Genomic DNA, 249,745 nt, shown 5'->3' with positions numbered 1-249,745 from the left:
GAGTTTGTATCTAGAGGATCCTAATTTTGGTGAAGCCTTGGAAGCTTGTACAAAACATATTACACTAAATGGTTGGATTTAATCATCCAAGATGGAATGTTATTCAAAGGGAGTCAATTGTGTATTCCCAAGAGTTCACTAAGGGAGAATCTCATTAAGAAGAAACATAAAGGAGGATTGGTTGGATATTTTGGTATAGATAAAACCATTGATTTGGTTAATGAGAATTACTACTTGCCATAGTTGCAGCAAGATGTCAACAAGTTTGTACAAAGTTGTAGAGTATGTCTGATGGCGAAAGGAGTGAAGCATAATACATGGTTGTGTCAGCGATTACCTATGCTAGAGATGGGAGGATGACAACATGGATTTCGTTCTTGGTTTACCAAGGACTTAGTAAGAGCTTGATTTGATCTTTCTAGTACTTGATAAGTTTCATTCCCTGCAAGAAGAGTAGTGATGTTCATATGCAAGAATTATTTTTCAGAAAAGTGGTGAGGCTATATGGTCTCCCAAAGAGTATAGTTTCAGATCGAGATACCAAGATTGTTGAGTATTTCTGGCATACACTATGGAAGAAGTTAAAAATGGATTTGAAGTTCATCTCATCACATCATCCACAGACTGATGGATATGCTTAATTGGTGAATAGGAATTTTTGGAACTTACTAAGATGTTTGGTTAGAGATAAGCAAAAAATGATAGGATTTGATTTTACCATAGGCAAAATTTGCATACAATAATTCTATCAACAGAAGCATTAATAAATCACCCTTCTAGACTATATATGGGAGTAATCCTAGAAATGGTTCTAAACAAAGGAAGTTGGATAAAGGAGAGATAAGTAGTGCTAAAGTTGATGATTTTGTTGAACATTTGAAGAACGTCCATGAGGAGGTAAGGAAGCACATCACAAAGATGAATAGACAATACAAGGCTATGGTAGATTAGAAAATGAGGTATAAGGAATTTCAAGTTGAGGATGACATCATGGTTCAATTGAGGAAGAAGAGATTTCCAGTAGGTACATATAACAAGATGAAAATGAAGAAGTTTGGACCATGCAAGATATTGAAAAGATGTGATTCAAGAAATGCCTATGAAGTAGAGTTGTCTGTTGAATTGAATGTCATCAGTATATAAAATTTCAGATTTGACAAAGTATCATGATGGAGGTGTTGAAGATGAGGTCACATAATCACAATTGAGAAATCCAAAAACTACTTCAACTACAAAGGAGCTTGAGGAGATACTGGACAGTCACATTGGCAAAAGTTCAAGGGACATAACATATGAAGAATATCTGGTCAAATAGAAGGGAGACCAGTTGAAGATTCATTATGGCTAACAAGGGAGAAGGTCAATCATCTTGGTTTTCCTCTTAACACTTAAGACGTGAGAAGGTCACTTCTCAAATTACCCTAGGTGTCTTAGCATAAGCATACTGGGTGTAAGGGCAATCTTGCATCACCCAAAAATATTTATATTTAGCTTTGTCTTTTCAGTAAGGGTTATTTCATAGAAGACGTATTGTTTGGGGAAGCTTTCTAGTGCTGGTATGTTATTCATGTAAGCTCAAAATGATCTAATTTCATAGGTGGAGGTTCATCTTAGATGTATCATCTTGCCAGACAAATTTCATTTCCATATCATATGTATTAGCAAAGTTGTTGCAGGTTTTTTGTATGATGTTTTAGTATGAAAACTTCATGCTCAACAATCAGACATAAATGACTCTGAAACAAGGTCAAATCTCAACTGATGGATGCTTGCATGATCAATCATTATAGAACAAAAGCTATAGTTTTTGAAAAGAGGTTAACAAACTAGATCAACGGTTGTAAGTTGTCTCCAAAAGTTGGGTCATCCAAAAATGTAATTTATAAATTGTCTTGAATCTATTATATGTAATAAACTGTAATAAAATAATATAATTTGAGGTTGGTCGGCCTCAAGAGTTAGGGCTAAGTGTCTAGAACCTTCACAGGTAATGAAAATTCTTATATAAGGAAGGCTCGTAGGTTGTCTAGGGCAGTTCTAAGTGGTAGATCGCAACTCTATCTTGTAGATTGTTGTAAGGAAGGTGCCCATATGGGTTTTCATATTGTATTTTCAAATTCTGCAATTCCACACTTGTGGAGATAATAAGAATCCCATATCAAGTTCTCGCAAATTGTTGTTGTTTCTTTACTTTTTGTGGTATTAAAGGGATTTAATGTCTGAACTTGTTTTTTTGTATCTAAGGGCCAATTGGGAAATTTTTTAGTTGAGGTATATATGATTTGATTCTCTATTTACCCATATTGGGCTTCCTCGGTGAGATATGGTTTGAATTTCATTGTGAATTTTTAGTTTTATTGAGATTACTTTTCAATTTATTTTTCCTTATTGGATGGGTCGCTTCAGTAAGAATGTGTCATCCTACACAAGGGATGACCATTGAGTTCAATAAATTATACTAAATGGAATTAGTATATTTGAATGGAGAAATCACAATTCAAAGCATAAGCATATTTTTCAAAGATTGCTCTCTCTGAATTTTCTTCTCATATTTATTTTCAATATCTTGGTTTGCTCATAATTTTACAAAGTGGTACTCCTAAGCTTTTATGGCTCAATGGCTTGCACAGAATACAAAAGGCAACATGTCAACCACAGGCTTTTGCTTGGTAACGTGCTATGAATATAGTAGATGGATACGACTATCCTCCCACGAAAATGTACAGTTGACCAATTTTCAAAAGATAGAAAACATCATGGATTTTTTTGAAAATTTTAGCATTTAATCTTTTATGATCTGCATAGTTTGTAGTCGAAAACAACAAAAAAAATGGAGAAAAATCACTATGTTTTCATGAATCTGGAAAAAAAGTTTGACTTTCTTTTGTCTTTGGTACTTTTTTGTAGGAGATTAGCCTGTACCATAGTAGATTCTAGTATTATCAATCTTGCATTAAACTGTGCAAATCGGTCTGTTAAATGAATAAAGTAAGCAGTGCAATATAATTTCACCAAAAATTCAATGCATGCGTTCATGCTTTGCGTGCAAGGTTCATGCAAAAGATTTCATAATTGATGGGTGAAAAGAGACTTCGGGGCAAAGCAAATAAGCAATAAATATGGAGAGAAACAAAAGATTATTCAGAAAATGTAGAGAAGAAAATGTCATAAGACATTGCAACATATTTTTCCCTAACAATGTGGTTTATTTTGCAAAAAATGTTAAAGCTCACCAGTGTCAGAATAAAGATTTGATTGCCAAATTGAATCATATACAAAATTGAATTGGGGAAAATGTAAAATAGAAACTTGAAAGTTTGATTTAGGGTTCCATTGATAGTTTATAGAAAATCATGTATTCAAATTTTCACAATTTTAAGGGTGAAAATAGTAATTGACTTAAGTATTGATCAAATGGGAAAAGATTAAATTTAGAAATATGTTACAAAATGGACCAATCAGATAAAAGTCACAAACTTTTAATATTGCAAATATTAAAAAATGGGTGCATATGTAAAAAAAAATTAGTTTGAGCAAGAGGCCAACACTTGTAAATTTACAAAGGCGAGGCTATAAACCAGTAAGATGGGGATTTTGGGTTTGGGACACAAGTTTGTCCACAAGTTTGGGGCATAGCTTTCTATAGGGAAAGGTGACTTTGTTTTGGGTTAAACATGGATAATTCTTGCATGTAACTGAATGGACTTCTATGTAACATGTTTTCTATTTAGGTTGAGGAAAAAAAAAAAAAAACCAACATTGTTGTTTATGTTTGCTGCAATTGTCCTTTTGACTCTTGTGTATTCTTTTTTTATGAGGAGTTCAAGGATCTATTTTGTTTATCAGAGCAGTCTTCATGAAACACATGTTTCATTTATTGCATGCATTCAAAGGATGAATCAAACCACTCTAAGTGAAATATGGAGGATTATTGATTTTCAAAGGGATCTATAAGAAGTCGCAAGAAATACCTTTTCTTGGCTACAATAATACAAGTTAATCCTATTGGTATGATGTTTTGATATCAAAAGAAATCATTTACGTTTTTTGGTTTGACTCAGTTGCCTTAATAAACATTGATATGGAGAATTACATGCCAAATGTTCCCGTAAACCATTGAACTTCAATATTTATTGATAAAACATTTGAATCATTATGCTTTATATGTTTCTTTAATTTAGTTTTTGAATGTTCTCAAGGTCATACAGTGAGACACCACAATAACGATGCCAATTTTGGTTAATCTGACAAGTCTTGGTGTAAATGTATGAGAATATTTCTGCCTAATGTAGTTTAGGAGAAATTAGTTGTTGGTGAGATAAGGGCTACCCCCTATGTTTGATAGAGCTGAAGTATAGGGGAGATACATGCAATTAATCTCCCATTCATTGGGTCAAGTCTTCCATTGAGTTTGATCATAGGAAATGGCAAAATCTTTAGGGTTCAATGGTGTGCAAATTTGAGAAACAACACAAGAGAGGCTTTGACCTCATATATTCATCATTAGAACTTGCAACCCATTAGTGTAGCTCTCTTTGTGGCAGCAAGAGTCGGTGGCCATGTCTGGTTTTTTGGAACTCTTTCTAGGTTGATAGTATAAGAAGGACGATATAGTTGAAATTTGAAATTATTAGAATGCAATACCATTTATGTGTAGAATGCATTATGCAATGCAATGTAATAAGTGATTCAAAGTTAATTGCATAAAATATTACGGTTTGCATTTCTATTTTAGACCAAAATTTTCCTATTAAAATATTTTTAAAATTTTCTTAAGATTTTTGTTAGTTTTTGGTTTGCTAATTCATTTATAAGAGAGATCTTTACTGCTATGGCTCTATCAAACAAGAGAGTTGCATGTGGATTTTAGGAATCTCTATGTTATTAGAAGTTGTCAATGTAGTGGCAGTAAGGGAAGTGATTAAGGGAGCCATTGAAGCTCAATGGAAATTCTCTCTTTTGTTTGGAGGTGCCGCCATTAAATCCCAAGGGTTGTATTTCCATTGTAATGTCATTTTGAAGCATTATGGTGAAAATGTCCTAGTATAGTGTTTGTCCTTAGTCATTGTTATATTTCCTTACCCAATCCTTATTACTTTCAATTCTCCTTCCTCTATGACGAGGACGTCCATGAGACATGGGGATTTGGAGGGCATGACCCCTCAATGTTGCTCAAAATAAAGAATTTGTGATGGTAATTTTGTGGGTTCTTAATTGTGTAGGCCCACAGTTGCATTCATTTGAATTTTATGTGAATATATATTTAATCAAAATTGGTAAGTTGGTGTTATAATTCATTCCCTTCAATACTTAGGTATGTGTTTTTTCAATGCTAAATATTTTGACTCTTAGAATGTGTAGTTTAGGGGCAGATTTGAGAGGGTCCCTATTTTTATACTATAGCAATTTCTCTTTTCACTCAATGGAAAACATCAACTACATAAGGACAGTGTGGTTCAATGATAGACAACTTTGCTTCATCACTTTGTAAGAATATATAGTCATATGTTGCTAATAGTATTACCATGGGCTTTTTTCCCAACCTGAATGTCATTCATTATTTTCCATCTTTATTGTTTGGACTACAACTATTTGAATTGCTAACTGACCTTGAATAACACTTTGACGTACTTACTGCACCTTACGATTATTAAATTGAATATTATGTTTTAGTACTCAGGATTAATAATGGTTAAATTTTGACTCTTTTAGGCATTCCTTTCCTATTCAGTAAAATGGTGTATATATGCTAGTTATGTACTTATCACACATTATGTTAAACTTTCTTAGGTGATTTGTTTACTTAGGTACATTATCACATGGATCATCTTAGTATTACCAATTTTGAGATCTCGTGCAATAATGACAATAAAATAGCTCTTTAAGACTCGCAATATTAGTGTGCCCTTTCAAACATTTACAAGATCATTGAATAAAACTTTTTTAGCAACCCTGTTCTCCATTTACATAAAATAAACTACCATTTGTCAATGTTGACTACTTAATGCATGGGCATTATATCCTTGATGAGTGATTTAGTTAGAGAGGAACAAAAACATTCCAAGAATTTAACTACATTGGAAAATACAAAAAAGGTTCAAGTATGTTTTATTGTTCTCAGTTTCAATCAATATATTAAGCTACAAATGTACAAGGACCTCTAGAGCTTCCATTCAAAACAACCCAAGTGTCAATGTTGGACCAAGCTTACACAAGAGAGGAAGAATGAAAAAATAAAATGAAATTATATTAGTAAGCCAAACATAATACATTCAAATTTGATAAACATGTTACCTAGGAATTATTTTGAACCCATGTTTACAAGAATTTTTAAGAATACCTTATGAAAAGAAATTCAAATTTAGACATTCACAACTACAAATTGAAGCATCATGTTTATGTTTGTAGAATAAATGAAATAATTTAGTGAATTCCTATATCGCTATTGTTATTTTAGAAACACCATCAATTCAAAATCTGTCAATTCCTCAATTTTAATGCAAAACAAATTCAAAAATTACTCCTTCAAGGCTTCCAGTAGCCACCATTGCTCGAGTCCCTTGAATTTCATGCATCTTGAGACCATGTTTTTCGGCTTCAGCTGCAACCATAGTGTCAATGCTGAAAAGAGAAAATTGTGCAGCAGTTAATGATCTCAAAGATAAATGTTACATGGGCAAATGACACTCGCTCATGTGGGCCACATGTACAAATTAGGAGAGAAGTATGAAACAAAAATATATATATTAAAAAAAGCATCAGCAATAATAAAATTTATTAGCTATATGAGGTCATCACCATGCCTCATGTTTACATGCACAAGGTCACCGAGAGTAATAATTTCCAAAAAACTATCATGACACAGACCTTGACAATGAGAGCAATGGTAATGTTTAACATAAACTTTAAAACTTAAAACACAAAATCAAATTATCGAATGCCATTGTGTCAAAAGACGTTAAAACCCCCACAAGATATTTCATATTAGATTATCATTATATATTGGAATTCAAAATATTGGTAATTTAATGTTCATACACAAACAAAAAACAGAAATCTATTATCTACACTACAACATTTTGATCACCCATATCAAGGTCCTCATCATCTCTAGATAATCATCGCCCTCGAACTTAGGTTCTTCTAGTGGTAGTAGAACTACATGCAATTTACTAAGTCCATCTAGTTCAATCACTTCATCTACCCTGGTTGTTGAATGACGAAAACCAAGTGGAAGATGTGGAAGTGAAGTCCCTGAGACAAAATAAAGACTCTAAGATGCATCTTAGAGGGGGAGAGGATTTGTCTTTCAGTTATAGAGATCCACGCCGTGTGCATTTTAAAACCATTTACAACAACCTATATTCTCTCAAAGCTAAAAACTATTACCATCTATTAAATTTTTTTTTTAAAAGATCATTGAAATTTACTTATAGGAATAAACAGAGTTACGACCCTTTATATCATGCAAGAAATGAAGTTATAGTAGATATGCATTGTGAAATATATAAATAGGCCTGCTATGGTATTAAGCTTAATGAAACACGACATTTATCAATAATCTTCCACTTATGCTTGATTTCAAAGAGATCATGGTGAAGCATACAATGTCAATAGGCAGCCTTGAAAAACTTTTTGAGAATATCAATTTCTACCAATAAATATCAATTGTTCAAGAAATAAGCTCTGACATTGCATGATCAAATTACACATACAATCAGTTTGGAAATTGCAAAGTTTTCAAAGAAACAAATCAAAAGCAAAACTAATTGGTAGGCACGTTGAATTACTTAGGCAGTAATTCACTAAACAACTGTTAGGAACCTGTGTGTTCCTTCTGTTTATTTTGTTAGAGTAGTGTTGTTGGACGCATATGCTTTGTAAGTCGTCCCGTGAGTATATTTTATTATCCCACATGCATAGGTAGTATTACTTTTCTAGATCGTACTCAGTATATAAGAATAGGTTGAGGCCCTTGATGGACACGGACGAATTTATTGTATTGAGCTTGCTCAAAGGAGGTTACCCCCTCGAAGTGGCCTGCGATCAGTAGATTCATTCTGAGTTCTGCTATCACTTTGTATTCTGTTATTTCGAGCATTCTCACGATATTGCTATAAGGAGGTTCATCACATCTGGTATCAGAGCACTCTCTTGGGCTCGCTGGGTGGAAATTACATCAAATTTTTTTTTTTTTTCTGTCGTGGCCTTCAGGTTCCTCTCACTTCTAATCTCTCTTGTTATTGCAATAACTCTTTTCAGTTGTTCTGTCTGTGAGTGAATTTTTCTAAGTCGACTGTTCAAATAATTTAAAAAAACAATAAATAATTTTTAAAAAAAAAAAAAAAAAAAAAAAAAAAAAAAAAAAAAAAAAAAAAAGAGTAAAAATTTTTCTGTTTTTTAGTCGTAGCTTCCTTGTTTGCTTTCTGTTTCTGCTCATACTTCCGCAGAACGTCTGCAATATCATTTCACATACTTCCTTCCTTGGCGACCCAACCCCAAATTTTACATATCAAAGCCCTAAATCCCTCATTTATCTAATTTTAGGGTTTGCCCTATCTTTTTCACCTCTCATCCAATCGCCACCAAACTGAGCCACAAGATTCAATTCCTCATTTTGCTCCCTTATCCCTCTTGGACTGTTCGCCTCATTTCGCCTCCCTACCCTTGAAACCCTCATTTTTCTGTTTCCCTTGTCCCCAGATAGTCTCCCACCACCCGTCGAACACCCATTTCCTATCTGCGTTTTACCCAAATCCAAGTTTGCCGTAACTAAAAAAGTTTTTGTTTCTCATCTTCTACCCATTCCAAACAAAAAAAAAAAAAAAAAAAAAAAAAAAAACCTTGCTTTATGGTTGTTACGCGTACAGGAGCAAAAATCATGGAAGAAGAAATGGCATCCCTCAAAACCAAACTTCAAGATCTGGATGACAAAATTCTGGGTCTTAACTTTCAGCAGTCAGCCATGAGCCGAAACCCTTCAGGAGATACTGGGTCCTCTTCTGGCAATTTTCGTGGACCAAAGCTTGATTTTCCACGCTTCGATGGTTCTGATCCGACTGGATGGATCTATAGGGCAGACCAGTATTTCAGCTTGCATAATACTTTGGATACCCACAAAGTCCCCCTTGCATCTTTTCATTTGGAACATGAAGCTCTTCAATGGTTCCGTTGGTACATCAAGGCTAATGTAGGCCCAACATGGAGAGAATTGTGCACCCTCATTTTGGAGCGCTTTGGCCCTAGTTCCTTTGATGATTTCACAGGAGCACTCACTAAACTGCGTCAAACAGGCACTGTAAGAGAATACCAGACAGAGTTTGAAAAATTAGCTAATCACACAGAGGGCTTGTCTGATGAATTCTTCCGTAGTTGTTTTGTCAGTGGTCTGAAGGATGCACTTCGCTCAGAAGTCAAAATGTTTCGACCTACTACAATGATGGAAGCCCTTGGGTTGGCTAAGTTAGCGGAAGACAAGATTAGTGCTCTACAACGCTCCAGATCTAATTTTGTTCCATTCAGAAATACAGGTTCTCACACCCCTCCAGTCATACCAGCTCCCAGAACTACTCCGATCAAGCACTTGTCTGAAACAGAGATGCGAGTCAGGCGAGACAAAGGGCTTTGTTATAATTGTGATGAGAAATGGTCTCGGGGCCATAGATGTGTTCAGCAAAAGCTCTATCTCTTGGATGTGGATTCTCCACCGGAACTGGAAGAATATGTAGATGCTCAGGAAACAGTGGATGATGAGGTTGAGCCTCACCAGCCTGCACCTCCTTCACCAGAAGCTCCACCAGAGATATCTGTCCATGCTTTGGCAGGAGTCACTACTCCACAAACCATGCGGGTCCAGGGTTTCTTCAAGAAGATCCCTCTTACTATACTCATTGATTCTGGTAGCACTCATAACTTCATTGATCCACGCATAGCCAAACAGGCTGATTGCTTTATCCATCCCTGCTCTAGCTTTGAAGTCATGATTGCCAATGGGGGCACTTTACCTTGTAAAGAGAAATGTCGCAATGTGCGTCTCTCTATTGGAGATTATAACATGCGCTCTGACATGTTTGCCTTACCCTTAGGTGGCTGTGATGTGGTTTTGGGTGCCCAATGGTTACGCACTCTTGGCCCCATTCTCTGGGATTTTGCTGAACTTTGGATGCAGTTTTCAGCCGAGGGGCACCAACACACTTTGAAAGGCTTACAACCAGGGTCTCTCAGCATCATCAGTTCACACCGTATGGAAAAACTTCTTAAGAAGAATTCACATGGTGTCATCGCTCAGCTCCATTCCATTCAGATGCAGCCATCAGCAGTCTCTAGCACTCCTGCCGATCTCCAACACATTTTGGACAAGTATTCTGGTGTATTTGCTGAACCTGTGGGATTACCTCCTTCTCGTCCAGAGGACCACCGTATTCAGCTCCTTCCTGGCAGTGTTCCGCCCAACCTCAGGCCCTACCGCTACCCATTTCATCAGAAGACCGAAATCGAGATACTTGTCCGTGACTTACTAAAGCAAGGTATTATTCGCCCTAGTACCAGTTCCTTTTCTTCTCCAGTTCTGCTTGTTCGCAAAAAAGATGGGTCATGGCGACTCTGCATTGATTTCCGAGCACTTAATCATCTCACTATAAAGGACAAGTTTCCCATTCCAGTTGTTGATGAACTTCTTGATGAACTTCATGGGGCTCATTTTTTCTCCAAGTTAGATCTTCGTTCTGGGTATCATCAAATTCGGGTTAATGAGGAGGATATACCTAAAACTGCCTTCTGCACACATGATGGTCACTATGAATTTTTAGTCATGCCCTTTGGCCTCACGAATGCTCCTTCAACATTTCAGGCAGTGATGAATAACATATTTCGACCATACCTCCGAAAATTCATTCTGGTCTTCTTTGATGATATCCTCATATATAGCAAAACTTGGGCTGAGCATCTCCATCATCTGGAGCTTGTCTTGCAACTTCTCTCTGATCATCAACTCTGTGCAAAACTATCTAAATGTGTGTTTGGCCAGGAGGAAGTGGAGTATCTCGGGCATATTGTTGCACACCATGGAGTGCGGGTGGATTCTACAAAAATAGATGCCATGAAAACTTGGCCGCATCCTAAAACTCTCAAGAGCCTTCGGGGTTTTTTGGGGTTGACTGGCTACTACCGCAAGTTTGTCAAAGATTACGGGAAAATTGCAGCACCATTGACAGCTCTGTTAAAAAAGGATGCCTTCTCCTGGACCCCTGTTGCTGAGACTGCATTTGAACAACTGAAACAGGCTATGTGCAGTACACCTGTTCTCGCGATGCCAGATTTTTCCAAACCCTTCACTATTGAGAGTGATGCTTGCGGCAATGGATTGGGTGCTGTTCTCCTACAAGATGACCATCCTATTGCGTTCACTAGCAAAGCCCTCTCTGGTAAGAATCTAGCCCTCTCTACTTATGAAAAAGAAATGATGGCTATTTTGCATGTTGTACAGAAGTGGCGGCCATACCTCTTAGGGAGTCATTTTTGCATCAGAACCGATCACCAAAGTCTGAAATACTTCCTGGAACAACGGGTATCCTCTCCTACACAACAGAAATGGGTCAGCAAACTCATGGGGTATGATTATGCGATCACCTACAAGAAGGGTAAGGAGAATATTGTGGCAGATGCTCTTTCTCGCACATTTGATAATCAAGCTTCCCTTTCCGCTATTTCTATGCCCATTCCCAATTGGTTAGCGTCTGTTCAGCAGGGCTATGACAGTGACTCTTCTTTATCTCAAATCATTCACCAGCTAGCCAATAATCCTTCTGCTATACCACATTACTCTTGGGATGGTGCTTCTCTTCGATACAAGGGTCGGCTAGTGCTTCCTCAGAACCCAGCTCTACATCAGGCTATTTTTTATGAACTCCATGCTTCTCCTTCAGCAGGGCACTCAGGCTTCCTCAAAACTTATGAGCGAGCAAGGAGAAACTTCTTTTGGAAAGGGATGAAGCAGACGATTCAACAGATGGTGGCTGAATGTGATACTTGCCAACGCCACAAGGGTGAAACGACCCTCCTTCCTGGCTTGCTCGAACCATTGCCCATCCCTACACGGATTTGGACTGATATTTCTATGGATTTCATTGAAGGGCTTCCTAAATCCGGTGGCAAGACAGTGATCTTGGTTGTGGTTGATCGTCTCTCGAAATATAGTCATTTTTGTGCCCTCAGCCACCCCTATACTGCCTCCTCTGTTGCACAAATCTTCATGGACCAGATATTTCGTCTTCATGGACTCCCTTCTTCCATTGTCTCTGATCGTGATGCAACTTTTACCAGTCATTTTTGGACTGAACTGTTTCAGAAAACTGGCACCAAACTGAAGATGAGTTCGGGCTATCACCCACAAACTGATGGTCAAACTGAAATTGTCAATAAATGCTTGGAAACTTATCTTCGTTGCTTCACTTCCGAACAGCAACATCAGTGGGCCAAGTGGCTCCCTTTAGCTGAATGGTGGTACAATACCTCTTACCACACTGCCTCTAAAATGACTCCATATGAAGCAGTCTATGGTCAGGCCCCTCCAGTGCTCCTTCCCTACACTCCCAACAGCTCACCAGTCCAGGCAGTTGACATAGTTCTCCGCAGCAGGGATCAGATTCTTCGTACCTTACAGGATAATCTTCACATGGCCCGTAATCGGATGAAACAGCAAGCAGATCAACACCGTTTTGAGCGCTCATTTCAAGTTGGGGATATGGTTTTTCTTCGTCTACAACCATACAAACAATCCTCCCTAAAGCTGAAAGGGCGTCATAAGCTGGCCCCAAAATTTTATGGGCCTTATAAGGTTCTGCAGAAGATTGGTTCAGTTGCTTATAAACTGGAACTTCCTCCTTCTTCCCGCATTCATCCAGTCTTTCATGTTTCTTGTCTAAAGAAAGTTCTGGGTACCACTGTCAGAGCACAAACTACTCTCCCTGAAATGGATACGGAAGGATCCATTATCCTGGAGCCGGTGGCAATCATTGACCAGCGCACTCGCCAGCTTCGCTCTCGCTCCATCTCTGAGGTCTTGATTCAGTGGCATGGCATGCAACCAGAGGATGCTACCTGGGAACCCCTTCTTCAGATTCAACAACAATTTCCACACCTTAAGCTTTGAGGACAAAGCTTTTTTCTAAGGGAGAGGGGATGTTAGGAACCTGTGTGTTCCTTCTGTTTATTTTGTTAGAGTAGTGTTGTTGGACGCATATGCTTTGTAAGTCGTCCCGTGAGTATATTTTATTATCCCACATGCATAGGTAGTATTACTTTTCTAGATCGTACTCAGTATATAAGAATAGGTTGAGGCCCTTGATGGACACGGACGAATTTATTGTATTGAGCTTGCTCAAAGGAGGTTACCCCCTCGAAGTGGCCTGCGATCAGTAGATTCATTCTGAGTTCTGCTATCACTTTGTATTCTGTTATTTCGAGCATTCTCACGATATTGCTATAAGGAGGTTCATCACAACAACATATTAGAGTGTGATATTGCTATTAGGATTCAACTATGTATTTTTTGAGTCAAAGCTCATTTACCCATGTTAGATGAGTAGTGGTCCACAAAAACTCATCTCTAATTAGAATGAATTGAACACTTAACACTCATTATATTCAGGTGATACCAATAGAGGTGAAACCTTGAGAGGTCACCCATCCTAGTACTACTCACGCTCAAGTGCACTTAAGCACAAAATTTACCCCAAGGTTAAGCCCACTTTGCTTGCAATCCCATTTGTAAAACATTCAACAAGTGTTGTGCCTTATGAGCAATTCATTATAAAGCCCCTTAAGCTCATCAATTGACGAGATATTTTCCACAAGTAAAGTGGGCTCAACCTTGAAGGAAACTTTGCGGTTAAGCACACTTGAGCTAAAGTAGCATTAGGATGGGTGACCTCCCACGAAGTCTTAGTGCTTCACCTCTAAGCATCACAATGAGTGCCAAGTGTTTCATTCAATCTCATAAGAGATGGGTTCTAGTAAAGCACTGCTCATGTAACACGGGTCAATTAGTTTCACTCAAAAACTACATAGTTGAATTCTGATAGCAATAGCACAATTTGACTTGTGGAAAATATCTCTTACTTACCAATCGATGGGCTTAAGGGGCTTCATTGTGAATGGTTTATGTTAGGTGGATATTTTGCAACCCGACAACTTGTTCAAATCCAATCGCAAAATAGGTAGATCAACCACAACGTATGAGACAAAGTCTCTCCTACCTTAAAGGGAAGGCTCCCCCTTTTCATCGTTCCTTAGATCAACTCAAGGTAAGTAAGAAGTTAAGAGATTTTGTAAGGAGTGTTACCAATATTCTTTCCTCTTATCTTTCTAGAAATAATCCACTATCTCGCGAAGCAAGTAATGGGCAAGATGAAATCTCTAACTACACTTCTATCTAATAGCTTTAAATAGGGATGTCGATAAACCAATACCAACTCAAAGGTTGATTGAAAGCATATCAGTTTGACTTTGAATCTTGTTTGTCTAATTTATAAGAAAAATCACTACCATTGGGGTGCAAAGACTTACAAAAGTAGATGATTTCTATTCTATAACTAATATTTAGTTTTAGTCTATTCTATAAGAAAAACCTCTACCATTGGGACGCAAAGACTTCCAAAAGTAGGGAAATTCTAACTATATTTCACGAATTTGAGGTGACAATATAAGCTACAGTCAAAGCTTCTAATTCATGTATCATCAAAATCGCTCCCAACCAAAGCTTTGGCTCTGATTGTTTCTTAACTCACTATGCTCTATTATTTAAACATACAATAAAACATGAATCAAAGACAATAGACACAAATTACAGTCAAAGCTTACAATTTGTGCTATCACAATTGCTTCCAGTCAAAGCTTTGAATCCAATTGCTTCTTTTTATTCACTTTTTTATGAAATTGGTACTATGCAATCAAAGTTATGCTTGCAAAAGTTTGGCATAGCTTTTTTTGGCATACAATAAAAGATGATCTTTACAATGAGGGGGGCACTTCTTATATAAGAAAAGAAGTGAGAGAAAGGAGGAAAAAATGGGAACAACTCAACTGCTTTGACCCAGTAAAACTAGGTGAGAAGAATTCTTGGATTACATGTCATGAGGACAAGCAATCAAATTACATTGAATTGCACCACATCCAATTCACATTCTCCAATTACAACAATATGAAGAAGAATTGGAATTGTTGAATCAATCCTGTAGAAAGCCTTTGTACTTGGTGAGAGAAACATGGTTGATCATCGGTTTGGAAGTCCATGTACTCCATGCTATTGCACTCTCTTTGATGTATCGTTATTTATTATTTAAAAACTCAATGTAATCAAGCTTTTCCTTATTCCACAGTTGTGAATTCTTCTTTGTTAGTTTCGTTTATTTTAAAGTTTTTGACACTTTGAAAAACCTTCTCAATGATGTCTAGATGTAAACCTGAAACAACTTTCCCATTAACATCTTCAAATGATTATTATCTTCACGCACGCACACGCACACGCACGCGCGCGCACACACGCACACACACACACAAATCAAAGTGTTTTGGCGCATTCCCACTCGAACTCAGGTTCCAAGGCTGTCATTGGGAAAGTGGAAACCACATGAACAATTGCTTTTTGAGAATCAAAGCATGTCTTCTCAATAGGGTGTCTTTGTTCTTCGAAGAAGTTTTGACATATCTTGAAGAGTTCACTGCAACATGAAGAGGAAAATATCTTTCAATGAGATTGGATCCATGAAAACATTGAGATTTGAGTTACAATGATGGATCCATTAAGGATGAGTGTACGAAGTATGGATTAGACACTTAGTTAACACTTTGGAAGGTTGGAAATGTTCAGAACAGCTTATGTTTTGGGCAAAAATTACAAAAATCGAGTTTAGGATGATGGAATGCATGTGGGCAAAATGAGGCTTTTGCTTTGGGTGACCAAGAATGCAAGTTGGAAGCATTTGGGTATGTGCAAGATGAGAGTTTGAGTGATTTAAAATGTGATTTTTCACCCAAATCAAGTCTCTAGATGTCATTGGATGTGGTAAAATCTCCTCATTTTACATGATGTAAAATATGAAATAGGGTTCGGAGGATGTAATTGCATATTTTGGAAAATGCAATTAGGAAAATGAATGAAGTATGGATTGGCATAGAAGGTGAAAGCATGTATATGCACTTGCATTCTTGGGTGGAAATCATAAACTTTCTTCTAAAAAGAAATCAGAACAAGAAAGAAAAGCTAAGAACAAAACAAAAACATACCTCTTGCTATTGACTCAAAGATGACAAACTTCAAGATATCCCTTTACATGCAATTTTGTTTATGGAGTGTGGGAGAGTTTTACCATTTGCATCTGAGAAGATTTCACACTTATTTAAAGAAAATTTGCAAACAACATGGACTGCCTTCGAAAAAATGGACAAAGATGAAGCAAATAATGCAATAATGTAGCAAATTAAGTAAGAAAAATAAGCAAAGTTGAAATCTTCTACTCGGAGTTTAATGGGCCAAAAATGGAGGAAAGAGAAGTTGAAAAGAACAAGTCTCCTCCAAAATCAGACTCTCCAAGTACAAACGCATGCAACAACTTATAAGCTTTTGAAAAATTCAAAGTTGCAAATTTAATTCTCCAAGGTCAAAAGCACTGACATTTTTACATGTAGATGTCAAAATTGGTCTTTGTCCTCTTCAATTGTAAACTGTTTTTGGTGAAATGCATATCCCTGGGCGTTTTTGAAGAAAAATGTGCCCTTGAGATGCAAATACATGGGACATTTTTGCTTGAAATGGTCAAAAAACGTGAACTACAAATGCATATACATGCATCTAAATGCAAGAACAAGCCCTCCAAATGCAAACGCATGGGCAAAAGAAATTGTCTTTAGGCATTCTTGGAGAAAAATGTGCCCTTGAAATGCAAATACATGGGACGTTTTCGCTATCCTTGGTCAAAAACATGGTCTTCACATGCATTTACATGCATTCTTTTGCAAAAAGATGCCCTCCAAGATCAATCACACAGGCTAGAAACACACTTTCTGGGCTTTTTTGAGCAAAAATGTCCCCTCTTGCTGCATATGCATGAGGCGTTTTGGCAACAAATGGCCAAAAATGTGGTCTTGAATGGCAGTTGCATGTGTTTAAATGCAAAGTCGAGCTCTCTAGATGCAAAACATATGTTATTTTCGCTTGCATTCGCAAGTTTAAGTCAAACATATCACCCTAAAAGCAACATTGCACTCTGAAGGTGCAACATGTGACATTGGAAAGAGGATGCATGTGCTAGGTGCAAAGTGCACTCGTCCAGCCATATTACATATTGTAAAACTGCAAGAAATGATATGTACTTGGATGTTTTTGGCTTTGGAGTGCAAAATTGGGATTTTGGAGGGGATTTCGTGCAAAATCAAACTCTCTTAGGCCTATTACATGTAACATCTTTAGCTGGAAATGCATTTTACATGGAAATCAGACTCTTACGCACCCTTTACATGTTATAAAAGCTTGCTTTTTATTTTGCCTATATCCACAACTTGGCTTCCTAGTGCAAAATCACACTCTTGGGAAGGGATTGCGTTTTTGCTTTTACATGCAAATCGCACTCTTGGGGTGTGATTGCATGTTTCAAATACTGCTTTGACTTTTCAAACTTTTAGCTATGCAAGGCTAAATTGTACTCTTGGAGTGCATTTGCATGTAACATGTTAGAAAAATAACATGTTGAGTTGCATTAGTGACTAATTCAGCACATCTAATTGACTATTGAGTAAATATCACTTAAAGGGGTCAAATATAATACTTACACTATATAGTTGATATATCATGTGTAAATATTATTCAAAAAAATAATATTTCACTTAAATGTTTTAAAATAAAACATAAAGTAAAACTCAACATTATATTAGAACTATATAGTGATAAAGTTACTTAAGTGAAAATTTAAAAAGCAACTCAACATCAAAATATAAAATAAAGTGCACTATAGTCACTTAAGTGATAAATTTAAGTGATAAAGTAACTTAAAAACATAACCTAAAATGATTTTATGTTATATTTTTAAAAAAGTGAAACTCAACTATGAAATATAATATTCATATTTTAAATATGCAGTTGAGCTTGGAAAGTCCACCTTTTGGGCACTTAAATAGACATATCAGCCCTAAGATATACAAAATTGAAGGGAAAACCGAAAGTAAGAGATTCAACTGAACAAAAAGCTTAACACCAACTAAACAAGCATTCCAAAAATGCAAAAACGGGGCATTGAAGCGCTCAAAATTCAAGCATATTCTAACAAAATGAAAAAAATTAAAAGGACTTGACAAAAGCCTTCAGTAAAACACTTCATTAAATGAATTGATTGTAATTGTTTGATTAATTCTTACCAATAAAATAATGAACTTTTTCAAAGAAATGTGAAACTTAATTTGAAAAGTTGTGTACTGTTAAAGCTTTGCAAATTGTATTACACATAGTTTAAAAATTCAATATTGGCAATATCTCGGCTGACCCAAGAATTTTGAAAATATCAAAATCGGCAAAAACTCGACGAAGAATTCGGCAATAAATCGGTACTTTTATCGAACATTTGAAAATATACAATTTCTTAAAATATTCTTAAAAATGCATACATACACACTAAATTTGTAGAAACATATAATGATTTGAGATATCTACCATATATGAAGCAAAGTTATGAGTTAAACAATAATTCATAATTTTATAGCTTATAAAACATAGTAGATTAACATAGTAATAGAATCATAAATCGAAAAACAAGTATAACATCAAAATATAAATAAGTTCAATACATATAGCAATCAAACTCCATGAAAGTTTGAAACTACAACTTCTGAATACATACTAAGTTCAAGTTTCAGTATCAATGAAAACTAAAAGTAGCAATCATAAATTGCGTCTACGAGTAAAACTCAAAAAAGATCGTTGTTGTTGGGTGAGTGGTGTTGAAGTAGTTGCCGTAGCAACATCCTCAACAGGGGCCCTAGTAGGTGCCTCACACTCTATAGAAGCCTCTGATGGATGACCAAGCTTAGGTTCCTCCTCATGTGCTGCCACATCCGCATCCCAATCATTTGCCTCTATCTCAAACTCAGCTAGCTGCTCATTTGTCAATAAAGTTTCACCCACATCCGCATCTGCACCCTCACCATCAGGAGGAGCAATCCAATCTGCTAAATATGGATCAATGTCATCCAAGTCTAGTGTCGCATATGAAGCGTGCCCACCTTCTTCTCGTGCAAGAGAAGGTTGTACTTCACATAGACCAAGTCATTTAGGCGTTTTTGAGTCAAACTATTACATTTCGTGTGTATGTTTTGAAATGTACTCCAATTTCTCTCGTGGCCAGAAGCACTACAAGGTTGGGATAAAATTTGGACAGCAAGCTGTTGAAGATTAGACATTGTGGCACCATAATCTTCCCACCACAAATCTACAAGGCTTAAAAAAATCATTTATGATGTGGTAAAACTTCCAATAAACTTCACAAGCGAAATAAATGGTATGATAAAACTAAACACATGTTCTTTTTTACCTGGCTGCAAGGTGTATCTCCTACGCTTGCAATCAGGAGAAGAAAACAATGGCCCCTCTTCCCTCTTGTAGCTCTGCAACTCATCAAGTATGACGTCTTGGAGGTTCGTATCAACAACCAATCTTCAAATACATGTGTCCAAGCCAATTTGAACCTCTGCATCTGCTTTAAAAGTGTTAGAGAAATAGTACTTGGGGTTCAAGAAGTAAGCAACTGCATGAATGTGTTGGTGGAGTTGTCGGTTCCACCTAGGATCAATGATGTTCCATATGGATCTATATTTGGTCTCATTTGACCTATACAAGTGCTAAATGGCCTCTTTTGCGCTATCCATAGCCTCATATAGAAACCCCATGGGGTTTTTATCCCCATCCACAATTTGTAGAACCTTCAGCAACAGTTCTGACACCTGGACATAATAAAACATACAAAATCAGCCAATGAAAATATTTCAAAATTAAATACTAAATCATTAATTAAGATTTGAAAACTTACTTTGAGGGTCTCCTCCATTAGCTTTTCAAAGCTACCATCAAACACAATCCTCACAATCTTCTCTGCTTCAGGCTTCTTGGCATAAGGACTCTCTAACCATTTCTTATCAAGAAACATGTGCCTGAGATCTAACAATGTCTCTGATATGCTTTGCAAGTTTAGAAAATTAGTAGCAAAGCGTGTGACCCCTGCTCGTACAAGATCCTTACCACTAGTGTGCTCTCTCACAAGACTCGAGACCCATGTATGATTGTAGATGTACTTCGCAATATTCCTTCCATCTTCAACCACCTTCTCTACCCAGCTGAGTTTCCCTAGATCCTCAAGAAGCAAGTCGAGACAATGGGCAACACAAGAGTTCCAAAACAATGTGGGATGTCTCTCTATCAGAAGTCTACTCGTTGTCACATATGCAGCTGCATTATCAGTCACAATCTAGATGACATTAGCCACTCCCACTTCTATTACCACCTCATCTAACATGTTGCACAAATTTTCTGCATTTTTTACTTGATCAGAGGCATCAACTAATTTTAGAAATACCAACTGCCCCCCAGAAGCAACTATGAAGTTGATGAGCATCCTATTCCTGCCATTGGTCCACCCATCGTATATAATAGTGCAACCTTTCTGTTCCCAAACTTTTCTTTGCTCTTCCACAAGCTGGTGAATGTTTCTTAACTCACCGTCCAATAATGGCCCGCTAACCTCATATGGAGTTGGGGGCTTGAATCCCTTACCAGATAAACAAATCGAAGTTACCACTTGATCCCACTACATACTACATAAAGCATTGAAGGGAATATCATTACGGATCCAAAATCTTGTGATTACCACCTTTGTCTTCTCATGCATCTCTTTGTTCCATGCAGTGCCTAGCAAGTCGGGTTGAGCACCAAGAGTGTTGCGTGGAACTCAAAAGTCTGATGAAGACCCACCCCCACTTCCCGATCCTCGTATCTAAGGCCCAATAGAAGAAGAAGCCTCTCCTCCTGTTTGTGATCCTATAGAACTAAAAGTCCCCATTGGGCCTACCATGGCCTCAAATGTCCTCTTTTTTGCTGCCTTATTTTGTGCATATTTTTGAAGGCTTGTCAAAGCCTCTCTTGTAGCCTCTTCCAAACATTTATCACATGGTGTAATATCATTGCATGGAATCTTTGCAAGATGGTATTTTAATTGGCTAATGCCTGAAGTCATATGCTTATGAGAAAAGATACATTCGACATGTCCTATGCCTTCTCCTAGGATCCCATATTTCCATAATACGTCCTTCTCTCTACCACCGGCCATCTTGTGAAGTTTGAGTACCTAGCAAAAAAAACACTTTATAATTAGATGTTAGATGCATATAATGAAATCATAATTATCAATATTAAATTATCTAATGAATATCAGATATATACTATTTTTAAATTGCTCAACCAAAATATAATATAAATTATAATATTATATACATATATGCATACAATATTATATAATTTTTAACATGCAATCATATATTATTTAATAATATATTTCATTAAATTTATTTTATTTTTTAATGATATTACTATTTAATAATAGTGTTACTTGTATATAATTGTATATTCTGTAAGTGTATTTAAAAGCTTAGATTTTAATTAATTAGAATTTAATACAATTCATATTATCATATATTATTTAACAATATAAAAAAAATAACATACAATATTATTAAAAAATGAATCTAATATTAATAATGCAATGTTCAAATTTCATTACAATAATGCCAATAAAATTCTCATGCAAAAACAAGAATGACAGTAAAAATAGTAACTTACCTCCTATCGATTCTCCCTATTGATTCTGCAACGACAACCAATGGATTCACTTGTTGATTTTGCTAGTCGGTTCTGAAACAACAACGATGCAACCAGTCGATTCCTTTCTACCAGTTGATTCTTTATTGCTAGTCAATTCCAACTTTTCTGCCACTCGAGAAACCGATGCCTTCGGTCATCATTGCTTGTTGTCACGAGTAATAGTGGTCAATAATGAACATACATATCCGCTTGGGCATACAAGACAAAACATTAAAAACCTAAAATGTTAAACCAAGTAGATATATCATATTATATTATAAATTAAATAGTCAACGAAATTTCTGTTTTCCACTATGGTTATGCACAAAATTTGGCGATATTTACAAAAAAAATGCAACGATTATTTACAAATCATAGTGCCAAGAATTGGTGTGTTTATTTCGTTCAACTCTCTGACCCGCAAAATACCGTGTGTTTGGCAATATCTCGCCCTTTTTTTGAACTATGGTATTACAAGCCTAGTAGGTTTACCCTTGGTGGAAACTTCGTGGTTAAGCACACATGAGCTAGAGTAGTACTAGGATGGGTGACTGCTTGGGAAATTCTAATGCTTCACCCCTGTCGGCATCACCTAGATGCAATGAGTGCTAAGTCTTTCATTCACCCTCATGAGAGATGGGTTCTAATGAACCACTACTCTTGTAACATGGGTCAATGAGTTTGACTCATTGTTTGCTAGAATTTGATTGGAATAGGAATGGAGAATTGGAATTTATTTTCAATTCTCTGTTTGGTGTGTTAAAGTAGAATTGAGAATAAGAATTTATTTTTAATTCTTTGTTTGGTGTATCAAATTGGAATTGAGAATTAGAATTCGTATTCCCAATTTGGCCCCAAAATGAGCATGTGTCCATTCTAAAAATTACTTTCTATTGGAATAGTTATTCCTATTCTTATTTTAACTTTTTCTTATTTGGTAAATTATAAAATCCGTTGCACTCTATTGCCCTAAATAACTATACAGAGAGGATTAATAACTTGGTCGGTAATGGTGGAATGGACCCTGGCAAGTATGTTCAAAGGGCGTAACTCATACAAGAGTGCCCTTTACTTTCTAATATCGAGCCGAAGCAAATCAAAGGTTGGTTTCAAAATCGCAGGTGAGATTTCCATGATTTGTGTTCCCAACTCAAGACGTCTGCTACATTCTTCCCCCTTGTTACAAAGATTATGATTTTTCTCGTCTAGGTTCGAATTTGTCATGTTTGTGTCTGTTCATTTGTTTTTGGTGGTGTCCAAGGATCTTTATTGTATGAATTTGTGGGCATGCATTTCTGTTCAGAATTCAAGCTCAGGAAGTCTGTATGCATGGATTTATTTTGCTAATCTTTTTCACAGCCATTTTCTGTCACAATCTCCTTAGATTGCTTCGTAGAGGACTCTAGTTTCCAGTCTCCGAGTGGAATTCTGTCGAGGTCGTCAAAACCTTCTTTTGAGCGTCTAGATTGTATCTACAAATCTGTGACGAAAAACTCTTAAAAACAATTTGTGAGCCACCAAAAAATCTATATCTGCAAAATGTGTAAGCCATCAATGGTAGTGTTTCGACGGTCTGAAGATCGATTTGGTGTGCTTCAACGTTGATTTGTCATTCTTCCTGTTTTGGTTTCATCACCATTTGCTCCTTCCAAATCAGATGATTACACAGGTTTTGTAGAACCAAACAAAGTGTAGAATAACAAATCCTATTCCTATTCCTATCTCTATTCCTATTCCTATTCTCGATTCTTTTTTTTCAGTTCCTTTTCTTCATTTCTATTCCTAATCCTATTCCCCATTCCTATTCTCAGTTTCCTATTCCCGCAACCAAACGAGCACTTAGGGGAGTATCCTAAGCATTGAACAGATGGATTGACATATTGCATTCATGATTGTGTTTGTCATTGATGTCAACATAGCATTGTTTCTGTGAAAACTAGCAAAATAGAAAACAAAGAACAAGGTCATACAGACTGTGTATTGATTATCAGGTCAAGCACAATTAATGATGTATTCTACATCGTATCCTGATCAAGCAAATAAGTGCATGTATAGAGAATCGAAGACATGTGAAAGATATTCTTGAATTACAAAAGATAGTTAGCAGACAGAGTACCTGATAAGTGGTTTCTGATGATTGACTTGTATCTTTTAACTAGGATAGAGTTGTGTTGAGTGCAGTTAGACTGTGATAGTAGATAGCCTGATGATGACATTAGCGAGTGCGCAAGGTCAAAGGTCGCATGTACGAAAAGTTGTAAAGATTGTGAGCCAACAGTGACCTTTAATTATGAAAAGATGTAATGTTTTGTAATATCTTAATGAGGTCTTATTATAATTAATTGGTAAAGTCTGAAGGCCACCTTAGGGAATTATTTTGAGGACATGGTATAAAGGAAGGTTATTTTCCTTGTTATGTATGTATTCAAGTGTGATATGAGAAGAATTTGGTTAATGTAAGTAAGCGATCCAAGGGATTATTTGGATGTGAATTTGGTGATCTGACATTGAGATCAGAAGAGGTTTGGTCTGGTCAAAAGGATAAAGAAGAAACTGAAGTTATTTTATTTCTATTATTCTGCAAGGAATAATACACAGATCAGTTGGACAGTGAGTTCGGTGATCTTACCCCTGAAGTTGTTTGGACAATGGATCCTTCTGCCTTCTACAACTTGTAACAGAGTTGGCACAACACCTAACATGGATTCAAAGTCTCCTAGTAGGGATTGATATGTACTGAATGTATTTCATTGACTCCTAACACAGTCCATCCTCTTACAAAGAAATTTTCTATTAGTATATCATTTTTTGGGTAACATCCCCATCGGGGTTTTCACAATGATCATGGGTTCCCCTAGCTAACATATCTGGTGTTATTGTGTATGTATATATTCTTATGGTTGCTGATTATATTGTTCACATGCTTAAGGATTAATATTGAATAGCTTGAGGGGTTTTATGATGAATATTTCATAAGGCACAATGCTTACTAAAGGTTTTGCAAATGGGGTTGCAAGCACAATAGGCTTAACCTTGGAGGCAACTCCCTTATTACGCACGTTCGAGTTGTAGTAGGAGTAGGATGGCTGGCCTCATGAGAATCCTTATGCTTCACCTTTATGAGTGTCAGCTCAACAAAATGAGTGTTTTAAGTGTTCCATTCAATCTCATAAAAGATGGGTTTTTGTGAACCACTACTCATGTAACATGGGTCAAATGAGTTTGACTCAAAAATTACACAATTGAATCCTGATAACAATATCACAATTTGAGTTGCTGTGCAAAATCTCTTACTTATCGACATATTAGATATTTGACATACTTCAATAATAAGTTCATAGACAGTTTAATCTCTTCAAAGCTAAACATCTTTCCGTGGAACATAATTTCCCAAAATGCTTTTTAATAAGTTTTCTAGAGACAAGTGACCAAACATCATAGTCAAGTAAATGAAAATTAATTGCAATGGGGACCATTGGAGAAGTAAATAAAAGAATGAAAAATAAATAAAAATTTAAATGTAAGAAGGATCAATACATTTCTTCTGCATAATAAAGAGGAAAGAACCACTGCTTACTAAAGCTAAATGTGTCAAATATTGGTAACTTATTTTACTAACCTCTTAGCCCGAGAAACATAGCCAAGAATAAACTTGCTGCAGCGTTTGTGACCATATTGTAGAAGTTGCTCCACTGTGTCAAATAGCAGAGGAATGCTACATTGTTGAAAGCTTATGTTTGGCTAAGGATACTTTCAAGATGATAAATCAAAATAACTAAACCAAGAACAGTCAACTGAAAATTATCTTGGACAAATAAATTCTCTCTTGATAGAATTTTTCACTTTATGAATTAAACATCCTACTAAACAAAATTGATATGGATATAAATGTCAGCTCCAAGAACAAGATCAAAGCCCTCCGGAAATTTCTCCAAAATCTCTAAAAGCTGATTATAGTTTCCCCATTCAAGCTTTTCAGACGTTATCTCTGCAGCATACATAAGTTTAATGAGATATGATAGTCTACCACTCCACAGCATGTTAACAAGAACATGAACACACACTGGAATTCATATTTGTCCACAGAAAATATGTACACAATAGTTTCATCCATTGAGGATTACTGTCACATACAATTTGAAATTCAATCACAAGATTTATTTTCAAAATATAATCATAACAAACTCAGAACCTTCTAATAACTGATCCGCTATCTGAAATTCAGAAACACCATACAAACCAACAGATTTAACTGCACACAAGTCATTGCCATTCCCTCTATCAGTTAGCATGTCTCTAACCTGCATAAGTTGATGTTTCTGCAGGTGTTTGGAGTGCAATATTTTGTTTCAATACCTGCACATACATAATAGTTGTGAATAAACAAGTCCACATCATGGCTGAAAGTAATGAAGAGAGTATATCTTGATGACTGTGATTCATGAATGGTTGAATGTTTAATTAACCGAAAGTCCACATTCTAAGCGAGTTGACTGACAGACATTTTGTTTATGAAATTGGCAATTGTATATTTTCTATGTGCTTATCAATGATAATATAAGGGGGTTAATCTATCTCTCAATTAAATATCATTTTCACTCTCATCCCAGTCAAGTTAAACCAGATATATAACAGTTCTATCCCTACATTCAAATAAAGGATGGCTGTCAAGGATCCTGAAGTTGGACGGAAACAGAATGATCTGCACTTGCTGATCTGTTCTGCAATTAATCCATTTCAGGATGACACTGTAAAGTACATGTTAAATTTTTTTGTAGATATACTTAAACGTCGACATTCTTTAGATTTCATCTTCTTTTGTTTGTCCGAGTCATGTTTAAGAATTATTTAATGTTAATTTAATTTTAATTATTCAAATATTATATTTTATATTTTTCCAGTAGACACCTTTCCCTCGCAGCTCCTAAAATACAGAAGAAGAAAAATTCCACCCTTAAAACCTGTTGCCACCTTTGAAAAACTCAAAGAAACACTAGTATTAATTGGAATTCTTTTTTTTTAAATATCAAAGGCAAGCATGAAAAAATACAGCCATTGCTTGTATAAGATGAGTTTTAACTTTTAAGCATTGAAATCATAGCATAATTGATCCCAAGCATACAAATCAAATTAGAAAATAATGCTTCTAATATCTATGATGACAGAGAACTTGGAAACTTTCAACAAACTGTACTTATGAAATAAAGCGGTGAGGTTTACAATGAAGTAAGGTGCTTCTAGCAGACCTTGCCTTTAGAACAATGTCATTGTGGTCCGTCATAACAACTTGACGGCAAAATCTGCTACAAAGAAGTCCCGTCACTCCTACAAAATGGGAAAGAACACCAATTAATGAGAATTTGGTAACTCCTAAATTTTCATCTGTTTAAACTTTATGCAAATATTTGAACAAAAATGTTCACAAAAATTTAAATGTATTAATTAGAATTGCACTGTGTATTGTTCAATTTATTTTAGTACCATGTTAGAGAACATATTTACATTGCACAAATATGTAATGAAACATTTAAACAAATGATAAGACAAAATCAAAACCTCGAAATAAAAATGATAACCAACTAGAAAAAAGCTCAGAATCTTAGCAAGCCTTGCATGGGTCCCTTCTAGGCATAGTATCATTTCATAGTCCACTATTAGACAAAATGCATATAAAAGACAACAAATTCCCTTATCCCTCCACCTAATACTACAGTGGATAAAATGGATTAGATAAGGCTAATCCATGTATCCACTCATCACTCTCCACTTTAAGCATGCATACACTCACCATTAGCAAACTTGGGAGCTTGCCACTCAAATTTGTTAATGGGGAGATCTTAATCATCATTTCTCTATCATGTCCCCTTCCTCTACAACTCATGTAGTGGATCAAGAAAACCATTTCCAGACTAGCATTTCCGCTGATCCCATTTTGTGTTCAAGATATTTTCCTCCATCTCTGAAGTGTCTACCAAAATCCCCTAAGTTTCCGAAGTATGAACACATAAGAAAGATCCAAAGTTTGTGTAAGAAATGTACCCTCCTTGGAATGCCTTTCTTCTAAAATCTGCTTCTCTGCATATAGCTGTTGGAATGTTAGACTCCCTCATCACCACACTTACCAATCATGCCCCTCTTGCACTCCTCACCTTACTGAAATTTCAGAGTCTCATATGGAATATTCCTCATTCCCAAATCCCAATCCTCCTCATAGCCCAGTCCAAATATCAAACTCCTTCTCTCCTACATACCTCACTTCCCTTCACACTCTAGCTTCCAACAAAAGGCACAAACCAGGAGCCAACACCGACCTTCAAACTTCAACATTCCCATTGCTTTCTATTATCCCATTCCACCTACCACCCTCCACTTCAAGAGTGACATTAATGTGCAAGGTGATGATATGGCTTCGCACCAGGGTCCACCAAACATTAAGGTTCATCCCAATCCATTTGAAGTTGAACCACATGGACTTTTAACAAGGCAAACAAGGTAATCAAAAACTATCATCAATGCAATAATTAGTCCTTCACACCAAAGGGGCTCCCTGCCGTACTTGCTAAGGATAAAAAAAAGGTCACAAGGGACTCTTATTCACAACATCCAAGCTCATTTCCACAGAAGAGGACACCATTTTTGGCTCCATCTGAATGGAAACAACTCTCAAATCTACAGAAATCCATTCCCACATACGATGCCCAGGATAAAGACCACTGTACAATTTTCAACAGTCTTCCTAAGTGTCCAATGCTTGTAGAGACAAGATCAAAGGGCGTCTTTGAAAAAATCAACACAACCCTACACAAAAATCATTGTGAGCACTCATTTTCAAGCGACCAAATCTAAAGATGAAAACCACCATCTATGAAGGTCAAGGTATGAAAACCCGGTAGATCTCATGTCCAAGGATGAAACCCCTTAGTTTGGTGGAGCAATCTCACACAAAGGTCATGTTCAATTATTTATGGCAAAAAATATTGGTGGCATCACACTTGCATAATACTTGTTGTCACAGATGTAAGCAATAGTATTTCAGTTTGCCTTAGCTGCTACAGTGAAATATTGTAACACTTTGCACTTATATTCCCTTCAATAAATGATTTGTGGTTTGATTTTCGGGTTGTGTGGCAATGTAATTGTGAGTTGTCATTCTTGCAATAGCCATATTGTAATTGCTATAGTTGTAGTTGAAACATTTTATAAATCTTTCAAAATATTTAAATACAAATACAGTTGTCCTTTATCTTCCATTGTGGGTGTTTGTTATTTATGTGAATGAAATGAGTAACTTCAGTTTTTGCTCAACTAAGGCAGAATGGGTCAAGGTTTGTTATTGTAAGGTTAATTACTAAATCCAAAGCTTAATAAAGAGTCTTGAGATCTGCATATGTAAATATTAATATACTCTATGGTAGAGGGTTTGATAAGGGTTCTGTAAGAACCTCGTTGCTCCTACCCCTATTCAACTTTCACTGCTAGGTGATTGTTTTTGCAATTTTCATGTTTTTTTTGTTTTTTCTCAGCGTTTTATGCTCTCTCTTTTTTAGCATTTTGAAAATATGAAGATATACTATACATAAAATTCAAAATATCTTAACAAGCAATGCACAAATATATCCTCTTATTTCAACTATGGAAATAAATTACATTTAATGAGCAATTAATGTAATGAGGAGTAAATTAATTGCAACTAGAAAAACCTTGCAATGAATCACAGCTTAAGTTTATTGTCTCAAATTGATTGCTGCTCTGTCTGAAAATTAATATCCTTAGACGCCGAGGAAGAAATGATTCAATGGAATTCAAAAAACCCCAAACATACCCTGTAAAACAATAACGTCAACTTCTAGTGCCTCACGTGGCTTCTTTATACCCTAAAGCTGTTTTTATTACTCCACACGCAGGATTAAATGGCTGTGACTATTATTTGATGAGTTACATCCCAAATTTTGACCTAATTTTAAATTTATTTATAGCCGTTGGATTGAATAGATTTTCTTTCATAATCATGTGAAGAGGGTAGTTAAATATATCCATTGTATTCATTATGTTAATTATTTAATGAAGATGGTCGTTATCCATTATTTGTCATGTGATGATTAGCAATTGTTTGAATTTGGAATTATGGTTAATAATTAAATTCTTTATCTATATCAAATGTTATTATGGAATTATTATGGAACTTGTTATTATCGTGGAAATATTGCACAGGTGATTGCAAAGAAGATGAAGGGGAGAAGCATTGTTAAACAAGATCAACAGAATGGGATACTAGCTTAGTCCAATTATTAGGTTGACAGGTATGACCTTTAATTGCCTTGGTAAGGACCTAGCGACTTGAACATCAGGGTACAATCGATAAACCCGCATGAGCTATTAAATAAACATTTAAAATATTAATTATTTTATTTTTAAAAAATGCGTACCTCAAATGGTTTTTAATTGATTTTTCGCACCATATCATTATAATGTATACCTATGTACATGCACATAGAAATAGGAATAAAAGTGACACCATAATATTATTTTTATAAATAATATGATGCCACCTCATAAGTACATCCACGTGCAACTAGATAGGTATATATTATAATTATCCTTGATTTATAACCTTCAAATCTTTTTTCATATTTATTCAATTTCTTGCTAAACCAAAATGCACATTTGGCATATTTTATTGGCGATCAAGAGTCAACTCTCTTCTTTATGAGTTACAGCTTCTTGGAAGCCAAAGAGATTTCGAATACCTTCTTATATTATGAAGCCAAGAGAGATCGTGCGCATAAAAACATACCACCCGACTTCTTTTCATAGCACTCGACTTCTTTCATATCACCTGATACCTCTGCATATATCACACGATATCCCTGCAAAATACCACCTAATAACCATTGCATTTTCCTTGCAACATTTTGCCCTTTTTCATTGATATTTTGCTGAAGATGTGATTGATAATCACACTGAGATTTGTGCCTGAGGATTTATTCCGTGAAGGAGCTGATTATTCGCGTCCAGCAAGACTCCATTTTATTTCCACAATTTTACCAAGTTACGTGGTTGTCTATATCCCAAGCATTGCAATATGTTTTATTATCAGATATTACTGCATTGTGAATATTGTAGCAGTAAGATACAATTCCAGATTATGATGCAAATCATCTTTGTCTAAGATATCATCGGTTAGTCCCTCCGTAGGACAGAACTGTTTATGATGAATAAATGCCAAGTATTCATGACATGATATCATATTTTATTTATACCGTTGAAAGTCAAAATCAAATGATATTTATTCTGCAAGTCTTAAAGTTACATTTCTTAAATCACAAAATGTGATAAGCTGGAAATATATAATATTCTTTGAGGATCAACAGACAAAGCCAATTGCAATAAGATTCGAACAATTGGGACTCATCGGCTGTATAGCCATGGAAAAAGTGAAGAGGTGAGATGGACTTTGCAATAACATAGAAGTAAAAGTCAGACATGACATAACAATACTAAATTAATTTCATTTAATAGCTCATGCTTGTTCATACTATTGTTAAAGGCATGTTTGCCATCTATGATCACTTGATGTCAGTAGTGCCAGTTATTTAAACATGTTCATCCATAACTATGCGAACATTCTAAACACCGAAATGCTCAAGTGGTTGGACTAAAAGTATCCCAAGCCTAATCCCGAGGTAGGGAGGGCCTTTCTATTCAATAGATTGTGTGGGGATGAATATGGTTCGAGGTTGGGAGGTTAAGCCTAAGTCAAGGCTTCTCCTCTTACTGAAAGTTGAGGCTTGTACAACCAATTAAAGACTCACCAAATACTTGTATGTTTTCCTTTCTTTTTCATATTATGCATTTACTTCACTTGTATGTAAGGAAAGATTTAAGATAGTAAATTGTTATCATAGTTATTTTAGTTAATTGTTATTACAGTTATTATAGCTGATCATTGTTACAGTTATTTCAGTTGATCGTTATCATAGTTATTTCAATTAATTGTTATTATAGTTGATCGTTGTTACAATTATTTCAGTTGATCATTATCATAGTTATTTCAGTTAATCATTATTACAATTATTACATTTAATCATTGTTACAATTATTTCAGTTGAGTTTTGGTAGTTAAAAGTAGTTAATGTCTCATGAAAAGGAATTCAATATATTTTGTTCAATAAATAGTTGAGGAAAACTCTTTCTAGATCACCTTTATTTTGTTATGAAAATCCATTTGTTACAATGAAGTCTTCAACCTCTACAAATAATCTGACTTATACACTGATTTCAAACCCTTGTATGGCTGTAATCCAATTAAATTCTCATAAACTAAACACAATTGATAAACCTGAAATGAGTCACCCACTTAGCAAATATCAGTGTGTCCTCAACACCTCAAATGCTTGTAAAACTCTGAGGAATCCATCTTCTCCAAAGTGCAGAAAACCCTGATGTAGAACACACCAATTTCGAGACAAAAGCAAATGTATCATAAGGTGGTTGGTTCATTTCATGAGACCTTTATTGACTTAACACGAAAAGCAACATGTTTTTGAGTTTTTTTTACAATCATTAAATATGTTAATGTTGTAGCTTCAATTGGATTAGTTTTACCATGAGATAAATTGGTATGACTAATTATTATGATTAATAATCATTTGACAATTAATTTGTGTGTATGTAATTTTATAATAACTATTGTCTAATTACTAATCTTAAATATTAAGTTAATGAATAGACATGTCCCTTAAAGGGACACGTCTCTTCTTGTCTTAAACCATGTATAAATGCAAGAGGTCATTGCACTTGAAAAACACATACCAAGAACAATGGCAGTGCTATTACATTTGCATGCGATCCTCAAAATTAACATGGTATCAGAGCCTTACTTGCAGATGCAAATCAGAATGAAGGATTACAGAGAACTGAATGCGAGGCTTGTGGAAAGGAGGGGAGACTACAAATGATTTGGTGGGCACAAAGAGGTTTACTGACTTCCAGTAGAACATTGAACTAAATAAAAAGGATGCTTGGCTCAGCAATACAGATAAGGAAGGGCTGAAACTTCTTTCCAAATTCAATTTTTCATTCAATTGATCCTGCTCTGAAAGCTTCCTCTGAGCACACCACAAGCGCCTTTGATGGTAACGATGATCTGTGCGGCCCGCCCACTTCCAAATCATGCTTGCAAATTAGGAATAGTAACAGCAATACCAATAGTCTGGGAACAAGAATCATTGCCGGTATTCTCATCAGTGGATTGGCTACGCTTGTGCTTGCCATAATAGGTCTTTTGCATTACTGGAGCAAGGAAAGTGCACAAGATGAAGAATTGAACGAAGAGGAGGATATGCTTAGTGGATCATTCTGCAAAGTCGAGGTGGATATGGCCAAAGGTTACAAACACAATATTGCATATCAAGAAATTCTGGATGCCAGAAAGGAATTTAGCGAGAGATATCTAATCAACTCTAGTAGCTTTGGTAGAGTGTACAAGGTTCTTCTGAGGGACACTAAGAATAGCCTAGCAACCGCTGCAAAAGTGTCGAGGTTCTAGGAGGATGGGAAAGATAGTTTGATGCGAGAAATAGAAGCTCTCAAGTTTGTCCGCCATTAAATCATTGTGCATTTTCAAGGGTTCGTATGCGGTGAGAGTATCAACATGGAAATCCTGCTCTTTGAATACATGACAAAGGGTTCTTTGCAAGGCACAATGAAACTAGGACCTAAAATCTACCAATATTTTGCTAGATGATGGATACAAAGCACATGTAGCTGACTTTGGCCTCGCAAAGTTAAGGAAGAAATCAATGAATGGATGTGAGGAAAAAGGAACCCCAAATAAATGGTAAAGAGCATCTAGCCCCACACAGCAAGAGAGGTAAGTGTAAGTTGAATATTAATTGCTCATAATATATGCAATAAAAGGGATTACTAAAATAAATAAAATTACTAAGATAAGAAGAAGATTGAGGTAATGGGCAATGGGCTTCAATAAGGTATGAAGAATTATTAATTTTACTTTCACTTTATGAAAACAATATATGTTTATATGTAAGAGCATATTTATAATTGCATATATATATATATATATATATATATTAAGAATGGCATTATGGTCTTTTGACATATATAGTAAATTACTATAATTTTTAATGAATAATTATTTTCAACTACAATATTAATACCTAAAAGAATGAAAGATTAAATAGAAGGATATTGATGTGCAGATAAGTATTTTATTAATCTAATCAGTGTAGTTGCTCTCTTATTTATATTTCTATATGAGCTATTTGCCTTGATCTTTTCCTCTCGGAATGTTCTTGCAAGAAAAGGGAGATTGATATCAAATTCAAAGGGAGTTTGACACTTCTTCAAAGATAAAGAAGCTCTAAAGATTGATTTTTAGAGGGAATTTGACACATCCGTCTGAAGGAGCGGATAGTGGATATATTTCAGTTTGATCTTTGAAGTTCATGAACATATTAGAATCAGAGGGAGTTTTGACTTCATGTGAACTTTTGGTATTATGCATGTGACAACGTGATTTAATGGGCCTACAACCTATGTAGATCATCAGGAAGTGATGACTTCCAAATGATTATCACTTGTATTTGCAGAAGTTATTGAAAGGCAACAATCTTACAACAACTTAATTTTCTATTATGATGGGTATCTTACAATGTCTATGTAGATCATGATAGATTATACTTTGCATGATGGATGTTTATATGGTATGCATTTTGAGAATGCATATGCACATACTTTATAAATGTTTTTGAGTAATTAGTGAATATCATGTATTCTAAAAGATCAATACTCGTGATATCAAATGTGATATGAAACATTTTTGAGTAATTGGTAAATATCATGTATTCTAGAAGGTCAATACTCATGATATTAGATGTGATATCAAACATTTTTTAGTACTTGGTGACTATCATATGTCGATATTATGGAAGACCAATACTCGTGATATCAGATGTGTTATCAAACCTTATTGAGTAATTGGTAAATATCATATATTGGTATTTTGTAGGCCAATACTCGTGATATCAAAATGTTGAATATCTTCTGATCAAAGATACTCATATATTCAAAGTTACATCGCCCTGGGGGGCAGGGGGACAAGTTTCTGGGATGGGGGGATAGAGGGGCCTTAATTTGGGGATGGTGGGGGATGGTGGCAGGCAACAAGAGGGGGTGTATATACATACATATGGTACTTAAAATACTAGTTATGAAAAGATGTATGCAACGTAAACTATAAAGGTGTAAAAGAGTAAATACTTGAACGTTGCATTGAATTGGAACATTGAACATCAAACATAAATAGTCGAATCAGCAAATAGTCAACACTGGGACGTCCCCCATCCTCTGCAAAGGTGGCAAAATCTAGTGGTGCCACTAGGGACAGGAGGAAAAAGTCCCCAAGTCTCTAGGAAGTGAGGCAAAAAGGGTTGGGGGGGGGGGGGGGGGGTGGAGGCGTCTCTGTTCTACTATGCTTATATTACATTGAGGTAATATATGGTCATGTGTTTATCCTGCCTAGCTAAGAGGGAGTGTTAATGTTGTAACTTTAGTCGGATTGATTTAACCATGAGATACATTCGTATGATTGATTATTATGATTCATAATCATTAGACAATTAATGTGTGTGTGTGTGTCTATAAATGTATGTAATTTTATAATAACTATTGTCTAATTTTTACTCTTAAATATTAAATTGATGAATAGTCATGTCCCTTAAAGGGACATGTCTATTCTTGTCATAAACCATGTATAAATGCAAGAAGTTGCAGCACCTCAAAAACACATACCAAGGACAATGGTGTGTTATTACATCTAAAAGTGATCCTCAAAATTAACAAAATATATGTACTTTTCAAATCTTGTGATGACTTAGGATAGTCATTTAATGTACCCCTTAATAACTTATTCATTTAATGCACTTTTATGTGTCAATTGGCCCCATTTAAATAAAAACTTTATAATAGTCTCAATAGCCTCTATTAATTATTAATAAAGATCTTATTAATAATTAGTATCTTGAACTTGAGCCAATAAACGTATTCCACTTGAACAACTGATGAAATCTACTAATGTCAAATCCAAGCCCACTACCAAAAATAGCAGTGTGGGCATAACTTACTAACTATAAATAGTAAGTCTCAAATTGAAAGCTTTGTCAACCATATCAAAACTCAACTCTATCAGCAACCTATTTAGGAACCTTGCTAAAATAGGAATCCCAACTTTTCCTGAAATAAACACTGACTATTAATAGTAAGCTGCCAACCTATTCTATCCAAGAGGTTTTGTTCTTGAAGACTTCCACAGCTGTGAATTATGCAATACAGTGATCACTGATGTTGCCTAAGTCCTTCAGGCTAACTACCAGTTCCTCCCAAACAAATAGGGATTTGCCCTAAAAAGTAAGAACCTGCCTCCAACCAATTGAAAATGCTCAAAAAGGGATCTTTCTTTACTCCACAATTCTCTGGGTGGCCAAAGAGACAACTGAAAGTCCTCCATAAAAAACAAAACCTGTCTCTAAAATTTATGAGATGGTCTCGAAGAATCCAAAACAATCCATAGACACCTATCATTCCCTAAAAAACTAGAAGCACTCCTAAAATGTAGGAACTATTGACTAAGAGTTTGAAATGGCTCACATAGCCCCTGCAATGTTCCATAAACCTCATTAACTATTATTTCTATTTTCCTCATAAACCCACATGGGCACCTTCCCTACAGTAATTTTCAACACAAAGTTGTGAACTATCACCCAAAGTTGGCCTAGAAAATCTACGGATCTTGCTTATATAGGCAATTTTATGCCGCCTAGGAAGTTTTTAGACATCAAACCCTAATCTTGCGGCGGACCAACCCTAAAAATACATATAGAGTCAACCTGATACACCTTTGACATTTATTTTGGAAATTTCGGTTGACCCAACTTCAAAAGAGAGTAACTTTTGAAACATTGCTCCGATTGGGTATTATAATCCCATTTTGAGATCCTCGACCTTCTAATCAATTGGGCCCGACTCACTCAAACTCCAACCGACCCCACTTCGGAGTCCATAGGGGCCTCTAAGGCCTTCAAAACTGAGCCCAAAGTTTTTGTACCAAAATTGTACACCAAAAATCCATAATTAGTTCACAAATACTCATGATGTGGCACTTAGAAGTTAGCCTTAACTGGCAGGCTGATATATCCAAGATGAACATCCACCTTTGAAATTAGGACATTCTGAGCTCGTATGACTAACTTACTAAGTAACAAGCCTCCAAAAACAACTCCTCTGCACTGAGATAACCCTTATTCAAGAAACAAAACGGTAATATTTTTGGGTGATGGAAGATTCCTCTTACACCCAAGATGCTCATGCATCAGATACCTAGGGTAATTTGAGAAGTGACCCCGTCACGTCTCAGGTGTTCAGAGGAAAACCAAGACAGTCAACCTCCTCCCTTGCTAGCCATGATGAATCTTCTACTAGTCTATCTTTCCACTTGACCAGAGACTCTTTATACATTATGTTCCTCGTGCTCCTTCCAACACGACTGTCTAATATCTCCTCAATCTCCTTCGTAGTTAAAGTAGCTGTTGGAATACTCCACTGCATTTCTGCAATTTCATCTCCATCACCTCCATCATACTCTATCAAATCTGAAATATTAAATACTAGTGAAATAATAAATATTCAATTTGGGCAGGCAACTCTACTTCATAGGCATTTCCAAAATCATGTTTTTTTACTATCTAGTGCGGTCTAAACTTCTTTTTCAACTTCTTATATGTACCCATTGGAAAATACTCCTTTCTCAAATGAACCATGCCTTCATCTCTAATATGCAATTCTTTATACCTCTTTTTCGCATCTACCTTAGCCTTGTACTATGTATTCATCTTTATAATGTGCTTCCTCACCTCCTCATGGATGTTCTTCAAAGGTTCAACAAGATCTTCTGCTTCAACACTACTTATTTCTCTTTTCTCCAACCGCCTCAATTCAGAAGCATTCCTGGGACTATTCCCATAGACAATCTAGAATGGTGACTTACCAGTACTCCAGTCAACATAATTATTATATGCAAATTCTGCCTCATAAAATCAAATCCCAATCTTTTGGCTTACCTCCAACCCAATTATCTCAGTAAATTCCTCAGACTCCTATCCACCAAATATGTTTGTCCATCAGTTTGTGGATGATGTGACAAACTGAAGTTCAACCTTATCTTCAACTTCTTCCATAATGTACGCCAAAAATACCCAACAAACTTGATATATCCCGATCTGAAACTATGCTCTTTGGCAAACCATGTAGTATCACCACCTTTGAAAAACAACTTCATCACATGAACAACATCACTAGTCTACTTGCACAAAATAAAATGTGTCATCTTTGAAAATCTATCAACCACCATAATATTGAATCATGCCCTTGTTCAATCCTTGGTAAAACCAACAACAAAACCCATGTTAACATCCTCCCACGGCTTTTCTATACAAGTAATGCCCGATACAACCTCACATTCTACTTCACTCCTTTCACTACCTAACATACTCTACAACTCTGTACAAACTTCTTGAAATCTTGCTGCAACTATGGCCAGTAATGATTGTTAGCAACCAAAGCAAAAGTGTTTATCTCTACCAAAATGTCCAGCCAATCCTCTATGCTTCTCCTTGATGAGATTCTGATGAAGGGCCACACCACCCTACCAACTCATAACCAAGAATGCAACAATGTGAAGACAAAGAGAGATAAAATGCTTCCCAAGCAATTTTATTATACTTGAAAATCCTTACAATATTCTCCAAATGAGAGAACTCCAAATTCTTACAATATGAGAGAGCTTCCAAACCAAGAGCTTCCAACTAGCTTGTACACCAAAAGCTTCTACAAGAAATTACACTTGAAGACTTCTACTTCCCGAACTTCTACTTGAAGAGCTATACCTTGAGAGCTTGCTTATAAATGTTAATATGGCTTGCTTAAATAGGCACTTCCAACCCAAGACATTACAAACACAACCAATGTGGGATAAAGGTAAATGCAACTAGCTTACAACAAATATTAAATTCCCACCCAAATACAACTAAGCACCACTATGTGGCCCAATTAGAAAATTACATTTCCTTTATGGATCACAACAAATATTAAATGCATGATTTAAGGAACTTTCCACAAGCTTCTAAGATGCCACCTACACACTTCGATAAATGGAAAGACAACCATTTTCTTATTTTTTCTATTTACGCCACCTATGCACCTTGAAAATAGAAATTCCTCTTTTTCTCTTTTTTCTATTTTCTCTTTTTTTTAAATTATTTTCTTTCTATTTTCGTCACTTTCTCGCTCCTCCACAATTTTTTTTTTTTTTATAACTTTACTTTCAACATGCCCCCTTTATTTCGGATGCAAGATGCTCCTGCATCAGATTCTCTCTCACAGACCTTCTACGAATGCACAATTGACTTCCTTTGAAAAGCATTCCATCTTACATTATGAAATCCAACCACTTTGTCCTGTCAAGTGTAACAGGTTATGTACAAACTTTCCAAGCTTAACCAAAATCAGGATCCTTCAGATACAAATTCTCGAGTTCCTTGAACCCAACCACCTCTGTTTGCATCTCTGACAGCAAAAGTTGTCTCCTACTAAGAGCATTTGCAACTCTGTTATACTTCCCACTACTATGTTTCAAAACAAACATAAACTCTGCAAAAACTCTAGCCATTTCAAATGCCTTTGGTTCAATTTTCCTTGACCATTCAAATATTGCAAAGCTTGATGATCTGTATACAAAACGAACTCCTTCGGAAGAAGATAGTGTCTCCACTTCTTCAATACCTGAACTATAGCATAAAATTCCTGATCATAAACAAAACATAATCTTTGGCATCATTCAACTTCTCACTGAAATAAGCAACATGTCTATCTTCTTGACTCAAAACAACTCTTATGCAGTACCACTAGCATCACAGTTCACTTGAAACACCTTATTAATATCCAGAAGTGCTAAAACAGGTTTTGTAAATTTCTATTTCAATAGATTAAAACTCTTGGTTGCTCCTATAAACCACTTAAATTCTTTCTTATCCCTTCTCCTTGTTTCAATCAAGGGTCCACAAATACTGCTAAAACCTCTAACAAACCTTATGTAAAAACTAGTTGTCCATGAGAAGATCTTACCTTAGTCACACTCCTTAAGAGTAGGCCAGTCAAGGATAACCTTCACTTTCTCAAGGTCTAGTTTTAGACCTTCTGTTAAAACTACAAATCCCAGGTACACCAACTCCTTCACAAAACTACACTTTTTTAGATTTATCATTAGCTTTTCTTCCCTCAACTTATCAAACACCTTCTCAATATGCATAAAAAAAGCTCCTCCAATGCCTTACTAAGATCAAAATATCATCTAGGTAAACAATGACAAACTTATCCAAAACTCCTTTAGTACCTCATTCATGAGCCGCATGAATGTGCTTGGTACATTGGTTAACCCAAAAGGCATGACTAACCATTCATAAAATCCTTCCCTTGTCTTGAAGTTAGTCTTCCACTCATCTCCTTTCATGCGAATCGAATGGTACCCACTCTTTAGATCTATCTTTGAGAAATACACAACTCCGCTCAAACAATTCATAATATCATCCATCTACAGCAACGAAAACCTGTAATTGATTGCAATCTTTTTCAAAGCCCGCGAATCTATGCACATCCTCCATTCTTCATTCTTCTTTGGTGCTAATACTTTTGGTGCAACATATGGACTTAGGCTCTCTCGAATCAACCCCTTCTGCAACAACTCATGCACTTCTTTGTTCAACTCCTCACTTTGGCTGGTGTCATTTTGTGCGCTACCTTATTTGGCAAACTAGCTCCTGGAATCAAGTCCATATGGTAATTGATCATCCGAACTAGTGGTAATCCATCAGGGACATTATCTGAGACAATATCTAGAAACTCTTCCAACAAATCTACAACTTCTATAGGTACCTCTTCTAATTCTTTACTATCTTTTAGAATTATAGCAAAACACATGCTTACGCCTCATACCCTCTAGGAACTTATTTCCATCAACAAAACATACTCTGACAACACTACATACCTTTTCATTTGTATCCTTCAATCTTTTGTTAGAGTGTAGGTATTTGCATGCCCATCATGTACAACATGCCTATCAAACTACCACAGCCTACCTAGCAACATATGACATATGTCCATAGGTATGATATCACAAAGCACCTCATCTTGGTAGCTTCCAATCTTGAACTTCACTAAGCAATGCTCATTGACCATGACCTTGTCGTCATCCTACACCTAGGCAATACAGTATGGAACGGGTGTTTATGCCTCTTCAGCTTTAACTTTGTGACCAGCTTTTCTGACACTAGATTTTCAATACTTCCACCATCAATAATTGCATCACAACACTTATCTTCAAATTTGCACCTTGTGCAAAACAAGCTCTTCCTTTGATTAGGTTCATTCTCAACACTCGACATGACTCTTCTATTAACTAGGACTTCTCTTTCAACATCTTCAAAATGTGATGATCTGGCATGTTTATCAATATGCACAACTTTTGGCCTAACCTTTCATTCTTCTATCAGTCCTTCCTTAGTGTTCATAACATTTAAATGCTCTATGTCCTCCACAATGAAAACATTTTCCATAGAAACCTCCTCTTCCAGATCATTTGCCTTTGCGTCTACCTCTCTGATCTCTATTGTTTTGATCAAGGAAATGATTGGGATTGTTTCCCCTCCGGTTTTGACTGCTACTATTGGCCTCATCCTTGTTCTTCTGATCATCATTTCAGCCTCCATAAGAACGTTCGCTATACCTTTCACCGCGACCTCTTCCACTATTCTTGTTATCAAATGGCTCATTCAACTTTTCCTCGACATTTAGGGCAAACTAGTATGACTCTTCAATATTGTTCATTCAGACCGGACTCAATTCCTCTTGAATGCTTCGCCTCAACCCATTAAGATAACAAGCAACTTTCTTGCACGGTTGGTTCTAATGAGAACTCAGTAGTACTCTTCTACATACTCCTAAATAGATCTTCCCACTTGCTTCAACCCTTGCATCTTCAAAAGATCAAGCTCATAATCAATGGGAATGAATTGTTGCTTTAACATGTCTATCATCCGATCCCATCTTGTGATCTCATCCTTCCCTCTTCTATTTCACTCCAACTGAATCTCATGCCACCAGATTTTCGCATGATCATTTGGCCTTCGCAAACTTGACCCTATCAGGATCCCCAATATCTTCATACTCAAAGTATTCCTCCAATTAATTGATCCAATTAATCAACTTTTCTAGGTTAAGATTTCCTGAAAATGTGGGAACCTCAAACTTAGGTCTTTTTCCAATCTTGGAGATGGCCCTAAAAAGCCTCTCTTCTTATGGGTTTGGAATTGTTGCTTTAACATGGCTATCATCCGATCCCATCTTGTGATCTCATCCTTCCCTCTTCTATTTCACTCCAACTGAATCTCATGCCACCTAATTTTCGCATGATCATTTGGCCTTCGCAAACTTGACCCTATCAGGATCCTCAATATCTTCATACTCAAAGTATTCCTCCAATTAATTGATCCAATTAATCAATTTTTCTAGGTTAAGATTTCCTGAAAATGTGGGAACCTCAAACTTAGGTCTTTTCCCAATCTTGAAGATGGCCCTAAAAAGCCTCTCTTCTTATGGGTTTGGAACTGCCTCTTCTTCAACATTTTCTTCTTCGTCTTCTTCTCTTTCATCCTCACTTTCATCTCTTAGGGCAAGATTTATTCCTCTACGCATTTGTTCTTCCAATGCTTGCATCTGTCTTTGGAGGGCTCTAGAGCCCTCAAGTGTGACACCTATGGCTCTTCCACCACGCTCTCTTCGTGGAGGCATTTTCATGCTTCCACTGAAAACCTAGTGCAAATTGTGTCACAATCGGCAATCTGTCTACATGCTCGGCCCAAACCACAGTCCTGTTGCAAACTGCCTCACAGTAGGCGATCTGTTTACACACTTAGGAACTCCTCTGATACTACTTGATGAAGGGTGCTCCCCTTAATACCACAATTACATAACAAAGACAAAGAAATAACAACAATTTGTGAGAACAAAATATGGGCTTATTATCGCCGCAAATGCAAAATTACAGAATTTTGAAATATAATAAGCAAACCCACATGGGCGCCTTCCATAGAATAATTTGCAACATAGATCTGTGAACTATCACCAAGAGTTGTCCTAAACGATCTAAAAGCCTTGCTTATATATTTCATGCCACCCGAGAAGTTTATAAACATCAAACCCTAACCTTTGAGGCCGACCAACCCTAAAAATATATATAGAGTCAGGCCGATACACCTTTCATGTTTATTTTGGAAATTTTGGTTGGCCCACCTTTGGAAGACCATAACTTTGCTCTAATTGGCTATTATAACCCCGCTCCGAAATCCTCAACTTCTGATCTACAAAGCCCAACTTGCGCAAGCTACAGGCAGACCCCATTTTGGAGCCCATCTGGGGCCTCTAAGGCCTTCAAAACTGAGTCTAAAGCTTTGTACCAAAAATGCACACCAAAAAACATCAATAAGTTCATGAATACTTATGGCACTAAGTCTCAACTTGCAGGCTAATATATCCAAGATGAACATCCACCTCTGAAATTAGGACATTTTGAGCTCGTATGACAGACTTACTAAGTAGTAAGCCTCCAGAAACAACTATGCATTGAGACAACCCTTTTTCGAGAAACAAAAATGAAATATTTTTGGGTGATGCAAGATTGCTCTTACACCCACAATGCTCCTGCATCAAAAATATACCCCTACAATCAAACATTGGCTAATATCTAGGCCATATTTTGGGAGGAATTAGTTTTTACACCTTTATACAATATGGACATTCATGAGAATAAATATGTATATTAATAATTCAAAGACAAGATAATAAATAACTGATGTTGGGGGTAAACCAAACATCAGTAAGACTTCATGTGGCATTAAAAGCCTCAAGGTGTTGTCTGGGACCATTTGCATGATAATATAGAGATAAGGAGATAATGCTTCAAGTTCCTAGTAGCAGTAGCAAAACAGCCAGTGAATTATTGACCAAAATTCTAAAATCTAGAGATAGAACAGCTTCTAACAATTTCCTTCGAGCTTGTGAAAAGACAATTAAATGAACATTAGGTTTTCACAATTAATGAGATAAGAACTAAGAGCTTCTAGTAAAGACTCTGTACATTTATCCATATTTCAAATCACTCTCTCTGGTCCATCTATTAAAGTATTATTGTAACTTTAGTATATAATGGTGAATTTATTCTTTAGGAATTTTTTTTTTAAAGTTAACTTCTTATCCTTCAGGTTTTCAGTTGTCACCCTTATCCGTTATGAAAAATGTTTGTAATGCTTATCTAATGAGACTTTCACTCCTTGGTCTGATATCGAATATATTGTAAGCATTCTGTGTTATATTTTCGTAATATGGTATCAAAATCTAGGTTACACCCAAAGTTCAGTAAACACATGAAACTCTTTAGAGCTTTGCAGAGACAATTCATGCATGTGATACAAATGAACCAAAAGGACACAGTACGATACAATTTGACATTGTACAGTATTAGTTAGAGTTTCAAGAAAAAAACTTCAGATTTTTTTGGTTATTAAGATCATGGCCCTGCTAGATGTAAATATTGCTCACAGTTTATCCTCAAGAAAATCGCATTTTTTTCATGGAAATCAAGGGTTTTTTCCTCAAATTATGGTTGGTCTCTAACAGATATTTTAGATGCCACTAAAATATAACCGTGGCTGCAAAAAACAAATTGTGCCTGTTGAAATCAAACAGCCTGGTTCAACAGAAATATAAGTCGGTTTTAGAAATTGTTTTGTTCTCTGCACATCACAGGAGTATGGCAGGTTTTTAAAAATTGTTTTGTTTTCTGTGGATCACATGGGTGCTTAATTTTTATTTTTATTTTTTAACCACGAGTATTTTTGGCAACAAAAACATTTTTAGCTGATTTTTTTTCAAGTTTACTACAGATTTTTAATCCATGGCTGGGCATGCAGTTTGCAATTTTCTATGATTATTTAAATATTGTGGCTGCCATGGTTTGGAGTTTGATGACTAGAGTTTTCAAGTTTTTTCCTGATAAATTTAGTGGTCCTAGTTCAAGGTGGCTAAGATTTTTTGGACAGGCAATTTTCTTAGTCTTACTCTATAAATACATCATATGAAAGAGATGGTTTAATTATACAACATCGTGTTGGAAGACAGTCAACTATTTCCTAGCAAGAACTTCATCTATTGAAGCAATGCATGCTCACAATCTTCAATAACAAATGCCTTGATAAGATTTTAGTATTTTAGATATAACTTGATATTGGAGCCTCCTCCATGTTAATTTCAGCATCTCTGATAGAAATAAACTATAATTTCAGACTGATAAATCAGATTTACTTACTTGATCTCACATTGTGTATTGCAGATCTTTAACTTTGAACGGTATTCTATGCTTGGAGAATCTTCAACTTGAATACTAAAGGATCGATGATCTGGTCTTCAATAACCTGCAAGAGATAGAGATTGCTGGGACTGCATATATGACTTGTGAATGATATATCTTTTGTCCCCACCGATGCAATGATAATATATATCCAAGGAAGAGTCATGTCCCCGTAGGGGCATGACTTTACATGGCCAAAGGCCATGTAGGGTCATGTCCCTACGTGGGCATAACTGCTTGGTTATATCTTTAACAATTTGTGCTTAGCATAATACAAATGCATGTTAATGATCGGCGGCAGCAATATGCCTGATAGCAAATTATAACTAATGAATGAAGCCCGATAAGAATCGGTGGCAGTAATATACTCAATAACAAATGGGGCCCGATATGAATCGGTGGCAGTAAGTATTGATCTCACACACACACACACACATATTATTCTTACCTGCAATATAATGCACAAAACCAGATTCAAATGCTCAGTATTACTTTGATTGATGCTATACTTCAAAACTCCCTCTTAGCAAGGGAGAAGTAGTAATGAAATCAGAAATTAGAATATCTATACACAACACATTATCTGACTTTAACACTCTAAAACAGTGAGTTGTCAAATAATTAAAAATCACCATGCTATGAACACTATCATAACATATATTATGATCTCTAGTTGTCCAAAACAATATCTAGAGTAATCATAATACAATTGTTATTCATGACTTCCGATGTATCCGGAACAAACTGTCATAACAACAGGCCTATCATTTGCAAGATCGTCACCTTTCATTACATATTTGATGCAACTAAACAACCATAGAAGCATTAACACATATAAATTGAAATTTAAATTCAATATTCAACATTACAATTTAATCATACCAAGTTTTCCTCTAAAGTATTCCAACTTCACTTTAGCAAGAGGCTTGGTAAAAACATCTGATGTTTGTTCATTAGTACTGATGTACTCCAGTTTGATAACACCTCGATCCACCATATCTCTAATGTAATGATAAGAAATTTCAATATGCTTAGACCGATTGTGAAAAACTAGATTAGCTAAAGGCTTGATACAACTTTGATTGTCGCAATGAATCACAGTGGGCTTCAAAGGCCTTTTAAACAAATCAACTAGTAACCTTCGTAATCATACAGCTTTTCTGGCTCCCAAGCAATAGGCTATATATTCTGCTTTAGTAGAGGTTAATGCAACTAATCATTGTTTTTTGCTGAATGAAGAAATCATCCCAATCCAAGACTGAAGCAACATCCAGGAGTACTTTTACGTTCAGTAGAGCTGCCTGCCCAATCAAAATCTAAATATCAATGAAGATTGATTTCTACTTGATCATATCTGATTCCCATGCCAATAATGCCTTTTAGATATCTTAAGATATATTTAGCTACCATTAGATGTATCTTCTTTGGTGCACACATGACCTAGCTTAAGGTGTTAGTAGCATAACATATATCAGAACGAGTATTCACCAAATACATTAAGGATCCAATAATCTACCTATTGTGAGTAGGATCCGTAGATTCAGATTTAATCATATCATCCTTCAGCTTATGTAGTTTGACTTCCATAGGAGTAGTTGTTGGTTTATAATCCATCATTCCAAATTTTGTCAAAATATCAAGTAGTATATTTTCCCTAATTTAGAAAAATGTAATTCCCCTTTTTGCTAGACTTCTAGTCCCAGGAAGTAGTGGAGAAGACCTAGATCTTTCATCACAAACTCTGCTGTTAGTTCTTGTTTGCACTTCTTTATAAGATGTTCTTCAGCTTTTATCAACAAATCATCAACATATAATACAAGAATAATCATGTCATCACCATCTATCTTGAAGTATAAGTTAGGATCAGCTTCATTCTTAGAACACCCTAACTTTGTTAGATAGTTATCTATTCTTTCATACCATGCTCTGGGGGCCTATTTAAGACCATATAGTGCTTTTTTTAACTTACACGTGAGATTTTCTGTCATGATTGAAGACCCATTCTGGTTGCTCAATATAAACTTCTTCAATTTCACCGTTTAAGAATGTTGTTTTAACATCCATTTGATGAACTTTTCATCCTTTGGATGCTGCGATTGCGAAGATAGTCCTAACAAATGTGTATCTAGCAACTAGGGCAAATGTTTCTTCATAATCGATACCTTCTTTCTGTGAGAAACCGCGTGCTACAAATCTGGCTTTGTATTTTTCAATGCTGCCGTCAGGTGCATGCTTGATTTTGAAAAGCCACTTAGAAGAAACAACTGATTCATTTTTAGGTCTGGGTAAAACATCCCATACATCATTTTTTAGTATAGAATTATATTCTTCAATCATTGCTTCTTTCCATGGTTTTCTTGATAAGGCTTCTTCAACATTTGAAAGTTATGTTTCAATAAGTTCAGTTAATAATGCCACATAACATGACTAATTTCTTGTTCTCTTACTTTATTTGATTACTTCATCAAGTTCAACATGATTCTCTTCTATCATTTTCCTAGCCCAAAGTGGCCTCTTTTTATTGTTAACATTTTCAATATCCTCAGGATTTGAAATAGTAGGTGAAGGAGGTTCGGTATCATTCTCTCTCTCATTTTTTGTTGGGTGATCTTCATCTATTTCAGTGATAGGTTCTGTATATGATTCATCACTATTTTTAGAAGGATTGATGGCAATATCTTCTTCACATTTAACATCTCTATTGATCTCAATTGTCCTTTGACCCGGAACATAGATCTTGTAGCCTATGGTTGTTTCACTGTATCTAATGAGTATTCCCTTCTTTCCAGATGGTTCTAGTTTTTTTCTTTTCTCTTTAGGAATATGAATATAAACAAGACACCAAAATATTCTTAGGTGACTTAAATATGGTTTGATACCCATAAATACTTCTTCAGAAGTGATGTTTTCTAATACTGAGTGGGGACATCTATTTTGAATGTAAACTGTAATGTTAGATGCTTCAGCCCAGAAAGAAGTATGAAGATTTTGGTCGTGCATCATCACTTTGGCTGATTCAACAATTGATCTATTTTTACGCTCTGCAACTCCATTCTGTTGAGAATTACATGATACAGAAAACTCCCTCTTAATCCCAATAGTAATGCAAAACTCTTTGAAAATTTCAGAGATATATTCTCCTCCATTGTCTAATCTTAGTATTTTTATTTCCTGTCCTGAGTGATTTTCAACTGGAGCTTTGAATTCCTTGAATTTTGATAATACTTCAATTGATTCCTTTTGTTTGAGGAAGTTGATCCAAGTTCTTTTAGAATAGTCATCAATAAAAATTACATAATAGAGGCACCCATTTAGGGAAGGTATAGACACAAGATCACATAGGTCAATGTGAATAAGTACAAATTTTGATTTGTGAACACTTTTAGGAAAGGACTGCTTAGTGTTTTTGCCTAGGGCACATCATTTGCAAATGCCTAAGTGATCAGTTTTGAGACTAGGCAATCCTTTTACAATTTTCCCTATTGATGAGAATGCACCAAAATGAAGGTGGCCTAGTCTCCTATGCCAAATTTTAGTAGAATTTGAAGTTTCATGACTTTGGGCTAAATTGTGTTGATTACGAAGTTTATATAGACTTTTGTCTCTAAATTCAATAAATATAGCTTTCTTGATATTAGAGTTCTTTGGCCAAAATAGAACTCTGTACTCTTGAAAGGTGACTCTGAATCCTTGATCGACAAGACCAGAGATAGAGACCAAATTCCTTTCTATACTAGATACGCATAAAACATTTTAGAGTTGGAGAGTAATACCTGAATTTAGGTGAATTGAGCAGGACCCAATACCTTTGATCAGATGAGTAGAATTATCTCCAATGGTTACTTCTTATAAGGAGTATTCTGAGAAGCTTTCAAATTTATCTTTAAAAACTGTTATATGCCAAGATGCTCCACTATCTATAATCCAAGTGTTTTTGTTTGAGTTTAATTCACTTGAAAGAGCTAGATAAAATGCAAAGTTTTCTTTTTCTTCTTTCTCTTCTTTGAGTTCTGCTAGGGCTGCTTGAATTCTTTTCTGTTTAGGGCAGAAGTTGTGTGAGTGACCAATTTTGTCACATTTAAAGCATTTTACTTTAGACCAATCTCATTTCTTATATGGTTTGTTAAATTCTTTCTTATTACGTTTGAATTTTCCTTTCTTGTTTGAATTTGCATGAAGAGCTTGAATGTCTCCCTCTTGATTTATGCTTAATCCTCTTGACACTAATCTTGATTCTTCTTGTGTGCACTCATTTTTGAGTAATTCAAATTTAGGAAGTTCAGGTCAGGAGCTTAGACCTCAAATAAAGGCTTCCCAAGATAGAGGAAGTCCTCTTAAAGCTATCATGCTAAGTTCTTTGTCATCAACTCAATTTTTAATTGCTGCAATTGATCTTTTAATTCAAAGATTCTTAGAAAGTAGAACGTAATTGACTCTCCATTATTCATCTTTATGTATAGAAGATCTTGCTTTAAAGTTAGCAATCTACTAATATTATTGATTTCAAAAGTGTCCTTAATAGTAGAGAACATCTCAAATGCAGTTTTGAGACTGGGTATAGAAGGGAAAATATGATCCTTTACGGAGTCTATAATAGTTTTTATAGCCTTGTTGTTGTGCCTCTTCCATGTCGTTTTATCTGGATCATTTTCAGAACTAGATTTGTTTGCTTCTATGTACTCTTCTAATTCCATTTCTCTTAATATTATCGTGACTCGAATTTTCCATGAGGAAAAGTTTAATGCTCCCTCAAGTCTATCCTCTAATCTTACGTGTTTAACCATTTTGAATTTGAGGATAAAATTAAATTTTATAAATCTGAGATTTTAGATTTAATTCTGAATAATGGAGTTTCTTATCGGGATGGCTATAATACCATGTTAATTTCAGGATTTCTGATAGAAATAAACTATAATTTTAGACTGTGATAAATCAGATTTACTTACTTGATCTCAGATTGTGTATTGCAGATCTTTAACTTTGAACAGTTTTCTATGCTTGGAGAATCTTCAACTTGAATGCTACAAGATCAATGATTTGGTCTTCAATAACCTGCAAGAGATAGAGATCATTGGGACTGCATATATGACTTGTGATTGATATATGTTTTGTCCCCACCAATGCAATGATAATATATATACACGGAAGAGTCATGTCCCCATAGGGGCATGACTATACATGGCCAAAGGCCACGTAGGGGCATGTCCCTATGTGGGCATAGTTGCTCGGTTATCTCCTTAACATATTGTGCTTAGCATAATACAAATGCATGTTAATGATCGGTGGCAGTAATATGCCCGATAGCAAATTATAACTGATGAATGAAGCCCAATATGAATCGGTGGCAGTAAGTATTGATCACACACACACACATATTATTCTTACCTACAATATAATGCACAAAACCAGATTCAAATGCTCAATATTACTTTGACTGATGCTATACTTCAACACTCCAATCACCCAAACTCTTAATATTTAGGAATAAGAGGTTACCAAACAAATAATTATGGCTATTAAAAGAGTTGAGAGTGTTTATGATGAATTCTCGAGAATCACTCAAAACGAAACCTCCATCCATTTTGAGGTTACACAAATACTTGTTAAACTCTTAGGTGCATGCCCAGCAAGAGCAAATTCAATGAAGAGTGCTTGTGGTAGTTACTGTATAGGAAGATTTGATGCACAAACTGCCTATATGGTTTTTATAAAAGAACTCTCAAACATTTTAATTGATTGAGGAAATATCATGTTGATTAAGAGCAGATTTGTTGATTTGATCGTGCTTGGTGTCTGCACCATGCCCTTTGATCCTATTGTGTGGATAACACAACCCATATCACTAATATTTGTTGATAACACTTTAATAGTTTGGGTGTGTTTTTTTCTACATTTCTCCTTTAAATTGAGCCATCTTGAAAATATCTTGGCATCCTAATCTCATCTCCTCATGATGATTCATGAAGTATGATCCAGACATTTAAAATGTGGAAAAATTAAATGTAAATAGCTTTTACCAATATCTCTTTAATCCAAGGAGACATATTCAAAACTTTATCTAACAAAATGGAAGCAAATTGTATTAGATACCTTGTCTATACTTATCTTACTACTTATTAGCATACCCATCCTTTACTTAGATAAGATAAATTTATTAATGTCCAACAAAATACCAACAAGCAGGTCCTGAAGGGACTGTCAAAACAAAGCAAGAGACCAGGCCACAAAAGGAACACCAAACGGTGCCAAAGGAGAGACAATGAAACAACAAGAGTAAGAAACAACAACCACACAAACAACAAACGACCTAGCTGCCCCTAGCAGCTGAGAAAAAGTTCAAAACCAAAGGATGGGCCCTAGGGTGCGAAGCAGCCTTGAGCCATCTCTAAAGACCTCTGGAAGAAGAAGCGAAGGAAGAAGGTTGTTGTTGGATGAAAATTTTGTGGGGTCTCGCAAGCCTGGGGAGGACATAAGGGGAGTCAAGCGGCTTCTTGGGCCCACGGGCAAGATAGACAACCATTGATGTGATGAGATGCTCAAAGGGTTGTCTCATGGGTGATTGATGTTGAAGAGAGTGGTCTTGAAGCCTCTAAAGCATCATGGCCTCCTAAAGTTAAGTGTGAAGCATCACCAATCAATATATCTGAAGGAAGAGGAAGCGGTTGGGTCTCTCTAAACAAGCATTAGAATATCCCTCTAATCTTATAGTAGATAGGGAAGTGAAAAATGAAGTGACTTTGTTTCAAAATCCCCCATATCACAAAGTTGGCAAACCTTGTCCTCTCTAGTCAACTATTGGTTAGTTTGTATGTGGAGCCGATTAGAACCCACTCTAAAGGAGCCAAGGATTATGTGGAGTGCATGCAACCAGCTATGAGACAAGTACAAGGGTCAAATAATGATCTCATCTTGTATATCAAGAAAGTGCTTCACATAGAAAGCCATTTTTGGGCGAAGTCCCCCAATGGGGCTCACCCAAGTAGTGAGGATATACTATCTATAGATGTAAATCTTGACATGTGTGTTGAACTCTTGTCGAGATGGCAGGAGATGAGTTGGGGCATCTAAACAATACTGGAAAGGAGGAAGGCAATCAATATCAATCCCGATCGAGCCTAGAATAGTTTAGGCCTGAGCAAACCAACATCGGGCCCGATCAGAGATATCAAAGCCCACAATGGCCTCCAAAGAATGGTTGCCAAGGTAGGAGTACTTGTGTAGATCCTCCACAGAGTCAGCGAGGCACTTGAGGCATTGTAAGAACCGAACAAGGTCAAAAATAGTACCAAGTTTGAAAGTGTGGACCCCAAACTTTGAAAGTACAATATTGTGAGGTGTAGACTGCTTGCATCTGATGATGCACTAGAGAAGAGTCCAAACCCGCTCTACAGAGGCCCAGTTAGACTCCAACAGAGAATGCCCCCACACCACAAACCTGTAGAGCACCATTGGTCTAATCTAAGTATTCATAATGATCAACTTAAATGTGGTATCCTAGAAGTGATGCTGGAAACATTGTCTCTCAACAAGGGCCAAGGAGTCATACCCTTCATTGATACGAAGTTGCATAGAAGATCTCATAATTAGTGTACGATGTAGAAATCTCCACCTTCACCGCCTAAAAGAAGTGGGGGTGAGAGGTCCTGAGACAATTGAAGACCATCACCTTTTCTTCCTTGGGTTAACTATCAGTTGTCGAGAGTCGTATAAGGAAGCAAGGTCATCCAAAAGTCTTTGTAAACTCTCTAGAGAGGATGCCAAAAGGATCACATCGTCCAGATAGAAATCAAGACCTCGTGTTAGTAACACCCATCCCTCGAAAGTGAATGTGCCTCAAGAAAAGCCTCTAGATTATCAATGTCGAGCCCAAATAAGATGGGAGATAAAGGGAAACCTTGCATCAACCCAATGATGCTCCAAATGAGGGGTCAAAATGCATCTAGTAACCATCTGATAGAATCTCATAATGGCAATCAAGAGAGTCCCAAAAATACCAATATTCTAAAGTCTCTCGAAAAGTGCTCTCCTGCAAACAAAATCAAAAGCCTTGCAAAAATCCAGAAAGCAATAGTAAAATTTCGAGGAGCGAAGGCAAGCCTACTCAATCACAACCCTAAGACTCAAGATGTGGTCCATGGTCTAATAATCATGTTGGAAGCCAGCATGTCCTCTAGCCTGAAAATGTCGCTGATCCAACTCACAGGAAAGGATGTTATGCAAGACTGAAGCATATAGCTTTGAAAAAGTATGCCCAATCAAAATAATCTTGTAGGGGTTGGGATATGAAGTTAGCCCAACCGTATGAATCAAATGGATGATATGTTGTGACCAAGAGGAGGGGAATTCTATGCAAAAAACTCAGTTGAATAGATCAACAACGGACCCAAAATTGTCATGTCAAGCTTGAAGAATTTCACTTGGAACCCTTCCTCATCTATGGCCCTACTATTGTTCATAAATCTAATTACCTTGCTAATGTTGGTACAAGTGAAAATACAGGAGTGGGGGGAGGGGTGACAATGAAGGAAGATTGCCCAGGGGTATTGTAGAGAGTGGAGGTGTGTGAGACGAGGAAGTCGTGATCAAGGTAGGGGAGAGGGAGGAGTGGTGCGGGAAAAGGGAATGTCAGAAGGGTTTCAGAACTAAATGAGTGTATAACCTCCATCTTTCAAAATGAGGACTGCATTTCTTCCATGCTTTTTAATACCTAGATTCCTTACCTGCCACTACTAGAACGCGTTAAATGATAGTCCAATATTTGTACACAGAACCAACCAATATCTATCCCACCAAGCACTCTATCCTTCTTTTTCTGAGAATAAGCCATACTTTATTTCATCATCCAAGACTGAACGCATTAAAATCTTTTATGAATGATTACAAAAAATTCGTTTGAGTCAAAAGAATGATCCACTAATTCTCTAAAAGGTAAGGCTTTGAAAAATTGATGCCTCCATGTATTCTTATCAAGAGTTCCCCATGCACTGATACAATTAAAATTTCTGCAAGTCACCCATTGTCAGAAAAATATTGTGTCTCGACCACTTTTTAAGCAAAAGAACCATAGAGTTCAACTTCAGAAGATCTCATACATCAAAGCATCACAGTCAGTTGGGAGATTCAAAATAACATTTACACTAAGAATCCTCGACACTTGTCAAAGTTGAATGCAAAGACAATGCTTAACATAGGATACAAAGGATAGATTCACAGCTGCTTTTGCTATGAAGTTGCACATCAATTTACAAAGAGGAGGCCAATTTCTCCAACAAATAGTCTAATCCAAAGTGAGACTTTAAAAACAAGATTCACCAAGAAAACACAAGAATCTATCTATGCTCTTAAGTTGAAAAGAATAGCTAAGAAGACAGCTTGCCTAACATATATGATTTTAACTTTTCTTGTGGTATTTCAGTCCCAAATTCCCAATTGACCTAGCCCTAAAAATTCTGCACTGATGACAAATCATCAAAGAAGCAGCAAAAAGGGCACAAGCAGATATCCCTTAACACCATCCTTAATCCAATTGCAATCAACTCGAACCCACCAGTCAGCACATGCTGCCGAAGAGCTTCATCTGCATATGTATACAAACAAATAGGGGGTTCCAGGAAAGATCACAGATGTGTCTCTGCCATAATCATCAAAGAAGTACAACAAAATTTAAGACACTCTTAAGACAATTGCTGAAACTTCTACAAAAAGATCATTAATATGACTCAGATATAACACCTGATAGATAATATAATTTAAATGCATAATCTTATTATGATATTACATATTTATTAATATTAGAAAAATAGAAATAATCGTTATTTCTCATTTATGTTTCATAATTTATAAGACTGTTATCTCAAGGAAAAAAATCTGCATGCTTAAAAAAAATTGATGCATAAATGTTTCCTGATTTTTTTTTTTTCCCCTAAACATGATTTTCTAAACTTTCCAACGCAAAATCAATCTGTGTCAAGATCATCAATGGTTTTGGTGCAAACATTGCTTTGGAATTCTGGGTCAATTCCAGCACAGGAGCATTTGAGTAGATATGTGATCAAGTAATGGTGATAAAGAAATACAACAGTACCATTCAAATGGCTTATTTTCCAAAAAAAACATTCCTGTAAGAGGCAATGCCAAGGAACCAGTTTACCCATATCAAAACAACTACAGTATGAGATAAGTATATAAGCGATCAGTGTTTTTCTTCTAGTCAATTGCTGATATCAGAAAAGGGCGTGCAAACATTAATAGTATAAGTAGTTGAATATTTTTGACGATCTTTTCAGCACTAAAATATACAGTTTAGTGCAGTGGAAATTGAGTTAACTACCATAGATGTTATCTAACCATTTTTGCCTTCTCTCCATTGACTGAAATAACCAGAAAATCTTCAGTGTTTACTGAAACATAGGTATCTGATGGCAATAAATGATCTTTGACTGTTCAAATAAAGTTGACTGTACTTGAAATAAGCTTAATAGTATCTAGTGCTGTTGTAAACTCAGCATCCCTTCAGGTTTCAGGGACGAGGGGATGCAAGAATGTGGCTTTGTGATGGCAAAAAATTTCATAGATTTTGTAATAATCCAACTCCGATAATGCAGCAATATGATTAAGGAAATCCAATATAATGTGAAAGCTTGGAAAGAAAACAATTCTGAAATCATATCATTCTCCAAAATGCATCAGACTAGTACTCAATTTGTCTAGTATTGAATTTGCAGGAATACTACTGGACGAGATCATACACTCATACTCAGGATCTGAATGCTAAATATATTGATTATACGGACACAATACAAAATGAAATAACAATGGAACCTGGGTGTAGTCACGGGTGAGCTGGCTGTCTATACGTCTCCCGTTGGGCCTGCTCTTCAATGGATATGACTTCTGAAAGTCCCTGCACCAATGCCACTACTGTACTCATGTCTGCTGCAGGAGCCTACCATTTAAGTTGGTGTGTCTGGGTCTGCGGCCTCCTTGATCCCCTAAGGCATGCTATTTGCAGGACTTGCGGCCAGCAGTTATGCCACATCACAGCGTTCGAACCTCCACTTGGTGTGATGGATGGCAAGGTCTGTGATTACCTTCCGGTTGGTATTGAAGTCACCCGTGCTCCACACTGCTGCTACACTCCCCACGGATATCTGCTGCAACAATACTACTGCTGTCGTCCTTCAAACCGTGATCCAACTACCTCTACTCTGAATTGTGTATGTGTATACAGGGATTAACGTTGGCCACTTTGCTATCACACACTTCTCCCCTCTGCATATATCATGGATCCCTGGTCTTGCGACTTTTCCTTGCTAGTGTAAAACTGAATTCCCAAATACTCTTCACTGATAACCGATGTAAGTTTGACTGAAACAATGTACAATACTGCAATTTCCATACCTGAACCTGTGTGCAAACTTCCAAGAGAGGAAGCTGCATAACAGATCCATCAAGGAGTATTTAGTTTGCTGGAAAGATTTGCCACATGAAGATGCCACTTGGGAGGGCGAATCAATCCTGTAGTTACGTTCAGTCTCCCAAATCTACTTAAGGGGTTTTTGTTGATGTCAGTTTTGTAACACTAAATAACATATAGCGATTGAATACTTGATATGGAATATCAAACCCTCAAATCCCTCTCTTGAAAAGTAAATACTCATGAAGATGTGAGAAAAACTCCAATGTTTCTTACACCTGTGGATATTAACTCAGTTATATTAATGTGATTTGCTGGTTAATCATGTAGGCGGGCTTATGTTGTTCATTCGAGGATAACTTGGACTTTTGGTGTGATGGTGATGAATCTTGCTTTATAAAGTATATGAGCACCAAATGATGTTGATGGTGATGGTGATGGTGATGGTGATGGTGATGGAGGGGTGTGTCTGCCAATGATGCTTCTGCTAACTTCCTTCTCGATTGAACTCCAACTACTATACTACTTGTTGCCTTACTCCTACTCCTATGAATGGAAAGATTAGCAAATGTATGGGGATCAAATCTGATGAAAGCTTACCAGTGGCTCTACCTCCATAGATGCAATGATTCAAGGAAAAAATACTAGATTACCACACAAAGCTTCCTAACCAGTTGGTAGGATGCTAGTGGCCTAGTTTATAGATCCCTATCAAACATCCACTAATATCACCATACAACTATCCATCTACTCTTACTCTTAACAACTTTCTTGAAATAAAATCTACTTTAACAACTTCAAAGGAATCTAACTTTAACTATTGGAAGTAGAAACCATGCAATAACACCAAGTGTTCTTACTCACCATGCAAGTCACAACAATGATAAAGAGAAGCAATTTTGGTATTATCTTAAGCAACAATTTTCTTCAACCTTTTACAAATGAGAGCAAATGGCCTTATCTAGGGGCCAAAATTACAACCAACGGTAGAGATTAAAGGCAAAATCAACGATCCACATTAGATCCCAAAAACCCTAATTAGGGTTGCCACCCCATCGGCCAAAGAGAAGACACCACCTCATCAATGGACCAATTAAAAAATGTAAAAAAGTAGCAACCAATGAGAAGGCACCAAAATGGTAGCCAATCAGAATCAGACACCCATCCTACCCAAGAAGAAAGAAAAATTGCTACTTGGGCTTACATAAAATGATCTTCTAATATAATTCTACCCTTTTCTTTCATCTTTTTAGCCAAGGCAATGAACTTGACTATCCTGTGGTTGACTTCCTCCATGGGAGGGCAAAGCGTGTGCTTCATCTTGAGCTCAGCTGAATTCATCATGTTGCTCGCTGCTTGCAATGTCTTCTCATGATCCTTCTCATACTCTTTTGCATACCCGATAAAGGCATTGAGGGAGGCAAGGGTGCACAAATGCTTTTTCTTGATGGCAACCTTCCCCAACTCATCCAATCTTGATCCAAATTTTGCCTCATTGACGTTCTTCTATTTGATATCTTCAAAATCAAGTGCAGCCTCAACATTGCTCATCATGGTTGAAATGGAAGTATCAATGTCTGGGTTGTGTTGTGCAATCTTGTTTCGTATCTCTTCAAGTATCCTCAATCTGATGGTCAAGGCAACAAACCAAGACTCCACCCCACTCATTCCTCCTTCATCCACCAACTTGGCTCTCTCCAAATATCTCTTCTGTAGCTCGATAATGCCTGGGGAATGGCTAAGTCCTTGATTGGAAGAAAATCCTTCCACTCCCCTTCAAATGTTCTGAATTTGTCTCTAATAGCCATGAATGATCTGAATGTCAAGATAACATAAGGCAAGAAATTTTGCCCATCTTGAATTATATCATGGATCTAATCTTTGACTTCATGCAGCTGAGCCAATATCTCTTCTATGTTGCTCTTGTTGTCTTGAGGAAGGCCTGCCTGGTGCAACTATTGGATAGGCTAGCAATCTCTCCAATACTTGTTTTCGGCCTCCAACTTCACAATCCTATCGTTTGCTTTCCTCAACCTTTCCTTGATTAAAACCATGCTTTCCTGGATCTCCTCGCATTCCATGTCATCTGTGATTCTTCCCAAGTTATGCTCTACTATCTCATATTCCTGAGCTACAATCTCATCCATTGCCTTGCTAAACTTTGGTATAGCAATCTAAACTTTTCGGTGACCCTCATCATCGCTCTTGATTACCTTTTCCACCGTTTCTGCAATTTGTTTTTGTTTCTCGCTATCTTCCTTTTCCACTAACCCTTGAATATCTTCAACTGTACGGATAGTCACCACCTCGCCTATTGGCATAAGCATTTTCCCTAACCATAGTGGTGCAATGCATCTCCCCAAATCTGGATTCAGTTTGACTAGCAAAGCATCACCAACGGCCTCAGGCACCTGGCTTATTTCCTCAATATCAATTAGCCTATCCTCTTCTTCACTAGTGATTGTCATATCATCTCCATGTTGGTTCTTCGCGAGAGGAGAGTACTCTATACCGTTACTGTAACTGCTTGATTCTAAATCCGAGCTCATCTCTACCACGGTCCCTTGTCCACTTGTAGTATCCTCTTAGCCTCTAACCTCAATTATGCTCTCCCTTGACGGTGTTGCATTCCATCTCTTTGTTGGAGGTTCTTGATGTTTTTTACTTTTCTCAACCTCAAAACTTCTCTTCTTGCTCTTAACTACTCTTTGTTGTTAGCTATTGCCTGCACCTTTTTGTCCGACTAACTCTACTGGACCTTCCTCTAGTTTCATCTTCTCATAAGTAAGGCATAGCTTCCGACTTTGTAATTGCCTTAACTTCGCATTGTACCATGACTTAGTGTGTAGATCAACTGTCCTGGTAACTGCCTCTAAGGAAGGATCCTCATGATCATCCCAATCCATTGGACTCAACTCCATTCCATCCACTATATCATAATCTTCCCTTAGAACATTTTCATCATCTTCTAGTTGATCAAGAATATCAAGGCCTCTCCATCTGATTGCGCTTATCATGTTCACTAACAACCTTGAGAGAGCTAGATTCCTCACATGAAAGTCATCTTGTGCATTGGCCCAAAAATCTCCTATAGTAGGAATATGTTTGAATGCATTTTCGTGAGATGCCTTGATAAGACCATTAGGATTGAATCCTTGTCTTGATCTATACCATCCTAGATGATACCATTCTGACTCTTTCTTCGTAGCTGCAAAGGTGAAAGGATTGGGGCAAGTATCATTGCCTATTCGAAATGAGAAGGTAATCCCTATCTCACCTTTAAGTTTCATCATCTTGTTATAATGCTCAAGTTGCCTAGCCAACTCCATCAAAACTACCTTGTTAGGTGGGTACCTTGGAAATCTCTTGGGACAAACTGTACTTCCTACTACTCTAATATATGTGAATTGCAAAAATTGGATGAACGAACTCCCATACTTCTTAATTTTTGCTTCTGCTTCCGATGAGAGCCTTCTAGCAGGTGTCCCTTGCAATATCCTTATCATCTTCATGGAAAAGGTGTCATAAAACATCATATAATCTTTGGTGTTGTGCAAATGAAGCTGTGGATAGCACTCATGCACCAAACATTGCACCGGCCCATTGCCAATTACTCCTAAGACCTTAAGTCCACGATTTTCATATAGTCTCACAATCAAATAGAAAAGATAGGATCCCATATAGAATTGCTTTTCATTTTGCACTGTCCTAAGTTGCAACTCTAATTTTCACTTATGATTCTAACCCAATCAAATTTTCTCTTTCCATTTTCAATTTCATCAATAAAGGAGTACATCTAGTTCTCGAATTGCATACCTTGAGCCACACCCATGATTTGGTTGAGAAGCACAATAAGATCGTCGTATTCTGATTTGAAATCAGATTTGGTGAGCTTTGACGACCTAGTAACTCCCTTCTTGCCTTCATGTAACCAATTTTGCTTTAGATGAATGAAGTAAGCCTCCTAATTATCCTGAAATAACTTGGCCACCTGATCCATCATTACCACTGTCATGCTTTTATACTGTGGAATATTAAATACTTCTTCGACCACTTGTCTGCCGATGTTGGCTAACACTCTCTTCCCTTCATCAAAAATGGACTTGGTAACAATATCAAACCGGGATGCACACTCCATTACCAATTTTGGACAACGCAAGGTAGGAGGGAAAGCCGCCACATGTACAATTTCGCTCTTGTAGATCTTCTTCGCCATGGGAGATTGTCCTTCCTTCAATCTGTCTTTCAACTGTATCATGTTCACTGTGCCAATATTGGTATCACTTATTCACCTCACTTTTGAGAAGAAAGTGGTCTTAGGCATCATGTCTTTTTTGTCTTTTTTGGTATTCGTTCCCTTTGAGTTCTTGCTTGCACTAACATCTACCATTCTAAACACTTATTTCTGCCCCTTCATTCTAAATGATATGGACTACACTTATCAATCTCCAACCTTCTTTCTATTGATGGAATCTAGCTTATTTCTGCCTCTCCAAGTCCTCTCTTCTACACTTATCAATCTCCAACCTTCTTTCCTAGGGATGGGACTACCACTTATTTCTGCTTCTTTGTTACCTTAGGATGGACTAACACTTATATCTCCCAACTTTAATCCTAGGGTGGTATAGCTAATTTCTACCTCTCCAAGTGTCCTATCATGAAATCTACACTTATATCTCCCAACTTCAACCTATCAATGGAATGATGAAGTGGTGGATGATGAGTGCAAAAAGAAAATAAGGGAAACAAACCAAGCAAAAACAAGGAATAGTATCCGCCTTTAAAACCAATCTTCACCTCTAAAAATGAAAAGAATATTACCTTAAATCTGCTTTTACCAATAATCAAGCCCTCTTCAAGTTCAGATCAGATCTCGAAAATTTCAAGCCTCCTTGCAAATAATGATGCCCTAGCAAAAATCAGAATTTGGACTTCTTTGAAATCGTCCACATTTTCAAAAAATCAGACCTTAAATCACAAGGTCCTCTTCACCAAATAAAATTGCCAAATTTTGGAAGGAGAAAATTGCAACCAAAGATGGAGAAATCATACTTCAAAAAATTGCCCAAGCTGAAAAAAAACAGATCTGCACCAAAAATCGCCCTAAGGCAGAAATTCGCCCAAGCAAGAAGGAGAAAAATGCCACCATAAAGGAAAAGTCTGCCCCAAAAATCGCCCAAGCTGAAATTCGCCTTCCTTTGAAGAAAATCGGATACCCAAGGAGGAGGAAAAAACCAGTTTCCCTTCCACATCAAGTGGGGGAAATCTAATTTAAGGCACTACATGTTGACCAATCACCTTCTTGAGGCAAGACATGTGAAAAACATTATGGATTCTACTGTCATCTGGCAAGTCCAGCTCATAAGCAACCTCTCCAACCCTCTTGGTAACCCGATAGGGACCATAAAATCTAGACTGAAGCTTTTCGGATCCACTCTTCTTCAAAGAGCTTTGTCTGCAAGGTTGGAGATGAAGGTAAACCATGTTACCTAACTCAAAACTTCGCTCTGTTCAGCGGTGATCAGCGCACATCTTTTGCTGATTCTGAGCCTGTAGGATGTTCTCTAGAAGAAATCTGAGAATGTCCTATTGATCCTATATCCAATCTCCAACTAGCAATGCTCTGTAGTCCTGTAAGGCCATGTCTACAAACGATAGTGGTTCGTTGCCATAGAGAGCTCGAAACAATGTCATCCAGATGAACATGTAGTGGGAGTTATAGCAGTACTCCACTAAATATAACCATTTAACCCAAGCTCTTTGTTGCCCTGCTACATAGTTCCGGAGATAACCCTCCACCCATTTATTTACTATCTTAGTTTGCCCGTCCGTTTGTGGGTGGTAACTCGTGCTGGGTGTCAATTCCATACTTGCCAATCTAAATAATTTCTGCCAAAAAGTGCTAAGAAATTTGCTATCCCTGCTGCTCACAATGGTCTGAGGTCGACCATGTCGACGAAAAACCTCTCAAAAAAATAACTCAGCTACTTAAGAGGTTGACCAATCTGCCGCTATAGCATAGAAATGAGAAAATTTAGCCAATTTGTCCACAACCACAAAAATGGAATCTCTATCCTGGACTCTCGGCAATCCTATAATGAAGTCCACGGAGATACTCTCCCATTTGTGCTGGAATAGGGAGAGGCTGTAATAATCCGGCTGAGAACTCGTGCTCTAACTTGTTCTGCTGACAAGTGGCATTCTCTAACATGCTGAAGGACATCATCCTTGAGGCCCTTCCATGAAAACCTTTCTCTGACTTACCTATAGGTTTTGAAGAAACCTGGGTGTCCGTTGATGGTGCATCATGAAGAGTATCCATAATTTTTACCTTGAGCTTAGACTCTGGCACAAGGTAGATCCTATCCTTATAAAAAATTATATCATCAATTACCTTGTACCTGTTGTCCTGGAGCTGCCCATCCATGATCTAACAAGCTTGAGCATTCTTAAAATACTCAACCAGTAATTGGGACTTCCAGATTGGACGATATCTTTGAAATGGCACAACACTCTACTACTGAAGGTCTTCTGGAAAGCGCATCAACAACTATATTGTTCTTACCCTTGGCATACTTGATATCAAAATCATAGGCCTAAATCTTGTTGACCCACTTTTGTTGTCTTTAATTGAGATCGTTTTGTTCTAAAAAAATATCGCAAACTGTTGTGATCTATCTTAACCGTGAATTTGTCACCCACCAAGTACTGTCTAAACTTTGTTAAGGCGTGCATAATAGCTAGCATCTCCTTGTCATAGGTGGAATACAATCTCTCATTGTCCTTGAGCTTTCATCTCTCATATGCTATCGGGTGCCTGTCTTGCATCAGAACTGTGCCAATTCCATTCCTCGAAGCATCACAATCTAAGACAAAAGGGAGAGAGAAGTCAGGAAGTGCCAGGGCAAGGCATGTGCTCATCACTTTCTTGAGCCTATCAAAGAATACTCGTCCACCTGAATGCCCCTTTCCATGTGAGATCGGTGAGGGGAGCTGCTGTTTGAGAGAAGCCTCTAGCAAACCTCCTGTAATAAGAGCAAAGATCAAGGAAACCACTCAAAATTGATACATTCCTCGAAGGTGGCCAATCTAGGATTGCTTGTATCTTTTCCTGGTGTACCTTAACCCCATCTACACCAATCACGTGTCCAAGGTAAAGAATCTCAATCAATCCGTACTCACACTTTGATTCCTTTGCAAACAATGAATGTTGCTACATAATGCTAAGTATCTTGTCTAGGTGGTGTAAATGCTCCTCCCAAGTCTTGCTAAAAACCAAGATATCATCAAAGAACACCAACATGCTCTTGTGCAACTGCTTTTTTAAAATATGGTTCATATAAGACTAAAATGTGGACGGCATATTGGTGAGCCCAAATGGCATAACCAAAAACTCATAGTGTTCATAGTGGCATTTGAAAGTTGTCTTATGCATGTCCTCATGAACACGTATTTGATGGTATCCAAATTGAACATCTATCTTCAAGAAATAGACTATCCCATGTAGTTCATCTAATAACTCATCAATGCGAGGAACAGGGTACCTATTCTTAATGGTCCTCTTGTTGAGAGCACGGTAATCAATACACATGTGAAGAGTACCATCCTTCTTCACCAAAACTACCGAAGAAGCAAAAGGGTTGAAGTTGGGTTTGATATGTCCCATGTCTAAAAGTTCCTTGATCGTCCTTTCTATTTGCTCTTTATAGTGGCTAGGGTGACGATAAGGAACGGTAATGATAGGTTTGGCGCCCTCCTATAACTCAATGATATACTCAAACCCTCTATCTGGGGGAATACCCGGGGGTATGTCTTCAAAAACCCTCTTGTGCTTATCAAGCACTGGCTGAATGTCATAGTGAAACTGTTATCCTGAACCTAATGTATGCTTAGAGGAGATGAAACAGTGTGCTGCCCACTCAGTGTCATCATGCCTCATAATAGCCTCCATCCTCGTGCTGAAATCACTCTGGGTTCACCCTCTGGCATGGCCTTGTGAATCACCTGTCAGCCATCCTATGAGAATTCTAACTACATCTTACCATGATCAACTGTGCACATGCCGACAGTTTGTAACCATTGCCTACCCAACATGGCGTCTAACCCATCCAAGTCAACAACATAAAAATCTGCCTCTGGAAGATAGTTATCAAAGTGAATCAAAAGCCTGGCACTTTTCCTGTGCACCTTAATCTATCACCTCCTACTACCCTAACTTTGAACTCAGGTATATCATCAATTTGTAATTTTGTAACCTTCTCTTTGATACCCAGTGTGTGCTTATGAAATTATATGATGCACTTGTATCTAAAAGGCACACAATACGCTGCCCTCTAACTATGCCCTCCAAACGAAAGGGGTGACCAGTGGGATCACTAGAAAGGGACGCTATGATAGGGAACTATCCAAGAGTGGATTTCTTCTTCCTCTCTTTAGGAGGTTGCTCCTCACTTCCTTCCTCATTGCTGTCATCAACATCGCTGCCTCCCTACTGCTCATCCTCCTCTTCTGAAAGAACCTTGACATAATGTATTTTACCCTTGCCAAGGCATCTGTGATCTGGTGTCCACAGCTCTCTACAGGTGAAGCATAGCTTCTTCCTCCTCAATTCATTTTTTGTGTCTCAAAGTCCAGCTTGGAGGGGGGGAGTCTTATGTTGATTCTTGTTCTTCTGAATCCAAGTAGACTCCTTATAAGGTTTCTTAAGAGGCTATAGTATCGAAGAAGGTGAATCTAGATCATGCGAGATCTTAATAGCATCATCCAAGGTGTCTGGTTTAAGGACCTTGACCAAACCTCTAAATATGTCTTGTAAGCCCTCTGTGAATAGCATTACCTTATGTTGTTCTGTCATATTTGGAACCATAACCGAGATCCACTGAAGCTCATCAATGAAGTCATTGAAAGATCCACACTATCACAATTGCACCAAATCCCTGTAGTAGACCTCAATGTCCTTGTCAAAACGAGTGATCAGCTTAGAGTTGAAAGTCTCGTAAGATGTAATGAGACCATGATCTTGGGCGACTAGTCCATGAGCCACCAATCATATGTTGCTCCCTCTAAATGCATCATAGCAAATCTAATAGCTTCAATTCCTGACATGGGTTTGAGTGTCAGGAACGTGTCTAACTTGTGAATCCAAGCCCTAGCAGACGTCTTACTGCTGCCATCAAAATTGGGGAAAGATAACTTGTTCATGGCGTGCTTCAAGTCTTTATTCTGTGCCCTAGGCCTCCTGTCCTATTGTGTCCTCTTCGACTCCCTTTTTTGATTCATGTATTGAATAAAGGTCAAATTTTACTTAATCGGATCAGCGAACAAATCCCATTCATCGTACATAGCCATAACATCATCTGGAAGTAAGCCTGCTATCACAGGTTGGGCTACCTCTTCCTTGGCATTGTTCTTAACAAAAATTGGGCATCAATGGCCTGTCATTATTTTGTGTGGGGGTCCTAGTAGTTCGAGGTGACCTTGCCACACTACCACCTCCACTGCGATGACTTGGTGCTCTCCTGTGTATCGGAGGTAGCTGCTGCATAGTACTTGTAAGTTGCTGAAGTGTAGTACCCATACTATTTTGTCCATCTCTAATAGCGCACAAGGTTTCCCTCACTTCCTGTTCCTGTTCATTAGCATTGTGAGCCATTTGAGTGACCTGCACCTGTTCAACCTCTATGCTTGTCTCAAAGATTAGGTCCTCATCAACTATGCAATTGTCCTCAATATCAATCTGGTCTAAAGATTCCACATGTTCAGGTCAGTTGTGACTAAAATTATATGGCTCCCTATTCATGCCTATCTGACATTTTTCTTGTTTTAACCAGCCTGTAATTCCAATAGTTTACCCAAAAGTTGTCAAGTCTTGTGGCTCTAATACCACTATAATAATCTGACTCCGATAATGCAGCAATATGATTAAGGAAATCCAATATAATGTGAAATCTTGGAAAGAAAACAATTCTGAAATCATATCATTCTCCAAAATGCATCAGACCTAGCACTCGATCTGTCTACTATTGAATTTGCAGGAATACTACTAGATGAGATCATACACTCATACTCAGGGTCTGAATGTTAAATTTATTGATTATATGAACACAATACAAAATGAAATAGCAATGGAACCTGGGTGTAGCTGCGGGTGGGTTGTCTATATATCTCCTGTTGGGCCTCCTCTTCAATGGATATGACTTCTGAAAGTATTAGCACCAATGTCACTCCTATACTCACGTCTACTGCTGGAGCCTACCATTTAAGTTGGCGTGTTTGGGTCTGCGACCTCCTTGATCCCCTATGGCAGGCTCAAACTTACACCGATATTTGCAGGACTTGCGGCCAACAATTATGCCACAAGAATGCCCCACTAGCTATCTATTATCACAGCATTTGAACCTCCCAGCTTGGTGTGACGAATGGAAAGGTCTGTGATTACCTTCCAATTGGTATTGAAGTCACCCATGCTCCACACTACCGCTACACTCCCCACAGATATCTACCACAACAATACTACTATTGTCTTCCTTCAAACTGTGATCCGACTACCTCTATTCTACATTGTGTATGTGTATACAAGGATTAACATTGGCCAATCTGCTATCACACACTTCTCCCCTCTTCATATATCGTGGATTCCTAGTCTTGCGACTTTTCCTTGCTAGTGTAAAACTGAATTCCCAAATACTCTTCACTACTAACCGATGTGAGTTTGACTAAAACAATGTACTATATTGCAATTTCCATACCTGAACTTGTGTGCAAACTTCGAAGAGATACTAGGACTACGTCCAATCTCCCAAATCTTCTTAAGGGGTTTCATCCTTTAGAAAGCCAATCACATTTAAGCAACCAATTTCATCTTCAATATGTTGATATATTTTCATGGTGTCAATCCCAAGGAAGCTCATTACTTTTATAACCTTGATATGAGGGGAAGTACAAACAACTAGGGAATGTGGGATAAAAACCATTTTCATCTTTTATTCACTTAAGGTACTTTTGTTATAAAATGACTTTAAGTCATAAAGTAACCTTATAATCCACTTTATAAAATAAAGTGACTTAACTACAGAAAAGCTCTTCAACTTAAATAATTCCCCAACAAACCACAAACTCCTGTGACTGGCTAGCATCCTCAAGATTAATGTCGTTAGCCTAAGATGGACCAACAATGCGCCAGTAAGGCCTAGCACGGAGAAGGAGACATTACAGATTTTGTGGAGAACTATTAAAAATTAGCATTTGAACAAAAAGCAACTCACTTTTTATTTAGCAATATTGTAATACCAATGAACCGTTTCAAATTCTGCGGCCTCTATTTAATCTCTGTCTCTTTCCCAATTTATTGAACAACTCAACAATAGGACCGCTGCTCCTTTCCCTTGCCATTAGAATCAAGAACATTAACTTTTCTTTGACCTGCCTGCTCCAACAATCCTAATGCTAATCTATTCAACCTTTTGCACATGGGTTTGCAAGGAACCCATAAGCTCATCCATGGAATTTCTATGGCTGCAACTAGTGGGTCAAAGTTCGATCAAAAACTCCTTGAAAATTATAGCATTATACATTATTGAAACACCGAATTTCCATCCAAAATCTAGATATCAAACATTTTACATTTGAAGTTTCTGCTTTCTTGCTATACTCTTCCTTATTTTGCATTATTATAAAACAAAACAAACCTTCCACGTTGCATTTTAAAAGAATTTAAAATATTTACTATGTATGTGAGAAGTTCTACTTTAATTGGAATGCACTGGAAAAAAGATGTAAAGCGCAAGAGGCAATTCAAAATTCTAATTGAGCATATTTAGTGTAAAAGAATATGAATCTTGGAGGGAATTTAACTTCACATAAAATCAAATCCATGTTTATCCATAAGGAAACTGTCAGCTTACCAACGCCAGATCCCAATTCAATTATAGAACACCCACTAAGAAAATCTGAGTTCTGTGCAAGATGATAATTCAGCAGCTCTGCTCCTGGCCATACTAACTGTCCAGTAAGATCATAATCCGCTGCCCATACAAAGATACTGTAATTAATAAATGTGAAAAAAACAGACAATTGACAATTAAGCAACAAATCATCGCACAGAAAGTTTTCTTGGAATATAAATGCAAGAATGAAGAGTCCATTTAATTTTAATTACAGCAAATTAAGCGAATTTTATTGATGATTGAATCTAAAAACATTATGTGATGTCCCCGATTCAGGCCCTAAAGTTATACAATTTGAATTAGTTTTGATTAAAAAATTTAAACTTATTTCCTAAGTTACCGATTTGGGTGCAGATATGAGTTTGGGTACGAGAATCCAATACACAGATGCGTGAACTTCTTTGGGGGGTGGGGGGGGTGTTGGGTGTGTCTATATATATATATATATATATATATATATATATATATATATATATATATATATATATATATATATATATATATATATATATATATATATATATATATATCTGTGTGTGTGTATGTGTGCAGGATATATTCAGAGTTAAATCATTTAATAGTATGATACAACATTACTATCTGATGAAGATAAATATTAAATGCCAAATCTATGTTAGACGGCATAAGAATGATTTGCTAAGGAAAATCTACGTTAGACAGCATAAGAGAATTTGCTAAAAAGGAAGGATTCAAATTAAGGAGATACATATTGATTTATAACTAAACCGATTTCTTTTATGAACAGTTATAAGAAGTAATGGTTCCAGTAATCAAACAATTAGAGACATACATTGATGTTAAATTCGAAAAGCAATGAATGTGAAGGATTTCAATTATATATAACACTCTGAAAATTAATGCAGAGATAATATAAAAGTACCACAGGTAGATAACAAGCGCAGGCATAATTCCAATATTTGGTGACTAGGCATAATACAACCAATTAATATGATGTGATCATCTTCAAGCATAAATAGCATTGCCTATGGACAAAATTAAAAAAGGTGATTTGTGTATCCCCAATAATATTGAAGTCAAATATTAAAAACAGGTCAGCAACAATACTGTATGTGATAGTCGATAGGAACATCAGCAGTATTACGAAGACCAAGTTTGTGTGATTTGGGCTAGAAAATCTAAGGGTATCTCACAGGGAGCATTACAGCTCCTTGTGGATGTGCTTGGATGCACACCCACAAGGAGCTTTTATGCTCCCTGTGAGCTTCCCAATGCATCTGCCTCTGAATGCATATGCCTCCGCATCCAAGCACTGGGCAAGAGAATCCAGTAGCTAAGCTTATTCCTAAAGGAAACAATTCAATACAACTAGTAATGTATAACCAATTCATATAATATACAAACAACAATATCAGCATTAATACCTATTGAGATTAATAAGAGAAAAGGTGCATAGCTCTGATTTCCAATGGCTCAATTAAAGATGGACATATGGGACCCCACCAATCATATTGAAACTCTATGGTAAGAACTCTCACAATGCCAATGACAAGTCATGCAAGTACTCATCGATAGTATTCAATTATTTTTTGTGATTAGCATAATGAAGATGACCAATAAAGATGAATCAACCAATTATGGATTGGTTAATAGGGATTACAGAGGAAGTCAAACAATCAAAACACGACTACTATCTGTGGATATGTATGAAGAATAAAAAGGTGGAGAAAGGGGTGTTATGTATGAAGCCTGGAAATAATGGTAAACTGCAATTAAAAAAGTATGCATAATGAACATCATCTGAGACAAACGAAATCCAGTAACTTAAATATAGAAACGTATACAATGGTTGTTGAAAATCAACCAATCTTAATTCTGCATCATGGAGTAATAGCCTATCATAGAGATATGGGAGGATATATGATACTGACTATTGAAGAATGACATCAATGCAGAAGAATGATACGACAAAGTAAGTAATCAACAACTTCATATGCATCACCAAGAAAAGAACTTAGAAAAATGATAATTATATTTCATAAGAATGTCAGTCATATACTGATGATGTTGTAATGTCCCCATTTTTGCAAGCATCAGAGTTTGTTTGGATTAGGCAACATTGGCCCTTGAAGGCTTAAGTCAAATGGTTAGAGGGTTCCCGATTGGCAGAACAGAAGACTCTTTCCCTTCTGGAGTACAGAAGTGTTCAGGATCACTCTTTGTTTGGTTCAGTTTGGTACACTTACTATTTATAGTAAGTCATTTATCCATCATTTCTATATTTGCCAAGGCAGCTGGACAGGCCTTAGTTGCAGTGATGACCTTTGGCCCCTTTGCTTTGATCAAGTGTTCAGGGATTTACTAATTATAGTAAATCAAAGGTTAATAGAGATTGGCCCTTACAATTTTCAGTAAGGTACCCTTGGTTAGCAGTGAATGCAGTGAGCTACCTCCTAGTGAAGTCAAAATTGATTTGCGACAATTATTGATGGAGTTACAACATAATAATTATTTTACATTAAAATAGTTTAAAACTGGTACCATATTTTAACCGCTTCAAAGAGTTCAGTCTATTATAAATCTTATGACTCTATTCTTTACATCATTTACATGCTTGAAAAAACTTGTAACAGACTTATAGACACTTTAATCGGGGCATCAATTACATTGTATGCACTATTATCATTGAATACAAAAAATAAGTTTTAGTACCAAAAAGATCCTGGACAAAATTAAATTATCAGCACCACTGAGAATCATTGAAATTGTTTTGTTCATAGTCATACTGTTCACCAACAGCCCTATTAACAGTGGAATCAGTTGTATCAATCCTATGACCAAAGGCTGCATAGGATCCATTAGGAAGAGCCTTAGTCCTTGTGTTGTCCTACTGTTCTAGTACCAAAGAAAGGAGGTAAATGGAGGTTTTGCACAGACTCAAGGGCCATCAACAAGATAACAATCAGGTACATATTCCTTATGCCTAGAATAGAGGACTTGATGGATTATTTGAGGTGGACGGGGGAGGGGAGGCTTGTTATTTTTCAAAAAATGATCTAAAAAGTGGATACTGTCAAATAAGGATTAGGGAGGGGGATGAGGGAAAAATGGCCTTCAAAACAAATGAAGGGTTATATGAGTGGATGGTTATGCCATTTGGCTTGAGAAATGCCCCTAGCACTTTCAAGAGACTAGTGAATGAAGTGCTAAAGCCATTCATAGGGAAATTTGTGGATATGATATCCTCGTCTTTAGTAAAACCAGGAAGGAACACCTAAAGCATTTGGAATTGGTGTTAAGGGAACTACATGAGGATAAGTTGCTCACTAACTTGGAAAAGTGTGAATTCTTGAAGCAGAAACTGGTCTACTTGGCTTTTGTAATTTAAAAAGGAAGTCCTAAGATGGATCCAGCCAAGGTGGAAGCTATATTGAGTTGGCCCGCTCCTAAAAGCATGGGGGAAGTTAGGAGTTTTCATTGTCTGTCCATATTTTAAAGGAAATTCATTAGGAATTTCAGTCAGGTATGTGCTCCAATGTTAAACACCATAAAGGGGGGACAATGGTGCAGATTTGCATGGACAGAGGCTGCAGACAAGGCTTTTGAAACATTTAAGGTAATGGTTGCTCAACAACCTGTTCTTGTTAGCCAGATTTCAATAAACTCTTTACTATTGAGTGTGATGCAAATAATGTGGGTATAGAGGTTAGGCTAAGTCAGGAATGGAGAGCAGTAGCATTCTTTAGTGAAAGATTAAATAAGGCTAAGAGGAAGTACTCATCCTATGTCTTGGAGTTAATTGCTTTGGTCCAATCCCTTAAGAAATGGAGACGTTATCTCCTTCCAAAAGAATTCATTGTGTATACGGATAATCAGGCTTTAAGTTTCTTAAACAGTCAGGAGAAGTTAAGCCATAGACAAATGAAGTGGGTGGAGTCCATACAAGCTTATACCTTTACATTCAAGCACAAAATGGGAGTGAGCAAAAAAGTGGCAAATGCCTTGAGTAGGAGGGTGATGACAGTCCAAGAAATCCAATTGCAGAGTGTCAGGGTAGAATCCTTTAAGTCCATGTATGAAGCGGGTGAGGACTTCCGTGACATCTACAAGGTATGTACTAAGTTGACAAATTCATGTAATGTGGAGTATTCAAGGTTTTTGGTCCATGAGCGTTTGTTACTTAAAGGGAGTCAGTTATTTGTTCGATGATGTTCAATGAAAGATAACATCATTAAGGAGTAAAATTGTGGAAGCCTAGGTGGTCACATTGGGTTGGATAAGACTCTTCAGCAAGTAAGGAGATACTACTTTTGGCCTAAGATGCAGACAAATGTCAGAAAGTATGTGGAGCCTTGTGTGGTTTGTCAAAGAGGGAAGGGGACAACCACTAATGCAGGATTATACCAACCACTGCCTATTCCCACCAGACCATGGGATAATATAAGCATAGATTTTGTGATGGGACTTCCCAAGGACAGAAAAGGGCTTTAATAGTGTCTTTGTTGTGGTGGATAGGTTCAGTAAGATGGCTCATTTCTTGCCCTGTAAAGCAGTAATGATGCATCCCATATAGAAACATTTTCTTTAAGGAGGTGGTAAGGAATCATGGACTTCCCTCCAACATTGTATCAGATAGGGATGTGAAGCTTGTAAGCCATTTTTTAAGGACCTTATGGAGGAAGTTGGGAACCAAATCATCCTTCAGTTCTGCTTATCACCCTCAAACTGGTGGGCAGACTGGAGTGGTTAAAAGATCACTTGGGAATCTACTGAGATGTTTAACTAAAACAACACAATCAAACTTGGGATGCTATACATCCTCAGGCACAGTTCGCCTGCAATGACTCAGTCAATAGGAGTACAGGCAAGAGTCTTTTTCAAATTGTATATGGGATGGATCCCGGGGGGGGGGGATTGTGTGGGGGGGGGGTGGTGGGTTATGTAACTCAAAGATTTACCCCATGAGCAGAAGGTCAGTGCTTAAGGGGAAAACTTTGCAGCAGCTATTAAGGAGATACATGATTAGGTCAAGGAGACACTACAACAAAATGCCATCAGATATAAGGAGCAAGCAGATAAGAGGAGAGATGTGCAATACCGAGTGGTGGATCTGGGCACACTTGAAGAGGGAGAGGTTACCAAAGGGGAAACATACCAAGCTTATGATGAAGAAGATAGGGCCTTCAAAATCCTTACGAAATTTGCACCTAATGCCTATGAGATTGAGTTACCTCCTGACATGGGTATTTCTCCAATATTTAATGTGTTTGGTCTTATACCATTTAAAGGTGACATCACTGCAGGTATTCAATGTGATGAAGGAGCATTTGGAAATGAGGAATAGGTATAGGGCCTACCGCCTAGCCAACCTATGGAATTGGAATGCATGCTGGACACTCAATTTGTTAAGAAGACCCGAAAGAATGAGTACAAACAGTGCCTGTTAAATGAAAGGGATTACCTACCTCTGAAATTGTATGGATGGATGAACAAAACATGAAGAACCATGGCACTACAATACATGAACTCCTCTCAAGAGGAGCTTGAGATCTTTTTGGTCAGGAAGTATGGTGCAGGAGCACCCATGCTATGTAAGGAACCTCTTGAAGGTTCATTGCATGATCAATAAATGTAATAAGGTCCTAAGAACCACTTTGAACAAAAGTTGCAAGGGAATGTCAAAAGTTGTCAATGTTGTCATGGCAACATTGACAACAATTGTGCAACTTTTTGCAATTCCAATCCCAATGGCCATAACAGTTCAAATGATAGTTGGGAACCATTGGGAATGAAGCCAAAACACTTCTTATGACTTCAGTGACTGAAGGCATGGGTTCTTGAAGGATTTGCAATTTTTAGAGCAATAAAAACAATTCAGTTTCCTGTTTTTTCCATTTTTCTCATAGTTGTACGGCCTTGTATGGATTGGTAGTGACAATTTCTATACATGATTAAATAGGGTGATGTCTTGACTTTTATTTGCAGGTGTTTTGAGGTTGAAATCTCATTTCTGTCAAAAGTTATAAGCAAATCTCTGAGACAAAATGTGAAAGTTTCCTAGGGTGTGAGATTCTGATGTAAGTAAATCCACTTTCTACCATTGGAAAGTTACGGCCCTTGGTGGAAAGTGAGGTCCCTGGATGTACAATAAGATTCTATTAGACCTAGACCAGGATACAAAGGGCTTTGGGAGAAAGAGGAAGCCTTAACCAAGCATCTCTATGTGACTGGTTTGCAGAATAGTGCAAATGTGTGTTGCAGAGGGATATGAGAGGGAATTGGTTGAGGTTCAAGGGTGGATTTGGTGATTTGGCATAGGGGTAGATTTGTTTCAATGATTGACAAGGTTGGGTCAATACATTGGAGAGGTGTTGCTTTGTAAATCAAGCCAAATTAGGCCTACTAGGTCTGTCTGGTAGTCTCAGTTAAGGGATCAATTAGTGGAGGTACAAACCCATTATAGTATATGTTGTCAAGGGCCCAAAAGCACATGAACCAAATTGTGATTTGTTCCTAGGGTTGTTTGGGAAAATTTGAAGTTGTTGGATCAAAACCTAGAAAGGAGATCTAATTGGCAACTAGGCCTAATTGGGATAGGGCATCCTAATAAGTTGGTAGAACCAATTGGATGGTGGAAGTTTATCAGTATAGTGTTCCTATGCCAAAACAAGTTGAAAGGGAGAACCTGATCACTCTCTTGAGGACAGAGAGCAAGGGATAGAATTGTCAAGGAATTCACTAGGAAGGGACATGAAGGAAGGAATGTACATGGAACCAAGGAGTGATACTTTTGGAATAGTGAGTTATTAGAGGTGAGATATAGGAGCCTTAGAGCCTACAAAATGGATTTTGGAGACAGGGAAGAAGTTTATACTAGGAGAGTGAATAGTGAGTCTATTGCTTGGAAGTTATATAGGTAATAAGAAGGATTTAAGTAAGTCGGTTTCCTTGGGCTAGTCTACATCACATTGCCAAATTGTTTGCCAAGTTTTTGGCAAGTCCCAAGTTTCTAAAAGTTTTGGGCCAACTCACTCATTGTTGAGTCCAGATTTTTCAACTATGGTTATTAGGACTATTATAACAACTTTTACAATCTATACCACAATCATTACATATTTTGTAAAGGTATTTGTCAATCACCACTTCAATGCTAAGATATAAGTCATAAAAAATAATAATGATAGAACCAGATGTTTTTTTATTAAGTTCAGAGCATAACAAGGGTGATGAGTCTCTAAGTCCTGAGGCAAGGTTGCCTTCCCAAGGCTGGGGGACTCTTGCCTCTGACTCAATCAATTTCTCCTTTCTTTTTTTGGTGTGTACTGCATGTCTAAGACCTAAGAAGGTCATTCTATCACTTGCAAACACAAACAATAGAGAAAAAAGGCTTGAGAGAAGAGTATTGGGGTTTAAGGAGATAGATTGGAAAATCAGTTTTCTCTCATATATCAATTGTTGTTTGTTTGTGTCACTTTGTAGTTTACATCTAAGCATTCAGACGAGCTAAAAGAAGCATTTGGAGGAGGCTTCTACAAATATGAGTTGCATTTCTATTTTTAGAGGATTATGAGGATGAGTATAACAATGAGGAGGGTCATGATGAGCATGTCATTGAGGTTCAACGTCAGAGACACAGAGAGAGGATAGCTCTAGAGTCTTCCATAACCTATCTAAGGCGTACATGTAGGAGGACATAAGCTACCATGAGTCTTTATTTTGATATATGTTTTTGAACTTTGATTCCATGGATTGCATATTCCATCGATATTGTAGACATTTGACACTCACACTATATTTATATTATGTTATTTAGTTTAACTTTTAAGTAATTTCCTTCAAAAATTCACATTTATACTTATGTGATCTATGCAAAGTTGTGTATGTGTGCAAAGTAGCTTCTATTTATCTCAACTATTGTGTATTTTGTTAAGGTTGTAGCTTCAGTCGAATTGATTCAATCTAAGATACATTATTGTTATTGGTAAATCATCATTTCCTATATGTACTTATTCGTCTTGAAAATATATATATATATTATACATATTATTATTTTTGTTAATATATTATTATTAATTAAATGATGATTAAACCATAGAGACATGTCTCTTCATGACACATGTCTCCTCTCATATTTATATGAGATTCAAATCTGCATTTGGAACACACCAATACCATGGTAGTGTTATTACATTTGCATAAACAATCCTTAAAACTTTAACATGGTATCAGAGCAGGGCTGCAAATGTTATATTCAATAACCAAGAAACAAACACATGAAGTAGCAACAATCCAAAGTTAGAAAGCAACACTAAAGGGACGGGCCAAATAGAGTGCACAGGTTGGATATAGGGAAAGCAACCAAAGAAGTATCGGGCCAATATAGGAGTGAATCCATTGCTCCATAGAATTCATCGAAAGCCACATCTTTTGTATTCAAGATATGTCTTTGACCAAAGCCAATTCAAAATATCAAGGAATATGTCAGCCCATATTAATATGAAAGAAAAGGGGAAGAGCATTAATTTATAAGAATATAAATCTAAATATTATAGACATGGTGAAGTTAAAGAATGCTGGATTTCCAGTCTGCATATGGAGTTATACAACAATCTTGGGAACAATCATTCAATGTGATCAAAACCTACAAAGCGCCAATAAATTTGTTAGAGTTAATAGCATTTGAGCAGTCTCTGAAATTTATCTGCGATAGATATATAACAAACCATGATTCAGCAACATTAGATTTTAATAATATCGTGACTCTTAATCTGACTCAACAACACCATCACTATAAATAAACCAAGCAATAGAGGAATGTCATCACATGGTGTAGACGGAGCAACTATCCAGGGAAAGAAGATACTCCAGCATCGATAGTCCAATGATTCGGTAAAAGTGACATGTAAGAGAAATGAGCAGTGACAACGAAAGATATAAAAATTGAGGAGCACTTATGAAACAACGATTTAGATCAGGAAAGATTTGCTATACAATTTCCCATTCATATCCAATCATATCTTGAATAAGTTCTCATGTGTCAAAACATGTATTTGCTGATTCTGAACGAAAGACATACCTAAAAAAAAAATATGAGTCCAATTGGTGTCCAAGCAGAAAGTGGTAATTATCATTACCGCACCATACACAGCGATTAGAAATAATCACTAAGCATGGAATAGTGTATTCATCTATTTAATATACAACACAACAAAGAACATAGAATGGCAACGTCGCAAAGAGATGAAGAGATTTAACAGTTCAGTACTGAGCCAACATATGAATCCTTACAACTATACGCATATAAGTTATTAAGATTATTACACACAACATCATAATTTTGAAAGACTCATTTCATTCTTGGGGGAGATTTAAGGTTTACTACCAGTAGATTTAATGAACATTTTTTTAATGAAATGTTGAGTTATCATGGTGAACATAAAACAGAGCATTAGAAGTTATCAATTCCCCTGCAAGTATTGACAATCAATCCGATATACCTTGCAATCAGAAGGAAGAAATCATGTAATGAACAGAACCAGTAATTAAGGAATATAGTCACTGAATACAATCAGGTATAGTAAAATGTGTGGAGCCATTCTAGTGGCTTATTCTCTAATGTAGCTTACATAACATAAATGAAGGAAGACACATAAATGTCCATGATGAAATATGCAGCAGTGAAATAAATGACGAAGAAGAAGATAATCTACATGTGTATGGGAAGATTGTAAAGAGAGAGTTATATTTGTATTGTAGATCTATCATCGTTATTAAACAAATTAAAGTGAGATCAGGAATTGGGAATTGTACGAATTTGGTTAATTGCTCCTAAATATCAAGGAAGTCTAATAGGAGAGACCACAATATTAATTTTCTTCCTAGCATCCTCACAGCACATGGTTAAGTGATATTCTCTATGATAATTCAATATTATGATTGGGGTCTGTTATGATGAGTCCTTGAAAGTGAAAGAAAATAGTGATATTATTGTGTGGAGTAAGTATTATCTTGAGCAGTACCATGACCTCATTATATTTTGAGATAGTGAAGGACTGGTGTTGTGTTTTGATGTTCATTAGGAACACCTGCGTTGTCATCTCAAACTCACAAGAGCACCCACATCCATGTTCATGGGCATGAACACTCCTTGTAATGTTACTTGCATTGTGATTTTAATTCTAAGGACAAAAATGCGAAGAATTTGGGAGGAAGAGATTGGGTTGTTATCTATGTACTTCATATTTGCTCACAAGGCATCTCCTTGCCAGCTCATCACAATCTTCAAGACCACCAATGATAAGGAATGAACTTCTATAAAGGGATGAGATCCTTTCAGAAGAGATGGGAAGAACTAATAGGCATGCTCATCGGAAACATTTCATATCAAATACAAAAATATAATTTGCATTCTTCATCTTTGCATTTTGGCATCATTGTGGATAATTTATTTTGTTTTTATTCATCCTTAAGGAATCTGCTGTCATTTGGTGCAAATGCATATTAGCAAATCGGAGACGACATCTTAGGATTGTCGAGACCAAGGATGAAATCATGACAGACACAATTCCTTTTGGAACATTGGAGGATGTATTCTTTCTGAGATAAATTCAGTTTTGTGGGAGTGGCAGCTTCTATTTGTGGCATTCATTAAGGGATTCACAGTGCATCTCTTGATGCTCATTAGACGCTTTCTCATTATGCTCTTGTTTGTTTCCTTGATCCCCAAGGATAATTCTTTGCTAAGAAGCAAAGAAAATTGTCTGCCATACTTGAATATGATGCAAAATTATTCGACAATATAGGAATGGGAACTTCACATTGTGGGGGGGAAGGATAAACAATGTTCCATACCCATTCAAACCATCTTTAGAAGGGCAATGTAAGAGAAGGGTCATCATCAGAGTTTCAAATCTGAATTATCTCTTGGGCAACTTGTATTAATGATGGTGATGTACAGATAAGTATTTATTATTCTTAAGTATTACATTTATTTACTCATTATAGTCTCTCTATCATTTGCAGTTTTGTATGTACCATATGAGTTATTTTTCCCTGATCTTTTGCTTTGTATCTAAAGTTGATCTTGCAGGAAAAGAAGAATGGCACATTAGGCAACTTATGATAGTAGCTTCAAAGTTGTGATCAGGCTAGATAAAGTGAGGCTCTTGAAGCAAATATTTTTGATGATTGAGATTATGAGTATCCTTCTACATTAAGAGGGAGTATGACAGTTCTTCGAAGGCAACATAGAAGCTTAGAAGATTGATACTTAGAGGGAGTCCTAAAAATATATGTGTGTGACTGCATGATTTTAATGGGCCTACTTGTGTGCATCATGAGAAAGTATTGACTTATCACTAGAAAGTCGGAAGATCAATATCAGGTTCAAAGTGAGTCTAACAGGCATCCTTGGGGGAAGGGAGTCTGTAGGGGAGTAACTATTGGACCTGACTTCCTAGGATCATTGTCCAGAGGGAGAATTTTGAGGTGCAATCCTTTGTGAATGATATCTTCTCTATGAGAGAGAAGTTCTAAGTGAAATTCCTTGTAATGTATTCTTTTCTATGAAAGAGAAAATGAGGTGAAAGTCCTTGTTCCACCCTCTAACTTGGTTCATGGTGGTTACTATTTTGCATATGTTGATTATGTCGTGAAAGGTAACAATCTTTCATTGATGTATCTTCAGAGGATTGCTATTGTAAGGTGACGATCTTATCAATAGCTTGACCTGTTATCATGACAGACTACATTAAGTTGTCTCGAAGTGCTAGTAGTCATGATAACGAAGGATTGCTATTGTAAGGTGACGATCTTATCAATAGCTTGACCTGTTATCATGACAGACTACATTAAGTTGTCTCGAAGTGCTAGTAGTCATGATAACGAACGTATCATGATTATGTTGACCCTATGGCAAGACATATTGTCAATTAGTGGCAAACCACTTAAGCTATCCAAGAAGGTCAGTTAATACTACAACCAAGCTTTCAATCAGTAAACAGATTTCAGTGTAGCCCAAGCAGATGAAGGAAACTGTGTTAACTGAGCTCACAGTATAAACCGAGTTATCTAAGTTCCCAGTGTGAACCAAGTTCATAGTTCTCGCCGAGTTCTCAATTTGAGCCAAGCTATCAGTATGCTCTAGTATCACCCAAGTGCCCCAGTGTTATCCAAGCATCCAATGCTAACCAAGTAATAGTGTCACCCAAGCTCACTGTATTTCCCGAGCATCAATAAAACATCAAATGCACAGTATTGCTTGAGCATCAGTATTTGGGCCGACTTGAAGGTATAACTTGATTATTATGAAGATATCTCTTATGTGAGCCGACTTGGTATGAAATTATTGATTAAAGAGTATATAAGGAAGACAAATTAGTTTGTCTAAGAAGAAAGTTGTGAAATATAAGATATATATGAAGAAAAGGAGCAAATATGGAGTAGATTAAGCAAGCAAGCTACAAAGCAGTATAAAGGGCAGAGCAAAGACCTCATCCATCACAATCAGGTTATCATATTATTCAAAGGATCTATTTCAGCAAATAAAGTTGCAAAACAAAGATTATCTTGCTGATTCATCCTAATAGGTGCATCAGTCACATCCTCTAAAAAGGTGGACCTAATAGTCCTTTGTTGAATCTCTTAACAAAGTACATACTTCACTATATTGTTAAATCCTTTCACAAGGTGGACCTAATAGTCCTTCATACTCCTAACAGAGTAGATCACCAGAAGTGATCAATTGTAAGCCCTAACAGGCCAACAATATTACTGCAGTGGTGAAGCATTGTAGGTGTCATCCTCACCCCAGTTTTACCTTCTACTTGGAGGGTTCCTAGGTTACCAAATCTTGTGTCAAAGTGTAATGGTGTTAACTTCTTTGTTGCTTTATGTTCATGCATAAAAGTAGATTAGATAATCTAAAGAAGTAAAAGCAGAAGTAATCTAAGTGAAAAAGTTTAATTGTCTCCTGATTCACCTCCTCTCCCAGTCACCTGCTTGTCATTACATTTCCAACAGATTAGACTTCATTTGTTGCCCCGAAGTGTCAAAGATCACTATATTTGTCATGATAGAGACCATGACATTGTGATTTCTTGTTATCTGATAGACTACATTAAGTTGTTGCCTCGAAGTGTCGGAAATCAAACAAATCATATCCTACTAGGATATAACATATTCTTTTGGTAGGCATCAATGATTTTTTTTTTTTGCCAATGCACATACCAAAAGAATATAAGTATGATGAATATCATATAATTGATATTTCTTATTGAATCATACTTCGAATGATATTGAAAGATAACATCTAAGTTGATGGATATATGTTGATATCCTTAAATGATTGAGAGTGTAATGTGTTCTACCATTCCCCCCTAACTAAGAGGGAGTGTTAAGGTTGTAGCTTTAATTGGATTGATCTAATCTAAGATACATTATTGTTATTGGTAAATCATCATTTCCTATTTTATATATATACATACATACATATATATATAAATGATGATTAAACCATATAGACATGTCTCTTCCTCTCATATTTATATGAGATTCAAATCTGCATTCGGAACACACCAATACCATGGTAGTGTTGTTACATTTGCAGAAAGAATCCTATAACTTTAACATATTTGATGTTAATTGGCTAAATGATGCATGAAAAGACATTGAATCCTTAAAAATCTTTGAATTTCATGGGTTTTTAATTGTCAAGTCCTTGTTAAGTTAGAGCCCAAGCCCAATTTGGGCTTGTCGAGTCTCAGCAGAGTCTAAGGCTTGTAACACTGGTGAAAATCCTAAAGAGCACACTAATATACTAAGAGGGGGGGGGGGGGGGAATCAGTATATTATCAACATTTTCCTTTTTTAACTTTTATTCAAACAATAACTTCAAATAGTGAAATAAGCAATTGTGCACATAAAAACGAAAACATAGATTTTACGTGGAAACCCAATGCGGGAGAAAACCACAAGAAATAAATGCTTCTTATATAAACTTTTCTTTTACAGTGTTTTGTAGGCTACAACCTACTAGAGGCTCCAACACCTTTGTTTATGAGTGTCGATTCACTAGAAGTTCCAACTCCCACACTTCGCAAGTACCGACCTATTGGAAGCTCCTTTTCCCACACCGATGAAATTTATCTTCCACCTTGTGTTGTTGCTCTTACAACTGATGATGGAAACTTTTGAGAAATCCACTAACTTTGAAGTTAGCCAAAACTTATTCTTCCACTTGTCTATTTAATGTGTATATATAAATATATAACAGATTATAAAGCTGATTATATGATATATTCTTTTATTACACTTTTGCTTTACTTGTGTTTATATATCAGATTAAATCTGAATATATATATATATATATATATATGTTGTGAGGTTTTCACACATCGCCCCAAAATCTTGGGGACCCCCTTTTTAATCGCCTTTAGGGCCAGTGGAGAAGGTTAGATGTATTTTTCACCCGGTTTCAACTTGATTTTCCAGAGCTATCAGTTCTATCCTTAGGCCAAATAAGTTCAGAATTGATTTCAACTTGGCAGGATAAGATTGTGAATTTTGTACTTAGACGATTTCTTTTGAAAATTTGGATTTAATTGTAAATTTGAATGATTTTCAAATAAGGAAATTTTTTGTTAGACTTAGGTTCTTGGAAAATCTTATTTTTTTTGGTGAAATAGAATTTAATTTTGTAAGATAAAGTTAAATTGCAAAATCGATTTTTTACTCTAGAGGCAATTTTTTTTTTTTTTGTCATAAAATTTTAATTATTTAGCAAAATCGATTTAGAGGAAAATTGAAAAAATTGGCTTTAATAGATTAAATTTGCCTTGAAAGCTTTTGGTATTTAATGAAATTGGTAAATTAATATTAAGAAATGGCTTTTGGTTAGCCAAAATTCAACTTCAAGGATGTATTAATTAGCAAACCATCATTAAATAGAAATTTTTAGCATCCCCAAGGCACCATTCAATTTCATTTTGCAATTTGTGGTTAATTAGTAAATTAAAAGTGCAGTTTTCATTTTAGAAAATTAAAATTTTGGCAAAGTATTTAAAGTGGGCCACTAACTTAGCTTTAATTTTGATTTTTTTTTTTTTTTTTTCCCTCTATAGGACCAAGTCGGCCAGCCTGGGAGGAAGGTGAAAGCTGCTATAAAGGGAGTCCCCTCCCATTTCATTTTCATCAATTCATTTGCTCCTCATGCTTGGGCGAATTTGAAGCAAGGGCAGATTTCCAGACTTGGCCGAAATTGGTGGAAGGCAGTTTTTTGGCGATTTTTGGGCAATTTCTCCATTGCCATTGTTGGGCGATTTGTTTAAGGGCCAGATTTTTTGCGTTTTTGGGGATTTTTGCTCCACTTTGTGGGCTGCGATTTGTGCCCTAGGTGGCAGATTTTACAGATTTTGCTCCTTCTTTGCTTAGCCGAATTTTGTGGAAGGGCAGATTTTTTTTTTTTTTTGCTTAGCCGAATTTTGTGGGGGCCGAAATTTGTGGAAGACAAAATTCTGATTTTCTAGAGGGGCTGCAATTTTTATATCAGATTTGGGCAATTTTGTTGGGAGAAGAGATACATATGAAAGTTTGATTTTTGCATAGAAGGCAAGTGTTGGATAAGCTTAGAGGCTTTGTTTTCTAATTTGCAAAGGGATTTGTAATTCTTTGATGTCATATCCCGGGTTCCGAAAAGTTGCTGTAAGATTATTAGTTAAGGTGAAAGTCATCATCTAGAGTTGCAAGGAGTGCTTAAGCTGACATCCATTCTTTCGCTCTTTTCTAAGAATTGCACTACTTGGTTCTTCTTGCCTTTTGGTCCACCACTCTACCATCCCGTAATAGGGCGACGAGCATGGAGGATGATAGTGCAAGTAAGAATCCCAAGCGGGCAAACGCTAAGAAAGACAAAGAGGATATGACGCCCAAAACTTCCTTCTTCTCGAAAATGAAGAAAATAACCGATACTAATATCGCTACAGTGGACATGATACGGATGAGGGACAGACTAAAGGAAGGACAATCCCCCTTGGCAAAGAGGATATACAAGAGCGGAATTGTACATGCAGCAGCTTTTCCTCCTACTTTGCCTTGTCCGGAATTGATTATGGAGTGTGCATCCAGATTTGATCTAGACAGTAAATCCATCATTTTTGGCGAAGGGAAGAGAGCGTTGGCCAACATTGGCGAACAAGCAATTGAAGAGACATTTAATATTCCCCAGAGCAAGGGCATGACAGTTGTAATGGTGGATCAGGCGGCCAAATCATTTCAAGGTAACCAAGAGGCCTACTTCTCACATCTAAAGCGGAATTGGATACACGAAGGAAGGAAAGGAGTTAACAAATCAACAAGGCTTACAGTGGCAGATTTCAAGCCGGAATATGGCGATCTCATTGTTCTTCTCAGCCGGATCATGGGCCTAGCTCAAGCTATGCAATTCGAAAACTGGATGTACTTCTTCATTGATGAAATTGAAAAGGGAAAAGGAAAATTTGATTGGGCTAGGATCATAAGTGAAAATTTAGAGTTGCAACTTAGAACAGTTCAAAACCAAAGGCAATTCTACATGGGATCCTATCTGTTTTACTTAATTGCTAGATTGTATGAGAGTCCGGGACTTAGGGCCTTAGGAGAGATTGGTAATGGGCCGGGGCAATATTTGGTGCATGAATGCTATCCGCAGCTTCATTTGCACAATAACAAGGATTACAAGATGTTTTGCGATGCATTCGCCATGAAGACAGTAAGGGTATTACAAGGGGCGCCTGCTAAGAGACTTTCATCGGAAGCAGAAGCAAGGATTAAGAAGTTTGGGAGTTGGTTCATCCAATTCCCGCAATTCACATACATTAGAGTGGCAGGAAGTACAGTTTGTCCCAAGGGGCTTCCAAGATACCCGCCCGACAAGGTAGTTTTGATGGAATTGGCTAGGCAGCTTGAGCACTATGATAGAGTAATGAGGAATGAAGGGAAAACAGGCGTTTCCTTCTCAATTATAATTGGCAATGATAGTTGCCCAAATCGGGCCGCCTTTGAGGCTGCGGAAAAGGAATTGGAGTGGTATCATCTAGGATGGTACAGAGCAAGGCAAGGATTCGACCCTGTTGGTCTTATCAAGGCATCTCATGAAAGCGAATTTAAGCATGTTCCCACTATAGAGGACTTTTGGGCCAATGCAAAGGATGATTTTCACGTGAGAAAGCTAGCTTTCTCGAGATTGTCGGTGAACATGATGAGAGATATCAGATGGAGAGGCCTTGATATTCCCGATCAATTGGAGGATGATCGTAGTGTGTTGAGAGAAGACTATGAGACAGTAGTTGGAACAGAGTTGAATCCAGTGGATTGGGACGATCATCAGGATCCTTCCTTGGAGGCAGTCACAAGGACAGTAGATTTGCATACCGAGTCGTGGTATAATGCCAAGTTGAGAAAGCTACAAAGACAAAAGGTTCTCCTTACTTATGAGATGATGAAACCGAAGGAAGGTCTAGTAGAATCAATCGGACAGAAGGGTGAAGGAAGTGGCCGGCAATCGGAGACAGTTAGAAATAGCAAGAAGAGGGCTTTGGAGGTAGAGAAAAGTCAAGAACGTTCGGAACCTCCAGCCAAGAGACAACGGGCAGCGCCGTCAAGGGAGAGTATAACTAAGGCTAAAAGCCAAGAGGTCAATTCGAGTGATAAAGGGGCCGCAGTGGAGGTGAGCTCTGATTCGGAATCAAGTGGCTATAGTGAAAGTACGGAGTACTCCCCTCTCTCGGAGAACCAACAAGGAAATATGGCAGAAACTAGTAGAGAAGAAGATGGGCCGATTGATATTGAAGAGATAAGTCAAGCGTCTAAGGCCGTTGGTGATGCTTTGTTGGTCGAACCGAATCCGGATTTGGGGAGATGCACTGCACCACTATGGTTAAGGCAAATGCTTATGCCGAGAGGCGAGGTGGTAATGGCTCACGCAGTTGATGATATCCAAGGACTAATAGAAAAGGATGATAGCGATAACCAAAAACAGATGGCAAATACGGTGGCAAGGGTAATCAGAAGCGACAGTGATCGTCACCGAAGGGTTCAGATTGCTATACCAACAGTCAATAAGGCAGCGGATGAGATTGCAGCGCAGGAGTACGAAATAGTAGAACATAATTTGGGAAGAAATACAGATGATATGGAATGTGAGGAGGTTCAAGAAGGCATAGCATCAATTAGAGAAAGATTGAGGAAGGCAAACGAAAAGATAGTAAAGTTGGAGGCCGAAAACAAATATTGGAGAGATTGCCAGCCAATCCAACAGCTGCATCAGGCAGGCCTTCCTCAAGACAGCGGGAGCAATTCAGAAGAGGTATCAGCTCAGTTACATGAAGTAAGGGGTTGGATCTATGATACAATCCAAGATGGGCGAAATTTCCTGCCCTCCTTCATCTCAACATTCCAGTCATTGGTGAAGAGGAATGGAAGAATTTTCTTCCCATCAAGGATTTGGTTATTCCTAGGCTGTAGGCATTCATTAGGCTACCGGAGGCATATTTGGAAAGAGCCCGGTTGGTTGATGAGAGAGGATTGAGTATAGTTGAATCTTGGTATGTCGCATTGACTACCAGATTCAGAACACTTGAAGAAATTCATGATGAGATTGCACAACACGGCCCAAGCGTCGACACTTCCATTTCGACCATGATGAGCGACGTTGGGGTGGCGCTTGATTTTGAGGGTATTAGAGAGGAGGATGTCAGTGAGACAGGATTTGGATCGAGATTGGATGAGTTAGGAAAGGCTGCCGTCAAAAGGAAACATCTGAACACCCTTTCCTCACTCAATGCTTTTATTGGGTTTGCAAAGGAATATGAGAAGGATCACGAAAGGATACTACAAGCAGCAAACAGCGTGGCAAAGTCAGCAGAACTCCGAGCGAAGCACACACCTTGTCCTCCTATGGAAGAAGTTAACGAAAGGCTAGCTAAGTTCATTGCCTTAGCTAAAAGAACAAAAGAAAAAGGAAGAATTATATTAGAAGATCATCTTATGTAAGCCCAAGTGGCAACTTTCTCTTTCTTCTAGAATAGGACAAGTGTTTGTTTCTGATTGGCCACCATTTTGGTGCCTTCTCATTGGTTGCCACTTTTGCACTTTTTTCATTGGTCCATTGATGAGGTGGCATCTTCTCATTGGCCGATGGGGTGGCAACCCTAATTAGGGTTTTGGATCCAATCTGGATCGTCGATCTTGTTTTGATCTCTACCGTCCATTGTATTTTGGACCTCTATATAAGGCCATTGGCTCTCATTTGTAAAGAGGAGGGATTGGAGAAATTGTTGCGAAAATAATACCAAAGTGCTCTCTTTTTCATTGCATGTTGACTAAGAACATTGGGTGTTATTGCATGTTTTCTACTTCCACATAGTTAAATTTTCTTTTCAAGTTGAAGCAATTTCATTTCAAGTTGTTAGAGTGAGAGTAAAATAAAATGGATTGTTGCATGGTAGCTTTGGTAGATGTTTGATAGGGGTCAACACTAGGCCACTAGCATCCTAGCGGCTGGTTGGGAGGCTTTGTGTGGTGATCTAGTTTACTTTCCTTTGAAGCGTTGCATCTATGGAGGTAGGGCCGCTGGTTAGCCTTCATTAGATTCGATCCCCGTCCATCTGCTAACCTTCCATTCTTAGGAGTAGGAGTAGTTGAGTAGCCAAATTTCATGCTTAGAAGAGGTTAGTTAGAGAAGTAAACCAAAACATCGGCATTCTCACCTTCCATCGCCATTCACCCTACATTGCCATCATCGCGCCATCAACATCATCTAGCATTCACACCGAACCACCATCTCCATTTTCTCACCAAGATCCAAATTTTTCTCAAACAAGAAAACGTAAGGCCGCCTACGTGATTACCAGCAAATCACATTGATAAAACTGAGCGAGTATCCAACGGTGTAAGGAACATTGGAGTTATACTCATGTCCCATGAGAGATAACTTTTCAAGAGAGGAATTGTGTATTTGATATTCTGTATCAAGCATCCAATTACTAATATGTTATGTAGTGACACAAAACTCGCATCAACATTATCTGGCGCTAGAAGGAGGGCAAGAAATTTTCCCTTTTGAGAAACTTTCAAGATAAGTATGAAGAAGAATGGTGCTTCCTAGATCAAATCAACCTAGAGCAACTTGGAGAACACTTCAGGATCACCTTGTAGCCAGTTTGGGCTCAATTGCTCGGGAGGAAAGTGAAAACACCAGAGAGTATTTGGACACCATTGAAGTATTGAATCAAGAAGAAAGGAAAGCAAGAGCTATTGAAAGGAGAATTCAAAGGAAGTTGGAACGCCAAAGAGAATTGGAAAGGAAGCTTGAGAGAGAAAGAAAGGCGCAAAGACAAGCTCAAGCTATTATCAAAGAAAACTCGAATTAGAGAATCACTTGAGTCGGGTCTGAACTATATTCAAGTTGGATAGAAAGATTGGATCTTTTTCCCCTGAAAGATTTGAGAGATTGATATCGGATAAGAGACAGAGGATATTGAGAAATACACCACACCAAGAAGAAGACTTACTTGTGTTAGAATCTCCCAAAAGGTCAAGGAATCGTCGGGTAGCTGATATCTCAAACTTAGCTAGCTCCTCAAGTGGTCAAACAATCCAAGCTTTGGTTAATTCGCCAGTTCAAGTTCAAGTTCAAGTTCAAGCCAATCAACCAACAATGGCTCAACCACCATGGATTCAAAACAATGCTTCACCCATTTCATTCCAACAGTACCATGATCTACCTAAGAATCCTGAGGTTTTTTGCTCCAAGTTTTTTGTCAATAACCCTAACCGCACAGCAGAAGAGCATATCAAAGTGTTTCAAGAGGCATTATGCAACAGAAAAATTCAAGAAGAAGATGTTGCATGTAGGCTTTTCCCCTATTCATTGAGTGAGGAACCGTATTACTGGTTTGTCAATTTGCCAGCATCATCAATAACGGGATGGGTTCAACTCAGGGAAGCCTTTATTGCAAAGTTTGGTATACCCACCACACCACTGGAGTTACATAGAATGTTTGTGGACATCAGGAGACGTGATAAAGAGTCAATAAGTTCCTTCAATGATCGTTTCCATAAGGCTTACACGAGATTGCAAGCTCCTTACACAATAACAAAGGCGGGTGCATTGGAAGCATACTACAGTGCCTTAGACAGCCAGACGGCTATGTTCACAAGGATGGCGAATCCTGCTCCTACAACGCTAACTGAGGCTTACACTAAAGCAATTAAGATTGGGAGGCAATTAGGCCAACAAGGAATAGAACCTCAAGGTGTAAGGTATCCGAACAATCCAGTTCCACAACTTGCTTACCAAGCTCCTACAAATCAATTGGTGGTACACCCAGGACCTCCATTATCTCAAGCACCACCCTCAGTACCAGTTTATCTACAAGGTGCAGGTTCCTCCACGAGGACACAAGAAGAGAAGGATGAGATGAAAGAGTTGATTGACCAAGTCAAGAAGCTATCCACGGAAGTCACCTATTTGAGAAATCAGAACAATCAACTCCAAAGTTCCCATAGAAACAACCAAGGAAGCAATTATCAGAACCAAGGGAATAATTACCAGAATCAAGGTGGAAATTATCAAGGAGGGTATCAAAGAAACCATCAAGAAGGGGGATACCAAAGAAATTATCAGGATAGAGACTACCAGAGAAACAATCAAGGTGGTGGTTATCAAAGGAACTATCAAAACAACAACTATCAAGGTAACAATCAGTCACAAGACCAAGGATATAGCAATCAGTCTAACCAAAGGAAGACTTGGAACACAGGCCCAAACAATGGAAATGTGGTGTCGCCACTTGATAATCAGGCCTCAGCGGACAGTAGACCGGTAGATAGAATATTTCTAGCTGAGTCCGCTATGTCCAAATATTGCAGATTTCATGAGACTGATTTACATTCGGAGTTAGCATGTGCTGAGTTCAAGAGGGCATCTAACCTGTTTCAAAACATAATAGATGAGTCAAATACTCAGGAAGATGTGAAGGTCACGGGGTATGAGATTGTTCCATCCCCGGGATATGATCAGTGTTTGACTTTTGAGGAGTTTTCATTCCCGCCAGAATTTGAAGCATATAAAGAGCACCAAGGAAGATTTCCACCCGAATCAGCCAATGGGCCAGTTAGCGAGGTGATAAATCAAAATGAATATAACAATGAGTCGGATTTTTCTTTCCCACCTTTGGAGGATACTGTTCTAGTTCAAGGAACAGGTGGGAATCAAACATTTCAACAACCGGCTAGCAACGCAAGATTTTATCAGAGAAACAACAGGAGGAATGACGAACCCTTCACATCCTCCATTCCCCCGAATAATTTCAATACACCTCCACACCCCAATGCGAGCAATGTACCACATGCTTCAAGGGATGCCCCTGAATACAGACAGAGTAACCATAGCAGTGGGAATGGACAACAGAATTTTCAACAGGGTACACAAAAGAACAATCAAGATGTTCAAAGATCACAGAATGTCCAGTCGACACAAGAAACAAATAGAGGAAGAACGGGAAACAACACTGTCAATAACGAAGAATTGAAGAAGTTGGGACAAAGTGTGACAGAGGAGATGAGGAAGATCAAGATCAGTCTCCCTTTGTTCGAATTACTGAAGATAGCAGAGGTTAGGGATACGTTCCTTAACAATTTGAAGGATAACAAACCACAAGGATCTCAAACTCAAAGTACAGTAACACATACTCAAGGGAGGTCTCCTCCTAATTCGGTGCATGTAATCCAAGACGCTCTAGGAGCGAATATGACAAATTCATCTCAAGAAATTTCGTATGGTGAGGGGGAGAACCCTACACAAGAGGTTGCATATGGCGACATTAGCAGTTTCAATGGCCAGTTAGGGCCTCAACCAATTTATGTGGCACAAGGATCGACGCCTATAGAACAACAAACTCAAAAGAGTCAAAATCCGGTGAACAATAAAGAAAAGGTGAAGAAGGAAGAGATTACTCAAACAATAGATTTCGGAGTGAAGCCAAAGCAAGCACATAAGACACCTGTGGTATATTATCAAGGGAAAGAGGAACCAGCCCCATTCTTGTTGTCAGTAAGGATGTTCGGGAAGTTGCTTCACAATTGTTTGATAGATTCAGGAGCATCAAGCAACGTCATGCCTTTGAACATTTGCAGAAGGTTAGGAATCACGCCTTTGGACTCCAACAGAAGAGTTACTCAATTGGATAAAACGTAAGTGCCAGTGGTAGGAGAATTACACAATATACATATGCAGTTGGCATCTGATCCGAGGATGGAACACATGGTAGACATTTCAGTAGTGGATGTAGCCGATACCTACGGATTGATCCTAGGGAGAGATTGGGCTAGAAAATTGAATGGATGTATGGCTACTGACTTCTCCCACATGTGGCTCCCATGGAAAGGTTTGGCGAATCAAATTAGAATTGATAGCACCCCAAGGTTGAGATTGACAGTGACCGAAAATGGGGAGTCAAACGAAATATTGTTTGTGGAGACAAATATGAGCACATACAGACCAAAGAAAGTAGAAGTATTGACAATGAATATCATAAGCAAAGGAAGGGATTCCACTGAGATCCTGATTGAGTCAGATCCAGATGCTTCATCCGATGAGGGTGAAGGCATGTTTGAAAATTTCAAGAATTTCGTGACTAGGACCGTGCAACAAGGAATGGAGTTGGGTAACCGAACACCAGTAAGAGACTTATTATTACCCAATTGGTGCAGAATTCACAATGCATTCCACTCGGAGTTATCTTGCTCTCTGTGTACAGTAGCCTTAGAACAAGTGGAAAAGAGAATACCAGGGGCTCTAAAACGAGAAGATCAACATGGTAAACAAAAGGTTGAGATTCAACAAGTTGAGAAGGTTGAGATTCAACAAGTTGATGAAGCAGAAAGCAACATGATGGGTGAAACAAAGAACCAAATTACACCACCCAGTGTGGAAATAAAAGAAGATGATGAAATAGACGAGTCGGAGAGTCTCCAAAAGGAGAAGCATCTAGAAAGAAATGGAGTATGGACTCTAATATTCGATGGTTCCAGAACCAAACAAGGAGCTGGAGCCGGATTTGAGTTAGTCAGCCCAACAGGGACAACATATTTAGAGGCACATAGATTGCAATTCTCATGCACTAACAATGTGGCAGAATATGAAGCTTTGATTTTAGGATTGTTATGCGCTATCAAGAAAGGTGCCAAAATACTACATGTTCTTGGGGACTCATATTTGATAATTGAGCAGATAAAACAGAAGTTCGCCTGCTATGACAAGAGATTGAAGAGATATAGAAACAGGGTTTGGGATTTGATAGAGGACTTCGATGCCTTCAATATCAAGTTTAGCTATAGAGCGAACAATCAGGTGGCAAATGCCCTCGCACAGACTGCAAGCTCGCTGGCACCAATTAAGTTGGATGGTTTGAAGAAATTCAGAGTTGAGTTGGCATCGGTTCCATCAGTACCAGACAATGTCAAGAATTTCCAAGTGTTTGAAGATGATAGACATATCCTCAAATTCTTGACCAATTCAGATGTTTTCACAGCGCAAATCATAGATGGTGAAGTGGATGAAGAAGCAGAGATTGATGCAGAAGGAATTATGAGCTTAAAAGAAAATACTATTCCAAAGGGGATTATTGAGTTAGAAAGGATATTTGACATGGACCAGTTCCACAAAATGCAGTATCAACCCACAGGGGGCGATGAGTGTGAAAAGGTTAATTTGGGGACAGAAGATTGTCCCAAAATAGTTCACATTGGGAAAGTTTGCACACCTAAGGAGAAGGCAGATATATTGAGTTTGATGAAGGAATTCCCAGATGTAATTGCTTGGGGATATGGAGATTTGAAAACATATGATCCTTCTATCATCACACATACAATTCCACTGAAGGAAGGGAGTAAGCCATTCAGGCAGCGGCAGAGGCCAGTCAATCCTTTGTTAGAACCATTGATATATCAAGAAGTAAAGAAGTTGCTAGATGCGCGGATCATTTTCCCAGTGAGACATTCAACGTGGGTCGCCAATCTTGTCCCAGTAAGGAAGAAGAACGGAGAGATAAGACTATGTGTAGATTTCAGAAATTTGAACAGAGCCTCAGAAAAAGACAATTATCCATTGCCATCACTAGACGAGGTTTTGCAAATTGTAAATGGAGCCCAAATGATGTCATTTATGGATGGATACTCGGGATACAATCAAGTGATAGTCGAAGAAGAAGATAGGTTAAAAACGGCTTTCACCACGAAGTGGGGAACATTTGCATACAGAAGGATGCCTTTTGGCTTGATCAATGCAGGCGCAACATTTCAAAGAGCCATGGATTATGCTTTCAAGGACTTAAAAGACAAGTGCATTATAATCTACATGGATGACATAACCGTATTTTCAAAGAACAGAGAAGATCACATTCTGGATTTGAGGAAAGTTTTCAGGAAATGTAGTAGGTATGGAATTTCTCTGAACCCGAAGAAATGTATGTTTGGAGTCACCGAGGGTAAATTGCTAGGACATATAATTTCAGAAAGAGGTATCATGATAGATCCAGAGAGGGTGGAAGCAATTTCCAAACTTGGCATGCCAGGAAGTAAGAAGGAGCTCAAATCGTTCTTTGGAAAGATCAACTTTGTGAGAAAGTTCATATCTGCATTTGCTGAGATCGTGAAGCCAATGAATGACATGTTGAAAAAGGATGCAAAAGTGGATTGGACTCCAGTAGCTAAGAAGGCATTTGAAGAAATAAAACATGCTATCATCAATGCACCAGTTCTAGTGAGTCCAGATTATGAGAGGCCATTCAATATATATTCTTTCGCCTCTGATCATGCATGCGCGGCTATTTTAACACAGAAGAATGAAGAAGATGAAGAGCACCCGATAGCCTTCATGAGTGCACCTTTCAGAGAAGCTGAATTGAATTATCCAAATGTGGAGAAGCAAGCTTATGCCTTGGTGAAGGCAATGAAGAAATTCAGGCACTACATCTTGAGAAGTAAAGTACGTGCAATTGTACCTGATATAGCAGTGAAGACGCTACTGATGCAGAGTGAGCTTGGAGAAAGAAGAGGCAAGTGGGTCGCCACTATCCAAGAATATGACATAGAAATCCTACCAATGAAATTGGTTAGAGGACAACAATTGGCACAGACCATGGCATCAGAGGGGCCTGGACTTGTGCAACAAGTTTATGAATTGGAGGATGTACATCCCGATGAATGGTACCAGGACATAACCAACTATTTGTTAAATCATCGGTGCCCTTCACATTTGAATCCAGTACAGAAGCGAGCATTGAGATTCAAGAGCAGAAGATATATGTTACAAGGAGCAGTATTATACAAGCAAAATCATGAAGGGATATATTTGAGATGTGTCGGAAAGGAAGAAGCCAGAAATATTTTGGAACATTTTCATGATAAATGGGGAACAGGACACGGATCAGACTTGGCCACAGCACATTGGATACTAAGAGCAGGATATTATTGGCCAACTTTGTTCAAGGATACTCACGAGCACGTAAAGATTTGTCATGTTTGCCAAACTTCGGCAAAACGACAAAGGAATCTGGCAATGCCTCTGCGGCCAATCATCGAGGTGAGACCTTTCGCGATGTGGGGACTTGACTTCATCGGTCCTATCAATCCACCTTCCTCAGCACAACACAGGTATATTCTAACCGCAACTGACTACTGTACTCGGTGGTCAGAAGCCCAAGCTTTCAAGAATTGCACTGCTGAGATTGTTATCAAATTTTTAGAGGAAAGAATCACTACCAGGTTTGGGTGTCCTTCTGCTTTTGTTTGTGATAATGGTTCTGCTTTCACTTCTTTGAAATTTCATACATGGGCATTTGATCACGGGATTATTTTAAAATTTTCATCAGGTTACTATCCCCAGGGAAATGGCCTAGCAGAATCCACAAACAAGAACCTTTTGACCGTGATTGGAAAACTTTTAGACAGGAACCCAAAAGATTGGCACACACAACTGAGATACGCTTTGTGGGCAGATAGAACAAGAGTTAAAGAGTCCATAGGGATCACTCCTTTTCATATGGTTTATGGACAAGACCCCGTATTCCCAATTCAATTGAAAATTCCAACTTTAAGGTTCATACAGGAATACTATGATGAGAACGAAGACAGAGTCCAAGTCAGGTTGACTCAACTGATGCAGTTAGATGAGAAAAGAGACGAAGCCCTGGAAAAATTTGCAAAACATCAAGGGGTAGTAAAACGTTGGTTTGACAGAAAAGCACAAAACAAGGCCTTCAGGATTTCTGACTTGGTCTTATATTGGGACAAAGCCCATGAAAAGAAAGGACAACATAATAAATTCGACAAACTTTGGAAAGGTCCTTTCCAGATTGCTGAGATCATCGGAGATAATGCATTTAGACTCAAGACACTCACTGGAGGAGATGTCCCATTGCCCGTCAATGGGCAATTCCTCAAGCATTATTTCCAAGCCTAGGACTCTGTCTGGAGCCCTTTGTACATAGTTAGTTTAGGTTTGCTTTCAGTTGTTAGTTTAGGTTTGCTTTCAGTTCTTTAGAATAGAGTTTGTCTTGGAACATTTGGCCCAAGGGTTAGAGTAGTTTCCCTTTCAATTGTTTAGAGTAGTTTTCTTTTAGTTGCTTAGTTTAGGTGTTTTGAGGGAGCTTGAATTTGATTTGCATCAAGTCATTTGACTTGAGATCTTTTTGCTTCCCTCAGTCGGAGAATAGTTTTGGTTTTGGACCTTTGCAAGTGCAAAGGAGGGTTCCATGTTATCACTCATGGGCGAGGTGTGTAGATTTTATATTATTGGGACAAAACGGAGTCTGTCTTGTTCATTTCTCGAATGCATTTAACAAGGTTCAGAGATTAAAGGATGTGTTTAGTCGTTGGTCTATGGTAGGACTTGTACTAAATTTGGGTTAGACTCTATAGAGGTTCTTAAGTTATCTTTTGACATGGTTACAACATTCTACTCACACTTAATTGCTCTGTGTTCTTGGTGTTTTAAAGTGAAGTTGGACTTAGTAAAAATCATACACCTGCTTCAGCGCCACTGTGGTCTTCCAAACCCTCCGCAAGCTTCATTGCCTGCAAACCAAACAAAAGATTGAAAAGAGAGAAGAAAAAGAGAAAATATCAGGAGAAAAGAGAAAAGGCAATATTAAAGTTAAAATAAAGATAAAATTTGGTTAAAGGGTGTGCAATCATCTCTGCCGGTGCTATAAAGATAATCACTAAAGGCAGAACCGTGATTGTGGTGCCACAGCGATAACTCCGTCGGGGCTATAGACGCCTGACTGGCAGCGGAGCTCTATCCGGGTTGCTTTTGAAGTAAGGATATTTATAATAGCTAAGTTTAATGGATCTGAGAGACTATCAACTTCTTGTCGAGCGGGGAATAAATCATTTGCACACACGTGAGTAACTTATGGTAAGAGTGCTTAGGTTCAACTTGAGAGTCCTTTCCCTTGTTGAGTGCTCATCCTTAAGTGATTTGTGGATAGGCCATCCTGAGATTTTGTTCTAAGTTACTTGTTTCTCGAAATGTTCAGGAACATTTCACCCGTGGAATCGCCAGATGTTGTGAGGTTTTCACACATCGCCCCAAAATCTTGGGGACCCCCTTTTTAATCGCCTTTAGGGCCAGTGGAGAAGGTTAGATGTATTTTTCACCCGGTTTCAACTTGATTTTCCAGAGCTATCAATTCTATCCTTAGGCCAAATAAGTTCAGAATTGATTTCAACTTGGCAGGATAAGATTGTGAATTTTGTACTTAGACGATTTCTTTTGAAAATTTGGATTTAATTGTAAATTTGAATGATTTTCAAATAAGGAAATTTTTCGTTAGACTTAGGTTCTTGGAAAATCTTATTTTTTTTGGTGAAATAGAATTTAATTTTGTAAGATGAAGTTAAATTGCAAAATCGATTTTTTACTCTAGAGGCAATTTTTTTTTTTTTGTCATAAAATTTTAATTATTTAGCAAAATCGATTTAGAGGAAAATTGCAAAAAATGGCTTTAATAGATTAAATTTGCCTTGAAAGCTTTTGGTATTTAATGAAATTGGTAAATTAATATTAAGAAATGGCTTTTGGTTAGCCAAAATTCAACTTCAAGGATGTATTAATTAGCAAACCATCATTAAATAGAAATTTTTAGCATCCCCAAGGCACCATTCAATTTCGTTTTGCAATTTGTGGTTAATTAGTAAATTAAAAGTGCAGTTTTCATTTTAGAAAATTAAAATTTTGGCAAAGTATTTAAAGTGGGCCACTAACTTAGCTTTAATTTTGACTTTTTTTTTTTTTTTTTTTCCCTCTATAGGACCAAGTCGGCCAGCCTGGGAGGAAGGTGAAAGCTGCTATAAAGGGAGTCCCCTCCCATTTCATTTTCATCAACTCATTTGCTCCTCATGCTTGGGCGAATTTGAAGCAAGGGCAGATTTCCAGACTTGGCCGAAATTGGTGGAAGGCAGTTTTTTGGCGATTTTTGGGCAATTTCTCCATTGCCATTGTTGGGCGATTTGTCTAAGGGCCAGATTTTTTGCGTTTTTGGGGATTTTTGCTCCACTTTGTGGGCTGCGATTTGTGCCCTAGGTGGCAGATTTTACAGATTTTGCTCCTTCTTTGCTTAGCCGAATTTTGTGGAAGGGCAGATTTTTTTTTTTTTTTGCTTAGCCGAATTTTGTGGGAGCCGAATTTTGTGGGGGCCAAAATTTGTGGAAGACAAAATTCTGATTTTCTAGAGGGGCTGCAATTTTTATATCAGATTTGGGCAATTTTGTTGGGAGAAGAGATACATATGAAAGTTTGATTTTTGCATAGAAGGCAAGTGTTGGATAAGCTTAGAGGCTTTGTTTTCTAATTTGCAAAGGGATTTGTAATTCTTTGATGTCATATCCCGGGTTCCGAAAAGTTGCTGTAAGATTATTAGTTAAGGTGAAAGTCATATCTAGAGTTGCAAGGAGTGCTTAAGCTGACATCCATTCTTTCGCTCTTTTCTAAGAATTGCACTACTTGGTTCTTCTTGCCTTTTGGTCCACCACTCTACCATCCCGTAATAGGGCGACAAGCATGGAGGATGATAGTGCAAGTAAGAATCCCAAGCGGGCAAACGCTAAGAAAGACAAAGAGGATATGACGCCCAAAACTTCCTTCTTCTCGAAAATGAAGAAAATAACCGATACTAATATCGCTACAGTGTACATGATACGGATGAGGGACAGACTAAAGGAAGGACAATCCCCCTTGGCAAAGAGGATATACAAGAGCGGAATTGTACATGCAGCAGCTTTTCCTCCTGCTTTGCCTTGTCCGGAATTGATTATGGAGTGTGCATCCAGATTTGATCTAGACAGTAAATCCATCATTTTTGGCGAAGGGAAGAGAGTGTTGGCCAACATTGGCGAACAAGCAATTGAAGAGACATTTAATATTCCCCAGAGCAAGGGCATGACAGTTGTAATGGTGGATCAGGCGGCCAAATCATTTCAAGGTAACCAAGAGGCCTACTTCTCACATCTAAAGCGGAATTGGATACACGAAGGAAGGAAAGGAGTTAACAAATCAACAAGGCTTACAGTGGCAAATTTCAAGCCAGAATATGGCGATCTCATTGTTCTTCTCAGTCGGATCATGGGCCTAGCTCAAGCTATGCAATTCGAAAACTGGATGTACTTCTTCATTGATGAAATTGAAAAGGGAAAAGGAAAATTTGATTGGGCTAGGATCATAAGTGAAAATTTAGAGTTGCAACTTAGAACAGTTCAAAACCAAAGGCAATTCTACATGGGATCCTATCTGTTTTACTTAATTGCTAGATTGTATGAGAGTCCGGGACTTAGGGCCTTAGGAGAGATTGGTAATGGGCCGGGGCAATATTTGGTGCATGAATGCTATCCGCAGCTTCATTTGCACAATAACAAGGATTACAAGATGTTTTGCGATGCATTCGCCATGAAGACAATAAGGGTATTACAAGGGGCGCCTGCTAAGAGACTTTCATCGGAAGCAGAAGCAAGGATTAAGAAGTTTGGGAGTTGGTTCATCCAATTCCCGCAATTCACATACATTAGAGTGGCAGGAAGTACAGTTTGTCCCAAGAGGCTTCCAAGATACCCGCCCGACAAGGTAGTTTTGATGGAATTGGCTAGGCAGCTTGAGCACTATGATAGAGTAATGAGGAATGAGGGGAAAACAGGCGTTTCCTTCTCAATTATAATTGGCAATGATAGTTGCCCAAATCGGGCCGCCTTTGAGGCTGCCGAAAAGGAATTGGAGTGGTATCATCTAGGATGGTACAGAGCAAGGCAAGGATTCGACCCTGTTGGTCTTATCAAGGCATCTCATGAAAGCGAATTTAAGCATGTTCCCACTATAGAGGACTTTTGGGCCAATGCAAAGGATGATTTTCACGTGAGAAAGCTAGCTTTCTCGAGATTGTCGGTGAACATGATGAGAGATATCAGATGGAGAGGCCTTGATATTCCCGATCAATTGGAGGATGATCGTAGTGTGTTGAGAGAAGACTATGAGACAGTAGTTGGAACAGAGTTGAATCCAGTGGATTGGGACGATCATCAGGATCCTTCCTTGGAGGCAGTCACAAGGACAGTAGATTTGCATACCGAGTCGTGGTATAATGCCAAGTTGAGAAAGCTACAAAGACAAAAGGTTCTCCTTACTTATGAGATGATGAAACCGAAGGAAGGTCTAGTAGAATCAATCGGACAGAAGGGTGAAGGAAGTGGCCGGCAATCGGAGACAGTTAGAAATAGCAAGAAGAGGGCTTTGGAGGTAGAGAAAAGCCAAGAACGTTCGGAACCTCCAGCCAAGAGACAGCGGGCAGCGCCGTCAAGGGAGAGTATAACTAAGGCTAGAAGCCAAGAGGTCAATTCGAGTGATAAAGGGGCCGCAGTGGAGGTGAGCTCTGATTCAGAATCAAGTGGCTACAGTGAAAGTACGGAGTACTCCCCTCTCTCGGAGAACCAGCAAGGAAATATGGCAGAAACTAGTAGAGAAGAAGATGGGCCGATTGATATTGAAGAGATAAGTCAAGCGTCTAAGGCCGTTGGTGATGCTTTGTTGGTCGAACCGAATCCGGATTTGGGGAGATGCACTGCACCACTATGGTTAAGGCAAATGCTTATGCCGAGAGGCGAGGTGGTAATGGCTCACGCAGTTGATGATATCCAAGGACTAATAGAAAAGGATGATAGCGAGAACCAAAAACAGATGGCAAATACGGTGGCAAGGGTAATCAGAAGCGACAGTGATCGTCACCGAAGGGTTCAGATTGCTATACCAACAGTCAATAAGGCAGCGGATGAGATTGCAGCGCAGGAGTACGAAATAGTAGAACATAATTTGGGAAGAAATACAGATGATATGGAATGTGAGGAGGTTCAAGAAGGCATAGCATCAATCAGAGAAAGATTGAGGAAGGCAAACGAAAAGATAGTAAAGTTGGAGGCCGAAAACAAATATTGGAGAGATTGCCAGCCAATCCAACAGTTGCATCAGGCAGCCCTTCCTCAAGACAGCGGGAGCAATTCAGAAGAGGTATCAGCTCAGTTACATGAAGTAAGGGGTTGGATCTATGATACAATCCAAGATGGGCGAAATTTCCTGCCCTCCTTCATCTCAACATTCCAGTCATTGGTGACTGTTAGAAACAAATTCAGATTATTTCAAGAGGAATGGAAGAATTTTCTTCCCATCAAGGATTTGGTTATTCCTAGGCTGCAGGCGTTCATTAGGCTACCGGAGGCATATTTGGAAAGAGCCCGGTTGGTTGATGAGAGAGGATTGAGCATAGTTGAATCTTGGTATGTCGCATTGACTACCAGATTCAGAACACTTGAAGAAATTCATGATGAGATTGCACAACACGGCCCAAGCGTCGACACTTCCATTTCGACCATGATGAGCGACGTTGGGGTGGCGCTTGATTTTGAGGGTATTAGAGAGGAGGATGTCAGTGAGACAGGATTTGGATCGAGATTGGATGAGTTAGGAAAGGCTGTCGTCAAAAGGAAACATCTGAACACCCTTTCCTCACTCAATGCTTTTATTGGGTTTGCAAAGGAATATGAGAAGGATCACGAAAGGATACTACAAGCAGTAAACAGCGTGGCAAAGTCAGCAGAACTCCGAGCGAAGCACACGCCTTGTCCTCCTATGGAAGAAGTTAACGAAAGGCTAGCTAAGTTCATTGCCTTAGCTAAAAGAACAAAAGAAAAAGGAAGAATTATATTAGAAGATCATCTTATGTAAGCCCAAGTGGCAACTTTCTCTTTCTTCTAGAATAGGACAAGTGTTTGTTTCTGATTGGCCACCATTTTGGTGCCTTCTCATTGGTTGCCACTTTTGCACTTTTTTCATTGGTCCATTGATGAGGTGGCATCTTCTCATTGGCCGATGGGGTGGCAACCCTAATTAGGGTTTTGGATCCAATCTGGATCGTCGATCTTGTTTTGATCTCTACCGTCCATTGTATTTTGGACCTCTATATAAGGCCATTGGCTCTCATTTGTAAAGAGGAGGGGTTGGAGAAATCGTTGCGAAAATAATACCAAAGTGCTCTCTTTTTCATTGCATGTTGACTAAGAACATTGGGTGTTATTGCATGTTTTCTACTTCCACATAGTTAAATTTTCTTTTCAAGTTGAAGCAATTTCATTTCAAGTTGTTAGAGTAAGAGTAAAATAAAATGGATTGTTGCATGGTAGCTTTGGTAGATGTTTGATAGGGGTCAACACTAGGCCACTAGCATCCTAGCGGCTGGTTGGGAGGCTTTGTGTGGTGATCTAGTTTACTTTCCTTTGAAGCGTTGCATCTATGGAGGTAGGGCCGCTGGTTAGCCTTCATTAGATTCGATCCCCGTCCATCTGCTAACCTTCCATTCTTAGGAGTAGGAGTAGTTGAGTAGCCAAATTTCATGCTTAGAAGAGGTTAGTTAGAGAAGTAAACCAAAACATCGGCATTCTCACCTTCCATCGCCATTCACCCTACATTGCCATCATCGCGCCATCAACATCATCTAGCATTCACACCGAACCACCATCTCCATTTTCTCACCAAGATCCAAATTTTTCTCAAACAAGAAAACGTAAGGCCGCCTACGTGATTACCAGCAAATCACATTGATAAAACTGAGCGAGTATCCAACGGTGTAAGGAACATTGGAGTTATACTCATGTCCCATGAGAGATAACTTTTCAAGAGAGGAATTGTGTATTTGATATTCTGTATCAAGCATCCAATTACTAATATGTTATGTAGTGACACAAAACTCGCATCAACAATATACACCCTCATAATTTCTTTAAGTGATTGACTTCATACTCTTCTCTACACTTTCTTAAACAACTGCTGACTTCCGATATTCCATTTCACTATATCAACTTACTTATTTTTGAAATGACATATTTCTTTTTATATCTTATCCATAAGAGGGTGTGACCTTGCAAACACGAAAAGTCATTTCCTTTCATAAATCACTTATTCTTAAATATTCTAATTTTGGTTTAATATTCAGAACTTACTAAAACATCACAATCGCAGTTTTTAAACGAAAGAATTTAATCACGTCTTCCTAATACATTTTCCTTTAAACTCATTCGCTGCCATCTTGTTGGTCTTTGACATCAATCACTGCGTATCTCATAGTCTGAGGAATAATTAATATTTTTTCGATACCTCAGTGAAATCTATGTGTATCCTTATGCTACGATTGACGACACATACTTGATATCTTTGATTTAGATCTGCGTGCGATGGTTCTACACATCTAAACCTAGGCACACAATAGTTTTATTTTCATTGAATCAAAAAGCTTGATGTAAGGCATACGTGAAATATCCCAAATGGATATATGCTCTGCTGCTGCTATAATGTTTGCTTATAAAAAATTATATTTTCCTATAGATTTCTTTGATCTTATAGAGCTAGACAGAAGTTGCAGAAAAATGTTGTTTCTTTTTGTATTTTTCAGAATATACGTATTACAATGAATAAATAACAGTAACTGATAAAATAGAAGTGATAGAAATCATATGCAGCAATACATACTAATCTGGAAATGATTCTAAAACCGTACCAACAGAGTCTGATTTATTTCAGAATAGTACCAATACAGATGTACTTCAAACAAGGTGTAACATCCAGTTTTCCCGGGTCTAAATTAACATCTAACATAAGCATAAAATACAGTTATAACTTTGATTTCATAAGAAGGCAAAGAATACCAAAAACGTCAATAATCAGAATGTCTGCAGCAGCGGCGTCAGGGGAACCAGTGACATAAGCCGTCAAGTCATGAAAGGCTTCAAGCTTTCCAATGCCAATAGAAGGATGATCTCGTGGTGGAGGCGTCTCACAACACCGCAATCTTGCCATTATCTTTCTTTCAAACCAGTTGTGAACTGTATCTCACAATCTAGGGCAAGGAGGAATGCCGAGAGCAAGAATGGATGGCTTTTGATCTGATTCGATGCAATAATAAATAAGAAAAAACACAGGGTTCAGATAGCACCAAAAATACTAATAAAGGAATTCGAAAGATATCCAGTCAAAGTGCTTGAAGATTGTCGGTTAGCAAGCATGGATGATTGTTGATACGTAAATGGTTCAAAATATAGACTAGAGTCCGACCTTACGGCTTCTATCCATTACAAGAAACTATCTAAATTCCACTCATGAATTCGATGTAAAGCAAGAACATACAGTTAAAAGGTTATAGTGGATTCTAATTCCCAAATATATAATCGATTAAAAACAAGGAAAGCATAAAAGAATGGGAAAAGAATTGAAAGATTATAACTCGAAAATAATAATAATTCAAATGTTGTTAAAATTCTAACATTATTTATATGTACAAATAACATCACTTTATTAATTATTAAAATTATAATGGTGCCAAATCAATTACACATATATGAACGTTTATAAATATTAATTAAAATAATATGATAAAATATATATTAAAATACTTTAAGATACATTTTATATTTTAACTCAATTTTTTTTATTTAAATAACTCATGTAACTCCACAGATGTATCCTGTTTCAAATGGCTAAGTCCTTTGCCCGTCTGCCAGTGATGGTGATGCCCTACATAATTCTTTTCTGACAATGCTTTCACCCCTTCGACATACTTTTTACAAGGAATTTCTCCGTAATTATATTATAAATTATATAGTCATAAATAATCATAACAGTTAACCTTTCATCCTAATTCCATGAATTCGCGATTAACGATCAACTAACATGTCATCTGCACTTGAAATCATAATGACCAACTAACTTACCTTTTTGCCAGACTATGTCAAATTAAACTGCCAACTAACTTCATGTGAACCTCAACGTCTATATTTCAAGCTAGGTCAAAAATTGGGATGTAACACAAGGTTGACACCAACTAAAGATGGGAACCAGCTACAGTCAAGCAAGTTCAAATGATAAAGCCCAAGCTGCTGCAATAAAACAACTCCAGTCTGCTGTAAATAAACACCCCAAAATTCCTCACATGAGCTGCTATAAAGAAATGCCAAGTTGAACCAAAGTGGTTGCCTTCCCTAACATTCCACTGCCTGCAAAGTGTGATTGCAATACTAGAAATCAATCCTCTACCTTGATCAAATTGTATGCATAAGAACTTCGAATCTAATCTTGTTGAGGGCTACGTCCCAACAAATCTGCTCTCAGCACTAGGGTTTACGTTATAGGTGAGGAATGCTCTTCCAAAGCAACGACGTCCAAAATGCATTGACAAAATGATATAAGATACTCACCTTTAGGTTGCCTTCTCCTTATATCCCCTCTCCACGACAATTCGGACTATATCCCCTCTCCACGACAATTCGGACCATAAAAGAACCCTAATGTGGAATTCATTTGAACTTTATAGTATAACATTATTTTCCTCAATAAAGCCATCCAAATAGAAAGAAATCATTACTTTATTAATGACAAATAGCTCCAAGCATCAAATAGGTCTGGAAGAGTGATAATCAACTAGTAGAGACTGAGCTCTTTCCAACGCGCTATCACACATAGGCAAATCAATCCAGATGGAGCCAGAAAACTCCTTATTACTACAAAATACTTAGCCTTATTTAAATTATTAAAATGCTAACTTAGGAGAATATTTAAATATATTAAAATATTTCCCAAATAGCCAAAGAACAACCCAAACACCTCAAAAACATGAAACTGAGTTTGTCACCTACCTATGACTAATGTCAGACAACCTAGGCCAATTGGCAGTCTCACCCTCAAATCTAGCAATACTCCTAAAAAATAGGGAACACACCCAAATCTCCTGAAATTGAGATTAGGGGGTGATCTCATAGAACCTCAACTCTAGAAAATGTCAACCTCTAAAAGGTAGGAATCTCCTCCTACAATCAAGGAACTGCTTCTTAAAAAGTAGGAGATTGAGTCTGTCACTCTGAAACGGAGTACTAATGAATCTCCTCTGATGTGTGCATCTTTAGAGTGTGTCAATGAAGTGGGAGTTCTCCTAAAAATTAGGAGATGCGTCCAATGTCTCCAAAATGTCCCAAGTGGTCTCTGGAAGCCTCCTAGACAACTCCCAATCAGTCCCCCAAAATTAGGGATCCCTCCTAAATTTTAGAAACCTTTTGTTGACTGCCCAAACCAGCCTGAAAAGCTCATGTCTAGGTCTATATGCTCTATATGAGTCCCCTACAAACTCTATTGGCCTATGGGAACTCCAGTAGTAGGCCAATCCATGAACAAATGTCTGTCATCCTAGAAAGGGGACATTACAATACGACATTTCTTTCATTGTCTTGGTGTATTCTGCTCCTCTCCAGATGCTTTTGGTTCGAATGATGACATTGATTTTACTCCTGTGAATGATATTTAGATGCCGTTAATAATCATCACTGACTTTATATAATTCATGTCATTCCATATTTTATCGCTGTTTCAGAAATAATTATCACTTCTTGCATATTACTATTTTGTTGTTCTATTCTATGTATGTTCTTGCTGAAATGTCTTAACTTTGTATTCCTTCAATAATGGTGTGACAAATCCATTTTTCCGTCTCTATATTTGGTCTCTATCTCTACTAGTCGGTGGCTTCTCTTAAACAAATCTTTATGTTATCGGGCCCTCTCTTTCAATGAATTACTTACCATCTCCTCTGTATGTTGTCATTGCTTTGAATCTTATGCGGTTCCCAGTATATCATCACTGCACGTTTGAACTGAAGTTGTTCGTTTATTTTAAATGCTGAAGCTGACTTCCCAGAATTTACGGCACCTCTGTATCTTCCTTATATGATTTTCATTTTCAATGCTGCATAACATGTTTATTTTATTTCTTTATTTTGTTGGGTCTTTTCAAAACAATCTGCATATCGTTCAAATATGGTATTTACTTTGACATTGCTGCTTCAAGCTTGAGAACAATTCGCTACACACCCAAACTAGATTTTGTTTCTGTATTACAATTTACATCCGCTCTATTCTTGATATTGTGACTCCCCTCAAATTTACTGGATACTTTGATAATTTTATCATTAATGGCATCGCCCCTGTTATGGCTCCCTTGTATTCTCTTTTCAGTTCGAACATGCTTGATTATTATGAAAATTTATCACAGATTTTAATAGTTATGCACCTGCATAATTATGTATTGGATATTCTTCCTTTATTCTCTTGGCAGGTCTCCTTAATATTATCGGCAACTTCATCATTAACTTTTCTATCAACTTTACAACATTCAACCTGATATTGTATTCTTGATGCCAATCTTTGTCAGACGCTGGCCATAGTCTTGTGATAAAAAATTTCTGGAAATCCTGGTCACATTCAACTTAGAGTACCATCAGCAAATATAATTCTTTTTATCCATTTATGCATAGTGTTCACTCTTCTTCATTCATTGTTGCATCTGTAACTGATTCGTATCATGTAAAGGAGGAGCTTGGACACCTCGTAATACTATTACATACATCTAATAGAATTGCCTTCAAATGAGTACATATTTTCTTGATAACAGAACGATACTGTTTCCAGCACTAATACCACCATAAGCATTAATCCTTTTGTTATATATTTATAACCAATCTTACACATATTCTTGATGATCTTGTGTACCACATGAATATTTTCTTTGACATCAATGACAACATCTCAACAATCTCCCTGAAACTCTTTGACATCAATGACAATAATTTCATCAGACCCTTACACAACCACAGCTAAAGAGTTGTCAAGATCAATAGCACATTAACATCGGTGTTAATTGTTACAAGTCAAGGCCACAAAGGACACACTATCAGCAAAATTACTATCATTCCTAAAAAAGGTCACTTAGAAAACAAAGAGCCACGACTGACAACTTACAGTATAGAAGCCAAAGAAAGGACATTAACAGCGTACAACCAATAAGTTATAACCCATCAAGTGGGGCAGACAAATAGAGGGATTTGAAAGGATCCCCAAGGCTTCACATTAGGCAACAAAATGGAATCCAAAACCATCCTATCATTAAAATAGCATCACCCTGACAAAAGATACAACCCTCATCTGCAAAACTCCTTTCCACCTCAACAAAAAGGAGCCCACCTTAATACTAGCAAAAAAGGAAGAAACCATCAAAATGGAGAGTCTGCCATGAATCCATCCTACATCCAAGCAGCCATAGAAAGAAGAAAACCACACAAATTTTTAAACATCCTCCTTCACAAAGCAAATCCCCCCCTCTATAAGAAACACTTCCACCTCCATAAGAACTGTGAAAGGGGAAAAAGCATAAAATCTACTTCAATCCTCAACCAAAAACCAAAATGAGCCCTTAAAAACTATTAATCAATGGTTGGCTGGTAGAAAGACCACTATCCTTGCAACTAAAATGGACAGTCCAAACAAAAAGACAAAGAGTAACCCGGCAGTGACGACAAATTCCATCATACCCCAACCTCAAGGAGCAAAAAAATTCCACACCTGAAACTCGGATAAGCATCATCTTGAAGCTTGTAACAAGAAGCGTTGAAGATCAACAAACATTTCCCCACAGTCCACTACACTCTAGTCAACACAAAAGAATGATTTCCATCAGCGCAAAAACTTTGGAAAAAAGGCCAAACAAGACCTCAACACAAGCACCAATAATTATAACTACTCTCCACCAATAGGCCAAACAAGAAGGAACACAATGCTTCAAGATAAAGCAATGAACCAAGGCCCATCTCTTGAGCTGGACAGAAATAAGGGCCCAAGCCATCATAGCCAAACAAACCCGTCAAAAAAAAGTCGATCACCAAGTCCGAAGCAAAAGGCCTTCCTACAACAACGAAATCAGCCTCAACAAATGACATCTCAAAGATGTCATAGGCCAACACCACCTAAGGTTCATGAAAAACCTCTATCAAACAACAAGAACAAAGAAGCCGCAACCACACTGTGTAGAATAGAGCAGCAGCCACCTACCACAACCAACTCCCAGAATGTGGAAAGAAAGGTCGACTTAGGCTCCATTGAAGACACCCATCATCGCAAGGACCCATGTTATCCTACGATGCAAAAAAGAATAGGAACACCCAAAACAAGCCTCCAATAAAGCACCAACTTCGACACGGGGGAAACCGATCCCTACTATAAAAGACACTACAACTAAATGCATGGCTCTAACAAAGCTCCCCTCAACATTGTGTGGCCTAGTAAACCACATATTAATGGGTTGAACAATTGCAAGCAACAAAGAGCCCTTGTTGGGAAGACAAAATGCACTTAACAACATAGCCTCTAAACATTACTAGTGAAGCAAGAACTCCGCTCTTCCCCAACAAGTCTCTCATCATCTTTGCTTGCAAGCAACATCCATCAAAACTGCCAATAGACGAGAACAACAAACCAGAGACATAGAAAGTATAGGGGCAATACAAGCCTCAGAAACTTCAAGAGATCCATCATCCACCGAAAACAAACTAGGCACGAGAAGGGCAGCCTTTGAACTAGGGCGAGCATCAAGCCAAGCTTGAGACATGACGAGACAATGTCCCATTCTCTGCAAAAAGCCACACACCAAACATTGTCATCAAACCATAGCATCCCACCACACCGACTGCAAAATCATAGCAAGACCACATTAAAGCATAGAAAGATCTACATCGGGCTTCATCAAGAAAGGCCTTAACTGCCTTACCAAGTCAACTGTGCTGACCAAAAGGTCATAATAGAGAGTAAGTCATACACAAATTTACTCAAACGATTAGAGAGTAATCCACCAATAACGACAATCAAAGAGCCAAGTAACGAACTGGGGCTGAAACAAAATAGACAAACAAACTCACATAGGCAAACCGACTTTGCCCATGCATAGGAAAGAAAGTGCCAATGGAGATGCAACCACATAGGATAGAGGCTTGGAGCCAAACTAGCAATTGAGGCCAAATAGAAAGCTCCAAACTAGGAAAACCACACCCAAAACAGGAGCAAATTCAACAAAAAATGCAAACAAACAAGGTGAAGGATTTCATAAGCAAAAGAAAAGGCAGTTGTAAATACTTTGTCATTGTCTACGACCCCCTGCTCATCCCCTTCTACAACTCCATTTAATTTATGCCCCCGCTCACACAACCCGTACCTGTCTAGTCAATTTGATATTTTTGTTATTATTATTGAGACCCATATGTTCCCTCCACCTATAAGAAGTTATTTTCATCCTCATTAATTGCTATATAGGATCCAAAACTCAGGATCATATAATTACAACAAACACTCGATGGCACTTTGGTCTCCCCAAGGGAAAACAACTTATTTTGTAGGAAGATGACAAACTCCCTAGAATCATCCTTTGGCATATGCTTGACACCCTCCTCTATTCCACATGAAAAGTTAAAGAAGCAAAAACATAAATGACACATTCTAGCATGATGAAAAATACTCTCACCTTTATGGAAAATAAGAAAATGTCAATGACTAATCATTCTAAAAAAAAATCATCTAGCACCATCCTTTGTATTGCTGATTTATGTGGGCCATTTCTCCCACAGTACCTAAACAAAAAGAGTTCACTTTCAAAGTTATCTATCTCCATGACAAGTCTTACTAATCAAAAAGAGTATTATTTCAAAGTGATCAATCTTTGTCACAAATATTCTATGACCCATAGGATATATGAATTATTCCAAAGCATAATTAATCTTAAAAAAATCATCATACCTTGTGAATCCATTTTTCAAAACTTGGGACTCGATGAAATCAAAATTATTAGGTTCTCATTTTTGCATTGGACTCCAAACCGTCTCATTTCCTAAAGCACCAAACTCTAAAGATGATGCACATGAGAAATTTGGAATGTTATGTATATAAGTTATAAAATGAGATGATTATTGTAAAAATTTCTTCAGTGCTTCTTGTGGTGCAAGCTCCTATATGCCTTTGACACTTATGACTTGGCCCAATATAATGGAGCCAATCTTTCTTGATGTCAAAAAGCTATGCAGCTCATGTTGTTGATATACACTTACTTTTTCCAAATGTTTCAACATATAAATCTGAGTCTTGAAACACAAAATACTTTCAACCAAGATCATTTCAAAATGAAATACCAGTTTTACCTTCAATTGAAAAGTCAAAGGCATAAACTTGAACTTAGTGTGCTCCTTGTACATTAATATCAACATGTGGCTTGATACCAGCTGAAAATATGAAGCAATATTCATGTATTCTCTATCAATAACATACTGAAATCTCCAACCCGCACATAATTCTAGTAGCACATATCTGAAGACTCTCTTATGTTGATTTGATGGCAGAGAAATGATAGATTGATTTCCACTTGAGAAAACCAAAGCTTGCACACTCTTCAATAACAAACAACTTGCTCCCAATTAGCATCCTATGAAACACTGTGCTCTTCTAAAAAAGGATATGATAAATAGGAAATATAAAACCGAAAGCATGAGTTCATATTTCTATCAAAGTCATTAAAGGTTCCATACCCAAGCATGTCAAGAATATGAACGATATAAGGTATTGTCACACCTAAGTTATAGATGTCTTTACAAACCCTTTGTTCAATCCAAAATGATAAACCATATCATTTCCTCCACAAGTCTTCCATCTTGTGGTAAATTGAAATCCAAATTACCAAAGATATTTATTATTTAGTCACAAAATATTGAATACAAAAAAAAATCCCATCTTTACTTAACAAAATATAGCTTCAACATTCTCAAGTTGGTCACCTTCTTCTATCTATCAATAAAAAATAAATGTTCATTAGTGATACTTGAATCCCATGAATGTTCTATAGTCTATGCACATTAGTTTTTCACAAAGTGGCTAGTATGCATTAATGGTTCCATGTCATACATAATACAATGGATAACGATTTCAATACTATCCACGCTACCTCTTTCTAACCTGACCCTCTGAAAATCTAAATCTAAATATACCTAAAGCTATACGCCCAAAGGCTAGAGGGCTGCCATAAAGTAATAAGTACCAATGTATCATAATCATGTCCACGTTCAACATAATAAACATAACATAGAAAAATGAAGCAGACTACCGCATTTGGAGGGGTGGGGCCCACCTTAGTGACCTAGTAAGGAGCCATAAAATTATTTTTTAATATTCTCTTTTTAATTGTTTTGCATAAAAAAAAATTAAATTAAAAAAAAAAAAAATTGGGGACGGCTGGCCATACCCGGTACGGTTGGGGGACGTCTAGGCGTCCCCTTTCCGTACCAGGGATGGCCAGCTGTCCCCCCTTTTTTTCCCAGCTGTCCCCAAGTTTCAGGGACGTCCCCTGCAATTTTTCACTTTTTGGGGATGGCTGGGGGATGTCCCATACCCGTACCCCCGTCCCCGGGACGTCCCCATTTCTGAAACGCCTAGTTTTAGGCTGGATACGCGTCCCCAAGGAACATAGCAATTTATATATTCTTCAAGAGTTCATATAAAAACGTATTGACATCTTGTGCTTCTGAATATTACTGCAGTTTAAGCCTTGTATTTGGGCATATTGTATTTCAGACTTCTGATTGTAGTGATTTTATTTTGTGGTCGGGTTTTTCCCCTCAAGTTGGAGGGTTTTCCCAAGATAAATTGTTGTGTCTTAGTGTTCATTATTGCTTATGTTCTGATGTTATTGTTATTTATCTTTATTTCTGAGGAAAACATTAACATGGTATCAAAGCGGGTTTAAGAAACATTAGAATCAGAGTAATAGTAATAGGTAATACTCAAGAGAGTGGTTCTTATTTTCGCCGTTTAGTTTGAGATGCATCTAATGTTACGTGGATACTTGGGTGTTTCCTTGTATAAGGTCTTTCTTTCTGCATACCTGCCATGGCTTCACCAGCATACATATTGTGATCTTCCAGCGTGCTTGTTTTAGGATTTGGTTCCCTAGGTGTTTTGATGGGGAATTTTTGTAAAAGAATAGGTTGCTACCAGAATGACTAGAGTTTATGTTTGCAAATTCTATCAGCAGAGTAACTGGCAAGCATAATTGCTACAGTTTGTTGTGACCATTCTATGATATAATCATTCTTTTGTTGATGATAAATTTTTTCTCAGTATCGTAGGTAATTCTAGAGAGTAATACGATTCTGTTGGATATGCATGTGATCTATCATTGAATAACATCACAGCTGTAAAGGATCATGATGAAGTGTTCTTTTTCAGTTACAAGCATCTGCAATTGTATGACTTGTTGAATGTCTGTGGTTATGTGATTCTCTAAGACATTCTTGGATAAGATATGGATGCATGTTTCTGTAGCAGTCAGGTCCGCTGAACTGTAAGGGATATGACAATCATAGTCTGAAAGGGTTTTGCTAAATTGATCAACAATAAAGAGATAAGTATTTTTTTATTATACCTTTGGATATTCATTATAAATTTTATGTAGTTAATTCATGCAATAACACAGGAAAGAGTGAAACGTGTATGCTTCTAGCATTACTCTATATATTTCTCTTCAGGACATAGGTTCGGTCTATTACTAATCTCTCTAAAACGCTTTCAGGACAGATCGTGAAGCAACAGAATGATGAGAGATTGCATAAGGAATTCAATGAAAAGCTTGATGAGCTGAAGAGGGAGGACTTATTCTAAGGCTCAAAAAGATTTGGAAGAAGCTTGTGGGGCAGAAGGAGAGCATCAAGTTCTTTGCAAAGGAACAACAAGCTCGTGTAGCAGTGGGACTGCAAAAGCTCCTTGTTTGGTCAAACATTGGAGTCAATTAATTTATTGCAATAATCAAAGTTGTGAGTATGGTACCCCTGTTGAGAGGGAATCACAACATTCAGATCATCTTTTATGTGCTTTAATGAGTTCTTTGTGAGGGAGAAGTTTGAGGTGCAATCCCTTGTTAATAACTTATTCTCAAGGATGGAGAAGTTCGAGGTGCAATCCCTTATTATTGAGTTCTTCTCTGTGAGGAAGAAGTTCGAGGTGCAATCCCTTGTTAATGAGTTCTTCACTGTGAGGGAGAAGTTCAAGGTGCAATCCCTTGTTAATGAGTTTTTCTCTGTTAGGGAGAAATTTGAGGTGTTATCCCTTGTTAATGAGTTTTTCTCTGTGAGGGAGAAGTTCGAGGTGCAATTCCTTGTTAATGAGTTCTTCTCCGTGACGGAGAAGTTCAAGGTGCAATCCCTTATTAATGTATTCTTCTTTGCAAGAGAAGACTGGGGTGAAAGCTCTTGTTCCACCCTCTAGGAGTAGCCATGGTGGATCCACCCTCTAGGAGTGGCCATGGTGGAAGTCAAGTGTGAGACTCCATGACTTAGCTCTTGTGTAATTCAGCCTCTGGGAGTACCCATGGTGAGTGTCATGTTGAAATTATTACGAAGTAATTCATTAATATTTGCTTGATATTAATAGAGACCGAGAGGTCAATATATACAAAAAAATAAAACGATGTTTCCTTAGGAAACGATCGTAAAGAATAGAAATATTATATTCTAGCTAAAAGAAAGCTAACAAATAAGTACAGCTAACTAAAGATTAGAAACATTCTAATATTTACAATAGATAACCATTAACTAATAATAGAAGCTTATCTATTATCATATACCCTCCCTTAATGGTTAATCTATCCAGAGCACAACGCTATCAAAAAGCGTAAAAGATAGATTTTGTCTTGGGTTGTGAATTAGATTGCTTAGATAGGGCAGCTAAGCACTTTTGACATTCAACCTTCAGGTAACCATACTTGTGGCAATAGTTGCATTAAATGTTCTTTTTCCTAGAGCCTTCTGAAGTTGGAGCAGAGAACCTCTGTTGAGAAGACTATTGAGAACCAGAACCACCTTATTGTTGTCACAATATTCGAAGATGGTTAGCATCCATTGTTTCCATGTGCCATAATGACAATCATTGAACTTTGAATTCCCTCGAGCAAAATATTAGTCAAAGATTATTAGAATGGCGTTATTGTTGCACCAGAAGATCGATTTGTCAATGCCTGATACAACCACTCAACTTATAGTACACAGGAGGTGGTTAAGCCCTTGTCACGAATCATGAGGAGAGCACTAAATAAATTTCTAACAATCTCCCCCTCAGCGTTACCCGAGGGTCTGAGGATTCAAACTTGTGACCAAGCTCTAATACCACTTGTTAGAATGGCATTACCATTGCACCAAAAGACCGATCAACCAATGTCTGATACAACCACTCAACTTATTGTACACAGGAGGCAGTTAAGCCCTTGTCACGAATCCCGAAGGGAGCACTGAATAAATTTCTAACAAAGATGCCATAACACGTTTTTCAGTGAAAAATGTGAAAACTTGTGAAGGCACATACTTCAAGGCAAAAAAAATAGAAGACCCAAAAAAAATGAAGAGGTACCTAGGAGTATGTTGATGATTTTTCGATCCACTAGCTTGAAAATTGAGGCACAAAAAATCGAGGCACCCAAAGAAAAAAGACAACCCAATTGAGCTCTCGAAAAACCTACCAAGAATCTATAAAAAAAAGATCCAGTACAAAAATTTAGGGTTTCGAACAAAAACGGCCTCGGCTGCAAAAAAAGCTTCAAAAAACTAAGAAAAATGGTGGATTTGTAGAGAAAATTGCAAAATCTAGGCACGAATAACCAGCAAAGGTTTTTAAAAAACCTAGACACCTCCAAATAGGCAAAAAATAACCACTTTTTTTTAAATGGAAAAAATGGACCACAAAACAGGCGCAATTTTCAGTGAAATTTGGATGCGAGTAGTAGAAAAATCTGAGCATGAGTTGCGGAGAAATGGCACCCAACAAACCTCCACGTGAACAGCAGAGAATAACCTCAATTTTCAAAGGATTCAATCACACTGATTGTAGATAGAAGGGCATGAGTTTGCAGACCAGAAAAAATCAAGGGACTTACAGACAAGATGGCACAATTTTATTTAGCAAAAAACCCTAGTCGAACCAGAGGCTTTGGTAGCAAATATGCATGAAAATAATTTCAAAAATAAAAGGCAAATAATTTCAACCAAGTAATTATAATTATTTTTGAAAGAATTTAGAGTATTGGCTCTAATACCATATTACGAAGTAATTGGTAAATATTTGCTTCATATTAACAGAAACCGAGAGGTCAATATATACAAAAGAATAAAACGATGTTTCCTTAGGAAACAATCGTAAAGAACATAAATATTTTATTCTAGCTAAAGGAAAGCTAAAGAAAGCTAACAGATAACTACAACTACCTAAATATTAGAAACATTCTAATATTTACAATAGATTACATACAGATAACCATTAACTAATAATAGAAGCTTATCTATTATCGTAATAGAGATGACCATATCATGTGATAAAGTTTTGTGGTTGACACACATGCTTGTAGCTATTGTGTTTGTCATGATGACATGAAATCTGCAAATGATATTTCCTTTGCTAAGAGGGAGTCTTAAAGTTTGGTAGTAGCACGAGACATTTGTGTACCTGTGATTGCAGCAGCATTATATTTGAGATACTTGTTGCTGCATTATTTAATCCTTTAATACAATGAGGCTGTGAAGAGCCTTTATTTATGAACGATCTTCATATGAAGAGCCGTGTCTTTTTAAGATCATGAAGAGTCTTCAACATTGGCTAATGAAGAGACCATGCATAGATATTGAACAGTCAAGACAATGAAAGGTCAAGACAACGAAAGGGTCTTCACTTTGTAACAGCAAGATAATTAAGGGTCAAGACAATTTTATATATTCTTCAAAAGGAGTTCGTATAAAAGCATATTGACATCTTGTGCTTCTTGTGCTTATGAAGAGCCACGTCTTTTGAAGATCATGTAGAGTCTTCAATGTTGTCCAATGAAGAGTCCATGCGTAGATATTGAAGAGTCAAGACAATGAAAGGTCAAGACAACAAAGAAGTCTTCGCTTTGTTATGGCAAGATAATTAAGGGTCAAGGCAATTTTATATATTCTTCAAAAGGAGTTCATATAAAAACATATTGACATCTTGTGCTTCTGAATATTACTGCAGTTTGTGCCTTGTGTTTGGGAATATAGTATTTCAAACCATAGTTGGAAAGCTCTCACTCGGCAATAACTCACCAAGCTCCTAAAAGTTTATTCAGGAAAAAATCAGCCAATTTTTATAAAAAACTCCGGAAAACTCATGAACCTAAAAAACCCACTAAAATTTAATTTAAAATACTTTTTTTTGCAAATTTCAATGAGAAAATGCATTTAATGAGTTAATTAAAGAGAACCTGTCAATAGCTTGGAACCCTTTTTCTCCCCTAGGCTTGACCCTCTGAACAGTGAAAATGAACTAGCAAACCAAAAAAATAACGTTTTTGGCTTTAACAAGCTGCGGCCAAGTTGTTTTGTAAAACTCGCCGATTTTTTTTCTGCGAGCAGAACTGCAAACTCATCACCTAGAAAAACTCGGCGATAAGTGGCAAATCGCCAAGTATCCAGTGATTATGCCAACTATGTTTCAGACTACTGATTATTCAATAAAAAGTGATTTTATTGTGTGGCAGGGCTTTTCCCCTCATGTTGGAGGGTCTTCCCAGGATAAATTGTCTTGACTTAGTGTTTGTTATTGCTTCTGTTCTGTTGTTATTGCTGTTTATCTTTGTTTCTGTGCATAACATTAACAATAACAACTCATTATAAATATATTATCCTGACAAAAGATCAGATAACAAAAGTGAGCAGCTGCTGCAAAATACAAGTACAAACGCCCACTCAACTACAGCTTCCACCGAACTTCTCCAACTTCTCACACTTTCTCAAAAGAGAAAATACATGAAATAGCAGTCTACCAGTAGCAAAGAGCAGCAAAATGTGCTGTTATGAACAGCAATACAAATCTGGAAACACCTCTAAAGTTCTAAACTATGCACTCAAATCCTCCACAAAACAATTACAAACTCTTAGAGAAAACACTGCTAACTAAAAGCATTTGGCACCAATACAACTTCTAGAAGAGATTGCCCTTAGAGAATATCTAGACCACTGCCTTTGAGCCTCAATCTTATTGATTTATCAGACTCGGAGATCTCTCTTCATTGGTTTATAAAACTTTGAAGAAATACAGCACCAGCTGGTTCAAATGAGCAAGAAAGAATGCTCCTAAAAGAGGCCAAAAGCATGCATATGCATGAAACCAATTCAATTTCCAAGTTGGAATACCAAATATCATGCCCAAGGAGATCACTCCATTAAATACATGTAACCTTCATAGCCATGTGTCACGTGTCTTCTTCCACTCCCAATGCAAACTGGGACTTGTCTGAGTTTGTCACAAGTCACTAAATGTCAAAAACAGACCAAAAACAAATTAAGGAGCCAAATGTCACAACCAAGAGAAGATATTTTCTTGCATGAAGTTTATGTAAGGGTTCATTAATTTATTTCACTCCAAACATGTTGTGTGACTTGTTTTGGTTTGGCATGGCCATTAAATGCCAAAATAAGCTTAAAAGAGAATCTCATGCTGATGTTGAAAAAATAATCACAATTTAAAAATTATGTTTAAATAATATTATAATATCAACCAAATCACCAAATTTATTAATATTTCCAAAATAATCAACTGGCCCTTTGCTATTGGGATGCATACCTTGTCCCCAAATCCCCCATCCCCATCCCCTTTGCGTTTCCAGGTCAGTAGGACACAAAGAGGACATCCCCTTCCCATCCCCAATAAGCAGAAGTTGGCTGACATGATAGGGGAGGTTTCCTACCTTAAAATAAACCAAAAACTATATTTATTTATTTTTTATAACTCGGTATGAGAATAAAAACTATGTATTTAGATGACAAATGTATGAGAATCAAATATTATCATCAAAATACACATTAGAAGTTATAGTTTAATTTTCTAAGGCATTCCAAGTCCAAGTCTCGATACAATGATCGAAAAGTTTCAATCTTGAGTTTTGAAATAAAGAATGCATTATTTTAAGCCTTTGAATGATTGTACTTTATTTGTTTTGAAAATGTTTACCATTTGGCACTGATCATAGTGGCTACCATTGGATGATCCAATTCTGCGAGAGGGTGATGGTTATTCAGATGCCTCCAAGTCTTTCAATATTGATAGCCTGAATGAGGATTAGTTTCATGGACTATTGAATTTGATGTTTGAGACTGCTGTTATAATGCTTTATTAAAATTTATTATGCTGTTATACTATTGCTATGATGATTTATTTATATATTGATATTGTTGTTATCAGTTATTGAAATATTTGTCACTCTCCCACTATATATAATGTCACCATTCCCTGCCGTCCAATGTCGTCCCCATCCCTGAACTGCTGTGGAACATGGGCAAATGGATATTTTTAGAAAATTTTGATAAAAAGGACATGACGAAAAATAGATTAAATCTTCCACAGTAATCTTTGATTAAACAACCATGCGGGTTCACTCTTGAAATACCGGAACATGCAATTTAAGCATATAGAAAAACTTTTATTGGGTTTGCAACAGTCTAGAAATGGGCGAATTTTCAACGTCCAAATGCTTCATATATAAGCAGCAGTCCAGACATCTGTTAAAATAAAATGGGTTTTTTGCCTGATGGAGCCTCATGCACCCCAAACACACTAGGTTCATTTGCCCTAGTTTGGGGTAGACCTCAGTAAAAAAATCATTAAGAAAACTAGAAATGTCAGACAAAAAGTAAACGCGTGTTTCATGTAAATAATATATTAGTCACATTATGTTACAGCCAACTATTACGGTAGAGCCATATTTCAACTGGTATCGACAGAATTAAAGAGAATTTTGAGGTTCTCCTCAAAGAGTTTTGAGCTATGCGATTGTGGGCAGAACGATCCCAGGCAATATGTGAAGGCATTAATTTACAAAATATGATACGATATGTCTGCTTTACTAAGCTTCATAACTATCTTGTATTTCAAATTTCAAGGTTCGTGTTTAATTTTTTAAATAATAGCATACCCAAGTTTTGTTAGCATAACCCGATATATAAGCCATTCACATATTTCTAATTACGTTGTTTGTAGAAAATAGAAAAGATTTGGAGCTGGCCCAAATTGTAGATATCAAAATCATGATACAGAGGTTCTCACTCCAAGTATATATACCGTGATTTGGTGGTGAGTTTGTGAGATAAGGTGTAATCACTAGTTTTCACGTAGTGTATTCAAACAAACATTAGCGGCCCTGAGCCTCAGCAACTCAAAAGTAGATGCCCTAAGTCGATACATCGGAGCACATATCTTGTAACCCCCGAGATCTCCAATTATGGTGCTCCCCGCAACCGTACCAGTTTTCCAACAGCCCACAGAATATAATGTGTCCTCCACCGGTTGGATTTGTTGGCTATAATCGAGTTTCAACCCACAACTAAAACAGACTTATGTAATCTACAATTGCAATAGCAATGTGCACTTAGGTAAAGCTGGAAACAAATAAATAAAACGTACTGGAAGCAGACTGCAAACAAAGGAGCCGAAGAACGTGGGAGCCATAGGCAAAAGTTCGCGTCTCATAGCTGCAAATACAAAAATTAAAAAATATCAGATTGGAATGAAGCATGTTATTGCATTAAAATTATATCAATTGAACGTCGAGGTAACCTCTCATTTACGAAGAAGGCTTCGTCCAGACATACGCAATCGTTGTCGTCGTCTTCTGCTAGGCCTTGTATGCTTGGTCTCTCGGTTTCCATTTCTTCTAAAGGATAGGCTTAAACGTAACACCGCCTTCTGCAGCTTGCAGTTACGAATTTTCCCAATGGCCAGAGAATCTTTATATAATTTTTAAAAGTATTTATGGTCAATGTTTAATAGTTTAGTTGAGGCTCCGTTTAGTTGGGGAAGATGAATTTGTCGCATCACCAGGGTATCTTATAATCTGGTTTTGTGGTTTGGAAAGACAATGGTCTATTTGGTTGACACGGAAGATGAATATACCGTGGACCCTACAATATTATTAAAAAAATTGTTATAAAATTCAAAAGCTGGTTTTAATTTCGAATTCCACCTTTTTATTGGAAGAAACATCTTCCAATTTTTGAGCAAAATTGGAAGATGAAATTGAAAACCAGGTTATAATTTTAACCAACCAAACCCCCATGTTTTTTCCGCAAAACCTAGTTTTAACGCTGATAACCTAGTTTTGGCCCTCATCTTCCAGCAACCAAACGAGCCCTGAGTGTTTCGAAATGGCATTTATAAAATCCAATGTTGTACTGAGCATTTAATTTTAAAAATAAATTACATATTTCATATTATTTATTAAATATTTAATTATTTTAAATATTGTATTATTTATTGAAAATTAAGATTTTGTCAAATGTCTATTGTTATCAAATGGTAGTTTACTAAAAATACATATTGGTTTAACATCTTTTAATTCATATTCAAATATAAATATGAGATATTTAAGTTTTTACACAAAAGGAAAAGTGATGATGTTAACTTTGACAAAGAGAAAGAAAGACTTAAACTTTGAAAGGTATTAGGACAATTTTATGAGGCAAAAGCCAACCACAACAATATATTTGTGATGGTGTTATAATCCAAATTAGTATCATACTCAAAGAAACAAGAAAAGTACCAAGTTAGTGCATGCAAGAAGACTACATGCTCATGTGTGTTCTTAAAAAGTCACAATTTTTAGTCATTTTTCCTCATTTTCTTCCCTCTCTTTGGTGATACCCTCTCTTCTTGTCCAGTAAGGAGAGCTAGTATTTTGCATCCACCCCATTTAACCAACAATATAGTTTAATCCAATAACTATGACAACCACAACATGCTATAATATTTTTTAAAAATCACAAAGATAAGAAAGCACATCTATTTATTTTAATTGTCATCATGCATGATATTCTCTTTCTACATATGATAAATTAAACAAAAAAATAATAGCACCATTATCTTCTTGTCATACTTTTTACAACAAAATTTAAAATTTATTGTGAAGTATTAGCAGAAATAAGCTTGTCAAAAAATGAGATGTGACATCTTCAAGGATCATCACCCTCGATGATTTAGTTTAATCGTGTATTACCAAAGAATGTCATTTTTTATTGATGCATAAATTAATCAAATAGATGAGGAAATGTGCATAATATTCTTAAGTGGTGTTGTCCTTTAAATATTGGTCTCATTGGACCTTGCACTAATTGACTTCTACATTACACAACTGAAACTTACAAATCTCAAGCACTTTGAGACCTGCTCAATCATGACCATTCTAGGTTTAGAAATTAAAGAGCACTTCCAAAAGTATATGATTGAAACCAATATGTACTTCATCAAGTAGGATACTTGAAAGACATTATGCTTGCGAGAAAGAGTAGGTGGTAAGCCTAGTTTATAAGAAACTAAGTTAGTCACTTCTAAGATCTTAGATGGATGCACATAATTAAGTGCTAGTTTGGCTAGCTTGCCAAAGCGAACTGAACTCTTATAAGGCTTTAATCTTAATAGAACCTTATCCCTAATAAAATTTAGCATGGTACATAAGCATGGCATTCGCATGACTCTTCCTTTTGTTAGAGTGATTACAACATGTTATCTAATTATTTATTAAGTATTTCATTTAGTTTCTTTTCTCACACAAACTAAACTTAGATTCATTATTTCAACTAGAGTTGTCTTTTCTATCTTTAATTGAGTTTAGTTGAGCTTAATTTAGCTCCTATCTTGTTTTGTTTTAGTTAGATTCCAAATTTAAGATTAGGGGATCTCTTATTTTCATTAAAGAAAAATATTCACTCATTGTAATTGTATCCCACTTTGTTATTATGTAATCAATATAAAATTCAAAATTCAAGTTATAGAGCCTATTATCTTTTCTTAATGTCTTTTATAGGATAGGTATTTCGCTTGCAATTATTATTGACTCGTGTTGTTGTTTCATCAACTCCTATACCTTCTATCATTTGATTCTACTAATATTTTTTTAATTAGCTTAATTTCGCCCTCTACTTCCATAAATATTTTCATCCCAAGGTTATTCCCATCGTCTAATCTATCCCAACTTATAACAAATCAATTTTTTTTGCCATATTATGATTCAAGGGAGCCATTTTAATGATAAATGATAAGCTTTATAAGGAAACACAACTAATGAAAGGTACACAACTCATGTAATGTTAATTCATACAATTCATCATGAATAGACATTCTAATTATTTGTTAAATATTTTAGTTTGATTGACTATTTCCAAATGACAGACTAAAACTCTATTCAACTATTCAACTAACTTAGCATTGAAACAAAAAAATTCAAAATATTGAATTCATTCGCACATCTCTATCTCATATCATTTTCATAGGACTCCATGAAATATATAATTTTTTGGTAACCAAACCTTCTTCTCTGGTGAGTGCTCCATTAGTGAGGTTTCCTACAATAGAATGTGCTACTTTCATAAGTTTAGCCACAACCAAACAACTCCCATAAAAAAAATTCTCGACATGGACCTAAACCCTGGACAAATTTCATATGGATAAAACTGCCATTTCCATTAAGGAATGTCATGGGGGCATAATAATCATGCCAGCTATTGATTTGTAACCTTCTTTTGATAATATCTTGAGGACCCAATCACAAAAAAATACAATATCTTACTTTATAGGTCCTTCCAAATATAGAGCAAAATGAAAGTTGTTAACATTTTGTTATTTTTGAACCCCTATAAGTAACATGTGTGCTTTTTCGAAATGCCTTAATTAACCGTGATCTTGGATATAAAATCTATTACTAGACCTCATTAATCCATCTAATTCAAATGGATACCCTTCATGTAGCATCACCAGGATTCTTATTGTTTTACTTATGAATTTATCATAAAATTCATCTCTTTAAGATTGTCTCAACTGTTCATCTCAAAAATGTGTTTGAATTGAAGTCATTATAATAATGCGCCTTTAATTACTTAGTGCATCTATATTTTGATTCTCCTTTTATTTTATAATAATTATACCAAAACCATAATCTAGGAAAATTTCTAGTCAATGTCTTTAACATTCCTTGAGGTTTTTCTAAGTGAAAATGTATTCAAGGTCTAGTCACATGATTTGAGTTCAAAATAAATTCTTATTAGTTAATATTCATATTTGCAAGGCATGAACAAGCTCAATTAAGTGTAAATCATACAAACCATAAAAATCATAATTTAACTCATATGGCCTGAATATAAAGAAAAAATGTTAAAGTCATAAAAAGATGAAATGAATGAAACCCACCAGCTACCTTATTTTATACCTTATTTGTCCATTGATCAAGTCAAAGTGAGTGCACCCTTCATTACTTGATTTTTTTCATTTGATGTTCATATTGGGTAATATTTGATTGATTCTTGTATTAAAATAATGTTGACGTTAGGGTTGATAGATGGATATAATTGTAGTATAAGGATTTTAAAAAGTTTGATGATTAAAATGAGAGAAAAGGCCTTCATTTACATTTTTTCTTGAGGAAAATGATCAACCAAGATAAAACGGTTCAACAATATAATTAAATGAGATTAAAGGCTTAGATTTAGGGCTTAGTCTTGTAGTAAGTATCACAATAAGTGAAGTGTTAGATCTAAGTGTGCTCACACATGTGAGCACACATAGGCAATATTTTGAAAGGAAGAAGTGGGAGAATGTAGGGTTCATAGTTTATGGTGTGTATAAGAGACAGGGATAATATAGTGTGACCTTTGAATGCTCACATGTGTGTGGTCATATAGGGATTGGGACACTTATCAATTGACAACAAGTTCATATCTTGACCCTAGTAGATGTGCATAGTGATTATAATTAATTGGACTATGATGGAGGGTGACATGAAAATAAATATCAAGGAAAAAAGTAATGAAGGTTAATTTTCCTAATGAACTAATTTATAAATTATAGTGTGCTAGATAAGCTTATTAGTACATGATAGGAAACATTGGCATAACACCCCTCTAGTACCATCTGGATTGAAAAGATACTCGACCTCGTGGCTTCATTCTTATCAAAGGAATCCCTTGTCAATTTAGTCAAGCTCCTCATTTGACTAAATCCATCAATCAAGAAAGCATTAACTAATTGATGCACTTGATGGATTTGGGGAACAAAGCTAGACTTGATTAAATAGATATGAATTTATTTAATTAAAGGTGAGGGATATATATGTAAAGGGTTAAGATTAATAAAATAAATATAAATTTGTAGAACTAAATGTAGGAGGTTATATTTATATATATATGTGTGTGTGTGTGTGTGTGTGTGTGTGTGTGTATGTGTGTGTGTGTGTGTGTATATATATATATATGTATATATATATATATACATACATATGTATATATGTATATATACATATGTATATATACATATATACATATGTATATATGTATATATACATATGTATATATGTATATATCTATATATACATATATGTATATATCTATATATACATATGTATGTATATATCTATATGTATATATGTATATATACATATATATATATGTATATATCTATATGTATATATACATATATATATACATATATATATATATGTATATATACATATATACATATAGATATATACATATATATATATATATATATGTATATACATATACACACACACACATACATACATATATGTATATATGTATATATGCATACATATATGTATATACATATACATATACATATACATATGTATATATATGTATATATGTATATATATGTATACATATATACATATATATACATATGTATATGTATATATATATATACATATACATATGTATATATATGTATATATGTATACATATATATATACATATATACATATATATACATATGTATATGTATATACATATATCTATATATGTATATACGTATAGACATATATGTATACATATATATATACATATATACATATATATACATATGTATATGTATATACATATATCTATATATGTATATACGTATAGACATATATGTATATATGTATAGACATATATGTATATACACATATATATACATACATATATACATATACATACATATGTATATACATATACATATATGTATATGTATATACACATATATGTGTGTGTGTGTGTACATATGTATATGTGTATGTATATATGTATATATATACATATATACATACACATATACATATATATATATACACATATACATATATACATATACATATACATATGTGTGTGTGTGTATACACATACACACATATACATATGTATATATATACATATATATACATATGTATGTGTGTGTGTGTGTGTGTGTGTATTCAATTTGGTGGATGGAATAAAGTTTAATATAAATGAATATGAAAAAATATAGGTATCTACAACCACAATTTCTTAGATTTATTGAAATGATGTTAAGGTAACACAACTCCCCACACTAACCCTGATAAGAGGGTTATATAAAACTTTGAAAATATTTACAAAAGTTATATAATCTTAACAAAAACAAACATAGCATCCATACCACAACACAATTATTTCATTGGGTAAATCCTTCCAAGATAAAAACTCCCTTTGCAAAAGTTACTCTATATATTATTAAAATGTAGAACGAAAAAATATAATATACTTGTAAATAAAGTTTCTTACAATAATAAAACCAACTAGAGATCTAGAGGTAACTCATTAGCTATAAGACTCGTATACTCAATCTCTATCTCATACACCTAATTTATAGGAGATACAATACATAAAATTGTCAAATGGTATTACAAGACCATGGGCTAAAAACACACAAAAAATGGCACCAAGTTATCTCCAATATAAGGTGCCCTATGATATGTCACGCCAACATAAGCATGTAACATTGTTTTACATTTCATATTTAGTAGATCCAACTTTTATAGGTTGTGAATCTTGATCCAAGAGTTTAGTTGACAAAGCATTTGAAATGCTAAAAAGCTCATGAAGTGTTCATTCAAAATTGACTTCAAAATATCTATTCACAAATTTTAAAAGTGAAAAATCTGATATTTTTAAACCTATGCATGATCTTCTAATGAAAATAAATCAACATGCTTATTAAGCTAATTTATATGTTTGGGGAAAATTTTGGACCAATCTTCTCTCAAATGTAAAGTTACTATAAATAATAACCACATGTAAGTGTAAGGTTGATACTAGCTCTTCTTAAAATTATTGAACTTCTTGAAACCCTTTGAAGAATAGAGGGAACATGTATATTATAGTTTAATTGCTAGGGGTTATGGCACCATAGACTCCAAACACCATCTAAAATTCTATGTGCTCATAGACATACTTAAATAATCTAGAACATTCATTAGAATGTCAACCTTAGCCAATTTCACCTTTCAATCCTTGACCATATCCATGATAAAATGATATTTAACATCAATGTGTTTAGTGATGACATTAAAGTTTGGGTTCTTAGTTAGGTGGATCACACTAATGTTGTCACATTAAATTGCCATTACACACTATTTTATTTTATGTTTGAACACGACATCTTAAGACAAATGGATTCTTTATAGTTTTGAGTAGTTATCATTAACTCAACTTCAGTAGTGGAATAAAAAACCACATGTCACTTTTCATATAACTAACTACATCACTTATAGAGTAAACACATAAGAACTTTTTGTATCTTTTTCTATCAACATCACTAGAATAATTTGAATTCATATAATTGTGAATATCAAGGGAAATTGTGTTTCATATCAAATTTCCATGATAAAAAAATTATATTCAAGTTACTCTTCAAATGTTCAAAGTCTCTTTTGACTACATCCAACTCTAACATGATTATACATATAATTGGAAACAACTCCTACTTCTTGGGCAATGTCTAGTCTAGTGCAAATGTTAACATACATCAAAATTCCAATTGTACTCTAGCAAGGTACTTTTCTCATTCTTCCATATATTATGAGGATATTAGATAGTAAAAAGAGATAGTTTCAAATAATTGTAAAAGAAACACATAGTGGTCTACAAACTTTCATATTAAGCCTCTGCAAAATTGAGCTTATATACTTACTTTAGCCTATCCATTGATTTCTATTGACTCTAGATATCATCTATTTTTATTTGCAATAACATTTATAGCCATACTAAAATATTTCTTTTTTATTATTTGTAGCGTAATAGTAACAAGAGTAAATTATTATAGTAAGATTAAGATTTTTGTTTTGAAATCATTCATTTCCCTCTACAAATTAACATCATTTACATTTATTTCAATGCACATGAAAATATAACCATTACATATGTAATAAACATAGTGATTTGATTGAAAACACTCAACTCGTTTAACTCATTATTTTAACTACCAAGGTGAGAGTAATAAATTTACAAGTTCCACCAAATCCAAGGAACCCTATGATTAGCACTTCCCCACAGTGAGAATTATCAACTCAGTTTTGCTAATGAGAGGAACCAATGCTCAAACTGCTAAAATAGTTTCAATGATACTCTAGATTAAGGTCTATTTTTGAGAAAACTCCAACTCTCCTCATTTGATAAAAACAAATTATCAATCCTTGGCAAGAGGTATCAGTTATGCATCATCACCTTATTCAACTGATGATCAATAGCACATGAGTAAAAATATCCATCCTTCTTTTTAATGAATATGACTAGTTCTCTTTTAGGGAAACATTGGTATGAATATGGCCCTTAACCGATGATTTATCCAATTACAAGTGAATCTCACTTAACTCAAATTTGGTCATGTGGTACAATATCTTAGGAATGGGATCTTCTCTAGGAATGATTTTTAATGCAGAAATATTTTATAAACCTAGGTGGCATTTCTAGAATCTCGCTCAAGAACACATCTAAAAGCTTCTATGGACTGGGTTATCATCAAGAGACACCTCTTTAATCTCACTCTAATGATATTTCTCATCAAGACCATGAACAACTAGTATTTATGTCACTTGTTCTACTTATATTGAATGGATGAGATACATGAAGCAAAATAGATCTCTACACCTATATCGGCTCCACTTTCCCACCTATATCATCCATCCATTGTCTCAAATTGAATTTACCATCTATATAAGCATATTGGTAAGCTAAACAATCCATACCCAAAATAACTTGGTAGAATCACAAGGATACAATAATTTATGGCAGTAATGAAGGTGTCTAAATGTAACACAAAACTAGAAATCACTAACCTACCTTTTCACCACTAGCACAAATTAGTCCACAAGAAAAGAGGAAATAAAGAAGTCAGAAGTATCAAAATCAAATAAATAAAGGTTGAAATTCCACATAACACACTTGTAGTACCAATAATGTACAATGATTCTCAACCATAAATTTATCTACTTTTACAAAAAAAAAATTATGAAATTTTCTCACATCCCCTTATACAGGCTTAAAAGTGGTCTACCCCTAACTAATCCTAGAATTAATCTTTGAGGGTAGCAAGATGATATATGATCAAACTTTATTTATTATTATGGCTAAAACTTTTAGTAGATCTGTTCTTAGACAAAAGGCATTAGCAAATCGGCAAGGTATTAATATACTGAATTTTGAGATTTCTGTCACTCATAATTTATTTGTTGATGATACTCTTCTATTTGGTAGATATTCAATCAGAGAAGCCAAGTGTATCAAGAAGATCCTAGACATTTATACTAATGGGTTTGGTCAAGTCATCAATTTGAATAAATCAAAAAAAAATTGCTTTACACGCCTAAGTCAGTAAAAAATAGATTAGTTAACATTCTTGGTTTCTCAGTGGAAGAATTGTCATCTCTCTAGCTGGGGATTTTGTTCTTTTTGGGCCCAATGAAGCCATCATTTTGGGATAATGTGATTAATAGATTAAAAGATAGGATTTCAGCCTAGAAGGCGAGGTGGCTTTCCCTCTCTAGGAGAATTTTATTGATCAAAATTGTTCTTCTCACCATCCCTAATTATTACTTCTCTGTTCTTCAAGCTTCGTCCTCTTGTTATTGTTCAAATTGAGAAAATCATTTGTAATTTTCTGTGGTCTTATAATATGAATAATGCTATGAAAATACCTTTGATTTCCTTACAAAAGATGTCTCTGTGTAAGTCCTATGGTGGGGTTGGGGTCCATAATATCTTGCTTAGGAATAAAGCTTTTGGTGGGAAATTAGTCTAGAATATGTACTTTAAATCTCAATCTTTATGGTGTCAAATCATTCAAGCTAATTATCTTGATTCCACTTGTCTTCATAGAATCTTTACTATTTCTAACCCTCCATTAGGGTCACCTTCCTGGAATTTTATGATGTCATCTAGGGCAGATGTCACTAAATTCTTGTCTTGGTAGGTTCATTCTAGTCTTGATGTTCTCTTGGAATGGATATCCTTCATTATGTTGTAATCCATCATTGCACAAGGTTATGTAAATTACATGTAGTAAATAGGTAGTTCGACTAGTGGACTATGTGGATAATGTTGACATTGTGTCTCACAAGCTTTGTTGGAAAGATCCCTTCTCACTGTCCATTGATAGAGAATTGGCTAGGAATTTTGATGTCATCTTGGCTAGCAAAGTGGTTTTTTTGTCTAGAGGGTCTGATAGGCTCATGTGGTGCCCTACTAAGACTGGGATGTATTTAGTTAAATGTGGTTGTGAGGTCCTTATGGGAATGTCTGAGCAGCATGATGCAAAGCAAGCTTTCACATTTGATTGGGATAAGAGTGTCTTGCCAAAAGCAAGAATTTTTTCTTGGTTGATCATTCAAGGTAGAATTTTGACTAGTGATAGGCTATGTAGATTGCATATTACAGATTCCTTTAAGTGTGTCTTGTGTGGTCTTTATAATGAATATGTTGATCACCTTTTTGTGCATTGTCACTTTTCCATGCAGTGTTGGTATTTTGTTTTGGGTAAATTGCCTCTTTACCTTCCTTTTCATAAGTCTTTATAGGACCTATTCCAATCTTGGCCAATTTTGTTTACCAATTCTATTTTTGCATGTTTATGGCCTATTGTTCCCTCATCAATCATTTGGTCTATCTAGTGGGAACAAAATAAGAGGATCTTTTGAAAAGAAGTGTATGATATAAGTAGTGTGATTGACACAATTGAACGACTTATCTCTAAATTAGTCAATAACTTTGTTAATGGTCATTTTAAGCCCAATGGTATGTTTTCCTCTTGGGATAGTCTAATTCTTCATAATTGGAAGCTTATTTCTCTGCCTTCATCTCTTGTGTTCCCTTGATCTATAGGAACTCTATCAAATGGATGCCTCCTGACTCTTTGTTTGTTAAGCTAAATTTTGATGGGGCATCTAGAGGGAATCCTGGTAAATCAAGTGTTGGGATATCCTTGTGAAATCATTCCGAGGTACTGCTAGCTTTTTATGCAAAATCAATCCCAGTTGGAACTAATAATATGGCGGAGTCCACAACTTTGTTGGAGGGGCTGGTCTTAGCTAAGTATATGTCGTTTTCTTGTGTTGCATGTAGAAGGTGATTCTTCTGTAGTTATTAATGCATGCATACATAGGAAGATCAATAATTGGCATATGGATTGTACTTTCCAGCGTATTTGGGATCTCATTGATTCTTTGGATTGCTATTTGTTATCACATGTGTATAGGGAAGGTAATGCTCTAGCCAACAGATTAACCAATATTGGCTGTGATGGTACTATCTTAGACTCTTGTTCTTCTAAGCATATGCTAGATATGTTTCCTTGTATTGTTTCTATCAATAGAAGTGAATCCTAACTTTCCTATTTGGTGGGAATTACTAGGTTTGTGTTAAGATGGTTAATATCATTAGGTATGTTTTTCCTATGCATATCTGATTTATTTGATATGGTTTTGAGTAAGCACACATTATGGTGGCATTAATCATTTTAGCATTGGGTTAGTAATTGGCATCAGGTGGGATTGATGTATATAGGGTACATAATTGTTAGCTTTAGATTAGAATGAATAATATTGTATATTCTTGGTTTCTCGCCCTTTGAAGCAGATGCATGATTTGGCCTTTTGTCCTATAAGTTAATTGTTATTTTTCCTATTTGGTGTGATTTACTAAGTTAGTACAATGATGATTAATACCTGTAGATATGTTTTTCTTATGCATATCTTACTGGTTAGATATGGTTTAAGTGAGCAGTCACATTTGTTGTATTAATTATTTTTGCATTGGATTAGAAAGTGGCATCAAGTGGGGAAAGTTTAATTAATTCAAGGATGGGATATATGTTCTCAAGTGGCATTAGGAGGATCTATCACTTGTACTTTTTAGGATTTTAGGATTATTTTGCAAGGGTATTTTGTGTATGATGTTGGTTAGTTTTTTGTCGTACTCCCTCGTGGCTATAAGATCCACCAGATGGTTGTGTTTTTCGCTCTTCTTTGGATTTGACCTCTTTGAGTTTGTACTTTATCCTTTTTTATTCTTCTGTTGGAGTCCTCTTCATTCAGTAGAGTTGTGCGGATAATTATTTTTTCTTCATTTTGTCCTACTAATTAGTACTCATCTCTTGTGAGTTGTCTTGCATTTTCAATGTGTAGGTTCTGATTCACACTATCCAGCTCGTGTGGCCTAAATTGTGTTTTAATGAGATTGATTACATATATCTTTTCCCATAATGGTTTTGAGTAGGAGTTTTTTTTTATCATGCTAGCTCTTGCATTTTTCTTGGTTTCCTTGGTTTCCAGGTGGTCGCTTTTGGCTTCTGCATTTACTACGAGCCGTTCTTCATTGTGGGAGTATTTATAGTACTTAATGTTGAATTCTTCTTAGTTGTCTGGGCTTTTGGGTGGTCACGTTTGGCATCTACTTTTTCTTTGAGTCATTCTTCACATGTGTTTGTAGCATCATCATGTCGAGTCACCACAATTCACTGGTTGGAGTAAGCTATCCAGTCAAAGTTTGTTCAACTTGTTCCTCGCTTCATATGGAATACTATACAAGGAATTTCAGGGTGTTTCTGGAGTTGGACGATTGGGAGAAGCCTTTTCTCAGCTGAATCAAAGATGATATGCTAGCTACCTTGTTCATTTGTGATCATCCTCATATCTGTAGAGGAATCAAGAGGATTATTGGGCATGAGATTCTCTTTCCCTCTGGCAAAAGATTAATATATCCATCTCACATTTTGTTGATTTTTCTGTCTAATGCTATGGATTTATTGCAATCCCCATTCCTCTTGGAGCTGATAATTACCAAATTTATTAGACCTGCTTATTTACAAGGGGGAAAGCTTACTAAAGCCTATTAGAAATATGATTTTTGGAGTGGTGTTGCCTTCATTGGCAGTTTGTTTCATCATCATGCACTCCTTAGCAATCATAGTGTTTATATGGTTTATGAGAGTATCAAAAAAGCCCTAGAGAGGTAGTTGTTTCGTCTTGTTAAGGCTGCATTGCAGCAATATGGTGGTTGCTTACCCAAAAATTATGTCAATAATGTGCATCAAATTGTCTTTGCTTTATTATATCTTTTAGATCATGAACCTTCTCAGGCCCCTGTTCCACCTGTGGTTAATCCTTCCTCGACCACCCCCTATCTTACTCTTAAGATTGGTAATTTTGCTTTTATGGTAGGGGATACGGAGGAATATATTTACTTGGTTCTTGTGGTTTTTTTGGTTTTGTGTTTTGCACTCTTTTTGTGAGCAAATATCTACACAAAGTTTTTCAGCACTCTGGACAGTAGCTGGATTAGTCGATTGGCTTGGCTTTGTAGCAATTTTATGTTGATATTTGGTGACATTTTGTACAAATTATATTTGTAAATACTTGTACATTCTAGCTAAACTTTTCTTCTCTAGCTAAACTTTTCTTCTCCTCCTATTCTTTTGATGTATTTTGTAATTTGGAAGTCTCACTCTCGGATCATGATAACCAGGTCTGTGTAATTTCCATCTTCTTTTTTCCTTTCTTATCTCTTTTCTTCTTCTTGATGGGGTAATGAATGAATTTTTTCTTCTTGATTCTTTTCTTCGGGAGCTCTGTATCTTAGAATCAATTTAAAATGTAAAAAAATATTAAATTTATATATAAATGTATTAAGTGGCTTTGTCACTATTTAAAAAAAAGAAGATATATAATGATGTTGGCCATAATAAGAACATTTCCCTCTTAAAATCACAACATATAGAAGTAGGATCAAAGTAAAATACATTGACTCTACTAGAATCTTGTAGCAAACTCTAGGAAGGCTAACTATAACTAACCTCTTTGGAATAAATATTCCATGGAGGATGAAATTCCCCATAATGTTAGATACCAGAAGGACCCTATGATAATATATATTTATATTATTGTCAATAATATCTTAGGAGGTATATAACATACTTGAGAATATCTTAAGGGTTATGACCAAGCACCTTAAGCAATTAATCCTAGAGATTACTAACTTATGCTCTTGCTTGATCTTCAAAACCCTTTTTTGGAATTTTCTCTAATAGTATTGCCTTCTCTATGGTGACCTCCAAATCATGGAGATCAATGACCCATACATAACCACTAATATATTTATTGAGGCCCCAAATAACGTGTTGTACTAACATAGGTTCTTCATTAGATATACTAATCATCTCAAAGAACCTATGCTCGTACTAATCTTTAACATGGTCATTTGTCATAGATTTATCAATGTGCCTCTAATAAACATTGTTAGGAAAGAAATATGATCAAATAAATTCTAATGTCTCCCAATATCTATCAAAGTGATATATCTAAAGATTCTACTCCATGCATGACCAAGATCACATGCAACCTCTAAGATGCATGATGGTGAATCAAGCTTTAGCATTGCTTCCATATGGATGTATGTAAATTAACATATTGGATCTATCAAACAAATCTTTACCTCTATACCACCATAAAATTCATCAAAAGTAGGTTAGCGTTCTTAATAAGGTCTCTCATGTGCCCTACCATTAGTAGTGTCCTTATCCATCACTATATAATCTCTTCTATAAGGGGACTCTTTGTCCCTCCTATTATTGGTATCGGAGCCACTTAGACTACAAGACTACTTATGATATTGCTTTTTCATACTAATCACCATGATTTAATGGATCAAACTCCTCATATTGAAATGTTTCTTATGGAGGTCCCAACTGTGCAATAACTTCCTCTAATAAATTGAGGACCTAAGGACCCCCAAAATTAATCATCTTGATTGCCTTCTTAATCATTGATACAATAATAATCTTCATGATCACCTTGGTTCTCCTCCTCATAATGATCCTCATAGTGTTCCTCCTAATGGGGATAATATTATGTACCCTTACAAGTAGCTTGAACTCACCCATGATCTTTGTTCATAGGAGGCATCCTTCATAATATAATAAGATATAAATCAATGTCATCATAAACATATGTATGATCCATGCCCAAGAAATACAATGATAAGTATCAAGGAAAATAAAAAGAAGCCACACACCACTCACAACAATAATAATGAGCACATAAATACTAGAGTTCCCAATATATGAACATGGGCCTTGATAGATGTAATGGCCTACCAAGAAACCCTCATAATATAGCATAAAATATGCACACATTTTTTTAAAAAAATAATTAACCTAAAATATGCATCAATAACAAGTTTATTGCACTCAAAAGAAAAATAATTGGTTTCTTAGCAATGATACACTAGTGCAAATCTTGACACACTTCTAAGGGTTCCAATACATCCAACTATGCAACCAATATGGAACTTGATGTTTCTTGAGTTAGCACTAGATCTTAGAGTAGATCTAACAAGGTACTTTCTACTAAAAAATGATTGGGGACATTACAGTCAAGTTTGTTTATTAGTGTCACACATACTTATTCAAATAGTAAGTATCTACCAAGCTTATTATACTGTTAACAGTGTTAACAAAGTTATTCAGACTCTGTCAAGTTCTACAGTTGCTATCGAGTTCAAGGAATAGTATTCAGTTTGCACCTAGCAGTTTCTACTAGGTTGGTGATTATCAATGTAAACTGAGCTTCTTAGTGTTTACCAAGTTCCTCGGTGCAAACTGAGTTATGCATTGCTTACTGAGTTCGTATCTTTAGTGATGTGAATCCTGTGTTGATCGAGCCACACAATATCAACCAAGTGATTCAATGTATATCAAGTTTGTAGTGATAGCATTGACCAAGCTATACAATGTGAATTAAGTGATTTAGTTTATATGTTGAGTTTCATAGTATTCACTGAGTCACCTATGTAGACTGAGTTCAGACTACTTGGAAGTGATCAGTATGGGCCAAGCTTCTACATCTATCAGGTGCATGATGATGCCAAGCATTGATAATGGATGTCAAGTATCAAAACCTTAATGAGTTTGTCTTTAGAACTCGAGTTCCTGTAGTTGGGCCGACTTTGTGTATTTTGTGTAAACTTGTATTGTAGCTAACTTTGTTGATTTGTAAATTGGATTGTTATATATGTAATGTATTGTATCACATCCAAAGTAGATATATGATATGAGTATGATGCAAAATTTCAAGAGCAGAAGTGTGAAGTAAAAGGCTACAAAAGTATAAGAAGCAACAAAGATTTATATATCACAACAAGGTGATTATTACATTCAAAATAATCTCATTCAACAAACCAAATTGCAAATCAGAGATCAACCATTGTTTCATCCTAACAAGTGGATTAGTCAAATCCTTTCACAAGGTAGATTTAATAGTCTTTTGTAAATCTCTTTATCGAGTGCATACTTCATTGTATGTTTGTAAATCCTTTTGCAAGGTGGACCTAGTAGTCCTTATTGCTCCTAACAAGGTAGATCATCATAAGTGATCATTGTAAGCCTTAACGTGCCAACTTCATATTGCAATACTAAAGCTTGTGGGTATCATCCCCACCATAGTTTTACTTTCTATTTGGAAGGTTTCTCGATCACCATATTGTGTGTCAAAGTGTTATGAATATTTCAATGCTTTCAATTTTTCATGCATACAATTAGATCAGAATACTCATTAAGGATTGATTGGTAAATAAAGATTAAGTTTTATTGGTTACTGATTCACCCCTCCCCTCTTAGTAACTTAGCCTATCATATATATTTCCAGCACTTCGAAGCCCTTTTTTGGATTTTTCTCTAATAGTATTACCTTCTCTATGGCGACCTCCAAATCATTGAGATCAATGACCCATACATAACCACTAATATAGTTATTGAGGCCCCAAATAACGTGTTGTACTAACAAAGGTTATTCATTAGATATACTAATCAATTAAAGAACTTATGTGCATACTAATCTTTAACATGGCCATTTGTCATAGATTTATCAACGTGCCTCTAATAAACATTGTTAGCAAAGAAATATGATCAAATAAATTCTAACGTCTCCCAATATCTATCAAAATGATATATCTAAAGCTTTTACTCCATGCACGACTAAGATGGTATGCAACCTCTAAGATGCATGATGGTGAATCAAGCTTTAGCATTGCTTCCATATGGATGAAGGTAAATTAACATCTTGGATCTATCAACCAAGTCTTAACCTCTATACCACCATAAAATTCATCAAAAGTAGGTTAGTGTTCTTAATAAGGTCTCTCATGTGCCCTACCATTAGTAGTGTCTTTATCCATCACTATATAGTCTCTTCTATGAGTGGACTCTTTATCCCTCCTATTATTGGTATTGGAGCCACTTAGACTACAATACTACTTATAATATTACTTTTTCATACTAATCACCATGATTTAATGGATCAAACTCCTCATATTAAAATGTTTCTTATGGAGGTCTCAACTGTGCAATAAATTCCTCTAATAAATTGAGGACCTAAGGACCCCCTAAATTAATCATCTTGATCGCCTTCTTAATCATTGATACAATAATAATCTTCATGATCACTCTGGTTCTCCTCCTCATGATGATCCTCATAGTGTTCCTCCTAATGAGGATTATATTGTTTAACCATACAAGTAGCTTGAACTCACCCATGATCTTTGTTCATAAGAGGCATCCTTCATAATATAATAAGATATAAATCAGCGTCATCATAAACATATGTATGATCCATGCTAAGGAAATACAATGATAAGTATCAAGGAAAGTAAAAAGAAACCACACACCACTCACAACAATAATAATGAGCACATAATTAGTAGAGTTCCCAATATATGAGCATGTGCCTTGATACTATATGTAATGGCTTGCCAAGAAACCCTCATAATATAGCATAAAATATGCACAATTTTTTTTTGTTGTTGAAACAATGAACCTAAAATATGCATCAATAACAAGATTATTGCACTCTAAAGAAAAATAATTGGTTTCTTAACAATGATACACTAGTGCAAATCTTGACATGCTTCTAAGGGTTCCAATACATCCGACTATGCAACCAATATGGAACTTGATGTTTCTTGAGTTAGCACTAGATCTCAGAGTAGATCCAACAAGCTACTTTCTACTAAATAATGATTAGGGACACATAACTACTCACAGAATTGACTAGATTGGCCTCCAAAACAACATAATTAAACAATGTTTCATGTGCACTTCATAAAAAATGTTCTTATGATAACCAACACATAATCATTCATTCAACCTTAATCCAACTTGATAGTTAAAGTAATAAACATCATGGATACATGTTAAAATTAATTTTCAACTATAAACAAGTTAGAAAGAAAGTATCAAAACTAAATTGGGCATAGATGTTGAATATAGATAGAGAATTTTAGAACCACAAATGGTAGTCTCTAGGTGCAAAAGTCATTTTGTGTAAATAATATACTTATTGCTAGCATGTCTAAGTATAGTGAAGCATAGATGTTTAAGTATAGATGGAGGTGTCCATTTATAGGAATGACTTTCCTGTAGATTAAGGAAAACATTTCACTTCATAAATTAATATTCTAATCAACCCAAATATTGATGAAAAACATTAGACATAAAATCAAAGTCTCTAGCCCAAAACTTGGGGAAAATTTTATGCATAAGTACATCAACTGAAAGTTATATCTAAAATAAAATCATACCCATGGAAATGAGTTCAATTACACAATGTCAAGGTCTCATTAACTTGATTTTAGAATACATCAAATTAGAAGTACAATATCCAATTAATTATGATAAGTACAAGTAATTAAACTAGGAAAGAGATATAGAAGATTTTAAGAATAGAAATGCTAACCTTGCATCTAAATGTAATTTTGAACTTGTATACCAATTCCCAATGCCTTATCATGTCACTCAACCATGTGGTGCTTGTATGTCTATCTCACTATACTCACTAAGATAACCATACAAACCAAGTAGTAAAGTAAAGCATAAACAAAGAGAAGTAGGCCAACACAAATGTCATATAAGTGCATTATCAACTAAACAAGAAATGCCACAATACAAGGCAATATCATTATAAAAACCATGCAAGGACCAACATCACATGTAAAAAAAACCCCTTTGGATAAGAACCTATGTCAAAATGTGTAGGCATGCAACCTTAATCTCACATAGGGTCTTTGCTCCTACTAAACTCTATATAAGACAACAGGCGCTAGAATGCAAAGGAGGGGATGTTGTAGCATGTTCTCTTATTTGAACACCATATAGAACTAAACATTATATTGAATTGAAAATAATTATGACTATACATAAACTAATGTCAATATGCATGAGGAATCCACTTTGGAAAAGAACTTGCACCTACATTTTTAGGAATGTCTTCCTAAGTGGCTCAGTTCCTCATGATATTGCTTGTTATCTGATTAAGGGATATCATTATCATATTCCATTTGTTCTCTAAAAAATCAGTATTAAGTATTGTTACTTTATTGAAAATTTCCAACATCATTAATTAGATGTTATTTGTTCATGTTGGAAGCCACTTGTTAAGTTTCAAGGATCACTGCAAATGTACTAGGCACTGTAATAATATTTGGCATGTGTTTTCCAAATACAACTTCCTCTCACATTTATATTAAGCATAGAACATGAATAGACTTTAATTTTAAAATTATTATATTAATTTCTCCCAAATAATAATAAACTTACATATATAAATTATATCTAATAAATGACGAACACGTATATATCAATGATAAATTCATCCAAATTGACTAAAAATTTAACATTCCCTCTTAGTCAAGAAGGATAAATACATTTTGATAATCAAAGTTAAATGACAATCAATATTTTGAATAACCCAAAGATGATCAATAATGTGGCATCTGAGCTCTTAGTTATTAAAATACTTAGTATGCATTTATACAAACAACCCAAAGATAATCAATATGATGATATCTAAGGTCTTAGTTGTAAGTGTTAAAGTTTTAGTCAATTCAGATGTATTTATTATATGAGATAATTTAATATAATAATAATGTATATAACTATGGTTGTATATATTATTATTTTAATTTATTATAAATATGTTATAATATTAATTATATAAATTAACAAGTAGACATGTCCCTTATAGAGACATGTTTATTCATGACTTATGGTTATTAATACAAGGAGAGATGCATTTAAAAAATACATACCACATATTATGCTAGTGTTAGTACATTTGCATTGATCCAGATTTTTAACATGGTATCAGAGCCAGGTTTGCAAATGTGAGCAATTGAATTAGATAGAGGAAGTAAGAGAAAATAAAAAAGATGCCAAGAAGGTGGAAAAGTAATCGCTAGTTCAAAGATTGTTGCGAAATACATGGATCATAACCAGCATGTTAGATCCCAAAACCTGCTTCATAAGATTGGCCATTGTCTATTATGCTTGGTTTCTAGGCCAATGTGTAAAATATATGTAGAAAATGTTTTTCATCTATATCTAGACTTGGGATTTGGGCGAAGTAAAAATCAGAGATGTCCTTTGGTCATGGAGAACACATTGGAGCAATAATATCAAAAGCACATTGTTTTGAATGTTAGCACTGGTAATACTATAGTTCCAGTGTCTCATTAGGGGATGTTGCAACCATAGCAAAGAAAGAAGCACCATTGACAAGCACATAGGCCCATCTTCATCACTAAGGAATACCTCCTTTTCTAGAGTTGGTGGTTTGCAAAATTAAGGTTGTGGGAAAAGATAATGAGGATTGTGTAACTAGTGGGTTCGATTATAACAATCAATATAGTGGTTGATTTTTTTTTAAAGAGCAATTTTATGATTGAATCTCCATACAATATTTCATAATGGATTATTATAGTAAAGTTAGATATCCACATTGTAAAATTATCACAATTCATTTTATCTCACTATCATATATGAGTAAATCTCATTTCATATAGTAATTGAAACTAGAAATATTATGTAAAATAAATTGAAGTAGTTTTATCTTCACACCAAATTGCTTAATTGCAAAAGATCAATATGATCACTGAGTTAATTGATCCAATGAAAATAGACCAAATTAGGGGTGACTACGATGTCTCCCTATGTAAATGAAACAAAGATAGGTATTATGATTGTTGTATGTTGGTAAGTAGAAGTCGAGGGAGATGTCTGAGTTGGCAATGATAAATGAAGGTTTAATACACAGTCCCCAAATCTCACAATTATTGTGTTGGATCATGTATTGATAAAGGATGTGGATGATAAGTATTGTATGTGCTTGGATCAAGAGGAAGGCATGTAAAGTAGTTCAAACAACCTACAATCATTGTTTTGACTAGTTAACACACATTATATGTCTAAATTTGCTTCTTCCACAAACTGGTGTTTAACAGTGTCATAAAAGGGCAAAGATTTATCATTTTTGAAAAATGTTGACCCATATTTGAAGAGTAGCTCATCATTATTATAGGATACTGATGTGATTACCATGAAAGTCAACAAACTCTAGTGTGCATTGGTTTTGCAGAAGATAAGGTCAATAGTACCTCATGAAGCTATGTAGGTTAGCCTATTGTCTGAAATAAATGGGTTCTTCATGGGCCATAACTCTTCATTATGGGAATGGAGAACACTTTAGCATCCAACATAGTGTTTAGTGGAAGAATATAAATGTAAAACAATATCAATTGAATTGATCCACAAAGTATTTAAAGGAAAATCATATACACAAATAATATTGAATATATTCAAGGGTGAAATGCAATATGATTGACCATTTATTATGTGAAGAGCTCATACTATCATTATTACCATCTAATGGAAATATAAATTATATATATGTGGGAATCCCATCACATAGAAGTTCACATGCCACATGGGTAAAGGTGGACCCACCACAAGATCGACTAATAATAAACACTAGTAAATTTGGACTTAATTTTTGACAAATTTTGGTCAAAATTTTGACCTAGGTTGGTTAAAATTTAAACCAAGCAGTTTGTTGCTATTTTTCTTGTCAAAATTTTGAACAAATTGGAGGTTGGTTGAAATTTTGATGAATACTTTTGTTGAAATGTTTTTGTCTCTATTGACATTGATTTGTCATTTTTGGTCGAAATTTTGACCAAATATTGGTTGAAATTTTTTAAGAATTGGTCAAAATTTTGACCAATTCTTGGTGGAAAACTTTCAAAAATTGGTTGAAATTTCCACCAATGTTTAGTGGAAAACTTTCAAGAATTGGTTGAAATTTCAACCAATTCTTGGTGGAAAACTATCAAGAATCGATCGAAATTTCCACCAATTTTTGGTCGAAAACTTTCAACACTTGGTCAAAATTTTGACCAATTCTTGGTGGAAAACTTTCAAGAATTGGTCAAAATTTTCACCAATTCTTGGTCAAATTTTTTTAAGAATTGGTCAATATTTCAACCAATTCATGGTGGAAAACTTTCAAGAATTGGTCAAAATTTTCACCAATTTTGGCCCATCCCATGACCAAGATGCCATGGTCATGACCAAAGGATTGGTCAAAATTTTGACCAAACTAAGTTGTTTAAAAAAAAAGAAAGAGTGGGTGAATCCCCCAACGAATGCCTACCTGTGGACTCTCTTAGATCATCTTCTTGGACCAACGCAATTTCGGAAGAGGCTTGGTAGCAGTTGTTATTGTGGTTACCTGGAAAGTGATTTGAAGGGCGAGCCATCATCTAGCAATTGTGTTGCTTATTACAAGCGACAAACAAGCCATTTCCAAGGATGAGCAAAGGATGAATGCAGTACCAAATTCCAAATGAAATCAATGACATCAGATCTATAAGAGTGGAATGAAGCAACAACCCATTTACTATGCGCGACTCCCTAAAGATGCTTTTCTCTCTCACTCCATTGGCACAAATTTGGGAGTGTGATTCAACAATAGTTGTTGTTCTAGTGTGTCATTGTGGTGATCTGGAAAGTGATGCTAAGGGTGGAGCTTGCATCTAGCACTTGGGATGTTTGAGCAAGCAAGTAGGGAAGCTTCTATTGTGCAAGCCTAATCAGATGAAGAAAAGCTATTGGCACCATCATCAACCACAGATGAATCATTAAGAGCAGAGTTTGAATCCAAAAACCATTAGGGGCGCCAAGTTTGATATTCTTAGGGAGGCCCTTCAAAGAATTAACCACCATGAGGATGCACATGAAGATCTTCCATGACAACAAGGTTTCAACATAAATGGAATCATTGTTGTGACAATTGCCAAAATTCAAACTCCCATTGAATCACTACATCCATAGGTCAGGTGTCTTCATTGGGCAGACGTATTTGCAATACATGTTTCTTCATGGGACTATTGTGCTCATAGGTTTTAGGCTTTCACTTGATTGCAATAAGAGCTCACCTTGTTAACAAAGGTGTAATAATTTTACATACATAAAAACAAAAAAAAACTAGTAGTAGGCCTCTTTGGCTTGTTTGGGTCCTTGGCTTTCTTTTTCTTATCCCACTTTTTACTAGATCTATCCTCTTTGGCAACGAGCTTCTGTTCTCCAATTTTCCTATTAAAAGTAAGAAGAATCAAGGACATTTATTGAATAATTGAGGACATTAAATAATCTAAAATTCTTCACAGAATTAATTGATAATTATTGCTAGAGATTTAGATGAACCTTGTTTTAGCAAATTTTGAACCACCTAATGTATTTTAGCAACTTTATTTTGTTCGATCATGAGTGCATTCTTGCATATTTTAAAAATACTCAACCTATAAAAGAGTAGAACTTCACAAGTTAATGAGAACTATCAAGACCATAAAACCACACATATTTTCCAGACAATGAAGAATTAACATGACTTCAATCGTTATTGAAGTTGTCAGTCTCAACATGAAAACATCAGCTATTGGTGGCCAACTAGTAGATTTGAAGTACTTCATAGCTTGTTCGCACTCTAATTGGTCTAGTGCACAATAATCAAACACAATCCCCAACTCTTTTCTTTATCTTGGGATTTTTAGCTATCCTGTCTTTTTCACAAGTTTTTGTAGGCAGTCCAAGATATTGAGATGTCACCAACATACTAAAAACATAAAAGAACTGGTTCAAAAAGAGCTCCCGGAGAAAAGAACTAGTAAAGAAAAACTTCGTTCATTATACCCATCATAATACAAAGTGCAAAAGAAAGTACTATCTACATCAAAACCTATCTACTACCCACAAAAAAGCACAAGTACATATTTGTACTAGGCATCTAAAAACCCATGATTGAGTCTTATACAAAAATCCCCAAACCCAAATGCATAAAGGGCTCATGCATAAAGGAGCTTATCATACATAAGAAGAACCAAAACTTATACATATAAGCCCCAAAACCCATATACATTATATGCACCAAGGGTGCTCTCCAAGAGTTAATTACATAGTGAAATGAGGAGCCTTATCTTATGAACCAACAAAAAGAAGCAGTGACCCGTAAGAAGAAACCATAGAAGCCATGCAAGAGTCCAAAAATAAGCCCACAAGAATGTTGAAATGACATAGATCCACCAAGAGAATTGAGCTAGACTTGAAGAAGTTTTGTGCCAAAAACAAGACCATAGAAGCAATAAGAGAGTTGTACCCTTTTGTAATCTCAATCATGCTTTAGTATTTTCATTCTCTTCCCTTCATTTTTGCCAAACTAGGGAGTTTCAAAAGTCATCATTGTCTCTTGATGAGATTGAATATAGAACTTTTTTGAACTTATGAAGGCAGTCTTGAGCCACCCTTGAGCAAGATTTTGCTAGATTTGAATCTCTATCATTATGCCTTTTATTTCACTAATGTCAATGGAGTTTTGGTTTCTAGAGAGCACCTATCACAATGCAATTGCCCATGTTCAAAAACTTGATGGTTTAAGCCTTTTTCATTTTAGCAACTCTATGATAGCTTCTATATCACCATAAGAGTTTCATGTTGTAGTTGAAAGCTACACTAAAAAATAGTGATCCTTCTACGTCAAACAAGAATATCAATAATTATTAATAATTGATAAATATTAATGATAATATATGTCAAATAGTATCTAAATGATATCCCAAATAAAATACATTTAGAACATAGAAAGATCGATTAATATGATAGACGGTACCAAAATCGGGATGCAAATGGCCAAAAGTGATCGAAGGACAAGTAAAAATATGAAGCCCAATCAATTCCTAAGCCATCTCTATATGGGAATGAATCTCCATTATCATTGCTAATTCTTAGGTAATAATTTAATGATAAAGGTTAAGACATCTGCAAATATTAGTTTGACACATGTTTTCTGTGTTGTGAATATATTGTGGGGGAGGTTACATCATATCTAATAATGGAGTATGAGAGCACTTACATCTTTTACTGGAACATATGGAATATAATGGTTATGGAGATATGTTAAAGACAAAGCACTTTGGATGGTAGTTGTTGTTTACTAAGAATTGCAATTAGTCATTTAGATAACTGCTATTAAACTTGTTCTCAGTGGGAAATTACTTGAAAACTCAAATATTTGAAGAGATACCTCTCTTTAGGAAAGTCTCAGTCACAGAAAGGACATCTCTTTACCCCTCTTAGAGGATTTATGTTGATAGACTGTCAATTGTCATAAGGCATCAAAGACAAGAAGAGTAATTGGCAAAAAAGGAACCATAAGTAGCAGACACATATTTGGGATTAGGCTTTCACTAATCTAATTCAGGCTTGTTACAATCAACATTTAATCATCTGAATAACAACTCTTGTGAACAAAGAGGGTGTAAGGGCTAGAGGAATCTTTTCTTCATATCTTATGATGGGAGCCTACTTTATATATCAGAAGAAAGTAACAGTTAGCAAAACATGTCAATTACCTTTTACGTTGAAGGAGAATTATCACCCAAGGACTAGTTATGGTTAGCTAATCCATTGATAAGTTATTCAAGGAAGAGCCATGATTAAATTAAAGAAAGAAACCATTGCATATAAGGCAGTGATTAGCATACATTAGCAATCTTAAATAATAGTTAATGAAGGAAAGGTTTGATTAAATGTGAAATATAAGATATATACATATTAGGTGTTTTTCTTTAATTATCCCAATCTTGAAGAGGCCACCATCTTCATGGGCTATGGTGTCATTGTCTACTACCAAGATACCAAGATGTCACCAACATACTAAAAACACAATTTTTATTGAATATATTAAAAACATCAAATAAGTTACACATCTTTTATTAAAACTTGTATGAAGCAAAACTGTAACTAGCTCGACCTTCATTTGTTTCCTTTAGCTCCAACTTCTAGAATGGACTGAAATTTTACCAATCAACATGCTAGCTCAATATTTCTCAAAAGATAGATTATTAAATGTGACTAAATGATAGCTAAGCAATGATTTAATCAAAGACTGCTTGGATTATGACAGTTTTGTCAATGTTTATCAGGCAACATTGTCTTGTCTAGACTCTAAACAAAACCAACACAGTCATTTCTTTAAGTACAAACAAAAGGCAACAAATTGAAATTACCAAAATGAAAAAGAAAAATGCACATGACCATAAAAAAAAATAACATTGTCAATGTAGACTCAATTTCTAATCTTGTTATTCAAACATGTTCAAGTTGCTTCTTATAATGCTGGAAGCAACTACAACATTTTTCTGTATGCATTAAATAGGACTGTCAATAATATAAGCATTAAATTGTAGATTCTTAGAGAAATTGTGATAAAAAATAGATTGTAAACACCAATGAGTTTATTGGAGAACCAAAGAAACCTCATAATGATCATGATAGAGAATACAATTAGAGAAAAGACCAAACCCACAACTATCATCTTTCAAGAAAGATAAGAATGTTGTTGGTTGTACCCACCCAAACAACTATATCCATCTAGGCTCCTAAAGTTGGCCAAGGGATAGTTGTCAAGTTGACAACACTAAAATAATAGGCAAGAGTGACCAAATGTGGTTGTAGGGTAGTTAGAGAGGTTGGTTATTGGTAACATGGGATGATACAAGTCTATAGATGTTGTAAAAGCCTGACCATGGAGAGAGGAGAGGAGTCAGTGTACAAAGTGTTAACATCAATAACATAAAGGTTTCCAACAATTTCTATCTTTTTAACAGTTTTTACAATCATTTGGAGCATTATTTCAGGTCTAGATGCTTTCTTTTTGAAGAACACTTATATAATGTGTTATGAGTGTTGAATCAACAGTATCCTGGCTTTCGTGGCACCTAGATTCATTAAGGGAGATATTCAGGTCTAAATAAAAACTGTTGTAATTTTCTTATAGGGTAACCTGGGAGGGAAAAAATGAGATATCTTGCATGTAATTGATCACGGAACCCCCAAAACTTAGAGGAAGAGAGAAGAGGGGTTGTATTTTATTCCTCCACAAGTGCAAGTTGGCATCTCTGTGTTACCAGAACAGTGACAAGGTATTGGATTAAGGGCTTTATCCATTCAAAGAGTTTAAGAGTGCTATGAGAGTTAGAAAAAAAAATATTGGGGAGTCTAATTTATCTTTGAGTGGTTGTGTACCCAAGAAATGATCTGTTCAATGACAATTTAGTGGAATGGGTGATTGTCTTGTAATGACAATAAAAGATGTAAACACTGTTATTGATTGGGATTTGAGGTTGATTGTGTTAGTAGGCATTAAGGACAGAGTGGGAAAAGTCCAATGTGTTGTAAGGGCTAGAGTCCCAAGGGATTAAGGGATTTGGTTCATGGTAAGTCTTATTTGTAGTGGCTGATGGAATAGGACAATGACAATGCTATATTAGAAGAGTTTGGGTATGAAAAGAGTCTTTAAAAGAGTGGGATACGATTGAGGGATTAGTGGGAATGCAATATGATCCTAGGTTGTGTTGAAGAGAATGGGATGTGGTCATAGGGTACAAGGGAAGTGCTATGTGATTAGCGGTCATGAAGACAATGAATGGAGTCATTAAGTGTTGTGAGGGAAATCAACAAGTGTTGAGGATACAATTAGTGAATGAGATGTAATCAAAAAATTAGTGTGATTAGTATGTGAAGTATAGTGGAAGGGAGAGATAGCCAATGATTAGGCTTTGGCCATTAATAGTTCTTGAGAGTGTGTGATCAGTTGAGAGAATCCTTGTATTTATCCAAGAATTGGGATAGTGTCTTTGCTAAAGACTAATGATGTGAGAAGTTGTATCACACTAAGACTCCAAAGAATTTTTCCTAAATTAATAGGACTTTTGATTGGGCCCATTATCTTATGCATCATAGTTGTATCATACTGCTACACTTCTTGAGTAATGGGAAGAAGAAAAGAGAGGAAGAAGAGAGAATGAAACAAGAGGAGAAAATAGATGAAAAAATGAGGCGAGAGGAATTGAGAAGCATAAGACAAGCGCTTGAGGTAAACATGAGGAAGTTGGATGAACTTATGGAGCAGGATAGGAGGAACACTGAGAGATAGGAAGAACAATGTAGACCAACTTTAGGAGCCCATATGGATATAGAATCCAATTAGAGAAAAGATCAAAACTCACACCTACCATCTTTCAAGAAAAATAAGAATGTTGTTGGTTGTACCCACCCAACCAACTATATCCATCTGGGCTCCTAAATACATGTTTTGGCTGCTACAACAAAGCTTTACTAGTCTAAAGGATGAAAAACAATTGAAGACCAATTGAAGGGAAGCAATTTCAAAAGGCATATTTAGGAAAATAAATGTTTTTGTTGCTACAAAAGAGCTTGGATGCAAGTATAAAGGATGATAATCAAATATAAAAGAAGGGTTTAACAAGCCAAAGAGTGTGCAAAAGTGGTAGTGACTCTGATATTTGAAATTGGTAACTTGTGTAGAGAAGGAATTCACAAGCTTAGGTAATTACTAATGAGAATGACAACATTTTGTCAATAGGTTAGTTGAATGACAGTTAACATGCTTGACAACATGTGATAGTGAAGTAAGGAAAGTGACCAACAATCTAAGAATATGAAAAGTTTAATATAAACTTCTAGGACTGTGATGATAGTTTATAAGATTATCTTAACAAATAGGTCAAACCCATATAAGATGACCGTAAGGACTCGAGAATTATGAGTTGCTACATTGAAAACCATGATGATCGCGAGGAAGCTAAGTCGGTTGAAAAGGTCCACTATCAAGATGAAAAAGAATTTGCTACACTTAGAAAGATGTTAGATAAAGATAGAATTTAAGATTTAATGCCTTGTGATGAGCTCTTGTCAAACTTGAGTGTTTAATCTAAGCCTAAAACCATGGAATGAATTAGTTTGATATTAGATAAAGATAGAAATGAAGATTTAATGCCTCACGATGAGCTCTTTTCAGATTTGAGTATTAAATCTAAGTTTAGCACCTTGGAATAAATTAGTTGTTTGAGGCAAGTGCAACATTAACCTCGCTCAAGACAGATGCATCTTTGTTAGGTCCCTATGGTTAGTATATACAAACACAATTGAAGGTTGATCCATGTTTTGAAACTAGCATTGGTGGATGATTCTCATCATGGTCAGGAAGAGCTAACACTCTATTCTAGGAAACTAGAAAAACCTATCTTTAACAACACCTAGACAACAGATGCCACATGTCCTAATATGCACCAAAAACAAATATATAACTGAATGCATTTATATTACTACCAACAAAAGAACATTATATAACTACCAAAATGTATTCTCTATCATGATCATTATTTTAATAACTACCAAAAAAAGAACATTATATAACTACCAAAATGTATTCTCTATCTATACAGAGAATATATAACTGATCATGACTATATTACTACTGATGAAAGAACATCCAACAATGCATAACTTGAATATCTTTGAAGTGAGTGGATAGTGATATGACAGAGGCTTCATATGTTACACTTAGTCATATTTTGTGCAATTATTGTGTAGTTATTAACAAGACAACCAATTATAAATGACATAATATCATTTTGATGAAACCCTTACCAAATACATGCTTTGAAAAAAAATTACTTATCGATTTGATGAAACCCTTATGGTGCAAGGTCCCTAGGTCCTGATGAAGGTAGTTAAACATTGAGGAGAAGGGTGTGAAGATCAATAAGTGTTCAAGATGACACAAGTTAGTTTAGATTTTCCTTTTGTGCATTTGTGACTTCTAGATTGCATAATTTCTAAGGTTTCTTCCAAAGTCAAAGGGTGGTCAATGAGTGGTCAAACATGGGAGTTGACCAAAAATCATCAATTTTATGTTGCATAAACTTCATTCATATTATGGTATAGTATTATGGTCTTATTAAAGTTCTTATGTCATGTTTTTGAAAAAAATGTAAAAATTTGCAAAATTGCAAAAAAAAGTTGTCATGCAACTTTTTGCAACTTTTACAAAATTAGGGAAGCTCAAAAGTTAGAAGTTTTATTTGATAAGATTGAAGGTAGTCAAAATTGAAAAGGCATGGGGATCATTTAAATATATGTTCATCTCCCATTGAAAAGATTAACAACTCCATGTACGGATCTGAAAATGAATAATAGAAAGTTTTTTTGGACAACAACTTGTATACTATTAGCATTTTTATTTCTAATTTTGGTAGATAAAACTATAAGTATTTTCTACTATTTTAGAAAGTGTCTATTACATTGTATGAATGGGAAACATGGTGTGGGTCGAATAAGAGAGGATATTTTAAAGTTTTTAAAGTTTTACCATGCTTGTTGTTTACCCTAGACTGTGATAGGGTTTTGAAGGTAAAAATTGTGTTTCTCCCTTCTCTAACAAGGAGAACTCTTGGTGATTGGTAAAGTGAAGAATATTTATGCATGGAATTCTCCTATGGGATTGGTTTTATGATTCTTTGATGGTATAGAGACCAAACAACAACTGTTGTCACTGTATTCCCTGCTGGTCACGGGTTGACAGTCTAAAGAATAGACTTAGAGACCTTTGTGAGAATGCTGGAAGGTGCAGCTTCAATGGAAAGGAAGAATTAATAGTTCCAATGAATTATCAAAAGGAAAATCCTCATGGGGTTGGTGGTTATAGATCTAGAAGGCCAAACAACAATTGCTAGCCTAAAAGCCTAGAAATTAGGGCTTGTTAGGAGAAGGCTTGAAAGTTGAGATCTTAAACCCATATTTGAGATTTAGAAATTTTTTTTTATGCATTACAAGATTCTACAATTGGTTTGGGTGGTTGTATAGAAGTTTATGGAGTTTAGTAGTATTTTGGGTAAAACAGGGCTACAACGATTGAGCCCCTTTTAGGTCTCTTATTGCAACTTTTGGATTTGGAATATTGAGAAGACTTGAACCAGTTAGTTGGAAAAGAAACCTTGTAGAAGGCTAGAGAATGAGTTTAAAGGGTGTATGGTGACTCAATATCTTGGAGGATGTAGGTGAAGAGAGGTGTAAGAGTGATCGTTGTTGAGTGGATGCTCTAGACTACTTGGAAGATAGGATGAGTTGAGGGTGTGAAGTTGGTGAGTGGGATTAGTGGACCATTTCACATTTACCTTAAGTTTGAGTAAGTCTTAGGAAGGCTATTTGGTTATTCTTGGGTTTGTGTACTACTCTTACTAGCATCACCTTGCCAAATACATTATGTGATAAGAAAAGTTGTAGATTTCTACCACTTAGAAATGGTAACTCGAAACCTTTCAATCATCTACAATGGCAACTTGAAACTTGTCAAATGTTTGCAATGGAAACTAAAACTTGTCAAACATCTACAATGATAACATAAGCAATAGGATTTAAAAAGAAAAAAATTAATAAAGTTTCAATTTTTGAAGGGTCATTGTATAATATCCTTTCCTTTATTAAACTTCTCATAAATTTATTTAAAATCATAATCACTTGCAATATAAGACAACTCTTTAGTCCATTTTCATTTGCTCTTCCTATTCTCATGAATGTTTACGAAAGCACACACACTTTAACACTTACATTAAGGCACACTAACAACATTTGTTGATAATGTTGGTATTTTCAATATTATTAATCTCTTGGCTACACATATTTCAGGATAGATGCTCAAAGATTTAATTCCTTTTATAATCAAAGCTAATATTGATCTTCAGGGATATATTCTTTGTTTTACCTTAAGGACAGCTTGCGAACTTGATTTCTTCATGATTTCCCTCAATTTTTATTAAATCTACATAGACTAATACAGAGCTCTTGAGCCTTTTTTTGAAAAACAAAAGCAAATAATTTAAGTTATAAGGAGTAAAGGTACGTTGCTTGCTAGCAGTTTTTGCATTCAACAAAATGGCTAAGTTTCCAAGGCACTGAGTTTTATAAAGGCTTTAGAATATTTTAAGTTATTAATGTCATATAAATACATGTGTATTTAGGAAAAAATATCTCCATACAATTGTGTCTAGCTAGGTAATCTGCATCTTGTATTATGAATACAACTCTTCTAACTGGACACAACACAGTTCCATCCATTGCTTGTACATATAAAAAAATGTGGAATTATTGATATACATGGTTTGACTCTAGATTGATATAGATTAGGGTGTAATTATTATCTTGATGTCGAACTAATGACATATTATCTGACCACTAAGGATCTAGATAGTAACTTCTCTGGTAGAGGAACAACAGAGGTTAGTTTTATGTTAAATTACTAGGTTTTGTCTAGTGCATTTTTATATTGGTTTAGTTTACAGTGGGATTTGAGGTACTTTAGATCTATCCTTACAAAGCCCAAGAGTTGGGTAACCTCTGGCATTCGTTGCTAAGGAAATTGTTCAGCAATTATCAATCCTATCATAATGATTATTGGCCATTTTTGAAACATAAATAATACCCACAGGGTGATATGTGCTACAAGTAGATATTTTTAACTTTAGTTGCCAGTGATTCTAGCACTTAGGCAACTTTTAGCTTTTGTTTAAGAATCTAATCCCATTCTTAGATTCATGGGACTTTAATTCCCTAGTTTATTATGTTAGGGCTAAGACAACTAAAAAAAATTATTAGCTATAAAAATGGTACCATATTTTAAGTTTATTATCAAGTTTAGAAGTATTTTCTACTTGTCCAATAGGGAGAGTCTAGTGATTCACTCAATGAATATGATGCGATCTAATGTTTCATTTCAAGCTTTCTCACAACTATATAAATTTCAAACTGATTATGATCAACATTGCTAGTAGGAAACCATTTTATGTTTGTTTTGTCCATCAAGCTGAGAGTAAGATTTATCATCTTTCCAATCATGCATATCATGAAATCATTGTATTTAATTTAACAATTATAATGCCGACATATCATGAATCATTGCATTTCATTTTGGCATCACTAGGCATTATGTCAAACACTTTGCGATAACCCAAGTTCTCTTTCCATGCTTCAAAATTTCTAGGCCACTATACTAGTGCTTAAACTTTGTATCTTTGATGAATGTCTATTCTATGTGTATCTTTCTTATTTGCATCATTAGTCATTGTATTAAACAATTTTTGTATGTCATCCTCTTCTATGCATTAACATTTGCAGGCCACTAAATTAGTGCTTAAACTCCTTATGTTTGATGAATGTCCATTTTACGTGTATCTTTCTTATTTGCATCATTAGGCGTTCTATCAAATAGTTTTTGTAAGCCATCCTCTTCAATGCATTAACATTTTTCATTAAAGTTCTTTAATATTTGCATTATCAGGCATTCAGCCAAATAGTTTGCATACCATCTATCTTTGGTTTGCTTCCTTATGTGAATGTCTTTTCTTCACATGGGGGATATTTTGAAATCATCCAAGGCATTATATGATTTTCAGTATTTCTAGAAGTTATATAGATTGTTCCACATCAATAATAAACTATTCTACTTGGGAATCTCTGCAACAACTTGTACAGATCTCTGAGGAGGTTGGGCAGAGTTCTGGTTTGAAGGGACATGAGACACATCATCGACCAAAACATGGTCTTGTCGGATTTCATCTCCGCAACAAGAATGACCAGACTCAGATTTATGAACTGAGTATAAAGCTACTGAAAGATGGGACCATGAGTTTATGGAGTGGCTCAACCAAGTGAGTGTATATATAAATATATGTGTCTTCGAGAAAGATTGCTATTGAAAGTTTTAAGAGTTGTAGATAGCTCTATTGCATTAGGCTTGCTTCATGTATGGTAATAACAATATATAACCACTTAAAGAAATACAAGATGCTGAAAATATACCATTAAATGCATACCTTGTTTTAAGAATGTTCAAATTTTCTTTGAAGTGTACGCACTAGCCGGTGTGGCCTTTGATTCATCATAAGGGCCCCTATGGGTGGATGGAGGAAAACAGGGATGAACAAGAGGTAAAGGGGTCACCTATAGAGAGTAGGGTAGAATTATGGGCAGGTACGCTTGGATGGCATCACTACAACATTCACTATATCAATGCGTAGCATGCACCTCATTGGGTCCCTACCTTGAACTATAGAAGGGAGGGTGGGGAGAGGGGCGGTTGCACTCCTTGATCTATCCTACTTTCATATTACGTATAGATTCAAGGCCCCTTTGATCATGATGAAGGAAACCAGACGGGGAGAGAATTTGCACTAGTTGGGATGAGAGATGGTGGTTCCAGAGATCAGCTCAGCGAACAAACATGCATGAACATGGTGCCAAAATTTCTAAAAACCAATTTGCTTTGTTTTACCCATCCTATATTATTAAACCTAATTTGGTAGAAATTTTGATCAAATTGAGAAACCCTAATTTGGTCAAAATTTTGACCAAATCAGGCCAAAAAAAAAGTATTCATAGGTCAATATTTACATTGGTCGAAAATTCAAGTAGAAAAATAAGTGCTAATGTACTAGTGAAAGGTGTACATAACGGGACATTGTATACGTCATGAAGGATATGGGGAATTGACCATAAGGTACATAGGAACATGTATGGTTGTAAGGTGTAGTGTATTATGTCAGATAAGAACTAGATATTAAATCGATTAAAGGAGTTCAAAGAGAAGATTAAGAAATTCATATGCCCTGTGGTAAGGGTGCACCCTCCCAAGCATGAGTAGACTATGGAAGGGTAGAAGAAATGGAAAGTAACATGATAAAGGAGAATGAATGTGAATAGGATGATGAAAAATTTCCATAATGTATTAAAAGTAAATATGTTTTATTTGTTGAGGCAAGTATGATATTTAATGTTTAAATGTTCAATATGTTATTTAAATATAATGTGCAATTGAATGCTTACATTAACATATGAGAAATTATGTTTATACGAATATGGCGAAATAACATAGTTTGCAGTAATGAGTAATTTGAGATGGAATTAAACTTAAGAAAGTTAAATTATCCATTTTTCGCCGATGTAAGATCCAAGGTGATCCTAAGGTGATAAATACACCAATTCTATTTATCTCATCAAAAGACAAGTATTTAGGTAAGTAAATTGTGTTGAATAATTTGTATTAATTTTTCTTTGTGTAGAGTGGTAATAATTATTTATTTATTTGTGTATTAGTTCATATAAATATTGTGATTAGTTTGAATATTATTTAGACTTGTACGTCTCAAATTGGATTAAGCAATTGTTTATGACAAGTCAGAAAGACAAATGCCATGTCATTGGTTTATAGGGCAGCAATGGTAAAATTAGAATAATAAGAGTAATAATATTATATATGGAAGCTATCATAAAGTCTTAAAATATACAATGAATGTTATGCAAGGAGAAAATCAACATTTCTATGTCTATACTCTAGGCACATCAAAAGATGCAATATCATATTAATTCATTTATTGGGAGTGGTTATCGATTAAAGATGATGTTTATCACAAAAGAGCTTGTTATCATTATTGATTTGGGAGAGAGCTTGATTATTTTGATCACCTTCAGCATATGTGCAATTGTTGACTCTACTAGTAACAATTATATTCTTTATTCAATGGTGATAAAGCTAAGGTTAAATGTCAAAGTGATCATAGAGAATACAAATCCTTTGAATGGAAGATCATTCTCTTCAGGGTGCTAATCTATATATGAAGTAGCAATGAATAAGTAAACAAAATACTCACTCCTATCAGGTACATAAACAACATATTAAACTCTTACATGACCAAAGGTTGAATGGATGATACACGAAGGCCGTCAAACAGGTAGAGTATGTACAATGTGACACATATGAGTGTGTCCCACCCCAAAAAAGAGAAGGTACACTTTAATACTATAAAATAGCTTTATTATTATTATTATTATTTATATGGTGAACTAGTATAAGTCTATATACTTTGTCAATGAGTGGTTTGATATATGAATTATTATTTAATTAATTTGCTTAACAAATGATGGATTATATATATCTTGATTTTCATGACTATATGAATAATAAAACTATTATGCCAATGCAAGAGATGAGTAACTCTCATATAAGTGGCTAGTAGTGCTAGAGTGATTGGTCAATAAAGTCTACATATAAATGGCTACACAAAATATGAAAGTTTCCAACTTCTTACTTCACAAAGCATTATTTTAGGGCATGAGTTAAATTACTAACATTCTTATTTGTATATCTATATGTACTACAAGATATATGCCTTGATCTTCTCTTCTAGTATTTTCTTGCAGGACAATGATGACTAATATGAGATTTAGAGGAAGACTGATATTTCATTAAAGATAACCATGAAAGAGAGGGAGATAGAGAATATGGTTAAGTCAACACTAGATGCTCTTGATCATATTGATTTAGGAGGAGTAGACTATGCTAAGATGATATCTTTATTAATCAAAAAATTATCACAATGAAAGGGACTATGATTCATGGAATGAAGTTCCATGTGAACCAAGGATATCTAGACCATACAAATCCTAGATAGATGGATACTTGTTGAACCAAGGAGCATACTAGTTTATTAGAGGCAACCCTGGACAAAGAGAGGGACCAGATAGAGGATATGATTTAGTCAACCTTTGGTGATCTTGATCATATTGATTCAAAGGGAGTAAACCATGATGAGATGGATTCTCCTAGTGACCAGTAAATTAAAGTAGTCAAGAGGACTGTAACTCATGAATATATCTTGTGATTATGTGATTTAATGGGCCTACCCCTTATGTACATCATAAGGAAGTGATGACTTCCAAATGATGTCACTTGTATTTGTAGAAGTTACTGTAAGGTGATGATCTTACAATAACTTGTATTATGTGATATCACACCTTAGTTAAGTACTTGGTGAATATCATATGTTGATATTCTGGGAGACCAATACTCTTGATATCAGATGTAATATCAAAACCCTATTTGAGTAATTGGTGAATATCATATATGTTGATATTTTAAAAGACCAATACTCATGATATCAAAATGACAGATATGTTTTGATCAAAGAGATCCTTAAAACTCGTCATTCCTAATATTACCAATGGCATAATATATGTCTTGTGTTTAGCCTTCCTAGCTAAGAGGGAGTGTTGATGTGTGGTAGCTTCAGATGACTAAATTCTATGTTATACATTTTGAGTAAGTGTTGTACTTAGATCATGAGAATATGCATCTTGTGAGACTTACAACTGAGTGCCTAGATGTCATTAAATTGACTATCTTTGAGTTGTTTGTATATAAATGTATATTGGGTATAATGAGGTAAGTATGCATTTTTGTGAGTGTAATAACTAAGAGCTTAGATGTTATCATGTTGATTATCTTTGAGCTATTTGTATAAATGCATACTAGGTATTTTAATAGCTAAGATCTTAGATGACAATTGCTGATCATCTTTGGGTTATTTAAAATACTTGATTGTCCTTTACCTTTGATTATCAAAATTTATTTATCCTTCTTGACTAAGAGGGAGTGTTAAAGTTTTAGTCAATTCAAATGTATTTATCCTTTATATATTTGTGTTTATTATATGAGATAATTTAATATAATAATAATATATATAACTAATGGTTATATATATATTATATTTATAATTTATTATAATTATATAATAATAGTAATATAAATATGTTATAATATTAATTATATAAATTAACAAATAGACATGTCCCTTATAGAGACATGTTTATTCGTGACTAATGGTTATTAATACAAGGAGAGATGCATTTGGAAAATACATATCACATATTATGGTAGTGTTAGTACATTTGCATTGATCCAGAATTTTAATAGTTAGTCTCACAGAAATGCATACATACCTCATACCCAATATGCATCCATAAAAACAACTCAAAGACAATCAATTTAACGACATCTGAGCACTCAATTATAAGTCTCACAAGATGCATATTCTCATGATTTAAGTACAACATTTACTCAAAATGTATAATACAGAGTTTAGCCAACTAAAATTACCACACATCAACATGACCTCTTAGCTAGGGAGGATAAACACAAGACACATATTACGCCATAGGTAATATTAGGAAACACAAAGTTTAAGGATCTCTTTGATCAAAAGATATCCATCATAATGATATCACAAGTCTTGGTCTCCCAAAATATTGACATTCGATATCCACCAAGTACTTATAAGGTTTTGATATCACATATGACATCTAGAGTATTGGCCTCCCAAAATATCAATGATATTCACCAAGTACTCAAATGGTTTAATCTCATGATATAAGCTATTGTAAGATTGTCACCTTACAATAACTTCTACAAATACAAGTGACCTCATTTGGAAGTTGTCACCTCCTCATGATGTACACAAGGGGTTGACCCATACAGACATAACATCAAAAGTTCACATGAAGTCACTAGATACTATTGTGAGGTTTTCTCATGACATCCACCATGGAACAAATCAAAGAATAAGGTTTTCACCTCAAACTTATCTCTCACAGACAATAATGTAATACAAAGGATTGCATTTGGAAATTATTCTTCACGAAGAAATGCTAACCTTTTGACCTCCTTGTCAAGGTTATTAATAAAGTGTCAAAACTTCCTCCGAGTCTGATATCAACATTTCTAACCTCAAGTTTCATCTTCGATGAAATGTCTCCCTCTGAGTCTAATATCATCTTTTTAATCTCCTAGCAACAAGTCATGTCATTCTTCCCTAGTTCAATAGGTATCCTGATAGCATAAGGCCTTCCAGCTTACATACATGAAACTTTATCCCATGAATCATTATCCTTTAACTATTATGGCATTTGATTATCAGAGAATCCATCTTGACACATAAAAAGATTTGATTTAAGCATATCTTCCATCTACTCTCTCTATTTGTCCAAGGTTGCCTCTAATTGAAATGTTAGGCTCCCTCTTAATCTCCCTCTTTTTCATATAATAACATTCTCGGGGGAAAAGATGAAGGAATGTAGCTCTTATAGTACGTATTGAAATAAATAAGAAAGAGACTAATCTAATACTCTATATAAGCTCTTTTCTAATAAGATAAGGATAATTATAAAAAATGTCGTACTTTGTAAATAATCCCCATTTATAATTTTTTTCTTTTTCTTTTATAATTACAAATCCCTATTATAATCTCATTATTTATGATCTTATTCTAATCAAAATATTTATAAGAAATTAAATATTATTATACTATATCCACACATATTTATCTTAATGATGAGCTCACCTCTCATAAAATTATACTAACAATCTAAAATAAAAGAATGTGTATTCAATCAATTTATTTACCCCAATATGATGCATACCATTAATAGGGTCAATGTGTTATCATTCATCCTTGCCCTTAATGTTTCATCCTTTACCTTGTCTTCAATCGAATTGCATTTGGTGACTTGTGGACTCCAAGTTGGCAAATGAAATGATACTTTATTTCTCCTCCATCCATGCTAGCTACTTCAACCTTCTCCTCGCAGCATCTAAAATGTCCTCCCCTTTTATTAAGGATGATGCGATTGATAATCTGGTTGTTGCTTAAAGGTATCCATGTGGATATACTCTATAGGGCCAATATATTCTTTTAGGTTTAGGCAAGCACGAAAATATTGCCTATTATCAGATCGTGGATGAAATAATATTGGTGTGCACATATATTCAATTTCATCTTTTAGACTTTTATCTTCTTGTGCACATTAATCATAATCTCAATTTCAACTTAAATTTTCATTTGAGAGTTAGGTTATTGCAAATCTATATAGACTTGCACTTCTATATATTTTTATCCTCATCGTACTTGTCCACCATGTACGATACCATGTTAGTTTTCTTTGATATTGTTAGCTACACTATCCAAACAAGGGGCACAAGCACCAAAGTTCCTACCTTTAGTGTGATGGGTTTTGAGGTAAGAGTCAAATCAAATTGTACATATAGAATTTTTAACATTTAGTGACGATGACATATTCATAAACTACAAGCTTACTAAAAAGTGTATAGATATTAAATGCATACAAAATTTGATTTGGTGAAGGAAAGATTAATGAAGAAAATATTGCATATTGTTTCTCCTTTGTGTGGTTTTCAATTAAATTAAGTATTGACTGATTTTAAATTTATAACCGATAATATCATAAAGGTTAAGTCACTTTTGCAGAAATTAGAACTCAGTTGAATGTTTCAATTTGGGATGCAAAATAATTTTTGTATTCTTACATCTTTAGAATGTAAATTAACTATTGAATTAATCTTTAAACTTAAATTTACAACTAATAAATAATAAACGATTTAAATATAAAACAATAGATAATGATATGAGTAGAAAAATACATTTTGCTGTGGAGTTGTATAATATATTAAAATTTAATTTATAATATAATATTTAAAAATAATTTGCTTATTAGAAATGTTAGAATAAAAATTTAGATCATCGATAGTTAACACTGTTCACATATTTATATATTTAAAAATAAAAATACTAAAAAATTAAGAAATAAATAAAGTTAATTTTTTTTATAGTATTTTAATCTATTTTTATAATATTGTTAAGCATTTTATATTTTCTAAAGTGATTTTATTTATTTTTCTTGGTGAATTGTATGTGGCAAAATTGTAGATGAGATAGGATTGATTAAGATGAGAATAAGCAAAACAAAAAGAAGTAATTAAGCTCTTTTAATGGTTTTGTATCATAGATAATAAATTGCATCAATTGACGATATGCTATTTTTTTTCTAATTAAAGTTTAAAATGCTAATGTTTTCATTGCTTTTTTTGAGAGTAGCCCATAGAAATTTAAATAAAAAGCATTATTTATATATTTTAATTCACTGAAAATTGCCAAACTTTACCAAATCCAAGAGTCTTTAAAAAATCTTGGAAGTGATTGGTTGAAACTAATTGTTATTGGTATCAAACGAATCCAATAGTTCTCTGTTGTTAAACTCTAGCCTTTTAACACTTGTTTCTTATTTCCATTAGGGTCCGTTTGGTTGCTGGAATATGATTTCAGAATTGGCATTCACAATCCTTGATTTGGGATTCTGGAACTTAAAATCTAGGCTTCAGTTTTGGGAATTTGATTTGGGCCCATTTGGTTCACCAAGAATTCAATATGAGAATACACATTTCCTCCGTTTGGTTGCACATTTATGGAATTGGAATGCCGACATGAATAAATTTTTTTTTAATTTTAATTTTTAAAGATGAATGAAATGTATTTTTAATACATCATTTTAGCGTGATTAAAATATACCTTACACATTATATGATTTTAAAGCCATTATATTTATTGTCATCAAAATTGTGCTAGACATGGAAAATACTTACTCCACCAAAAGAAAACTACATTAATTTATAAATTATTGTGATATTACTAAAAAATTGTCAAATATTTGTATACAAAATAAACATATCAAGATAACTCATAAAACATATAATAAAGTTCTATCTTTATTTAAGCTCATTGTCGCTTAAGGTTCCAACATACAAGGCCGAGTAAGAGGCCAAAAGGCAACGCAAAACATGTAATAAAGTTCTATTTGTATTAAGCTCATTGTTGAATAAGGCTCCAATATACAAGGCTGAATAAGAGGCCAATAATTACACATAGAAGGAAACACAAAAAGATTATTTCAGCCTCTTGTGCCTTAAACATTTTGCACATTTCATCATATATTTCATCTTTTGTCATTGAACCAATGTTCTCCTTGGCCACCTCTCGTGTTTTACACATTTTCCACTGATCTTTTTCATTATGAGTAGTTGTAGACTCAAACCACCTAAAATGTTCACAACCTTCGTTCCCCTACAATACAAAATATACATTAGTTCATACTAAAAAGATTACACCTCATTAGTTTGAAACATACAATATATAACATGTCATAATTAATAACCTTAATAACAAATTATATTTTATTCTTTTTTAACACAAACTCCAAACCTCCAAAGCACATTTTATGCTTGTGTTGATCCAACCACTGATTATACATTTTTTGAGCTTGAAGAGTGAGATTGAAATTTTAGGAAACAAAGAACATAGATGCACAATAGCCTGAAAGTTACAATAGCTTCAACTATGGAAAACTTCATGAAGTCTAATACATGAAAATTCAAACAAAACACCACCCTTCCACATGATTTTAAGATGAATTTGATCTATGGTTATGCTAAACCAACTACTGATTATATTTTGCCTAACTAATGGTTATATTTTGCCTACAGATTTCATAATTTGAAGGAAGAAATTGAAATTTTAGAAAACAAAACATAGATGCACAATGGCTTGCGATCAAATTGATCTAGCTCCAACTGTGGCATATTTCATGGAAGCTCAATACACAAAAAATTTAAATAGGGCACCCTTCTTCCAAATGATTCCTAGATAAATTTGATTAGATTAGATTCAAGACTGTGAGTACCACTCTTCCACATGACTTGAAGATGAATTTGATTTGATCATATTCAAAACTGTGAATTATTGTTTAGATTAAAAGATCAAATGAATCTCATATATTATCACAAGATTAAGTCTTTTCCATAAACTTGTGAAATAAATTTGATGAGCTGAAAACTTAATGCCAGATGCACATGTGGGGACACAGATCACAATACAAGAAAGGCCCTGAATCACTTGCATAGCCTTGAAGCTCTTGGTGGTGTTGAGAATGGTGGGTTTTGTTAATAGTCATAAATAGTGATAAACAACTTTAGACCAGTCATCATATAATTCACGATATATTTATGACTAATCTACATCAGACTAATTGCATTCACATAAAGATAACAAATCAGAAACAAAAATCATCGTATTACTTTCATATTGATGTTAATTTCTATTATTTACTAATAAAATATAGCTACAGTATTGTAATATCAAGTGAATAAGACTATATTCAGATTATTATAACTTAATAATGTCAACATATATTTATGTTTAATATGATCTATCCAAAGTTTTCAATAAACATATGCCAAATTTTTGAAAATCCTTGGTCATATCCATCAAATGGGATGTGAATCGACAAAATTTAATAACACGTAACAATTATAAAACCAACCTCAATAGTATATGAAAAACAATAAAGGTACTAAAGCCGTAAAAACTTTATTCTAACATATTCAGCTCTCTCCTCTTCGTTCATTATCAAGAACCCTTTGGCTTTATCAGGATCAACCAAAAAAGGTGTCAAATGCTACAATCAAATCACTAATACTAAGTTCATCAATGGCTTTTAGTGCAACATAGACATCTTGTAAATCTTTTAGCTTACGCTCTTCACTCGAGTCAATAAATTGAGGCTTAAGTAGGGTCTCATTTAGCTTATCAATCGAATGAGACATCCCATTGATGGAACTAGCCATAATCGCCTTCTTCCTCTTTGGTCTCTTGGTTGATGATACTGAATGGACATGTTTTCCACTTGCCGTACTACACTGATTGGAAACATGACTATTCATATCTTCATCATCCAAATTAGCAGCAACCTAGATAGTTGAATGAATATCCTCATAATCATCATCAAGACAAATAATCTCATCCATATCGTTCCCTTCTTCTATGTCTTGTGTTGTTGTAGCTGTGGTACCCTCAACCATGTCATTTCCCACAATCAAGGCTAAGTCATTATAGTATTGAAATGATTGCCTCTTAAAAACTTTTGCACTTTTAAATTCTTTCCTCAGCATGTTTTTATAAAAAATGGATTACTCATGACTATCATTGATATCTTAATAAGTTTTTAAATGAAAACAATACATTTAAATGGCCATGTTACCTTAAGCAACTCTTCCCACACATTATCATTAGCATCCATTGATTGTGTTGACTCATTCCATGCAAATCCATTTGTACTTTTTAGCTCTTTCATTATCCTATATCTTGTTTTCTAGGTTTTCAACTTGTTCTTGAAATTATCCCTAGACAAGTTCATGTTCATCTCTCCATTAAACTTTCGTTCAATGGCTATCCACGCTTCTTTTCTAAAGCCTCCCTCACCTTTCCTACAAAGAGTGACTTGTTCATGTAGCAAGTCTAAAAATTTCCTCTCCATGCATGGCTTCCAAAACACCTTCTTTTAAGAAGGTGTATCAATGTCTTGAACATCATTGTCCATGCTCATTACGAGCATTGTGTATGACATCAAGACTTTGTTTTAAAAAAAAATCTATCAACCAAACAACTTATATACACTATATCTAAGATAGAAGTGAGAGCATTTTAATATACTAATCAATCAACAACTGACATTTTTATCAAGAGGGTAGTGTTAAAAACAACTGCATATTAAACAAAATAAAAATTAGAAATGGCCCAGTCAGCTCCACAAATATATTTTCTTTTCTAATTTGTTGGAAACGGTTGTCACTTTCAAACACTTTGATTATATTGAAACATCTTCAGATTAATATGGTTTACTCATTATTAGGCTTGTCTTATAAAAATATCACAGTTGGTACATCCTATTACTGCTTGTAGACACTCATTCCATAAATCTAACTACACATGGATTTTGATTCATATGCATCTATGTAATTATCAATTCCTCTGCTCTATATTTCACTTACTATAGTAAATTAAAAATAGCCTAGTCAACAAAATAACACCCTGAATAAATTGAAAGGTGATGACAAAGTTATTATGACAAAAAATCAAGTTTCAAGCGTTGTTTCAGTGAAAAGAAACATATTTTAATGAAAACTAGTGGTGATCATGATGAGAGAATAGTATGCAATTGCAGTAAGACAAATAAAAAGATCATTAGACTAATCAAAAGCAACAATTTCGTCAAGAACAATAGCCTCACAATAAGGAACAACATCTTTACATTCAAACAACAGAGTTTTATTAAAGAGTAAAAAGCAGTCTTCAAAGAGCATATTCAATATAAGGGAGGAATTCAACTTTTATTAAAGAAGATGAGCGGTTTCATAGTTTAGAAGAGAAAAATGAATGAGAAAAGATAACTATTTTTAGGACCTCTTGACTTTCATGAAAGTTTACTTTCATTTCTTTGAAGAGGGATTCAATGTTTTCAAGCATACATTCATTGTTATAGAGGATTACTTTTCAAGAGGATTGTGACAAAAAAAAGTATCAGAGGTCAAGAAATGGTCTTTTCATATGAACCTTCAACATTAGGCAATGACAAAAATGATGAAACATATAAATCCAACAGCTCAAGGACCACAGTCCAGTCCAAAGTTTTAAGTACATTCAAGGAGATAGAAAGGTGTATGACATTTTGAAGATAGACCTTGAAAAGATAGTCCATATGTTGTTATTGTATGAGGTCATATGTGAATACTTAGGTTGAAACAAAGATGGATAGGATCTACTACACAAGCCAATATATGTGTATGAGATAATAGTCCTTCAAAACGCAAGGACCCCTAACAATACAAAGCAACACAGACAATCTTAGAATCTACACATAAACATACAAGGTGAAAACAATTGTCAAATGAAGGATAGATTAGTAGTCTTGGACGACATCATGAAAATGATGTAAGAAAAGTCTCATATTTAGCAAATAGTGGGGTAGAAGAGGAAAGCTTACAGTAAAGAAATTATATATAGTATCATACAAAAAATAGTTTGCATATTAGGACTAGGAAAGTTCTCAGCAAGGGATGCACTCTAGGAAATAGTATTAAGAGTACTTTCCATAATAGTGAATCTAGAGCTAAAGATATTCTAGAGTAAATTCATTCAGCAGTATACAAGATTTATATTCCTAGATGTAAAATAAATTAAAGTCAAAAGGGATGTTACATTTGAAAATAATATAGCGTGCAAAATATCCAAAGAATTTGAGGTCAATTTTTCATATTTCAGAATGATTTACTCCCAAACCAAAGGGGCATTCAAACATCTAATACTTTATCATGCTGAATCTTATCACTTTTTTGTCAACATTCTTGAGTTGATTATTCCTATTTATAAAAGTAGAAGAGTAGTCAAACATTTAATACTCTCTCCTTCACCTTCTTATGTGCTTGTAGTATTTAATGTATCTAAGTTTTTCATGTATCATATTTGTCACTGTGAATGAGAGGTCAGTTACTCATATTTCAAAATGATTAACTCCCAAATCAAAGGGGCATTTACTTTATAAACTGTATAAATTCATAGCATCATCAATATAACTTCATAGCAACATCAATAAGCAATAAGTAATCATTTCATAATAAGAGAGATTCAAATTCAGTTTGTGTAAGAGCATCTTGTTTCTATCACCTCCAAGATGTATTCAGGCAGGGATATGTTCATGAAGAGTTTAGACTACTATTGTAGACCAAAATAGCATTAAGTAGCATTCAACAAAAGTAGAGCTTTCCATACGGCATTAAATACAATATATTTAAGCTTTCTATGTGGTATTAAGTACAAACATGGCATATTAAGATCGAGTTATGTAATCATCCCACATCCTTTTGGTTATATCATCTCTAAACTTCCCCCAATCATCTCTATCACACTGAGTCATCCCATATGTCTCAAGTATTGGTGCATTTATCCCCTCACGATCATCTTCCTCTTCAACGTCAACTTTAGAAGGAACATCATCCTCTATGGTAATGAAGTTGTGTAGTATGCAACATGCCAAAACAATCTTAATTTGGGTCATGATTTGATATGACGTCACATGTCTTAGGATAGGAAAGCGTTGCTTCAAAATGCCAAATGTACATTCAATTGCATTCCTAAGTAATGAGTGGCAATGGTTAAACAACTCTTATGGGGTGTTTATTGGGTTTGCCCTTGAGAACTCTTTTAGGTGGTAATGTGTGCAACGATAAGGTGTGAGAAATCTAGGTACATTGGGATATCCAACATCAACCAAATAATATTTTCCTTCATAAAATAAAAATCAATTAATATAACTTTTTAACAATTGTCATATGTAGCGATGTATAAAAATACTTGACATACTAAGGGAAACTACTAACTGATCAGATCTTGATAGGCTGAAGCTAGGACATGACTATCTACAGCTGACCCTTCCCATCCAGCAAGGACATATTGAAACTTATAATCAAATGAAGACACACCCATAACATTTTGAGACAAGTTTCCTTTTCTATTGCGATATGGAGCTTGAGTGTCGACATCGACTATACCAAGAAATTTGAGTTCCCTCAATTGCTCCCACACAATTCTACAGTAAGAAAACTTATAATCAAAGGGACACACTTATAGAATTTATAGTCAAGGAAACAAAAGTGTACCAATGGGATATGTACCTTGAAGTATGGATCAAAACGGTCCTTCCCACTAATTTCTGGAGGAGTGTTTGGATTAGGTGGTAAGAGGTAATTGCTATGGAGTGCCAAGATTGCCATCAAAACCCTATGGAAATATCAACTTATTGCCTCTCTTGAGTGACCAAAGTTATGAGCAATCTTATGATTCCTTAGATTATGGCCAAGAGTATGGAGAAGCATCACCAACTGTTCTTCTAGTGCTAAGTGTAGTGTAGTGTTCCTCTATCTTTGAAGTTAGAATCTCCTTTCCTCTTGTTCTTTTCTTCTACCTTCAAAGCTAGTTGATGACATCTTTGGACAGTGGTAGGGGCCCATAAGCTAAGCTCCTCTTGAATGTTCCACTTCAAGCCACCGAGATACCTTGCCACCTTGAGTGACTCCTCTTCTTGCTTCTTGGATCTCAAACACAACCTCTAAAATTCTTCAGTATAGGAGGTCACATCAAGATCTTTTTGCTTCAGTCCTTGCCTTTTTTTATGGAGTTGGATCTCAAAGTCTTTAGGTGGGAAGTTCTCCTTGATTTTGCTTGCCATAGCACTCCAATTTGCAATTGGATTCTTGTCCATGCTAACTCTTTCATCTTGTAAATACTTCCACCATGTTAAGGCTGAGCCTCTAAGCCTTGACTTAGCCACCTTAACCTTCTGTGCCTCTAAGATACCCTCACACTCAAAGTGGTTCTCCATACCCTCTAACCAATCCATAACTGCATCAATATCCATCTTACCATTAAAAAGTGGAACTCCTTCCAAGGCTTGACCTCCCAAGGCTTTGATTGCCTTCAAGAAAGGTTCTTCTTGCAAGATAGGATTAGGTTCAGGTATGATGTCTTCCTCTGCTACCTTCTTACCCTTCCCATCTTCTTCTTCTTCCCTTTTCCTGGCTTCCTCTGCAATTGCATCCAGTTTTTGCTTCACCTCTTCCAGTGCTTCTTCAAGAAGGTGATTTCTTTTCCTTTGCTCATCAACCTCTTTAGCTAACTCCATGTTAGTCGCCATCATGGATTCTCCTACTGATTCTTCAGTAGCTTTAGACATCCACTACTTTTTCCCAAATCTTTGACTCGCTCTTATAACACTCTGATGTAACACCCCAACCTTGCTTCCAAACCCCAAGCTTTTGCAGGGCTTCCTTAGGTCATTCACTGACCCACTAGGGCTTCTACACACCTTATGCTTCTTAGGATCTTGCTCAAGAGATCCTATTCCTTCGGTTGGAGGCACACCAACAAAGTAACATCATTGCTCACTAGCCTTCCCTAGTCCACCATCAACCCTCAAGTCCACCTAGACCTCCAAGGGTGCTAACTAGTCATCTATGGTTTCTTTGGATTCCTTCTAACATCCAAGATCCCAAACAATTTTGATTTAATGGGCACATTCAACCCACAAGGCTTCAAACACCAAAATGCTCCAAAAAGGCTACTAGGAATTAGCCCTCCTAAATAGCCAGCAACAAGATTTATTGGAAAACTTCTTAACAACCCTGCAAACAAATTATATTTATGGATACCCTTTTTGGAGTACCTCAAGATTCTGTAATTTTCCAACCCTCAAATTGTCTGTACAACCAAAGTACAAAATTTGGCTAAAATGAGGGTTTCAAAGGCTTTATCGTTGTTGTGATAGAAAACCACCTTAGACACCTTTCCAAGACCTCTCTTTTGGATTGGAGCAAGGTTAGACCTTCTCCTCAATCACTATGTGGCCAGATTGAGGCATTTAAATCTCAATCCCCTCCATAGCTTGTTTTTCTAATTGTGATCCCTAGCCAAGTTGCATTTGGCTTGCCTAGGGCATCACTTATAAAGTTCTTGCTGCTGTTTTCAAGGGCCCTCCTTCCTAGTACATAATGTACATGGACCTTAGTTCCAAATCCCAAAATATCAAAGGTTTCCAATGGTGGGAAGTGGCCCTAAGATCCCATTTTTCAATGCAGCCCTGTTCAGGACAGCAAACTGTCTAAAACAAAAATATATTTTTTAAACCACAACAAAATGATTGAAATGATCAAAACAACTTTACACAAAGATTTAAAACAACATTTTAGAACTTTTCCCACACAAATATCAGGCCATACAATCCACTTCGATTGAAAAATGCTTCAAATGCATAAAACCAACAACAAAACCATGTGCAAAGTCCGTATCAATGCAAAATTCATCAAACCAACTTGTCCAACCTGTACAAATCTGTCCATTTGACCTCTTATAGGCTCCCTCACGTGCACTCAACCAATTTTGATGGTTATGGCCTTCAAACCAACCAATATGACAAAGTTGTCAAAATTGCAAGAAAAAGTTGCAATGTTGTCATGACAACATTGACAACTTTTGCTCTAGAGGGAATTGGACCCTCTAACTTGCTCCAAGGACCACATAGACATATTAAATGAAATATATGAACTCCAAAAACCTATTCAACCCTTTAAAAGCCTATTTTGGTCACTTTCTCACATTTTGGACCTAAATCACCTAGTGAGCAACTTTAGGCCTATAGACCCATTTTGGATCCTTCTAGCTTAACCAACCTTACCTAAGGACTAGTCTAGTCCTATTATTGCACTAGTGATCAATCTATAATCAACATGTAATCAACAATCAACATGTAACCAACTCATAATAAGACCGTGGTGGCTTTTGAGTCAATATGTAATCAGCATGTAATGGATTGATCTTTCTTAGTGCCTTGATCTTTGTGTAACCTCATCATTTCTTAGGTCTGTGTAATCTTACCATTTGTATTTTCTCATCTAGTTTATACTCATCTGCTGTTTTCACTTTCCTTATTTCATTATCTTCACATAGCTTGTTTTAAATATAGTATTCTATTGAGTCCATGGAATCTTGCCATCAGGATTGAAGTGATTGTTCCCTCCCAAAAACAAGCATTAGTTTTTAAGAACTTTGCATTTCTCTTAAACAAGCTTATGCATCTGTACATGTAATTTGATACAAGAACTTGAGTTTTTCTTGGAATTACTTTATTCTTAATTTTCAATCATCTCAACATTCTTAATCAGAATGAATCACAATAAAACATATACTTATAATATATTATGAAATGATTAAAAAGGAAAAATAAATCATATTTAAAAAGATTACAAAATAATATATGTATATCAATTACATGGAGTATTTTTATCAAATTGTTGGAATTCTTTTTTCATAGAATTGGTTGATGTAGGCATTGTTGCTCATGACAGTGGTATTTGTAGTTATATATCAAATAAAGGGAAGTGGAGTTGACCTTACATTGCTTTACATATTTTTGATACTAATGGTTGTGGGCTTAAGTGGAGTGAAGTCATCTTCCATATCCTTTGGGGCAGAGCAATTTCTCTTAGTCAAGTGGTTTATTACGAAAAACCCCTTCCAAACCAAAGGCAGGTATACAGTCTTTAGAATGTACTGATGCATAAGTGATGGTGTATAAAGGTAACTTATGCATGCATCATATCTTATTGATTGGAGCATTAGTATACATCATAACTTATACATTTTCCTCTAAGCCATTCTACAAAACACTTAATATTTAAGTCTCACTATTTGACTTTTGACTTAGACTTAAGATCTTCCTTTTATAACCAGAGTGGCGCTCTACCTTTGAACTACTACCCTATTAAGAACCACCCTATCTTTTAAGCTTAGTTTATTACCAGAAACTTAAAAAAATCTTTACACAATTTATATTAGAAAACAATTCTGAAATGACCCCTCTACAACTAGTCCATCATTCTATTATCAATCTAAATGTGACTTATTTCAAACATTTTTTAATTTTCTTTTTTCTATCATCAAATCATTCATCCTTCTAAGACTGACTCATATTTCATGGAATTGTTGTTTATAATCCAACAGTCTTCTTTAACCCACTATATCATTAATAATTTGACTTGATTCTGATATTTAACCTAGTCTATAAAATGTTTTAGATTACTAATTTGACTTGATTCTGACATTATGTTGTTCTTTTCATGGATCCATTAAGATTCAACCCTATTACCTTTCATTTATTGATAGAACATTTTAGTGCGACTTTAAGATCAACCTGTCTTTAGTCCAGGCACAACTTATTACCAAACAATTTTGATGCAGGCTTGAAGTTTTAACAAATGTTTCAATCTACCAAAAATAGACTGATCCTCATATATGTTCAATTGACTCTACATATACTAAGACACAATAGATTAATATGTTCAACTGATTCTATATACACTAAGATGATTGACTTTCTCAATTCATTGATAACTACATAAAGATAAAAATGGGACATCATGTGATACAATTAAAAAGTTATTGATTCTCATCCTGCAGGTTTTTGAACAAGGCAACCATAATCAACAGAGCATGAGAAGTACTGTTGTGGCTTTGTACTGGTGTGGCATGGGGATTGGATTTTACTCAGCAGTGTTGTTATTATAGCTATTCACAATGTCACTCGAGGGAATAAAACTTCAGACTGCTTGAGGCCAAGAATACGTGCCTCTCTATATATGCCCACAATAACTTTTTAGTATATTCTTTCAAGCAACAGTCTAATTACTGAAGGGGAGTCGAACCAATAGTAATTACAGAGAGAAAACAAAGAGGGTTTTGTTTGTTATGAATGAGAGACGAGTATCTGTAATGATAGGGTTATGATTTGGGGGAATGTGGAGGAAAACCCGAGTGGGTTTTCTCAATGAGGAGCTTTTCTGAGAGATGAATTTTTATATTACCAAAACATATGCAGATATTATTTTGAATTTTCTATATGCGATTTGGTTTCCCTAAACTTATCCGTCGTCTAAAGGCAGCCTCAACTATGGACTTTGTGGATGCCCTGATGCCCCTATTCTATGGTTTCAACGGTGCCCCTATTTTATGGTTTCAACAGATATAGTCTAACATGGTGCGATAACAGTTAGCCAGTTGGTTCTGTTGGGTGATAATCATGAGCTACATTGTGAAAAGCATGATTGGTTGAGTAGCTTTTAATTTAGCAAATCTTGCTAAGTTCCTTGCAAGAGGCGTAATGCTTTTTTTTCTCCCCTTCAACTGGTAGACATGACTTCTGCAGAAAAATACTTAAACCCTCTTAAATCTAAAGACAAGGGAAACAAATGAGTTGGAGAGGACGACACTAAATGTTAAACAATCATGGTTGAATGGAAAGCATTATTAAACAAGAAACAAATAAAACTATTCTCAGACAACGATTCTTAGAATGGAAAGCTGCGGGTTGGAAGATGGCAAAAAGCCCTACTTACAAGAAAAAGGAACCCGCCAATGAAGATTGCAACCAAACTCGCGTCCTCACCTCTGTAAACCTCTGCAACCTAAAGAAAATGATGAATGGTAAGGAGAAACAGACAAGTAGAAGGAACCCTCGTGAGCTACAAAGCACACAAAACACAAACACATACTTCTGTCGAGCAAACAAAGCAAATGGTAGCAACATATACTTCCGAGCAGGAAACCAAATAGGCTTCTGGCAGATACCAAAAATTATTGGTTTAATAAAATATTGAATGGCCATTTTCTTCAAAATTGAAATTAAAACGCGTTTATCACCAATTTCAAGTATTTGGATGGAAGATGAAATTCATGAAATGGAGTATAAAAGAAGATATGAAATCTCATTTTTACCAAATTCTGATTCGTGTTTTGCACACCCAAACAGTGGATTGGAAAGTTTTTAGAATACAAAATTCTAATTCCCCTCAAATCCACGATCCAAATGGGCCCTTAGGATGTTTGTGTTATAATGTATATTACTCTTATGATGTTCCTTATTTCGTTTAGATGCGAGTATGAAACACTCTTCCTAACTCTTCATGTTACCTGCAAAGTGATAACCGCGTATTCTCATTCAATGCTTTTAATTTAAATCCCCTTTTGCTGGAGCTGATGATGGAGTCGATGACTGTTATTAGTTCTTGCCGTGTAGGAAACTATTGTCTAGAGGTCGCCGTTAACTCATTATTAAAACATTTTTAAACATCCAATCTCTGTCGCCGCATGTCCTATTTCTTACGCTATCTTATTCTTCTACCACGGCTGAAGCTGCTTGTGTTTATCACTAGCAGGGGATATTTGGATATGCACAACAATTGAGGCAAGAGAAGAGGGGATAACAGACAATCGAGGCTAGAGAAGAGGGGAGAGTCAAGGTGGATGACATGACCTCATAAAGGTTTTTCAGGCTTTTCCACTGAACGAGGTTTAGGGCTGCTCGTTGCTGCGGGATTCCCAAAACCACCAGTTGCCTGCTATGGCCTTCCCTTCTTCATGCAGGTGTGATGCGTGCCTTTATCTTTCGACTATAGCAGACCCTTGTGGCAATTACAAAACAGAGACCAAACGAGCTTGTTCTATGCAGGATGAGTTTGTTGTACCACTGAGAGGAATAGAGTGATGTGTTTGCGGAGGCTACTCAGAGGTATTCTAACCCTTGTTTTTGTTCTGGTGCTTCTAAACAATGCGCATCATTAGAGTTTGGGGTTTTCTGGTGCATGTTTTTTAGTGATCTCTTTATTTTCTCACTATTTCTACGTCTACCAAAATATCATAGGACTGTATTTAGCTAGGGCAAGATGATCAATTATGGTAATATTTTAAAGAACAATGATGTTGCTATCAGAATCTACAATTTCAACAGGTAATCAATACATAGCTCTTCCGAGCAGGGAAATCTTTGTAAATGCTTGACATTACTGAAAGTTGCAGTGATTTATCGTGATGATTTTACTGTTACAAAATGCTGAAGAGACTGATAATTGACAATTCCCGTAGATAGAAAAGATTTGACACCCTCGACGAAGAAGAGCTAGAAACTTGAGACCAGAGGAAACTATTCTTAATTTTGAGGGCAATGAACATCCAAATCCTGTCGAAACTTTGCACAAAATGTCATCATTTTAAAATAGCCTCGAATGCGTTTTTGCTTAGCTGAACATGTTCAAGATGACATGTCACAAGTTGAGGGAAACCCTAGAATGACTCAGAAACGTTTGTCAGCCTAATATTTGTGAGAGATAGAGACCTAAGTGTCACAAATGAAAAGAAAGACTCTCAAACATCTATCTTAAATCCACGTTGTCTTCATGGTCATAGAAAGCTAAATCAGAACATCATTCCAGGCTCCAGCCTCTCTATTTCAAAGAATTGCTATAACAATACATCAATGCTTAGAATTTTAGCCCTACCCTGCAAATCCCATTAGTAATGAAAGTAAAATAATCTTCCATTTTTTTTCAAAAACTCAAAACAAATTATTTCTCTTTGGGTAAATAGGTTTCATCTTACAAGCCCAAAAGTAAACAACCTGCATTCAAAATTATCAGTGATTAATCTTATGTTTCAGGACCAATCAGATTGCTTTCTTGTCCTTCACCAACAACTATTTTCAATCTTCTTTCCTTTTTAAATAAAAAAAGATGCTTGAATGTTAAGGGCAGACTGTCCAATGTACATGCTGGCTCATTTCTTATCGCGAGATTAATGCATTTACGATAATCAAGGCGAAAGAAGAGGCGAAGATCGAGGAAACTATGTTGGATTTAGCGTTGTATTTGGGGAAACATTGTATTTTTAGTTTTGTATGGATAGCTGACATCTTTTGGCACGATGGGGGCAAATACACCAAGTGGCCATTAAGCTTCTTCCCTTCCATGCACGTGAGACGCATGGCCAATGTATTATGCACTTGAGACATGTTTCCCATGTATTAAGCTCTGTGTCCTCTCTGCTTGATTCGTTAGTACCAATCTACCCAAGCAGGCTGAAACTGCTTCCTAGAGCAATGTCCCTGAAAGAGCATCACTATCTACAACAAGCTATCTAATCTCAGCAAGACCTCCTATGCTATGCTACCATCAATCTCACTACACAAACAGTTGCCTCTCAAGTCTAAGACTCTAAGCTTATCAAGCCCCTAGATTTTCCTCCGAATGCTACCAACTAGAACATTATTATTAAGATTCAAAAATTCCTAAGGCCTTAAGATTCCCAAGCTCTGAAGAAATGTGACCTTGTAGATTCATATGTGATAGAACGAGAGAGATGACAATGCCACCCTTGCAGCTCACACCAGTCAAGTCACAAGCAGATAAACTCTCCATTTTCCAGTCTGCAAGTCCATCGGCGTTTTGAAGAGTTCCCCTGAATACCACAAGGGCATCCATATCAGAGTTCCCCAATACCATCACATTCAACAGATATTTTTTCATGGCAAACAATAACAACTTGGAATTTTCCATGGCTCTAAACCTTGTGCAAAAGTGTTGCTAAGTAAAACTGATTTCGAAAGCGTGAACACAATTTTCTACATAAGTTCTTTTTATAACCACCATGGACTCCAAAAACACCATGTTGTGGACTTCAAAATCAAAACAAAATTCAAATTTCAATGCACCCACGGAAGAAGCAGTATATGGACTGAAGAATGGCCGAAGAATTAGTATAGACACACTAGTTATATAGATAGAAAAACATCGAGCGGCTTAGGCAAGGATAGAAGATGATTAAGCTAGTTTAAATGATTTCAGGCATGGCAACGTTGATAATCATTCCATCAATATCCAGCCCAGCCCGTGCAAAAATTGGTCGACCAGAGAGATTAGTACCAAAGAAGCGAGGTATATCTCGACCACCAAGATTATTTTAATGAAGAGATGTATTTACACAAACCTATCTTTGATGATACCGAGAGCATACAGATTACAGACATACAAAACGCATCAGATTTGTGATGCCGGGAGGTATGATCTTTACTTTTATGTTGTCGCCTGAGTCTCTTTTCCTAGTTTTGTAACTTTGATTAGGCTTTGCTCTTCGGGCACTATACAACTCTTGCCTCCTGCTACCCTCAAAAAAATCTGTTGTTGTCATCTATGTCCTAGAAATAACTTCATCTTTTGGTGACAACGATTTTTTTTTATCAAATGTTGTTTGTGGATGCACTGTAATTTACACAAAATAAGGTTCTTCTTTTGGTGCGGATATTCCTTCCTCGAAACTTATGGCAAGAGGCAAGGTGAGGAGGAGATTTTGTATACTGAAACATGAACGTGGCATTGCATGGAATGCTACCATTGCTTTTAGAGTTATAGCACACTTTCAACCATTGCGAGATGAGGTAATGTTAATATTGTCAACATCTTCATTTTGGTAGTTAGTTGCAAAAGTTGCAGATCCTCATATGTATTTGGGGCTTTGTGGGTTTACTCTCTTTCCATGATCTAACCTTTTAAATGCTCTCCAAGCTCAAATGCTCATAATTCTTCTGTGTCCTTATGATTCTGAAAATTTTGTGTTCTGGTTAAAAAATCTAAAATGCAAAATACATTCTTAGATTATACCACAAACTGCCTAAATGACAATCATGAGCCACAACTCTTTAACAAGTACATATGTAGAAATAATAAACTATTCATGTCCATAATCCAACAGCCATTTCATCATGTGTCTGTAATTATTGGCTTTTCCATGCAATTGTGGCTTCCGTAAGAGCGCAAAATCTGTGGCTTATTCTTTCACCTAATATCACGTTCCTTTCAGATGCCATGATTCTAGTAAAAGTTGTGCTATTGGGACTTTCCTAGGCTACATCGTGACTGGTGCCGCCTTCTCTTTAATTTTACTATTTTACTTTGCTACTTGATTGAGTGTTCATCCTTTTTTCATTGATGTCACTTCGTATATTTTGAACAAAGAGATGGGTATTTCCAATGTTGAGGCCATTGACTTTGCTTAACAAACACCAACTTATACTTGAAATGCTGTGCTGTTACCTTCTTTTAATAATTTTTGCCAAAGAGGGCCTTTACATTGAGGGCTTTTTTTATTCGGTTGATTCTTGTCTACTTTTATGCACTAGTTATGGATTCCCAACCAAATTCAGATTAGATTAGAATGATTCAAATTTTTGGTTGGTCAGAAATTAAAATTTGATTGATAAGTTTGATCAGACTTTAATGATCTTTAGATTTATTAAAGCTTAAATTTCTAAGGAGGTGGAGATAACAACAAAAAGATAGTCTAGAATCAAAGGTAGCTCAATAGTACCCCTCCCATCAATTTCTAATCATGGAATTTTAGTTCCAGCTAATCTCAAACTCTTTAATAGTTTATTTTCATTTTAGAAGTTGTAATTTATGAATTTGTTTGCTTTCCTAGACACATATCAAACCCGTGAAATTCCATTGGAAAGCACCTTTATGAATTCATTTTTTATTGTATGTCTGAGCTCTTAGCATGAAACTTAGATTCGTTCTTACATCTGGCACAACAAAATCTCTCTTAGCCTCAACATAGAACAGTAAGTGACATTTGTAGATTCAGTCTCCTTTATTTGCTTCTTTCTATCTCCATTTTCTCTAATGATGTTTATATGACTATGAACTAAGAAACTTTGTTATTGTCTGTGTGATTTATTTGAAGAGTTTAGTGGAAACACAATATATTAGGAGAGCCCAGCTACAAGCAGAATAATGTGTTTTTTTCTTCATTGTGAAAACTTTTGTATTGGGCCTATGAATGTATACTCTGTTGGGCTATCATTTCTTTGTGATTACATTGATAGGACCAACATGACTCCATTAATCTCTTAGTAGAATCAATCCATTTACACATGTCTTCAACCTGATTCATGTTACAAATACAAGTACCTTTCTTATTTTTAACTCGAAGTCAGCCCCTCATTATTCTAATCTCTAAATCAACCTATCTTGACTAGTCTAGGCAGGAACTATGCAGCCCTGCAGCCCTTGTTCTTATAGGTCACCTCATATGTTTTAAGAAAAGATTTCATTCATGTCATTATCAGTATTGTAGATGGATAGGGAGGGTTATAATATGAATGAACATCCTCTGTCAAATCAGAAGCACTTGAATTTTATATATATATATATAGGCCATTGACAACGATAGCACCTGTCAACAGTGATAATTCTCCCAAGATATTGTTTTGGAAAATGTACTCTGTATTTTATCGCAGACGTCTTGGTTTTCAAAGAGTATCAATGTGTATCGAGATTCCAATATACTTCGATCAATAAAATTACAAAAAATTGTGTCCTTGGCAAGTCACGTGCTTGCAATTTGTAATTATTTGTTGAATTTGATTCGTCCTTTTCTTTATGTCTTATCTCTTTTTCGAACATAAGATCACACACTAAGTTTAATTTCTACACTAAAAATATTAAATAGTCAAAATTGACTTTTGTTTCCCAAAATTAATTCTTCCCTTAGAAAATGATAACTTTAAACAATGATCTACAATAATCTGGATTTGTTCTTCACCAATTACGAAGGTCATTTCTTCCTTGCTTTTCACTTCTTCGTCAATTTCACTACTATCGAATATACAGTCACATGCTTCCTATCCACATACTTTGCGAGCTACAAATTGCGAATAGTAGAGCCGTGTTGCTCCAGTCAAGCCTCACGTAGACTCTATTCCTCAAGTCACAGATCAAGCAACAACCAACCTGCAACTCTTTAGATAGGTCTGTAATTACGAACTACTCTACTTTCCACCATTCAGACTTCATCATGTTGACGTGGAAAAGGATACATCGGTTTATTCTGAACACATCATTTCAATTTGAACATCATACTCACTTTCCACCATTCTGGACTTCATATTCACTTCAGATGATACTCACAATTATTAAAACCATTGACCATATATAAATCATGATCCTGCACAATGCAACACGACCTCTCCAACTCTGGTTTGTGCGCCAGTATTTGCCATAAACATTGAGTCGATATTGTCACTAATAATATACCTTTTCTCAACAAAATCGATTCACTTTTGATCGACGGTCAACAATAGCTGCTAAGGCTTGCAAGACGATGGGAGCAATCTGAATCGTCCGTTGGTTTTCCCCATCTTTTCCATTATGATTTGGATTAATGTAGAAACGGGAGCCGGTGGAGTAGTGGATCCTTGAATCTTTCACCATTTGCTCGCCTTCATCTTCAACTTGACTTGCTTGCTTTCGTGGTGTTGATGCGTGGTTGCTCATTTAATATGAGCTTTATCGCCCCACTCAATACTCATCCCTTATCCAACACACCAGTTCAAAGCGCGCCATTGTTCTTCTGAATTCAGAATTGTACTCTTAAAGATACTATGTTTGCTATTTATCAGGCTCATCCAATACAAAAATTGCCCAGTTGAAACACACGCCTTTTAAAAGTCTCTTCCAAATCTGACTGTTGATGAGCAGCAGTGGACTAAAACAAAGACTCAAACACAAACGCCCAATAATGCCTATAGAATATACAGGGTACTCAATGTGCACAAACTAGCAGAATACTTGAAACCTAATGCATATCTCTGGGTATCTCGGGGAAACAAATCAACATTTAATATGGACTCCATGTTTTTTGAAAATAAGCTTGAGAAAGAAAAATGAGAAGATTGCAAACTACTTTTTCAATATTATGTGGTGATATTATTCACAAACATCTCCTTGACGAAGCTGTCGAGAGAGTAAAAAATACTATGAGAATGAAACAACTAGGCAAGGCAAAAAAAAATCAAGATAATGTGCTTTAGTGTCTCAAAAGAATTTTTTTAATAGAAAGGAATGGCCATAGGATTTTCAAGTTCTGATATAGTGATATCTATCTATCTTAATATTGTATTTTCGACTCCAAGAATGATAACTCCCAAAAATTTTCCATGTAAAACCACAAAGGGAACTAATACTTCTACTGTTTAAGGCAACTCTTATGTGGATTTGAATGTCAGAATGCAATGTTTCACAAGCTGACCAGCTATCTTCATGACCTATGGTTCTATTTGGCAAATTGCAGTCTTTTAAGCTTTTAATGAGAGAACTTCCTGGAGTAACCGCATGTATCATTCTAATGTCAACCAATATTATAGGTCACGTAGAGCCCATGAACCTATGTGTTAACTCCATTTGTTTGAGCCTCCAAAAAAAATGTCGTTCTATTTTCTCCAATGGAAATGAACCAATTTTGCTATAAAAAATGAGGTGAGTAGGAATAATTGGACTTGTATAATTTTTTAAATTACCATCATAAGATAGTATCTAAACAGGGCGTTGAAACTACAATCGGAAAAAGAACCTACATGCTTCAAAACAACAAATCTTGAATACTTGTTTGTTGTCATGCGTGCTCCAAATTGAAGATGGTTTTATTGATTTTCATACATAACTCAATCAGGAACCAAAATGATATGATTTCTATAGAATCTAGACGATATTCCAAATTCATGCCTCAAGAATAAAATACAGGTTGCAGAAAAATCTTGAGAAAATGGCATCAAGAAAATACACTTTTCCATGATAAAATTTGGTCCTGGCCAAGGTAGCATTTCCTAACAAATTGCAGGCTTCACTGCAGAAACTCTGGTATTATTAGTGCATGAAGTTTGTAATTTCCATTCTATAAGATCAAATTTCAATCAGAAAGTGCAAATTGGACCTCAGAAGTCAATCAATGATATGTGTAGATGTGACACAAAGGGAGCATGATAGCTTTGGCGTGCTATGTCTTGCTGACTACAAAACTGCACATGAATGTGCATGGATAATCGACAAGCTTCTCCCTCCGTAGTTAATTGGATTTTCACAATTACAAGATGCAACTATTCTCAACAGAACAAGATTGAAACTGCCAGTTTAGTTTATAGAGGCAATCATCGACCCTTAGAAAGCAATTCCAGAGTGCTCTTTAAAATCTATACTCACTCCCAAAATGTTATCTGGCCTGCCAAGCTTTCCAGCTTTCACTGGAAAAACTAAAATCAATCCACTTAATTAATATTACAAGGCTATCACCAACACAATCAATCACCTTGACATCACAAGGTTAGCAACAAGCATTGAACTCATGAAAAGAGTGTCACTTAAAGAGGAACCATGAATGGGCTTCAGATTATCGTGCCCTGGCTTCATAGTTTTCACAGCAACTATTTCTTCCTGTCTTCCTGGCATCTCTTCAGAGCTTTCTAATAGTGGTTTCCTGTCATTGTTTATTTCAGGTTTATCTACCAACTTTCTAATCCTTTTTTACTCCTTTCCACAACAACTTGCAGATCTTACTATTAAAGCAGAGTCTCCAGCACGTTGTCGCCTCCTAGATGATTTCCATCTTAAGCCACCACGCAACCTATTTTTAGGTGGGCAATAAGTTTCTTTTTTCTTGTTTCCCAGGTTCACAGGGCTCCCCTGCTTTAAAGGACCATCTCCACCACCCTCCTTTGGTGATCTGATCAACATCCCAGAAGCATCCAAATTGCAAAAACACTCTTGTGAATTCATGTTCTTACTCACTGAAGCATTGACTACATTGTCATAATCGCTACATGCATAATCTGACAATAATTCTTCTTTCACATCCACTCTAACAGTACTGCCTTTATCATTCTGAGTATTTTGAGCAATTTTATAGATTTCTTGATCCTCTTGCTGCAACTTGAGAAATTATGCATAGCTTCCTATCTGATGAGTCAGTCAGATGTTGTAACTCATCTGAATACACATATCCCAAAAAATCGTCACTCGATAGAAATGAACACAAACCCACAATGCCAATTCCCTGTCCACTGTCAAGATAATATCAGTTTTCCAGCCAGATCTGCATTCTTTTTCAAATCAATCCAGTGGTTATCTACCCACTGAGCCTTCAGCCCCGTATCCGACCCCACACATGCCCCTACTATTCTCTCGATTCTAGCAGTCCTTCTGCGATAGCTCTGTGTCCTACCTACAAGTACACTTTAACCATTCAAAGGATTACAAACAAGCATAGCTACAAAAAAGATTTAGTTTAAAAATCTTCCAAGTTATTATCCAATTAAAATCTACAAGCCAATGTGTATTTTATTTCGTCTTTAGAATAATGTACTGATACTCTACAATTACTTGTTTGTCACTTGAGGTTTGGTTTACCAAGGGGTCCCTTACGATTCCAACATAGTGAATGAAGAGGGTTTATGAAAGTTTTCTAAAGCTTTTACAAGCCGTTCTTGTGCTTGAGGTCAATAGGTTAGGAATGTGACTTAAGGGTATACTATAATTTGAATGATTAGATATCAATGCCATGCTCAAGAATACATAAGTAATCAAATATCTACATAATGTTCAGGAATATAACAAGCTTAGTTGGATAAGTTAGTTGTTTTTTTCATGAAATTGCTAACATGTACATTTCAGTCGATACTTATAAGCATTGTTGGAGAAGATTTCACGCATCTTAAGATTTTTAATTCAAGATTTGGTAATAAAATCCTGTGATCATATACCATTTAAGTATGATGTTAGTAATTTAATTTTCATGTACAATAGATCTATATTATATGATATACATATGGAGCTGTACAACTCAAAGGGAATACTAATGGCATACTAATGCAATCATACAAAAGAATAAAGAGAAGAAATACAAAGAGATTATATGGCTGTTGAGCTTTTATATATATATATATATATATATATATATATATATATATATATAAACAAATTTTACACATCACAATTTTCACATTGCAGATTATTTATGTTAGTTAAGAGTAATTATAAGTATTGATAGTGAGCTAAAATTGATATATTCTAACATTTCTTCATAAATTTATCATAAATTTATTAAATCCCTTTTAGATGTGATCTCACAATCATATATTTCGAGGGCTTCAAACTAACCACTTCAAGGGAAACCATACATATGTGCTTGCTACACAAAGGAGTACTAGTAGGTATAGTCTAGAATGGTTTTAATATTTTATGCAAGGTTCTATGTAGTCAGTTATTTCAATTTCCTTAGAATTTGTAGTATGTTGTTCTTATTTTGGGAACTTTGAAGGACTGTAACCTTTACAGATGAATTTCATTTTGGGTTCTTTTATTTTGCATATTTTTTTGCAAACTTTGCAATGGTTCAATCTATTTCCGTTCCTCTTCTAGAAAAATTTCAACTTCAACATGTAGTCATATCTCATCACTGTATGTCCCACAACAATTGTACTTGTATTTTGGGGGTTTCACATATCATGTGTTGCTATTGTACTTGCACAACTTTCATATTTGTGCTGGTTGATAATCCACCCTACGAATCTTTGACTTTAATACAACTTGCATTGTTTGCACTTTGTATTTCTAAGCTTACTCGAATGGGATCTACCCCAAATTCTCTAGCACAAATTACATCATAGTTGGTTGCAATTCGTAGATTACTGGAAACATTCATTTTTCTTCTAAAGTTTTTCCAGCTAGACAATATGGTGAAGAATTTTACTATTGTGCATGTTTTCTTAAACCAGTTATGCTTTCTATACATCAATCCATTAGGTAGAAATAATGTGTAGTGGTAGATTGTTAGAAATAAAGATTATTCCAACTCTTGACTTCTCAATTCAGAACTCAAAGTACAATTTGAATAGATTTCTCATTTCTAAGTTATATGTTGAGATACAAGACAACTAAAATACACCACTTCATTTAGGAAACAAATATCTACACATTTTGTAATGAAGGAAGCGACACCTCCATAATTGCATAACAAGCATTGGAACAAAGAAATTTGATTACATGTCGAGTGACTACCATCACAACACCCAAAATATATAGGCTACAATTTGCTTCTACCTCAAACAAAATGTGGAATCAACAAATAGTAAAGAGGTGGGGGCAACATGGACTCTATCTAGCCCTGCCACTCAATGACATGATTACAACAATTGCCATGGAATAGATACCCAATTGGACACATAGACAAATACTATCTTCTCTCCTATACAACACCCTACCATGGGCAACCGTAGACTACAATGGGATTGACTTGAACATCTATATTGGTCTGATGTGCTATATTTTTCCCTATGACAAGATTCTTGTGTTTGTAAATATTAAAGTGTTACCACCTCCATTTGTATTCTTCTTCAAGCTCTCATTTCCTTCTCATCTTCATTAGCTCCTGCCATCCACACAAATCTCACTTATCCAAAACCACCACAATTTTAGCCTAATTCCAAGAAAGCAAAGAGCAAAGCTTCACACTGATTTATCTATTCTTCTCATGATAAATGATTTCAAATCCAGACTAATGTCCTTTCATCATGATGTCCTTGGGAGATTTAAAGCTTCCACATTCCATCATAATAAAAAAGAAAAACAAGCATTTAATATTTACTCCACTCCATTTCTCCTAAAAATGTGAGTGTTACACTAGTCTCCCCTAGGCCCAACCTAGCAAAAAAACTCCTTTTATTGTATAGGTCCTCTTAATTTGGCCCTAGGGGAAATGACCTGAAATTGATTATTTATGTTCACTACACATAGATGGTATACATATTTCTGTAGGCAATGAATGGCCAGGATGAGTGTTTTGAGCCTTATAGGTAGTAGGGCCAATTCCCATAGAAATGATTTCTGAGCTAGGCATTTAGATTTTAACATTGGAAGAATCACCAATCATATCCTCATAGCCATACGCATTTTAGATTTTAATGTTGGAGGAATCACCAATCATATCTTCATAGCCACAAACAATTAAGTCAACCAAATCCATCAAAAATATAAAGATAAAGGAATGCTGCTCTCTTTTCACTCCTTCACTTCAGCATACCAATTGCACCCATAGGTGCGATCACTAGTTTATTTAATGCAAGCACATTTAGTGACTGTTTGTACATATATAACCAACACACATTCTTTAAACCTTGTATTTCCATATTCCTTTTATAGTGATATGATCTACTTCTTAATATCAATCCTATTTATAAAATCATATATACCATGTTAAGTTTCATGGATTATTGCAACTGTACTAGGCACTGCCATAATATTTGGTATGTGTTTTCCAAATGCAACTTCTACTCACATTTATATTAAGCATAATTTATTAATTTGTTCATTTATATATGTATGCGTGCGCGCGCACACACACACAATCTATCTATCTATCTATCTATTATATATATATATATATATATATATATATATATATATATATATATATATATATATATATATATATATATATATATATATATATATATATATATATATATATATTTCTCTCTCAAAAAAAAGACTTACATATATAAATGATATCTAACATATGATGAACACATATATATCTTGATGATAAAGACATCTGAATTGACTAAAACTTCAACACCACTCCTTAGACTTGCTCTAAGACCTAATCCTAGGCTTATGATATAAGTAATTCCAACATATCACAATGCATCAAAGTACCTAAAAAAACAAATTCTCATATTTTCACTAACACCTATCATATGCATGACATACTCAATTAGCTTCAAGCTAAGAAAACAAGTATCACCATAATCTCACAATGCAGTTTCATACATAATTACACTATTAATGAAATTTCATAAACAAATATTTCTATATTTCTATTTAGAATATCATAATTACATTATTTCACAAGGTAAGGCAATTTTGTGCAAGATACAAGACAATGGTGAGAAAATTACACCTCAGATTAATGATAAGCCTACAAAAATTGGTTTAATCCAACAAGAGTTTTTGGAGAGGAAAGTTGGAAATAAAAAATCAAGAGTGGAGAATGAACTCAAGTCTCATTATAAAGACACTTTCCAAATAGTCAAAGGCTAAAAAAAATCTCTAATCCCACACAAGTTCAAATAACCAAATAAACTTTAAAAACTCATTATACTCCAATTAAATTGAATACGTAAATGACAAATATTATGATAAATATAAAATTGTCATTCAAATATTTAAAATCACATTTAAATTAGATAACTCAACTATGCTAACTATAGATAACCAAATATGCACATTCACTTTCATTGGTCCTTCACAATTATATGTAATGTCCCGTTTAGGACATTTACAGATCTTCTCCAATTTGTATCATTTCCCATTATATTTTCATCTGATTTGTTTCTTTATTCCCCTAGCCTTCATGATAATTCATATATGATATCTTTCTTTCTTACATGTGCTGGTATTGACTATGGAGAGATATTCATGGATGTATCTTACCTTTGCTTGATCGCTATTCTTTAAAGCAATACTTTGTGTTGATGCTTCTCTTATCCCTTCGTGTTCTCAAAGGTTATGTGACGGGAAAACAACTCCTTGCTTTTCACAATGTGAAACAAGGCCAAAGCAACAAAGCCAATACTGAGTATACTACGAATTAATTTCAAACACAGTTTGTAGTCACTGTTCAAATCATGGCTTGCGTCATGTCAAATTTCAAGTAAAGGCCTCCATACATCCCTGTCTTCAGTCAGATCTTAATAGATTTAATTTCATTCTATATTTTCGGTTCCTAGGGCGACTTGCAATTTCCAAGGCTGAAGACTTGTGTAATTGTATGTGTTCCATCATGGAAATGCAAGCTACAATTTTTGCTATTAATATGTGACTTTGGAGTCATGTCCTGATAGGAATGAATTTCTGGAGGAGTCACATCCTATTGTGGCTCTAAGTCATTTTGTACAGATTTTGTAATGACTTAAATGATTTGTAATGGACCTTTTTAAGATTGAGATATGTATATATATATGTTTTAGACACTCACAATATGATAAATAATTATATACTATTATAATGATAATATTATATATCTATAGAGTCTTCACTTTCTTTATTAATAATATTTAATTATAATATTATCATTCCATAATATAATATCATTAATCATTTTTTCATATATTTTTATACTATCATTATAATAATATTTTATCAATATTATATAATAATGCTTGATGCACTACTATTAATATTTATATATTCAATATTCATTTAATAATAGTGTACATAATTTATTAATAACATTATTGTTATTATTATGTGTACGATTGATACCCATGAATTTGATTACCTTACTAATATTATCAATCTTTTATTTATTATATCTTAATACTATTATCATATTATAATTATAATGTAATATCATACTGTATGATAATAAAATTATTATTATTATTATTTTATTTATTAATAATGATTTGACCTTTAATATTACCTTATTACCTTAGTAACGTATTTTTATATCAATAATATATCATTATTTATCCTTTAATAATATATTATAACATTAATAATATATCAATATTTCTTTTAATATATTATAACATTAAGAAATAATATATTTATTTATTCATAATAATTTACTTAGATTACCCAAATTAGGGGACATGACATTATACAAGATGGTAACCAAACTTTACTTGTGGTAAGTGTATGTATACATGAATGCAACAAGGAATTATCATATATACTGGGATTAATAAACACAAAAATGAATGTAAATAATCACTATGATACTCTCTTGTACCATTGTTAGATAAGGACATGCTCAAACTTGTGAAGTTGGGTGGAGTTAAGGTTTAGTGTCTATCACCCCTAAAATATTTGCACATTAAGTGTACCTAAGCATACATATATAATAGTTGAAGTGCACATATAAAATAGTTGGTAACTAAATCTGTTAAATAAGAATTTCAAGAGTATGATCATTCTTTTATATTTAAATATTATGATATAACTCCTTTCACATTTATTCATCAATTAAAGTATATTATAATAACGATCTCATTTATTTAAGTGAATTTAAATATTATTTCATAGCAATGAGCATATAAAAAATCCATAAACCAAAGCAATATCAAAACATGACCAACAATCTTGTAATGTCAAAAAACCATTAGAACACCATTAGTGTATCAACATGTAATCACATCAAACTCAATCTAACAAAAATATCCACATAATATAATCTATATACCATCATATAACATCCTGTCATATCATTGTAGATTCATCATGCCTATATGAGCATCACCAAAATCATAAGTATACACTACTTTCTACTTCAATAATGGTATCTACATGATCAAAACAATGTCATTGTAACTAAATGCATCTCATGAGTGATAATACAAAAGAATAATTTATGAAAAGGAATAAGACAACATAAATATAGTCTAACTTATATCAAGATAAATCAAGAACAAAATGTAAACATGAGAGGCTTTACACACCTCACATCAAAAAAATACTACTTGCCTACTCATATCTATTAATTTGCTCACTAATAAAAAAAGTTGTGTCAGGCTAGGAATATGTGATACATCATTTATCTTTTTTTCCTCCTCTAGGAAACTTGATATTGACTTTATTGTCACTAATGTTAGTAAACATGTTTTTCTTCTTCCAAATCCTTCATAAATAGTTCTACTAAATTCTCAAATTGAAAGACAAACTCTAAACTAATAGTTGAGTCAATTGTATTTATTATGCTGAGTGGTCTCTGAATTTTGACACAAAGATACAACTACCTTCTCTATGTTTTATGTGTCTATGTTTGTGTGTGTATACGACACATTGACCATTAAACAATCTCTTTATTTATAGAGAAATGAAATGGAGATATGATACTCATTTTGCATATTTAGGCAAATAAAACCAATTGATTTCATTACACAAAATCCTTGATAAATGAGAGCAAGATAATGTTTCAAATGTGACTAGAGTAACCACAAGATCACTTCCAATGAAATATAGATTCAAAAAAATCTCATAATTTCTCTTCATTCCAAATATATAAACAAAATAACCACATGATCATTTTTCTCTTGCACCATAAACACGCTTGCAAATTAAAATACAATATCCTTTCTTTTCTTTGTTACAACCTTTTAACCCTAAGAATGCCTTCTCTTTTCTTGAGAAATTCACGAGCTTATGAAAAAGAGAAGAAACCTGTTACAATAGATTTTCCCCCCTTTAAAGAATTTCGACCCACATAGTTCCTAACTACCCATAACTTCCTTTCATTAAAATTTATTTTCCTATAATTTCTCCTCGTACAATATTTCCCACAAATTTCTCATATTGCAATAATAATTATTTCTTTTAAATAATTAATTATTCCAAATACTTTTTTTCAATTTATCTTACCTCCATTAATTCACCTAATTTATTTGTTTTTACATTACAATAATGATAATTAATTCTTTGTAGAATTAATTAAATGAGAAATTAGTGTGACCTACAAATGGTTTAATATTTGATTATTTTACATTTAATTTGAATAATATTTTGTTTATTTGAAGAATTAAATATAATATAAATGCAAAATAATTTGTAAATTTTAAGAGTTGATAATTTCTCACATTGTTGAGTGAAGAGAGGATACTTAGAGTTTTAAAACCCTAGACAACAACTAGAAATATCTAAATGAGAGTCATTACCCCAACAAACCTTTTTCCATCAAATTATTTTGAAAATACACCTAATTTAACTAAGCATGCATCATTACCTCCATGAGTGGTTACAATTGTATTAAATACATCACTGTCTTTCTTCTTAGATCCATAATCACAATCTAATTTCTTCTCTTTCTTAATTTTTCTTCTGTGCATTCCTTACGAAATTTCCATGCTCACTGCAATTCCAAAAAGAAAGATATCGCTTTTCAAGAGAGTTGGTTTTCTCCTTGGATTTGGATTTGTTACACTTTCATTCTTATTGCATCTTTAGTTAAGTCTTTCATAGACTATTAGGGCATCCTTACTAAAAATGGATAGCTTCATGCTCGTCTCTTTAGAAATTAAAAAAATCATTACATCTTCAATATTTAAAATAGCTTAAAATCCTTATTGATAGTTTTAACAAGAGAATCCCACAATTAAAAACACATAAATATATGATATTTATGTTCCTCATTAAAATTGACCAACATTGACAATTCAACCACCAAAATATTAATTTTTTACAAGTGGTCTATAATTGACCCACTCTCTCTTAAATTGTCATTGAATATAATTTGTTCCCTAAGAAAATTTTGTTGGCTATAGATTTGGCTATATATATCTCACCAAGTTTCTTCCATATGTTCTTTTCAACTCACTTATTTACATTTATTAGAATAGATTATATCAAGCATTATCTATTTGGATTTATTGACTTTATGGTCGATAACATCTCATTGAGTACTTGCAACATGATCTATAAGTTTCAATACATTCTCGTCAATAACCTCCCATAGATCCTGATCTATTAACGCTTCCTCCAAATTTACCATCCAAATTTCAGAATTATTTTTAGAAAAATTATGAACTTATATTCTCTCTAAAAGTTCACCATTTAGAAATTCATACAACAAAATTGAGAAGTATTTTCTACACAATCTTTCACTTAAATTTGGATTAGTTTAGAAAATTTAACAACTAAAATTGAAATCAAACATAATTAAAGAGACACAATCTTTCACTTAAATTTGGATTAATTTAGAAAATTTAACAACTAAAATTGAAATCAAACATAATTAATCTTTAATACCACTTAATGAAGTAAATTTAGCAAAACAACTTCATACACTAGCCTTGATAGGAGGGTTATGTAAAAATTATAAGATCTTTACAATAGTTACATAAACTTATTAGGAAACATAAATAATGTAAACACCACAACATGGTGATTTATACAAGTGAAACCCATTTGGAAGAAAAATCCTAGTCCAAAAGCTACCTAATATATATTGTTCAAATGTTAACAAAAAATTATTCTATACTTGCAGAGAAAGTTTCTCACAAGAGTTTCGTCAACCAAATATATAAAAATTATTAAATTTTGTAACATGAACACCTACAAGATCAAATATAAAATGAAAAATATTCTACATATGAGAGTAAATAGAGAGATTTTATAAAATCCTGAAAAGAAAATAACAAAAAAATGAAGATGAAATGCACAATAAATTTGCTTTATATAAAGAAAGGGCCCTAAAATATACATAAAGGCTAAAAAATATAGAAAAGAAAATTAAAATTTGAATATAGTTCAACTAGGCTAATTTAGGTTGAACTAAAGCTCCACTAAGTAAACATAATCTAAGCCACGTGCAAAAATATACTACAACAATATGAAAATATGCATAATGAAATGAATATGTATATGATGTAACAAACATGCATACTTTAACAATCCTACTAAGTGAAATTTACAATGAAGAAAAATAATCTAAGGATGAAATGTAACAATGAGTTCCAACAACTAAAGGCTTGATGAGGTACCCTAGTACAAACAAAACTATCTCTCATAACTAGAGAAGAGGATACAAACCTAATCTAATAAAACTCCTCTCTAAAAGAGAAAAAGATAGAATAAAGGAATTGGAAATCTCTACAAAAATGTCCAAAAATAAAATAAGAACATCAAGGACATTCTTAAAGTACAAAGAAGTTGCATACAATTGTTAAATGATAATTTATATAGTGTTGAATGAAGAAACTCCTATGAAACTAAGATGTTGATCAAGATCAGGAAGAAACTAATTTTCATGACTTAAATGACATTTAGAATAAAGGTGCCAATTTTCTAAAGAACTAATCAAATAAGGATAAGTTTCCTAAATAAACTTAGAATACATGAATGTGTGTATGATACAATATGTGTCAAAGGTATTGTAGGCCCCTTAAAATTATCATTTTGTAGCACATGAAGAAAAATATAAATATGCAACAATTATTCTATAAATAGAAAAAAGGTATACAACCTATACACATATACATGGGGCAAGAATCATTAGGATTCGATGTCATCATGAAGGACAATCATTGAATTGTAACTTTTATGGTGAAAAAAGAGGCAATACAAAAACTCACATGATACTTTATAATCTAGTACATATACAACATAAGGTACACAACAATGTTGAAACCCCATAAAATCAAACAAAAGATAAATTATGTATCTTAGTGCATCTACAAACAAAGAAATACATTTAAACAATGCTCAAAATGTTCAAATAGGAGAAAGTGCAAGACACTCATGTGGAACAACTTGAATAAAGTGATCCAATGCAAACAAAAAATTTCCACAAGTCAAATCAACCAAGTAATCATCCAAAATATTAAAAACACAAAAAGACGAAAAATATCCTGGGGAAAAATATGAATAAAGTGCATAGATAGATGTGAAGAGCTCGAAGAGACCTTTCCAACATTGAAAGAATCACAAAGAAAACTGGAAACAATAGAAATATATCAACTCAAGAACAAAAATACCACATCTAACTTCAACATGCTATAGAAAAATGTGAGAAAATAATTAGCAAAATTGGGTAGTGCTTTGAATCACCTTTTTAGTTATATCTAGTTTTTAGAACATGGGTATTGTATGCAAAAGCTATGGTCAAAAGACAAATATACTAAATTTAGCCAACCAACAAACATGACACATTATGCAAACTAATTATTCGAGGAATTTAATTTGTAGATTTTATAATTAATTTTTAAATTTAAAAAAGTTGTTATTTTAAAAAACTTTTAATAATCTTTATCATAATAAGTAACATTTTTAAAATTGACATTTATTTATCATAACACATAACTTTTATTTTATATAAATGATACAGTTCTATTCTTTTAATATATATTTTTAACACCAATATCTATCACTTGCATTTTATTTTGTCATATTTATTTTATTTATTTATTATCAAAGTAATTATAATTTCAATATAGATTTATGTCATAATATAGAAGTGTTTAGTGATATCTAAAATTTACTATTTTTTTTGTTGGAATAAGGACATCAATACCGTATGCATAGATGTTTTCTGGATTTTTAATTTACCTTTTTGATATATTATAAAAAGTAAATATCATAAAATAAAAAAATTAATATTATACTTTTTGGAAATCTTGTTTCAATACTTAGAATCCTACAAATAACCTCATCAAGTTGAATTCCATTTGGATGTCCACCTCGAGGTTTACAACATAATTTATTGAAGAAAATTTGAGGCAGGTAGTAAAAATAGCTAAGTAAGCACCTTTGTTGAAGGCATTTCATGTCCATAATATTTTTTTTAAAGGCCTTCAGATGAAGGTAATTTCTAAATGTGGATAAATGGCACCTTCAAACAAAGGTTCCCTTTTATTTATTATATGGTATTTTTATATTCTTCAATTTTGAAAAAAATCTTTGCTCAAGTGTTTTCAATCTTTTGTGAAGGTAATTAATGTTAGAGTAATTAGATATTTTCTAATTAACTCCATTTTACTTAAGCTAAAATAGGCATATAATAATTAATTTGTTTATTAGTTATTATAATGCAACCTAGGTTAGATTCCTGTTAGGGTTTTGATCTCCTTTATAAGGATTGATCTCTCTTTGTAATTTCTTAATTCACTTTTGATAATAGCAATTTCTCTTTTTGCTCATCAAGAATGTTTCCTCTGTGGATGTGGGGATTCTAGCTTCCATAGCTTTTGCTCCTCTCTTTTTGTGATAGGTGTTTTCATGCAGGTGATTCTTGGGAGCTTTGGGGTTGAGCTTTCATTAACTTCAACATGGCTTTAGAGCTTCAAATCTTCAGATCTTCACGCCCTTGTGTTTTTGAGAGGGTTGGCTTGGTTTTCATATCTATTTTTTTTTTTCCTCTTTCAAAGGGTTACAGTTTTTAGAAGTGTTTTGTATTGGATATGGGGGCCTAATTTTTGGAGCACTTTGAGCCCAAAAAAACTCCATCATTGAGCTCAGAGCGCTCGAAAACCATCATTTCCATATAAAATACATTCAATTTGGATACTGTTGAAATTAGTGGCAAATTTTTTTGCATCCAAGCCGTATTGACCTAGACACACAAAATGAGACAATGAGTTTTTAAATTTTTTTAATGAAAAATACTTATCACAAAAATATTTTTTTGAAAAAAAATGGAATGGTCATTTTGGAAGGGCACTTTTTTTTTGATCAGTAAATGGCCGAAGTATTATATTATATTAGATAATAATGATAGAAGATTACAAGATTTTGTGTTTTGATAGGCACTGGTAGGAAAGAATAGAGTAAGAAAACCTCTAGTCTAGCCTAAGAACAAAGTCCTTTATTATACATGTAATAAAAGGGCCATACCCCAATGAGATAAAAGATCAAAGTATCCTTATTATGTTTTGGATAAAAGTTATGCAACGAATAATACTTGAGGAAATAATCCACGAGCACCTAAAAAATGCTTCCTTTGGAGAGGAGAAAGAGACCTACTGAAAAGGGAAAGAACAACAACAAAGGCTAACCACCAAACAGAGTTAAGCATTAATCAAATAAAAGAATAAAAGCATATACTAGATTAGATTAATCTTTTAATGGGAAAGATGCTTCCAAATTCTCAGAGAAGATCCAAATTTTAGTGGGTTATAACAATACATAACTAAGTGATTGGAATCCTCTCACAGAAATTAAGTTTTATTTTGTTGATGGTTTATATTGAAGTTAATGTGTCTGTTATGTTCTTTAATAGTTTTGAGTATTATTCTTATTAATGATTTTATTGCTAATAGCTATTCTGATATGATGTTTATAAAGATTCCATAAAAGCCTCTGTAACCTTTGAACATTACAAAATGATTCTCTATTACAGGGTAAGAGATGATAATGTCAGTACCGAATTCATCCCTGTCATATGTAGTTTTAGGATTCTTAGTTTATGAATTATCAATGTGTTAAGACAAAATTGATCTTATAGAAAATAGAAAAAGAAGGGGCATGATTTGATCTTTTAATAATATAGATCTAAAGACCAAATGTAGGCAAAAAAGATAATTCCAATAGAGAACCTATCCCAGGCCTGTTGAATTTCAAAACAAGGTTATCTAAGAAAAGGATTTTATATTAATATGAACAAAATTTACATAATAAATCTTGCCATACTTTGTCAAGTACTGAGAGGGCCCTAGACTATATATAATCTACTGGCTGCCTTAGTGAAATGTTGCAAGTCAACACCTACTATAATGCTTAACTTTATAGATTCTATTAGCTGCCTAGGGAAAATGTAGCAGTACCATACCTAAAAAACCTTGAACATAAAAATAGAGATACTAACCCATTACTATAAAGGGGCCGAGAGAAAAACTAGAGCAAAAATGAGAGGTTATCCCAAGATCTTGACTATACTTTTTGATTCTGCTTCTTGAAGACCATAATGATCTCTGAGGCTTCTTGGATTATTTTAGCCCTAGAGCTAGGTGGGAATTCGTAGGCATTCATCATTTTTCTTGATTTTTCATAGTTGGGAAGGCAAAAATCAATAGCTTCCAGGTTAGAGAACTCCACATTTGGTTGAATATACGTGTCAAAAGCTTGCAGATAATTTGTGAGCCGCACTCGTGCTGGGTCCTCTTTGATGCCTCTCCATCGCAACAAGAATTGCACACTAGTCTCCATCCTTGACCATTCTTAGAAGAAGATAATGTTATCTCTAATTACCAAGTAGGGGCACTTAGGGCCTTTAGTGAGTTTAGGGCTGCCTAATTGATGCTCCACATAAGCTTCAGGCAGTGGGATTTTAAGTTTTTTGTCATTGTTAAAAACCACTTCCTCTAAACCTATTAGCCAGCTTGGGTCAAAAATATTATAACTTAGTCTAATAATGTCCCATTTTTCTACTCCAACCCTAGCTAGGCATCCGATCCATGACCCTAGGATGTCGCTGATAGTGTGCCATGAGTAGTCGTAGTTAAAAACCCCTTCCCACAAAACCCTATTGACTGCAACTCTACTCATGTCATCTATGGGTCAAAATAGTTTATTCCATCTTTCAGGTTTAACTGAACCATAGAAGGCCATGGCTTTGTTTTCATAGGCATGATACAAGTAGATATTGGTATCCATTGTGGGCAAGCAAAACATAACCAAGCTCAGATGAGGTGGGGTGAATATGAAAAAATAGAAAATCAGCTCCAATTAATATAATAATAGAAGGAAAAGATCTAGAATGATGGATGGTGACCCCATCTTCACGCATTTGAATGATTAACCTCCTCTCAAAATCATAATTAAAGTAATTCTTTTGGTCACGATATCCCTAAGGAGCAAATTTTAAGTTTGCGGAGATACGTTAGCCAAGATTTGTGCCAATATGGAAAACCATGAATCAAATTGTCAAAGGGGATGACAATAGGGGATATAAACTTAGTATAATTATCTTTAACTATCTTTGATTAAATTTTGATATGTTTTCTCCATCTGTGCCTTTGTTTGCTAAATTGTCTACTTTAGTATTGCCTTCTCTAAATATATGAGAAAATCTAATTTCTTCAAATCCTTCCAGTAGTTTTAAGGTTTTTTCTAATTGGGAATTTAATATCTAATTTGGATTTTTTCTTTTCCTTAGTGCATTTAGGATTATTTGTGAGTCTGCTTGATAATATTTTTCTTGATTCTTAGATTGATACAAATTTTTAGTCCTTCTTCTACTGCTTCTAGTTCTGCCATGTTATTAGCGGCTTTGCTCTATTTTTTAGCTAGTTTTTAGATTCTTCCTTGACTATGCACCCTATTCATGCCTTTCCAGGATTGCCTGTAGAGGCCCCATCAAAATTTAGTTTCTTCCAACCTTTCAATGGTGGTTCCCATTTGTATTCTTTTTTGACTACACTGTCATCCCTCTTATATGTGAGGGGTGGATTAATTAGACATTTCCAGTGTTTTTTAATTTTAACAACCCACTCTACGAATGATCCTTCTTCTTTCTAATTTTTCCTTAGATCATAATTTATGACCTCCACAATGTTAGCCTCAATTTTGTTATAGAGAGATAGTGTGTTTAGTTCTTCGTTTTGAAAGATTCGCCTATTTCTTTCTTTTCATAGCTCCCAAACTAGAATTGCTGGAGTAATGCTCTAGAGTATTCCATAAAATTTATTATCTACTTTTTTTGGCCATCCTATCAAGTGATCTTGCCATTTTTTCAGTAGAGGGGCAGTCCAATTTAGTTTTGATTTGAGCCATATCCAACATTCCTTTGCAAATTTGCATTATTATAGAAGATGCCCTACTATTTTAGATTCTTCTTTACAAAGAGTAAATCTTGATGGGCCTTCAAATCCCATTTTTCTAATCCTATCCACTACTAGGATTCTTTTTTGGATGGCTGCCCATAGGAAGATGCTTGCTTTGGAAATTTTGGAAGGACGCTTTACAAGTGCATGCACATATAAATTTTTGTGCATGGTAAAATTTTTTTGGAGGGAAATTTCATTGTGACCACTTGTGTCTAATGTGACAACCTTGGTTCAAGAAAAAGTTTTGTTACATGCATGATTGAAGACCCCACATATGAGTAGTCTTTTTTAGTGCCTAGGCATGATTTTTGGGGCACATTGTTTGCCACCTTATGTTGGCCTATCCCTCACCTTGGAAACAACATAATTTATTGCCTTTGGTGCTCACATTTTTTTTTTGAGAAGAGAAGCTCCAATTTGGATAGGTTAGACTCCTACCATTCACACTATGTTGTTTTGGGTACATTAAAGCTTTTTTGATTGGGCCCCTACACCTTGAGTTTGGTGATGCTCTACTTTGATCTTCTATGGGGTCCCTATTTTTCCACATGGGCACTTCACCCACTACCTAGAGCTCACAACATATTGGAATCCATGTATTTTTTGTGGGCCTCCTCAAGCTCTAACATCCCTCTTAGCCTTGTACATTGTATCCTTTTGTTTGGGCTTGCATCTCTCAATGAGAAAGCTGATCCAAATCACAAGTCATGGTGTTTTAAACCAAATTGTGGTTATTTTCCTTCTCTACACACATTTTTTTGAGTTTGGAGGGCCACACCTTTTCCAATATCCACTTTTCCCTGCACATGACCATTGGATATATCCATGAGAATATTTTTTTCTTGTGCATGAGCATGAATGGGCTTTTTTTGTAGAGTTTTGGCATTCTCAACATTTTTCTAGGCATTTTTTGTGGGCCCCAATGGTCTACACATGTCAACACATGTCTTTTATCAATTCCCCCCATGGGCAAGTTTAGCCCATTCTTGGTGGCATTTTGACACTTCTTTTTTGCATGAAGGTAGTTTTCCTATTTGATAGCAGTTTCAACCTCATTTATGGATTTTTTTTACACATGCTTTTTTTTGGCCACTTAAACTATTTCTTGGCACTGACCATGATGCATTTTATAACACCTTTGGTGATTGGATATTTTTTCTAGCAAGGTAATCTTTTTGGCATTTTTTTGCCACGACAATCAAATTACCATCAAATTTATACCCACCATTTGCTGATGTCAACACCATGCCAGTGCCTACATAATCACCTAGTTACCCTTCTTTCTCTCTTGGACCTAACTTCATTTTTTTAAAATCTTAGGCATACAAACTTTTTTTTTTGTAAACAAGTTATTAGCATAAAGCTGGTTTTGAGCCCATTACAATGTTATAGATGATTTTTAAGTTTTGATGCTTTTTTTTATAGCTTTTTTTGGGTCAAAGTTGGAGTTTTTTTTTGCACTTTGGGAGACATATCTTGAGCATCTGATCTCCAATTTGGGAATTATTTATATAATTGGAAAGGTCTTTTAGGGCTCTTTCCAGTGATGCTATTTGTTTTTCTAGATTCTACTTTAGGCACATTCTATTTAGTTTTTTTGTATTTTGATATTTTGGTGGATATCTTGGTTGTTTCAGGTCTAAGGATTGATTTCATTACTTTAGATGATTTATCATGGGTTGTACTATCTATTTTATCAACCTTATGTCTCTTTTGGTCTTTGTAGACATCATTTGTATGCATTCTTGTAAATGCACCAAGATAAAGTGCCATATTCCATCTGTATTTTTATTTTAGTTGTTTTTCCTTATTTTTCCTTTTAATTTGAGTAGTGTCATCTGAGGACACTCATAAAGATTACTGCATCCTTGGGATTCACCATATCTTATACCTTATTGTACATGCACTACTCTAATTAAAGTGCCATGTGGGGTTGATGTTTTGACTTTGTTTGCCATCTTCTTTTGTCTAATGAGTATCCCTTTTGTGACATTAAGCTCATAAAATGTTTGAGATTGATCACCTTAGTACACACATATGTATTCTTTTGTAAATCTTGATCATGGTTTCTTGACATGTAGTTATATTGGCCTAGTTTTCTGGTTGCTACCACCTCACCTTTGTCTAAATTGTTGGGGAGGGGGGGGGGGTGGGGGGGGTTCTTCTATTGATTCTTATGCTTCCTTGGTTTGATGGAGTGAGCTATGTATTCAATATTTATTCCTATGTATTAGGAAGATGCAATGGCTGGGTGCCTATGCATTTGGTGAGATGGATCATTTACCATATATAAACTCTTCTTTTTATTTCTAGTTTGGATGTAGCCTTCCATTTTCCATTGATAAACTCTTCAAGCTTTGGTGTTTCATTTCATCTATATCTTTGAGTTCAGTTGTTTTCCTTGTTTGCCTCTTGATTTGAGTAGTGTCTTATGAGATAACTCCTATAGATTGTGGTCTTCTCTACTTGGTCAAGTTCTATTTTGTTGGAGGTTCTTTAGATCAGTAGTTACTTTTTGATAGAGCTTTGTGGCTTCTACATGCTTTAGTGGTGTTCTTCATGATTATGTTTTGTTTCTATCTTTTGGGACATTCTCTAATTTGGAGACTTCTTTAGTCCTTCACTAGTTCTTTCAACATTATTTCCATATCTTTTTGGAGTAGGATTTTCCCCATGTGTTTTTTTCTATTTCTCCTCTTTACATATATTTGGTTGTGCTTGGGTACCTCATTAGGTTTAATTATTAGGACCCAAATTTACTTTCAATAGTACTTTCTAGGTTTTTAGCTACTCCCTAAGTTTATCTTTAGTGAGGGGGGGGGGGGGGGGGGGTTAGAGTAATTAGACATTTTATAATTAATTCTGTTTTACTTAATCTAAAATTTAGACATATAATAATTAATTTTTTAAATTAATTATTATCATGCAATCTAGGTTAGATTCTAGTTTTCATCTCCTTTATAAGGATTGATCTCTCTTTGTAATTTATTAATTTACTTCTGATAATAGAAATTTCTCTTTTTTCTCATAAAAAATGTTTCCTCTATGGATTTGGGAATTCCAACCCCCATAGCTTTATCTCCTCTCTTTTTGTGAGATGTGTTTACATCCAGGTGTTTCTTGGGAGCTGTAGGGTTGAAATCTACTTCAACAATTAACAAAGTACCTTCAAATCAAGATAGATAAATTCAAAGATATTCATTCAAGCAAATGGATTTTTAACTTTTCACTTTTATTTAGGTTTCAAAATATTGAAACTCATTATTGTAAGTTTACCATGCATACAAGGTCTTCAAAGAAGGATCTTTATTTTGAACTTCCCAAACCCTTATACTTATTTTTTAAAAATTGAAAGGACATAAATTTTGTCTCCAAAAGTCCACCCCCTCCTCCACTTGAGAACCCAAACATAAGATTAAATTTAATAAAACATAAAATATTAAGGGACATCTATTGCTTCTTCAAAGGGCCCACTTGGAGAATTTCAAAGGTTGCTAATATTTTTTATATTGAAGATCATTTACAAACCTTGTGCTCTTTACAAGAAACAACATGAAATTTATAAGCTTATTCAATCTCCTTACAAGCAACCACTCTCCACACTAGAAAAAATAATAGAATACTAAGAGTCACATCTTAGAATTTGCCTGTTTACAATGAGAAAAATACAACCAGTGGAAGGCAAAGAATCACAACTTAGAATTCCACAAAGATGTCCCTCTTATGATTTGAACCAAGGTCTCTATAATGAGAACTCATTTCTTCAACCAACTAGGCCAAACCACTTAGATAAGGTTGCTAGTATTTCCTTTTCGAACATCACCAATTATCCCATTCTAGGAATCCACACGTGGGGAAATAATATTTAAATCATGTTCATAATCCACCTTTATCATTGTTAGTAGAACTCATCACCCCTTCAAATAAATTGTATATAATACTAAGAATAAATATTACAAATTATTTTTTCCAAAATATTCTAAGTGCCTTAGGATAGTTTTCATTGAATTTGTAACCATGTCAAAGGATTTATATAGACGCCACTTTAATCCTTACATTATCACACTTGTAATCATACATTATGAATACACCCATTGGAATCACAAAAAAAGGGAAAACATCCCTTATCCATCTGTTTATCATTTAAATATTCATAATGCTCTAGTTATGATGAAAAATAATATTTTGATATCCTTGTGGGAATGGGAATGGGAATGGGCACTAAACCGCCCATTCGTGACAACTCAAATCATACTATTCTAAAGGTGGGGCCCCTACCCTACCCTACCCTAGAATAGGATACCTTAAAAAGAAAGCATGATTACCAATATTTAATAAATCCTCACATTCTTCAAAGTTGCATCAATAGAATAAAAAATAACATGAAAAGGTGAATCATATAACCCATCATTTCAAAAATCACCAATATTGATATCAACATATGAATAAAATTTAAATTATAATAAAGGCTTGACTAAATAGCTATCTTACTTATTCCATATGGAATAGAACCCATAATAAATTACAATTCATCTAATCCAAAAATACTTTAAAATAGGGTGTTTCATAATAGATAGAACTATATACTATCAATAGGTAAATTTTAAACCACAATCAAGTCTATGTATATCCATAAACCTATCTAAATTAAAAATGCCAATGCACATATGAGCATAGACAAGGACAAATAATAAATTCTAGATCAAAACTAATTTTTTTTTTTTTTAATGAATGAAGGTAATCCATATATGAGTTTTCCCACTACAATGAAATGGGTGATCAACCTAGACAAGTGAATAACTCATAATTTCTAATCAAATGAAAAATGCAAACTTAGTATTAGATTAATTATCAACATTACTTGATATGTTGAATCTCCCACCATAGAAGTAATATAATTAAAAAAAAAATTCAAATCATACCAATTTTATCTATAATAATTCACATAGATGATGCAATTTATTTTTGTATTACATTGTGTCAAAAGAGATATACAATAATATTAAAACCCTACAAATAAAAATGATACACTACCTCTCTCGCTAATGGTATCCATATCCCTCCCAAGTTCTTCACAATCTACCATGTAAAAAAATGTCAAATAAGAAGAAGACCAAAGAGATAGCCTAAAAATCAAACCATATCCTTGTCCCATACTAGCATGTACGAGGTTGTGCAGTTTAATATATCCCCTAGCAATCCAAAATAGAATAGATAACAACATTTAACATTTAAATTGGATAAAAATATGGCATTAATAGATGTAAGCCTCTCATATCAAAGGTAGAACAACAAATTGACCATTATTAGAGAGTTAATATGTTCCAAATCATAAACCATTTCTTGTACCTCCCTAACTAAGTCCTTAGAACTACAACCATAGCTCAATATCAACAAAAAAGGAGAGTGACAAAAATATGCATGTTATTCTCTATAAGTCCTCATAGTTTCTATATACATAATAAATCACATGAGAAGACAAGATACAAAACTAAGATTTCATTTTATAATTAAGAATATAATACCTCTAAACTTATTCACCAATCAATCATACCAAGAGGAACATAAAAATTAGTCATGTCCACACATTATCAAGAAAAATATTACAAAAAATTAAAAAAGGTTTTATTTAGGCCAATAGTGTATTCAAATTCATAACTAGTTGTAGGCTTATTTTTCTTTTTAAAAAAAAATCCTCATCAAAAAATAATTATCTCAATGTGTGATATATATTAACAATAAATCTCTTGTCCTATCCCAACTCTCTTGAGTATTCATGAGGATCCACCAATAAATTCATCACAATTTCAAATGCAACCTTGAAAAACTATGAAACTTTAAGAAAATGATTAGTACTCAAAACCAAAGAGAACATACAAGACTTTCAAAGTTTGAATAGATAATTTAAGAACAAAAATACATAAAATCATTATCTCATATCTCCTCTAAGGATATATTATTCTCCAATGAACATGTCATAATTTGAAACCTCATCGAATACTTGAAAGTCCTATATAAAAATCAAAGAATTGTTATCTCCAATCATACGATGATAACTATCCATCATCAAATGATGAATATACATTGTTAAGAAACCTCCCACTTAAATTTATAACTAAACCCTCAAAGAATTATTATAACCATATCCTAACCAAATATCTTACATGAATCCAACATAATCAAATAATTCAAGATTAGGAGATCCCAAATGGAAGAGTCAAACCACAATCTTTGAACAAAGAACATACAATGACATATGTTATTTCTAAATAGAACCAAGGATGTAAAACTCTTACTATAATCTAAAGAAAAAATAGAAGAGTTCCACATGGCACCAACAAAAATTTCATACTACCATCGATCACCTAATTAAATATTTTCCATGGCTAACTGCATTGTATAAAATATAACTTACAAATAAGATCTTGAATTTTGTAAGATATGACACATTATGTAACTATATAAATCTCCCATTAAAAGTGGTATTGTGATGAAGGGTGCTCCCCTTAATACCACAAACACATAACAAAAACAAAGAAATAATAACAATTTGTGAGAATAAAATATAGTCTTCTTATTTTCACTAAAAATGCAAAATTATAGATTTTTGAAATACAGTATGAAAACCCACACGGGTGCCTTCCTTACAATAATTTACAAAAAAAAGCTATGAACTATTACCCAGAGTCATCCTAGACAATCTATGAGCCTTGCTTATATAGGAAATTTTATGTTGCCTGGGAAGTTTCTAGACATCAAACCCTAATCCTTGAGGCTGATCAACCCTAAAAATACATATATAGTTGACCCAATACACTTTTGACATTTATTTTAGAAATTTTGGTTGGTCCAACTTTGAAAGACCATAACTTTCAAATCATTTCTTTGATCAACTATTATACCCCCTTTTTAGAATGCCCAACTTTTGATCTACATGGCTTAATTCGTGCAAGCTCTAGTTAATCCCATTTTAGAGCCCATCCATGGCCTCAATGGCCTTCAAAACTGAGCCTAAATTTTTTGTTCCAAAATTGCACACCAAAAATCTATAATAACTTCATGAATACTCATGATATAGCATTGAGCCTAAACTATAGGCTGATATATCCAAGATGAACATCCACCTCTAAAATTAGGACATTTTGAGCTTGGATGATCGACTTACTAAGTAGCAAGCCTCTAGAAACAACAACTATGCATTGAGAAAACCCTTATTCAAGAAACAAAAAGGAAATGAAATATACTTTTTTGGGTGATAAAAGATTTCTCTTACACCTAGGATGCTCTTGCATTAGACACCCAGGGTAATTTGAGAAGTGACCCCGTCATGTCTCAGGTGTTTAGAGGAAAACCAAGATGGTCAAACTCCATCCTTTCTAGCCACAATGAATCTTCTATTAGTATCCCTTTCCACTTGAATAAATACTCTTTATACATTATGTTCCTTATGCTCCTTTCTACACGTCTGTCTAGTATCTCCTCATTCTCCTTCACAGCTGAAGTAGCTATTGGAATAGTCCACTGTGCTTCTATAACTTCATCTCCATCACCTCCTTCATGATACTTCATCAAATTTTAAATGTTAAATGCCTAAGTCACAAGCTTCAAGTTCAAGTTCGAGTTCAATAACTATGAAGGTTGGATGAAGTTTGACGAGATAAAAAATCAGATTTTTTTTGTTATTAAATTCACATTATGTAATTTTCAAAAAGTATAAGTGTACATTATTTATTATTTTATATTTAAATTTAATTATAAAAAAACAAATTGTAATATTTTAATATTGATAAAAATAAGTTATTAATATTTTAATTATAATTTAAGTTAATAATAAAAATATAATATAATAAAAAATAATAACATAAAATAATATTATTTTAATTGTATTAAACTAACGTAAATTATAGTTAAACTAAAATATAAAATCAAAATATTATTTAAAAAAACTCAACCCTAAAAAATATAGAATAAGAAATCTTGTATATTAATAACTATTCAGGACCATCAATGGAACATGACCTGAAGAGTGTCGATGAGGAGTTGTGAGTTACAAGTAACAGAAATGATGGAGGGGAGTCATGAGTAATATAAATGACAAATGACAGTAACAGAAACAAATTTGTAGAAGTCTCAAAAATAATAGACAAGAGTTGGGATTAGAGAGTTCCAGACAGTCACCGCCATGATTTGCAAAAGTCCAAAAATGATGAAGATTTGCAGACAAATCTTGGGTAAATTTTTATGAATTTATTTAATCGGCTCACCAAATTTTGAACCTAAAGCAAATTTTTTTTTGGCAAACCATGTGACTTAGTTAAATATCAGCGAAATATTCAATTCAATAGGCAACTCTACTTCATAGGCATTTTCAGAGTCATGTTTTTCACTATCTTGCATGGTCCAAACTTCTTCATTTTCAGCTTATTATATGTACCCACTAGAAAACACTCCTTTCTCAAATGAACAATGACTTCATCTCCAATCTAAAATTCCTTATGCCTCTTTTTCACATCTGCCTTAGCCTTGTATTGTGTATTCATCTTTATAATGTGCTTCCTTACCTCCTCATGGATGTTCTTCAAATGTTCAATAAAATCTTTTGCTTCAACACTACTTATTTCTCCTTTATCCAACTGCCTCAATTCATAAGATTTTTTGGGACTACTCCCATATAAATTTGGAATAGTGATTTACTAGTACTCATATTGATAGAATTATTGTATGCAAATTTTACATGTGGTAAAATTAGATCTCAACATTTTGGCTTATCTCCAACCAACAACTCAACAAATTCCCCAAACTCCTACTCACCACCTTTGTTTGTCCTCTAGCTTATGGATTATGTGATGAATTGAACTTCAAACATCTCTTTAAATTTTTCCACAATGTATACCAAAAATACCCATCAAACTTAGTATCTCGATATAAAACTATGCTCGATGGCAGACCATGCAGTCTCACCACTTCTCTAAAAAATAATTTTGCTACATGAAAAGCATCACTAGTCTTCTTATAGGGAATAAAATGTGACATCTTTGAAAATTTGTCAACCACCACAAATATTGAATTATTCCCTTATTGAGTCCTAGGTAAACCAAGAACAAAATCCATCCTGAGATCCTCCCATGACTTCTCTAGTATAGGTAATGGTTAATAAAACCCCATATTATGCTTCACTCCTTTCATCATCTGACATGCTCTATAACTCTATACAAACTTCTTGACATCTTGCTGCAACTAAAGCCAATTATAATTTGTAGCAACCAAAGCAATGGTTTTATCTCTACCAAAATGTCCAGCCAATTCTCCACTATGCTTCTCCTTGATGATATTCTTTCTCATAGAACTTTTGGGAATGCACAATTGACTTCCTTTGAAAAAAATTCCATCCTAGATTACAAAGTCCAACCACTTTGTCTTGTCAAGTCTAACGTGTTATGTATAAGCTTTCAAAGCTTCACCAAAATTAGGATCCTTTAGATACAAATTCTTGAGTTCCTTGAACCCAACCACCTCAATTTGCATTTGTGTTAGCAAATTTTTTCTCCTACTAAGAGCATCTACAACTCTATTAGACTTCCCACTCATGTGTTTTATAACAAGCGTATAACTCTACAAAAACTTAACCCATATCAAATGCCTTTAGTTCAATTTTTCTTGACTATTCAAATAGTACAAATCTTGATGATCAGTATACAAAACAAAATCCTTAAGAAGAAGATAATGTCTCCATTCTTCAATGTGTGAACTATAGCATAAAATTCATGATCATAAAAATGATATTTTCTTTTGGCATCATTCACATTCTCACTAAAATAAGAAAAATGTCTACCTTCTTGGATCAAAACAACCCCTATTGTAATATGACTAGCATCAAAATCTACTTGAAATGCCTTATTAAAATGTGGAAGTGCTAAAACAGGCTATTCTATAACTTTCTATTTCAACAAATTAAAACTCTCATTTTCTCTTATAGTCCACTTAAATTATTTCCTATCCCCTCTCATTGTTTCTCTCAAGGGTCCACAAATACTATTAAAACCTCTGATAAAATTTATGTAAAAACTAGCTAGTCTATGAAAAGATCTTACCTTAATCACACTTCTTAGAATAGGCCATCCAAGGATAGCCTTCCCTATCTCAGGGTTTATTTTTAGATCTTTTGCTGAAACTAAAAATCCTAGGTACATCAACTCCTTCACAAAACTACATTTCTTTAGATTTATAAACAACTTTTTTCCCTCAACTTTTAAAACACATTATGAATATGCATCAAATGCTCTTTGAATGTCTTACTAAAGATTAAAATATCATCTAGGTAAATGATGAAAAACTTACCCATAAATTCCTTTAGTACCTCATTCATGAGCTGCATGAAAGTGTTTAGTGCATTGGTTAGCCCAAAAGGGATGACTAACCACTCTTACAATCCTTCCCTTATCTTGAAGGAAATCTTCCACTTACCTCCTTCTCTAATATGAATATGATGGTACCCACTATTTAGATCTATCTTCGTGAAATACATAGCTCCACTCAAACGGTCCATAATATAATCCATTCACAACAATATAAACCTACACTTGATTGTAATCTTGTTGATAGCGTATGAATCTGTGCACATCATCCATTCTCCATTCTTCTTTGGTGCTAATATTGCTGGTACAACTCATGGACTCAGGCTCTCTTTAATTAACCCCTTCTGTAATAACTCATGCACTTGTCTTTTTAACTCCTCACTTTTTGTGGGTGTCATTCTATGTGCTCCCTTATTTTCCAAACTAGCTCCTAGAATCAAGTGCATTTTGTAATGCCCCGCTCAAAGATCCTTGGAAACAAGGATTCAAATCAAGCCAAGATTTTTTTTTTTTACAAGTATGAATGCACATGACAACATCATACAGGGATCACAACGATCGCAACGGAAGACTTCACCACCATCCTGGCAACCAACGAATCTCCAAACACCACTACCAAACTGACACACACAACCAAAGGCAACAATGACAACACATGATGAAGGCACAAGAAACAACCACTCATCAACAAAACACCAAGCTGGGGTAAAATGCAGAATCCCGAAATTTGGCTAAGTCTGAAATCCTGAAGCCCTGAAAATTGGCTAAGTCTGGATTTCTGAGGCCCTAAAATTTTCTAGAATCCATAACTTATCTTTGAGAGGTCTGTAACCTATCTCAAATGATTTGTCGCATATATTAAAATAACTTATACTTAAACAATATATTTTAAACCCAAAGAGACTAAAACAGAAACACAAAAATTGCATTCAAGAGAAACCAACAGAATGCAAAATGCAACAGCATAGGGTCGAAGAACGCCCAAAAGGGTATCCAAAACAACTCTCAAAAAGATCGAATCACGAACAAAAGTGCCCGCTGATGGCACGCGCAGGTTTTTCACAAAAATTGTTTGACACTTTTTACTAAGGGAGGCTGATACTTCTCCTTAAGGCGTGTGACACTCTTCCAATGTCGTACGACATTTCTCAAGAAGGCATGCAACACTTTTCAGCATTGTACGACATTTCTCAAGAAGGCGTGCGACACTCTTCCAGTGTCGTACGACATTTCTCAAGAAGCCGTGCGATACTTTACAGTGTCGTACGACATAGTTTGCATGGGCGTGCGATACTTTTTAAAGTGTCACACCATGTTGAACAAATGTCGCCCATAGAAACACGAAAACACTCCCAAGAGAAAAAAGGACCAAAATGGAGCAAAGAACCTCCACACCAGGGAGTACCAGATCCACGCGAATCGAGGAATAAACACTTGGGTGCAAGAACAACACAGAAAGAAGAACATAGATATCCATCTCAACTACAGCAGCAAAGAACACACAGAAATAAACATCACAGAGAGCTGAACAACCAAACTAAGTACGCGGTTCCTCCTAACCGTCAATAGCATCATAAGACCATCGTGGGTCCTAGCCATCCCTCGCGTGTAACATCCCAAGCCACCGACCAGATCGTCAGTACTGTCGTAATAGGGACGTCACTACTAAAAACATGCACAATATCAGCATAAGGAAATCTAACATGCTAGTGATAACGCATAAGATAATCCTACAGTAGATAACATCACCTATCACATGCTAAACAATAGTAAGCAACAGATATACTACTAAAGCAAATCACATCATCTAATCATATGCTAAACATCATAATAAGGGAATGTGCCAAATAAAATAACATCATCTAAACATGATATACAAGCATCCCAATGAAAGCATAAATCACAAGAAAGCATACTCCGAAACTCGAAGTACCAAGTGAAGACATCCAACAATGGTCGCACTAGGACAAAAGATCGTCTCTGTACACCGATCCCTAGCAGTGGTGAAGGTAGCTACACCTCCCAACCATGTGGCACCCATAGGTCCGCACCTGCCATGCTGATGGAGATAATGATCCAACCACAAACACACATAAAGCACAACATCCAAGGCTAACACTCATGCCAAACAGTATGATGGCTGCAACCAAGAACCTAAGACAATGCAAGGAGTACAGGTCTTGGTCAGACACTCAATAGGCTACTATGTAGGGACTAACATCATGGAGAGTCGCTTGGCATCGACAAGCCCAAGCTAGTATAGGCAGCTACTCTTCTCAACAGAAGGCGCACAACCTAGGGCAACTACTCTTCACTACGGAAGGCGCACAACCCACACATTTTAATTATCTTGTATTTATTACCACCCAAAGTTTAAATTTAATTATCACTTATATAAAACTTCCTCTGCCAATTGGGAAGTAGTCACTAGGTTACAGGATAGAAGCCCCCTCCATATGCTACCCTACCCTACCCATGCTCATCCTACGACAAGTGCCCATGGGCATGCATACTCCCATCCCAACCCCAATGATCATAACTTCCGACAAATCCATGGAAGATCGAGCCTCACAAGTCACCCAACAAATGTACGCGCACGTACTCGTGTGTGGCGCACCACCATCACGAAGATCATAACACAAGGACAGGAATGAGAACACAATGCAAAGAAAACACCCAACTGAAAGCAACACGAGAAGGATGGATTCTACATGAATCCCAAAGCCAATAAAAGCATACATCATGAAATCACTCAACCGGCCTCAATCTGAGAGTATGGATTTTACACGAATCCTAGCATTCACGAAACAAAAGCAAAGGTCCAACAAAAACCATAACAAGTATAAAATCACTCAACCGAACACAACGTCGGGAGTACGGATGCAACACGCATCCCAATGCAACATAAAAGTGCGAAAGTGGTCTGACTGATATCCAAAAAAATCATCAAGGTCTACGACCAACATTGTGCCAAGAAAACTAGAAAAAATAGGGCGACACGCAAAACGAGGTAAAAACCCCAAAAATTTGGAAAACTTTAAAATTAAAACCCATTTGGCCTTTGGGTTCAAAAACCCCAAAAATCCAAAAATAAATGAAATTGGACACCATATGCAAAAAAGGCCAACATAACAGTGCAAAACTCCAAACCCTCATCCCGAAAAATAAGGAAATGTTCATACCCGCCCAACCGGGTAGAACTAACCAACCGAAACGGAGGGGAACACTAGTTCTCAGCCTCCAAACAAACGGCTACCAAAAATAAAAGCAGAAACAGAGCAGAAACAATAAAACAGAAAAGCCCTACCTCATAGCCAAAAGGGCAAAACGAGAATCTGAACCATAAAATAAATACCTCGCAAAAGTGGTTGAAAATCACGACAATCCAAGGTTTCCCCGAGCTGGATCCAACGAGGCCAACCTCGCGATGATCCCACGCCCGTAGCTCCCACAACGAACAAAACAGTAAATCCTCATGAAGAGGATTTTGGGTTTTTACTCTCCAACTTTCCAATTCAAAAGTGAGAAGTGAGGAATTAAATTCCTTTTTGGATACTTATTCACTTTTTGGGTGAATAATCGATTAGGGCATTTAACCGGCCAATCTAGTTAAACCCCGAATTGACCCAAACGAAAATAGGCTATTCCTATAAATAGGAATTGGTCTATGGCAAAGCTGCCAGAAATTAAAATAAATCAATTAAAAAGCCCGAAAACCCAAAAACACATAAATCTCCTTAAACAACTTTCGCGACAAAGCGAAACTCTAAATGCACAGACATGCTTATTGGTCTAATCACATAATGCAAATGAGTTCGGATTTAATAATCACCGAAAGGTTTAAATTAAACATTTAATTAAGGATACGTCGACCATACAACGGTGACATTGGTAAAATATGAACGACTGAATCACTACTTCCATGTGCCACTGCCAGGGATATAATCCTGCACACTAAACAACACGATCAAGTGCAATTGCATATAATAACATAGCCGAAGCAATAAATGTATTAAATCACCTAATTTAACCATTTATTTAATTATATTAAAATAATCTATTTACATCACTCACGTTCGCAAAAAGGCATAGCAACACAGGAATGAAGTAAATAACCATAGCATTAAATCCATCACATAACAAAATCAGAGGTATGTCCAAGTACCAGATAACCAGGTAACATCATAAAACACATTGTCATCTCAAAATGGCATCATCATGCAATATGATTAACTGAACAACATAGTAGTCTAAAATCCATGATACTGGAATCAAAGTGTAGCATCTGACCCTCGGGTCCTCTCAAATGTAAACATAACATGAGTAACAAATATCTCTCTAATCAGAAATATAACAAGGTAAATGTCTGCAACACATAACCAAATAATCCAACAAGAATAATCTATTCTAATTACTTAAGCATTTAATAATGATTGATTACTCTGCATTAAAAAGGCATTTAAAACACATAAGCAAATACAGTCATAAACATGACTAACCACTGCTACAGGAACTTAGTCCAGTATAGCATGGTAAAAGAACATAGTGGAATCTCTGCACACATCTCAAGGTAATCACGGAACAACCTCATGATACCACATCGATCCTAGTAACCACTGACACAAACCTCAGTGAACCAAAAATCACATCATAATCTCAAAGATCAGTCAAAAGCATAATCAACACAACTGATAAAGAAACATAAATCCAAACACCTCAACGATGTAGACCACTCAAGGTCACAATCATGATCCATCACAACAAAAGATCAGCAAGGTTGCATCCATTAGGACGACTTACAAAAGTCAAATGGGAGAGGCACTACACATTTGGTGTTTGATCTTCCACACTGGTGGTAATCCATCAAGGACATTATCTAAGACAATATATAGAAACTCTTCCAATAAAACTATAACTTCTATAGGTACCTCTTCTACTTCTTCTATATCTTTTGGAATTTTAGTGAAATAGATATGCTCACACCTCATACCCTCTAGGAGCTTATTTACATCAACAAAAAATACTCTGGAAACACTAGATAACTTTTCATCTATATCCTTCAATGGATTCAACTTATGTTTCACTCCATCCTTTGTCAGAGTGTAGGTATTTATATGCCCATAATGGACAACATGCATATCAAATTGCCACGACCTACCCAACAACATATGACATATATACATAGGTATGATATCACACAACACCTCATCTTGGTAGCTTCCAATTTTGAAATTCATTAAGAATCGCTCATTGACCATGCACTTGTAGTCATCTTGAACCAAGGTAATATGGTATGGATGTGGGTGTTTCTGCCTCTTTACTTTTAACTTTGTGACCATATTTTTTGACACTAGATTGTCAGTACTTCCACCATCAATGATCACATCACAAAGCTTTTCTTAATATTTTCACCTTGTGCAAAACAAGCTCCTCCTTTGATCAAGTTCATTCTCACCACTCAAAACAACTCTTTTATTAACTAGGACTTCTCCTCTTTTAACATCATCAAAATGCGATGGTTTGGCATCATCATCAACATGTGTAACTTTAGCCATGCCTTCCATTCTTCTATGAATCCTTCCTTTCTGCTAGGAACATTCAAATACTCTATGACCTTCTTTTTCGTAGTGAAAATATATTTCATAGAAACCTCCTCTTCTAGATCCTTTCTATCTACCTCTTCTTCTCTAATCTATATTGTTCTAATCATGGAAACAATTGGAATTGTTTCCCCTTTGGTTCTAAATACTACTATTGTCCTCATCTTTACTTTTATGATTATTATTTCAGCCTTCATAAGATAGTCTGCCAGATCTTCCACCATGACCTCTTCCACTATTCTTGTTATCAAACTTCTTGTTTTTCTTTTGCATGGCATGTTCTGATGAAAACTTGGTAGAAATATTTGATATAATCTTGAATATATATTCTTGCTTGCTTCAACCCTTGCACTTTCTTCACCAATCAAGCTCATAATCCATGAGAATGTATTATTGCTTCAATTTAGCTATCATATGGTCCCATCTTGTGATTATTTCCTTCGCTCTTCTATTTTAATCCAACTGAATCTCCCACCACTAGATCTTTGCATAACCCTTCAGTTTGGCCTTCACAAACTTGACAGGATCCTTAATATCTTCATACTCAAATGATTCCTCTAATTCATTGATCTAATCTATCAAATCCTCAGGGTTAAGATTTCTTAAAAATGTGGGAACTTCAAACTTACGTCTATTTCCAATCTTGGAGATGGCCCTAAAAATCCTCTGTTCTCTTGGGTTCAAAAACTACCTCTTCTTCAACATTTTATTCTTCTACTCCTTCATCCTCACTTTCATCTCTTATGACATGATTTATTCCTCCTCGCATTTGTTCTTTTAATGCTTATATCTATCTCTAGAGGGCTCTAAAACCCTAGTGTGTAACACCTATGGCTCTTCCACCACTCCTCTTTGTGGAGGCATTTTCACACTTCTGTTGAAATCCTAGTGCAAACTACCTCATAATCGATGATCTATCTACACATTCAACCCAAACCATGGTCCTAGTGCAACTATCTCATAGTCAGTGATCTATTTACACACTTGGGAAATCCTACTCTAATACCATTTGATGAAGGGTGCTCCCCTTAATAACACAAACACATAAAAAAAAGAAAAGAAACAACAATGATTTGCAAGAATAAAATATGTGCTTCTTATTATAATCACAAATATGGAATTACATAATTTTGAATTACATTATGCAAACCCACAATGGTCCTTCCTTACAAAAAATTACAACAAAGAGTTGTGAACTACCACCCAAAGGGGTCCAAGACAATCTATGAGGCTTGCATCTATAAGAAATTTTATGCCTCGTGGGAATTTCCTAGACATCAAACCCTAACCTTTTAGGCCAAAAAACCCTAAACATACATATAGATTTGGCCCAATAAACTTTTGAAATTTATTTTGGAAATTTTAGTTGACCCAAATTTGAACCGTTGTTTCAATTGGCTATTATAACCCTATTCAAAATCCTGATCTTCTAATCTATAGGACTTAAGTTGCACAAGCTCTACCTGATGCCATGTCAGAGTCCATCCGAGGCCTCTAAGGCCTTAAAAACTGAGCCTAAAGTTTTTATACCAAAATTTCACACCAAAAATCCACAATAAGCTCATGAATACTCATTATATGGCTAACTTTTGAACCGTTTCTTCGATTGGCTATTATAACCCCTATTCAAAATCTTGATCTTTTGATCTATAGGGCTTAAGTTGTAGAAGCTCTAGCTAATGCCATTTCAAATTCCATCTAGGGCCTCTAAGGCCTTCAAAATTGAGCCTAAAGTTTTTATACCAAAATTTCACATAAAAAATCCACAATAAGTTTATGAATACTCATTATATGACACTGAGCCTCAACTGGCTGGTCGATATATTCAACATGAACATCCACCTATGAAATTAGGAAATTCTAAGCTCATATGACTAATTTACTAAGTAGTAAGCCTCTAGAAACAAATACTCTCCAATAAGACAACCCTTATTCAAGAAACAAAAAGGAAATAATTTTTTTTTGGGGGGGCGATGCAAGATTTCTCTTACACCCAAGATGCTCCTGCATCATATTATATTATACATGACATAATGAACAATTTGATAGCCAAATTTTCTCTAAAAATGAATGTAGCATATCATACACCATAAAGTACACTTTAGATTCTAGTGAACAACTATTTCAAGTACTATAAAAGTTTAATTAGCATACCAACATAATATTAGTAACCAAGATTAAGGCGTAGGAGATAGAGTCCACATTAGAAAATTTACAAGATCTAAACATATGCAACATGTCAAAAGAGAAATACATAATTAGTGCTCCAATCTCAAATTTGTAAAATAGATAAATTCAAACCCATATCAATATCATTAGAATATATATATTCAAGCAAATAATACATGCATTTTTAAGACTCAAACATCAAGGTCAACACACAATTTGGTATGATAAGAAAACATATATAAGATTAACCATACATTAATAAGAACCCTCCATGTAGCCATGAAAACATATAATTGTATTTACCTAAAACATCTTAAATACAATATCATCCTAGATATTTATAATGCATCTTTTGATTACACATAAAATGCATAAAACTATCTCAATAAATTTGAAATCCACCTAAAATATCTAGAACTTGACATTAAGCATATCATCCCAATAATTAATTAAGAATAGATCTATAAAAAAACAACTATAAAAAGAAAAATAATTATCCCAACATAAAATCAAGTGGGCTAGGAGCTTGTATAATATAAAAAATACAACTTCATAACCCACAAAGAGGTTAGCAAATTGCCATCTAACATTGTCATTTAACCAAGGGCTAAAAACGTGAAACATATTAAGCACTCAATTATAGTTTCTTCATACAACTAAGGTGTCAAAAGTACACTAACACGAATGCCTTCTCATTGCACACAATCTCAAAATAAAGGAACACAACTAAAAAACAATAAATACCCAAATAATTCTGAACGAGAGCTCTATGTTTCCAAAGCATAAATAATTTTATAAATATCTATATTCATGACATTCATATGTCCAACATAGACCATGTTGATAATATCCATGTATTCTACTCTCATGTATTGAAAAAAAAGTTATTATTATGTATAACATCCTTTGAAGCCCCATTAGCCTTAAACAAACCACAATTTCTTCTAAAATATTCCTACAAGATTTACAAGCTAAGAAATAAAAAAGATGAGTACCCATAACTAGTTAAACTTTAGTTTTGATACGAGACATTGAGAAAAAAATACATTCAATACAAAAGGATGAGAAATTTATTTTTTATAAGAACATTTATTTTAAGGATGAGATATATGGCTTAGACAAATAGAATATGAAATTTTGAAAGTTATATGCAAATCTAAAAATTAAGTTTCCTAAATGAGGAAAAGTCATGCTCTGATCCTTCTTCTTTATGATGCTAAATAAGCCTACATATCATCTGTGATTGAAGCATTGTATGTGAACTTATAAAAATCATATATCATGCATAATATCACCATAGTATGGTAGGAAAGATGCACAAACGAAAAACATAAGGACATCACATAACTCAACATTTACATGAGAGAACCTTACGGGAAAAAAATCCACCAAGAAGAGAGATCAAGTATACATTATCTTTTGAAATAAAATTACACTATGTCACACATATCCATTCTCCTCTATTACACTATCATAGAATTATTTGTGTACTTGTAAATATCCTTGTTAGATCCTCTTGTGCTTGCCCCTATAGAGTAACTCTACACTCAATTGGTCCTTACTAAATTCTACATCAAAAGGATTATTTATATAAAATATGAAGAGATAAAAACAAAAAAAAAGGAACAAAGATAAGTCTCTTTATTTTAAATATCCACAACACTTGGAATTCTTTTACAAAATATAAATGGACACTAGTTTTAAATCTATTTTTTCCCTTCTACTTGGACACTCAAACATGGAAGATAAACATTGCATTTGACACATTAAATGAACAAAAACACACACACACACACACACGCATGCATGCACACACTCGCATGCATGTGCAAAATACTTTAGAATAACTGGGAGGGGGGGGTGTGATCCATAAATTATGCAATCACTTAAAACTTGTAGGTTACTATCAAACCAACTTGTAGAAATGTATATCATGAAACATAATAGATTCATCAACACACTTGACACAATGATTATGTGGAAACCCAATTTTGGAAAAACCACCAATAACATGCTACTCTTTTACCTCTTCTACAGTGATCGCTTGTGAAAGGCCAATCCTATTAAAGATTACAATACACATTGTTAAATGTGACCCTGTTAAAGGATTTCAATCACCCTGTTAAGAGTGAGCCTTGTTAGAGGACTTTAGGCCATTTAGTTAGAATGTCATCTGGTTAAAGAATTTACAAATGACTATTAGGTCAACCTTAATCTAAAGGGTTTATCCTAGATTGATACAATTGTTAGAGAGTAACAAAAACACTTTAATCTGATACAACTTACAACTTTATTTGCAGATTATAGATCACTATTCAGTCCTCAATTCTACTTGACCTTCATACTTTGTAGCTCTAATAGCTTGTTCACCCTTCAAGAATTCATCTCCTTAAGCCTTCTTTCTTAACATGCCATTACAGACTCTTCTCTTAGGTCACTTGATGAAGCAAAACTCTTGACTCCTTGTCTTTCTTAGGTTCTCACATATGAAAACCTTGCTTCATGACTAGCCATTCCTATAAATAGGAAATTAAGATATTTTATCACTCATTCTCCATCATTCAATTTAGGGTTTGGATGAATTAGGTAGGATATAATGTATCTACCCCATACTCTCATATCTCTTCTAGAAACTTCTCCTAGAATCCACTTTGAATTCACCTAAAAATGGTTTTACCTTGAATTTTGTGCCACTAGCTCATCAACCTTATCTTCCACCTAGTTCATATGATCCAAGACAACAAACTTGTTAGCTCAGATTCATCAAATTCATGATCTTTTAAACAATGCAACAGCTCAACATTATCAACCTTCTGATGCTCGACACATGCTGCATTGCTCGGCATCCACTATGAAATTACTCAACTTGAACTAAAGTTTATTGATGCTCAACATCAACTAAACTTTACTCAACATCCACTGTTCTGCTTGGCATACACTAGAATAAGCATTTACTTTACTCCAACTAATTTTTTTCTTGGCTTGCTCTATCTTTGTTCGACACCTACTATCCACTCGGTCAAGCTTGGTAGAAAAACTTTGTGTAACTTGTTCTTCTAAACTTTCTTAGTGTAACCAACCTTTCTAACCTTAAGTAGATTATCAATACATCATGTTAGCATTGTCTTAACTAATTCTTGTACTTTATTACATAATCATAACTCAACCTTTCCTCTAGGTGCTATTGTTACATCTTTTGATCAAATCCTCTTCATCAATTAAATAAGTGATAGTACTTAAATCTTATAAGCAATTTTCTTACTAGAAAATAGCAGGTTTAACATTAGTGACAAAACAATGATAGAAACACATATTCTTCTTCAACAATCTCCCTCTTTCAATCTAGTTTCAACAATCTACCTCTTTGGCGTTGATTGCAAACCAAGCTGATCAACCAAATCAACAAAATGGTAGACACCTTGTTCAACCAAACTGACTAGGTTAAAATAGTAAGACAATACGAAAAAGAAAACTTGTATTGAAATCTCTCCCTCTATCAACAACATCCATCTTATGAATAGGTTAGAAAAATATTTCTTGTAACACCCTCTGAGTTTCTTCTTATTAATCCCTCTTACTAGGTAGTTGTGGATTTCTCCCTCTTTCTTGCATTTTACTTTCTTCCTCTGATGAGTAAATCTCTCTTAGTAACTCTTAATCAACAATCTCCCTCTTGGCAATTATCTCTTGCTATCTCCCTCTTGATCAGTCAATCTCTCCCTCTTTAACAACAATGCCAAAGACTTATCATCTTAATATGATAGATATAGGCTTTTTAGTTTCTTCAATTTCTCCCTCTATCACCTTACTTGTGATTGATTTGAAGTCTTAGTTCTTTGATTACTTTAGGTAGTTCCTAAAGTAAGATCCATTGCACCAAATTGTAACATATGAGATTCAACTTGTTTGATGTAGGACATTCTTCTTGTTACTTATATAGCCTTTGATAGGGGTATCACCCCTAGTTTACCTCTTAGATACTCATAAGAATCCTTAGGTAATGATTTTGTAAAGATATCAACAATTTGTTCCTTTGTGTTGACATATTCCATCTTCACCTCTTTATCTTGAACTAACTCTCTCAAGTAATGATACTTGATTGCAATGTACTTAGTATTTATGTGCATCACTAGATTCTTTGATATATTGATAGCACTAGTATTATCACTGATTTTGTGATCTCTTCCTTCATTCCTTTGAGTAGTTGTTTGATCCATACATGTTGAAATCTGATTAAAAAGATCATTGTTGAAGAAGGGAGATTTTTTATAAAGAATGTTTTCAATCATTGTTTTGTCACTGATGTCAAACCTACTACTTGTTGGAATGACAAATGCTTATAAGATCCAAGTACTATCACTTAGTTGATTGATGAAGAGGATTTAATCAATAAGATGTAACAAAAGCACCTAAGGGAAAGGTTGAGTTATGATTTTGTAATGAAGTACAAGGATTAATTAAGACAATGGTAAAATGATGTATTGACAATACACTTGAAGATATAGAGGTTGGGTACACTTAGAAAATCTTAAAGAATAAGTTGTAACAAAAGTGTTTGCAAAGCTTGACTAAATTCATTAGTGGGTGCCGATCAAGTTATTTCATGCTGAGAAGATTATCAATAAGTGCCAAGCAAATGCAAAATCTAGTGTGTACCGAGTGAAACAAAAGGTGCCAAGCAAGTTTAGGTGCCGAGCAAGATAAAATGTAATAAGTGTCAAGCATCAGTAAAACTTAGTTGATGCTGAGTAAATCCACAGTAGGTGTCGAGTAACACAATATGTGCTAAGCATTAGAAATTCAATAATGCCGAGCTACTGCATTCTTTGAAAAGTCAAAGATTCATGAGATTTGAGCTGACAAGTTTGTTACCTTGAAATTTGTGAGCCAAATGGAAGATAAGGGTGCTGAGTTGGTGGCACAGAATTCTAGGTTAACCATTTTTAGGCAAATACAGGTGGATTCCACAAGATGTTTCTAGAAGAAACAAGATAAGGGGTAGATACATCATATCTTACCTAATCCATTCGAACCCAAAACATGAGCAGAAAGATTAAAGCGAGAAAAGTATTCCAAACTCCTATTTAAGGAGTTACAAGACAAGGAGCAAAGTGATTGGAGAGAGTGTGTGGTGTCAAGGAGAAGGCATTGAAAGGGAAGAACATAGTACATAGACTTTGCTTTGATACGTGACCATAGAGGTGATTGCATTGGTACAATGAGCATGGAGACTTAGGGAGACAAATCTTGAAAGGAGGACAAGCTGTTAGAGTTATAGAGATAGAAAGCTAGGCAAATTTGTGAACTGAATTGAGATCTAAAATCTACAAGTTATGTTGTGAGTTATATTAGATCAAAAGCCCTTATTATTACTCTCTCGCAATTATATCAGTTAGGAAAAATCCTATGGACTTAGGTTGGTTCAACAACCATTTTGTAAATCCTTTAATAGGGTGACATTCCAAGTGAATGTTCTAAAGTCCTTTAACTAGGCCCACTTCTAACAGGGTGGTTGAAATCCCTTAATCAGGTCACATTTAACAGTGTGTTTTGTAGCCTTTAATAGGGAAAGCCTTTTACAGGGCATCACTTTAGAAGAGTGATAAAGGAGTAGCATGTTACTGGTGTTTTTTCCCAAATTGGGTTTCCAAGTAAATCACTATGTCATGTGTTGATTTTTCATGTCTTATTTCTGTGTGTTGATTTATCAGTAACTTGCTAAGAAGACTGTTTAGCTTGGATGCATGGTTAGTTTAAATGGGCTCACTATACTTAGTGAAAAAGTATTATTAGGACATCTGGACCTTGAATAACTGATTCATCCCTCCTCTCTTAGTTATTCTAAAGCATTTCTAATAATTGGTATTAGAGCCATCTACTGATTTGGTTTAAAGGTACTAGAAGCAGAAAGATCAAGATGTCTAAGAGAGAAGTTCCCAAGCTCAACAGAGATAACTTCACTGCATGGAAAATTTTAATGAAGTTGCACCTTGGATCGATAGGTGATCATGCACAAACCTCAATCAAAGTGGGACATGTTGATCCAACAGGTGTCCCTACTACAAAACATATGAAGAAAAAGAAGGAGCATAATCAGGCAATGTTGGAGATTTTTTTTGCTCTTAGCTATGTTGGATTTGATGACATCAAGGGATGTACCTCTACATTCAAGATATGGGAAGCCTTGTCAAATATTTATGGAGGATATTAGAACGCTCAAAGAGAAAAAAGAGAAATCCTTAGAGGAAAGTTTGATGACATGAGAATGGAGGAAGGTGAGAACATTGCTCAATATGTCTCTAGAATAAAGGAAGTAGTGAGTGCAATAAGAAGTGTGGCTGGCCATTTAGATGATGAAACTATTATTAGAAAATTCTTAAGAATCTTGATCCCCATCTATACTATTAGAGTATTAGCCATCCAAGAGTTGAGATGCATACTAGGAAATAAATTAACTCTTGAAGGTATAGTGGGAAGACTTACTGCATTTCAGTTATCTAACTTTGATAACTACAGACCTGAGAATCTTGAATTTTCTTTCAAGGCCAAGTTTTTGTTGAAAGACACTAAAGGGGTGAAACAAAAGAAGAAGAATAGAAAGATAAAATATGCATCCAGTGACAAAAACATAGATGAAGAAGATGTGGAATAATTGGAAGCATTGCTGGCCAAAAGATTTTATAGAGGCAAAGGTAAATTCAAAGGTAAGATGCCTATCATTTGTTTTAATTGCAATGAAGTAGGACATATTACTGCAAGATGCACATAGAAAAAGAACTATAGACAAGGTAACAAGTACACAAACATAAGAGAAGATGATAACAGAGATTACAGAGACAAAGACAAAAAGTGCTACATTGTTGAAGAAGAGAATTCTGATGAAAATGATGATGAGGTGGTATATGTAGCTATGAAGGATGAGTTAGATGAAGATGAGGCAACAACACTGGTAACTTTTATAAACAAGAATGACAAGTGGATCATAGATAGTGGGTGCTCACATCACATGACAGGAGACAAAAGTAAGTTTGTTACCTTAACTCAGTATGATGGAAATAGTGTTAGATTTGGAAATGATGCTCCATGTCTAATCAAAGGAAAAGGTTCCATTAAGCTCATAGAAAAAATTTCATGTGATAATGCATATTATGTTGAAGGATTAAACTACAATCTATTGAGTGTGTCATAGTTAGGTAATGTAGGATGCAAAGTAGAATTTGGAAATAAAACTGCCAAAATCTATGACACTAATGGAAATCTGATAGGAAAAGGAGACCAAACTAGGAGTAATCTATTTTACCTAGATATGGAAGATGCTACCAATCTCATTGTAAGATTTGATGATGTGTGGCTATGGCACAAGAGGCTATGTCATGTCAATTTTGATAATCTGATTAGCATCAGAAAAATGAAGAAAGTTAGAGGTTTTCCTAAACTGTAAAAGCCTAACAATATAATGTGCAAATAGTGTCAGCTAGAAAAGATGAACAAGTCAAGTTTCAAAAGAAAAACCTACACTTCCAAAGAAGTACTAGAGTTAGTCCATAGTGATTTATGTGGCCCAATAGAAGTGCAAAGCTACAAAGGAGACATATACATAATGTTGTCTGTTGATGACTACTCTAGGATGATGACTTCATGTTCTTAAAGCAAAAATATGCAAAAATATAATTTATTTCAAATGTTTAAGTGGTATTTGGCTAGGGTTGAGAAAGAAACAAGGAACAGTCTGAAGTGCCTAAGATCAGATAGAGGAGGAGAGTTCACATCAAAAGAATTTTTGACATTTTGCAATGATAAAGGAATAAAGAGACAAACATTAGCACCTAGAACTCCCCTACAGAATGGAATTGCAGAGAGGAGGAATAGATCAGTGATAGACTATGCCAGAACATTAATGATGGAGGAGAATATTGCTCTAAAGTATTGGAGAGAAGTTGTAAGTACAACTGTCTACACCCTAAATCAAGTACAAATCAAGAAAGGTACAAATGCAACACCTCTTGAATTATGGTATGGCTACTCACCCAATGTAAAACATTTCAAAGTGTTTGGTTTTAAGTGCTATATTCTTAAAGACTCTATAAATGGAAAGTTTGATGCAAAGAGTGATGAAGGTATATTCCTTGGATACTTCACTAGAAGTAAAGCATACAATTGTTTAAATACTAACACTAACAATATTGTGAAGAGTGCAAATGTAAAATTTTATGAGCATACAAAAGTTCAAGTTGATGAATCCATCAAGAAACTAGAAGAGTATAGATCCTTTGTATACTTCTATGAATGAATGCCTGTTGAAGAAGAATTTTCCAATCAAGTTGGGAATCAACAACAAGTTTCAATATCTACCAAGTCACAACCAGTGAATGCTGAGTTGTATTTAGTAGCTGAGTTGTAGAATGAAGATAATTCTGATTTTGAAATTAGTACACATGTAAGAGATGCTGAGCTACCTGAAAGAGATTTGCACAGTGACTTTGAAGTTGATAGACCAGACATGAAAACAAGGACAAAATCAAGGCTATCCAAGTATGTGAGAAGACATCACCCTGCTGAACAATGAAAAGAACCAAATTAATAAATGAATCATGTTTGCTAAGCAAGATTGAACCCAAAGTAGTGAAAGATGTACTACAAGATGATGATTGGTGTAAAGCTATGGAAGAGGGGATTGAGTAGATAGAGAAAAACAAAGCTTGGACTTTAGTTCCAAGACCAGCTAATAAGAATGTGATTGGTACCAAGTGGGTATTTAGGAACAAACTAGATGAGAATGGTGAGATCACAAGAAATAAAGCCAGACTAGTTTGTAAAGGTTATGCTCAAGAAGAAGGATTGGACTATGGTGAAACATTTGCCCTTGTTGTAAGGATGGAAGGAGTTAGATCTCTACTTGCATATGCTACTTACAAAGGTTTTTAAGTCTACCAATTGGATGTAAAGTTTGCTTTTTAGAATGGTATGCTGGAAGAAGAAGTCTATACAGAACAACCATAGTGATTTTTTTATGATAACAACAAGGATATGGTTTGAAAATTGCATAAACCACTCTATGTTTTGAAACAAGCGCCTAGAGCTTGGTATGAGAGACCTCACAAATATCTTGTAAAGATATGATTTGATAGAATAGAAGGTAAAGAAAATTTAATATTTGAAATATTTGTTGTGATATAATATTTGGAGGAAAAGATGCACTATGCAAAGATTTTGCTGATTAGCTGAAACATGAGTTTGAGATGTCAATGTTTGGGGAAATCAAATTATTTGTTGGATTGCAAGTACATCAACTAAAACATGACATATTTATGACTAAATCAAAATATATCAAGGATATACTCAAAAAATTTGGCTTAGAGGATTCAAAACCAGTCAATACACCAATTGTAACAGGACATAAGTTATTTAAGAACGATGAATCAGCTAAAGTAAATCAGACAATGTACATATCAATGATTGGAAAGTTACAATATGTTGTACATAGTAGACCAAACATTACGTTATCTATTGGAATAGTGGCAAGATTTTTTGAAAACCCAAGAGAAAATCATCTTATGGTAGTAAAAAGAATAATGAGGTACCTAAAAGGAACATATGACTTTGGTTTATACTACAAGAGGACTAAAAAGTTTGAGTTGAATGCCTACACTAATGCAAATTGGGGAGGTAACATAGATGACAGAAAAAGTACTAATGGAGGAGCACTCTTCTTAGGTAAAAGATTAGTCACTTGGACTAGTAAAAAGAAAAGTTGTACCTCACAATCCATAACTAAAGCTGAATATGTTGTTGCTGCCATCAATTACACCAATATTGTATGGATCAAGCACCTATTGAAAGGTATGAAGGAAGAGATAACTGAACCTATGCTACTCTATTGTGATAACACAAGTGCCATCAACATATCAAAGAATCCTATGATGCATACCAAAACAAAGCACATTGCAATTAAGTATCACTATGTAAGAGAATTGGTCGAAGAAAAACAAGTGAAGATGGAATATGTCAACTCAAAGGAACAAATTGCTGACATTTTCAAAAAACCATTACCTAAAGATGCATTTGAGTATCTTAGAGGTAAGTTAGGGTGATACCCCTATCCAAGGCTATTTAAGTATCAACAAGACTACCCTACATCAAATGAGTTAATTGCTGAAATGATATAAATTGATGCAAAGGATACTTACTTTAGGTTTTTCTTGAAGTAATTAAAATATTGAAATTCCAAATAAGTCATAGGCAAGGTGACAGAGGGAGAAATTGGAGTTCCCATAAGTGTTATACTTGCATGATAAGATGCTGAACTAATGTGTCTTTGGCATTGTTTTCAAAGAGGGAGAAATAGCAGAAATTGATCAAATCTATAGGATTAAATGTGTAAAGGGAGAAATAGCAGAAAAGATCATTATTGAAAAAGGAAATAGCAGCTAAGAAAGAGAAAACATCACAAACAAAAGTCAATCAGGATGACAAGATCAGAGAGGGAGTATAACAAAAAGGAGAAGATAGTGTATCAAAAAAAGAGATATCCCTAATACTTTGAAAGAGAGAGTTATTTACAAAATTTAGAGGGAGTCATAAGAAATTCAAAATGACTAATTTTGAATACAAAGTTTTCTTTTTGGCATTTAACTTACTGTTTTAACCTAGTTAACATTTTGATAACTTGGTTGATCAGTTTGGTTTGCCATCAATGCCAAAGAGGGAGATTGTTGAAATCTAATTGAAAAGATCATTATTGAAGAAGGGAGATTGTTGATAAAGAATTTTTTTGATCATTGTTTTGTTACTGATGTCAAACTTGCTATTTAGTGGAATGAAAAATGCTTATAAGATCCAAGTACCATCACTTAGTTGATTGATGAAGAGGATTTAATCAATAAGATGTAACAAAAGCACCTAAGGGAAAGGTTAAGTTATGATTTTGTAATGAAGTACAAGGATTAGTTAAGACAATGGTAAAATAATGTATTGACAATACACTTGAAGATATAGAGGTTGGCTACACTTAGAAACTCTTGAAGAATAAGTTGTAACAAAATTGTCTGTAAAGCTTGACTAAATTCATTAGTGGGTGCCGAGAAAGTTAGTTCATGTCAAGCAGCTTATCAGTAAGTGTTGAGAAAATACAAAATCTAGTGTGTGCCGAGTGAAACAGAAGGTGCTGAGAAAGTTTAGGTGCCAAGCAAGATAAAATGTAATAATTGCCAAGCATTAGTAAAACTTAATTGATGCTAAGTAAATCCACAATAGGTGCCGAGTAACACAGTATGTGTTGAGCATCAGAAAGTCAATAGTGCTGAGCTACTACATTATTTGAAAAGTCAAAGATTTGCCAAATTTGAGCCGACAAGTTTGTTACCTTGAAATTTGTGAACCAAATGGAAGATACAAGTGCTGAGCTGGTGGCACAAAATTCTAGGTTAACCATTTTTAGGCAAATATAGGTGGATTCCACAAGATGTTTCTAGAAGAAACAAGATAAGGGATAGATACATCGTATCTTACCTAATCCATTCAAACCCAAAACAAGAGTGGGAATATTAGAGTAAGAAAAGTATTCCAAACTCCTATTTAAGGAGTTATAGGTCAAGGAGTAGAGTGATTAGAGAGAGTGTTTGGTGTCAAGGAGAAGGCATTGAGAGGGAAGAATAGAGTAAAAAGACTCTACTTCAATAGGTGACCACAGAGGTGATTGCATTGGCACAATGAGTATGGAGACTTAGGGAGACAAAAATTGAAAGGAGGACAAGCTAGCAGAGCTACAAAGATAGAAATCCAGATAAATTTGTGAATGAATTGAGATCTAAAATTTTTAAGTTATGTTGTGAGTTACATCAAATCAAAAGCCCTTATTGTTACTCTCTAGAAATCGTATCAGTTAGGAAAGAATCCTATGGACTTAGGTTGGTTCAACAACCATTTTATAAATCCTTTAACAAGGTGACATTCCAAGTGAATGTTCTAAAGTCCTTGAACTAGGCCCACTTCTAATAGGGTGGTTGAAATCCCTTAACTGAGTCACATTTAATAGTGTGTTTTGTAGCCTTTAATAGGGCAGGTCTTTCACAAGGTCTCCATGTAAATCATTGTGTCATGTGTTGATTTTTCATGTCTTATTTATGTATGTTGATTTATCAGTAACTTGCTAAGAATAATGCTTAGCTTGGATGCATGGTTAGTTTAAATGGGCTCACTATACTTAGTGAAAAAGTATTATTAGGACATTTGGACCTTGAATAACTGATTCAACACCCCCCCCAACAAGTTATTCTAAAGAATTTTTAACAATACAATGTTTGTACAATTTAAAATAGCAACAACATATTTAGCTTCAACAGTAGATTGTGAAGTTCAATCTTGTTTCTTTCTAGTCCATGTAACTAGTCTCTTTCCTAAGAAAATGCTCCTCTATTGGTGCTCTTTCTGTCATCAATGTTTCTAGCCCAATCAACATTAGTGTAGGCTCTCAATTCAAAATTTTCATTCTTCTTATAGTATAGACCAAACTCTTCTCTTCCTTTTAGATATCTCATTATTCTTTTTACAACCATTAAATGATTCTCCCTAGGATTAGCAAAGAATCTTGCAAATATCCCTAAAGATAATGCAATATTAGGTATGCTATGTACTACATATTGCAATTTACCAATCATAGACCTGTACAATGTTTGATTCACCTTAGCCAAATCATCATTCTTTGACAACTTGTGTCCTGTCATCATAGGTGTACTTACTAGTTTGGAATCCTCCAATCCAAAAATTTTCAATATTTCCTTGACATACTTTGACTGAGTGATGTATATATCATATTTCATCTGATATACTTGCAAGCCCACAAAAAAATTGATTTCTCCAAACATAGACATCTCAAATTCTTGCTTCATCTAATTTGCAAAACCTTACATAAAGCATCTTGACCTCCAAATATGATATCATCAACAAATATTTTAGATAAAAAAATACCTTTGTCTTTCTCTGCCTTCATGTACACATTTTTGTCATCATCAGTCCTTTCAAATCCAATCTTCACAAGATAATTATGAAGTCTCTCATACCATTCTCTTGGTGCTTGTTTCAAACCATATACAACCTTATGTAGTTTACATACCGTGTTCTTTTTGTTAACATCAACAAAACCTTCTGATTGTTCTATGCAAACTTTTTCCTCTAATATACCATTGTGAAATGTAGATTTAACATCCATTTGATAAACTTTGAAACCTTTGTATATAAAGTAAACAAGTAAACTTCTTACTCCTTCCAATAAAGCAACAGGGGCAAATGTCTCTCCATAGTCAATTCCTTCTTCTTGTGCATATCCCTTGCAAACTAGTCTTGCTTTGTTCCTTGTGACTTCACCATTTTTGTCTAGCTTGTTTCTAAATACCCACTTGGTATCAAACACATTTTCATCTTTTGGTCTAGGAACTAGACTCCATGTTTTATTTTTATCAAATTTTTCAATCTCTTCTTCCATGGCTTTACTCTAGTCATCATCTTCTAATTCATCTCTTATTGATTTGGGTTCCTTCATGCTCAATGAACATGTATCATTTCTCAATCTGTTTCTTGTCATTGGTCTAGCATCTTTATCCCCAACAATTTGGAAGTAGGATGATGTCTTTTGACATACTTAGACAATCTTGGTTCAACTCTAGTTTCTTCATTTTGTCTTTCAACTTCAAAATCATAGCCTACATTTCTATCAAGTAGCTCAGCATCTCTTTCATATACACTAATCTCAGAATCAAAATGTGCATCCACTTCATTCTTTAACTTGACATCTAAATGTAGCTTAGTTCTTGAATGCAACTCGACATTCATAGGTTGTGACACAATAGTCACTGAAACTTGCTGTTGATTTGTAGCTTGGTTTGCAACATCTTTTTAGTAGGCATGCCTTCATAAAAGTATACAAATGGTTTGTATTCTTTTGGTTCTTTCATAGGTTCAACCTCATACACTTTTGTACATTCATCAAAGTTCACAAGTGCACTTTCCACAATTTTGTTTGTGTTATTATTTAAACACTTCTAAGCCTTACTTCTTGTGGAATATCCTATGAATATGCCTTCTTCACTTTTTGCATCAAGTTTACCATTCCTCAAATCTTTAAGAATGTAAAATTTACTTCCAAATACCTTAAAGTATTTTACATTGCGTGAATATCCATACCATAGTTCAAAAGGTGTTGAATGGTTACCTTTCTTGATTTGCACAAGTACAGAAAACTAAACTTATAGTTTCTTTCTAGTATTTTAAAGCAACATTCTTCTCCATCATGAGTGTTCTAGCACAATCTATTATAGATTTGTTCCTCCTTTTAGCTATTCCATTTTGTGGAGGTGTTCTAGGGGTAGATGTCTATTTTTGATTCCTCTATCATTACAGAACATCTCAAACTCATTTGATGTGAATTCTTCTCCTCTGTCAGATCTCAAATACTTCAAAATTTTACCTATTTCCTTTTCAACTCTTGCTAAGTACCACTTAAACATTTGGAAGCATCAAATTTCTATTTTAGAAATAGAATTGTCATCATCCTTGAATAGTCATCAAGAAATAACATAATGTACCTATCTCCTTTATAGCTTTACATATTAATTGGTACACACAAGTCAGTATGAAAAATATCTAGTATTCCTTTAGAGGTATAATTTTTACTCTTATAACTTGATTTTGTCATTTTTCTAAGCTGACATTATTTTCACATTACATTATCTAGCTTCTTCAACTTAGGAAAACTCTAACTTTCTTCATGTTACTGATACTAACCAAGTTATCAAACTTAACATGACATAACCTCTTGTGCCATAGCCATACATCATCAAATTTACAAGACAAGTAACATCCTCTATATTAAGAAAGAATAGATTATTTCTAGTTTGATCACCCTTTCCAATCAATTTTCTATTTGTATCATATATCTTAGCAATCTTGTTTTCAAACTCAACCTTACATACCAAATTATTTAGTTCTGACACACTCAACAAGTTATAGTTAATTTCTTCAACATAGTAAGCATTGTGACATAAAATCTTATCTATGAGTTTGATAGAACCTTTTCCTTTTATCAAACATGGTGCATCGTTACCAAATCTTACACTATTTCCATCATAAAAATTCAGGGTAATGAACTTACTTTTGTCTCCAGTCATGTGATGTAAAAACAACTGTCAATGATCCATCTATCATTCTTTTCACACAAGTCACAAGTGTAGCTGCCTCATCTTCATTAGATCCGTCCTTCATTGCAACATACACCACCTCATCATCATGTTCATTAGATTCTTCTTTTATTTCCTCTTCAACAATATAGTAAGACTTCTTACCTTTGTCTTTGTAATTCTTGCTGTCTTCATCTCTTCTACTCTTGTAATTGTCACCACCTTTGTAGTTCTTCTTCCCTGGACATCTAGCAACAATATGACCAACCTCATTGCAATTGAAACAAGTGATGGGTAACTTTCCTTTGAACTTGCCTTTACCTTTGTGGAATCTTCTTGCCAGTAGTGCTTCAAGTTGTTCAACATCCTCCTCATCTATATCACTGTCACTAGACACATATTTCTTCTTTTTCTTTTTCTTCTTCTCATTAGGTTCCTTTAATGACACCTTAGCTTTGAAAGCAGATTCAATCTTTTAAGGTTTGTAATTTTCAAAGTTAGATAGCTTAAAGGAAATGATTCTACCTACTAGACCTTCGAGTGATAATTTATTCCATGGAATACATCTCAGTTCTTGAATTGGAGAAACTCTAGTAGCATAAATAGGCAATAATATCCTTAAAACTTTGCTTAGTACAATATCATCATCTACATTACTAGTAGCTCTTCTTATTACATTAACAACTTCTTTTATCCTTTTAACATTTTGATCAATATTCTCACCTTCTTCCATTCTCATATCATCAAACTTACCTTTGAGACTTTCAACTTTGGCTCTTAGAACATTTGCATCTCCTCCATAGATAGTGGTTAAGGCATCCCCCATTTTCTTTGCACTGTCAAGACCTTTGATATCATCAAATTTGACATAACTTAGGGCAGAGGAAATCTACAACATTTCCTAGTCGTGTTCTTCCTTCTTCTTCATATCCTCAATAGTAGGGGCACCAACAGTTGCAACATTGATGCAAGTGCATCCGATGGTGTAAGGGCAATCCTGTATCACCCAAAAATATGCTTAGTATTAGTTTGTATTTAAAGTGTTTTTATTTTTGGATACTCATTTGGGTCAAATAAAGATTCCAACTCTCATAACTCCATTATTGGTTTTATGGGTTAGAGTTTTTGAACACATTGGGATATGTGTTAATGTAGAAAATAGGTTATTTTATAATTAAGCCATAATCATAATGAGTTAAAGGGTATAAGTTGGAGGGATGATTATACTTGTAATTTAAAGCACTCCAAAAAAAGAATTAGGTCAAAAGACTTTATGATTTGAAAGTTATTGCAATCTTAAGTTGCATGGAGACCTCCTAAGAGCACTTCAAAGTCAAATTTGAGGCACTAAACAACCTTGTAGAGGACCAAAAAATGGAGGATGAGAAAATCTAGTCCATAGTGCTATAGAGTGCTTGGAGAGCTTTCTAAAAATGTAAAAATTTCTTCAATCAGAGTCCCAGATCAAAAGTTATGCCTCTTGGAAGTTGGACTACCATTTCTAGATTCTTCTAATTTTACATTGACTTTTGACGTGTCTTCTAGAACCTTATATTTTGGAGGTGGATGCCAAATATCATTTAACAAAATGTATTCCTAAGCCTAAACCTAATCTTAAGGACATTTTTGGAATTGTAAAGGTAGTTTTTTGCGAGAGTTTGGGAGAAGGTATTGGAGGAGGGCTTTTGTCTAGGATTATACAACATTGTAAGCTTATAGGACATGTCTTTGGGTCTATTTTCATTGTAATGAGTGTAGTAGTAGATCATTTCTGATAATAACATTAACCTTTCTTGTTGTGTTCATTTTTTTCTTGGGTTGTGTCTTCATCAAGTGGTATCAGAGAAAGTTTTCCTGAGTGTGTAGACAGAGTGCCGACTGTGAGGCAGTTTGCACCAGGACTGTGTGGTTGTGGGTTTTGACACAAGAAGATGCCTCCATGAAGGGAGCATGGTGGAAGGGTTGGAGTTGTTACTCTTGAGGTTAGAACCCTCTAGAGACAAGTCCAGGCACTGCAGGAGATCAGTAGAGGGATGAATGTTGTCATAGGTGAAAAAAGTGAGGAAGAAAATGAAGAAGAAGAAAATATTGGGTAGGAAGGGGAAGGATGATAGAGAAGTCCTAAACTAGGCAGATGAGAATATTTTTAGGGCCATTTCCAAGCTTGGAAAAGACCTAAAATTGACGTTGGCATGTTTTCAAAAAATCCAAACTCAGTTGAGTTGATTGACTGGATCAATGAGCTAGAGGAATATTTTGAGTATGAGGATATTGGGGACCCTGATAGGGTTAAGTTTGTGAAGGCCAAAATGAAAGGCCATGCCAAAATATGGAGGCATGATATTTAGTTGGAAATAAATATAAAAGGAAAGGAGAAAATCACAAGATGGGATCACATGGTGGACAAACTAAAGAAGTAGTTCATTCCTATTGATTATGAGCTTGATTTGTTGAAAAAGATGCAAGGGTTAAAGCAAGTGGGAAAATCTGTCTAGGAATACACATGAATTTTACTGAGTCCTTATTAGGGTGGGGCATGTAGAAAGAAACAAGGAGAAGGTTTCCTGTTACCTTAGTGGGTTAAGACCTAGCATTCAGGAGGAGTTAAGTTTGGTTAGAATGACTAGCATTGAAGATGCATATCAGTTTGCCTTGCAAGTTGAGGAGAAGCTAAACAAAAAGTTTTATGGAAGGCAAAGAGGGCATATTCAAGGAGGAAGGGGTAGTGGTAGGTCATTTGGAGGCCAACATGAGAACCAGAACAAAAATGAAGATGTGGGTACTAGCTGAAATTAGAGGAATGAGGGTTTCAACTGCTCCCATGATCAACACTTTGGAGATCAGAGAGGAAGAGGTAGAGGACATGGACAAGGTTTAGGAAGAGGAGGCTTCTATGCTACCTATTTTCATTATAATGAAGAAGGTCATCATGCCTTCGAATGCCCTCAATGCCAAGGAAGGACAAATAGGAGAGCTGATGGTCAAGCAAGGGTTGCTCATGTGGATGATGATGCACAATCATCACATTTAAAGTATGTAGAAAGATGAGAGGTTCTAGTTAATGAAAGGGTCTTACTGAGCAGTGAGATTGAACTTGGACAAAGGAGGAGTTTGTTTCATACCAAGTGCAAGTGTGAGGGTAAATGTTGTGATGTAATTGTTGATGGTGGAAGCACTAACAACTTGGTGTCAGAGGAGATGGTCTCAAAGCTAAAGTTCAAGAGGGAGAAACACTCCCAACCCTATTAGATTTCTTGGGTGTAGGATGATCATAAGGTCTTGGTTAGTGAGCAATGTTCGGTAAAGTTCAAGATTGAGAGTTACCATGACAAGGCTCTCTGTGACATCATTCCAATGGATGTTTTCCATTTATTGTTGGGAAGGATGTGGCAGTTTGATATGCATGATATAAATGATGGTCATGCAAATACACTCTCTCTGACAAAGGATGGAGTTCACCACAAATTGAAGCCCTTCATAAAGGAGGGTGAAAAAGTATGCAGTAGTGCTAGGGTATGTCTTGTTGATGGAAGAAATTTTTTTGATGGTATGAAACATCATCATATGTGTTATGCTTTAATTCCTAGAAAATATAAGGAGCGTAGTAGAAAAATTTCCCTTGAAGTTTCAAGTCTATTAAGTGAGTAGATGTCATCTTTAATAATATTCCAGAAGGGTTGCCACCAATAAGGCAAATCAGTCATCAAATAGATTTAGTCCCTAAGCTAGTTTTCCTAACAAGGCTGCTCATAGGATGACTCCTAATGAGACTGAGGAGCTAAACAGACAAGTTCAAGAGTTATTGAGGAAAGGTTTCATTCGAGAGAGCCCAAGTCCATGTGCAGTACCTATAGTACTAGCACTAAAGAAGGATGGAGAGTGGAGAATGTGTACAAATTCTTGGGCCATAAATAGAATAACCATCAAGTATCAGTTTTGTTTGCCAAGAATGGATGATCTTATGGACCATTTGAGTGGAGCTTAGTACTTCACAAAGATAGATCTCAAGAGTGGTTACCAAATACAAATACGAGAGGGAGATGAGTGGAAGACTACATTCAAGAGAAAAGAGGGTCTATATGAGTGGTTAGTTATTCCCTTTGGACTGATCAATGTGCCAAGCACCTTCATACAGATTATGAAAGAAGTACTAAAGAAATTTTTGGAAAAAAGTTGTTATTGTCTATCTAGATGATATTTTTATTTTTAGTAAGTCTTTGGATGAAAATTTATTGCACATTAGTAGTGTCCTTGAAAGGCTAAGGGAAGAGAAATTATTGATTAATTTGAAGAACTATAGCTTTGTCAAAATGGAGTTAGTCTATTTGGGGTTTGTTGTATCAGTTGAGGGTCTCAAAATGGACTTATAGAAGGTGAGGGTCATCTTGGAATGGCCTATTCCAAGGTCTACCACTAAGGTGAGGTCATTCCATGGTCTACCTAGTTTTTACAAGAAGTTCATTAGAAATTTTAGTAGTATATGTGCACCCCTACCTGAAACAATGAGGGGGGATAGAAAAGAGTTCAAGTGGACTGCAGGAGCTACAAGGAGTTTTGAACTGTTGAAGAAGAAGGTGAAAAAGAAACCTGTGTTGGCATTTCCTAATTTGAAAAAAAGTATTCCAGGTGGATGGCGATGCTAGAGGCAGTGCTATTGGAGCTGTATTGAGACAAGAAGGTAAACCTATTATCTATTTTAGTGAAAAATTGAATGATGCAAAGAAGAAGTATTCTGTTTATGATTAGGAGTTTTATGAAATAGTTTAGGCATTAAAGAAATGGAGGCATTATTTGTTGCCAAAAGATTTTTTTTTGTATATTGATCACCAAGCATTGCAATACCTAAATAGCCAAGGTAAATTGAATCATAGACATTTAAAATGGGTAGAGTTCATGCAAAGTTATACATTTTTATTAAAACATAGAAGCAAAAGGTCTAATAGGGATGCAAATGTATTAACTAGGAGATATTTGTTGTTGACAATAATGCAGGTTGAAGTGGTTGGGTTTGATGAACTTAAGAATCTATACCCTGAGGATCTTGACTTTGCAAAGGCTTGGAAGGCTTCTAAAGAACCTATTACTCTAGATAGGACTAGGTGGCTAGATTACATGATTCAGGATGGTATGTTGTTCAAGGGAAGTCAATTGTGTATTCCAAGGAGTTCCATGAGAGAGAACTTGATCAGGGAGAAGCATAATAGAGAGATGGCAAGACACTTTGGTTGAGATAAGACCATTGCCATGATTAGAGAATATTATTTTTGGCCTCAATTATCATGGAATGTGAAGAAGTTTGTGTAGAGTTCTCAAGTATGTCAAACAACCAAAGGATTTAGTCAAAATACTAGACTCTAATAGTCATTGCCTATTCCATCGAAGCCTTGGGAGGACATAAGTATGGATTTTTTTTTCTTGGATTACCAAGGAAACAAAGGGGTAATGAGTCAGTATTTGTGGTGGTTGATAGGTTCTCCAAGATGGCATAGTTCATTCTGTGCCACAAGACTCATGACGTAGTGCATATTGTAGATTTGTTTTTTAGAGAGGTGGTGAGGCTACATGGTCTCCCAAAAAGTATTGTTTCTGATAGAGATACTAAATTAGTGGGGTATTTCTAGAGGACTTTGTGGAAGAAGTTGAAGATAGAATTGAAGTTTAGTTCTACACATCATCCACAGACTGGTGGACAAACATAAGTAGTAGATAGAAGTCTAGGAATTTTCTAAGGTGTTTAGTAGGAAATAAACCCAAAGGATGGGATTTGATTCTAAAACAAGTAGAATTTTCTTACAATAATTTTGTAAATAGTAGTACTGGTAGATCACCATTCCAAATTGTGTATGGGAGTAGTCTAAGGACTGCACCTGTTGGTGTTTGAAAATGCTAGAGGGTTTTCAATTATCCCACTAAGAAACTGACATATCTAGGGGCAACTAACTCCAATTTTCAACATGCCATTTTTGACAATGGGCCAACTATAAGGCTTGACCCTTCTACTTCAGGCTCTGCTAAACCTAGGCAGGTAGACCTCAGATTCAAATGATACCGTACCAGTGTAAAAACATATCCCTGAATCTATTAAGTAGAGTTTACCCTTATATCTCCTAATAACTCATGAAATAACATCAATCTATAGTAGCTAAATGCAGATATATGAATCTCAGAAGTTGAGTGAGGGTATTACATTTAGGTCCTTTAACATGAAAGGGTAAAACATGTTTGATTAATAATGTTGAATTCAACAAACCCTCAGATTTGCAGTAGTAAGACTTTAATGATCCTATAACTGATCAGTGCCTAATCCATTGGGAAAATCTATGAATCAAGTGCATACACATGGATATTTGATACTTATTTATATATTTAGATATACAATCTATCTATTTACCTTGTAAATAGACATCTATGCTCAATCTGAACCTCATTCTTACATGATATCCCCATCAATAAACTTGCAACCCTGTTAATTCCCTAAAGCATTTACATAACTTCTTGAGTCATAAGAAATAATGAAATAACATACATCCTTACAGGACTGCAACTACAACCTAAGCTCTTTGTTCAAAGATCATAAAACATTGAAGATCACTGATAAAGGGAGAGGAGAATCAGAATGAAACTAATGAATCTGTTGTTCTTTGTATTAATTTCCTTGAAACAATACAACCATATGCATGAAATGAAAGACATGAAGCAACCTAATAGATTTGAACTATGTGTATATTCCTTCGTACTACTATTCATACAAGAGAGAATATGCTGAAGAATGAAGGTGGAATCAAAATTCTAGATCCAAAGAAGTGGTCTCACAGAATGACTGAAAATTTCCTACCAACAATGGTCTCATAGTGAAAAAATTGGAACCCTTACAATGGGTGAAAGAAAGAAAGATATAGACCAAGATGAATTCCCAAATTTGATCTAAAGACAACATGTGTCCACTTGGAATTCCATCCCTAACAGTTGAAAAACCTCTTTCATCTCTCTACCTATTTGATTTGATTTTGTTTTCATCATTACTTGTAACTGATTTGCAAAATCTTTAATGAAATGATGAAGACTCTTCATGCATCCAAAATATCTGACAACCTTATGAAATGCTGGAGGAAGTGAGGTTCAATTGATTTGAATGCAATCAAACTCGACCCCAATTGCATTTTCCTTGTCTTTTATGCATGTTCAAGTCATTACCTTGCAAGAAATCACAAATGAACTCTGATACCTAAATTCGGTTGCAAGATAGGAACCTAAGACAAATCCTCCTATATCTTGAACCAATGGCATTCTGTGCAAAAAATGACCTTAGAATCGAAAAGTTTGTCTTCTCCCAGTTCTAGTGGTATATTGGAGTGCATATTTTGCCTCTCAGCAACCCCCAGAAAATTGATTTGAAAATGTCCCCCCTAGCGTGGCACTCTGGCTTGCATTTTTGAATTTCAAATTTTTAAAAATATCTAAAGTTTACACTTTAGAAAGCAACCATTTTTCATTAAAAAATGCACGTACCATTTCTTTTAAGAAATAGTTAAAAAAAATTATATTCTATAGTCTTCAATTTTTTGGCCCCGCCATACATTCTAGGTCAACCAATGTTTGACCAACTGCCATGTGGCAGTCTCACACTGGCTAGTCAATCACCACATCGTCACTTACAAAGTATGCCCTGTCATTGACACATCACCATGCCTTTTCGCCACCACTCATGGCCACATGACATTCTGTTATTGGTTGAAATTCACAGCTGCCATGTCGGTGCTACGAGAATCGCTGCCATGTGTCATCACCACATCAAGCCTCGCTATGTCGCCATGTTATTGCATGAGCAACTTCTCCTTGGCGAGATAGCGAGGACCGACGAATGTGCCATGTGGCATGATCTGGTGCACTTCAAAAATATGATTTCCACATCACTACTGACTCACCCAACTGGTTGCCACTTGTCATATGTTGGTTGGCTACTCCATACCCAAGCGGGAACCACGATTGCCTTTGTCAATTTTCAAGGTTTTTTGATGACTCGCTATGTTGCTAGCCGAAAAACCTTGCATTTTTCGGCTTGCAAACTAGAGAGGCACCAGATTCTTCAACTTTTTGATTGCTTGTTGTTGTTGACATCACCTCTTTTTCGTGCATTTTTGAGTTCAAAATTATTTCCCAGTCATCTCCAACTATCCAAGTCAGACCCACCATATGGGCGCTACCTTTGAAAAGGCTTGGCTTGGTAGACACTATGCTTTTGTGTATGATTTTATTTAATCAACAAAAGAAATGCCTCCACAAAGACTATGGGATAAATCATTGTGGGTTTCTTCATTCTATACTAGATGGCTAGTGGCTTGGAGGCTTCCTTGATATGGTGCTAATAATGTTCCAGCCTTATTTCCAATTTTCAACATAGTAAATGGAATCCCTTGATTTTATTTGAAAGCATGGGCTCCTCTTACATGTGGCGTGTATACATCCTTTGTATCCTTTCAAGCAACTTTGTCTTCATTTCATGTGCATTGACTGTTGCAAGCTGTAGCTACTTCCAAGCTTGGCATGGTAGCTTTCTTATGTTGACTTGTTACTTTACCTTGTATGCATGGAAGGCTTCTTTTATGCCTACTCCTTGTCTTAGCGTGGAGGTCTTCCTACTGGCCATGGGTTCTTTTTATCTTTGTATAGAAAGTCCATTTTTCATTGACCTTCCCCTGCGACTGAACTGCTCTCTAATGCCATGGTTCTTTTTATACATCAGCTCATCCTTTTTAAGCTACTACCTCAACTAGAAGCATGTCCATTAGCTTTTAGCCAGCTCCCCTTTAAAATGGCATGAATGGCTTTCTTTTTGTTTTGACTTTTTCTTTTTTCTATGGCCTGCGTGAGGAGCTTTTGATGGTGGCTTTCTTTGTTGTTGGGGTTGCTCTATATCTATGCATGAGTTCCCTTTTTTAATCACGTGGGCTCTCTAAGTGTGGGTGTCCTCCTTAAACGCTGCGGCTTTGCCTTATTTGTAGCAGGTTTTCTCATTAACATGGGCATTCTGACTTCAAGCGTGGAGGTTTTCCTTTTTAATTGCTTGGGCCTTTTCTCTATGTTTAGTGCCTAACTCAATGCCACCTCTTCTTACTTATATGCTAGTGATTTGCAATTTGTGATAGCCATTAATAGATCAAATTTGTTCCTCTTCTCAGAGTGGATATTCCTTAATGCATGTAGCTCCTCTTATTGCCCTATAGCTTTAGAACTTGCTGTTAGGGATGCCTCTACTTCCATACGCTTGGAAATAATAAAATTATTAACATTGTTCTGCATTGTAGCAATACTAGGTCATTGCTGCCTCATAGGGATCTGGCCAACAGAAAACCTACCATTATTGCTAATCATGTGGGTAGTTTCCTTGAATCTTCTTATTGCTTTGACAAATTCATAAACATCATTTGCCGCTCGATTGGTATCTGCATACGGAAGAGCATCATGTGCCATATGGTCAATCTGGTGTTTGTTTATGAACTCTTGATTAAGTACCCATGGAGCATCTGGTATAACTGGCTGTGGGTTTGCGATGACCTTAGCTCTTCTCTAGTTGGTTCCTCTTAATTAATGCCTAGGTGGTGATACTCATCATAAAAGAGGGCTTCCAGCATTAATATTATCAAGCTCTTATAGGAGATGAGTCTAAATCTTGCAATTCCCCCTTTTAAAATACTTTCACTTCTCGAGAATTCTGTTAATCTGATAAAATTAGTTGGACCCCAAAGTGGTTCTGGCTAAAAAAAATTTCCTTTTCAGGCGACTGACATCTCAAACTAATCCATTGACCCCCCAATACTAATTGAAAGTCAAACTCAACTGCTGAATAAAACTCTGAAACTTATTTTACCACTTTCTACCAATTGTCATTTTAATGCCAGAAGGTCCCTTGACTAGCCTTAAAAACTTATCTGAACACTTGATCGGGCTCTAGAATTTGACACACTGATTCTTTGCTCCACACTCTTGCACCCTGTTGAATCTCATCTCATGAAAAATTTGAGGTTAAAAGATATTTGCTATCAAAGTTGACCTCTCAGAACTGCCTGCAAGAACACATGTTAGAAAACACTAAATTGGGTTCAGAATCAGCTTCAAAAACTAGGTAAACTGACACTTGGAAAGACGAAGATTGGGGCATTGGTTCTCTGTCATGAGGAGAGTATGAAACTGCAATTTGGGCTCATGACGAATAAAAAGATGCATTTGGAAAACAATCAAAGTAGGCTACTTGGATTTGTTGACTGGAAAGAATGACAAGAAATCAATTTTTTGCAAATGGAATTGACTTGGAAAAGTGTGCAAATGGATTCGTCATGAATTAAAAACTTACACACCCAGAGTATTTTTAGAGAAAAATATAGTGGTACAATCCATTTGATCTTACCAATCACAGATCTCAAGTTATGACATCACGAACAGGGGTACCAAACAATCTGCAAATGCTGACACCAGTAAAAAGATAGAAATTGCGTTTGGAATCACGTTTGAAAACTAATCAAAAATATTTTTCATGAGTTGAAACTTGAAACATAATAAGTATCTGACATCTAAAATGTAATGCAAAAGGAAATTTGGCATTTTGGTCAACTGGGTCAAAGTTATAACTTGTCAAACAGGGCTTTCGAGAATTATGAATTAATTGCAAAAGCATGAAAACAATAACTGACCAACTTTGAGGGATTCTAGTCAAACAGACTCGAAATGATTTGAAATATGAAACATAGGTTCTCAGGTATAGAAAATAGATACTCCCAAAGTGGCAAGTCATGAAACATTTCTGGGTGCGAGATATTCAATGGCAAACACAACCTCCTGTCGCTATTTGACACTTAAGGCAAAAAAGTGGATTTAACAATTGCTCAAAACAGGATCTTACATAATAGCTCGAAATGGCAATTTATCACTATGGAATAAGCAGACACACTAAATGAAAGGTGCGAGAAGCATTAAACACCTCTTAGGCCTCAGACTGATGGTCAGGTACATATGCACTAAAAGCATTTATAGGGCTCAATTTTCTCAATAGTGCTCAAAATTTGGACTACAATTTTGAGTGCCAATAGTGGCTCTGTCTAGGGATGCATGTCCCTTGTGGGCATGGCAAGAATTCAGATCTCTGGGAGAAGCAAACCATTCCCATAAACCTCAAAACTTCTCTTGAACAACTTTATTGAAAGCAAGCAACAACTAGCACTACTATGTACAAGCAATGGCCCCGAGCCACCGAAAAGTTTCAGAACTCCTTACCTCTGTCATACACTTGATTTTCATTTACATTCTCCTGAGGTAAACTGACATTCTCATTTTCATTTGTTTCACTCGGCACATCAACATTTGTAATCAGCTCATTAGGAAAAACAAAACTGTCATCATCTTCATAGTGCATATAAAAATCAGACATACTTTCTTCATCTTGCTCACTATGAAAATATGAATCAACGTGATCATAGCAACTGACAAAAAACTAAAACTAATCACTACTAACTAAATCATGGATTCCTTCAACCAAAAACAAAAATGCTTGGTACTCTATTTCATTCAACGAGTTACGTGAATCAATTTGTAACTCACCTTGTGCCTCCGGGTGTGAAGAGTATGTAGAATCTGATTTCTCCTCATTTGCAATATCAATACTCCATACATCAGATCAAACATATGCTGCATCTTCTTCACATTCCAACAAATGATTCATCCCCAAATCATAAGAATTATCATGAAATTGCATGTTCACCATATGCTGATCCATATCGGATTTTCCCTCAAATAACTCACCAGGATAAACCATTTCATTAGTATTACTTTTCTCAACACATGAGCTATTTGAATTTATCTCGGCCTCATGAAAACAAAAGACAATGAACTAGCAATAGACCTTATCCCTACATCTTCATTCTTAACATAGAAGTCGTCATGTGTATTGATATACAAACTACCATCACATACACCTCCCAAACTTGATAGAGCATATTCTGAAACTGTATCTTCTTTAGCATCAAATTTAGGGGAAATGACTTCACCATATGGAAATGCAAAACATGGAAAAAAACAAGAATCCTTGGATAGGTTAGCATACCTTTCAAAATCATGAGCCAACAAGTCATAAATCTCATCAACACTTAACAAGATTTCACTACTAGTTTCTTCTCCTTGGCTATGATCATTATCTAGATAGCTTGACACATTTGTAACAGTAGACTTATTAGTAATATATTTTGAAAAACCAAAACTTTGATCATCACATACATCTTCTTCCTTAGACAACACCTCAACAACCGATATCTTAGAACATTTACTTTCATCACTAGAAGAAAGACTATCACTGCTATCACACTGTTCCTCTTCTTTACAATCATCATCATAAAAAGATGAATCCACATTATGCATATTATCAAATTGCTGATTACTATCCTCTGATTTATAAAACAGAGAATCTTCATACTCATTATCACTTTCAACGGACTCATTGCATTCGTTAACATTAGACTCATTAGCCTTCAAAACACTTTCAACCTCCATAAATCTTGGATTTCACAAATCTTATCTAATCTTATCTTGGATGGACAATCAACCAAACGTGACATAAATACTTCTAAGAGTACCACTGGCCATAAAGAATCCCTAGGTCTAAAAAACTCGTCAAGATTCATAACTATTGATTTGAACTTCATATAAATTTTAAATCCACTAAGACCCTTGATATCACCAATTGTACTTCTTAACATTAAGATAGTCTTATCATGAATCTTTCTTTTCAATCTAGCAATATTTGCACGAACACTTTCAAGAGTCAGCACATCACTTTCAGACATAGACTCAGAATCCATCTTATAAACCTTTTAAAACTCTACCTCTATTTTCTTAGTGCTGAAACCACTAAATGGAGGCATCCATTTCTACCATTTAACTTTCATGAATGACAAAGACATGAAAACTAAAATACCTTTATGTGTTGCTGTCTGAAACCTTAAATCTGTTGATTTGGCATAGGTGCAAGACTGAAAATCCTTTACACCACTGATCAAACTTTGTAGAGTCGCCATCTCCTTTAGGAGAACTAAATGAAATCACTAATGTGATTCATTTTTATCATTCAAAACTTTTATAATAGCAGATTGCAAACAACACTTTAAAACTTATCAAGAATTTAAAACTTCCTTTCCAAGAAACTATCAACAATTTAAAATCTGCCCATACAACTAAAAGTCCTTCAAAATTTTGCAATGAAATCAACTAGGGACAAACTTGTACAGAGATTTGAGAGTCGCCACTCACACTTTGTGAGAAATTAAACATAATTTGTCACTTGAAAAATCTAAACCAGACCTTCAATGTAGGAGAAACTTGCAGATCATTAACACCTTGAAAATAAAATACACTTTATAAATGGATTCTTGAATCTAAAACTTTCTCAACAGCAATTGCAAAGACTAAACTGATTGAAGATAGACTTATAATAGTCATAGAACACAATTTACATTCAATTCTCACAACATACTGCTACAAATGGATAAAACCTTACTGGGAGACATGAATCTTTAGCAAAGAAATGGAAAACACTTCATGACCTTGCTATTCATACCAGAGATTCCAGTAATTCTAACAATGAATTTTTTCATAGAGTCCCCAGCAGAGTCGCTATCTTGTTGGTGTTTGAAAATGCTGGAGGGTTTTCAATTATCCCACTAAGAAACTGACATATCTAGGGGTAGCTAACTCCCATTTTCAACATGCCATTTCTGACAATGGGCCAACTATAAGGCTTGACCCTTCTTCTACTTCAGGCTTTGCTAAACCTAGGTGGGTAGACCTCAGATTCAAATGATACCATATGAGTGAAAAAACATATCCCTGAATCTATTAAGCATATTTTATCGTTATATCTCCTAATAACTCATGAAATAACATCAATCTACAGTAGCTAAATGCAGATCTATGAATCTCAGAAACTGAGTGAGGGTATTACATTTAGGTCCTTCAACTTGAAAGGGTAAAACACGTTTGATTAATAATGTTGAATTTAACAAACCCTCAGATTTGTAGCAGTAAGACTTTAATGATCCTATAACTGATCAGTGCCTAATCCATTGGGAAAATCTATGAATCAAGTGCATACACATGGATATCTAATACTTATTTATATATTCAAATATACGATCTATCTATTTACCTTGTAAATAGACATCTGTGCTCAATCTGAACCTCATTCTTATATGATATCCCCATCAGAAAACTTGCAACCCTGTTAATTCCCTGCAACATTTACATAACTTCTTGAGTCATAAGCAACAATGAAATAACATACAACCTTAAGGGACTACAACTACAACCTAAGCTCTTTGTTCAAAGATCATAAAACATTGAAGATCACTGATAAAGGGAGAGGAGAATCAGAATGAAACTAATGAATCTGTTGTTCTTTGTATTAATTTCCTTGAAACAATATAACCATATGCATGAAATGAAAGACATGAAGCAACCTAACAGATTTGAACTATGTGTAGATTCCTTCCTACTACTATTCATACAAGAGAGAATATGCTGAAGAATGAAGGTGGAATCACAGTTCTGGATCTAAAGAAGTGGTCTCACAGAATGACTGAAAATTTCCTACCAACAATGGTCTCACAGTGAAAAAAATGAAACCCTTACAATGGATGAAAGAAAGAAAGATATAGACCAAGATGAATTCTTGGATCTAATTTGAAGATGACATGTGTCCCCTTGGAATTCCATCCCTAATAGTTGCAAAACCTCTTTCATCTCTCTACCTATTTGATCTGATTTTGTTTTCATCATTACTTGTAACTGATTTGCAAAATCTTTAATGAAATGATGAAGACTCTTCATGCATCCAAAATATCTGACAACCTTATGAAATGTTGGAGGAAGTGAGGTTCAACTAATTTGAATGTGACCAAACTCGACCCCAATTACCTTTTCGTTGTCTTATATGCATGTTCAAGTCATTACCTTGCTAGAAATCACAACTGAACTAGATGATACTTGAATTCGGTTGCAAGATAGGAACCTAAGACAAATCCTCTTTTAGCTTGAACCAATGGCATTTTGTGCAAAAATTGACCTCAAAATTAGAAAGTTCGTCTTCTCCCTGTTCTAGTGGTATACTGGAGTGCATATTTTTCCTCTCAGAAACCCCCAAAAAGTTGATTTGAAAATGTCCCCCCTGGCATGACACTCTGGCTTGCATTTTTGAATTTCAAAAATTTTAAAATATCTAAAGTTTAAACTTTAGAAAGCAACCATTTTGCATTTAAAAATTCACGTACCCTTTCTTTTGAGAAATAATTAAAAAAAAATTATTTTCTATAGTCTCCAATTTTTTGGCCCCGCCATACATTCTAGTCAACCCATGTTTGACCAACTGCCACATGGCAGTCTCACACTGGCTACTCAATTTCCACATCATCACTTACAAAGTACACCCCATCACTAACACATCACCATGCCTTGTCGTTGCCACTCATCAACACATGGCATTCTATTATTGGTTGAAATTCACATCTGCCACGTCGGTGTTACGTGAATCGCTACCATGTGTCATCACCACATCAACCCTCGCTATGTTGCCATGTTATCATGTGAGCAAATTTTCCTTGGTGAGATAGCGAGGACTGCCAGATGTGCCACATGGCATGATCTGGTGCACTTCAAAAATATGATCACCACATCACCATTGACTCACCCAACCGATTGCCACTTGTCACATGTTGGTTCGCTGCTCCATACCCAAGCGGGACCCATGATTGCCTTCACTGGTTTTCAAGGTTTTTTGGTGACTCGCTATGTTGCTAGCTGAAAAACATTGCATTTTCCAGCTTGCGAAGTAGCGAGGCGTCGGATTCTTCAACTTTTTGGTCGCTTGTTGTTGCTGACATCACCTCTTTTTCGTGCATTTTTTCATTCAAAATTGTTTCCTAGTCATTTCCAATTGTCTGAGTCAAACCCACCACATGGGCACTGCCTTTGAAAAGGCTTGGCTTAGTGGACACTGTGCTTTTGTATTTAAACATCAAAAGAAATACCTCCACAAAGACTATGGGATAAATCATTGCAGGTTTCTTCATTCTATACTGGATGGCTAGCAGCTCGAAGGCTTCCTTGATATGGTGCTAATAATGTTCCAACCTTATTTCCAATTTTCAACATAGTAAATGGCATCCCTTGATTTTATTCGAAAGCATGGGCTCCTCTTACATGTGGTGTGTATACATCCTTTGTATCCTTTGAAGTGACTTTGTGTTCATTTCATGTGCATTGACTGTTGCAAGCTGTAGCTACTTCCAAGCTTGGCATGGTAGCTTTTCTTATGTTGACCTGTTACTTTACCTTGTATGCATGGAAGGCTTCTTTTATGCCTACTCCTTGTCTCAGCATGGAGGTCTTCCTACTAGCCGTGGGTTCTTTTTATCTTTGTATAGAAAGTCCATTTTTCATTGACCTTCCCTTGCGACTGAACTGCTCTCTAATGTCGTGGTTCTTTTTATACATCAGCTCATCCTTTTTAAGCTACTTCCTCAACTGGTAGCATGTCCTTTAGCTTTCTGTTGGATCCCCTTTAAAATGGCATGAATGGCTTTCTTTTTGTTTTGACTTTTTCTTTTTCCAATGGCCTGCGTGAGGAGCTTTTGATGGTGGCTTTCTTCGTTATTGGGGCTGCTCTATATCTATGCATAAATTCCCTTTTTTAATCACGCGGGCTCTCTAAGTGGGGGTGTCCTCCTTAAACGTTGTGGATTTTCCTTATTTGCAGTGGGTTTTCTCATTAACATGGGCGCTCTGACTTCAAGCATGGAGTTTTTCCTTTTTAATTGCTTGGGCCTTTTCTCTATGTTTAGTGCCTAACTCAATGCCAGCTCCTCTTACTTATATGCTGGTGCTTTGTAATTTGTGACAACCATTAACAGACCAGATCCATTCCTCTGCTCAGAGTGGACATTCCTTAATGCGTGTAGCTCCTCTTATTTTCCCTGTAGCTTCAGAACTTGCTGTTAGGGACGCCTCTACTTCCATACACTTGGAAATAATAAAATTATTAACATTGTTCTGCATTGTAGCAAGACCAGGTCATTACTACCTCATAGGGCTCTGACCGACAAAAAACCTGCCATTATTACTAATCACGTGGGCAGTTTCCCTGGATCTTCTTATTGCTTTGACAAATTCATAAACATCATTTCCTGCTCCATTGGTATCTGCATACAGAAGAGCATCATTCACCATATGGTCAATCTAGTGTTTGTCTATGAACTCTTGATTAAGTACCCATGGAGCATCTGGTTTAATTGGCCATGGGTTTGCGATGACCTTAGCTCTTCTCTAGCAAGTTCCTCTTAATTAATGCCCAGGTGGTGATGCTCATCATAAAAGAGGGCTTCTAGCATCAATATTATCAAGCTCTTATAGGAGATGAATCTAACTCGTGCAATTCCCCCTTTTAAAATACTTTCACTTCTCAGGAATTCTGTTAATCTGATAAAATTAGTTGGACCCCAAAGTGGGTCTAGCTAAAAAAAATTTCTTTTTCGGGCGACTGACATCTCAAACTAATCCATTGACCCCCCAATACTAATTGAAAGTCAAACTCAACTACTGAATAAAACTCTAAAACTTATTTTACCACTTTCTGCCAACTGTCATTTTAATGCTAGATGGTCCCTTGACTGGACTTAAATACTGATCCGAACACTTGATCGAGCTCTAAAATCTGACACACTGATTCTTTTCTCCACACTCTTGCACCCTGTAAAATCTTATCTCATGAAAAATTTGAGGTCAAAAGATATTCGCTGTCAAAGTTAGCCTCTAAAAACTACCTGCAAGAACACATGTCAAAAAACACTAAATTGGGTTAAGAATCAACTTCAAAAACTAGGTAAACTGACACTTGGAAAGATGAAGACTGGGGCATTGGTTCTCTATCATGAGGATAGTATGAAACTATGATTTGGGCTCATGACGAATAACAGGACACATTTGGTGAATAGTCAAAGTAGGCTACTTGGATTTGCTGACTGGAAAGAATGACAAGAAATTGATTTTTTGCAAATGGAATTGACTTGGAAAAGTGTGCAAATGGATTCGTCATGACTTAAAAATTGACACACTCAAAGTATTTTCAGATAAAAATACAGTGGTACAATCCATTTGATCTTACCAATCATAGATCTCAAGTTATGATGTCACGAACAGGGGTACCAAACAATCTGCAAAAATTGATACCAGTAAAAAGATAGAAATTGCGTTTGGAATAATGTTTGAAAATTGATCAAATGGATTCATCATGAGTTGAAACTTGAAACATAAAAAGTTTGACATCTACAATACAATGCAAAAGGAAATTTAGCATTTTGGTCAACTGGGTCAAAGTTATAACTCATCAAACGAGGCTTCCCAGAATTATGAATTAATTGCAAAAGCATGAAAACAGTAACTAACCAACTTTGAAGGATTCAAAATCTAGTCAAACAGACTCAAAATGATTCAAAATCTGAAACATAGGTTCTTAGTTA

General features: G+C 35.3%; 1 protein-coding gene and 2 long non-coding RNA genes across 3 annotated transcripts; all 3 read right to left on the bottom strand.

Moving 5' to 3' along the window:
* Nucleotides 1–6,226: 6,226 nt before the first annotated feature.
* LOC149534098 (Putative methyltransferase family protein) lies at nucleotides 6,227–121,035 on the bottom strand. The gene is made up of 8 exons (XM_089804599.1): nucleotides 120,858–121,035; nucleotides 120,705–120,772; nucleotides 68,748–68,867; nucleotides 27,147–27,220; nucleotides 26,197–26,251; nucleotides 25,782–25,883; nucleotides 25,515–25,626; nucleotides 6,227–6,621 (listed from the first exon to the last, which is right to left on the bottom strand). Exons 1-8 carry the CDS (start codon nucleotides 120,947–120,949, stop codon nucleotides 6,495–6,497), a joined length of 750 nt encoding a protein of 249 aa, XP_089660725.1. The 5' UTR covers nucleotides 120,950–121,035; the 3' UTR covers nucleotides 6,227–6,494.
* LOC149534099 (uncharacterized) lies at nucleotides 18,806–25,456 on the bottom strand. The gene is made up of 4 exons (XR_016357015.1): nucleotides 21,875–25,456; nucleotides 20,073–21,383; nucleotides 19,578–19,986; nucleotides 18,806–19,475 (listed from the first exon to the last, which is right to left on the bottom strand). It is a non-coding gene; the product is annotated as an uncharacterized LOC149534099 (long non-coding RNA).
* A 41,205-nt stretch (nucleotides 121,036–162,240) lies between the features above and the next one.
* LOC149534097 (uncharacterized) lies at nucleotides 162,241–173,589 on the bottom strand. Its single transcript, XR_016357646.1, has 3 exons — nucleotides 173,482–173,589; nucleotides 173,326–173,394; nucleotides 162,241–162,613 (listed from the first exon to the last, which is right to left on the bottom strand). It is a non-coding gene; the product is annotated as an uncharacterized LOC149534097 (long non-coding RNA).
* Between the last annotated feature and the right edge of the window lie 76,156 nt (nucleotides 173,590–249,745).

Source organism: Cupressus sempervirens, chromosome 10 (genome assembly GCF_028749045.1).
Source record: "Cupressus sempervirens isolate cs-2001-9-10 chromosome 10, ASM2874904v1, whole genome shotgun sequence".
In the NCBI taxonomy this organism is placed as follows: domain Eukaryota; kingdom Viridiplantae; phylum Streptophyta; class Pinopsida; order Cupressales; family Cupressaceae; genus Cupressus; species Cupressus sempervirens.
The sequence above is the reverse complement of the archived record's forward strand: the minus strand, read 5'-3'. Positions and strand labels throughout refer to the sequence as shown.

What these genes read in the sequence shown, in the direction of transcription:
- LOC149534098 (XM_089804599.1), bottom strand. Translation starts at nt 120,949, where the DNA reads ATGGAAACCGAGAGACCAAGCATACAAGGCCTAGCAGAAGACGACGAC. An exon ending in TGAATTGGGATCTGGCGTTG is followed by an intron (nt 27,221 to 68,747) that starts GTAAGCTGACAG and finishes CCCATTTTGTAG; the next exon opens with GAGTGACGGGACTTCTTTGT. An exon ending in TGTTCTTGGAGCTGACATTT is followed by an intron (nt 25,627 to 25,781) that starts ATATCCATATCA and finishes AGCCAAACATAA; the next exon opens with GCTTTCAACAATGTAGCATT.